The sequence below is a fragment of the Microtus pennsylvanicus genome, chromosome 7 (genome assembly GCF_037038515.1).
Source record: "Microtus pennsylvanicus isolate mMicPen1 chromosome 7, mMicPen1.hap1, whole genome shotgun sequence".
Taxonomy (NCBI): Eukaryota; Metazoa; Chordata; class Mammalia; order Rodentia; family Cricetidae; genus Microtus; species Microtus pennsylvanicus.
Genome location: NC_134585.1, coordinates 83,597,379 through 83,885,736, shown reverse-complemented (window position 1 = coordinate 83,885,736; position 288,358 = coordinate 83,597,379). Strand labels below are relative to the sequence as shown.

The following is a 288,358-nucleotide window of genomic DNA, read 5'->3' as shown; positions in this document are numbered from 1 at the left end:
TGAATGGCTTTTAGTTCAGTTCTTGATACAATCTTTATGCTCCTCAGAGGCTTCATGAACCAGGGCTCTGTTGTTACCAATTCTCACAGCCTTGTGGTCTTCCAAACTCCCACCAGAATTGCTCAGTATGGTTAGAACACAGCACTCTCAAATTTTTCTAGTCCAAAGTACAGCCTCTCCACATTCCTCCTACATCTAGCTCTAAAGGCCCAAGAACTGCGTGGTTGGCTTAATTACACCAGCAGTCCCTCTTTTCAAGGCCAGTTTCTAGATCAGGTGCTTTCCTCATTCTTTGATAAAACACCTGGCAGGAAGTCAATTGAGGTGGGAAGGGTTTATTTTCTTATAGTTGGGAGTGATACATTCCATCGTGACAGGGACAGCAGGATGACAGGGACGTAAGACAACTGACCACATTGCATCTACTGCCAGGGACCAGCAAATGAAGAAGTGAGACCAAGATATAAAAGCTCAAGGTTTTTCCCCAGTGACCCACTTCCTTCAGTAAGCCCTTCACCTCCTAAAACTGTGGAGCTCACTTCCTAATGCTGCAGACCTTTACTACAGTTCATCATGTCGTGGTGACTCCAAACCATAAAATTATTTTTGTTGCTGCTTCATAACTGTTATTTTACTATTGTTATGAGTTGTAATGTAAATATTTATATGTTCTGATGTTCTTAAGTGACCCCTGTGAAAGGGCCTTTCAACCCCCAAAGGGGTCTTGACCCAGAGGTTGAGGACTAGTTTAAGTTCCACAACCCTCCCCAAACAGCAACACCAGCTGGGTCAAGTATCCAGAAACAGACTATGGGATATACTTTACATTCAACTACAACAATTCCCTCATCAGATATATAGTAGGCACAGATTCTCTTCCATTCTGCAGGATGTCTGTTCATCTTCGAAATTGTTTTCTTTGTTGGTGTGGTAGTTTGAATGACAATGGTTTTCATAGGTTCAGATGTTTGAATGCTTGGTTCCCCAGTTGGTTGAACTTTTTGGGAAGGATTAGGGATGTGGCCTTGTTGAGAGAGGTGTGTCACTAGAGGGTGGACTTTGAAGTTTCAAAGCTCAAGTCATTCCTAGTTAGTAGCCTCCTTGCCCTCTGGCTGTTTTCTCAACCTGTGAATTCTCAGCTACTGCTCTAGAGCCGTGTCTGCTGGATTGTTGCTATGGTCCCACCATGATGATCATGGACTCAACCTTCAAAAACTGTAAGCAGTCGCTAACTAAATGTAGATTCAGAGTATCAAAACTCACATTAAAATCTTTGATCCAATGTGAATTCACTTTTTTTTTGGTATGGAGTGAAAGCAGTGGATTTATTTTCATTCTTCAGCTCCATTTGGAAATGGAATTTTCTCACTGCTTTTTGAGGCATTTGTTTTCTCTCCAAGGTGTTTTTGACACCTGTGTGAAGAATTGCACAACTTTATAACAGTGGCTGCTGGATTTATTTTTGTGTCCTTTCTTCCACTCTAGTGAAAGTCTAGTTTTCTGATTTTGGCCAATATCATGTTTTTTTTTTTAAAGACAATACTTTCATATTATAATTTGATATCAGATATCAGATATAATGCTTCCTTCAGGATTTCTCTTTCTTTTAAGATCTCTTTGGTTATTTGAAGTCTTTTGTGCTTCCATATGAAATTTACAATTGTTTTATCTAGTTATCTGAATGCCACTGGAGTTTTGATTAGATTGTCTTGAATCTCTATTTTTGATAAAACAGACATTTTCACAATATTAATTCAATTGATCCATGAGAATGGAAGGTCTTTCTTTCTTCTAGTGTCTTGTTCATTTTTTTTTTCTAGCAGTGTTTAAATATTTTCATTGTTTTGCCAGCTTAGGTTAATTTCTATGCCATTTTTTTCACTAAAACTATTGTGAAAAGAGTTGTTTCCCTGATTTCCTTCTCAATGTGTTCATCATTGTTATACAGAGAGTTTTAAAAACTGATTTTGTATCTTTCTGCATTACTGATGGAATGTATGTATTTTAAAAGTTTTCAGGTGAAGTCCTTAGTGTTCCATGCTCAGGACCTGGTCATCTTCAAATAGGGACACTTTGATTTCTTCCTTTATTACATGTATGCCGTTTCCTTTTTCTTTTATTTCTCTTGCTAAGATTTTAAGAGCGATATTGGAATAGAGAAAGTCGACACCTCTGTCTTGTTCCTGGCTGTGATTAATGCTTTGAGACTTCTCTACCTAGTAAAGTGCTACTAGCAGAGTTGTCACGTGCATCTCTCATTCTTCTGTTCCTTATTTCTTCAGGGCTCTCATCATAAAAAAGATGGTAGTCTTCTTATGTGCCTTTTCTGTGCCTATTGACAAGATCACCTGATTTCTGCATGTGTCTGTTAATGTGATATATTTATTGATTTGCATATTGACTTGCATAAGGGCTTTCCTCTTAAGAATTCGTTTCCTCTTGCTTTCCTTGCCTTATAAATTATATGATTCTGAGATCAGGGTGTTGCTCTATCCTCAAGTACCTGTCCTCATCATCTGTCCTTTTAAGAAACTTACTTGGCTATGATGAATTATCCTTTTGATGTGTAGTTTAATTCATTTTTCAGATTTTATAGAAAATTTTTATATTTATGTTTATCAGGGAGATTGGTCCATAATTTTCTTTTTTTGTAGTATCCTGATCAATTTTTGTATCAGTATAATGTTGGCTTTGTAAAGTGAATTTAGTAACAATTCTTTTTCCTTTTCTGATTTCCAGAATAGTCTGAGCAACACCATGTTAATTGTTCTTTAAAGGTCTGGCAGCGAGTCTATCCGTGCTTGAGAAAATTTTTAAGTTGGTAGGCTGTTTATTTTTGCTTCAATCTCATTGCTTGCTATGCTAGTTTTGTTATATTGCTTGCTATTTTGCTTAGTTTTGTTATATCGTGTGTGTCTAGAAACCTATGCATTGCTTTTAGATTTTTGAATCTATCAGAATGTAGGGTTAAAAGTCTGTCCTAATAATGCTCAGAATTATTTTGCTATCTACCTAAATATCACCTTTCTAATTCATTTATAATTATTGTTATTATTTATTTGAAGCTTCCTCAGTTTCTTTTAGCTAAAATAAGATTTCCGTCATGTGGAACACTGGATCAGATTGGGAGCTGTCTCCCTCTAGCTGGAGGCATTTCCCAGTCCAGTACTCAGCAAGGAAGGGCCTGGCAGTCTCCTGGATTCCCAGCATGAACCACTCAAGGGAGAAGCTTGCTCCCAGAGCAGCATAGCTCTCAACTCAGCAGGGTTCTGTTTGTAAGGTTTCTTGCTGTTAATTACAGTTGAATTATGAGAAAAGACAACTTTCTCAGCCCTGATATGATGCGATGACGTAAGATTCTGGTCTAGTTGGACAGAAGGTCTGCTTGGTGAAGTGCCCACTGTTGTTCATTGTTTCTGTTTCCCACCTCTGATCTCTTCCCCTCCATTGTCTAGAGCATGCAGATACTACAGGGCTTTCCTCTTATGAATTCATTTCCTCTTGCTTTCCTTGCCTTATAAATTATATGATTCTGAGATCAGGGTGTTGCTCTATCTTCTAGTTCCTGTTCTAACTCCATCCTCCTCCACTGGAGCTGAGCACTTAGGATGGATGCTGGACCCTCTTCTATTATACTTTGTAAAGTTATTTTTATATTTTGCTACTGTAAGTAGTGTTTTCCTCTCATTGCCTGCATCATAGGACACTTGATCTCCAGCCATCTTTGGTTTGTTCCCAAGAGTCTCTAGCAGTCAGTGTGTGGGTCTAAGAGGATTCTGTGGGTCTTTCCAAGTTTTACCATGCATATTCCCGCCAGCCTTACCATTCTTTCCAGAAGGAATGGAATCCTAGTGCTCCATAATATAATTTTCTTATAAGAAAACTTGACTTTCCCGTTCCCTCATGTTCTCATTCCCTTCTCTTACCCATTACTACTCTGCACACCCCAGTTTATCCAGGAGATCTCATCTAATTCCTCTTTCCAGAGCAATCCATGTGTCCCTCTTAAGGTCTGGGAGCTGTGAATTTTAGTTTGGTTATCCTTTGCTTTACATCTAATATCCACTTATAAGTGAGTACATACAGTGTTTGTCTTTCCAAGTCTGTGTTACCTCACCAAGGACTTATTTTTTCTAGTTCTATCTATTTGCCTGCAAATTTCATGATGTCATTGTTTTTTTTCCCACTGAGTAGTACTCCATTGTGTAAATGTACTACATTTTCTTTTTCTGTTCTTCAGTTGAGGGGCATCTAGATTGTTTCCATATTCTATTATGAATAATGCTGCTATAAACATTGTTGAGGAAAATGTCCTTGTGGTATGATTGAGTATATGCCCAAGACTGATGTGGGAGAGAAATGAAAGAGATATCTTGATAGAGAGAGGGCCACTATGGTGTTAGGTAGAAATCTGGTGCTAGGGAAATTCCCAAGAATCCACAAGGATAACTCCAGCTAAGACTCAGAGCAATAGTGGGGAGGGAGCCCAAACTGGCTTTCCCCTGTAATTAGATTGGTGAATACCCCAACTATAATCATAAAGCCTTCATCTAATAACTGATGGAACCAGATACAGAGAACCAGAACCAAGCACCAGACCAAGCTCTAGGAACCCAGTCCAAGAGAGGGAGGAGGGAATATATGAGCAAGGGAGGTCAAGATCATGATGGAGAAACCTATAGAGGCAGCTGAACCAAGCTCGTGGAAACTTGTGAACTCTAGACTGACAGCTGTGGAGCCTCCATGGGACTGAACTAGGTCCTTTGCATGTGGGAGACAGTGGTGAAACTTAGATTATCTGAGGGGTCCCTGGGAGTAGGACCAGGATCCATCCCTGGTGCATGAGCTAGCTTGTTGGAACCCATTCCCTATGGTGGGATGCCATGCTCAGACTTAATGCTGGGAGCGGGGGGCGGGGAGGAACTTGGTCCTGACCCAACTTAATGTGCCAGACTTTGTTGACTTTTCATGGGAGTGGTAGATGGGAGGTGGACTAGGGGGAGACAAGGGAGAGAGGGAAGAGGAGTGGGAGGAGGGCTAGGAGGTAGAACTGTGCTTGGGATGTAAAATGAAATTTAAAAAATAAATTAATTTAAAAAAAGATAACTTGAAAGACTTGGTCCAAATGTAAGATTAATCCAGCTTCACCTGGAATTCTTACTTACTTCAATTCTCTAGTCATGGGTAGCTCACGCCTGCCCTTCCTGTCCTCTATCAGAACTTAAGTTTATTGTTTGCTTGCCTGGCACAATCCTGACCATGTTTGAAGACGCAGTTCATGGCACTTCTTTCAGAAAGTGGTTTCTGGAGTTCCCTTCAAACCCCAGAGAAGGAAATTCTATAGTTTTTGGCTTCTAAAATCATAAAGCCTTGCATATAATTGTCGAGAACAAAAGTTGATTGCCCTTACTTGATGCTAATATACTTTTGAAATCCAAAGGCTATGTAGTATTTCACACACAGCCCCTCTTTAATAGTCTGTTACGTGGAGTTTGCATACTTAACTGTTGGGGCCTGATGACAACCTGAGTTTTTCTCTATAGATACACATGAGTCAGGCTTGTGGAGTTAACTATTGCAGGACTGTGTGCTGTAACTACTAATTGACTTGTCTTGGAAAGTATTCACCACACTGCCTCGTTCCAGGAATAGGCTCCCTCCAATCTGCCCTTCCTTGCTTTGCGCTGTGCTCTTGGCAACAATAATAGCACAGCCCTGCAGGCAGGTGTGGTTGGTAATGGATGGAATTGGATTTGGAACTTTCTCAGAGATTTACTTTGGATTCTGATGTTTCAAGCTCTTGCTTTCGGCAAGCCAATCATTTGCAAGTCGTCAAAAGGGCTGAGTCATTAGTCTGGCTTTGTCCTCTGGGAACTTCCCAATGATGGATACGGTCCTGTGCCGTTTCCCAACAGGATGATTAATGTGTCCATTCGGTACCATTACCTGGTTTTGTGAAAAGTGAAATAAACTCAATCAGTAGCACCATGCCTATATATGTGTGAAAGCAGCAAGCTGGGAATGTATTAAAACCAGATGTTTACTCTCCGGTAGTCAGGGCAAAATTTCTATTGGCAACCCCCAAAATCTCTTGTATTTGTGTGCTCTGTAAAGATTTTGCATATTTTTTCTTTGCACAGTCATCCCATGTAGCCTAAAGAATAAATATTATCTTCATTTTGCAGAACAGTATCTTTACCTTCAGACATTACTTTAATATCTTATTTCGTTTCTCTGACCTGCAATTATTCTCCCGTCAGGCCCAAATATTGGACAAAAGAATTTCTGATGATAAATGAACATTATACCCAAGTGCTCATCTCTGACATCTGCTTGGGAAGTTTATGGTTGTTTAGTCCTTTTTGCAAATATGCTTTTAATGATACAGAACACCTTCAGGTGAATTTGCAGTGAAGCAAAGTAGTAATAATGATTCATCCCACACCAAGGGAGGAAGCTGCTCTTCTCAGGTGGTCCAATCAGCAACCAACAGCTTAAATTGCAAGGTTGGGTGGAGAGGGGCCACTCAATTCCAGAACAGACTAGAAATCTGTGAGACAGGGGTGTTCTCTACTTTCCCACAAAACTGGTTCCTTCCAAAAGCAAAGTGCTTATTGTCTCTTGGCTATAATGTGGCTCTTGGATGCCCTCCCACCAGCAAAGTGGAAACTCTTATCTGGTGGTGATGTCCCGATGTGCTGAATCAATAGGAAATGGCTTTGGAAAAACACCACACCAGCAGCAGTAAATGGCTTTGAAAATTTCCAGCCAAGCATTATATGGCATGAACTGCCAAGAGTTAATCACATGCTAGCCTTTTTTCAAATGATAACACACAACTTTGAATTTTTACCCTTATAAATGGCATGGCCATCATTCTTCAGACAAAACCTTTTTTTTTGAGCTGAAATTTTTCTTCATAAAAATATTTAGTTTTCTTACTTCATATAGAAACAAGTCCTTTACCAGTATGATAATGTTGACTTCTGTCCCCACCGTCTGTCCCCACTTAAACACACTTCTGTTATTCCCCTGTCATGGATAAGAGAAAACATCTCAAAAACGAGTTGCTGTATTATTTCTCATTCATATGGGAAGTCAGGCTTTTAGCAAGGGTAGACGGGAAGGCCGAATGAGCAGAAACTAAAGCATTCAAATTTAGGGGCCATGGAGTGAAGGATAAGAATATAGTGATGAAAAGCTATGAGCCCTGGAACATTCTTCTGGGAAAGTCGATGGTAAGAGATGAAAATGGTCCCTTATCATTAATGCTGGGTTTCTTTCTGTCTGTACTGCCTCTTTAATTTTATGAGGTAGTAGTTAGCTTTTGTGACTGCCATTGGAAAAATACTTCAAATTTGAAAAATATAGAAAACTGTCCACAATGTTCAGGATTGGTTCACATATATGCAAATTGGTATGTTTATATACCAGCTTTCCTCTTGATTAATGTTGTTTGTGCACGGTTGAGGCATTCCAGAAGAGATCCTAAGACATGGGCAAACATCTGATGGATTCCATTCTGTCTCTGGATCATGCAGACTGGACTGGCAGGAAGTTCTGTGGAATAGACCAAGATGGAAATTCCTTCACACTTTCTCTTTATACACATGTTCCTCCTTCCTCTAGCTACGGGAATGTGGAAATTTTAAACTAATTTATGGCATTAAAGCATCTTGTCAACTGAGATCAACTCGTATTTCCTCATGTTGAAGATTGAAGATGGAAAATATTTATTGAGCACTTAAAATTGGTCAAGTACAAAGGTGCATCTATTGCAGACATGGATGATTAAACACATTATTTCATTTATTCCTTTTATCAAACTGGGGAATTATGATTACTCTCAAGTTAAAGATAAAACCAAAGGTTTTAAAAATATAGCTTTCCCAACTAGAAGAGCTAGGGTTTGAACTTCCTACGTCAAAGCTCCATCTTACACTTGAAATATTTTGTTGCTGACACGTTCCTTTGTTCCTGAAGATTGGGAGCTGAAAGTGTGTGAAATAAGACTCCTAGCATGGTTCAATGACCAGTTTAGGTCAGTGTCATGTGGTTTGAATGAGAATGGCCCTCATAGGCTCATATATTTGAACTCTTGGTTCCCAGTTGGTAGAACTGTTTGGAAAGGATTAAGAGGTGTAGCCTTGTTGGAAGGTAGACTTTGAGGTTTCAAAAGTTCATATCATTCCCACTTTGCTCACTCTCTCTGCACTGTGGTTGCCACCTCAACATGTAAGCTCGCACATACTGCTTTAATGCCATGGCCGCTGTCATGAGCCCAGTCATGATGGCCATGAACTTACTCTCTGAAACGGGAAGCCTAATAAATTCTGTCTTTTTAAAAGTTTCCTTGGTCATGGTGTCTTAGCACAGCCATAGTCACTAAGAAATGATGTAACTGCCACCAGAAATACAGGCTTACCTTTGTACTTTTGATTGACAGGGGTTTGGTTCATGAGGGCACTAGACTCATCAACAAATTAATACAACGATCTTGGAGTCTGAGTGAGCTATAGGAGGTGTGGCCTAGTACAGGAAGTAAGTCACCGGAGGCCATGCCTTTGAAGAATATATACCATACCAGACCCTTTCTGGCTGCTGGAAAGCACAAAGCTTCTCTCCACTACAGGTCCTGCCATGACCTTCTGCCTCAGTATAGCCCAGAAACAAGGGAACCAAGCGAAGACAGACTGAAACCATAGAAACAGTGAACTAAAATACTCTTTTTTTTTCTCCTTTTAAGTTGTTCTCTTTTTCAGAGATTTTATCATAGTGACGAAAATCTAACTAACATTTGGCCATGTGGTGCTCACAAGCCAGGGCAAAGTAAATCTCAATGTAGAATACCTATATAAAGGAGAAGGCAATCATTGTATATATTTATAGTTTCTATTCTATTCCTTGGACCAGTAGCATAGGCATCATAGTAGAAAAGGTACAAGTGTTAGGAAGGATGGTGTTTTGTTGCTGCCATTGAGCTGGCCCAGCACTGCCTATATAATTATGGAAGATAAAATTAAAGACGCGGTGCACTTGCAGGCCTCCTGATAAATATGGCTTGTTATGCATAAAGTACAGAGTGGACACTTTTTACTTATTAAAATGGAACAATAAGGAAACAAGATGCAATAGTATCTTGAAAGAAAATCCCCCAGAGTAATTTCACACTGAAAGTCCCATTACATATTTTAAACAACTAATCAGCAAGCTTATCCTTGGAAAGAATATTTCCCTTGAACATCAGCAGAGGAAGAGATTCAAAGCCAGGTGACCACAACTGCTGTGGCTTGGAGAAGAATGCCCTGAGAACTCCACGTTGGCCTCGCTTGAGGCTGTCCTGAATTGCTGCCTTTGTTCCATATTTCTGTCATTGCTAAACTCAAGCTTAAATTCTAGACTAATATTGCATGAAAAGACTTTTCCTGGTGAGATACTACACAGACACACACATGCACACTCGCACACAGGCACAACTACTCACCTCAGGGAATCCCTCAACACTGACCAAAGTCTTGATGACTCCGATGTATAACATAGTGAGCTAATGAGTTCTATTGGGAGTACTCACAGGGCTATGGGTGAGGGATTATTTATTGGAGCAGAAATGACTCAAAGACAGCTGCATTAACAAAGCCCAGTCCAGCACAGGTCATGGATGAGGGGTGGGGTGGAGAGAAGGTGGGGGGAGCAGGAGGAGGGGAAGGAGAGGAAACTGGGATTGGTATGTAAAATAAAAAGATTGTTTTAAAAAAAGGAAGGAAAAAAAGAAAAAATAGTCTCTTTAGGCTTTATAAAGCAATTTGAAGATTTCCACTACTGTGAGCAAGAATATACCAATTGAGTATCCTTAAAATGGTTTGTGTTAGTTATTATTTTGTTTCTCCCCTCAATCAAACATTTCTTTTTTCTGACCCTGCAACATTAACTATATATATATATGACATATTTTTTCTTAAAAAAGTTTAAACAAAGCCCCTTTTAGTTTGCTGTTGGTGACAGAAGCCAGAGTATCGATTTCTATGATGGAGTAACAAACCTAATAAATGACATTTAAGGGTAATTTTTAGCAGTACAACATACTTTTGATGACTCCAAAAACTTAGGATTTACATGAACATTGCTTATAATACAGATAAATATACAGAAAAAATTTTTAGCTATCTCTAACAATATTACTGTCAACACATCTATAGTATTCTATATTATGTATATGCCACCATGAGTAAGCAATGCAAATTGTATGCATGATTTCCCAATCATGCCCACCATAACTGTATCTTTATGTCATATTTTGCAAAGAAGAACAATATCTCTGTATAATTCAGTCGCAAGCTTAACAATACTGAATGCTTGGTGAACCTTGTATTTGCACAGTCAGTGAACAGTAGTTAGCTCTAGGGAACTTCCTGTGAAGGAGGTGTTGAGAATACATGAGGAAGAACAGTTTCATCTCTCAGAGTTTGCAGATCAGCTGACAGAGAGACTGTCTAAAAGGGCATGGGATGACAAGCATTCCACAGAGAGATGCTGAGCTGCACTGCAGACCTGTTAAGAGTTACGGTAAACAAGAAAATACTGCCTGGAATCTACTGTTTAAGTTGAGATAAGAGTAATGAGCAGAAAAATGGAAAGATCTGGGGGAAGGGCAATTCCAAGTAGGAATAAGAGCAAGGGCAGGGTGCAGAAACAAGAGTGGGTATCTGTGCATGGCTGGGGTCAGGGAGGACTAGAGACTGCTGTCAGGGAGGATATTCTTTGCCAGCACTGCTAAGGCTCACTTAGAAAATTGAGGGAAAGCACACCAGTTCCTAACCAGTCTTTATTTCTGCAATGTATGAACTATTGCAGCTGCCCGCCCCATGATTAGACTCTCAGTAGCCGAAGCTCTAAGTTAAAGCCTTTATTCTCCATTGCTGTCTGTACTTCTTGCTTGCTCTATTCTGTGCAAAGCATTCACTCTTCTTGGTTATAACCTTAGCACATAACCCAAATGTGACAACCAGCCCCGAGAAACCCACATGCCTAATGCTACTGTTCCCAGAATATCTGAATCAGCATCAACAGTGATGTGAGGTCTTAGCATTGCCTTCCTGCACCTTCTGAGCCCTCTGCCACCACTTTCTAATCATATATAAACCAAAGAGACCTCGAGAAGAGTGGGCCTGGGAGGAAACCACTAAAAAAGATCACACTGGATGCTGCTGCTTAATTTCCATGATGCCTGGTGGTTGTTCAAATAAACACCGCTCTTTTTTTCCAGTGTTTACTTCTCAGCAGATGGGGTTCCTTTTATTTCCATATAATTTCTAATTTTAGGGGGGCATAATTGGTTTTTCTTCAGGGAAACCTGCAAGCAGGGGAATGTTACCACTTGAAGCATTATCAGCTTGTGATGACAGCCTCCCAGTGACTCCAGGGGCAGTGGCAGAAGGAGGTGTGGGAGGGGAGGACCAGTACAGGCTTCTTCTTCCATGTGCTGATATTCGTCACAGCACAGATGATAATGGTTCAGTATGCAGTACATCTATCCTCAGGGAGCACTGGGAATTCTGCCAGATTTTTGTTCCGACCACCATTTGTCTCTGCTTTAAAATAAGCATTGATGTGGCAAACCCTTCATCCATCTCCTAAAAGGCTGTGTCAGGAAGGCAAAAGTTGTTATTCCTATTTTATGGGGAGGGAAAATTAAAGGAGGGAAATAACTTGCTGGGAATGTGTTAGCAAGTTATTATGGCTCAAGGTTTCCATGTGTTCCTAAACTTAATTTTCCTGTAGAACTGACTGGTGGTGTCTTTATGGAGAGAAAAAAAACCCCCATCAACTCTAAGAGGAGCTGTTTAACGTATGGGCTACCATATTTCTGGCATACATCATCCGAAATCAGCAAATCTGTTTGCACGTTTTATTCCTTAAGTCATTGCCTCTTTGGAGGTTATACTTTGTATGTATGTATCTCTCTATCTCTGTTTTTATGTGCATAAGAATGCAGGCACATGTGCAAGTGTGTGTGTGTATTCAGGCCAGAAGTAAATGGCAGATGTCCTCTTTAACTACTCTCCTCTTTCACTGAACATGAAACTTGCTGCTTCAGCTAAAGCAGTGGTTCTCAGCCTTCGTAATGCTGTGACCATTTAATACAGTTCCTCATGGTGTGGTGAACCCCCAACCATAAAATTATTCTCGTTACTACTTCATAACTAATTTTGCTATTGTTATGAATTGTGCTGCAAATATCTGTGTTTTTTGATGGTCTTAGGTGACCCCTATGAAAGGGTCATTCAGCCCCCACAGTACTTGTGCCTGGCATGTTGAGAACCACTGAGTCAATGAGACCCAGAGATACTCCAATCTCTATGGCTCCAGTGCTGTGATCACAGGAGGCTGTCCAGCTTTTTATGTGTGTGCTCAGAGTTTGAATTCAGATTTACATGCTTGTACAATAGTCACATAGCCCACCAAGCCTCTCCTTATCCCCCAGAGACAACTTTTTTCTTTCCCTCTTTCTTTCTTTCTTTTTAAAAAAATATTTCTTATTGTTTATTTACTTTATTTTATGTGCACTGGTGTGAAGGTATCAGATCCCCTGAAACTGGATCTTCAGACAGTTATGAGCTGCCATGTGGGTGCTGGGAACTGAACCCGGGTCCTCTGGAAGAGCAGTCAGTGCTCTTAGCCACTGAGTTATCTCTCCAGCCCCCCTTTATTTCTTTAATGTTTTTGAATTTAAAATTTTTTTGAATTGTTTGACAGTATCAGAGATTGTACTTTTTTTTTTTAGATAATCTTTTAATACCTTTTTGTAAGGTTTTTTTTTTTTAATTTTTTTATTGATAAAAGGAGGATAAAGAAAAGAAAAAAAAAACAAATTTCCACCTCCTCCCACCAGCCTCCCATTTCCCTCCCCCTCCTCCCACTCTTCTCCCCCTCCTCCCACTCTTCTCCCCCTCCTCCCACCCCTCTCCCCTTCCCCCCACTCCTCTCCCCCTCCCTTTCCAGTCCAAAGAGCTGTCAGGGTTCCCTGCCCTGTGGTACGTCCTAGGTCCTCCCCCCTCCATCCATATCTAGGAAGGTGAACATCCAGACTGGCTAGGCTCCCACCAAGCCAGCACATTGCATAGGATCAAAACCGCGTGCCATTGTCCTTGGCGTCTCATCAGCCCTCATTGTTCGCCATGTTCCGAGAGTCCAGTTTTATCCCATGCTTTTTCTGGTAACAGTCCAGCTGGCCTTGGTGAGCTCGCAGTAGATCATCTCCACTGTCTCAGTGGGTGGGTGCACTCCTCGTGGTCCCGACATCTTTGCTCATGTTCTCACTCCTTCTGCTCCTCATTGGGACCTTGGGAGCTCAGTCCAGTGCTCCAGTGTGGGTTTCTGTCTCTATCTCCATCCATCGCCAGATGCAAGTTCTAGGATGGTATGCAATATATTCGTCAGTATTGCTCTAGGGTAGGGTCATTTCAGGTTCCCTATCCTCAGCTGCCCAGGGAACTAACTGGGGACCTCAGCTTGGGCACCTGGGAGCCCCTCTAGGGTCAAGTCTCCTGCCCACCCTAAAGTGGGTCCCTTAACTAAGAATTGTGGTTCCGTGCTCCCCTATCCAACCTTCCTTTATCCCGATCCTCCTGTTTCCCCAAGTCCACCCTCCTTCCCTTCTACCTTTTCTCTCCCCATCTCCCCTAACCCCCATCCCACCCCACCCCCAAGATCCCACTTTTCCCCCCGGCAATTTTGTCTACTTCCCTTATCCAAGAGGATAACTATATGTTTTTCCTTGGGTTCACCTTCTTACTTAGCTTCTTTAGATTCGCCTATTGTAGACTCCGTGAACCCTATTTATGGCTAGAAACCAATTATGAGTGAGTACATCCCATGTTCGTCTTTTTGGGCCTGGGATACCTCACTCAGGATAGTGTTTTCTATTTCCATCCATTTGCATGCAAAATTCGAGAAGTCATTGTTTTTTACCGCAGCGTAGTACTCTAGTGTGTATATATTCCATACTTTCTTCATCCATTCTTCCATTGAAGGGCATCTAGGTTGTTTCCAGGTTCTGGCTATTACAAATAATACTGCTATGAACATAGTTGAACAAATGCTTTTGACATGTGATAGAGCATCTCTTGGGTAAATTCCCAAGAGTGGTATTGCTGGGTCCAGGGGTAGGTTGATCCCGAATTTCCTGAGAAACCGAAACACTGACTTCCACAGTGGTTGCACAAGATTGCATTCCCACCAGCAATGGATGAGGGTACCCCTTCCTCCACAGCCTCTCCAGCAAAGGCTATCCTTGGTGTTTTTGACTTTAGCCAATCTTACAGGTGTAAGATGATATCTCAAAGTTGTTTTGATTTGCATTTCCCTGATTGCTAAGGAGGTTGAGCATGACCTTAAGTGTCTTTTGGTAATTTGAACTTCTTCTGTTGAGAATTCTCTGTTCAGTTCAGCACCCCATTTTTTAATTGGGTTAATTAGCATTTTAAAGTCTAGTTTCTTGAGTTCTCTATATATTTTGGAGATCAGACCTTTGTCTGATGCGGGGTTGGTGAAGATCTTCTCCCAGTCAGTAGGTTGCCTTTGTGTCTTAGTGACAGTGTCCTTTGCTTTACAGAAGCTTCTCAGTTTTAGTAGGTCCCATTTATTCAATGTTGCCCTTAATGTCTGTGCTTCTGGGGTTATACCTAAGAAGCGATCGCCTGTGCCCATCTGTTGTAGGGTATTGCCCACTTTCTCTTCTATCAGGTTCAGTGTTTTCGTGCTGATATTGAGGTCTTTAATCCATTTGGACTTGAGTTTTGTGCACGGTGATAGATATGGGTCTATTTTCATTCTTCTACAGGTTGACATCCAGTTGTGCCAGCACCATTTGTTGAAGATGCTTTCTTTCTTCCAATGTAAACTTTTAGCTCCTTTATCGAAAATGAGGTGTTCATAGGTTTGTGGGATAAAGTCCGGGTCTTCTATACGATTCCATTGGTCGACTTCTCTGTTTTTATGCCAGTACCACCCTGTTTTCATTACTGTAGCTCTGTAATAGAGTTTGAAGTCAGGGATGGTAATGCCTCCAGAAGATCCTTTATTGTATAGGATTGTTTTGGCTATCCTGGGTTTTTTGTTTTTCCATATAAAGTTGATTATTGTCCTCTCCAGATCTGTGAAGAATTTTGATGGGATCTTGATGGGGATTGCATTGAATCTATAAATTGCCTTTGGTAGAATTGCCATTTTTACTATGTTGATCCTCCCAATCCAAGAGCAAGGGATGTCCATCCATTTTTTGGTATCCTCTTCAATTTCTTTCTTCAATGCCTTAAAGTTCTTGTCAAATAGATCTTTCACTTCCTTGGTTAGATTTACCCCAAGATATTTTATGCTGTTTGTGGCTATCGTGAATGGAGAAGCTTCTCTGATTTCCCTCTCTGCTTCCATATCCTTTGAGTATAGGAGGGCGACTGATTTTTTGGAGTTGATCTTGTATCCTGCCACATTACTAAAGCTGTTTATCAGCTGTAAAAGTTCTTTGGTGGAATTTTGGGGGTCGCTTATGTACACTATCATATCATCTGCGAATAACGAAAGTTTAACTTCTTCATTTCCAATTCGAATCCCCTTGATCCCATTATGCTGTCTTATTGCTATTGCTAGAACTTCCAGCACTATATTGAAGAGGTATGGCGAAAGTGGGCAGCCTTGTCGTGTTCCTGAGTTAAGCGGGATGGCTTTGAGTTTCTCTCCATTTAATTTGATGTTAGCTGTCGGCTTGCTGTATATAGCTTTTATTATATTTAGGTATGACCCTTGTATCCCTAATCTCTCCAAGACTTTTAACATAAATGGATGTTGAATTTTGTCAAATGCTTTTTCAGCATCTAATGAAATGATCATATGGTTTTTTTCTTTCAGTTTATTTATATGATGGATTACATTGATAGATTTTCGTATGTTGAACCAGCCCTGCATCTCAGGAATGAAGCCTACTTGATCATAATGGATAATTTTTCGGATGTGTTCTTGGATTCGGTTTGCCAGTATTTTGTTGAGGATTTTTGCGTCGATATTCATGAGTGAGATCGGCCTGTAATTCTCTTTCCTGGTTGAGTCTTTGTGTGGTTTTGGTATCAGAGTAACTGTAGCTTCATAAAAGGAATTTGGTAATGACCCTTCTGTTTCTATATTGTGGAATACATTGAGGAGTATAGGTATTAGGTCTTCTTGGAAGTTCTGGTAGAATTCCGCATTGAAACCATCTGGCCCTGGGCTTTTTTTGGTAGGGAGGTTTTTGATAACAGCTTCTAGTTCTTCGCGACTGACAGGTCTGTTTAGCTTGTTCACCTGGTCCTGATTTAATTTTGGTAAATCGTATTTATCTAAGAAAGTGTCCATTTCTTTTACATTTTCCAGTTTAGTGGCATACAAGCTTTTGTAGTAAGATCTAATGACTCTCTGAATTTCCTCTGTGTTTGTGGTTATGTCCCCCTTTTCATTTCTGATCTTATTAATTTGCAAATTTTCTCTCTGCCGTTTGATTAGTTTGGATAGGGGTTTGTCAATCTTGTTGATTTTTTCCAGGAACCAGCTTCTTGATTCATTGATTCTTTGGATTGTTTTTTGTGTTTCTATTTTGTTGATTTCAGCCCTCAGTTTGATTATTTCCAGTCTTCTACTCCTCCTAGGTGAGTCTGCTTCTTTTTTTTCTAGAGCTTTCAGGTGGGCTGTTAAGTCTCCAATATGTGCTTTCTCTGTTTTCTTTAAGTGGGCACTTAGTGCTATGAACTTTCCTCTCAGGACTGCTTTCATAGTGTCCCATAAGTTCGAGTATGTTGTTTCTTTATTTTCATTGAATTCAAGGAAGACTTTAATTTCTTTCTTTATTTCCTCCTTAATCCAGGTATGGTTCAGTAGTTGACTGTTCAGTTTCCATGAGTTTGTAGGCTTTCTGGGGGTAGCATTGTTGTTGAATTCTAACTTTAATCCATGGTGGTCTGATAAGACACAGGTGGTTAGTAATATTTTTTTGTAGCTGTGTAAGTTAGCTTTGTTACCAAGTATGTGGTCAATTTTCGAGAAGGTTCCATGAGCTGCAGAGAAAAAGGTATATTCTTTCCTATTTGGGTGGAATATTCTATAGATGTCTGTTAAGTCCATTTGCTTCATTACCTCCATTAATTCTCTAATTTCTCTGTTAGGTTTCTGTCTGATTGACCTGTCCATTGGTGAAAGAGGAGTGTTGAAGTCTCCTACTATTAGTGTGTGCGGTTTGATGGCTGCCTTGAATTTTAGCAATGTTTCTTTTACATACGTGGGTGCTTTTATATTAGGGGCATAGATATTCAGGATTGAGATTTCTTCCTGATGAATTTTTCCTGTTATGAGTATAAAATGTCCCTCTCCATCTCTTTTGATTGATTTAAGTTTGAAGTCAACTTTGTTGGAAATTAGTATGGCCACACCTGCTTGTTTCTTAGGTCCATTTGCTTGATAAGCCTTTTCCCAGCCCTTTACTCTGAGTAGGTGCCTGTCTTTGTGGTTGAGGTGTGTTTCTTGTAGACAGCAGAATGTTGGATCCTGTTTTCGTATCCAGTCTCTTAGCCTGTGCCTTTTTATAGGTGAGTTGAGTCCATTGACATTAAGTGATATTAATGACCAGTGGTTGTTAACTCCGGTCACTTTTTAAGTAGTAGGGTTTGTGTGTTTCCCTTCTTTGAGTTGCGCTGGTGAAGGGTCTCTAGATGTCTGAGTTATTGAGGTCTTTGTTGGACTCCTTGGTTAGTGATTTTCCTTCTGTTATTTTCTGTAAGGCTGGATTTGTGGCTACGTATTGCTTAAATTTGTTTTTATCCTGGAAAATTTTGTTTTCTCCATTTATGGTGAACGAAAGCTTGGCTGGATATAGTAGTCTGGGCTTGCATCCATGGTCTCTTAGTTTTTGCAGTACATCTATCCAGGACCTTCTGGCTTTCATGGTTTCCATAGAGAAGTCAGGTGTAAGTCTGATAGGTTTACCTTTATAAGTAAGTTGGCCTTTTTCCTTTGCGGCTCTTAATATTCTTTCTTTATTCTGTATATTTTGTGTTTTGATTATTATATGACGAGGGGATGTTTTTTTTTGATCCAGCCTATTTGGGGTTCTGTATGCCTCTTGAACCTTCATAGGTACATCCTTCTTCAGGTTGGGAAAGTTTTCTTCTATAATTTTGTTAAGTATATTTTCTGGACCGTTGAGCTGCACTTCTTCTCCTTCTTCTACTCCAATTATTCTTAGGTTTGGTCTTTTTATTGTGTCCCATATTTCCTGAATGTTTTGTGATGAGAGTTTGTTGGACTTGCTGTTTTCTTTGATCAGTGCGTTTATTTTCTCTATGTTATCCTCAGACTCTGAGATTCTTTCTTCTATCTCTTGTATTCTGCTGGTTATGCTTGTTTCTGTAGTCTCTATTCGTTTACCTAGATTTTCCATGTCCAGCCGGCCCTCTGTTTGTGTTTTCTTCTTTGCCTCCATTTCATTTTTCAAATCATGAACTGTTTCCATTATCTGCTTGATTGTTTTTCCTTGCTTTCCTAGGGTATCATTCACTGATTTACTCAATTCCTCGAACTTTCTGTTATACTTCTCATCCATTTCTATAAGGGCGTTTTTTATATGCTGTTTAAGGGTGTCAATCACTGTCATGATGTCAGTTTTTTCTCCTTCTTCATGATTAAGGTGTTCATGTCCTCCTGTTGTGAGGTCGCTGGCTTCTGGTGGTTTCGTGTTGTTCTTCAGATTGTTGGGTGAATTCTTGCATTGGCGTCTCCCCATCTCTTCCTTCCAATATTCTCCTATGGATCTTCTTTTACAGGATCAGGTCTTCATGCCAACTGATGTACCTTCCAAGTGATGTCACTCCCCCGTGATGTTTCTCCTGGAGTCCAGTTCCGATCTCCTTGCTGCTTGGTTAGCTTCCAAACAAAGGCCCACCCTGCTTGCTGCAGGCAGGTTATGGAGACAAAGGAGCTACCACCTTCCCCTTTGCACTCACCTTCGGGTTCAGTCCCAGCGCCCAGGCAGGCTGAACAGGGAGGCACTCTGCTCCAAGAAGGGAGGGATGGAGGGAGACAGGGGGTAGGGGGATGTGGATGTAAGCTGGATGGGATAGGAAGAGAGAGGAGGTACCGGGCAGTGTAGCCCTGTAGGTTGATCAGGAAGTGTAGGCGGGCTGTTCCCGGGTGCCGCAGCACTCACTCACCACAATGATGTCTCACTAGGTGCCCTGATCGAAACTCCGTGCTGCTTGGTTCGCTCGCAGACAAAGGGCCCACCCTGCTTGCTGCAGGCGGGCTATGGGGACAAAGAAGCCCCCGAGCTCCCCTTTACCCTGCGCTTGGGGTTAGGACCCAGCGCCCAAGCAGGCAGAGCAGGGAGGCTCTCTGCCACCAGGGAAGGGAGGGGGAAGAGAAACAGAGGGTGGGGGGATCTGGATGTAAGCTGGATGGGATAGGAAGAGAGAGGAGGTACCGGGCAGTGTAGCCCTGTAGGTTGATCAGGAAGTGTAGGCGGGCTGTTCCCGGGTGCCGCAGCACTCGCTCACCACAATGATGTCTCACTAGGTGCCCTGATGAAACTCCGTGCTGCTTGGTTCGCTCGCAGACAAAGGGCCCACCCTGCTTGCTGCAGGCGGGCTATGGGGACAAAGAAGCCCCCGAGCTCCCCTTTACCCTGCGCTTGGGGTTAGGACCCAGCGCCCAAGCAGGCAGAGCAGGGAGGCTCTCTGCCACCAGGGAAGGGAGGGGGAAGAGAAACAGAGGGTGGGGGGATCTGGATGTAAGCTGGATGGGATAGGAAGAGAGAGGAGGTACCGGGCAGTGTAGCCCTGTAGGTTGATCAGGAAGTCCAGAGATTGTACTTTTAAGAGTAGAAAGAAGCAACAGTGGGCAGAGTCCCTTATCTTTAATAAAAGGAGGAGCAAGGGTTTTGTTTCCAGCCTTCTCTTTTGTGAAGCACAAAGCAAGCAAGAGGACTTGAGCCAGATCTCCAGATCTTACAAAGCGACAGCCATATGCATCCCTTCTTTGGCCTTCCTTAAAAACAATTTTTTGAAGTTCAAAAATACTCTTATTAGATGTAAAAAAATCTCTCATGCATTGTCAAGTAAGTTCCAAATTGTTTTAGCTCACCATAGATCTATAGATCTTTATGCTTCCTATTAAATTTCAGGATTAATGTTACTATTATTCCTTACAAAACTATTGTGCTGGAATTTTGATTCCCCCTGCAATGTCTTTGAGAACAAATTTGCATCTTACACTAATATTTCACCTATATCCATTTTATTCAGATTTAAGAAATATTTTTTAAAAGTGTTTGATTTTCTTCCTAAACTATGGTTATCGTTTTCTGGCAAATCAGAAGTGTTCCATTGGAAAGGTTTTTAAGAATTCTTTTGTTGTTGTTGTTGTTATTATTGGTGGGATAAAGAAGTGTTCTTTTTTTTAAAGCTGATAATTTATCTAATTACTTTATTGACCAATTTTTACAATGTCTAGTAGTTTTCTCTTTGTTATGTATGATGGTATTTTGAGCAATGCTGGCTTGACTTCTTATCCAGGTGTGAACTGTTGCAGAAAAAAGACCATAAGTAAGCCTTGTAGCTCTATTTACTTAGGTGAAGTTTAACACAGTCAGTCACCCAGCTGGTCTCTCACTTGCTCCAAAGTAGATGCCTCTTCTCCAGACAGCCAAGACAACCTAACAGATTCAAAGTGCTATGCAGAGAGAATGCAGCTTTAGAACCGGTTCTGAAATTAACTAGCCCTTGTAGATCAGACTGGCCTCAAACTTACAGAGATCCCCCTGCCTCTGTGCCTGCAAATGTTGGGATTAAAGTCATGTGCCACCGCTACCCAGCTGAAAATGGTTTTTGTTTTTATTTATTTATTTTAAACATCCTTTGGTCTCTGCCTGAGAAGAGTAGCCTACTGCTGTCATCTCCTGTTCTCCCAAAAGACGACAGCTTCTATATTCTAATGATTGATAATTCCTGGGGAGAACTAAGAATGCACGAGTTGTGGGAGTTCCTGATCAGTAGCATTTCTTTAGATTTACGGAACTCAGATTGTCTGTTTGACCCACAGAGAATAAAAGCACACATAGCAGAAGGGCAAGCCACTCAAAATTGCCAACTGCATTAGCATTATAGCCACACTACACCCGACTCTCTGATACACCTCCCCTAGCTAGAATGTAACTTGCGGAGGCTACACCTCAGACCAACCGTCTTTGTTTAACGACAACCTCTTTATTTCTATTTTGTTAGCTTTCTAAATAGATCTTTTCCTCACTGTAGCAAGTTCACCTCGAGTCCCCAGGCTTGGGGAGCAGTGATAATCAATGAGTTTGGTTTCAAAGTTTCTCTAGGCTGAATGTTAAACAGTGAGAGCAATACTTTCACGTGATTTCTAATCGCAGTTTGTGATTTTTCTGAACAGTCCTAATCAAGCCACATTCCTTGGTCTTTCTTGTTATTATTTGCCTTGTGTTTCCCCTGGTGGGGTGTGGGATCAAAACGAGAGCCTCAGACACACCTCACAAGTTCGTTCCCAGTGCTCCACTCCCAGATCTCCCTGTTCTGCATGTCTGCTTTCTAATAACTTTCTGAACAGTTAACCTAATTATGTAATTTTTTCCCTTCTGGACACGGAATGACTGTACTGACAGCTTTAAATTACACTTCCATACAATTATTATGGAGACGGTCTAAACAAGTTAGCTAAGGACCACCCACAGTGGGCTGGGCTGGGCCCTCCTACATCAATTAACAATCAAGACAATTTCCCACAGACCAACGCAACAGGCCGATGTGATGCAGTCAGTTCCTCAGTTGTGGCAAGTTGACATTTAAAACCAGCCATTACAATCTACTCCTTGATTCCTGGGCCATGAATCCCGGCTATAGAAGAAACAGTACCATATATTAAACCCTGATTCAAAGCATATGCAGCCCCCTCCAGCTATTGTTACCCAGTTGGCACATTGGATGTGTCTTTAAAAGAATTTCTCCACTCTTCTATCAAGCCAGCTGCGTCAGGACGGTGGTAATAACAATGCATTCCATGAGTATGCTCTTCCTCAACTGCAAAGTATGTTTGCTGGTCTAAGACCATACTGTGTTGCCCATTTGATCTGGGAAATCCCTCTACTAGAGCTCCATTTTCAGATGACCCTAGGCTGTGTCAAGTTGGCAGTTAATAGCTAAGTAGAATGGATATTTACAGGGTCTGTCTAGGTGGTAGGCTGAGAGTTGAGGATGTGTTTCTCAAGAAAAGAAATAGATTTAGCTTAGGCAAGGTTGTGAAAAGGTTTAGGCTGGGTAAACACCATGACCAAGACAATTTATAGAATTGTTTCAAAGTAGAGTGGATCAGCTTTGACCAAGCTTGAGGACAATAAGTCACTGACAGCAACTGGGGACCTTGAAGTTTACGCGGACCAGTGGGGAGATAGTGATTGGAGAGGTCTCAAAAGAAATGGAAAGGAGTGGATTGAAAGCAATGGATTTTGCTGACTTTGTTGTTGAGGTGTTTTGCTGCAACTGGGAACTGAAGGAGAGGGAGCCTAAGGGGAGGAGACATAGGAAATGTCATAAGCCGATGGGAATGATTCCCCGGGAAGGAGTATATTATGCTGCCCAGAGGGACCATTGCCTGAGTGACAGCATTCTGTCTCTTCCTCTGTAATTCTGCCTGCTGTTGTATTACCTACTCTGTGCACAGCATTTACATCCTGGTAACAGAGGAACAGCCCTGTAACTTCTCCTTTGAGCTCTTGCCCTACCATTCTCCTCTTCCTCAGGTATACAGCCATCTGCCTGAGGCTACGCATGCTTCACTTGCCGTCATTGATTTTTTTTTTTTTTTGATTTTCGAGACAGGGTTTCTCCGTAGCTTTTTGGTTCCTGTCCTGGAACTAGCTCTTGTAGACCAGGCTGGCCTCGAACTCACAGAGATCCGCCTGCCTCTGCCTCCCGAGTGCTGGGATTAAAGGCGTGCGCCACCACCGCCCGGCTTGATTTTTAGTATTTGCTATCACACTTAATTCTGCTTTAATGGGAACTTGCCTAAATATATTCATCCATCTCTTACCCTATAATTCTTCTGTATCATCTTGATTTTAGGTGCATCTCTTAGAGGTAACATTGCTATTCCTTGTTTTGCTTAGTCCATTTCAAATGCCATTATTTAATTTGTGGGCCTGCTTTGTTTAAATTAAACTGATTACATTAGTTATCTTTGACATCTTTTTTGCCAGAAGTACGTTTGTCTTTCTGTTTTCTTATGCTTCATTTCTATGTTGTTTGAAAGTTGTATAGACGGCATACTTGTCTAGCAACTGTCTTTAAGGCATTAAGAACAATGAGCATGTTTACTTTTCTTTAAGGAAAGAAATGTCCCCAACATGCGCTGTCTGTTTTTATGTTTTCCCACAATCCCAGTTTTGATGTTGACATCGTCTTGGTCTTCTGTGTGGTTTTGTGGTTCCTTGGTCTTTATATTTAGTTTCCTGCCTTGTTTTGAGTAATTGCTGATGTATATCATATGAGAGAGAGAGAGAGAGAGAGAGAGAGAGAGAGAGAGAGAGAGAGAGGCTTTAGTTTGCTTTCTCACTCATACTTTATTGTGTCTTATATTTTTACCTTGCTTCTCTCATGATTTCTTTGCCCTGACCCCCCAGGAATGGCTCTTTTTTGTTTCTTCACTGTTTAAAAATTGTTTAAGAATTATACACATGCATAAATGTTTTAATCAAGTCCACCCCCCATTCCATTCACTTTGATTTCTCTTCCATCCTCCCATTTCCCCACATCTCTATTGCCTCCAAATTTCATGTGTCCCCCACAACTGAGTCCTTTCAGCGCTGCCAGTATGTGCATGGGGTCAGGGTGATCTGCGAGTTCTCCAGTTGCAATGTGGGTAAGTCTTTCAGGTTCCATATCCTAGAAAAAAACTCTCCCTCTCCCAGAAGCCATCAGCTGTTCATAGTTTCTTTACTAAGGGTAAAATTCTGTAACCCTTTCTCCTCCATGCTGAGATTCAGACTGGCTTGATCTTGTGCAGGGGTTGGCATGAAGTCACAGTCACTCTGACTTAATATGTGGCTGTCATGGGGTCATCCACTGCCTATGGCCCTTGCAGTCTTTCTGCCTCTTATCCCATGATTCCTGAGTCCCGGGAGGATGGCCACGATAGAGATATCCTGCCTAGGACTGAGCACCAGGAAGGCTTCTCTTAAAAGTGTTTTGTCAGTGAATTTTTGTATAGTAAATTTTCTGAGTTCTCCTGTGTCTGAGTGTGTCTTTACTTCAATTTTATTTCAAAGTAAACATGTTACCAAATACATCCTATACTCAGATATCCCAGTGCAAGAGGCATTACTTCACAGTATTTTTCCTCTCAGTTGAAGTGTGTGATGTCAGTTTAATTATTGTTCTTTTATAAGTTGTTTGTTCTTTCTCTCCAGTTGACAGCATATGGAATTTTTGCTTTGTTTGTGATGTTCCTGTAATTTATGATAATGTCTTTAGATGTGGATTTTTCTTATTGATTCTCTTTGGCACTCTTTGTTTCAGGAGTGGAAAAATACAAGCTGTGGTTTGACTATAGACACATAATACCAAATGCATTTACTAACTCAAGTGATTTTTTTATACCTATATATATGTGCAGGAGAATTGTTTATGCACTTAATCTACCATTTGTTGGTTCTCACTATGTTAGTCTGTGCAGTTTGATGTATATTGTTTCTTTAGCTGATGAACAGCCTCTTGAACAACACAGAATTTTTATATTTTGATGAGGTGAATATTGAACACAAAGCCTGAAACTTTTCCAAGACCACTGAACCAAGAACTAGTAGACAGAGATGCCATCTGAACACAGCTTTTTTGTCCTGAGCTTCCTCTTACATCTGTCCCAGTTAGTAAGTTCTTTGAGCATATTTTGAACTAGACTATAATAATTTGTGGTTTAGGAAGAAACTTTATTTCACGTTAAAAATCATATAATTATTTATATTGATTTAAGGGGAGAGAAAATTTCGTGTAAATTACCTTGAATATTTTAGTAATTTTCTGCAATTATAATGATAACGGTAATCTGTGTTAGAGAGAATGTCTATCAAACCAAATGCTTTAGAGACAGTATTTGCTTATTGATCTTGTCCCATACGAATTCTCAGCCCATGATTACAGTTCTAATAATTGCGTTATTAGTAACACAAATATTAGGTATGCATTTGGAAGAGGAAAGATTGCAAGCGAAGTGTGGCAGGCAGTTAATTAACTTGTGCCAAAAGCCACCAAGTACCAGCAGAGAGTGTTTTTCTCATCCATATGTCCTGTTAACTCTTTTCCGACTTTGCTTCACAATGTCTGTTTCTGTAACCAAGCTAGAAGGGTGGGCTGTAGTATCAGAATCAAATGGATAAAAGTTTCTGTTAGACATACTATGAATGATTTGTTTCTGTCTTCTTTAAGAAGGGTTACTACACAAGCCATAATGGGTAGCATACTAGGTCATGTGATGCTGACCGCTTAAATAGCTGTCAGAGAGGGATTCTGGTCATGTTTATTATTGTGTCACATAGCATAGTGATTGGCTCACAGAAACTCAGTAGCCAGTGTTTCATGAACAAGAACCAAAGAATGACGTAAATAGAGAAGAGCTCTTGGAAGTGATTGATTATAGCATCTGGGTGGCCTAATCTGGGTGGTTATTTTTTTTTAAAATATGAAACAATTGGTCAAACAGTGTTTCAATGAAGAGATGACAATCGTCCAGACTCCGAGGCCCACAGCTGTCCATCACAAGGAAAGAAAAAGAAGCCAGAGTTTAATTGTGCTGTCAAGCTCAGTTTTCCCTAATGTAGAATGGCTGATTATCATGTTCTGGGGGATGTTATGCTGTTTCTGGATGAAAGAGAATTTGACACGATTTTTTTTCAAAGCATTTAATTTTTCTTCTTGAGGCAAGTTTAGGAAAAGAATCTGAAAATGACTGAAAAAAAGTCACTTAAACAAGTTTTTATCCTTTGGATTATAAGAAAGGCAAGAGAAGGGGGCAGGTCCCAGATAGAAACAAAGCAATGCTCCAGGTTACAGAAAATCTGTGCTTATTCAGCCTTCTCACATCGCACATCTTTAGTAAGCAGGTTCTGCCGAAAAGGCGTGCTTACAGTGCTGGTGGCAATCACAGAGCAACACACTTCATTTTGGTGATGACAAAGCCTGGGGAGCAGAACCCCAAGGTTCCTTCTTTGCTTCATAGAACAGCTTGAGCTTGGAGTTTCACTACGCTGGCTTCCGGCTGTGTTTTTCCCATCTATTTGATGCATTTGATGGCAGTCACCCTTTCATGCGCTCATTTAGGATGAACCATAAAAGCCTTCTGTAATTAAGCTTGAGACGTAGGTGCTTGTTCTGTGGATACTGTCCTCATTGTCTACACACTGCATGGCTGTCACACCCAGGGCTGCATCTGCTGATCCATGTCTGCTACTGTGCCCTGTAATTGATTTTCTGTTGGACTGTGGAGGGTTTCTTTGCGCATAGTGTCTTCGTTTCTTATGGATGAATTTTATTTTATGATTAGCATAAAAGTTTATTTAACAAAAAAAAATCCCATAACATTTGTGCTAGGGATGAACTCAGGGTTTGTCCATGTTGGTTAGCATGTTATCATTGAGTTGTTTCTCTGTTGCTATGATCTATTTTTAACTGATTGATTGACAATTTTATACAGATATCTAATGTATTTTGAACAACCCTCTTCCCCATTACCTCTCTGATCTTTCTCCAACTTCTCTGTATCCTCTTTCCCAACAAGTCTCCCTTCTAGAATCATGTCTCTTAAAAAAATAATACCGGCTTTATTTAATTAGGGTCCTTGTTTAAACATGGGTGTGGGGCTCTTTAGGTACATGGGCAACATACCAGAGGCTGTGCTACTGAAGACCTTCTCTCTTTTCCCCAGCATCCATCAGATGTCACCCATAGCTCTTCCGTGATCTAATTTTTTCTTTCTTTCTTTTTTTTTTTTTTTGGATTTTCGAGACAGGGTTTCTCCGTAGCTTTTTGGTTCCTGTCCTGGAACTAGCTCTTGTAGACCAGGCTGGCCTCGAACTCACAGAAAATCGCCTGCCTCTGCCTCCCGAATGCTGGGATTAAAGGCGTGCGCCACCACCACCCAGCTCCGTGATCTAATTCTTATTGTCATAATAAAATAAGCCCTTTAGAGGTGGGGCTATTTCTCAGCTAAACAGTCATGCATAGTTGTTCCCAGGATTCTCATATGACAACTCTATGTCCTCTTCTTACAACCTCTCCAACACTGTTCTGTCGCCCACCAGTTGTCTCCACACATCCAACTATCACAAAGTTCAGAAAGGTATCAAATCCGACAGTATTGCTTAGTCAGGTCTAGCACCATTAAATTTCAATTTCAGTATCTTTTCATCATTTTCTTTCACACCCCTCCAGTTCAATGCGATTAGCTCTTCTGATGGTATAGACTTGGCAAGCTTGCAGCTGCTTTGACATAGACAAACAATTTTGATTTAGAAAGCAATAGCTATAGGGCAGAATGAGAACATCTGAGCCCAATATGAATTAGAGCTGACTTCAGTCTCTCTTCTATTAACTGAACAACTGAGATGTGAGAGGGTTAGGTAGCCAAGGCCACACCTTCAGGTTTCGATACTGTTACTTTTGCATGTATGGCTTAGGAAGCCAGCCTGAAATGAGAGCATACCTATATAGCATGGTTCCTGGTGCAGGATATAACCATCCTAAATTAGATATCAAGACTGGAAAGGTGCAGGATCCCACATTCTGTAGTCTATAGCTTCTACGTCACCCAAAACACAGGTGTTGAAAGCTTGATCCCTAGGGCAGCAGTGCTCAGAGGTGGGGCTCTTGAGAGATCATGAGGTCTCTGATTTCAAGATTTCAAGAATGGGTTGTTTCACTTCTAATCCATTGCTTATTGAGTCTCGGGGAAGGTGCTTGGTTACTGAAGTGAGATCTCTTCCACTTCCTGGCCCCCATGAGTGAGCAGTTCTGCTCTGCCATGTGGTTCCTGCCATGGTTTTCCTTCTTATGGGCATAGTCCAAGTTAGCTGTGGACTGAATTCTCTGAAACCACGAGACAAAACAAATCTTTTCTTCTTCCTAATAAATCATTTTAGGTATTTTGTCATAACAATGGAAAGTGTATTAACATCTGAATTATAGGCAGTTATCCCAAATGGCACAACAGAAGAAAATCTGGAACACTCCAAAAAAAAAAAAACCTGACCCTCCAATTGTTTTTCCAAAAGTAATTTATGATAGAAGGTGTTTTATTGCTTGAGTATATGATCTTTCCTTTTCTATAAGCTATAGTTTAAACAGTAAAAGGGGAAGTGATGTGGGCGTGTCATATATCAATCTGTTGATTTCATTGGCTAAGTAATAAACAAACTGCTTGGGCTCATAGCTTAGAACATAGGTGGGTGGAGTAAACAGAACAGAATGCTGGGAGGAAGAGGAAGTGAGCTCAGACTCGACAGCTCTGCTCTCTGGAGCAGACGCCTCAGAGAGACGCCATGCTCCCGGCTCCTGGGCAGACACGTGCGATGAAGCTCCGACCTAGGATGGACATAGGCTAGAATCTTCCCGGTAAGACCGGTGCTACAGTTTATTAGAAATGGGTTGATTGGGATATCAGAATTAGCCAGTAAGGGCTAGAACTAATGGGCCAAGCAGTGCTTAAAATAATACAGTTTCCGTGTAATTATTTCGGGTAAAGCTAGCCTTGTGGCAGCGGGGTGCTGGGGACGCAGCCCCGCCGCTCTTATTACTACAAACCTCCTTTGTAGTTTAGGCCCATCTGCCAGTAATATGTAACAAACAGAACAAAGAAATCAAGAAACAAACACCTTTAAACCAAGTTCAGATCAGTGGCAACAGGTAGATTACAGAATTGGATATGGCATGTCCTTTCCTATATGGCAGGAAATGTTCTAAGTTAGCCTTGTAGGGAACTTGAAAGCAGAAGGCATGGCCCCCCATTTTTTTAAAAAAGAAGACAGTAGTAATCTAGGATTTAGAAGGAATATATCAAGTTGCAGAGGTATAAGAAAAATGCAAAGAATAAGTCTGTGTTTTTACCCAATTTAAGAAAGCTTTTGTTGTTTGCCCAGCAAGGTGTGATAGAGATGGAGAAGAAAGAAGCTTCTTCCTGAACTGTTGGGCAGCCTACAGTCTATTGTCTTCCTACAGATCCTGCATTATCGAGAAGCCCTTGTGCATCCTGAGGGTGTTAGAGGAGACTGGTTCTGGCAGGCAGCTGCAGAAACCTTAGCTGGAAAGCTCCCATTTTAGAAGAGGTCTGAAAGCAGCTGCGACATGACTGAACTATGCTAAACTCCATTGCTGGCATGGAATTCTGGACTAGTAAAAGGACTGCATGCAGATAGGTGTCTTCCTAGACCAAGTGATTCAATTCTACAGCTATGATGACCTGGCCACCCCGAATAGCGCTGGCATCCTATATTAGATTAAAAGCTTTAGATTCACAAACTTTGAAATTCAGTTTCACCGTTATAAGACATGTAAATTTTCTGGGTGTTGGTAGAAAGAATGGTTGATCGATGCCTGAGTGTAACAAGCTCTGCAAACCTGGGATAAATCCCATTTGTTGGGGTGCATACCTTGATGTATATCAACCAATCCCATATTCTGAGGACTCAGTGTGACTGGCCATCTTGCTCTAGCTCCTGCAGCCATAGCAGGAGCTGTCCTCGCATCCCTGCCATGTGCACTGTACCTTCAAATGAACTGTAAGCCACAGTAAACCCTTCTGCTTTCAAAGTTACTTTTGCTAGGTATTTTTCCCTTAGCAAGAAGAAAATAATTAAGATATCAACTGATATTTTGCTGAAGGCCTTTTGGTCTATATATATTAGTGTGTGTTGGTGCTTCTTGTGTTGTCTTTGATGTCAGGCTTGCACTGTTTCATAGGATGAAGATGTAGTATTTTGTCTGCACCTGTCCTCTGAAAGAGATTATGAAGAATCATGATAATTTCTTCTCTAAATATTTGGTAGAATTTTCCAGCGGCCCCATCTGGCGATGCCATTTCTGCTCTGGAACATTATTAGTCATGACTCCACTCCTCTAACAGATACCAACTTATTTAAATTGGTTGATGCTGCTTGTATACGTTTTGCTAAACTATGTCTGTCAAAGAATTGGTCGTATTCTTCTAAATTATCAAATTTGTAATACTTGATTTGTCCAGCTGCCCTTTTCAAGTTCCTTGACTTCTAATCTAACTCTTGCTATTTTATTTATTATTTATTTGCTCTCCCTAATTTTTAAATGTGGAAAACTTACATCTATTATTTTACATTTTCTTGTTGACTAATATATGTATCTAGTGCTGTAAATTTCTCCTTAAACTATTTGGTTGCATGCTGCAAATTGAAGCAAACACTAAACGGAGTGTGAGACTAGAGCTCTCTAGTGATACAAGGAAGAAGATTTTGAGACCCAGGAAATAGCCAGTTCAGAGGTGCTGAGGTAGGAATATGCTTGGGGTATCTGATGAATATCATATATGCTTCTGTGAGTTAGGGGCCGGTAATAGAAATGGTGGCTGGCTGGAAAAATATTGAAAATCGCATAGGCCTCCAAATCCATGACATAAGAACAAAGATAAGAAGATTATATTATATAGAAAGAAGCAATCCAAAGTAAGGGTTCATTAAAAAGACAAGCCATTATTGTTATGGAGGTCCTTATACAAAGCTGACATTTGTCCCTTCTAAAAATGTATTTATTATTATTGAGATGGGGGGGCATGCATACTGCAGCACACATACAGAAGTCAGTGACAGATCTGTGGAGTCAGTTTTCTCCTCTCCTCTTTATATGGGTTTCAAGTACTGTATTTTCAGCATCAGTCTCCTACATGGAGTGCCGTTATCTGCTCGACTGTCTTGTGAGCCCAACATTTTGTCTTAATAACATTTTGAGGAGCTACTGTGAGAGCATAGGGGAGCAGAAGTAAAAGCCAGTAAGCAGACCAGGCTTGGGGTTAGGCTAGGGTAAGCTTTTCTTACTGTCCTGAAGGCAAGTCCTGTCCTCAGGAATGATTCTTCGCATACGACAGTTTATGCTAGACTAGATGATATAACAGAACCCAGTCTTTGTGACTGACTCTATAGGGCGTCTCAGTGATCCATTTGAACCACAGTATGGCTTTTCCTCTTCTTATATAGACCAGGCTTCTAGTTTCTGCCTTAGATTTTCTTCTCTCTATAGAACTTTGAGCGTTTCCTGAAAACGAGGCCTACCAACTCAACTTCCAATTGCCAAGAAGCATCTGTTCCTCCCCTTTATCCCTTTAATATTTGAAAGAGATAAAGTCACAGGGTACCAAATTCTTTTGAGTCTGTCCTGTGAGTGTTTTATTGTCTTCTTGTTTGAATGGTGTGCAAGGAACTGACTCTCTTCATTCTTCTGAGTAATGTGTTTCCCCTCTTGGGTTTATTTTATGATTTTCCTTGTCTGTGACTTTTTGTGGTTGGAAATGACTTATTCATAGAAGCATTTCTCCTGCTATTTCATAATAGGTCAGCACTATTTGGGCTGGAAGGATCTGTGATGGGCATCTGGCATCAACTTATAGGAATTTTTAGTCATGTTGTTTTACATATTCTCCTTCTGTTCCTTCTCCATACTCTTTATGGGCATGTTATAGCTCTCCTGGTTACCCATAGTTCTTAGCTGACCTTGCCTATGTTTGCTGTCTTTATTCTCTTTGATTTCCAGTGTTTGTGGTGTCAACTAGCATATGCTCAATTTCACTGGTTTTCCCCTGAGTGGTACTCAGCCCACTTGTTAGTCTATCACAATCATTGCCCATTTCTGTTAAAATGTACTTTATTTTAGCATCTCAGTTCTCAAACCTAGGATTCCCACGTTTTAACTGTCCAAGTCTACCCTCTACTTTATCCAATAGAATTATTAGCATAATAATCAAAGTAGCTTTACTTCGTGGCTTGATGATTAAAACATTGTTGCCATGTCTTCCCGTGATGCTTGCCATACATCTTCAAATGGTTGGTTTTGTTGTTTGCACACCTTTTCCATTTTCCTTGCTAGCTGGCTGTGATGTCCCAGGTGAATGAAATGCTTATATGTAACATTTATCAATGTGCTAGTGCGATAGAAAGGAGGAGCAGCATCCTATAATCTTATAACTTTGTCTTAGACTAGAAAGTGAACTTCACGAAGATTTAATTGTCACACGCATACTACGCACACTTTGGTAGAGCCTCATATGGGCTAGCATTCCACATTTTCTTCTCTTTCATAGAGGAGACTGACTGAGGCTGCTGGTTTCTCCTCCAGCAGGTCAGTGAGACTCTGAAAACACCCCATGTGTGGCAAACCTTTGCAGCTGCTTTTTGCAGGGAGCAGATCTTTCTGAGAAGATGGCTAGTGCACCATTTAAACAGGTTCTTTCCCCATTTCTCCTGCAGAAAACATGGGGTAGGATTGATTTTTCTCTAGCGTTTCCTATGGGAGTCACACTGAGCTCTGCAGATAAACTCATGCAAACACAGGGGCTGGCATGCCTCCAGGCTGGAGCTCCTGGAGTTTGTAGCTCTCCTTGTCCACACTGAGTCCCCAGCAATTTGTCCCTGCAGTCAGCTTTTCCCACCTGTGGCTTGCCTCTGCCCTAGGAAGTGGTGATTTTTTTTTTTTTTTGGATTTGCTTGCCTGTCTCCAGTCCTGAAGGTAAGTCGTCAGCTCTGTGTGCTCTGCCCACTCTCATGGAGACCTGAGAAAGACTATTGAGTTTTCAGATTATCTTGCTTTTTACTCGTCTAACAAAGTGGCCACTTCCAAGCTCTTTATTGTATGGTGTTAGCAACTAGAAGTCTCCTCTTAGGGCTTTTCCTTTACCGTCACTGCAGAGATGAAAACTTGACTTACATAGTGAAATCAGCAAGGAATATTGTTAGCCAAACAAAGACTGCTGTAGCTTTTTATTCCCTGGAGACATTTTATGTCAAATGTTGCCATCTTGAAAGGCAGAATAATCAAAACACAAATTACATTAATACCAGACCTATTTGCTAATGATGGACTATGTGGAAAAATTGAATTGCATGTCCACAGGATTAACTACAGAGTTCAGGGAATCTCCCAGACTGTCATTGTTGTGTTATATCTACCTCTGTCTTCTATGCTCAAGGTTCTGGATGATTCTAGATGACATATGACCAGCCCATAAAGTATCAGTTTCCCAACTGCTTGCTTTGAGTTAGGTAATAACTGAGCCTGACAAGACGTGACCAGGGACTGATCTTGTGACTGATTTACCTTCCCGTCCTTGAGAGAGGAACAACCAGAGTAGAAAGAAACGTGGCCTGAATGGACAGCTGGTGGCATGGCCTCATGATGGTGAGCAGAGCCCTCTGGGCATGACAGTGGTACTTCCTGACTTGGGTACCCACAGTAGAGCAGATGCCGCTTCCATCAGCTTTGCCGTCATTTCTGTGCTAGAGACCTAGTTCAGGCAGATTATAGACCCGAAGAGAAGCCCATTATTAAAGTGGTTAGATATTTATACTGGATAATTGGGAAACACTGTTGTTAGCAGATGAAGTTGTTTTTAAGTGATGTGTTTGCTTTCTGAATCAGATGGGCAAATTAGTGGCCTCAGGCTGATTTTTCTGTTTCAGCTTATGGAGTGTATGATGCATGGAGCAAATTTTTATTTACCCATATCTAAAGCCTGTATTTAAGTAATTTTTGCAAGTGACATTCTTCAGTCACTGCTGGTGTGTTATTATAGTTCATGTGCACTTAGTGTTGTTTCCAAATACTCCACAACAGACAACTGAGGGCAGAGGTGATGTGTTCGTGGCTCTGTGTTTAAAATCACAGCCCAACTGTACTGTACTAGTTCCATAGTTTACATAGGATTTTAAACAGTAAAAGCCAATCATTTGGGAGATGTGAAGAGTACAATATTACATCATCCAGTTGTGATAGTCTCTAAAGCCTTACCTGGTGAGAGTATGAATTCTATTACCTCAGTTTTTTAAAAAATTGGTTTTATTATATTTAATATTATAATATATTTACATAATCCTTTCAACCACAATTTTCAGTATGAATACACCAACCAGATGCCTATTTATTTATTTAGCAAGCTGTTATTTCTGAGGTTCTGCTTGTGTAAGTTGGTGTTTGATGAATGAGTTTCTGCATGCTGCTTTGATATAATTAAAAACATCCACAGTGTATTCAGGTGTGGAACAAAAGCTGGAACGGCTCCACTTGAAGCTCTGGTCAGTTAGCTCACAAGATGTTAGCTTTTGTTTGTAAACTGGTTCTTACTCTACAGAGTGGACAGTTTTCATCTCAGAGGTTATTAAAGGGCGTAGGCATAGCAATGTGTTCAAGTTGAACAATGTTAAACACTCATAGTTCTGGGTCAACACATAACTATAGTTTAGAGTTTTTGTGTCTCTTTTTTGACATGAAGTGTGCATTTTTATGAGAAAAATGTTTTGAGGCCCCTGATTTTGGTATCTTTGTTTAAATATTTTATTCTATCCCTGTCTTCTTGCTAAATGTAATTCCTTTACGCATCAACTTCCTTTCATGGTTTAGATATATGTGATTGGAGCTTTTCATTTTCTTTTCAAACTTAAGTTTCTTTATACTTTAAAGATATCGACAGAGCAGTCACATTACAGTTATATTTTTATTTTGTCTGTACTTTTATTTAAAAAAATCTGCTTTTAAGTTTTCATTTTATTACCATTACTATTTATTTTCTCATTGTTATTAGTTCTTTGGAAATCCAATTTTATTTGATCATATTCATCCACTCCCCTAACTCCATCCATATCTACTTCCTACTTCTTTTCCAACCCAGCTTTGTATCTTCTTTATTTCTTTCTAATCCCATTTCGTGCTGCCTTGCTAAGGATGCGTGGCCTTACACAGGAGTGTGGTCCATCTCCCAGGGGTCACACTCTTAAGGAAAGCTTGTTCTCCTTCTTTCAGACGTTATCAGATGTCAATAGCTCTTTAGCAGTGGAGTTCTCTCCCACCTCCCTTCTCCATGTTGGGATTTGGTCTGGCTTGATCTGGGTAGGTCTCATGGATTCTGTTCCAATCGCTGAGAATTCAGCATGTACAACTGTCTTCCTGTATCCTTAAAACTGTTTCTTTGTAGTCATCTCTGGGTCTTAGAATCTTTCTGCCCCTCTTCTGCAATGATCCTTGAATCTTGGAAGGAAGTGGTATGATATAGATGTTCTGTACGGGACCAAGCATTCCAAAGTCTCTTATGCTCTGCACCTTGACCAGCTGCGTGTCTTTATGTTAATCGCCATCTACTTAAAATAGTGGCTACTACCACAAGGGCTGATAGACGCGATAATCTATGGGTATAATGATATGACATGAAGACTCAGTTTAATATTATGTCTATTCGGCAGAATAGCAATAGTAGCTTCTCCCTGAGGGCCCATTACCTACCCAGCCACAGGTTACTGGCCTGATAATGGTGCCAGGTATGGGTTAATCTTTTGGAATTGGCCTCAGTGCCAGTCAGAATACAGTTGGTTACTCCCATGGTAGCCATGTCACTGCTGCAACGGTAAAGTGTTTGGCCAGGTCAGTTATTATTATAACCCCCAGAGTCCATAGCTGGGTAAGAGCGAGGATTAATTTTCTTTGTTGTGAGCATGGCTAACAATGCCCTGCCCTATGAAAACCAGCCAGGAGGAATGACGCTTCCAGGTGGGACCACCAGCTTGATTGCAATGGCATCAAGTCATTGGGTGCTGGTGGGGAACCAAGAACACTGGCCATAGCTTGTTTCTCTTGCATCTATTGTGATTTCATATGTGACTTCATATTTTAGTTTTTCTGAAGTTATCTTATTATTATAGGCCCAAGAGTGCTTTAGTTTTTGTTATTATTTTATACTGTCAGAAAACAAAGTTCTTTACTGACAATTCTTTTACTTTTTAAATTTTGAACACTTTGTAACTTCTAGCATTGTTTGAAGTGAGACTTTTAAAATAAGGTGTTTCTTTTGCATTGATTTTGAGATCCTTTAATTATGTGACATTAATAAAGCTATTTGACATGTCATCAACTTTCATAGCTATTCGGTTTTGCTGCTTTCATGTTGTTTTATGCTTCCTGGTTTTCTTTTATCATCTTTAATAAATAGAAATTGATACTACATCAGTATATTATATATTGATTTTATTTCTATGTATTATATCTATAGTTTTCATTACTTTTTAAGCTTTGATGACTTTTGTTTACATACTTTTAAAATTTATTCTCCTCTCATATATTACATACCAACTACAGTTTCTTTTCCCTCCTCTTCTCCTAGTCGCTCCCACTCCATTCTGCTCCCAGATCCACTCCTTCTTTGTTTCCTTCCAAAAAGAGCAGGCCTCTTGGATATAACCAAACATGGCATATCGAGTTGCAGTAAGACCAGGCACATCTCCTCATATTCAGACTAGATCAAGCAACCCTGTAGTAGAAAAAGGGCCCCAAAAGCAGAAAAAAGAGTCAGAGACAGCTCCCACTTCCACTGTTAAGCGTCCCACAAGAACACCAAGCTACGCAACTGTAACATACATGCAGAGGACCTAGGTCAGACCCATGCAGGCTCCCTGATTGTCAGTTCAGTCTCTGTGAGCCCAGTTTAGTTGATTCTGTGAGTTTTCTTGTGGTGCCCTTGACCCTACCAGCTCTCACAATCCTTTTATAATGTTTAATCCATTTTTATGTTTTTCTGTATACTTTTCTTTTGTATTTTTATTTTTGCTTTAGATTTTTCCCATTTTTTTAAAGAGAGATACTTAAAAACTGGCAATTGTCTACTCCCAGATATGGACAGGAACTTCTCAAGGGAACAAAGAGCTGTCTTGATTTTCTTTCACTGTTGGCAGAGACCTCAGCCTGCAGGTTGCATCTCGTACTCTAATGAAAATGCCTGTACTTGGTATCCTGCATGTTGAATTTCAGAAAAAATCTGAAACAGAGTTAACCTGGTAGATCTTGCATGTGAAATTGTACTTCATGGCTTCTCAAATTTTTGAAAAAATAATGGCAAAGTTATTCCTGCCCTTCACCCCCTCCCTGGAGGCCAACATTTCCTACATTGTTAGAGTTTGAGCTGATTGCTGGTATCACCCAACAACACTGTTTTTTCCCCTATCTTTCTTTCTTTTTCTTTTTTCTTTTTTAGCTTATTTTGCTCATTAAATTATTGACCTTGTCCTTGGATACATTTGCATTGCTGATGTCTGGACTAGAGGTTAATTTTAACTGCAGCTTTTATTCTTTTAATTGTCATAACCAAAAGTGAAACAATTTTCTTCTAATTTTTGGATACAAAATGTCCAACAGAAACCATTATCTTTGAAGACTGTTGAAACCAGATGCATTCATCCATAATAATTTAACAGCAGCTTCTGGAAAACATTTTGATATTCTAGTTTTCATGCTATGTGTGGAAGAATAATGCAATGTAATAAATTAATCACTTTGCATAATTTGGTGAGTATTAGTGAATGTGTACATTTACATATCTATAAGAAATAAGATACAGAACAATATTCTCATCTCTGTAAGTTCTCTTACAGCTTCTTACAGCTGGTCTCTTCCCTCTACCCTCCAGTCATGAGCCACTAACAACTGTTTCTGTTCTCTCATTTTAGCTTTTTTTCTAGAAGATTATACAAATGCACGAATGCATTTCACATCCGCTTTCACTTACTGCAGTATCTCAGGGATCCAGTTTGTCGTTACCCATATTGGTAATTCATTCCTTTTTATGGCTGAATTGTGTTCCACATCATAGGCTAGCGCTCTTGGCTTGTGTCTTTACCAGCGATAGGTAGTTAGGTGGTAGTCTAACACGTGACCTTGTACATGTCAGGCAAGCTCCGCAGCCGTGAGCCACACTCTCCAGCCTTCATCTAAGTTTCTGAAGAGTAAGAAGTAAACTGTTCTGAGCTCTCATATACTAGCATTCGTGTAGACACATGTTTTCATTTTTGTCTGGTAAACATCTAGGAGTAAACTTGTCAAGTCATTTAAAGCGTATGTTTACCTGATAAGCAAACTGGTGCACTGCTTTCTGTGAGTGGTATTCATGCTTAGCAGAAGAGGAGTTGTGGCTGCTGGGAGCATTGAACTGGTGCATGGGGACCTTTCCTTTGCACTATCCCAACCCTACCGGTAACAAGACCATCCTCTCCCATGGTTATTAACACATCACGTCTTCTTTGGTGAAGTTTGTTCAAATTTCCGGCTGCTTTTTATCATGGTTTTCCTCCTTATTGAGTTGGAAGTATTCTCTATAAACTTGAGTTATGTTTCTAATACAATATTTATTTTCTAAATATTTTACCCAGTTCAGGCTACAGCTTAGGTCTTTATTTTTTAATACTGTTTTTAAAGAGAAATTCTAGGTTTTTGGTAAAGTGCATACCATCATCCTTTTTGTTTTTTTTTATATCCTAAGAAATCTATGATTATCATCAAAAGTTTTTCTTATCTGCTTATGTAGAAATCTTGTAGTTTAATTTTCATGCTGGGTCTGTGCTGTATCCTGTGCCGATGCTTGTGTGTGGAATAAGGTAATGGGTGAACTAATATATATATATGTATGTGTGTGTGTGTGTGTGTGTGTGTGTGTGTATTTCTTGTTGCTATTCAGTTGTTCTGAGTCATCCCTAAAGAGAAATATCCCTCTTTTTCATAGCCAAATTCTCATCATTGTTGTCAAATATCCATTGACTGTGTATGTGTGAACTGATTTTTGTAAGATTTATTTTATCCTTTTAGTGCATATAGCTGTCCATCAATCAACATCGCACTGTTTTCGTAGGTGGAGCCATGTAGTAAATCTTTACATCAGGAAGCATAAGGTCTCCTCATTTGCTCTGCTTTAAAAATATTGTTTGGACTAGTTTTTATTGCTTTTAAATTCATTTCTTCATTTTCTATTTTTTAAATGTCTACAATTTCTTTGATAGTAACTGCTGTGAATCTGTGGATAAACTGGCTATGACCAGATAGATCCCCACTAATCTAGCTCACCCTTGATCTTTTAGCAGTATTTTGTAGTGTTAAGTATTCTGTTTGTAGCTTTTTCTTATTATTTTTTAATTTGCTTCTGCATGTCTGTGCATGCCCTCACTGCAGATGTGTGTGTGAAGGTCAAAGGGCAACTTGCAGGAATTGATTCTCTCTTTTCAGCGTCATGAGGGTTGCAGGAGTCAAACTTGGGTCATCAGGGTTTGGTAAGTGTCCTTACCCATTCAGAGTGTCCAGAAATTTCTCAAAAACCTTTCTTGTTTTCTTGTTCCCTGTGCACTTTTGAATACTTCTGTTGTCAGTATTTCTCAAATAATAAGCTCTTTGATTCTTTACGGTGTTGTGTTGTGGTTTTTTTTTTTTTTTTGTATCCGTGATTTGTCCTAGTCAACGTTGACTTGTCAAAGAGAGAAAGTGTGAAACAGGACATAATTTGAAAATAAACCTGCTGAACGTGGTGATGTGCAGGTCAGGGGACCCACATGTAAGCAAAGAAAAAGCTTTACCCCAAGGAACTGTACAACCCCAGATCTCACTGAAATACATCTTTTAGATAGCTGTTAGCCAGACTGTGATTGCAAAGATCACAAGTATTTAGCTCTTTTTTTCCTCCAAAGCTGATTTGAAATAAGGAAGTGGGTACTTATAGCTCTGGGCTAGTTCTGAGGATTCAGTCTTCAGAATGTTCCTTGCTTCAGGGCTTAGGATACTTTCCCTGGTTTTAGGTTCCACTAGAGCTTGATCTGAAGGTCGCAAACTCAGCTGTAACAGTGGACTCCCAGGGTTGCTGCTGGATTTGTAACCTGCTCCTGCAGGTTATTGGATTTGTAGCTTTGACTTGTGTGACCTCTGCTGCTGCCTCTGTCCTTATTTTATCTAAATTCTCTCTTCAGGATTTGTACAAGGACATCACAGGTACAAAGACTGAGCCACAAAAAGATTCCATTACAAAGCAGTCCTGGAAAGTTGATTCAAAGTTGCTGACATTCCACCATCTTCAAAGTGAGTTAGCTGCACTCTGACTGGAGAAGAGTTAGTGTATCCAACAGTTCCTAAGCCCCTTTGTGCTAACTTCTGTAGCAGCAAATTTTCTCATTGACATTTGAAGATGGAGAAATGACTTAAGGATTTATTTGCCAACACAGTGTTTGAAAATAAGAAAAAAAGTCATTCTTTGAAGTTTAATTATACTTCATACATTTACCTAGACCTTTCAGAAACTGCCTTTGGAGCAGGGGGAAGAGGTGACAGCCAGTAGTGGCTTCTTCCCTCATCTTATCCTGGTTAATATTCATGTAAGAAGCTTTTATGGTGATCCTTGCAAGTGAGGAGTTGCATTCTTCATCCACGTGTTGTTCATTGACCCAAATTTACCTGTCTAATAGATCATAAAAATTACTATTGGTCTATAATACCTATTCCTTATTTATAGTTAAAATTTGAAGAGATTACTAGCTACTTCCACTTTTTAAACTTCTTGCTCTTACAATCACATACTTTTCTGCTATTTTAATTCCGTTACAGTGTCCATTGTGTTTGTCTTTGAGGAAGGCATTTGACTCACTTTGGTCTTTGACCAATCTTATTCTTCAATGGTTTTAGTTTTCCTTAGAACCTCACACTTACGTTGTGAGTTGTAGTGTAAATAACTTGCTAAATAAGTTTTGTTTCCCATTCCTGTGCTTCATTCTTTCTCTGCCTCCCTTCCTCGCACCCTTATTTTGTTGTTGCTTTTCCTTCCTCCTGCCCCTTCACATCTACCAGAAGGCTGCTCCCTTCATCACTGATGCGCCTCCCATTTTACCTTCCAGAGGAACAGGCTTTGCCTTGCCAACTGCAAACACAGCTTTTTCTCCCTCTTTAATGGGCAGCACCCTGCTCTTTCTCTCTAAGATGCAGACTTACAAAAAAAAAAAAAACTCAAAAGAAGCAGTACATATTTTTTAACCCAGTACTTTAGAGATTGGTCACGTCTCTGGCTTTGTTGCTCTGTCAAGGGAGGCAAATATCTGAGCAGATGGGAATTAGAAATTTTAGGGCTTGAAAGAAGAAAAACTCTCATTTCAGCTCAAAAAGTTAAAAGCTGATTTTAAAACTCGAAATGAGTTTCATATCCTGGTTCCTCTGGGGCTCATACAGCATCTGATCTTTGCAGACTCCTAGCAAGTGCCACATTTCTCTCTCTTTCATGTCCCTGCTCACAGCTTCTGCGAGGCTTGGGGAACATCCCGCATGCACGCTCTCAAAGGCAGGGGGCACTCACCATGGAACAGGCATTTGCTTTTCATCTCTGCCTCCATGCTGCCCTCTAGAGAAAATGCATCCTCCATATCTGTCCAAATTGTCGCTCCATTCACTGTTCACAGAGAAAACACGTGCATGCAAGTGATGTCAGAGGACAGTTTCACACCAAGAGCGATGCAAGAAGGAAGGTAAGTGAGGCAGGAACCCTGGAGTCTGTTGATCCTGGAAAATGGCTAAAAAAGGAAGATTTGCCTCCCAAGGGCTCCAGAGTGAACGAACAATAGTGGGTGAGTCTTAATGTAGACTCAGCCAACCATTAGGATCACGTGTCTTGTGTTGGAACATCACTGCCCTCCCAAGCCAAGGCTATGTAGGTGAAATTGGCTCCAACATGTACACTTACCTTTCCTTTCAAGATTTGAAAAGCACAACATATGGCTGTTTAGAGTTAATTAAATACTTGTTCTTAGGAAATGGCTATAGCTGCTAGAAGCCTGCTCATTTCCTGCCAATGTAACTTTCATGTCAATGTCATCAGAATAATGAGACTTTGACCTGATATAAGCCAGAGTGCGGATACAGGAGAAAGGCCAAGGAAAGAGATTCTCTATTGGGCAGAGGAGCAACAGTTTGAACAGGAAATTAAAAATTAGAAAATATGTATTCTGTGGTGTAGAAGATAGAGGAGATGATTATTATTTTGCTATTCAGTCAATATTAATTTTAAAAATGTGTAGTTATTTTTTTTCTTCCAGGAAGATGAGGTAGAAGGGCCCTAGAATGTGTCAACAAGAGTTGAGGGCTTCTGGAGGTGACATAATGAGAAGCGCAGGAGACTTACTGGAAGGGACGTCTGGTGACAACAAAGGCGGCGGGGGTGGGGGTCTGGGCTGTACTGCGCACCTGGACCCTAGGGAAAAAGGAGATGGAAATATGAGGAGGTTGGGAGCAGTGAGGACGTCAGTGCTTCTCTACCCTAGAGAGCTTAACACAGCTCCGGGACTCTCAGAGCAAAGTTCACCCATAGGAAGACTTCCACACTGGGAGAGGCCCCCACTGTCTGCTTAGGTCTTGGTTGGGAGTAGTGAGCAGGCCGGGTTTCAGTGTGAGGGATTGTGTGGATTCCAAAGTTTTGATCACTTTTCCCAGAACCGGCCATCCCCACGGAAGGAGCAATCTAAACAGTTTCTCCTCATGTCTCTCTTATACGAAGATGACTGTGCTGGTTAAGACAACTATGACGCTATTCCATAATCAGAGTGGTTTATAAACAACAAAAAATTATTTCTCATGGTTTTTGATGTTAAAAAGTCCAAGATCAAGGTCGGTTCAGTGTCTAATGGGGTCCTGGTTTTCTTGCTGGGCTCTCTTGCTGTGTTATTCTTGTGATGGATAGGCAATGGGTCTGATCCCATTGATGATGGCTGTGTTCTTCTGAACAAACAATCACTCCCAGACTCCTGTGTGTTAATGCTGTTTTCTTTGGAGTGAGATTTCAACACGTGAAGTTTGGAATTGGGAGACTAAAATTCCGACTACAGTAACTATTGTTTGAATTCTGGCAACTTCATCCTTTGTCAAGCATATTAGCAGGTGTTTGCTTTTGTTTCTATATTGAAGCCTGAGGGTTTTTAGCAAATATTTCATTAAGCTTAATCTATTTATGGCTCTGTAATCAGCTTATATACCCAAATCACTTGGCTCATTTAGGTGGTCTTTTCCATATGTGATTTAAAGTCATTTGTCTGAGAATTGTGACTAGCCACTGCCCCACAGCTCAGGCTATGCAGAGAAGTATTATTTATAATTTTCCATAATATATTTCTCAAAATTTTGTCTCAGAGTATGTCATGCAAACACTGTTTGCCAAAGAGTGAATCATTTCATATCTCTATAATAAAGGTCAGTTATTAGGATGTGTAAAGCCGCCAGCCTATTGGGAAGGACCTTGGGTAGGCAAGAGAGAGTCCTGAGTAGGAAGAAGGTTGGTTGTTCTCCCAAAGTTTATGATAGAATGCACCAGCTCTAATCAGGTCCCATCTGGAGGAAGTGTCGGAAGGCTCACAGGCTCTCTTTTCCATCTGAGCACACCCTGGGCCACATGCCTGAGGGGGTTGCTCAGCCTGCAGACACCCACAGGTTTCATCTGCTGCTAAAAAATGGAAGATCAGAAAACCTGGAGAGCAAGGCTGAAATAAGTTGCCCTGAACTGACTCTTGTGCTCTGTTCCCTTCCTCCAGCTAGAGCTCATTTGGACAGAATGTTTTCACTCTGAAATTGAAAAACTATGAGGAGGCATTGGGAAGGTAGTTCAAGTATCACCATGACCTCTTTCTAGGGATTAAGAATTGTGTACTAGGAAAAGGAAGAACAAAGTTTAAAGGAAGTGACCTTGATGTAGCTGCTTCGAATGAGCTTTAACCAAGGGTTAGAACTGTGTGTCTTATGCACTTGAGACAGGTCTTCTACCCTTTATCTCAGAATCAATCTGAGGACACTTATTTTGACTGGACTCTTTTCTTTTCCTTAAAGAGTTGGCTGTTCTCATCTGGAGAGATGAGGTTGCTTCCAAAGGATAAAAATTCCTAGGTTAAGATAAATCATTGTGAACATCATAGTCATTTAAATTTCCAATTTGTATTGGAGTTGAGCGAGGTAGCACAGGCACAGAAGGCACTGGGGAGGAGGATGTCTTGACAGAGGGGATGGTGCATGTAGTGAGGGTGTAAGTAGAAAAAGAGGTTAGAGGGGTGGGAAGGTTTAAATGGGGAGAAGGTGGGGGAAAAGGGAGCTGAAGGGAATGAGGAAGGATTAACCAAAAAGAGGGGAGTATGAAAAAAAAAATACCATATAGAAACTTTTAATCTTATAACCAAAGAAAGCCAACAAACAGATTTGGAAGGAAGATATCCTTCATGGCTGGAAAATGCTTCTTGAAGCTATAGATTTTTTAACAAAAGCTCAAATGACATGTGTTGGATAAATCCTTATGGGTTTTGGTCACATGGTAAGGCCCATTACCGAAGAAACCACATATCTTGTTTGCATGATATAGAGAAATCAAGCTGAAATGAGCTAGAAGCTTTCTCCAGGCTGGGTAGCTTTCAGTAGTGCTGGATGGCTCTTTAAAGACTGGTGGGTGAGAAAAAGCACCAAGGGTCTCACTGAGTTGTCAACCCTGTAAACTACAAGACTTGCAGGCAAGATGCTTGTCCACTTATGTGATAGTGGCACTATGGTCATGGGGGTAACCAACCAATCAGAGATTGAAGCTGAGGGCCAATCCATTGGGCAGAATTCATTCTTTATATTGAAAACCCAAAGCCCGTGAGGGAACTTAAGTCTGCTGTTTAGCTAAATTTACATAGTGTTGAATTGTCTTCTAAACATATGTTTATAGCCAGACAAAAACCGTTCTCAGTCTTAATCAGAGATGCTGTGCTTTCCAGTGAACTGTGACAAATGCAGAGACTTATGGCTCTTCAGGGTGATGAGGATAAGTGGATGGTTGAGTTCCGAGCCCTAAACAATACTTTTATACCTCACCCTATGTAGCAGGGAACACTGAAGAAGAGGGGATAGAAATATTGTAAAATCTCAAAGATAGGAAGAAGGGCTGGAAAACATCATTTTTTTCATCAATACACAGTCATTGTGACCAAGAACTCTTTAACAACTGAAAATGACTGTAATGGGTTTGCCCAAGAATGGACCCATTGCCAGCTAGGCAAGGATAGAGGAAGGATTCAAGGAGTCCTATGCATCATTATTGCACTACTTATTACAGTTCCATGGAAAGGGAAACCATAGGTTTCAGTTGTGAATCCACTGGACACACAATGGATAGTCTCAATCTGATGGGCAGAGAAATGCTCCCCTTTAAACTAAATGGGTCACAAAACAACAATTATGAACCTGATAAAGGGACAGGAAGTAAGAAGGGGTACTGATTGGTGTGGAAGGGAGAAACAGAAGGCTGTGGGAGAGAGTTATCAGAATGCATTAGCTACATGAATAAAATTACCAAAAAAATAATTTAATTTTAAAAAATGGTTCAAGAAAGAACACTCTTTCTCAAAACCTGCCTTGAAACTTGGTTCCAAAGTACAGATGGTAACTCTGACTAGGGGTGCAGAATCATTTATTGAGTTGCTGTTGCTTTTTCTCCACACCTTTCTAAATCAGGCCAATACTAAATCTGCTGGCCAAGCATTTGTTCTTGTCACTACAGGAGGGAATCTCCTTCTCAGAGACTTGTATTCAGTTGCTGCTAGGGTCTGTGCTCATGCTAACAATTCTGCCAAGAACGTGTTTAGAATATGACGTCATCAGACACACACAGATGGACATCTCCTTAGTTAGTGGGCTGGGAGTATGGGACAATGTGCTAAGGTTCATCCAGATGATTGGTTATTAGGAAGAAACTGGGTTTCTTGTTAGTCCATAAAGGTGGCGCTTGCTATTTCTGTTATGGTTTTGATCTCAGGTAGCCACGCAGTCTGCTTAGTTGTCTACTGGCATTAAAACACACCATATCATATTTAACAAGCTAGATTGTACAGTGGGAAGGCTTGAGCATTTCTTGAACCTGGTAGTTTTTCTATCACAAGTAGTATATAACAGTTGTTTAGTAGAGCTATGCAAAGAGGCTGCTTATTTGAAATGGTACTCACTGATAATGGAGCTAATAAAATTATAGTACCAGTAACATCGAGCTGATTCTTGGTAACAGCCACTGTAAAAGTATGTCTTTGCTTTACATTCTTACCAAATCTCAAAATTGAGGCCATATTTTCTATGTCATCCTCCAGTCTCCTCTTGGCACTGTGGTGGAGTGGTGCATATTTAAAGACTGGGATTTTGGAACTGTGCAAACCACATAAGTGTTTTTTTTCCCCCTACAAGTTATTTCTGTTAGTTGCCTCCTTTACTTGCAAGTTAACTATAAATGTCATGAAGTTTATGTCCTATATAAATTGCTTTAATTATGTTGGGTTTATGTAACTTCCTTGTGCTTGTATGGGCTAAATGTATAAATGCGTTTCTCCTCTATCAACTCTAGAAGTTTGCTGAATGTCATAGTAAATAAATACAGCCGCATTTAAATGAAAGTGTTTATTCTCACTGGCTTAAAGTCTAAATCATGGATATCATTATCACTGCATGATGATATTGCAATTTAGTAATTAATAGATAGGGGTAAACCAGCGTTCTCATCAAAGCAATCCCAGATGGGAAGTGTTGGTCTTAGATTTCTAGTTTACCAATATAAAAATCCTTCCTTTCCTCTCCTCTGCCACAAACACATCCCAGATGCCACAATAAATATGTGGGATCAGTCCGTATTCCTGCATAAATATTTGTTATGGCCAACTCTACTATAAGAGTCAGAGATGTTTTTAGCTACTTCTACCCAGTTGCTAAGTTGAGTGGCAGTACCAGAAATAAACGTGAAAAAAATTGAAACGACCGAGGAGTTAATTTGTAATGAAAGTCCCAGTAGAAGATTAGAACACCAACAAAATACCCGCAGCACACACTTTTCCTCCAAAATATCCCACAGTCAAATCTGACTTTGCTAAATGAAATATAACAGAACCTGAAGGCAGCCTAAAAATCTAATCATTGTTCACTTTAACTACACTGATGGATGCCTGGTCAGCTAACAAGAAAACTGTGCTGTGTTACTCAGCTCTATTATAGATGTGACAGAATACCTGGGACAACAATTTAGGGCAGGAAAGATTTATTTTGCTTGAAGTTTCATAGATTTCACCATAGTCCTGGGCTCCCACGATTCCCGGCCAGTGGTGAGTCAGATCATGAAGGTTGCATTAGTATAGTGGCGGAAGTCATTAATCTCATGGCTGACAGGAGGTAGAGAAAGAGGAAGAGAACAAAGACCAGGTACATTCCTTGGGACTCCCTTCCTCCAGCTAGGCCCCATATCCCAGAGTTTTCATAATCTGCCAAGAAGCCCCACCAGCTGTAGATCAAGTATCCAGCATATGTGCCTGGAAAGGACAATGGCTGATTGAGCCATTTCATTGAGTGTTTAGTCTGAATAGTCTTCCTTTATTGAATTTTTGATTTCTCTATATGTATCCATCAAGTATGACTAGAGCTGACAAAATGCTATGAATATTCTCTTGATTTACATACTCTTCAGAGTTGTGACCTCATTATGATGAAAACGTAGATGTTCTGAAAAGTTGGTGTTGCTTTGTCATGTCTATTTCTTAGTTTGTAAATATGTAATATTCCGAAAAAGGTAAAGCCAATGGTATTAGGGCATCTTGTTGATAATTAGATATAAAGATGAATAAAAAGATGATCCTAGAACTTTAGGGCACGTAGTGGGGGACTTTCTATTCATTTGTATGCTAACAGATGCTGATTGGCCTCTCATTATCCTAAAGTCTGATGTCTAAAATCCAAGCATTGTTAGGGTCATGCTACCTCTGAACAGCCTGTAGGGGAATCCTTCCTGGATCATCCTTCCTTCTAGAAGCTTGTTATCAGTCCTTGACTTTCCCAGGCATTGAGTTCCAGCACTTCCGTGATGGGTTTGGGGTCACTTGTCTGTCTTTACATGGTGTTGAGGTGTTTGTTTGCTTCTCTCTCATCTTCCCATGAGGACAGGCAACATCCTGGATTATAGGAATGCCCTACTCCAGTATGGCCTCATTTTATCCATGCCCCCTTTAAAGCCTTTTTTCTTTTTTTCCAAAAATAACACCTTCACAAGTCCTAGAAATCAAAATTGTTGGGGCACAAACTGAAATTATCTTGACATGTCCTAAATAAGCACATAGGAAACAGGAATTTTCTGGGGACTGAATAGCCAAAATTCTTTCCCAGGTCATCCACAAAAATAGCCAGTTGGACCTGTGCTGCCCCATGGGATTCCCCTTCCCTTAAGTTTTGCTCATATGTCCCGAAGGGAGGCTCTGACTGGCTGAGCTTAGGGACCTCATTCATATCACAGTCACTTGAAGAATGACTTTTCCTTTTAATTTATGATATGGTGATGAGTTAAATTGTGTTACTTGTTTTTGGTCAAAACTATAACTCAGTGGTTTTCAACCTGTGGCTCACAACCACTTTGAGGTTGACCTATTCACAGAGGTCACATATCAGATATCCTGCATATCAGATATTTACATTATGATTCTTCACAGTAGCAAAATTACAGTTATGAAGTGGCAATGAAATGATTTTTGGTTGGAAGTCACTACTACATTAGGAAATATATTAAAAAGTCAGAATTAGGAAGGTCGAGAACCACTGTTATAGCTGGTAGAGAAATTTCTCAAAAGCAGTGATTGCAGCAACAGTAGAAAAAGAGCAAGAGAAACCTAGACAAGGCAAAATATGACCACTGACTGCTTCAATCCTGGAGGTTTGACCAGGTTGTGGTGTCATAACAGCTATGTCACCAAATGTTATAGATGTTATGGTGACATAACATGTCACCAAATGTCAATAGATAATTTCTGAGTATAAATCCCCAAATTCTTAAGCAAGTTATATTGGATTTTTCCTTCCTTACAAGTTAACTATTGACTGCTGAAAATAGAAGGAAGATAATCTACAAATGGTAACTATTAATCATTTAAAAGTTGGGTGGTCATTTCACTTCCATAGAGATTTTAATTTGCATAAGTCCTTGAAAAAATAATTGAAACTCCACAAAATGAATGGAAAAGAGAACTTGATATTAAAATACAAAACATAGGCATTATAAGATGACCTTAAACATAAATGAAAAGTATATTATAGAACTGTTTACTTTAGTAGGATTTGAGTACTTTTTTTCTGCTTAGAAATTTAGATAGTTTAGAGAAGAAAACATAGGGAAGTTGAACATTTACCCAGTGTTGTAAGAAAAGACATCCTCAGCTCAAAGTTTCAGCCTACCTGCAGAGTCTTTTATGCAACTTGGAGGCTCTGCCAGGAGACAGCATCAGCAATATGTATATCTCCAAAAAGTCTTAGTGTCTTCTGTTAAAGATTACACTTCTTTTCCATTTTGTCCATTTTTTCTAGTAGATAAATAGCCCTAGTTTTCTACCAATTTTCCAGGCTGTCATAGACTTATTAGATGTTCATACCATAATGTGTTATATCTGTTATATGTCACACATAACATATGCGTTATATGTCACACATAACAGTCTACATTTGTTGCCTAATGAGGTTAGGTTGAGTGCTACATTTTCTTGCTTTCCTATATTTTCTCGTTTTAATTTTGCTATAGTAGGTATTAGCATTTGGGACACTGGTATGCTCATTTTTTTTTAAGAGCTGTTTCTTTCACCTAAATAACAGTGAGGCACACAGAAATGTCTACCACAAAATCATCTACTGAATAAAGAGTAAATGGATTAATTAATATCTAAAACCCCTTTGTCAAATATTTACATAGAGTTACTTTTCTGTTATAGTTAATGCACTACTAAAATCATATTGCATATATTTTAATTTTAAAAATTTATGATTATAATGATAAGAATATTTTTGTTCACTGTTTTTATCAATCCATACATTTTGTTTCTTCATGCATTTACCAATTTAAGTATAGAGGCAAAAATAGCAAAAAACATGAAGCTATATTTTTGTGATGGGGACAGACAGTAAGAAATAATCAATAATAGACAGTGAGACAGTGATATATGCTAGAAGCAAAAACAGGGAGGGAAAGAACATTCGACATATACATTAGGAGAGGTCTGCCTGAGAAGATCAGGATGGTGATCACTCTTTTTGCTGTGAAAAGTATGTAAGAGAATCAAGATAAAGAAGGAAGGGGTTACTGGCTGACACGTTTAGAGGCTTCAGTACACGACCACTATTACTGTGTGTCTGGACCCATGATGAGGCAGAACATCATGACAGCAGCTGTGCTAGAAAAAAAGCAAGTTACTCGCCTCATGGTGCCTAAGAAGCAGAGGATTATATTAAATGAATGTCTTCAGCATCACACTAAAACCAGGCCCCATATCCCATAGTCTATCACTCATGTTGATAGTCTACTCAGTGGATTCAACCATAGACAAGGTCAGAGTCATCATGATCATGTTCCAGACATACCCACAGATGTATTTTTACTAATCTCCTAGGCATCTCTCCAAGCCAAACAAATTGACAAACAAAATTACATGTCACATTAACAGCTAGGCCCCAAACAAGACATTAATACCTTTCCTTCTAAGACTCAGCGAGCATCGTGGAAGAGAAGACAGAAAGAATATAAGGGTGAGATTAAGAGCAGTAAAAATGCTGTCTTCTGTGCATGACACAGCACTTGTTAAAATGGTTTCATAGCAGCTGTGGTGAGACACTTGTTTTCATAAGAGTGAGCATGGCATGAAATGGGGCAGACTCCTGGGGATGTACCTTTCTCTTCTGAGCTATTGGCCACTGCTGGATTCCTAGGAAGGAGCGTTCACAGTCTTCAATTGTGCACTTGCAAGTAGGTCCACTAGGATCTGATGGAGAGTTCTAAACCTCTGGTCACAGAGATGGCCCTTGTTAAAGCTAGTGAGTAACAAAGCAAAACAAAGCAAAATGATGTGGGTGTGAGAAAGGGCTTTATGGGAAAGAGAGAGGAGAGATGGGCGAGCGTTGAGAGTAAGTGTAAGCAGAACACATTATATATATGCATAAAGTGTTGAAGAACAGATTTAATAAAAACTAGAAGATAATTTTCAGCTTAGGTAAGGGTAACAAATGAGGGGACATGACAGAAGGTTCTGGAGCGATAGAAGTGATCTGTGTGTAGTCGCAGAGGTGACCGCACTGGTGTAATAAACATGAGCAGTTATCAGAGCACTGTACATCTTCAGTAGTACGAGCTTTATACCAACTAAAAGAAACATAGGAAAAGATTAACCATCATAATAGGCTTGGAGAAGATTCTTTTTAAAACTCAGCATATGTAAGTTGTCCAGCATCATGGGTTTCATTGTATTTGATTTATTTATTGCCTGTGTGTGGAGGTGTGTATGTGTGCAGTCAGAGGTCAATGTCAGGTGTCTTCCTCTGTAATGCTCTACCTTATTTTCTGGATCAGGGATTCTTGCTGAAGTGGGAGCTTACCAAACTGGTAAGACTAGTTGGCCAGCAGTCTTCAAGGTCCTCCTGTCCCTGCTGTACCAGTGAGCGCTACCACACCCAACTTTTCCTATGGGACCTGGAGTCAGGTCCCCATTCTTGTGCAGTGACATCACTTTGATGAACCTTCTTGCCGCTGGAAGTCTGATGGATTCACACATGCACTTTTTGATCACACCCACTTCCTCTCTCCACCTCTCTTGCACCTTCATAAGGCAACTGAAGCTATTTGGTGTGGCCACAACAGCAAGCACGGAACCCTATTGTTAGATTTTCCTATATCCTGCCACCTATATCCTAAGGAAACTGTACCCCATCCACTTTACTTGCTCTTTTAAAACATTTTTATTTGTCTTATCAAGTGTCAGTTCCATCTCAGGATAGTGGAGGGAAGTGCTGATTTCAAGAATCTATGGCTTGATTGCATTTTTTTTAAAACAAACTCTGTTCCTCCTCCACTATGTGGAAAGATTCACTGAACTTCATTTACAGCATCCAATGTACTCTTTATCCTTTCAGTCAGATCATCCCTACTTTTAAAATCAATTAATTTTCAAGCCTGATCAGTTTCTCCTCCCTTCCTTCTCTCTTCCCAGACCCTCCTTTCTCCTGAGCCCACTCCTCCTTTGTCTTCAGATAAGCGCAGGACCCCTATGTATAACAGCCAACCACGATATACTAAGTTGCAGTAAGCCTAGGCACCTCCCTTATATTAAGGCAGGATTAGGCAACCCAGAATGAGGAAAAGGGTCCGAAAAGCAGGCAAAAAGAGTCAGAGACAGCTCCTGTTCCACAAGAACATTAAGCTACCCAACTGTAACATGTGCCAAGGTCCTAGATTAGTTCCATTGAAGCCAAAATATATAAAGAACTCAAACTAAACATCAACAAACCAAATAATTGGATTAAAAATGGGGTACAGATCTAAACAGAGAACCCTCAACAGAGGGATCTCAAATGTCTGAGAAGCACTTAATGAAATGTTCAACATCCTTAGCCATCAAGGAAATGCAAATCCAAACAACTCTGAGATTCCATCTAATACCTGCCAGAATGGCTGAGATAAAAAAACAAGTGACAGCTAATGCTGGAGAGGATGTAGGGCAAGGCAAATGCTCCTTCATTGCTGGTGAGAGTACAAACTTGTACAACCAGACTTTAATATATACTTCCACCTCCTTCATCTTGTCTTAGTTTTATCTGTTATGTTCATGGAACATGTGGGAAGAAGACAATCCATCACTCCCTTCTCTCCAACCTTCTCTATCTCCATACTGGACAAACCCTGCTGGGTCAAGGACAGGAGGCATAGAAAAGGGACTTTATGGAGAAGGGCAGTTATTTCCAACTTTTCTCTGCTATGTGTCTTTGTCTTGATGAACAAGTCATGTTTCAAATGCCACAGAGCATATGAAAAGATGCCACTTTGGTTATCTTTAGTTTATGCCAGCCCAGTTTATAAGTGTAGTACTTAAGAGTGTCTAACATTAACTTTTGTCATTAATACGCAAGTAAAATCCAGGCTTTCTCTCTGGCATATAACTGAACTTCAGAGAAGTAAATTAATGTGTTATAAATATCAAAGTTGCCACTTTATACATCATTAAATTTCACATTTTAAATAAGAATAAAGCCAGTGATTTAATTGTGGGCTTTGGCCATAGATTGTTGTGGGAGATCTTGTGTAAAGATGATATAGTTGTTCAAATTTAGTGGATCTGGAAAATATATCAATATTTTCTATTGTTTTCCATAAATCTTTGGCTGAGACACCCTACAGAGACAAAGACGACCTATAGAAATGTGTGTGCAACATCTTCTGTTTCTGAATTGATTTCCTAAAATGTCATAATCAAAAGCACCTTCTATTAGTTGATTGAACTTCTATAAACTATTTGGAAATGTTTTAGATTTCACTGTTTGGAAACTAGAAAAGCAATCATTTGTATTTATTTTCTTACATCATTTCCATCTCCTGAAATCAGCTACACTTTGTTTGTTTGATAGTTAAGGTGACAGACAGGAAAATTTAGTTGTTAATCCCAATAAATTAGAGAGTCAGCAGTAGTTGTAAGCATTCAGTATGCACAGCACGAGGATCAGGGTCCGGTTAACCTGCACTACAGTCTGAGCTGATGACCACTTCTGAGGAACAGGTGGACGGTGTCTCCTGGCTCTTAATAAGAAACAACACATGCTGTAAAAATGTTTTTTTAATTTGTGAGAAGGACATTTAGTAAGGACTCAGGGACGGGGGTATGGGAAAATGTCTTTCTAGAAGAGGACAGGATCAACAACACAACCAATGTGTGATGTCTGTTCTGAAATAGCAGGCAGCACACCATTAATTGGTAACATTGATATGACTTCAGAAAACAACGTATAGGGCTGAAGAATGGCTCAGTGGCAGTGTGCCTGGTTAGCACTGAAAAAGCAAAACATCATCAACAGAAGAAAATGTAAATAAAAGTGCATTTCAAAGGCGCATGCACACTGGCACTAAATAATACAAGCTATCTGGAAATACGAGGTAACAAGAACATTATGCTCTAAATGTGAGAAAGGTGGACAGTTGACTGTCATTTAAAAGGCAAATATAAAATAAGCTAGGAAGAATAATCGATATAGTTTGGCTCCTTAATTTTGCCAGACTGCATTTAACTTTTTTGTTTTTTTTTTTTGTCTTTAGTTTTCAAGACAGAAAAACTAGGTGCTTCAGTGACAACATGAATGGATTTTCAGAACATGCTATCAGTCTCCATTAAGTCCTAATAAATTGTGATGATAACATAGTCTGGAATCCAAAGGCACATTCTGTGTTCTTCCACATGTAGATCAGTCCTAGAGATCAGGCACTCCACAGCAGCCTTGCTTCGTCCAGATATCAGAATGTTTGCCAGTTCTTGAGTTTAAAGATATTAATCTGAAAATAAGACCACATCACAGGCAATGGATTAGGGATGATGATTCACCAATGCATATTTACCTGTGAGCTGAAAATTACATCTATAAATCTGTCGAAGAAACATTTTCCTTTAGTTTGGAAAAAGAGCAAGCTTCTTTATGCTTCAAGAGAAGACAATGAAATACTTACAGATTCCTTAAATGATTGACTGAAATCTATGACATGGCCTTTTTAGGTTTCCTAAGAGACAACTACCATTTTACCTTCTTTAATGATCTTTCTTGCAGGAGAATCCAAATTCCTTTTCAACTTGGAGTCGAGCAGGAAACTAGAAATTAATAATAAAAAATGAGACAGAGCTAAGACTTTTCCATTTTAAGGTTCAAAAGGAAACATTATAAAGCATAGTTGCCTTTCATTCTGGGGAAAAAACCCAGCTCTGTAAGGTAACTTTTAGACAGTTCTCTATCTTAAAGGGAAATAGTCACAGTGAAGCTCGGCTCCACTGCAGTCTTAGGGTTTGATTTCTTCAGATGTAGGATCTCTCTGTGTCCTCTAGGCTGACCTTGGACTTGCTCCCTTCCTCCCTTGGCTTCCCTAATGCTGGGATTAGAGTCCAATACATCATACCTGGCTCAAAGTTTGCTTCAGTTTTAAGGGGAAACAGCTAAGCAATGGAAACTTACACTTATGCAAAATTTCTCAAGTCTTACAGACTTTATATTTTAAATATACTTTAAATTAAATATACTTAAAATATAAAGTATAGCCTTAAAGTGTGTGAATATATCTTATTTTCTGTCCTTCAGATATTGAATAAGGATCTTTGTTTGATACAGTTTTTTTTTGAGACAGGGTTTCTCTATGTAGCCTTGGTTATCCTGTAACTTGCTCTTTAGACGAGGTTAGCCCTGAACTCATAGAAATCCATCCCCAAATCCTGGGATTAAAGTCATGCCCCAGCACTGACTGGTGACAAAGTGTTTTTTATAACTCTTGTGCCTCAGTGTGGTCTGCAATTCTGCCCTCCAATGAGCAGAGAGCCTATAGCATACTCTACAGTGGGTCACGAAATCCAGAAATGCAAGCACTTCAAGTTATTCTTGAAGCATGAAGGACTTTTATGATAAAAATATTCCTTATCTGAAACAGGGAAACTGAAAGGGTTACTACAACTTTGGAAAATTAAAATGATTTCATTAGGAACTTGCCAATGACTTTTAATCCTTTATTTTAGCAAGAAATTAAAAAGCAACATCACTCTTGATAACAGCACACACTTTCCATGTCACATGAGCAGGAAGATGAAATAATGTGGTTTTCATAAAGTATTTGCGGTCAGGGCACTAATTATGATGTCTTGAAGTGTCTTGATTTTCAGTTAATCTCTTCTGTCTTAATGATCTTCTTATTCTCTTAGCATTTTCTTATCGCTGATGTGAAATGCTACATATTTGCACAATCAATACTTTGGGGCTATATATTTCCTATACATTGACCATAATGACTACACTTCCTGAATAAAATTCTCATTAGCTTTTTATTGTTAAAATTGATGTGCTCACAATTCCTTTAACATTTATTTTTTATGGACACATTGAATCCAGCTATACTTGGTTTTTTCCATCTAAGAGTTCCATCTTTATTTTTTCTAAATAATAAATTTCCTTAAGTTTCTACTCATGGATTTTTTTGAGACAGGTTTTCTGTGTATTCCTGGCCATCCTGGAACTAGCTCCATAGACCAGACTGGCCTCAAACTTACAGAGATCCTTGTGCCTCTGCTTCCCAGTGCTGGGATTAAAGGAGTATGGTACCACTGTCCAACACTTCTCATGGGTTTTAAATATAATGATTATCTAGTTTTTCTGATTCATATTGGCTCAAAGAATAGATAAGATGGGAAATATTTATATTCCTCAGCAGAGAAAGTCTTCCTTTGTATTAAAAAAGATTAAAATGAACAGAACTTACCTTATTGTTGAAGGGACTACTGTACAATATATCATTGTGGACAGTATTACCTATAAATATAGACTTTGATTATTTCTTCAATTAATAATAATTCATTTATGTATCATGAAAATAATATGAAACATGGAATATGAGTAAATAGAAATTAAATTGGTAACAAGGACATATTACAAGTGTATTAGATAAACTGAACATTATATTCATATAGTATATTAAGGAGTACATTGAGAAGTCAGTTCTGTTTAGACATAAAATTTCAAACCCTAGTATTAACAACCTCTATTTAATTAAAACCCTTTTATTTTTTTTCTCACCATTTGTCAGAACTAATTATTTGCAAATCACAGTATTCTAGGCTCCCCACTGGCAACTACACTGCTCCCCAAATGTTACCATGAGAGCCCCCATTTTAATTGAGCCACACACTGTACTCCTATTGCTTATCCCTCTCGCAGTTACCGGTTTCGACTGGTTGTTCAATAGGTCTCTATCTGGCTTCTAACTCTTCTTTTCCCTCCCAACATTTTTCAAATATTCCTCTTTTCATTACATTCATATGAAACACTCGGTTCGTGGAGCACAAATTTAATTTCCCCTATCAATGACTTCCATTACCAACTATCAGACTCCAGTTCCATAAGTCATTATCATTCTTTATAACGAATTCCCACGTACATTTTTCAGTTACATTTTACATATGAGAAAATAGACTGATTCGTCCATGTGAAGACAGGAAAGAGTTCATGCCATGAGAAGAATACACAAAGATGAGGTGGTAAGGGATCAATGCTGTGTAACATAGCTAACCAGCAGACCCCCAATACTAACACAATAGGAGGAAAAGCAAGACTCCAATCTAACCAAAAGAATAGCAAAGAGCAAGCCCCTCTCAACAATAAATGAAAAATGTCTCAATTTCTAACATGTCACTAGCTAACTGTTAGCATTTAAAAACAAGATTCAATCATCTGTTATCTCAAAAAAATGCACTTAGCAAACCAGCCCACAAATCACAATCCCAGAGAACCTAGACAACAATGAGGATCCTAAGAGAGACATACATAGATCTAATCCACATGGGAAATAGAAAAAGAAAAGATCTCTTGAGTAAATTGGGAGCATGGGGACCTTGGGAGAGATCTGAAGGGGAGGGGAGAGGCGGGGAGGGGAGCAGAGAAAAATGTAGAGCTCAATAAAAATTAATAAAAAAGACGCACTTAGCTAGCAAGGGCATCCAAAAACTGAGTCCAAAAGGATGAAACTCAACCTACTAATCAAACTGCCACAAGAAGCAAGGATAGCAATTATTATGCTTGCTAAAGAAGACATCCAAGCAAAACTAGTCAGGAGAGATAGAGACCTTCCATATTAACTAAGAGAACATTCACTAAGTAGACACAGTGACTGTAAATATGTGTGAACTGCATATTGGCATGTTATACAATAAACACTAAAAGACATAGAAGACCACATATGTAGCAGCACAATACTCGCGGGAGACTTCACTCTCCATTCTAATGATACAAATATGTTGACTGCATTATATGATACAAAGTAATCCTTATTAAATACAAAAAGCCCTCCTTGGGACAATTCCTTTCCTTGCATTTATCAGATCACAATGAAATAAAAATATAAACAAACAGCAAGAGAAACCTCAGAAACAACAGACATTCAGAGACTAAATAATGTAATTTGGAATGAGTAGCAGGATACTAAAACCCAGGAATAACAACAAAAACCAATAGCACACCCTACCAGATCCTCTAGATTCAGCTAAGGCAGCTCTACAGAAAAGTTTACAGCTTAAAACTGTAAGAGAAATCTCAAATAACCTAATGGTGTACCAGAAGACTCTTGAATAACAAGCTAAGCCTAAGCCCAGTAGATGACAAGAATAAAGATCAGAGTGAAAGTTAACAAAATAGACTAAATAGATATTACACAGATGTGGAAACATGAGCAAGGTTGATAAAACTAAAAATCTCCATAAAGAAAAGCCCAGGAAGAGGAGAATTTAACACTAATATGTCTCAAAATATTCCAAGAAATACAAAGGGAAGGCAACATTTCAGACTTATTCTATGAAGCCAGAATGGGACACAACATAATAAAAAGAGAACTTCAGACTAATTTCCTTGATGAATTATATATGGAAAACTCTTAACAAAATTGAAAAACATATTAACAAGATCAAACACCATGACCAAGTGAGTTACACTTTCAGTCTGGTCGTACACATGCAAATCACCAAGCATATTATATAGTCTAATTAAAATTGAGGATAGTCACATGATCGTCTCAAAAGCGGCAGAAAAGGCATTTTTACAAAGACCTGGAGAAATTAGAAATAACAATAACAACTTCAAATTAATAAAGACTATATATAAAAAAGCTATAGTCAATTTTATACTAAATATGAACAATTTGAAAAATTTTTTTTTCCTAAAATCTTGGCGATGACAAGGGTAATCAATCCACTCTCTTTCAATATAGTGTTCAAAACCAGCAAGACAAGATAAAGCTGTAAAAGAAGTTAAATTATTCCTAATCACAACATGATTCTCTAAAAAACAAACTCCAGCAGGGTCCTCTGAGATCTAATAAACACATGGCACAATGTTGCAGGGTTCAAAACCAACAAATAGAAGCCATCATTTTTCATTCACACACACACACACACACACACACACACACACACACACACACGTGTGTGTGTGTGTGTGTGTGTGTGTATTTATATATAAAATAAACTTTCCAAGAAAGGAATTTGGAGAAAACATTTAATTCACAATATCTTAAAAAACCAAAACAAGACCAAATCAAACAAACCAAATCACTGGTAGAAATAAAAAGAACTAAAGAAGTGAGGTGCTCTAGAATGAAACTCCCCACCCCCAGGAACCCAAGGGAAAACTGTGTGTGCTGTCTTTCCTATGCTGATCCTGGTTCTTAATGTTTCTGTGTGTACATACATATATAGGCTGTGCGATGAGAAAAGGAATCACGGGAGGGGGAAAGGAGGTGTTGAGAAGGGGAGAGAGAGCAATTGAACAAATGTGTTATGAAACTGGAAAGGAGGCTGCTGAGGGTGACGGTACGTAAGGGGCACAGTATGGTAGGGCTGAAGAGAGGGGAGAAAGATCAGCAAAGACAAATCATGTTTGAAAATGTTGCGATGGTATCTAACACTTTGTATGCTAAATAAAAAACCAAAAACAGATGAAGACCAAGAGCTTGAATTAGGTGCCAAAGGGCACAACAGGCCAAATCACCATGTCCCTTTCCTCTGTTATGATGGGATGCACCTTGCTGCTGTAGAGGCACCACACTTTTATATTTGATGCCAGGTGGTTCTGCACATAAACATGCAATCTCTACAAAGTATAGACCAACATAAAACTGCTGGGGTTATATCAATTATAAACATCGAATTGTACTTCATTATAGTTTAAATCCTTAATTTAATACTTAACACTTACCACTTGGATGGTGCACAATGGTGAGTTTATCTACAAGACAAAAAACAGTCTGTGAGGTTGGTTTAATATTTTATCCCAATGGACCTTTTTATTGTTCTATGACAGTTTCTGAGGGGATTGAAATTTACAACATAAAGTGAAAATACTAACCCTCTCTCTGGATAATGTGTTAACCTGAGCCTCATTACATCTGTCCTTCCTGCCTTTTCCTGGGGTGTTATGGTCTGACACTTGATTGACAGCTGCTGGAATCCTGCTTCTGTGCATTGATATCCCTTTAGTCTGAAACATTCTGTTCATTTTAGACATCTGATTTTCATTATTGCATATGATAGAGTATAAGCATTTCTATAAGCTGATGATTTATAAAAACAAACCCATTAACTGTGTGCCTACCAATCCAACAGGTTTCCTCGTCACAGAATATACACTCAGAACCCTTGTTAATCTTCATCAGAACGTTATTCCTCAGTCTTTGATGATAAGCTATACGGCTCTATAGATTAGTGTTGATTGTATTATTTTAGTCTGGAAAGCCAGCTGTGGTAGTTTAAATAAAAATGACCCCCATAGACTCATAGGGAGCAGCATTATTGGAGGTGTGGCATTGTTAGAGTAGGTGTGGCCTTGTTGGAAAAAGTGTGATAGGCTTCGAGGTCTCAGAAGCTCAGGTCAGGTCTTAGTGGCTCATTCTCTCTTTCTGCTGCCTGGAGATCCAGATATAGAACTCTCTGCTGCCTCTCCAGCACCATGTCTGCATACCACCATGCTTCCTGCCATGACAATAATGGAGTAAACCTCTGAAACTGTATGCCAGCACCAGTGAAATGCTTTCTTTTGTAAGAGTTGTTGTGGTTATGGTGTCTCATCAAAGCGATAGAAATCCTAACTAAGACACCAGCTAAATTGAATCTTAAGCATGGTTTGCTTTGTGCCTGGTACCTTTCACTCAGCGCCCTGGCTGGAATTCATTTGTATTGTGCATAGATGAATTTAGTTGTACTGCTTAGGTGGTATTACAGCATAAATACAGGCTGTTTTCATTAGGGTTTCTATTGTTGTGATGAAACACCATAGCCAAAAAGCAAGTTGGGGAGAAAAGGGTTTATTTGGCTCATACTCCCATACTGCTGGGCATCACTGAAGGATGTCAGGACAGGAAGTACTGAAACAGCAGGATTCTAGAGGCAGGAGCTGATGGAGAAGCCAAGGTGGATGCTGCTTACTGACTTGCTTCCTATAGCTTGCTCAACCTGCTTTCTTATAGAACCCAGGACCATCAATCCAGAGATGCCACCATCCACCATGGGCTTGGCTGTCCCCCATCAGTCACTATTAAGAAATTGCCTTACAGCTGAATCTTATGGAGGCCTTTTCTCAATTAAGTTTCCTTCCTTTCAGATGCTTCTAGTTTGTGTGACAAGTTGACATGAGACTAGATACCACACAGGCACAATGTAATTACACCTATTGACGTTTTGTTTCCAGCTATGATGAATCAAACTTCCATAGACTTTGTGAATAGGTATTTTGGCGGATACAAGGTTTTACTTATAACTAAAAAATCCTGGGTTGGAATCACCAGACCACAGACTAAGCATATATCCAACCTTTTCAAAGTCATTCCACACTTCAGCCTTCCATCAGCAATCATGGACATCCAGTCCCACATCCTATAGCAAGGTTGGTCCAGCAGCCTTTTAAAAGTGATGTTCATAACAGTTGTTCACTGGCATCTCATTGAGACTGACTTTGTCTTTTCCGGAATATGAATGATGTCAAGCATCTTTTATACAATCATTGGCCATTTGCTTTTGTTAATTAAGATCTGGGTGTTAGGTGTGTTTGTAAGAGCTGACCTGTCATTGTTCTTAAATCCTCTCAGCAGACAGAATTAGATGTAAATATCTGATTGTGTTTATTTCTATACTTACTCCTCTGAAATGTATATGTTAGCAGTATGGTTTGTTGTCATTTGCCTTTGAATCCAATGGTCCCTCATGAAGTTCTTTTCAGCCTTCTTTTAACTTGGCTGCTACTCTTGTCTTTGACAATAGGAACCTGCCATTGTCTGTAGTGTATGTATTTGTTAGATCAATCCTAGAATATCTGGCATTTTGAAATTGTTATACAACAGCTATGTGGAGAGATGAGCATACAAACTAGAGTAAAGCACGTTTTATCTACCATTTTTTTAAAAAAAGAAATTTCTTGACTTTATCAAAGTAACATGTTGGCAATCTTTTTACTTTGAGTAAATATGACACAGTGGGTAGCTTTAGGACAAGCAAACTCTACTGTGATCCAGGCATGTACAACTGGTGCAGTTCAGTAGTATATAAACACCCCCAACAAACACACTCAGGCCAGACACTTAAGTTAGAACATGCAGTCAATATGACAATTAGCATAAAGAGAAACCATTACTTAGATGCTCCCCCCCCAAAAGAAAACTTTATACAACTATCCAAATTATGCATTTCTGCTCAGATGTTCAGGACACATCATATACAAAGAAAATCCTACAAAGTTGTGGTCACGCTTTGGTTTTGTTCCCGAGGTATACTGTCACACAAAATGTTATGTCTGCTCCGTGATAAAAATCTGGCTGAAATGCAATAGCTGCCAGCTTAAAGACATCTCCATCAAAATGTGCAGACTGAAACAATCCTAGACATTAGGATTATAACTTGGATTATTTTAAAAGCCTTTACAAAGAGTCCTTAGGAATTTTGTAAACTAGAAGTTGGGAAAATTTGGTGGTTTTTTTTGTGTGTGTGTTTTACATGAGTAAACACTATAATTAAAGTTCAGCTTCTTTCTCCTCCCCCAAGGAGATCAGTCCTGTATTAATATTCAGATTCTCCACTGAAGGTTCAGTCAGTGACAGTCAGGCATGTTTGTTCCAAAAGTCAAGCTGGTCTTCCACAGTGGGCACAGCGTTCGTCCCCTTAGTCCGGGGCCCTTTAAATCATCACGTGTAACATAGTAGAGAACAGCTACTAGTGTGTAATATTCAGCCAGAAACTGACTTACAGTGTCTGCATCAGCTCCATTTTCTCTCAGCCAGCCAGTCCGTTCAGCATCTTCAGTGGTTGTGCCAGGACAGTTCGGATGGCGCATGGGAAATCCAGTGGTGTCTCTCCGTTAGGACTTAGTTTCAGGGGTTTAATTTCTTGGTCTTTTCCTTCAATAGTTTTGAAGGAGAGCTTGTAACTCTTTCTCTTTTTGAACTAACTCTTCAACTAATCTTAGTTTCTATTTTCATCCTTACAAACTGCACTTTCAGAGACTGAAAGAGCTCTAGGAATTGTGGGATAGAGTGGAGCTGAGCGTGTTCACCCACAACGTACCCACAGCATCCTCAATAATGGCCTAAGGTCCTCAGGTAGTTTGATTTGAAGATGAACCTTTGAGTTCATCTTTAACATCCAAGTCTTCTGGATCAGCTGTGTCACTCTCAGATAGATGCAAGGCTAATATGTGACTTCAATTGTGGAACCAGAATGGTAACAGCTCTTTACACAGCCTTTCGGATGATACTATCCAAGGCAATCATCCTGGAAGCCAAAGAGGACCACCTGCCCCTGACCAATGCTGTGGCTGTCCAAGCCCAGCTCTAGCTTCAGCTTTGATAATGTAGTAGCTGTGGATTTTTGGTCAATGACCCTCACACTGAGGCTCTCGATGAGGGTTGTAACATGTTCCCATTTTAGTTTAGGCTCTTCAGCACCTGTTTCAGAGGTTCAGTCCACTGTCATTGGAGCAGAGAGCATGGTGATGTGCAGCCTGCCATTTCTGTTTACTTCAAGCTTCAGAATGCATTGTCTTCCCTATTTATATTCTTTCCTGGTAGTCCTATGTAACCTCGTTTAGTTAAGTTAGCTCTGTTTACATTTTATCTTCTTCTAGCTCTCAATTCTTATTTACTGAATATATAAAATATTAACAATTTCTTAAAAGTCACATAGAAATAAGTATATTCTTTTTACTTCTATGACCATAAATTTCCCTCTGATTTATGTTAATTGAAATTTGTCTTATGCTACAAATTTCGTATCCTGTCTGCAATAGCTTTCTTTCATTTCAAAATAATTCGCTGTAATCCTTTTTGATTATTTTTGAAACATTGTATTGGAATGAATCTGAAACACTTAGGGGGCATTCTCTCATCTTTTTGCTCTTCTGGACCTTATTGAAGCTTTTCTGTGACTTAGCGCATGCTCCATTTTCATAGCCAGCCGAGCACGTCTTACACAAGTCGGTGAGCTCCGTGTTCTCATGCCGTAGTCAGTAAATGTTAAATTGGTTGAATTACTTGTGATTCAGGCCTCTGTATCTTTATTGATTTTTATCATACATTCAGTTAACTACTGAGAAGCATGTGAGAACATTTTTGAATACTGCCATGAAATTTTGATTCATTGGTCATGATAAAACTTATAGGTGTACGTATAACACAAAAGGCAGAAGTATCTAGGCTGTCATGTCATCCTGCTGAACTTTATTCCTATCTAGAGTTTTCTTTTATCTCCTGCCATGGGTTTTATCTTTAGATTATTTTTGTCGTGTAACTACATGGCCATTACAGCCGTCTCGTACTGTATCTTTGCATGGTGGTAGACCTTCATTTCCTAGCGATCTTTTTTTAAAAAAATATATTTTGTAGAGTGCCTAAATTTAGGTATCTTTTTTCCCAGCAAAAACATTATTTTAAAATGAACATTGAACACAATTATTGATAGTACTCAATTTTCCAACCACTGCTATTTTGTTTTCTTGCAGTTTTGCTTATCTATTTTGTGTATGTACCAGCTTTGCAATTTTTCTGATTTATTCTTTAGAATTAAATGCTTTTTAATACTGCAACAAATTTTCTCTATTGATTTCCTAGGTTTACTTTTTTGTTATTTTAAGTGTGTTTGTCTGTGTATGTAATAATGCATGCAGTTCTCAGACAGGTCAGAAGAGGGAGACAGAACCTTTAGTAGAGATTGTTGTGAGCCACCATATGGGTGCTGGGAAGCCCTGTGGGTGGCTTTCAGGTCTTCTGCAAGAGCAGCAAGCGCTCCTTGAGCCCTCTGTCTAGTCCCTTATTTTTAAATTTATATAAAATATTCAAACTTAGGTTCTCAAAGTACTTTGAGATAGTAAAGCCCTCCTCCCTGTTTTCTTCTGTATATTTCTCTTCACACTTCTTATTTTACCTCCTTCCTCTTGTGTTCTGATTGAGACTTCACATTCTCTTCTTCACGTTTCACTTTATCATGTATAAAATTTTACCCACTTCCAGTTAACTGCAGCCTCTGTTTTAGGTGGTTTGTTTAAATGTCTTTCTCCTTCGCATGTTCTAACCTGTAACGTATCTGCAGATCTTGCTGTAAATAGTTGTTATAGTTTACTATAGTTAACATAGTTTACCAAAACATAGAAAATATAACAGCCTATAGATACCTCATTTATATGATTTCACGTGTTTTTATCTCCTCAATGTGGATCTGAATTTATTTCTGTTACCATTTCTTTCTACCTATATGAAATTCTTTAATGTCTATTACCTTGCAATTTTTCTGAAATCCTTTGGTTCCATTTATGTAAAATCTTCATTATTTCAGCAAAAGTTTCAAGGCTATTTTCTTTGGATGTGTGCTTCTCCTCTAATTTCAGCTCTTTGAAGATAGTACCATATAACCTTTAACTCTGTGTGGATTCTGAAGAGATATTAGTGAATATCCTTAAGATTTTCCTCTATATGTCATTCATCTATTTTCCCTAGTATTGGATAAATCATGTTCATTCATCTTCATGCTCAGTAATATGTGATACGCCGACTTTATAATCTATAAACTATTCTTATATTTTAATGTTGGTTTCTGTTATTTCCACTTGGCTATTTCAATCAGTTTTGCATTTTCTCATGATATTTTATATTTATCCCCCTAGAGCTGTCTTTTGCATGAGTTCAGTATGCTTATAGGAGATGCCTTATGCTTATAGGAGATGCCTTAATGTTTAGTGGCCTCTTCTACAACGGTCAACAGGGACTGCTTACTTCTTACCATTGATAGCTATTTTTTCCCTTCACTAGGGATTCCTGTTGATTTTTATATAATTTTAATCACTTTTTGGCTGGAATGTTGAGCGTTACAACTCTTGTATACTGGGGGGTTCTGTGCAGGATCTTGTTTTAGTAGGCAGTTCAACTTCTGACATGAGCTTTTCTAGGTTGGATTGTTGTTTTTCAGTATTCTCCAGCTCCAAAGTGTTTCAGAAGGCCTGAGGTACAAGCTATGTTTCTCTCAGGGATTTTATAGTTTGGTTTGAGAGCTTGCCAGGTATATCATGAGTAGAGGTTACTTTGAGTTAGGGCCTTGGTACAGCAGGAATTGCAAGTTTCAAGTAGTGTTGGGATGCTTCTACTCTGGCAGGTCAGGAGCAAAGATTTTCCCCGTAGGCCTTTGCCTAGCTTACCCAACCTCTCTCTGGCCTCTGTTTTCTGCTTCCAGTACCCTTCCAGTGCTTATGCTTCTTGCACACACTCACTCAGTTCCTCTCTCAGCCACTAAGTTCTTCCTGTGTGATTCTGAGCCCACTCTCGTCCAGTTCTGAGCACACCGCAGTGGTTTCAGTTGCTTCAGCTAGGTTCTCCATGTTCTTGGTCCGGGACTGACTTGCCTCGCCCTCTCACAACCAGGAAATGCTTCTTTTGCAGACAGATGGGCAATGGTTAGATTCTCCCCGTGAGTCTGCTTACCACTGACAGTACAGTCTTTACCGGCTTACTATCCACTTGGCAAAGCACTTGCTCATCTTTGATCACTATTAGAACCTTATAATTAGAGTGCATGCCCACTACTGTTTGTTCCACTGTGACTGAAGAGATAACTGATTTGCTGTTAAAATACTGGTGCTGATTTTTGAGTTCAAACAAAGATTGTATAGTAGATTCTTATCTGTGTGTTTTTTTCCAGTTCTCAAATCTTATTTCCTTATTTATAGATTATGAATGACATCGACTATGGCCATTGTAGGAAGCATTAGTATTTAATATGTGCTCTTTAGATATGATAGATAATATTTTACATAGTATTTTTAATAAAATTATTTTTAGAATTTAATTTTATTAGTTGTTAAAATGGTATTTTTTCACATAATAATTCAAGTTTGTTGATCTCATTTATGTGTAAATCAGTCTCTTGCTCGTGGTATTAATTATGTTAAAAAGTATATTTATAGTTTAGATCACAGTTATAGGAAAGCTTAAAGAATTCTCTGTGGGAAAACAGATACCAACAAATAAAAGAAGGAGAATAAATTTCCCACAGTGAATCTCCACATGATGAACAACCTAAAGGTATGGAATATGTACTTACAGTGGGGAGAGGGGGGTTTTAAAGTGCTTGTTCTTAGTAGTTATTTTTAATTTTCTGTGCAAGAGGAGAGATTTGGAAAAAGAGAGGCCATATAGCAATAATACAATTTACTTTCAATTTTGCGATATGTCATTCATCTTTAGAGATGATCTGCCATCTTAATGGCATTGGCCTTTAACCCTAGTTATTTCCCCAGGGCAACTCCTATCAGCAAGGGAAAGCGGCACTGCCAGGAAATGTGGTTGTGAGGAAAGGTCAACCGGAGACAGAATGTAAAGCAATTCACATGTGGACAGTTGTGAGCTTTGTGAGCTTGAATGTACTGGAATGACCTACCTCTTCGGATGTATAATGGACAATGATTGTATATTGCCCACAAAATGAACAATGAAAATACACTAGAGAAAGATAATCTTATTCATAAGTTAAACAAACAGACATCAAACAGAAGTAGTTGAACATTGGTTGGTCAATATGGGTCAGTAGAGCACTCTTGGGTGGATGGCAGAGAACAAACCAGAGATACTGAGTCTCTAGCCAGAGAGTGGGAAGGAAGAAGATGTGTGGATTTGAACTGAAATCTGTCTGGATTTGCCATCTTTACATTTTCTACCCAATCACACTCTCATTTTTGAGTAGCAGGCCACTGTCACTCACCACAGGCGTTTTCATCTTCGGGCCGTTTCCCTATAATGTTGTCTCGTAGTTGGCGTAGCTTTTCCTTAATAAAAGTGCAGAACACAGATAACACAGATATTAAAGGGTCAAAATAAAAGCATTTATTACTATAACCAGTGCCCAAACCACTACTTAGTAATAAGTTGATACTTAAAAAGTCTAAAATATCTTTGGTACTTTACACATAATCTTATTCTTCGTGAAAGAGATGTAAAACGGTCATCCTGTTTCACAGAAATGGAAACTGAGGAGCGAGAGGCTCAGCAGTTCATCTAATCACAGCTATAAGTCAGGCTTGGAAGCAGCACTTAGCCTCACGCTGTGTGCCTCCATTGAGTGAAGAGTTATACCAGGATGCTGGGGCCGGATGCCTCCTGAGCCCATTTTCAGCCTCCATGTGCCGTATTCTTTCCTGGTACTCTATTTATAAAAAAAATTAAGGACCCAGGGGAAAATACTATGAAACTAGAGTCCTTTTCTCAGAATATTGTTCTTCCAAATATTCTGCAGAAAATAAAAGCACATTAGAACTTCATAAATTTCTTGAGAAGACAACCTAAGAGCGCTTCATCCCCCTTCAGGAAGGCCTCTTTCCTGGGGGTTATTTCCATGGCTTTGCAGATGTTCCCCTCTGAGTGGAGCCACGTGCCTTGGGCACGCCAAGGAGGAAGGTGAGAGGCGCAGAGCCTTTAGCTTTGGCACCGTCTCATCTTCAGGGCTGGGGAGTCTATGTGATGTGATTCTTCCCTGCTCTTCAGACTCTGGCTACATACACGAAAATGAGCCCTTTTCCTCAGAACAATCCTCCATCAGGCATATCATGTCCCAATAAGTGCTGGCAAATTCATTTCCAGGATACAAATGAATGTTTGTAGACAGGAGAGGAATATAGAAAAACATATGAAATATCAGGGAGTGGTGAACACATGTATGGATGTCTTAAATCCTTCCTCATGGATATAAATATACAAACAAAACAAGCAAAACTAAGTGTTTCCAAAAAATGGCTAGGTAAGGCATTTCTAAGAAGCTGGAGCACATCAAACTGCATCGAAATCTTTATTTTTTAAGGGATTGAGAAGGATAAAGTGTATGCAGTTCCTGGGAGCAGAATGAGTTGCATGGGCTTGAAACTGAACACATGTTGCTCCATTTTCGGACTAGAATGACCACGAAGGTGATGGCATTGGTAAGGATGGAGAAACAGCACTGTCGTTCTGCTCATGGGCAGGGCACAGGTGTGGAACTCCACCCTCCACTTCCTTTAGCATTTGTTTGGAAAAAAACAATTGCCTTTGATTAGTATTGTGAAACCTGGACCATTTCTGCCACCGACTGGCAACCGAATCTGCCCTTGTAGGTGGGTGGTTTCTGACAAGCTCTGATCTCAGACATGTTTGGAAAGTCCTCTCGCCTACGCTGCTTTGGCCAATATGCCATATTGTTTGAAACTTCATCCGAGTGACTCATTTTTCTATTGTTAAAAGCTACATTGTCTTTTAAAATAAAAAATGATCTCTTTGGTAGAGGTAGAATATTCAGCTAATATTAGCTCCCTGTGTTTTGTCCAAACTTGGCTTATTATATGTGTTTAATCAAGCAGCTACATAAAAACTGTGTTCTGAGGCAAGAAGGCTTCTTGCCGCAGAAAGGAGAGAATCCTAAAATATTTTGGGAGTGTGAACCTATGAGATAAGTAGACTATGGAGCAGATACTTTTTACTGAGTACAGTCAAGGCGGCATAGGTGACATATTTTATAAGGAAAAAGAAGCTAAAATTAATCACACTTAGGACTAAATGCTTGCTGTGTTGTCAGCTATTTCTTGTCCCGTTAAGTCTGGTCTATGCTATATGTGTTAGCATGCTGAGCAGTTGCTACTGTGAGACTGCTTCGTCTTCATTTCAGCAAGAATAGAAAACAAATGTCCTTTGCACCCAGGGCAGGGACTATAAGCAGTTTTGATGTATGGATTCCAAGACCGAGTTCACATAAATGAATTTATCTACAAGCATTTAGTTGATTGTTGCAAACATCTTTAGTGTCTAGTTAAGAACAGAAGAATGGTTGTCTATATGTCTTGTGAAGACTAAACATTTAAAGAATCTAGGGAGATCCATAGGGGAAGGAATGTTCTGGAAGATCATATTACCTGTTGCATGATTTCCAGACCACTCTTTCCCATCTGCCAACGTTTAAATTTCTCTAGAGCTTCATCTACAGACATTTTCCCATTCTTGACTTTCTCCTGCAGGAGGATGAGTTCCTCCTGCCCAAGGATCAGTTCTTCCTGCCCAGTGGTCAGATAACCCTTTGTACTGGAGAAGGTTGGACCTTCCATCCGAGCTTTGTCTACAATACAAGAAGAGAGTGTTTTAATAGGAAATTAATGTTTGAAACACTGAAACAAAGTCATTCTACAGAAGAACTCGTTGGATTTTCTTGCTCTTAGCCATATATTCAGAGTTGAAGAATGAACTAGCATAAAATTTTTGTTTCACTCTTTTTGAGAGAAGTTGTCACTTTGTAACCCAAGATGACCATATACTTGATATCCTCCTGCCTCAGCCTCCAGAGTACTGAGATCTCAGGCTTGTGGCCTGAAGATTGTGACCGCAGAAAGCGTCTTTTAATGTAATTTCCTTTTAAGGATGGTGGTCCATAGCCTCTAACTTAAAGGGAAAAAGAATCATTTTATCATGTGAAACGTTAGGGCCAAGTAAAAATGATGTACTATTTGTAGGGAGTACCACCTCCCCCATTTTTGATGAGAAGTAAAATGAGATCATGTGGATGGGGACTCGACAGCACCTAGAGGAGTGCAGGGTCTGCCTCCTCTTTCCAAAGGGAACACTCGCACTTTGAGGTAAGCGACTGTCAGAGAGCCATGAAAGTCATCCATTAAGAAGCTTTGGAAAACTAAGACAGCAAAATGGAATGAGAGCAGGAGGAGCCAGCACCTGTAACCCAGCCTGCCTAGTAGGGAAGGGAAACCCTCTTCAGAGGAAAGCAGGGGTGGAGGGGTCTCAGTAAAGCTCATCAGCACAGACACTGCCAACTCAGCTCCTGGAAAGTTTCACTATTCATCAGCACGAAGATCATTTAGTAACCTAGAGCCTGCACGGTGGTTTTTCACTGGAGGAAGAACTCCTACATCCTCACTGGTCTCCAGAGCCCACCCTTCTATGGCATGACATCATCCTGTGAAGGCAGCGATTGCCTGAATTATACTGACCTCTATATGCAAAGACCTGTGCGTATTCCAATATCTGGTACTTCACAGATACCCTACCATACTAGCAATGGGGACTGTTGCCTCATAGACCCAAGGGACCTAGTAGAACATAGGTGACTCTAGACCACAAGCTCCTGTAGTCTTTAGGAGACAAAATACATGACAATAGCTACAAGGTGTGTGGGGAGATAGGAAGGGATAAATAAAGAGCTAAAAGACCAATGCAAATGGAAATTGCGAAATGTCTAATATAAATTATAGATAAAACACTACAGCTTGGGAAGTCCAGGCTTGTCCATGCATTGGGAGAAAGATTGTTATAAAATATTCATACAAAATCTGAAAAATCTTCAGGTTCAATAGTCATCAAAATACAAGGACATCTTTCACACGTTTAGAGGAAAACTCTAAAATTAATATGAAAGCAGACCCCAAAGTACAAATGGAACTGGAGGGTATTATGTTAAATGAACTAAGACACAGCATGAAAAAGACCTGCAAGTTTCCTCCCATCTGAGACTGCTGCAAATACCAGGTGAAAGATATAATTCACAGAGCTTCCTGCTGGGAAGTAGAGGAGAGGAGGAACATGTGGAAGTTGAGGAAGGGGCACACAGCTAGAGAGAAGTAACACATCCTAGTGTTCTTCAGAACAGCGAGGGGGTGAATATAGTATACAATAACCCACTGTGCACCTTATGAGCCGCGGAAAGAGAGGAGGCCGGAGCTTCTACACACAAAGCAATACTAATGAAACAGAAACATTAGTTCCTGATTTGACAGTACACACATCGTTCCAGAATTACTCTAATTATTTTAAGTATCCATGGAGAAATAACTGCTAGCTTCCCTGCCTTGGTCATAACACACTATACATAAGTATTTCTCCGACAGTCTCCCACAAATTTCTGAAAGTAACAATACAGTCAATTATAATAAGAAGATTAGGTGGACGAATGACTTGAGGGCCTGCTGCTTATAAATGTTATTAATATTAAACACTTTTTGAGAAAATGTTTCTATCTCTAATTTTGAGAAAAGTGATCTCAGTAAAAGATGTAAATGTCATAAGAGACTTAGGGTCATTTAAAACCTTATCCCTAGAAGATGGAAGTAAACACATACTCTCCTTGTAATGAAATGCTTTCTTTTTCAAAAGAAAATCATTTTGGAAGTTGCCATGTATTCTTTGTGTAGCACAGATTAGAGGCCCCCATGTTCTGTGTGGGTGCCAATGGAACACTGGAGGCTGGCATGAGAACAGGGAGGCTGGAGTGGGGAGCCTACTGGCGGGATACAGGGAAATTCATTTACCCACTGTGGTATCCAAAGACATGAATAAACCCACACGTCTCTGGGGGAGGCTCTGGTCTTTGCAGACCATCTCAATTCCTGTTACCAAGTGGCAACATATTTGTGCCACCTGCCTGGGCTCGGGACTCATGCGAGATTGCAACTTCTCTTTTATGTACTGCCATCAAGTCCAGCATGCTCATTGCAATGTCTCAGGAGAAGCACATTCTTAACCAGCTGTCACTTCTCAATATGCCCAGGGCAGGAGGATAGAAAAACATCCTGTCCAGCTAGTGTTTGGTTACCTAGCCCTGGGGCAGGGGGCACTAATCCTTAAGAATCCTTCAAAAAAAAAAGGAAGAAACTGGATCATCAAACATAGCATCAAAGATTTGGGAGACGGGGGGAGTGGTGCTCCTGTCTAGCAGTGGGGTCAATGATGGAATTGAAAAAGATTTTTTCTTTCTGGAAGAAAGACATTTTAAGCTCTAGGCAGTGCTTTTAATTTCCTGAAGGGTGCTCAGGCCTAGACTGTGTGGACTGACCGCTAACGCCCATTTCAGACTTGGGAGAGTCTCTCCCAGCGAGTCCAGGACTAGGAACTAGGAGTCTGCTGTATGGTTTCCTTGCATCTAAATCGTCTCCATGGCCAGTCATTCTGGTTGCCTGGAGGGACTTTCTTCCCTTTTCAGAAGTTTATTGCCCCAGAACTAACAAGATGTCAACAGATTCTACACTCTAAATCCCCCTGCAGGGATGACAGAACCCAGAATCCCAGGAGAAATGGAGAGCGTCAGCCAGTCAGCAGGTTAGCTGGTTGAGCAGCAAGAAGCACAAAGAGCTGGTGAGATCTTGCTTTTCCTACCCCTCACCATGTATAGGCTTCCATACAAATTCAGCTCCTGAGATGCGGGGGCCTGTGGCATCTACGCGCCATCCTGCCAGAGCAGGAGGACAGCATCATTATTAAAAGCGATACCAATTAACCATCACCACACTTCTGCCATCCTTTTGCCCAAGCCAGAATCCATTTTTATCTCAAGAAACCCCTGCAGCTACGTTTTCCGTGTTCGCAGAAGGTATCTCCAGTAAACCATTCCTAGGAAAGTGTCAATCAATCTTGCTCCACATACCGGTTCCACTGAATTAAAATACTGCATCTGGGGGTGTTGAGATGGCTCGTTAGGTAACGGTACTTACCACCAAGTCTAGAAACACGAATCTGACCCTTGAGACCCATGTAAGGTAAAAGAACAGAAGGGACTCCAGAATATTGTTCTGTAACCACACCCATACTGTGACCCCCTCACCCCTCCACATACAATTTAATAAAGAACTGAATCCTTTTAACAATATTCGTTTCAATGGCCCCATCTCATTTCAAATTCTTATCTTTTAAATTGTAAATAAGATGACCTCAGTGCAGAAGGAAATATGTTTTGGTCCTTTGCAATCCCATAAATAAAACAAAAAAATCAAAAAAAAAGTTTCCAATTTCAAGTCCTAAAAGTGAGACAAAAAAAAAAAGCTTGTGGACAAACTAATTTTCAACAAACCTGCTTTTCCCTCTCATATGAAATATAATAAAGCACCTGGCTTGGTCAATTATTATTAAGCATGACAAGCTCCAAAGAAAAATGATCTGGAGACTTTACTACCTTCTCGTTCAAGGCAGGCTCGTTATTCTAAAAGTAGGACCCGCAAACCTTGGCAATGCTGATAGGCTCTTTTATGGCATCAAGGTTAGCATTTAATGCAGGTTGTAAGGGCAGGTGTTTCTTCCATCCAAATTTTCTGTTTCTGTTTACTTTTATAAGACTTAGTGTGATCTTTACATCACTTCCATCAAAAAGCTTTTGTCATCCTGCTAGCTGCATGTTTGAAACCATTGTTGGTCACTTACTGTAAAAGCCTCACACAGGCGAATGGTTTGGTTCCCTTTAATTTCTCTTTTTAGTATTTTTTCATTTGTCTTGAATAATGTCTACAAAAACAAGTAACCTATTATACTCAATCTTTTTGAATCTGTAGAACAGGTCAGAAAGTGTTGCACTGAATTCCTGGTAGGGAGTGACTGATTAGAATGCTTCTTACTAAAACTTGGAAAAAGAAAGGGCTTAATTAGGCCTTGCTGTTAGATAACAAGACCAATATTGAATATGAAACATATATTTGATAAATATCATGTCATTACAAAGAACATACTAAAAATGAGGACAGTCCCACGCAAGGGCTTATGCTATAGTGACAAGGACATACATGATAAAAACATACACACAGAAGAAAAGCAAGTATCACAGGAAAAATTCACACTGTTCAAAATAGACCTGGATGGAGGTGGGGGTTCCTTGGACTTCCCACAGGATAGGGAACCCTGATTGCTTTTCGGGCTGGGGGGGGACTTAATTGGGGGAGGGGGAGGGAAATGGGAGGCGGTGGCGGGGAAGAGACAGAAATCTTTAATAAATGAATAAATTTAAATAAATAAATAAATAAATAAATAAATAAACTAAAAGAAAAAAATGATTATTGGGAAGAGAGTATTTTCTTTTGATATACAGTTTTCTGTAATGATATTATATTGATTGTATAGTAAGGAAAATAGGCTTTCCCAATGGAGCACATACTATCCTGGTCCCTGAGGGGTATGCACTGCAGGTACCTCACACTGTAGAAACCATTCTGGTCCATCTTTACCTGTTCAATTTCCCCTTCCCCTTTTCCAACTGTCTTTCTCTCTTCCATTTCTCTCTCCTCCTCCCTCTTCCTTTCTTCCTTATGTATGTGCATGTGCGTGTGTACCTACACATACGCATGGAGGTCAGAGGTTAAGGTCAGATCTCTTCAATTGCTTCTCCACCTTAATTTTTGAAGCAGTGTCTCTCACTGAGTCTAATCCACAATTTTCCATTTTGGATTAGATTGCCTGGTCAGCAGGCTCCAGCAATGTGCCTGTCTCTGTGCCCCTAGCATTGCCATCGCAGATAAGCTTCTCTACCCAGCTTTTTACACGGTGCCAGGCATCCAAACGCAGGTCCATGCGTGTACCAGAAGCATGTTTCCTACTGAGTGATCTCCACAGCCCTTTCTTCTCTTCTCATGGTAAAAAGACTGAGACATGGTGCATACTACATTTTCACAGCAAATTAATTTGTAACATTGCAAAGAACCCCTTGGTAATAATGACTTAGCCAATGGCCAGATTACAGTCTGGCTGTTTCTATTAATGAGCTTGAGAACTGGTAGGCACCTAAACCAAGTTCCACAAGATAAGCTGAGAAATACTTGGACTGTAGATTTATTTATAAACTCTAAACAAAGCATTCACATCTCCTTAACTTGAGGGATGCCTATGTATTTTTTATCACTTCATTTTGTTTTTTTTTTAAGTCAAGTTTTCTCCTGTCACTTAAAGGATACCACAGTACTAAGAACAGAGATGATTATCAAACAATAGTAGACTCCTCAGCAATAGTTACTGTGCACGTCCTGGCGCTGCATTCTGGTGTGTTTTTTCTTCTTCACCACCCACAACACCTTTCCTTAAAGTTTTAGAATTACTCTCATTGTGTCTTCTCCCTAGATGTTACTAACTTATTTTGTCTTTATCTTAGTCTGATCGTAATCCCCGAATCTGTTGTTGTTGCTTTTTATTTAATTTACATACGAGTTCTTTATCTTCTGACACTCCCCGCCTTCTCTTCTTGCCTCCTCCAAGTTGTCTTCGGGTGTCTATTACTAAACAAATTGGATACTTAAGTTTTAAATTAAAATATGGGTTTTATTGAATTGAATTTCCACTTATTTAAGTTTGGGGTTCTTATCTCTCCCTCCTGATACTGTTTTGTGAGACATGGTAGCACAGGCTAGACCGTGATGATGCTGTTTGGGTTGACCTTGGCCTCCTCCACCTGCTTTGCTTATCCGTTTGCCAGGATTGCAGGTATATAAAAACCTGTCTGCCAAACTCATTGCTCACCAAGACACTTAGTGTGTTTAACTGACCTTTGGATTTGTTTCTTGTGTTCAGATCTAAGGCTGGAGAGGATTTTGATAGAGGCAACACACAAATAAGGTCCTTAGGTGCACAGCTTTTCCACATAGAAAGGGGACATGATTTACTGGGAATAAATTCCTGCCTGTGCACAAACAACCAACTCACAGATAAACCTCTTTCTCACGCCTTCTCGTTGTCTGCTGTCTACTAGAGGGTGCTTCATGCACACGCAGCCACAAAAGCTGAAGAGGAGAATAGTATTTTAACGTCAGCCCTTGAAGAGAGTGACATCTGGGTTTCAGGGTGAGGGGGGATTGAACAGCTTCCCTCCCTCTTTCATGGGAAAATGGCTGCCTTGCTTCACAGACTTCAGGGGTGTATTGTTGACACTGATTATTTTTTATCAATTATCTTCCAAAATTTGGCACTAGCCCTAGATTCTTCGGAACAATTTTTCGTTTCTGTCTTCATTATTATTAGGGATTCTGTATTTCTCAGGTTTTGCAATGCACACTGCTAGCAGAGTCCATTTTAGGCAAGAACTCAGAAACTGAACAAAAATTTTTCAGGTGTAACTATAACAATGAAAAAAATGCCCTTTTGTGAGCAATATGACAAATGAAAATATAAGTTATATTGGAAAAGGCAGCTGAAGCCATTATTCTTTTATGGAGTACAAATGACCACATGTTGACAGTTTTCCCTTTTTTCTATTTAATATATCCAGGCAAGAACAGCCTGACGGAAACACCACGGGGCTCAGCGGTCTCTTTTCCCCACATAAGAGTAATCCCTTCCATGCTTTCCCAGGTCTCCTGCTTAAAGACAATTTTATTATTTAACATTAATCAAACTGCCCAGCACTGTGCACTCTGAGAACACATAAAAATATGTGCCCTGACTGAATCTTTTCCATGGGCATTCAAACCCCACCAAAAGTCAGGCCTGCAACAATGCTGTAGTTTGGCTGAGACCGTGCCAGGAGTTCCAAAGCTATAAGCCCATAGAAGGCAAGCACAAAGTCACTAAGCAATGTCTTAGTGATTTATTATTAAATACACTGAAATAATTCTCATTATCATGAAGACTCTTTCAGATTGAATTATGACTTTAAAGAAATGTATATCAAACATAAAAAAATCTACATGGAAAGAATTACAATGTGAAAGTTGTATGTGGCAAATATATATGTAATTTTATATTTATATACTGGATATGAATAAAGTTTAGGCAATCAAAAATTGGAAGTTCTCATGCTCATCTAAATCTGTGTGTGTGTGTGTGTGGGGGGTTCTGCCCTAAACATTTGATTAGGACGGGCATACGCTTACCAACATGCCCCTGTAAATTATGGTTTATCCTGACGTACAGCACCAGGACATCCTTCATGTGGTCCAGTAATTAACTGAGAGATACACAGATTATGGGAGAGAGTCATGATCAGGGAGGCTCTTTGTTAATATTTCAGCTCATTGGTTGCTGTGTTTCTTACTTGCAGTAAAACAATAGTGGAGACAGAAAATGGAGTTCGTCTTGGCATGGAAAGAAAAGTGCAACAGAAACAAGTCTAGGAAACAGACAATCTGCGAGCTGAGAATATTATTTAATTTTGTGTCCATATCCTTGAAGTAGTTGCCTCTCGATCATAGACCATTTGCCTGATACCTACAAGCTCATTTAATAGGAATGTTTGTTGTTTGGCTTACACCCAAGGGACACAGAAATGCTAGTGAGATTCTCACAAATGAATCGGTCCTTGCTGAGTGTGGTTAGCATAACTCTGACTTCAGAACCTCTGCAGGCCCCAAGTATGCCAACAAGACCTATTCCTCTGGTTTGTAGCCACGATGAACACGCCTTTGGCTGCTCCTGGGGCTCAGGGAAGAAATGGAGTGGACCGGAAGCACTTTCTATCTGTGGCATCATTCTTTGGCATTTTTGGATTTTGAAACCAAATTGGGAAAATTGACTTTAGAACTGCTTTTTGATGAAAACTTTTACCTGTGACTTCCTAGTCCTTAGTGCTTTCCCTTCATATTTTCTCAAGATGTAAAATAGGAGTCCAGGAATTCCTTTGAGTTCCCACAGAAATGGTGCCAATTAATTCTGTTTTCTTTTTCTTTTTTTCTTTTTTCTGCTCCTCAGGAGACTTCCTGGCAACCCCTTGGCAATCTTCACCTTAGAGATTCTGGAATGCTTTTGCTTTCCGTGGGGGAAATAGTGGGCTCTTCTGTGTTCTTTTCCCTTCCAGTACACAGTAGAAGAAATACATTATTTAACCCTTTCTTAGGGAGCCTTCTGGGTCCCCTAGAAAATCTTAACTCATGAACAAATTCACAACCCTCTCTCCTTTATCCTCCACAGACATCATCATTGGAGAAGCATCTACTGTTTTTCTATGACCTGATGAGATCCCAGGACAGCTGAAGGATGCTCTGAGAACGGTAAGATGCAGTTTTTTTCCATAATGCCAAAACAGCGTCAAGAAGAATGGCTGGATGGTTTGAATGTGAAATGTTCCTCACGGGATCACACATTGCATGCTTGCTCCTCTGGTGTTGGTGCTGTTTTAGGGGTGGGATTTCAATTTTACAAAGTACAGGAAATCTGGAAGGAGCAGGGCATTCTCTATGCTTCCTGGCAGCCATGACATGAACTGCTCTGCTCTCCCAATCATTCCTATATGAAGGAGGGAGACCTCTGAAACCATGGACTGGATAAATCTGCCTCCCAGCTTGGTTGCTCAGACATTTTGTTACATTAAAGAAAATTCTTAATAATATAAATGCCTTCTAATTACCCAGGATGTTTATGATGATCCTAATTATATTTTTGATCATGCTGAAAACGGATTTTCCTGGAGGTTACAGTCATCAGATTTTGAAAAAAAAATACAAAACGAAAACTTCTTAAGATCTGATGTTCTTTTACTTTTAGAAGTAGCACAATATTTTGTTCTATTCTGGTAAATTCTTGATGTCTAAGAGTAAAGGAATATCCTACTGTGACTAATTTAAAATTCTACAAATAAGTTGGATCCAACAATCAAAACGAAAAAAAATCAAATAACATATGACTTTTTTTTTTAGTATCTGAGACTCCAGAGATGCCTTTAAAAAGTTTAATAAAAATTCACTTTTTTGAAGCAAAAGTCATATATGACCAAGTGTATAAAATAATAAACCACCGCATTATCAATAAGGTTCATTGTAAAACGTCTTTCCTTCCTCCATTCTCTCTAGCCTTTTATCCCAGCATGGAAACTGTTTCTTTGTATACAGCATGGAACATAAATCAGTCCTTCTAGGTTCAAGGGAAACCCTCAGCTCTTCTTAAACTGCCTTCTGTGGGATAGACAGATGGCCAACTGACGGACAGATAGCCAACTGCTAAGAACAGGTGCTCCCCAGGTCTCTACCATCTTTTTTCTCCTGTGAAAGGAGAATCCTGACATTTCCAGATCTCACCTCCAATGCTAACAGAACTGAATTATAACTATGATATTTGAATAATTTATAATAAGAAATACTTAGGAATTTTTTCTCCGAAAGAGCTCAAAATGCCTACCTCCCCTCTTTATTATTTATAAAACTTTGAGTTATGTGTGGGAGTCCAGATGGGAGTAATCAGTTTTGTTTAAATCTTTAAGAACTCTTGGGCTCCTAAGTGTACTAAGACCTCTCCTGGAGTTTTACATTTATTCCCTGAGAGACATAAAGGCAAGGCAAAGGGACAACAGACTTTCAAAGGTCCATGATCCATCCTTACATTAGCTACCTTTTAGTGACTGTGACAGACAGAAACAAATGGCAAGACACAAGGTTTATTTTCTGCTCGAGGTTGAGGAGGCATGGTCTATCATGGGAGGAAAGGCATGGTGGCTGAAGCATGGCTCAAGGCCATGGGGACACACGTATGTCATGATTTATTACAATAAATTCAGAAAACTGGGAAGTAGAGAAAGCTTAGCCTGGAAGTAGGGTTGTGTCCAATCATCAAAGGCTATACCAACTTCCCTACCTCCATCAGCCAGGTTTTACAAGCTTTTCAAGTTTCTACAGTTTCCTCCAACAGCACAATCAATTAGGGACATGCGGGGAAACATTCTATACTTACATGGTAACATTTGGCCCTAATTCCCCACTGGCTGGTAGCTATTGATGAACACAAATTGCAATCAATCCAACTTCAAAAGCTGCATCAGTATGGATACCGTTCACAATTACAAAGTCTCTTCTGAGACTCAAGGCAAACTCACAGATGTGAGCCTTTGTAAATGTCAAAGAGCAAGCTGGATACCTCCAACAGACAATGGCACTTGATTCCAAAAGGGAAGAGAGGGAGGGCAGTAGGGAAGTCGTGAGCAAAGCAATACTGAAACCCAGTAGGGCAAACCTCAAACCTTACAGCTTCACATGGAGCTGCTGAGAGACCCACTCCTACCGATCAGCTGCTTTCAGCACACATGGGCTCTTATGTGACCTGGGTCCTCTTAGTGGATGCAGGCTCTTTTGGAAGACATTCCACACTCCTTATTTCTCCAGCACCCTTGGGTCTGCATTCCAACTTAGATTTCACACATAGCTTTGTGTAGCTACATATAGCTTTCTTAGGGGTTCTACTATGGAGGTACTCGATCTCTGTTCCACAGTATGTGACCTCAGGGCCATTCTGGAACCTTAGCACAGACTTGTATAACTCTGACTCTTGCTTTCTACTGCCTGTCACACCATCAGCTCTAGGCAAAATTCAGCAAAAATAATGCTGAATTTTGCTGTTAGGTCAAGATGAATGCTGGCCCACTTACATCATGGCTGTGGTTGCTAAGTGCTTGTGTGACTTCATTTCCTTAGGAAGATATTTTCAAGGGAACCCATTTAAAGGTATGAGATTCTATTCAGGATCTCAACTCCCCTTTTCAGGAGCTCTCTGTTAAAATGACTGTTTCAGTCTTATACTTGGAGGCCTTTGTTGCGTAGGGTCTTGCCACCAAGGCATCACTTCTATTGTTCCAGTACAATGTGTACATCTCTCCTCTTCAACTGTGCCCGTCATTTCCCCAAGCCTTTCTGTTCTGTTACTGTAAACCCAGCTAAAGACACTGAGTAAATATGCATCAACCTACATGATGTTTGCCTCGAAATTTCCTCCACCAACCATAGTTCATTACTTTTGAATTCAGGTTCACCTACATTTTCAGGATATGGGTAGCTGCTTTGCCAGAATGCTTCATGAATCAAATATCCTCTAGTTCAATCACTTGCCTCTGCTTCAAACCTCACCAGCCTGGCCTTTTCTGTCTGTATTTCTATCAACTTTATGGTCTCTGTACTCCCACCAGGAAGTCTCATTAATCTCCCTGGATAGCACTCCAGGGCTTCTCTGGCTTGCAGCCCTAAACTCCTCCACATTTTTCCTAGTTCCAAAGGCTTATGAAGTATATGGTCAGGTTTACTAGAGGCACACGACTTTCACTACCAACTTTCCTTATTAATTATTTTTCTTGTTGAAAATGCCCAACAGAAGTAAGTGCAGGGAGAACAGGCTTATTGTTTGCTCATAGTTTCCCCATGGTGGGAAAAGCATGGATGGGTGCCGAGGCAGATGAGTTTGTGATTACAGGGCTTTGCAGTATAGTTCGCCACATCTCAGAATACCAAGAGGTATAGAGAGAGTTTGTGCCAAAGGTTGGGCTGGTTATGAACCTCAAAGCCCACCCATATGATCTCTCTTCACTAGCCACGTGTCCCACTCTCTGTTGCCTCCACATAGCAGCTGGACACAAGTGTTGAAGCCCAGGAACCTGTGCGGAACATTTTACATCTAAACCACGGCATGACTAAATTATTAAATTCATGCTTAAAAAATTGGAGAATTGCCCTTTAAAGAGTGGTATTTTGCATATAAATGTACAAGCAGTATGTCTAACTAGTTCATAGAAGAGTAGAGGTTCACCTTCCTCATGTATTCTGTTCAAGCACCATGCATCCTAATAGAACAATCTAAGTACAACTTAGCTGCCATGAGAAATGCCACTTGAAGTGATGAGCGATAGTCATTAATCTAAGAATACAGCTCTGTTATGGGACCACTCACAGCATCCTAAGAGCAGGTCCACTGAGGGTCTATGCTGAATACTGTTCAGTGAGTGTTAAAAGTTGGTACGTCCTGACTTTTGCCCCTTCAATGGCACAAAAAGAGAGGCAGCCTATGGGGGCTGCAGTGAAGCGATTTTATGGTTCTATTTCAATGTCTCTTTCTCAATAATTACCTGTTACCAGTCTCAAGGTGACATAATTTGGGACTGAAGTTATGTCAAAGGTACCACTGCATATGCGCACAGATTACCAAAGCCAGCTACCTAAGTCCGGTGTCAACTGACTTTTATGTCAGTTTTCTTTATTTGAACATTTATTCATTCTCGATTAATGAAAAATAATTGTAATCAATAGTCTGCTAGCATCTATCCTTGAGAAAGACCAATATCCCAGTGAATACTAGAAGCAAAAATGTTCCACCTGTTCAAACCATGTGTGTGACTATAGTAGTCTTTAGCTCTACTCTGCGTGATAAATTATTGTTCACAATGTGTTGAATCAAACACTCAAGACAAGACTATATTGGGGAAATGGTTTGATTTTTGCTCGACATTCATAGCCCATTGATCCAATTCTACTTGGGTAAAAATACCCAAGCTATTCTACTGGAGGCACCACTTTACATATCCGTAAAAGGAGGGGCTCTGATGCACAGTATGAAATTTGTCTTACTTCTCCTTCCTGGTGCACTGATAGCATCACCACAGGCAATACGACGAGGGATATTTTTTGCTTTTGCTAATTAAATTGATTACATTGCATTGATTTCATTATGGCAGGGCTGTCTTACAATAAGATACAAACTTCAAAGCAAAATCAATCAAACTCAGTTGTTGATATATGACTTGTGAGACTTTATGCATATTCCCAAGATGCCTTCAAATCTTATTTAGATTATTAAATAGATTGAATTTAACAACAATACCTGGCTTCTTGGGGAGACTGTAGAACTTATCATCATCAGATTGTCTTCTGGCTGCCTTTTGTTGGAACACTATAAAAATAAATACATAAAATTTATTAGACAAAGGCTTTAGGAATATGAAATACACCATGAAAGCAGAATGCAATGTATCATTTTCCTTAGTAACAATATCTGAATTTTATTCATTTCTGAGTATAAGGATTATTAAAATTGTAATCTCCTCATCTGCACAGTTAATCAGTAATTTCGGGAAGCTTTTTCTTCAGACAAAGTCCTGTGACACTGATGGAATGCTTCCCTTCACTGGTTTACTCCGGCCAAGTCCCTTTTGACATCAGGTGGAGATAAAATCTTGATTTGGTTACAAGCGATCAATGCTAAATTCACATGAAGAATCCATTTGCATAGAAACCAAACTGGCATGTGGGTGATAAGCAAGGCCAATTATTGTTTCTTCTTAAAGTGGAGCAAACCCTGTTGTGCTCCACAGATGTAATAATAAAACAGGCGCTTTACTCTTGCGCCATCCACCCGGACCTCAGACCTATTAAAGCAGCTTGTTTGAATTACTTCATTATCTGAAAAGTGCTTTGTTCTCATTTATTATTTCTCACATGAAATTCTGGGAATTAAGTGCATTACTCACCCTATTTTGCAGATGAAAGGTAAAATCAGTGTTTTATATTTATTAAGCACCCACAAAGTTCTGGGTACTTTCTGGTATTTGCTAATGAAATAGACCAGATCCTTTACTGCTCTACTTTTGGAAAATGAGCATCCGGAGTTACATTTATTTCTTTATGGGCACTCTGAATTATGGGGTTTGGGAACTCGAAGAGGCCTGGGAGATTTAGTCCAGCCTCATATGTTTATAGATGAGGAAGTAAGCAGCTTGTAAAAGGGCTAAGTGAAGTTTGAAATGATCCCCTAGTTGTTAGCTGAGAGATGATTTAGACCCTTAAGCCTTGGCCTTCAGTTTGTTGCTTCCCCCTTAAACAGTGATGCTGCGTCTCCCACTTAGTAACTGTTCCCTTTTAAAGTTAGAGAGGGAAGCTGGGAGGAGTTCCAGGAGCATGGCTGTCTTCTTGTTCTTCTTGGTATCTCAGCAGGATCTTCCTATAAAATGGAACTGAGGCACATGGGGACAAGGAGACAACTGCACAGCACTCACCCACTGTGACCTGGGAAGACACCTCAGTGATTGTCATGGAGTTCTGCCATGGCTTGTTAAAGTACTCTACCATCAAAGTCATATATGGAAATAATCAAGAACACACACACATACACACGTGAGACAGGATTTCTCTTTGTCACAACCCTACCTGGCTGTCCTGGAACTAGCTCTTGTAGACCAGGCTGGCCTCGAACTCCTAGAGATCTGCCTGCCTCTGCCTCCTCAGTGCTGGGATTAAAGGCGTGCACCACCACTGCCCAGTTTAAGAACACATATTTATAAAACAAATGTCCCAAATCAAATCAACATTTATTAATCACATATCTAGATAAAGTTAAAAGATTATTCCTCTCCGTGTCCTTTGGAGAAGAGAATATACTTTCCAATATGATGCATTTGAGAAAAATTATGCATATAAAGTAATATCTCGTGTTGAGAATCAGTTTTCTTAGTATGTTAAGGGTTTGTGGCATTTTTTCCTAAATGAAATACTCTGAGGCATATATGGCAGGTGACTACATACTTGAGGATGTTAGATTTTTTTTCCAACCCATACTTGGTGTTTTCATCAGCTAGTTCTTCAGTTTCAATTAAATACAATAATAACAGGCAGCCAATGTTTTTGCTAATACTGTTAAGATGTAGCGGAGAGTGTCTACGGCTGAAAAACGGTAGCCAGTATCATTAATATGAGAAATGACTTGAACCCAACGGCAAATGCAGCAAGAATCTTTCCAACTAAGCTGCACACTGTCTGTGAATTTCATGGATCTGACTGAGGTTTGGAGCTGCAGAGCATCTGAAAGCAGACTTCTCTTTTCAGCTTTCTTGGTATGAATTTGATCCCAGTTGCATTGACCCTGGATATGGTATGGCAGCACAGTTGGCCCATGTCACACGGAGTTAATGCTGTCCTACAGTCAATCTGCATTAGTGTGATTTCTCTAGGTTTGCATCAGGATGAGCCTGGAGCTGAGGCTAGACCACTGGGATGGGTGGTGGAGTGAGAACGTGCAGATAACAAAGCTGTAGGTGGAAGGTAGGCAGTAGGATACAGGACTAAGGTCCCCTTAATATCTCATCTGCCTTAGAGTTCCTTAGCTCACCTGCCGCTGTTCCCATGCTTCCCCCTCCCACACATCCTTATGAAATGATGCCATTACATCCTTACAAAAATCCAGACTTAGCAAAAAGTCTTCTCATTGCTTTTAAAGTTCAGAGGCATTTTTCATATACAGAATGGCCACAAGTAAAGACCTATTATTTGTGATCAGAAGGCTTAGATTAAGAGAAAAACCAGAAAGTTAAACTGTAGACCAGTAATAAAAAATATATATATTATATATATATTAATATATATTATATATAAATATATATATTATTACTGGTTATATACACACATACACACACAAATTCTGACCCTCTGTGCTTGAATTTTTGGATAACACCGTCTCAACTACATTGTACCTGGCCCATGTCCAAAGATGCTACCAATGCAATTATGACATGCCAATCTGACTAACCTTTGTACAGTGAAATCTTATTTTTCTCTTTCTACCTACAATTAGAATTTGAAAAGACAAAAGACCAATTCAGTATTTACCTTGTCATTACTTTTAAACAAAAAAGTCAATAGAGAAAAAAACAAAAACATAAACAAGTTTTTAAGGTTTAAAATTATCCTAAATAATACAAATGTCCCAAACGACACCATCATTTATTTTGAATATTGGTAAAAATGACTTCTGTAAAGGTTTCTGCAGAATATAAATGACATTGAATGGAAAGATTAGCATAGTACTAAATATTCAAAAATGTTAAAGCAGAAGTAGCAGAGGAGGGAAGGGTGAGATGGAACAAGTTCTCTTGCACAATTTCTTTCCAGGCTGTTGAGCAGGAACAGTCCTTGTGCCAGCCTCATTTAGAGTCTCCTGAGATGTAAGAACTCATCCAGAGTGCCCCTTTCTGGAAAACTGGAAGAAGTTCCCTCAGCATTATTGTCTAAGTGGCTAAGCTGATGTCATTCACGAAGAATTAAGTACAAGTCATAAATCCATGATGCTCTGTGCCCATTGCAGGTGGGGGATGGAAGCCTTACACATCTGCACTGCGTCCTGACCTTACAGGGTAGGGGATGAGCTCCGAGACAATCTGTCCTGAGATACAGCCCAGAGCTGTACAAACAAGGTCCTGGGGGTGCACAGGTATATCAGAGTTCCCAAACCTTCGTACTTTCCCCTGTGTTCATTCAGACAGAGGTCAAACATGCTGTTAGTACACGCTGATGAGAGAGGAGAGAGGCAAGCAGTCAGGAAGGCAAGGTTTCTTTTATTTATTTATTAAAGATTTCTGCCTCCTCCCTGCCACCGCCTCCCATTTCCCTCCCCCTCCCCCGATCAAGACCCCCTCCCTCATCAGCCCAAAGAGTAATCAGGGTTCCCTGACCTGTGGGAAGTCCAAGGACCACCCACCTCCATCCAGGTCTAGTAAGGTGAGCATCCAAACTGCCTAGGCTCCTACAAAGCCAGTATGTGCAGTAGGATCAAAACCCCTTTACCATTGTTCTTGAGTTCTCAGTAGTCCTCATTGTCCACTATGTTTAGCAAGTCCGGTTTTATCCCAGGCTTTTTCAGACCCAGGCCAGCTGGCCTTGGTGAGTTCCCGATAGAACATCCTCATTGCCTCAGTGTGTGGGTGCACCCCTCGCGGTCCTGAGTTCCTTGCTTGTGCTCTCTCTCCTTCTGCTCCTGTTTTGGACCTTGAGATTTCAGTCCTGTGCTCCAATGTGGGTCTCTGTCTCTTGTCTCCTTTCATTGCCTGATGAAGGTTAATAATATTCAGGAGGATGCCTATATGTTTTTCTTTGGGTTCACCTTCTTATTTAGCTTCTCTAGGATCGTGAATTATAGGCTCAATGTCCTTTATTTATGGCTAGAAACCAAATATGAGTGAGTACATCCCATGCTCCTCTTTTTGGGTCTGGCTTACCTCACTCAGGATAGTGTTTTCTATTTCCATCCATTTGTATGCAAAATCCAAGAAGTCCTTTTTTCTTTTACTGCTGAGTAGTACTCTAATATGTATACATTCCATACTTTCTTCATCCATTCTTCCATTGAAGGGCATCTAGGTTGTTTCCAGGTTCTGGCTATTACAAACAATGCTGCTATGAACATAGTTGAGCATATACTTTTGTTGTATGATAGGGCCTCTCTTGGGTATATTCCCAAGAGTGGTATTGCTGGGTCCAGGGGTAGGTTGATCCCGAATTTCCTGAGAAACCGCCACACTGCTTTCCAGAGTGGTTAGGAAGGCAAGGTTTCAAACTCAGTCCCTGCAGCCCTATTTTCCCCTTCTGTTTCCCCACTGTGTGCTATGTGAAGGCTACTCAGGAAAAGGCAAGAAGGGAAAATAAAAAAGAATCAACAGTCCACCCTTTTCCGTAGGTGTCAACTGAGGGTGAGAAAAGCTGCTCTAACACCATGGGTGGTCCAGAGGCTCATCTGGAGATTAGAAAAGAAACAGAGCCTCTACAAGAGAGTGCAAACACTCTGATAGCTCGAGCCATTTAGCCGTGCTGATGTTAGGTCCACCTCACTATCTGGGATGGTTAATCAACACAGGCCAGCCCATCAGAACGGGAACGTGACCATGGCTATTTCACCTGGCAGGAGCATGCAGATTCATGCAGATGGAAACGATGCTCGGGTGTTCAGGGAAAATGTACACATGGTCATGAATGGTGGTACATCTTCCTTTTGAGATTGGCAGAGAGAGCATAGTGGAAAGCAAGGAACGACCTGAAGGTAAATGGTGGGGAGACTGAATCACAAGGGTGGTGTTTGTAGATGCTTAGCTCCTTAAGGAAAAAAAAATCCATCCATTTTCTTTTCTGGTTGTAACAGAAATTTGAGCTTGATTGGTAGATTAGTGTGAAAATCCTCTTTCTGCACAGAAAAATGTCACAATCAAATTTTCCTCCACCTTTAAGCAACTTAATTGGGGAGGGGACAGAAAACAAACCTTCTATTTGAACATTTAGTTTATACAAACAAGAATGTTTCTACTCAAAAATGTTTCCTATATAGAAAGCTGGTAGATTTTGGAAGAAATGGGATGTTTTGTGGAACTGACAGTTTGAGGCCATGACAGTGAGTTTATTTGCTGAGGCTCCATGCATCCCTGGGTAGGCATTCCTCTTCTGGTTACCAGGGAATCAACACATATGGAACATGCTGTTGGGTAAATGACTTGTTAACTCATTTCTATGCAGTTAGAAGGTGTCATGAGTAACTATTAATTGAGTGATAATCTAATTAATTTTTCTTTCATTTCAAAGAAAAATGGCTTAGGTGGTATGGAAGCTACTGGTAGCCTTTAAAACTATTAGAAGTTTACCTATTGGTTCATCTTCTGTGATGATCCAAATGAAATTCTCCATTCTTCATCCCTCTGTGTCAGGAAATGCTTTCATGCTAGAGACCAGTGGAGTCATGGTTTTGTTTTATTGTCTTTCAAAGGTTCATAGGATCCGGCCTTCTAAAGTTTAATTTTATATTCCATTTGGCTATCCAAACTTTGAACAACCATTAGATATTAAATATGCTTATAGAACTCACCCTATGGGTATTGGAAACTTCCAAAGGCAGGGCTGTGTCCATTTGTGCTGTTTTCAACATTGGCAGCTGATGAATATCATTGGATAGCATGCAATCTAATATATACGCATATGAAACTAGGTGAGAGGAGAAGCAGACAGCAGGCACTGATAGGGAAAGAGAGGTGGCTTCGCCTTGTGTCCTTAGAATAACTTCAATTATCATCTGAACCGTTCTTTGCGTACTGCTCCGAGTCAACCACAGAGGGTGTGCAGTTTGCACTCTCGTGGAAACCCAGAAAAACAGGTCTTATGAGTAAGTTACAAAGACAAATTTCAAAAGATGATTTTGAGATTGTGCAACTTTTGCCAAGTTACCCAGCACTGCATGCATGGTGACATCGAGTTCAGTGCTGTCTCTCTTCAGGGAGGTCATGAATTACTGATAAATTTCCTTCACAGGGGATTCTTCATATGTGACAGCTCCTTAGAGTCTCTCACTCTTCTCTAATCACGTGACTCAGTTATAGTGTGCGTGTGTGTGTGTGAATGTGTGTGTGTGTGTGTGTGCGCATGTGCGTGCACATGTGTGATTGTGTGAAGAGGGGGTGTCTTTTTGGACAGCTGTTAAATGACCATTACCTAAAGCTTTCAAATGTTTCCTCTGGCTAAAAATGGCAAGCATGTGGATCTGAGTTTGCCAACCTTGGAACTATTGACATTCTATACTGCAAGGGCTTTGGACTGTAGTTGTAGAAGACTGATTATTAAATTGTGGGATGATCATCAGGTACCTCTGAGGTCTACCTCCTTGGAACATCTAGCACTATCCTACTTATGAAAATCAAAATCTCTCTAGACATTGCTAAGTTACGTCTGGGAGTCATTAAGAATTACTATCACAGGTCAATTAACCTTCTTACCACAGACACGTTCAACAGAGTTTAGCAACATCTTAAAGACAAAAACACAAAGTTGTGGAACAATGGGAAAAAACCCAATGGCTTGAGGATGCTTTCTTTCATTTTGCTCATAAATGCAAATCTGTAATGTCAGTTCACACCAATTTGATTTTAGCCCCCTTTATATGACCAGGGAATTGAACCCTTGGAAGATGAGGGCAATATGTTTTTTTTTCTTTATATCCCTATGCTAAGAGATGGCCTGGAAAGTCCTCCCTGGTTTCAGTGTCTCTGTGAACGAGCCAGGAGACTGTGGTGTTCTGCTCTCAGGACAAGGGGAGCAATTCATTACACACAGGTTACACAGCAACATTGCTTCTGTTCAATGAACAGCACATACTCAGTCATAATGACTGCTCCTTTGTAGAGCTAGACCAGCACCCTTTCAGAGAAAGAAAACAACTTCACCCGGAAAGACAAGGACCCCTAGCCTTATAAATAGAAGGATGACTATGTCACTATGTTCTGAGAGTACCTGTGACATGCATATGGTATCCTGAAACTAAATGCTTTGGATGAGGTCACCTAGGCAGAGAATGGGCTGCAAGGCTCTGGCCATAAGAGCTACTTTAACCCACTTGAATTTATTCCTTTACTAAGGAAGGCAGAAGGTCTTTTACTCTATCACATGTACAACAGCGGGTATTAATTTTCCCAAGAGTTTTCACCAAGTACTCTCCCTACCCCCAATTCATTGTATGTAATCAGTTTCAGGAACAAGCAAACTGTAAGTGGAAATTTTAGGAGAACAGCTGAGTTGTACTTGACATTTTAGGGTCTTGGTAGCTGAAACGCCCTCAAGAAGGTCGTAAATGCAATTTTGTGTCACTGCAAAATGCCAAGGATACCCCAGGAGCAATTGCAAATTGAAAGGGGAATTGTATTCTGCCCCAAATCAGCCACATGGACTTGGTCCTGTCTTTGTTCTATTAACTGTATGAGGGGAGAATGAAAAATGATTCACTGATGCTGAAACCTTTCCCTAATAGGAGTTCACATCTGTGCATGATCTAAGATGGAATTCTATTACTAGTCTGTCTATGCCGTACTGACTACCATTTTCTTTCCTTGATTTGTTTTAAAACAGAGTAAAGAATCCAAGTATCTGACAAAAAAACTAATTCTAATGCAGAGAAGGGCTCTATATATTTCTTTGGTTCTGTTATAGCCAGAAGTCAAGGAAAATAGACAAGGAAGTACAGCATCTGACACAAAGGCGAATCTGTGATCTGGTGAGGTACCTTAGCTTTGGCTGCCACCCGGGATATCAATAGGAGGGAATCCCTGTGAGCTCTTACTTGGCAGTCCTGCGAGGTTCACATTGCCAGTGTAACTTCAGATAAGGGATCTGATGCTAAGAGAGTTCCGATGCACTGTCCCAGTGATGAAGCTAGAAAGCAGGACCAGCAGCCGGTGAGGCCCCATTGTTCTGTTACCCCTCCTATCGATATCCCGGGTGGCAGCTGAAGCATTAGAATTAGTATATCAAAGTCATTCTTTGTCAGATCTTCTACAAATGTCAACACAGCGTCTTCCATCCCTCTGGTTTTTCTCTGTTTATTCTCTGAAATGATGTACTTGGATCCTTTATTCTGTTTTCTTCAGTTCTCTATCTTACAGCTTATTCTTTGGCTATATTACACTATAGGTGTGCCAACAGCCTTCTGCCACTCTGTCTAGCAGCTATCAAGAATGGTGCAAATTGATGTTCTTCTGATAAATGGATAGTGGAATGGATGACCTTCTGGAAAATGATGGACATTCCACTTAGTAGATCTGCTTGAGTGGGAGGACTAGGAACGATGTGGTAAAAACCTCCTAATCTTGGGGTTCTGGGCATGTATACCAATGCCTGATTTTTTCCTGGGGATTTGAACTCAGGCCCTTGTGCTTGCATAATAAGCTATAGCTTCAGCCACCAACTGCTCATTCTGAATAGATGACCCACATTTCCTATTCTCTTTTTCTCACTCTAATTGACTTTTGTAGAACTAGGTAAGAAGGAGGAAATGTTTACCTTGTTACTTTAAATCTGCCCAGGAACTAGGGCCTATGTGTGAACCTACTTTTATTGTTATTTTGCTAAATGGACATAATATCAAGCTGCCCTCTATGATCTCAATGAGATTATATGATCTCAATTCACAGATTAGCTCTCATTCCTAATCAGAGGCGTTTCTATGTGTAATGAATGGCATAGCTAACACAGAAACTCACAACTGGTCAACAGGCAGAGACTAGTTGACTGTGGAGTGCTCAGCCACAAAAGGGACAGGTATGTCACCTCTGTATCTCCAACGTTCAGGAGCCATTGTGGAGAAGAAAGAGAAAGATTGTAAGAGCAAGAAAACTGGGGAAAACCAGGATCTTCTGGGCAGGACAAGACTGCTGCACCCATGAGCAAGACCTGTACAACATCTCATCAGTCAAAATGCTAGCATGGAAGGAAGAAGGACTCAGAAGACCCCACACCTAAATAAGGAATCACTGGCACTCAATGGATTTTAGGAATGGAAGACTCAGTTTTCTATAAGTGTATGGCACTTGGTATCTTCCAGTTGTTGGTTCCACTCCCTTGGATATGTAGGCAGCGTAAATTGGACAACATAGATTATTATTAAGAAAAATAGTTTGAAAGTTGGGAGGAGGAAAGTGGATCTGGAAGCAGTGGGGGTAAATACAATTTTGTATACACGTATGAAATTCTTAGAATTAATTAATAAAATGCCATAATAAAAATTGGGCCAATGTAACTCATCTGTGACTTGAAAAGATGCTTACAGCCTTTAGGATTTTAAAGCACTAATTTCTCCACTTTCTACCTCATCCGTCAACCCAAATTTCTCCCATAAGCCATGGATTAGAAAACATTGAAGAAATAGAGGCTGGGAACATGGTTAAAATTACTGGTGGCTTTTTTTAAAGAACCTAGGATCAAGTACCAGCACCCACACAGTAGCTTATAATTCTCTGTAATCCTGTTTCCAGGACATCCAATGCCCTTTTCTGGCCTCTGGGTACCAGGCGTGCACACTGTACATAGATATGCATACAGGTAAAACATCCATACACACAAAATTTGAAAGTTGAAAAAAAATCTTGAGATATTGAACCATTACCTTGAGCTATGTAAGGTGTTGTTTCTTCTTTGATAGGGACGTGAGTGGGCCGCGGGGTGGGAGCAGGAGGCCTGTTTACAATGAAAGACCGGTTTCCAGTTCTTTTCTTTACACTCTTGCTGGCCAGTATTAGATCATACTCATTGTCATCGGTCTCAGCAAACGTATACGGGTTTTCCTCCTCCTCTTCGTTCTGTGCTTCATCCTCTTTCTTTTCTTCTCTGCTGGGCTCCTCTCTCGCCTCTTGTCTTGTGCTGAGGTAACACCAGTTCTGACTTCTTTCCATATGGTTTTCCACCATTTTTCCTGCTTAAAAAAACATTTAAGGGGTTGGTCTTATATTTTATGCAATAGTCTTGCTTTTTTATTTCCTGTTTCTCAAATCAATTTACTCAAATGTCATTGAAACAACATGAAAAAAGGCCTGTCTCTGGTAAAATGCCTATCATTGCTATCAAATTTGAAAGGAAAAGTCAGTCATTTGATCCCCTTACACAGCTTGGAGTCACTAGTTCTGCGAAGCAAAGACTTTAATATATGTTTTCAAAAAATATGATCTCTCAAACTTTACTTTAGGTACATATTTGATATCAAAAAATGGTATATCAGAAAATTGAAAATCTATATTTCAAGCTCCAAAAGGGGTGTTTTTAACCATGAAACTAGGACATGTTCTTCCCTAGTAAGACATCTTCCCTTTCTGTTGCTTGTACTGAATATTTCACCAAAAATTTGAGTTCTCAGAAAATAACATGAGGCACCAGTCATACATACTTCCACTTTCTGTCCTGGCAAGTGTTTCTCTGCTGTGGTATACTGACTTTTTCAAAGGCGCAAGTCGTGGTTATCCCAGGGGAATAAGAACTCACTTAAACACGACACCAAACTGGAGGCCTTGGGGTAACAGTGTGGGCAATCACTGCCTTCAGGATTAGTTGTGTGGTTAGAATTCAGTCACAGATGCAGAATCTTTTAGAGATCCATAGTCAGAAAAATATTTCCTGCTGTGTAAGAATGTGCTAAGACATCTTCATGGCAGTTGTTAAGCAGACAAGCATATGTTTTTTTAAATTTATTTATTTATTAAGGATTTCTGCCTTCTCCCCGCAACCGCCTCCCATTTCCCTCCCCCTCCCCCGATCAAGTCACCCTCCCTCAACTGCTCTAAGAGCAATCAGGGTTCCCTGACCTGTGGGAAGCCCAAGGACCGCCCACCTCTATCCAGGTCTCCTAAGGTGAGCATCCAAACTGCCTAGGCTCCCCCAAAGCCAGTACGTGCAGTAGGATCAAAAACCCACTGTGATTGTTCTTGAGTTCTCAGTATTCCTCATTGTCCTCTATGTTCAGCTAGTCCGGATTTATCCCATGCTTTTTCAGAACCAGGCCAGCTGGCCTTGTTGAGTTCCCAGTAGAACATCCCCATTGTCTCTGTGTGTGGGTGCGCCCCTCGCGGTCCTGAGTTCCTTGCTCGTGCTCCGTCTCCTTCTGCTCCTGATTTGGACCTTGAGATTTCTGTCCCGTGCTCCTCTGTCTCTGTCTCCTATCATCACCTGATGAAGGTTAATATTCATGAGGATGCCTATGTGTTTGTCTTTGGGTTCACCTTCTTATTTAGCTTCTCTAGGAACATGCATTATAAGCTCAATGTCCTTTATTTATGGCTAGAAACCAAATATGAGTGAGTACATCCCATGTTCCTCTTTTTGGGTCTGGCTTACCTCACTCAGGATAGTGTTTTCTATTTCTATCCATTTGTATGCAAAATTCAAGAAGTCCTTGTTTTTTACTGCTGAGTAGTACTCTAATATGTATACATTCCATACTTTCTTCATCCATTCTTCCGTTGAAGGGCATCTAGGTTGTTTCCAGGTTCTGGCTATTACAAACAATGCTGCCATGAACATAGTTGTGCATATACTTTTGTTGTATGATAGGGCCTCTCTTGGGTATATTCCCAAGAGTGGTATTGCTGGATCCAGGAGTAGGTTGATTCCGAATTTCCTGAGAAACCGAAACACTGCTTTCCAGAGTGGTTGCACAAGTTTGCATTCCCACCAGCAATGGGTGAGTGTACTCCTTTCTCCACAACCTCTCCAGCAAAGGCTATCATTGGTGTTTTTTATTTTAGCCATTCTGACAGGTGTAAGATGGTATCTTAAAGTTGTCTTGATTTGCATTTCCCTGATCGCTAGGGAAGTTGAGCATGACCTTAAGTGTCTTTTGGCCATTTGAAGTTCTTCTGTTGAGAATTCTCTGTTCAGCTCAGTGCCCCATTTTATAATTGGATTGATTAGCCTTTTACGGTCTAGTTTCTTGAGTTCTTTATATATTTTGGAGATCAGACCTTTGTCAGTTGCGGGGTTGGTGAAAATCTTCTCCCAGTAAGTGGGTTGCCTTTTTGTCTTAGTGACAGTGTCCTTTGCTTTACAGAAGCTTCTCAGCCTCAGGAGGTCCCATTTATTCAATGATGCCCTTAGTGTCTGTGCTGCTGGGGTTATACGTAGGAAGTGGTCTCCTGTGCCCATGTGCTGTAGAGTACTTCCCACTTCCTCTTCTATCATATTCAGTGTGTTCGGACTGATATTGAGGTCTTTAATCCATTTGGACTTGAGTTTTGTGCATGGTGATAGATATGGATCTATTTTCATTCTTTTACAGATTGACATCCAGTTTTGCCAGCACAATTTGTTGAAAATGCTGTCTTTTTTCCATTGTATACTTTTAGCTCCTTTATCGAAAATCAGGTGCTCATAGGTTTGTGGGTTAAAGTCAGGGTTTTCTATTCGATTCCATTGGTCGACTTCTCTGTTTTTATGCCAATACCAGGCTGTTTTCAAAACTGTAGCTCTATAATAGAGTTTGAAGTCAGGGATGGTAATGCCTCCAGACAATCCTTTATTGTATAAGATTGTTCTGGCTATCCTGGGTTTTTTGTTCTTCCATATAAAGTTGATTATTGTCTTCTCCAGATCTGTGAAGAATTTTGATGGGGATTGTATTGAATCTATAGATTGCTTTTGGTAGAATTGCCATTTTTACTATGTTGATCCTCCCAATCCAAGAGCAAGGGAGGTCCTTCCATTTTCTGGTGTCTTCTTCAATTTCTTTCTTCAAAGACTTATAGTTCTTGTCAAATAGGTCTTTCACTTCCTTGGTCAGGGTTACCCCAAGATATTTTATGCTATTTGTGGCTATCGTGAAAGGTGATGCTTCTCTGATTTCCCTCTCTGCTTCCTTATCCTTAGTGTAAAGGAAGGCAACTGATTTTTTGGAGTTGATCTTGTATCCTGCCACATTACTAAAGGTGTTTATCAGCTGTAGGAGTTCTTTGGTAGAATTTTTGGGGTCACTTATGTATACTATCATATCATCTGCAAATAACGAAAGCTTAACTTCTTCCTTTCCAATACAAATCCCCTTGATCTCCTTATGTTGTCTTATTGCTATTGCTAGAACTTCAAGCACTATATTGAAGAGGTATGGAGAGAGTGGACATCCTTGTCGTGTTCCTGATTTCAATGGGATGGCTATGAGTTTTTCTCCATTCAATTTAATGTTAGCTGTTGGCTTGCTGTAAATAGCTTTTATTATATTTAGGTAGGATCCTTGTATCCCTAATCTCTCCAAGACCTTTATCATAAAGGGGTGTTGAATTTTGTCGAATGCTTTTTCAGCATCTAATGAAATGATCATATGATTTTTTTCTTTCAGTTTATTTATATGGTGGATTACATTGATAGATTTTCGTATGTTGAACCAGCCCTGCATCTCTGGGATGAAGCCTACTTGATCATAATGGATAATTTTTCTAATGTGTTCTTGGATTCGGTTTGCCAGTATTTTGTTGAAGTAGACAAGCATATTAAATGCTCTGATTAATAAGTTTAAAATAACCTGTGGCTCCCGATAAGGCCGATGAGAAGGTCTTTGACTTTGGATATTACTGTTTACTCTTTCATTGTCAATTTGCTTCTGTTGGATAGTTTGCATCTGATAATAATTAATGCAGTTGGGATTTTAGTGGAGAAACTTAGACACTCAGGGGAAATACAGCTGATAGAACTACATGAAAGAGTATTTTTTATAAAAATATTCAGTAATTGCTTTTGGTAGTTCTGAGAGGGGTGACCCTGACATTCTTCCAAAGCATCTCAAACTATATTTTTCTGATTCATTTAACCCAGGAACTGTTCATTTCCTATATGTTTGGCACAGCTTTGAAATCATTGAAAATTTCCTCTTTCCGCATGAATAACATGGCTTTGAGAGTTCAACTTCATGACTTGTGTTTCCCTGACAGCCTCTGGGTGAAACCCGATTAAGTGTGTGGGAAAGACTTTCTCAGAACTTCATTTGCAGTAAAATGTGCCAACTCTCTCACTTTTGTGAACCCATTTCCTGAGCTGTTCCCCACCCACCTCTCTTTCCAACTCTCTCTAAAGTTGGGCTCACACTAGAAATTATACATTTTACTTCTTATCCTCTAAAGCATCAGACTGTGCTTGGCTTTAAGGAGTGGGGTCTGAGTTTTCTCACCCCAGCTTGTATATTTAAGAACAATTGATTCATTTAACTCCTGTGAGTGCATCACTCCAACTGGTGAAATAATGGGGCACATGTGTATAGAAAAGAGAAGAACCCTGGAAGGATGCAGCATATTCTAATTCTAGACTCTCTGCTCTTGTGTCTGAGTGGCAGAAGGGTCACAATGATAATTCAATCTTGTGACTGTTGGGGAGGTGAGAAGATGCTTCCTGGTGATGTAAATTAAGACTCTATTTAATGAATATGTCTGTAAGTCTCACTCTTCGAATTTGATGCCTATTTTCTTACAAATCGGCTCACTGGCTAAGAGTACTTGTTGCTATTGCAGAGGACCTGGATTTGAGTACCAGAACCCATATACTGGCTTACAGCCATCTTTAACACTTGTCCTATGGGTTCCAACAGGCATGCCATAGCACAAATACGTTTGTTTAGGCCAACCAAACATTCATACACATAAAGTAAAAAGTCAATAGATATAAAAAATAAAATTAAAACCTGAAAATTTATAAAAATATCTTAACAGTGCCATTTTCTTTTCTACTCACTTTTCATTGCGATGGGTGAAAAGATGAATTAAAAAATATGAAAGTAAAAGGAGATCAATTGGCAAGAGGAAGGGGACCAGTGAGGAGACAAGAATGTGTGGGGAATAAATATGATGAAAATAATTATATAATGTGTATATTATTATGAAACCCTTTACTTTGCATTGTATATATACAAAATATGAAAATATTAAAGAAAACAAATGTGTTTGTTTTTTTAAGTTAAAGCAATGCGGTTTTTTTGGAATAGGTCTTTGCCTCTTACATGTGGTACTTTTCAGGAGATATGTTAGCCAAGATTATAATTTTGGCTATAGGTATCTGGTAAACTTATGAAACAGTGGCATAGGTTTCTTAGCTAACATATTGTATATGAAGACTTACGTTATAAGATTATGATGACCCAAGATAGTATTTTCATTTTTATTATTTAAATTTTTCAAATATGAAAAATGCAGTAGAATTTTGCAGCCAGTCTACTGCTAGCCTGTTTTCTTCTGCCACAGATTTTTATGTGCTAACTCCACCCTCCCAAGGGTTCCTGAAAAGGTGAGCAAAGAATGCAGGTTGGAAAAGCCAGAGAAATATCTCCCAGGTTTGCTTTTCTAATGTAGTGTAGAACCTGAGCAGAGCTTATGCTGATAAACATGAGCCTTCCCAGAGACAGGCTCTTGGAGGGCAGTAGTGCTGAACTTTATGGTTTCAAAATTCACTTATATTTTTATTTCATGTGTATGAGTATTTGTATGTCTGCATGTGTACTAAGTGTATGTAGAGCCCAAAGAGGCCAGAAGAGGGGGACAGAACCCTTGGAATAGAGTTACAGACAGTTGTGAGTCATCCCGTAGGTTCTGGGAATTGAACCTGGGTCCTCTTCAAGGACAGCTAGTGCTCTTAAACTGCCGAACCATCACTCCACGCTTTCAAGCAGTGCTCATACATTTGATAACATATTTTAGTGCTCAGATCCTAGAAGGTTATTTATAGCATATAATAAAAACAGTGGTATTTTAGTCTTATGAAATTTTCTTTGTGAGAACAGTGTATAACTCGAGAGGTTAAGCCCGAAATTCGTGAATAAAGTGGGTGATGGTGCTGAATGACCTTGGAGCTGAGAGATTTTAGGCTATGGAGATTTCCAAGGAGAAATCCTAGGAGATCTAGCAGCCAGGAAACCCAGCCACCAGGTGAGTGAAGCGCCCATGCTCATGTCTAAAATGCCCCTAACAGCCTTCCTTCTGGCTAGAACACTGAACTCTTCCACAGAATGTACCACGTTCCTTTTACGTGCATCACGACAGCTTCTTTCCAAACTATTATGCTTATTTTAGTATCATTAGTTACCATATTTATATTCCCGAAGCGTTGCAAGGGCATTCATTTTATTTTGGGGGGGAGAAGTGATTGAGAGAAGGCGTAAGGAGATTATCTTTACTTTTCTTCCCTTAGCTTCAGCTGGATCCGAGCGTCACCCTTGGTTTTGGAATCGGATCATGTCTCCACAGAGTCCACGTTGTACCATCTGTTGGGCAGAAGCCTTGGAACAAATTGCTTCTTTGCATTGCTACCTACGAACTTACCTTGTGAGGTGAAATGAGGTCTTTCCAATTGTGAGGCAGCAGTCCCCGGTCGGGGTGGGGGCAGAGGCGGTCTGCAATATGGAACAGGCTCTTGGGAGTTGCTGTCGGAGTCAATTCCAGGGATGAACACATACAAATCATCATACTGATTCTCAGAGCTTACACCATCGACCTCTGGCAGGCTGGGTCTTGCCTTGGCGCTTGGTTCTTCCTCCTTTGTGTCCCCTGCCCTTTCAGGTTCCTCAGATCCATCCATGCTCTGTCTGTGTGTCTTGCAGAGTTCGTGATGAAATGCTGGGGACGGCGTAGCTATTTAAGATGAAGATTGAGAACCTTCACTTAGACCCAAAGTCTCACAGAAAATTGTAACACAGTTGACACACTTTTGTAACCTGCTGTATAGTAAAAAGATGCCCAGTGCATAGCTCAGCTTCACAATTCACCTCAATGCCCCAGCTCATCTTGTATCACGAACACACAACAGTCACAGAGACAGTGATCTTTAACTGTAGAGAAACTGTTGAAACGGAATTTGTGCCTCTACTTCTCATCTCCATGAAAATACACATATAACAGTAATATAATAATAAATATTATAATACTACTTAGTGCTGGTAATAGGCATTTTAAATAATTTGTATAAGTAACAACCATACATTATTATGGGTACTTCATTAATTTCTGAAATTGTTTTTTGGTGAAACGTCTTTTTATTCTGGAGAAAGCATATCTAATGATAAAGTATATTCTGTTCTGAAATTTTTGATAATGAGTCAATATCAACATAATTGAGTCAATGTCCCTCTAGTCTAAGAATAATACTCTAACAACCCAGGAATATCACCACAACATCAAGCTGCAATAACTTCACATCCATAAAACAATTTACACAATGTTTTCTTTTTAAAAGTGAAAATGAAGGACATAATCTTTCTGATCTTTCAAAGAGACGTTGGAATGTGTCTTATCATTTCCAATGAAAAAGAATTATTTTTAAATTTGGTTAAGCTAAAATATAGCTTTAAATATTCTATGAAACAGTGTGGGGGAAGAAGGCATTTGTTGTTTGTTGTTGGGAAAAATGAAGTTGCACCATAGCAAACTTCCAGCAGTGTGAGAGGAATTAGTTCTGTGGAAAAGAACGTGTACAATGGCACCCTGGACAATCTTCTTTCACACGAAGCAGCAGAAAGCTCAGTTTTTACTTCTGGAACTGAACTTAGATTCTAGAAATACTAGTCTGGGAACAGCAAGCAGACTTCTGGGATGTGTGTGTATTATGTATGTGTGGTGTTTGTGTGGAGTGTGTGTGTGTGTTGTGGGGTGTATGGGGTGTATGTGGGAGTATTATGTGTGTGCTGTGTACCTGGTGTGCGTGTGTGTGATGTATGTGTGGTATATGTGGTATTTTGTGTGTGTGTAATGTATGTGTGTATAGGTGGTGCATGTAGGTGTATGTGTGGGGGTGTATGTGCATGACGTGTGTGTGTGTGTGATAGGTGTGGTGTGTATGTTATATACTGTATGTATGTGTGGCATATGTATGTAGGGGAGTATAAGTGTGTGGTGTGTTGTGTGCATGGTGTATGTAGGTGTTTGGGGGAGTATATGTGTATACTGTGTTGTTTGTGTGTGATTTTTCTTCAGAGGTCTCATTCAGTCTTCTATTCCTAACACCTAAACACTGACCCCAAAAAGATCCCTGCAAATGCTCATGGAGTAGATGACGGAATGACTGGAAGGGAACTATTGCTCAGCCGTAAGGACCTGGAGATGCTTGACCATTTCATCCAAGAAAATCAGTCATCAGCCCAGAACTACAGCCAAGTGCAGGAAATTGCACGCCAGCACTTTAGTTCTAGAATCAGTGTTTCTTGACACCTACAAGGAACAGACATTCCAGGGCCTTGGCAGATGTAGCCAGCCCTGGCAAGTTAGGGTTAGTAGGCAGAGGGTTCAGCATGCTCCGTCATTATTGTGATGCTGACTGGGGTGCCCCAACCTCCGCCAACCCCATGAAAACTGATGGCTGAGCCCAGTCATGGTTTCATAGCTGAGAGAGTTCAGTTTCAGCTGTAGAGATGAGATTTTTCTTTACAAGAGACTGTGATAATGTTCTCTTGTTACTGGCAGTTCTTCAGAGGGTGGAATATCATGATACATGTATGGTCAGTATTAAAAATGACCTGAATCATAGCCTTTGATTATTAAGATGATAAAATATATAACCTATAGCCCTTTTAACCAACTCATTAATATGTAGTATTCATGTGTGTTTTATGATAATGTTTTAAGGATTTCATCAAAGTATACTTTGGTAAGCTTTGCATTGAATTTTGTCTAGTTTGTCCATTAGCCTGTCACTTGAAAAGCTTGTGGCCAGTCGTGTATAGCTGAGCATTGATCATGTACTGCTTCTAGGCCATATGGACGTGAACAAAACAATCCTAATCTCCCCAAACAAGTATTTTAAGTGAATGGCCATGGATGAAGAACCAGATAAATGAAATATGATGCTGAATGATACTGAGCACAGTGGAGAAAGGTACAGGCAAAGGGAAATGAAAAAATTGTTAAAACAGGGCTTATGGTGTGTGCATGAAGTAAGGGAGGGAGCGATGATAGTGAGGGGAGGAAGGGCATGTGGAGGGAGCCGAAACTGTGCAAACCCTGGGCAGAGGCATGCTCATCCTCCCTCTCTCTAGGACAAATAACACTGAGCAGTGACAGCGGGTTGAAGGATGGCAATATTTTGAAGGTGCAATCAGTAGTATTATAGTGGGGTGGCTGTATAGTGGCAGAAAAAGAACACAAGTCCAGGGTAACTTCAAGAATTTAGAACTAACTTGAAAAGGCATTTCCACTGGCTGGGGAGGAAGTCAGCAGGTGGAGACACGGAGGACAGCAGTAATCAGCGTTTTCCGGATTGAAGGGTGAGATGCCCATCATAATCACTGGTAGAGGTGGTTAAGCAAACTGCTGCATGCTAAAGAGACCTGGCCTGAACATTTATGATACTGAATTTGTCTTCAGGTGTTAGACATAGGATTATATGTGCTGTGGCATGGAGAATCTTAGAAACAGCCTTGCCTTAGCTTCCCACTTTACAGCTGAGAAACTCAGCTGCACCAAGAATGTGATTATGTCTTGAAAAACAAATTTGGGAACACAGTTTTCAAATACCCAGAAAGGAATATCAAATGGACTTACATAATTTTTAAGGGTAAGAAAACTCGTACACTCATATTTGATCATTAAATCCTGACCTTGTGAAAGGTGTTTAAATTAGCATATGTAGGTAAAACATCTTTACTATAATATTATTTAAAAATCCATTGATTGATGAAATACCTTCCCACATTTTCTGAACAGCCTTGTTTTTAGGTTTCATACACCATATTATAAAACATGTATGTATTCATGGAGTGGAGGAAAACTTACAGGGAGAATGTGTTGAAAATGAGGCAACATCCTCTTCATAGTCATTTTCTTGCTCATTATTTCTGTTAATGTTTTGGATCTGAAAGGAAAGAAGGTACTTTTTAATAATGTACATTAACCATACCTACAGGGAAAATACTTTTAAAGTTTCATTAAATACTTAATTCTTCTTTATTACCAACTTTGGTTATAACCTTCGACATGTGTTCAATGCATGGCATTCAAAACAAAAGCGAGAAAGCCATCCATCATGAATACTGAGTTGATTTTAAAAAAAGAAATATAATATTGAAAAGATTAATTATATCAGGTATATTGTAATATAATGAAAGTAATCATATTTTAAAGATGTTTATGCCATGTGTTTATAAGGAAGAAAAAAGCTCATTTATTTCTATTTATTTGTCCTTTTGAAGTTGGTTCTAGTATTTGTTTACTTATTAACTTATTAGCAATGGTGGATCTTGAACCCAGGCCTCCCACATGCTACATTAACCACTGATTTATACCCCAGGTCATACTATGTAGAAGACAGACTTACTGAGTGAGAACAAAGTATATTTATCTCTGGAAGAGCTAGTTCTGTTTAAGCTCTCTGAGTAGACAGAGCTCCTTAAAATTGTGGAACATTCTGTTCCTCTTAGAAAAAGCAAAGTGACAGAAACTGTGTTTGAAAAAACGCACAGAGAAAAGGATGCCCTGTGACTGTATTTAACAGGGACCACACGTTTTGAATGCAAGCTTCAAATGGCTTATTTAAAGATCTGCCCCTCATTTTCTGAAGGTCAAATCAAAAGAATATAAGTCAACACATCTCTACCATGTAGTGAGTACTTAATGAGTATAGTAATATGGACTTGATAGATTTTCCTCCTTATAAATAATTTTAAGAAAGCAGAGCTTTTTTTTCTAAGTCTGACTTTATCCATACATTTGTTAAACGTTTAGTCGAGTTTCTATATAGTAATATAGTGTTATTAAAAAAGAAAGTTAAAAAATAAAGTCAAAATTATTCATTGTTGCTAGAAGATAAAGGGAAACAAGAGACACTACTTTTTTATTTTAATAAATCATCACAGATAAAATAGAGAATTACAGTTGGCTCCAACACAGTGATGGTTGATTTCAATACCCCACTTCTACCAATAATGGGTCATCTAGAGACTCTCCAAACCTCCTGGAGCTACACTCTAGGTATTGTAGATGGAGGATGGAAGGGCAGGTGAAAGGAAACATCCAAATACCCAATAGGAAAATCAGAAGAGAGGGTTTCAAATGTATCACGAAGTTAAATGCTTCACAAAACTTCAAAAGAAATGCTTTGAAGCCAGTTTTTCTGACTTTCAAGGAGAGTTGTTGGTGACCCAGGTGAGGAGAAATATAATGGTTGTGTGGAATCATTAGCACAAAGCATCTTAAGAAGTTCACTGTGAGAGAGAGTGGAATGCATCATGTACAAGGCTTCTTTTCAGAAACAATGGGACAGAGAGTCAGGGGGTCACTATACTCAGAATTTGGTTTTCAAAATATAAGCTATTGACGAGAGGGGGAGGGTTATAGGCGCAAGGACTACAGAGATGGTGCAAACAGGATGTTTAAAAACTATGATGTTAAAGGCCGGAGGGAAGGAGTCAAATACGACCCTGAAAATTTCTAACCCTCAATAACTGATGGCCAGTCCTCAGGCTAAAGCCTTTTTTTAAAAATCCTTCAGAGATGTGGACACGGATTAACACCACGTTTTTCAATGCAATCTAGAACTAAGCTGGAGGTCTTAGAGAACATGCTTAGCTTAAATATCCTTTGTACTGGACGTAGGAACACTTGAAAATATATTTGGAGTGGATACATGAGCATTAAGTATAGAATCTTCCAATCTCTGAAAACAGACTAGTTTTGCAGAGGACAAATAAGCTTCTGACTTGATCAGTAAGACGTAACTGACAAATTTGCCTCACAGAACTGAACTGCAAGCACAGAGTCAAAATTGTGCTTTAAAGATTTCAGAAGAGCAGTTAGATACAGGCTACTGAACACTGATTATAAAATATACTTGTCCAACTAATGCCTCATTCCTTTCCAAAATATAAGATGATAAACTGGCCATGAAATTAAACAGATAAATTTCGTACTACAGACTTCTGAACAGTGAATAAAAACCCTGAGCTGTGTCGACATTTTTTTTGAGATGAAGCTAGATGTGTAGGAAGCAGTGGGCAGAAGGGCTTTAGTGAAAAAGTACAAGAAAGAGAAACAAGGAAAATGTAATCACACAGTCAAAAATCCAAACTAGAAAGAGAACCATTCTTTATTAAGCATTTCTGATTTCAGAATGATGCTCAGGACTGAGCTGAAACATCTTACAGAAAGAGAAGTCTCTGGCTCAGGGACTTTACCCAAACTACTCAACAGATCCAGCCAGAAGGTCCTCACACACCATCTGTGAGGGACATGTTTGAGCATGGTTGTCATCACCAGCATGGATCAATCAGGCAGTGGACATTTCTTGCGGATCTTCCCTATGTATGATGCTATAATACATGGCAAGTTTTTAAGTAGACAGGCTGAGATGACATAACATTCCCCTAAGCTGCTGAATATTTAGCTTGGGAAAAAAAATCAATGGAAAATATACCAAGAAATTATAATTTTGTATTTTGCTTAATTCAAGATTTCCATATGAAATGCCTAGTGAAATCATAGCTAGGACTGGGTTGTGAAGGATGAGAAAGGCTTGTGAGACTCATCCTGAATCTAGTGGTAGCAGTTCATGGATGTTTACTGACCTAATGGATGAAGGAACTGGTGGGAATTGGTGGAAGAATGAAGGTGGGTGTTCTAGTGAAGAAGAGCAAAAGCAAAACAGTGTGGCCCATAAGAAAATGAGGCAAAGAGAAAAGCCACAGGATCAAAACAGCAGATGATGGTTTTTTAAAAGATGTAAATTGTGATAGGACGCCCGGAGGCAGCACTTGTTTACTGAAGGTTAGCTTCAGCGTGGTGTAGGCAGGTGCTGCTCATTGCCAGAATGTCTTTTTAATCGGCACCCTTTTGACCATGCACAGATTCCATGGGCCATGAGTTCTGAGACAAGGAAAGTCATCAGATAGATGTGGATTCAGATTTTCCTCTCCATTCGTACTTGCATCAGCTCAGCTAATTCCTTTCTGGTTTGGCCTCTCTAGATACCAAGAGAGCTTCAGTGTATCTCTCCCTATAGAGTTACTGGAAAATACAGCTGACATCAAGGACTTAGAATAAAACCTGATAAACAGAAAACTCTGCAATTGCTATATATATTATTTTAGAGTGTTGTTTCACGCTAAATTAAATAGAATTAAATTTTATGTTACTATATTTTTCACATAGCTCTGTTTACATAAACATTTATATTCAGTTACAAAGTTGAACAAAGGCCAGTGGTATTCAAACTAGAGAATAAAGAAAGAATAAAGCCAAAGGGCCCCAAATTACAAAAGATTAAAAACAGACACCTTTTCCTAGCTAACAATCTTTTTAAGTTATACCCTATTTAGGTATAGGGAATCATAGCACAAATATTATCGTAGGTTCATTATTGAACCTCTTTATCCTCATAGGTATTAAGCAGGGCAAATGGCCAGGGTGTGTAGGTTATGCATTCATATCTGGTGAGATTCCATCCTGCACAGCTTCCTTTGTAAAGTTATGAAGGAGCTGGAGGCCAGGAGGGTGGAGGCTGAAGGAATCTCAAAGTATCCTATAAGGTAGTAAACAATGCTTTACATTGTTTACTACCTACAAGGTAGTAAACAATGCTTTACATTGTTTACTACCTACAAGGTAGTAAACAATGTAAAGCATCCTACAAGGTAGTAAACAATGTAAAGTATCCTACAAGGTAGTTTACAATGCTTATGTTACAGATAATTTTTAGGTTAGTTTTAAATTAACTTCTCTTCTTCCAGCACAAAATGAGGGAAGGTGCAGCCCAGGCCACCAATAAGGCATTTAATAACAGGAATGTAAAGAGAAGGGACAGATGTTGGCATAGTTGGGGCACAGAGTCTATATGAGAGCGGTGAGGAGGTTATGAAAAGACCTTGACTAAGCATGTGCATCTATAGTTGCCACACCCAGAATATAGGCTGTTCTAATATTCAAGGCAAAAACAGGAGCGTGTACCAGACAGTAGCACAAAGTTCACTACTGAGTACTCCAAAGTCTAGACATTGGTTTTAGCTTCAAATTTAATAATTTATAATAATCTAGTTAATAAAGGTCAGCAGAGGACACACAAGGCACCACCATGACAAGGGTATAAATCATCAACTCATTTTGAATACTGTAATCAAATTGAGATTAAAAATTATATAATGCAAAGGAACACCAAGTAGAAGGCAGGTTGTAGACAGACTTATATGCCTTCAAGCTGGCAGACTGAAGTTAGTGAAAGCAAAGGGCCAGGTTTATATTTGTGTTGACAATTTTCAAAAACTCATTGTCTGCTGTTTCTGAGTCTTTAATAATTTGAGTCTGGGTCAAAGAAGCAAGCGGTCAAAACAGCAGAGCAATAAAAGCTACATTGCCATCCTTACAGTGGAAGGACACTCCGTTTATCTCAAATAAGAGGTAAGAGCGGTTTCTGAATTCAAGCCAGACACAAACATAAAATGCCAGTTAGACACTTAGCAATTTCCTACAAAAATTATACTCTTCAGTTGTTAGATAATAAGTGTTATTTGATGAGTGAAACAAAGGACTGTTTAATTTTATACTATTACTATGAACAAATAAGTGTTATTTGACAAATTAGACAGAACAATCCTTAAAGCGTATGTTGCTGCGAATCTATTCTCAGTATTCATGTGCCTGAGATAATCTCAGTTTCCAAATAAGGACCGTTGGTTCCTATTGATTACAATATTTGAAAGATGGGAGACGAAGCAAGGAAAAGTAAAACATTTATTATTGAGGATGTGTTGCGAAGCTAAGAACATTCCTGGTTTCTGTGTTCACGCTATATTTGGTAGTAATGAAGTGTTTCACTAGGAAGAAAAAGAAAAAAAATTCTTTGAGAGATATCATATATATCTCTGATTAATATTTTTATTAAACTCACTGTAACCACTCCATCTCAGCTGTCAAGCTCCATTCACATCTGTTGCCCACAGGCGTTGCTATCCTATTGCATTCTAATGAGAGCACTGGCGGCATGTATGCTCAGATGAACACACTGGCGACATGTATGCTCAGATTTTCTCTTCAAGGAACATTACTTCTGCACAAGAAACATACTTGATGCACCCAAAGGAACCACAGATTGTAGCAAAATACACTGATAAGTTGATAATAGCACAAACCTCTTATACATGCATTTTCCGTAATTGAATGAATTTAAGATAATATAAAGCAGAAACCTTTCCTGGTAGAAGAAAAAGCATTGTCATTAAAGAAATTTATTTCCACAATACTTTCATATGAAATCAAATTGGAAGAGAATCGGTGAGAACAGTGAGTTCACTTTGGCAGAAAAACAGCATTTTCTTTAGTCCTGATATCTGACAGTTTTTATTTTAACTTGTAATACTGTAAAACATTTGACTTTGTGGAGTCCATTGCCAAGACACCAAGATGGTCGCTGTGTAGATTTCACAACTGTTGCACAATAAGGCCTATAGCACCTCACTCTGTCACGAAGCATTTTGCTTGTTGGGGAGAGGGGACAGCTTGACATCTTAAAGCCATGAGTGATTCACTACACAGGTTGCAGCTACTGGTGAAAGAAAAGAATTCCTAATCTTCATAGTCACAGCCTAAAGAAATTACAGCTAGTTCTAAGGGAGCCGGAACACGGCTAGCAGGCTTGTGAATCTGAAAGCAGCACTCTTCATAGTGTAGGGTAATACAGACTTAAATCAGCTTGTCTGCTGTGCCTCGCTCACCTTCAACTTCACCTCTGAGGACCTTTGGAAGGACTCTTTTAGTTTTAAATGGAGAACACCACTTACTGTCCAAAGACTGGATGAAGTATTTAATGGCTTGGGTAGGGTAGGGTAGCATAAGGTAAGGTAGGGTAAAGTCGGGCAGGGTTAAACAGTCTGTTCCATGCCAAGGACAGTTTTATAAAAATTTACAACTCACGAGAAAATTAAACTGCCTTTAAAACAAAAATGGAAACAATATCAGTCCAACATAAGCAAAGTCCAGTCAGTAAAGAAAAACAATAATGTTAAAGAAGATATTTTTTTAGTTAGCTTTATTGAAGCACTTATCCAAAATATCAGAAACTGAAAAAAGAAGAAATGGAGACAAAATAAAAATATATTAACTTATCTTAGTAAAAGCAATACTTATAGTAAATATGATAGCTGAAATAACCTAGGTGTTAATAGTTATTAACCTAAGTATTAATAGTTATTAAGAGTAACTTAAATAATATTTACTATGTACCAGAAAATGCTATAAGCTTTACAAAATTAATTTCCAATGTTAACATATTTAATTTTCAATGTACCTTTGAGTTAGTTTGCTATTATGATTCTCATTAAGTGAATGAAAAATTAAGCACAATGGGTTAACTAACTTGCCCAAGGATATACAGAGAGTATTCTTACTGGAGGTTTCAAACAGTAAGATAAGTAAGTATATACACAGGAAGTCATCTTAGTAACATGCCAAGTCATCTGATTCTATAAACCAAGCCAAAATGTTCATAGAAGGCATAACTTAGAGTTTTGCAAAAAGTAAACCTCAGGTTGGTGGCATCTAAGACTTCTAGTTATGATCATAAAACATTCAAAAGCAGAGACAGAAAGAGGACACTGTGTACAGTAAATGACATAATTAAAATAATCAAAGATCTAGCAAAAAAAACCATAGGTTCTCTTTGTGGAACAAGGGGCTGCCTGGCTTGGCCAGAGGGTCAGGAAATGGGTATCTGTGTGTGACCCTCAGGGAAATCCCATTTATGTATAGTTCTTCCTGCTTGCCAATCATATCGAAGCATTAGGGTCGGGGCTGGGAGTCAGGTTATCTATCAAATCTGCCGAGAAAGAGTACATAAGATAAATATCCTGGGTGATTGGCAGACTTCCAATGAAACAGCAGACTCATTATTGATTCATAAGGAAGATAAGGCCAAAATTGTTTAATATGATATTCTAAAGAATGTAAATAAGTATGAAAACATGAAATTAATTTAAGAAAATCTAGATCCAAAACAGTTTCTTTATTCATTTATGGTAATCACAACATACAGAGGGAAATCCCACATCACTGGGACACAGTACCCACCATGGTTTGAGTGACTCTGGTACTGTCCTCACTTCCCCTAACTCGAAACCTACTGAGGATCCTTTGCTAAATCTCGGGGGGGTGGTTGTTTGTTTGTTTGTTTTGCTTTTTTTTCCCTCATTCTATCTGGTCCAGAACAGATGTGCAAATCTTCATTTCAGGGTTGTCAAATACCCAGCATGCTCTGTGGCAGACTTCCAACATTCTTTGTCAGGGATTCTATCATGCTTTTCACCTGTATGATAACATTGTCAGACTTTAGCATTAAGATGCTACTTTCTTTTGCTTTTACTTTTAACAAGCAATGCATATCAATGAAAGAAAGATGAGCTTTCATATGACATCAAGTGAGAGATGATGCCAAGTGTGTGATGTGTTTGGGCTTCACTATACAGGGCCTGAACATTGTGCCTTGGCCTAGGTCCCACCTGAGGCTGTTAACAGATTTGTGAGAGTCAGACCCAGCCATTGACATATATTAGTGACCCTGTGGCTGATTCTACTGTTTTCAGGAAGAAGAACCACAGATTTCAAAGAGATGTCTAAATGTGGACAGGAACAAGTTATGTAAACTTAAGATTAATTTTGTGCTTTGGTGGCTTCATACACATATATACTGTCCTTCAATGGACATATACACAGTCCTCCAACCCACTGGCAATTGTATCAGTGCCCACCCATCATTATCCTGACAAGTTCCTGCCCAGGTTCATGACTTTTGGTTTTGTTATTTTTCTCAGAACTAATTTAATTTGGTAAACCAAGGACTTATGTTTTGGCTCATTTTAGAGAACAGATATATATTTATTTTTGATACATGTTGAGAATGACGACCATCGTGCAGTGAGCAGAAGGCTACTGCCATGCAGGCGAAGTAGGACAGTATGGGCTGCTCTTGGAAGCTGCGCTGCAGCTCTTAGACCTAAACGTCTGGTGACATCCCAGAGTCCATCATTGTCTACTTCCTGAGTTATAGTTTTGAATCTTTCTGTATGGAATACATGACTCTTGGTGGTCAAATTCCAGTCTCCATCTTTGTCGGCGTATTTGACTGATACACTTAAATAGACTAGCTCAAAACAACAGATATAATTTAGTAACTGAAAATGGGGAAACTCACACGACCAGGGTCCAGCAAACCAGCAAACACCGTGTGCAGAGAGGAGAGCGAGCTCACCTGGATGCCAGGTTTTCTTCCCTGGCCCCAGGCGGCCACACCCTAGCCAAAGTGATTGGCGGAGCTTCCCCCATCAAATCTTGATTACTCCCAGAACTCTGTGTCACCATCAAACATTTAACTTTTTGTTCCTTGGTTTATTTATCTTTTAAATGGAAGATTAATTGTTCCTATCTTAAAAGAATTATGTGATTCATAAATTCTTAAAGTGTAACATATGCCTAAAGAATTAAGATGCTGCCTGCAAATAACAGAGTAGTAACTGTTGTCTATCACAGTAATTATAATAACAGTGATGGCGGCACTGGACTCCTGCACGGCTGTTTAAACTGAGTGTGTCCATTTTCCGTGAGTAGAAAACTGGACACTGGATCCCCCAGTACTTCCCAGTATCCTTACCTGTTTCCACCAACCACAGTCACCACACCAAGAGCGACCAATGCAACTTTCAAACACAAGGTTCACATTTCTTCTCTATATTGGTTCACAAAATTTTTGGAATGATTCAAATGCATTAGCAACTTTTGAAAAATCGTCTGGAGGAGCCTGTCCTCGTGATGGCGAATAAGTAGAGCTTTTGTTCATGTGTTCATTTTAGGTGTATTTTAATCATGCATCACATGGCTATATGTGATCTTAGATGGATGCTTCTTTTAAAAGGAAAATTATAAATATTCATAAATTGTTGCTGTCTTGCAGGCCTCAGTAACATAACTTTCGTGTGCTTTAATAAAATTATTGTGATGCAAGCTTGACTATGGGTATGTTTGATTTCTTCCAAAGAGTGTTAACTATTATAATGCGACATTTTACATGACTTGATTTATCTGCAACCAAAATCTAAGAACTTTGCAAATGCTGTACTATAAAAACTGTGTAATTCATGAGTTTTTGAGCTGTTTCTTCCCTTTTGGAATTAAACAGTATTTCATCAGAACCTCTATGTGTACAGAGGAGCTCAGCTAGTAGTGTTCAAGGTGTGAGAGGGTATTACACCCAGCATTCACTCTAAGGTGATCACAACAAATGGTGTGCAGGACCCTGCCATAGGGATTCATTATAACATACCTCCTTATCTGAGAAAGGCATGTAATAATCTTTTATTGCTCTTAATGCTTTGAGGGTTTTAATTTTTCTAAAGGCAAGCAGGGTCTTTTCTCATCATTTCTACTTGACTCTTAATATACCAGAAGATATTTGTGAGCAGCGGCTCTCGTGCTCTCTAAAGTAAGCGCTATTATGAACTCCTGGAGAGACCTCAAGGCAAAGCAGGCAGCTTATTAACTGTGATTTTATGAGGCTCCACGAATTCCATCTTGTGGAAGGCAAAAGAAAAAGAAATCCTGACATCTGGCACAGCCTTATGCTTAATACTTCACAGCTGCCCTCTGCTTCGAGCACTGGCTGCTGAGAACTCAGAGGAAAGGTGGTTGTAGGAGTCTCGTTTCCTGTGGGACAGAAGCGCAAGCTGGAGGAGCTTGGACGACAGCCTCTACCACGTGTAGAATTTGTTAGCTGCAGAAGACAGTGCGGCGAGCCATCATTGAGCCGACGTCTCAGCATTCAGCCTGAAAGCCCTCATCTGTGCTGCTGAATTTATGGTCCTGCACATTACAGCGGGATTCATGCATGCATGCATCCATTCCATAGATAAACTGAATACACACTGTGTGTCATGAAGGGACCTAGGATAGAGCAGTAATGAAAATAGGATCTAGTTTCTGACTCTGGAGCTTCACTCTAGTGGATGGGAGACAGATAATAAAATAATAAACAGAAAATATGTCATGTAGGTAAAGTTGGTTTGGACAAAATAAAGATGAGTAGCGGCAGAGTCCAGTTCTTATTTTACATAGCTCCAATGCTTTTTATATATGTGTATATGACTGTGGAATATATGTTTGGATAAAAAATATGTGTATATTAAAAGATATATAATTTGTCAAAAATGTATAAATATTTACATATCTGTGCATGTACTTACCTTTCCATAGGTTTTCCCAGACCCTCTCTACCCCTCATAGACAGAAAGTGCTCATATCCCCTCAACTTAAAAGTCACAGAGTTTTCTACTTCATTGCCTTTGCTCAGGAATGAGCATGGGTACCTATGTGAGATTCGTAAATTTGGGTCACAGAAATAACAGATTTTCCTGTCTGTCTTTCCCACAGAATGTGCACCCTTAGACTTGAGCACAGTGAGAGGGTAGTCTGTGAAACAGGATCTTGTCCTCACGGGGAGGAGCAGAGTCCCCAGCTTAGCGTCAGCTGAGCTCAGCTCTCCAACATTCAAGTCATCTAGCTTAGACAGTATACCCTCTATCTCGCCTTAACTGAAGCCACCACAGAGAAAAGATAAGCAAGCCATGTGCAAGATTCAGACAGACTGATGAGCAAAATTAGTCACTGTCATGGTTTAACTCAGAGAGTTCTCTAACGGCTAGAAGCCAAGCAGGTAGGATGGTATATGTAGAGATACATAACTCCTTTGGTTAAGTCTCCATTTGAGTGTGAGTCTTCTAATTTACAGGATAAAATGGCAAATGAAATATCTTGAAGACAACTCAGGTATCTTGAGAATAGGATCACAAGGCCTTATTTTTAGCTTCAAAGAGTTGCGCTGTGGCTCACTTTCTTAGGACTCCACCTCTGGATGGTCTGGTAAGACTGATTTCTGAAGTCTGGTATTGCCTATGGATTTCTGCGATCAGTTTCTGGTTTTATGCAGTGAGGCACTAAGCCACAAGCCTGTCATGAAAGCTCTGCAAATTAAGGCTGTCTGACCTTGAAACAGTCACTTAGCTAAGTCTTACTGTATGTGAATGGGGTGTTATACATGTGTTTGTGTGTTTGTATATGCATGTGTGTTATACATGTGTTTGTGTGTGTGCTCGCATCGGTCTATCACATACAGTTGTGATGACAGCAAAGCTTAACAACAAAGCTTAACAACAGTTACAACACCAGCAATGATGTTAACTATTATTTGTGGCACTGAACTATCATTTTACATGTCATCACTTTCTATTCGAAAGCTACTTATTTATTTTCACAGAGGAAGAAGCACACTTACAAAGAGAATAAGTAACTTGGCCCAGATCAAGAATTATTTAATGTGAAATTCAGAAACCATGTCCTTATGCCAGTTACGTTAGGCCCCTTAACCTCTCTGCAACACGTCATATGTGGGGGATATGTAGGCCAACCATGTGGCAGGATAGTATTTTCCACACAGGAGGAGAAAAAGTTCTTACAGGAAATGAAACGTTGAGAGAATTCTTCAGTGTCTGGATGCCACTGGAACTCCCATTCCCACCCTCACCCAGCAAGAAGCAGATAAAAATGGATGTGCAGGAGACAAGCAGCTGCATGAGATTTCTTTGCGCCAGAGAGTTGCCTCTAGACAGGAAGTGGAGCCTCCCTCGTGGCCTTAGTGCTGCATGTAATTTCCCCAGGAAACACTCTCGAGTTGTAGTTTTGTTTCTAGGGTTTGGGGGCTGAACTCAGGCATGGCACAGTCTCCTACTCTTTCACGCTGCTGTTATATGTCCATTCCTGCTGAATCTCACAGGTCCTAGCCCTTGAGTCATTCTGGACTCCGTTCTTCTGCCTATTTATAATCCTTAACTCAGCATCCTCAGCATCCTCAGCATCCTCAGCACACTCCCCAGATGCTTCAAATGACTTCTGACTGAGTGCAGTTCTATCTTTTATTCTTTTCTGTTACTATGGTTTTTTGAAGCCTGTGATTTCATCTGATAACTTGATATTGTCAGTTCTTTTTTGAAAAAGGAGTGACCAAACATGATGAGAAACACACACACACACACACACACACACACACACACACACACACACACACACAATCCCAAACCAAACAAAAGCCTCATCAGACAAACAAGTCACCTATAGGGTTTTAATAAACTGTCTAAGATTTTGCTCCAATTACCGGAACTCTCCTTTATTCACACCTAGAAAAGCACAATCTATATATTTCTTTGGTCTTGCTGCACACCTTGATTTCTGAACTGTTCATAGGCTTTTCTAGACTACCCAGTGGATGTTCCTGTCTCTTGTGTTCCAGCATTGGGTACAACCATTCATGGAGGCAATCAACAGGGCTTAGTCTGACACTCAGAATGAGGCAAATGTTTCAAGCACTTGTTATGATTAATTTAAATTATCATCTTGTTGAACTAGGAAACACACATATATTATCAGCGAGCAAATGTTTACATGTATCTTTGAGGGCGTGTCTCAGAGGTTTAACTGATTAAGAAAGAGCTACCCTGAATGTTCTCAGCATCATACCATGAGCTACAGTCCTAGACTGAAGACGACGACGAAAGGGAGAAGAGTGACTAAGGAGAGCAGCATTCCCCTCTCTCCTTCCTGATCCACTCACATGGGAACAAGCAGCCACCTGCTCTTGCTGTCAAAACTAACGGCTGTTCCTACTGTTGGGCTTTCCCTGCCATGACAGACTGCCCTCAAACCAGAAGCAAAAGGAATCCTTCTTCCTGTAAGTAGCCTCATGTGATCACAGCAGTGAAAAAAATAAAACACGATTAATATACTATCTTCCTTATATATAAAAGCTACACTCCACACTGCACGTTTCCTCTAAGCAGCACCATGGGGCTGGCTGCAGGCGGCCACGGGTGCTCTGCACATTGCTCCTCACGCTTGTGGAGCTGCCCCCTTCAGCTTCTCAGCCATCTCCTTAGCTCTGTTTCCTGACTTGTACAGGCTGTGTGTGTTGATACACTCCTCTGAAAGGGATGCTTGCTCAAATTAAATCAGGTGGTCTGGCTCCTTTCAAAATCTCTAATACCATTCTACCATTGTTTTTCCATGTTGACTTTGGTAGCTTAGGAAACATCACCCTGGCAGGTTGCTGCTGGGAATATCCTAGGTAGAATATCCTATATAGAACCAGAGAATTCCAAGATTTTTTTTTGTCATGTTGTTGCTCTTTTCAGTTGGTAAATGACTGAAGATATTATTAGATGTAGTCATTTTCTAGTTGTCAACAGCAGGCACAGTGAATCTATTTTGGGTCCATTTTTAGTCAAAGAGAACATTTAGTGAATGATTCAGATAAATTCTTGGAAGATTGTGATTTGAAACAAAATTGCATGAACTTCAAAAGATACATATTTTAGTAACACACCAAGAGCCTACACATTTTGTAGAAAGAAAAATTTGCTATTATATAAATATACGTTTTCATATGTGTATATTCATTTTTGATTACAAAAATAAACTAGACAGTATTGCTCAGCAATCTAGGTATAAACGGGATTATAGATGAAAATACCCACCAAGCTTTATGGTAATACTGTACTTACTGAAACACAGCAACAGGAAATAAGGCTTCTGGCCACGGTTGGTTCTATTCTAGCTTACACTAGTGATATCAATCAATGCAATAAGGTAAGAAAAAGAAATCAATCACTAGGATTAAAAGGACATTTAGGAATAGTAGTGTATGTAAACAATGTCTTAGAATATTTTGGCAGGTCTCATAGAAACATACAGGTCCTCTTGAGAGGAAAGGACATTCAAAGACAGAAGCAGAGAGAGATTAGAAAACTCTAGGCTGTTGGCTTTGTCAAAGAATCCTACATCCACAAACATGAGATACATGCTAGAGTGGGTAAGGAACCAAATTCTCTCTTGAGCTTCCAGAAACAAAGCCAAGTGAACAGATCCCTGTTTACTGACTGCTTTTTAGTATAGCTGTGTGGAGGCATAAAAGAGATAACATTCTATACTTTTAATACACATACCTTGATGAGCTTGGGGACATTCACTTCCCTGCCAGTGTCACCATGCCAGGTCTCTAAGCATGTATGTACAGCACTCATATCTTTGTGTATGTTTGGCAAACAACAGTTAACATGGGATCTATGCTCTTTAGCTGTTATAGTACACAGCACCATATCACATTGCAAAACATATCTTTACAAACATTTCTCCAGAGAAGACCAACAAATGCTCAACAAGGATATGAAAACGGATTCACTATCTCTAATAATCAAGGAGATATAGATGAAAGACCATAGTGTATTTATCACTTCACACCTATTAATGGACATTATTTTATTAAAGATATAAGCTAGGGAGGGTGTGGAATAATTTGTCCACTATTGAGAATGTAGAGAGTGATACAACCATATTGAGAAGCAAAAAAATAAAATAAAGGTTATAGCAAAACTACAATGTGATTCAGCAGTATTACTACTGGGTATGTATACAAAAGAACTGCAATACACATTTTGAGATAGACTTGCTCCCATGTTTATTGAAGTATGCTCCATAGTAGTCAAGAATTTTCAAACAAACCAAGCATCTATCAATAGATAAAGAGTAAAGAGAATGTGGTGCAGATGCATAATGCAATATTAGCAATAAAAAAGAAGAAATTATAGTTTGTGACGATGTGGAAAAATTTCAGGGAAATTATGCAGAGTGTATCAAGTCATGAGATAAACAGTGCATTACTCTACTGACACGAGGGACCTAAATTAGTTCACTCTTATAGGCACTGGCTCGACAGTGTTTGCCTTGCTAGGTGGAAATGGGGACTTTGGCACAGAGAAATTGACTGTAGATTTCTGACCACTGAGCTACAAGTGCAAAAATGTTCACTGTTCCGTTGTCTAGCTTGTTGACATTTGTGACTGCAGAGCAAAGCGCAGAGACCTGCAATGGCTGTGCCCATTTCTACTTCTGCTGTTCCACCTCTGACATCTCTGTAAGAGAATTCTCTAGAAGAATTCCAGAAATTAATTTATCACTGTATCCAATAGCGGTGAAGGGCATGGACTTTGGCAGTGACAATGTTTCAATGGCTGGTGAGCACTGGTTGGTGATAGGTATGGGCTTTGGTAGTGAGTATGTTTCATTGACTTGAGTACTGGCAATGGGTAAAGTCAAAGTTATGAAGGAGCATGAGGAAATCAAGAGCAGTGAAGCTGTGGAGCAGGGTCTTACAATTCCTAGAAGACTGTAATTCCAAACCAGGTCTTTATAGATAGCAAGAGGGATAGAGACATTTTCTACTCCAAGGTTCTCAAAACATTTCTTGTACCATTTACCAGGTTGCTACTAAAGAATGTGTTCTTTAAATTCAGAAACACGGAAGTGGACCGGTCAGAACTAAGGAAACAGAGTTCAAATTCAAGAAAGGCAGTACATGACCGAAGAATAATGAAGTCCTTTCAAGAACAAGGAAGCTGTCAGTATATAATGGAAACGTAAAGCTCCAAGAGAAGATGAAACCAATGATTTTGACTATATTTAGTTGGCAGTTACATTTATGTCAGGAGGTTTGGATGTGAGTTACTGATTGGGTGCAAGGCAGAAAAAGGAAGCCTACAAGAGGTCATCACAATGAAGTGGGACTCAATGAGACAGGAAGTACAATGGCTCGGTATGGGTTAGTTGTGATAATAGTCATTTAATTGTAAAATATAAAAATAAGATATTAATCTCACTGAAAGGAATGCCATAATATTTGGGAAGATGGAGGATGAGGAACCAAGAGAATGACTGCTTATCTATGAAAAAAGTTAAATTTAAATTGAAATCGTCATATGATCCTGTAACACATCAGTGGCAGTGTCTGCAATGATGATCTACAATTAATGATCAGGAGCTAACAGAATCAAGTACCTGTTTGGGAATGTGCAAATGAAGATCACAAACAGACAAAGAAATGAAGACGGGCATCAGGGTTATGATCAGAAGGACAGGAGACAGCATGTTTTCTGTTGTTCCTGTTGTCACAAACCTCATTGAGGGTTTGAGTCTTAATCTTTCTCCACAGTTTACTAGGTTTAGAAAACTGATGAAAACAACAGAAATTTAAAGGCTTTGCTTCTTTTAGCTTTCTTTCATTTTGAAATCAAAGGCATTAGAAAATATTAGAGGAGATGCACTTCTGGGAACCAGAAAGAAGCAATTTTCTGGTGGTTTATGAAGACAGCAGGGATGAGGAGAAACAGGCTCTCTGCTGCACACCTTGTTAGGTCTGCAGGGGTTGGACTCAGGCATCTCAGAACCCCGTAAGTCCCAGTTGCTTGCTTCTGTTTCCCTTGTCACACACCATTCACAACCGCATCTAGCAAGCAGCCATTTGAAAAGTATAATTGACACAAAGCATTAAAAACCCCATAGATTCTATCAATTCATCAGGAAAACAAATAATTGCTAACATTAGACAGATGGTAAAATTCTTATGAAGCCAGGCAAGAAGGGAGATTGTAGTCATACCCAGAAGTAAATGCTTTCTCTCTGAGGGAAGCACACTTGTGGAAACCCTCCAGATGATCTCCATTGGAAATGGTCAACACAACAAACTACAATGAACAGGATTTTCTTTTAATCCATCAAACTAAATGCCAAATCAAAGAATGAGTCTTATGTTGGAATTTCATAGATATAGCTTTTGTTTTTGAAATATAAAAGAGTGCTTACACTCAACTTTGAATCTCAACACCAACTGTAATGTACAATGGCTAGAGGAGACATCAGTCCCATTTTTCCATCTCACAGAAGCAGGAGCCAATGTTATCAAAAGTCATGCTAAGGTTATAGGCACAGCGATTAGCAGCACTACCAGAGCACAGCCTGGGGCTCTGACCCTACAGTACTGTGTTGGGGAGGAAAAACTGTCTAATACAGTCGGTGTGAATTTGTTACTGTGGAAGTTTGGATGAAAAAGACCCATACAGGCTCATATACTTTCATGTTTAGTCCACAGTTGAACTATTTGACAAGAATTATAAGGAGTGACCTTGTTGGAGGAAATGTGTTACTAGTATGTTGCTTTGATTTTTTTAAAAGATCATGCCAAGTACCGTATTTCTCTCCAAGCCTACTGCCCAAGGACTGGGATGTAAAGCTCTTAGCTACTTTCTTCAGCACCATGTCTGCCACAATGTTGTTCCCTTACCATGATGGTAATGCACTAAGTTTCTGAAGCCATAAGGAAGCCCCTAATTAGATTCTTTCCTTTATAGGAGTTGCCTTGGCCATGGTGTCTCTTCACAGCCACAGAACAGTGACTAAGACAGTCACTAAAGTCAAAGTCAAAACAAATCCAGAGAAACTGAGCAAATGTCACCTGACAGAAAAAGCTGGAGGACAAGGTCTCCATGTTCTAGAAGAGAGAGTGTTCAGAAGGTGTTTACGAAAAGCATTGCCTCATTTAAAATGTGTGCCTCCCCCGCCATCAAATACCCTGTCGAGGATTCAGGGCTATAAGAAATTAATGAGGTGAGTTTCTCCTCTCTCTTAGATAATCACTGGCCACCATTTTCCAAGACAGAGATAATAAAATACCATGCAATAAAATGCCCCATCAGCAAATGCTTCTTTATTGCCAAGTAATTATTCATGCTGCAAAGGAAACATGCTCAGTCAGCTTTGGCACTGCATGTACAAAGCTCAGGTCCTCAACGTCTGCAAAACCCAGGATCTTCATTGACTGTCATCACTCACCTCGTCCCCCAGCCTAGCTTCTCCCTTTCTGGTGCTTTCTGTAATGAGAGTTCTAGATCAAGAAAACCCAAAGGGTTCTCAGGGAGATTTGTAGGCTAGTATCTAAGAAGAGACTATACTAAATTACCTAAAAGAAAGAACAATCGCTACTTCTGATGAAAACATAATCAATTGCCAAACACACACACACACACACACACACACACACACACACACACACACACACACACACACACATCTCTGTGCACCTTGCTGCCTTGATTTAGTTCCCTTCTCTTTCTGATTTTTTCAAAAGAAGAAGAATACTGCAGACATATATACTAAGAGCTATTTAAGACTGGGCATGTCGTTTACAAAAATCAGCTTCAAAGTAAACAGGTTTCTAAAAACCGTGATACAGAAAGAAGGAGAAAAGTCTTTAGACTGTATAAGAACAGAATATCCTAGCTGCCCAGAGGACAAATACCAGTTCTCCAGGAGGTGGGAACACATATATATCTGACACAGATGTGGGTTGATTACTCCCCGGGCTAGTGAATTTTATATATACCTTCACCTCCTTGTACACAGGAATAGTGACTTCACTGTAGCAATGGAATTTTATATATCTGTGTACTGAGGGAAATCGTAAGAGTACAATGCATATTTGAGTTGTAATCAGGAAGTTGGCATTTACTTCTGTAAAGTTTGGATGTGTGTCAGGTGATCTTCTACATGTTTTAAGGTTTAGAAAACTATACCATGGTGCTCTTTACTTATTTTCAATTTAAATATTTCAGCAGAAGCCTGGTGGGGAGGAGTGGTAGGCAGATAGTCATCCTCAAAAGAGGTTTTTGGAAAGCAAAGCAATCCTGTTTCAGAGCCTCTAGGCTCTGCCTATGCAAATCAGTTTCTAGGAGTTGTTGGGTCCTGCACACTGACCTGCTTACACACAAGCTCTATGAGACACTGATTGGATAATGGCAAAAGTGTTTTGGGTTAAAAGAATAGAACCTAGGTGATTCTTATGAGAATGAAAATAAATGCTGTGGCCACATTTTGGTTGAGAGAATTTACTAAAAAATGTGTACTTTGAAACCCCATCTTTTCAATTCTGGTCAGTTTGTTTGGAGAAAGACCTTTGCACAAGACCATCTATTCATGACTGGAAAGTATTTTCTCCTGCCATTTTCCTGCTTAAAGTCATTTGTTGTTAATCTTATTAATCAAAATAGTCATAAAATTTAGCAAGGAATGACTGACAGAAATAGAGTGAAATTCTTAGGCTGGCCACCTGCTAGTTATATTGTTTTAAAAAAGCACATACACATCTCTGAACTTAACATTTTCACCTATAAATTAAAAAGTAGGCATTCCATGTGTTGAGAACATTTTCTCTACCCTACACAACTTTGTGAGGCAGGCAACAATGATAATCTTGTCATTTGCCTTCAGGATTCTAAAAGAATTTGCAGATTCCTAGTTGGTGGGAGAATTTTGTACCATCTATTCTTCTGTTTCTTTTAAGTGAATGATCTGGCACAAAAAGAAAAATAAAAAAGAAAGAAAGGAAGAAGGAAAGAACAAAAGAAGAAAAAAAGAGAAATGACCCAACTTGATAATTTGTGTGTACACATATTCATATATGTGCACAAATATACATGCATACATACAGAGAGAAATGCACTGTCTTTGTCCTCTTCAGATATGTGCAGAACTGACTTTAATTGCCACATGAAATGTTGGGAAAGGCCCACAGGGTCTTCATAACGAGTCTAACTATGAACTTGTATGAATTAGAATTCTATGTGATCACTTGTTTATGTTCATTTTCTGAGATTTTTTTGTAAATGTCAAAATATAAAAAATAGATTATCACCTGGGTCTATACTAGAAGGCCTCTTCAGTTTCTTCGTGTTTCCTTTTTAGCCTTTGATAAATAGATTCACAGATGAACAATGTGAAAAGACAAAGCCAAAACATTTGCTCCCTCAGGTGTTACTTGAGACAACAAACATGGGCCCGCCTGCCAATAGCATGTGCCATGCAAGCAGTTCATATTTTAAGCTGTAAGTTTCAGAACTATCACAATCAATTGTGCTTAACTTTAAGAAGCCAATAAAGATGTTCTCAGCACTTCATAGACCTAAGGAAGAGTTTGGCAGAACTGTTAAAAGAGAAAGGCCTTGCCATCTAACAGGACTCTTTTCTCAGCTCCCACCTACCAGATGTGTGGGAGCACACATAAAGTGAAGCCACATTATTGTGTCTTGCTCTTGATAATGATTGCTGTACACTATATGAGAGCTCCCAGCATGGCACCCTGTGTCATATGTTTAGCATATGGAAGCTAGTAGTCGACACAGCATCTCATAGTGATCTTATTGCCTGCTTTCTGCCTGTCAACAGTATTCACAGCACTTTTGTGACTTCACACTATAAAGTCACAACAGTTCAGGTTAGATGCCATTATTATCTTGATTTCACAGATGTTAAAACAGAGGCAAAGGCACTTTAAACAAACTTGCCTGAATCTTCTGGTAGAAGGCAGCATCTCAGAACCTTATGTTTCAAAATGCATTTCATTCTGGAATCCACTATTCTGTGAAAGCGAATGGAGCTATAATAGCCATTCAAGAGGGATGCGGGCAGGCATGGACACTTGACCTTCTTTGCTTTCCTATAGGTACCCTCCTTCTAGAGTTCCATCACTGTCCAAAGCCTAAAAAGAGCTGTCTGTAAATGCTATCCATCTTCTATATGTCAAAACAATTGGACTGAAAATTCTTTCTACAGAATGTTGGCAAATGCTGATGTTTCTGTGACACATACAACAGCAGCAAGCTTCAACATAAATGTGGCAAAACATTAGGAGTGGTATCTCCGTGGTCAGTAGGCAAAAGCCCCAAATGCAAGGTGCCCTGAAGACATAGCATATTTTAAACTACCTAAGTAGCATCAAAATAGAAAGTCTCCAGTGAGAAAAAAATTATCATATAGTCATTGTCCTCATTTGATATCAAAGATGCAGAGTTCTGATACTGTTGGTTGTGTTGCTTGCTCTGTGAGGTGGATAAGCAAAAGATAGCATTTGTTTTTATAAATGCAAGCTATTCTGATATAGATCTGGAGAGATTAATTTGAATATGGCAGTGTAGAAATGGGGCCATATTGCTCAATAATGCTTGGTTAATTTTAACCTTCCTCCCATCTCTAGCTATCTTCTCTTTCCCTGACCCCCATTTTAAACTCTGAAATCCCAATTCAGAGTATATTTAGTATTCGCTTTTAACTCTTTTTCTCAAGTCTTTCCTCTGCACTCAAGCATGTAATTTATCAGTTCTTTCTCCTCCCTCATTGACCTCATGATGACTTAATTAATAACCATCAAACAATCCAGAATCCACAGCCAGCCACTTCTTGCTTTTCAAAGATGCTTAACACCACTCTCCTTGTTGTCCTTGTACTTCTTTACCCAGTTAGCAATTTCCTACAAATGTGATCACTTCCCTTTGCAGCTTTTAAGGTAAACTAGAAACAAAAGGGGTCCTTAAAATGCTATGTTGTGGGAAAGTCATCAGGCAAAGTTACCTCTGTTGAGTTTCCAAAATTAGTCAATCAACGTCAGTCTGAAATCGGGGGTCTTAATCTTTTTTCAATTCCAATGTCGATTAGATTTGCTGACTAGCTTTCTGTTACACTCAGGACCAACCAATAAAACCTACTCTTTATGCTTTTTCTTATTAGATTTTTGCCTCCTACACATGGCTCTCAGAAGCCAACCTGAGTCCACCTGTATTTTTGGCTTCTTCACTACTGTGACTCACAGTCTCAATTTGTGTTGCATCTACTAGATTAAAACCGGACAGCACTGCACAGGTTGATTGGTGCCCTGGGGATAACTGCAAGTTGATGAGAACTGATGACATAGGATTATAGCAGCCCTGGACTTCAGCTTGACCAGAGGTGTTGTGAGTAGGAGACTGACCTATGAGTCATCCAATTTCATTAGTAGAAGTTTAGAAATTTACAGGGGTTCTTTTTACTGTATTCAATGGATATACTTGAATGTCGCCAGCTTTTCATGGTAAATAGCAACGAGAAGGAAGATAGGGACTGTGAACTCTAAAATAATTAGTAACAGATGAATTTTTCTGACTGATAGATCCTTGATCTATGTTGATGCCATTGTCAATAGCTTTATGTCCTTAGAAAAATATAAAAATTTTGGGTGACATCTCATTCCGTTTTGTGTTCAAGTTTCCATATTTACTTTAATTAATGTGTATACACACACACTGTCCTAAGATCTCTTTCTACCCATCATATCACAGTTGCACATGTAACAGACCTACAGCACACTTATTTGCTTTCCAAGTTCAGAATCTCTCAGTTTAGGAACACATTGTTCTTTCATCTGTCACTCGTGGTGGCTGGAATGAGATGTCCCCCAGAGTGAGAGGCATTTTCCCACTAGGTTTCCAGTTGGTTTCCTATTTCCATTAGGTTTCCTATTTGGGATGTGTAGGAGGAGTGGCCTTGCTGGAGGAGGTGTGGCCTTGTTGGAGGAGGTGTGGCCTTGTTGGAGGAAGTATATCATTGGAGGTGGGATTTGAGGGTTTAAAGATTTATGCCATTTTGAGATTGTTCCCTCTGTTTCCTGATTGTAGTTAGAGATGTAAGTTCCCAGATTCTAGTTCTAGCTTTCATGACTCATCCCTTTTAGAACTGTCAAGCCAAATAAACAACTGCTTCTACCGTTGCCTTGCCGTGGTATTTTATTACAGAAACAGTAATAAATCGCCTGGCTTGCTCTTCCATTGCCACTACTATCATTTCCTTTAAACTCTGGATAAGTGCAAACTAAACTGCCTCCAGTGTTTTCTGGTTTGTTATATAGTCTATGCCAAGATCATCTCGATGTTGGCATGGATTTGTACAAAACCCCTCATTTTCTGAGACTCAGATTCGTTTAATTATTTATAGGAAGAAACTGAACAATCTTTGTGCTCAAATTCTGGTTGGCTTCCCCTTATTAATCAGGCAGAGGATGCTTGTGTCCCAGCCTCCCTATCTAATGCTGAAATTCAAGCCTCTGTCTCCCACTTCTTTCCTTTGACAGTGTTCAGGTCTATTTATGTCCCTGTAGGCATTCTTTTCAACCAGCTTCACAGGTACAGAGCAGACCTTTCCCTCTTGGCAGTTAGTGTTCTGGTTGCAGTTGGACTCGTAGCCAGTAATTGACCATTTGGGAGGTGTGAGATCACCACTAAGGCCTCCGGTGAACCTTGGCTCATGCTCAGCCATGCTTAAGTTATCCAAGTACCAGATATGAGTTCTTCGTTTTGTCCTGCCAAATGTATATTGAATTCTAAGTGGTTTTGCTTTCAAGGTACTTTCCTTCATTTATGCAAGACTGAAGACTGAGTTGAGAATAAGAATGGGCTGCTTGAGTAGAAAAAGAACGAAGGAGAGAGAGAGACTTAGTAAATTGGAGCTATCTGCTGTAAATTCCCATGTTGCCCAGTGTGAAATATTCTTTATTTAATTTTGTTTCATTATTGAAATAGCTAGTAGAAGGTTTAATCTGACTTTTATTCTGAAGGCTTTAGGGGCCAAAATAGGACCAGCTTCCTTATTTCACTCTACCACATGGTTTCTGTTGGAGCAAGAATATATTTTGGAGCAGAGTGTTAGGGAAGTGCTAAGTATGTCCATAGGATGAAGTTCCTATGACAACTTTAGACTGAATTTATCTAGGCATGCCCAATTTTAACATTGTGGCACAAGGCTGTCATCTTAAGGTTTCATCATAATGTAATTTTCCCCTGTCGTGGGTCCATTCCTGTTACCTACCTTCTCTTGTTCCAACGTAGACGTGTACAAATAAAAATATAAAATGGGAAGTTAGAGATTTCCACATGAGAAAGAACATTCAATGTTTGTCTTTCTGTGCCTAGGTTACATCACTTAAAAATCACGCCCTTCAGTCACCTATTTTTCTGCAAATTACATAATTCCATTTTTCTTTATTGCCTCATAAATTCCATAGTGTACATCTACCCCATTTTCATTATCTTTCCATCTACTAACAAACATCTAGGCTGATTCTATTTCCTTGCTATTGGGCAAAAAGCAACAATAAACACGGATGAGTAAATATCATTGAAGTAGGATATGGAGCCCTTTGGGTCGATGCCCAGAAGTGGGATAGCTAGGCAATATGCATTATTTTAATAACTTTTTGTAAGTTAGAAATTGTTTCAGATTGAATATTTTAGCAACAAAATATATAAACCTGGACTACAGGGAATTTGCCTAGTTTCGAATCACATAGAAGAAGTGGTACTCTACCTAAGAGTCTTTTCAGTACTTTTGTATCTAAGAATGCAAACTCACATACACTTGAATATGGGTAAAAAACTTCATAAATACTTTACTAGTAGATTCAAACACCAGGTCTATCAGTTTGCATTAGGCAGTAGGAAATGGTTCCTGACCAGTTGCAGAAAATAGCCGATTATGATGGTGTGATGATAAATTTTGGCTTGATAATAATTCTTCAAACTGACAGCATTTGGTGGAATCAGCGATTTAGAGTTTGAATTTCCATCTTTGCATAGCTGGCAATCTGCTCTCTGATGCAACAGACACTGGGAGTGACAGTGAGCCATGCTTTTGGGCAGTCTACAGCCATGTGGACAGTGAACTGCTTCCTAGGATGCTTGATTGGTTACATTTTTAAAGTGTGTTTTCACTTGCTGTATTTTTCTATTTACTATCAGTTTGTCAGGATATCACCCCATCATAAGCTGGGGGAGGGGAACTTCATTAAAGCAGATAACTCTTTTAACTAAAGCAGATAACTAATAACACCAATTAGTTTTGGTGTGAAGACATAGCCTGAGTTGACTTTCCTGTATTTAAAAAATTAATTACTTAGGAGTATACTTCTCCTCTCAACTTAATTTCTCTGCAACAGGAGGTAAATTAGGATGAATACCAATCCAAAGGAGGAGACATGGTACTGCTTAACCCTTTACTCTGCTTTATGAGACTGGTAACCATCAACTTTGAATATCCTCAGAAATGATTCCTATCAATATTCTACAGTTAGAAGTAGCAAGGTACGATTTATGTTTCTGAGCAAACAAACAGTAAAGATAGCTCTTAATACAAAAAAGATAGTAAAAAAACATATAAGATTTTATATGAGTCATGCTTTTATTTTTACCTAGAATATATCACATTTATTGTTATAGATAGATGACTATTATGCTATTGAAGGTAGGAAACTGTGTATCTTATAAGGTGAAAACAGTTTTGCTAAAAATACAATCCACATTGTGAAGGGAAGAGTTAAGCCTTTGAACTCACAAGTCCTAGAAAAGGATGACCAGGGCTAAATCAAAACCATCATGGTTATCATGAACAGCTGAAGTTATTTTTCAAATGTTTTTAACAACGGTTCACTGATGTTTCTGTCTTATGATAAAACTATAAATAGTTAACCTTCACAGATGGGCTCCTTGTTCCAAAGATAAGACTGCAGAATGTCCCCCTCTGTTCCCATGTTTGCACATTCTAAGCAGTTTCTTCCATCATGGCTCCCAAACCTCCAATGTGTCCTCTCCCCAGATTCCGTTTTGACATACCTAGCCCACAGTTATGACCGACAGTCTCCCTTACTGCCCCCAGCAATAAGCTTATGTTGACTGCCTGCAGGTGTGGGTTCTCAGGGGTTTTGGCTAACGAGCCTTGTTAGTTGTTACTTAGCTGAGCCAACTTAAACAGCAAAGGCTTGTTTTGTAATCTCAGGAGGCTGAAGCAGAACTACCCAATGCCTCTGGAAAGTCAAGTAAAAGGAAGGAGGAAAATGATCAGTCACATGACAAAAAAGAATCCTAGCCAAGTGACAGACTCCGTAAGAGTCTAAGAAACTTTCCAAGTGCAGATGAGGAGCAAGCAGTTCTGTCTCATGTGGAAGACTGCAACTCAAGAACGATAACCTTGACTACCTGTGAGAATTGCCTAACGGGTCTTTAAAACTACAGATTTCCTGCAAGCATCTTGGACAAAGTTAAGTAATCTACTGGATGTGGGATGCACGAATCCCTATCTTTAAAGTTGCTCACATGACTCAAATTTTTTAGTAGAGTCGAAAAAAAATTTCTGCATTAGGAGTGCCATATGATACTTTTCTGATATGCCTTGTGTATTTCTATTAAATGCTGACCCAGTCAACCCATCCTGCCACATAGTGTAAAAACGGTTTAAATAAAGAGAAGAGAGTTGAACATTCAAGATAAACTTGGGAAAAACATAATATTCCTGAACTGAGATCAAAGAATTCCAAATGGAAAATGGAACTGGAAAAAATGAGAATTGGGAAAACTGGTGTTTCTCAAAGATACATTTTGTACACAGGGGAGTGGAGTCAGACACCCACACGATAAACACAATAGCCCTGAGATCATCTGAGATGACGCATGCAAGAAGCAGTGGCTTCCCTTCCAGTACAGTCTGCTGTCATCTGACACACAGCCAAGGGCGTCCATCGGGGAGCTACAAAGTGGGTAGATGAATGTTCTGTCTTAGTGAAACCTTATACAAATTTGTCAGATTCAAGTATTGATTCAAGATTAGATCAGTTCTGGTTCTGAATTTATGTTTAGCAATATTTGCTGTGTTGAGTTTGAGAAATCGAAGTCCTGACCATTATAAAGATAAAATTTAAGAAGGGCTCAGACTGGAAGGCTTCGAAGAGTATTGTGATGTAGACTTTGAAAGAGTTTCCAAAGTTTTCCTCAAAATACACTGTATGAATGCACACTCATGGTCTGCCCAGTTGTGAACAGCAGAGTTGTAGCTGGAACATTTATAATGAGCTCGGCTGGCTAACAATTCTGAAGAGGCTAACTCCAGTTCAGTGCCCCTGTACCAGCAATTTACAAATCAAAGGGAAGATGGACAAAACATGGAAAGTACCTCCGAACAATAGCAAAAATAGAACAGGAGCAGTGCTACCCTAGGTGTGATTATGAGTCTTCCCTGCCATGGACCACCCTCGAAAGCGAGTGTATTCAGCAGATGAAGAGTAAAGCTAGTTTAACATCCAGGAAATGCTTGCTTTACAGCTATAGAAAATGTATATTCCAAAAATTAATAAGCAGGAAATTAGAGTCTGCCATATAATTTGCTAACTTCAATAAAATTAAATGATTATAACTAAGTAAATTGACTATATAAGGTATCTCTAACAAACAATAAACATCCAGATAAGCAAAGTTTGGGCAGAAAAGATAAATACCTAAAAGCTTAACTTGGAACAGATTCGCTGAGAGTTGCCGAGGCGGTAGCACAACAGTTATCTGAGACTTGGTGTGTATCTCCATCTACACTCCTCTAGTCACCTTGGCCTTGGAAGCTATGTGTAGACTCATGCACTGGCTCTTACTGCTCTTTTCAGAGCAACAAGAACAACTTTGTGAACTGCTGAGTCATGCTCAGCCCCACACTTATAAAGTTTTAAAGAATTCTTTAGAAGAATGGCATGGACATCTTATAATAAGAGACAGCCCCCAACGATTCTTAAGGAGATAAACTTCACTGGTGTATGCTATGTTTAGTTTTTGTGTACTTGGAATCATTGTGTAAGATAATATGAAAACAGAGGCAATATATTTAGTGATTAAACCCTTGGCATCTGGATTAAAATTTTGACTCTGTCATTTACTTACAGTATGATTATGGGCCATAATCCTCTCTATTACTCAGATTTTTCCCTTATTTGTGAACATTAAATATGACTACCCAGCCCTACCTAGGAGGCCTTAGGAAGATGAAAGGAGTGCACACACACACACAAATACATACTTAGAAAATATTAATAAATTCTGTATTTGATATAATAAACTAGATTGCTCATTCCTTTGAATGATTTCCTAAAGAAGTTGGATAATCAAGGGTGAATTTTTGCCTGAGAGGATAAATAGTCATATTTCCCAAGAGACAAAGTCATTTAGATTACGTAGCAGGAAGCTGGCTCTAGTCCCACCCTGCCTTTAACTTGTTGTGTGTCAGGTCATCTTACTGTCCCTTGCTGCTTCCTCTTCCCTCTCTAGGCTAGGTGAACTTACTCTATTTAATATACACTTACTAGGGATTCTGCAATGTATATAATTAAGACATTTACTATGTACCAGAGAAGTTATCTTGGTAGATGAATTCATGAATGAGGAAAACATTTGATATGAAATATAGCATTGCAAAGCTAGAATTTTATTAAGTTATTTTGGTGATAGATACTTAAATTCAGATAGTAAAAATGTTTTAAGCATCTTCTGTATGATCATTAACCCTTATTTCATGTTTTCATTAAACAGAACGAGAGATGCAAGTTTACCAGGCACATGTTAAAAATGTTTAGAAGTCTATAAGACAGAGTTTTGATATTTTTATAGAAGAATCACGACTTAGTCCCTTTCGTATTTCAACTCTTATCACAGTGATTGGATGTAAACAGAGACTGTACTTTCGTTTCCCAGATCCCCAGACCCGAATAATCACACTGAAGCTATGCTAATTACAACACTGTTTGGCCAATGGCTCAGGCATATTCCTAACTTGCTATTACATCTTAAATTAACCCATTTCCATTAATCTATGTATTGCCATAGGAAGGGTGTGGCTTATTGTTTATGTTCTAACATCTTTCTTGTTCGGGAGCTACATGGCATCTCTTTAACTCTGCCTACTTTCTCTCTCTCTCTGTTCAGATTTCCTGCCTGACTTTACTCAGCTAAGCCATTGGCCAATAGAGCTTTATTCATCAACCAATAAAAGCAACACATATATACAAGGACATCACACATAAATTGGTAGATTGTAATGAGCATCTTTTGATGGATAAGCAAATGTAGAAATAAGTAAATTCACATTTAGATATACTATTTTATACTAAACATTTTCTTCATGTTTAGCAATCTCTGTCAAGTCCTTTGAAATCTTAAAAGATAGAACTCGTCAACAGGTGCACAGAATATATGAAGGCCCATCTTGCTAGACACTGATGCTATAATTAGGGTCAGGACCCTGAATCTTCTAGTATATCCTGAATATGGGTGGTTATTTTAAATTATTATATTGTATTTTATTTTGAGGATGTTTTGCATCTGTAGAAGACATTGATAGAAGCTTATTTGACATTCTGATATTATTATTGTAATAACCATTGAATAATCTTTGTATACATAATTTAGTGGATCTAATCATAGAGTATGGTATAATATTGACTGTGTGCAGGGTTAGACTTGTTGCCATAGTCTTTATGAAATCAATGACTATTTCAGGCTTTAATTTTTTCCTAATACTTGCCACTTCGGGTCCTGTTCCTTAATGTATGACATCAGAATTATTAAGATACTCAAAAGGATCTACCCCTCTTTCTCTCCTTTCTTCATAGAGATACCTCAAAGAACCCCTTATAGTCATATTAATTTGTTCTCTGTCTGAATTTACAGGTTTGAGACTATAGATGCATTTCTCTCTCTACACAGCATCTCATTTTCATATTTAGAACTGGATAACCACTAAACTTGTTCTTAGATAGAATTGAAATTCTGTCTCACTTTAGTTTCAAAAGGGTTATTGCTGTTCTTTCAACTATTAGCAGAAGCAGCAACTATCCACCCAGCCCTCATATGTCAAGGGTACTCAGCACCGCACGCTATGTGAGGGGTGCACTGAGCTCTGCAGGAAACTAAATGTGCTCTTTGTTTCTGGCGGGAGAAACAAACGAAATGAGACCCTTCCTCTGGCAACCAAGTGGCTTTAAAGCTTGGGATTTGGGACCTTTCAATGTGAACAATCATTGCACATTTTTAAAATCCACTATGAATTTAGTGCAAGGATTATCCTGACCTTGGCTTTCACTTTTGAAGGCTCAGTATTATAACCTTTAATTTCTTTGTCTTCAAGCTTTCTTGGGCCCATCTGAAAATGTGACAATTTTATGTATCAAAACTATGACAAAAAATAATTTCTTATGATAACAACAAATGTCTCACTTAGGCTGTTAGTATGTTCAAAAGTAGCTATACATTCAGTTTCATTGACAAAAGGAACTGTGATTTAATACAGTGGAAAAATATGATTATAGAATTTTGTTTGTCAAGCACTTCAGGCTTTTCTATGGTCCTCTGAGAACCATTTCTCTACATTACTCCTATGCCAGGATATTACTGCCCAATATAATATTTGGATTACTTTTTGGCAATAATTTGAAATAATATTGAAAATGAGTAAGCTAATTTGGGGAGGCTGTAACACTGGTAAATCAAGTACTTTAAGCTAAGTATTTTCCTTCTGAATTAAATATTAAGAGACTTTTTCCTTCTTCCAAAAATTGCTTTGTGGTATAAAGACTTTGCTCAAGTTATTTTACTCTTGATTAATTTTTCGAGATCTGGGATGACTCTGCCACACTACAAGTAGATTATATGCTTTTGCATCAAGAGGAAACCTCTAATTTCAGAGATGAGTGTTCTGAAATTGGAATAGCTGCCACCCTGTTCCAGAAACGATCATCGGCACTTCACACATCTTAACTCCCTCTTCTTCATTTCCTTAGAGTCAATCACGGAAGGTAATATTTTATAGGAAAGGAAATTAAGGAATAGTGATTTAATTATTTTCCTAAACTTACAAGAACTGAGTATTAAAGACAAGAATAAAACCCATGAAGTCTACAGAGTTTAGATTTTGAATATTACACTAAACTGCCAATAAATTATAAAAATGTTTTTATACTTTATTTGGTTTCCATATAAGTTTTATCAAGGCTGAATGTTAATACCATATTGAAGTATAAGTGGTAAATTAGTATTTTAACTTCAAATATCGTGTTCGCCAGCACTAGGTTCCTCTCTAACCACATAATGGCTCCTCTATCAAAACATCTCTTTCCCTGGAATCCACAAGGATGAGCCCAACTAAGACTCCAGTAATAGTAGAGAGGCCTTCCCCTATAATCAGATTAGTGACTACCCCAATTATCATCATAAAACCTGCGTCCACATAGACAGCTGATCCGAGCTAGTGGGACCTCAGGGACTCTGGACTGACAGCTGGGGAACCTATATGGGACTGAACTAGACCCCCTGAATGTGGATGACAGTTATGTGACTTGGGAGGGGGACCCTTGCATGGGACCAGAACTTATCCTGGGTACATGAACTAGCTTTTTGAAACCCATTTCCTATGATGGGATACCTTGCTCAGGCTTGATATAGGAGGAGGGCCTTGATCCTGCCTCAACTTGGTGTGCCAGACTTTGACATCCCAAGGGAGAGGCCTTACCCCCTTTTAGGAGTGGGTGAGGGGGGAGGAGGTGGGTAAAGGGAGGTGGGACAAGGGGAGGGAGGGTTAACTGGGGCAGGTATGTAAAATAAAAAATGTTTTTTAAATAAAAAAATTTAAAAAATCATGTTCACCTTCAAATTTATCAATGAACTTTGAAAGAAAATAAAATAAAGGCACATTTCAGCAAAATTTATAAAAGCTGCAAATGGAAAAATTTCTGGTGCCATATAATCATTATGTGTGGAGACTTAATTTTAGGAAAAGGCTCTACATCCTGTTAGTCCTTGCTTATACATATGCATATCTGTAAAATATGATTACTAGATACATAAAGCTAGTTTAATTTGTTGCATTTGTTGAGAAATGTTTTAAATCACACTTGATTGTAGTTATTGAGTATTGTTAAATGAATGAAATATAATATTGCTGGTCCTTTTATATAGAAATAACATGTCATTAAAATAGTAATACTAATAGTAAAAATTTGCTTTGAATGTATAATAGAAACTTCATATTTTATGAATATTGCTGTTAGTACTTTTGTTAAATGGGAAAGTACTTTACAAAATTATTAATCCTTCTTAATTCATGATAAGCAGAGTACAGTATTTAAATTAATCATATTTGTTTACTGCAAAGTAAAAATATACTGATTTGGCTAAAATATTCCTTAGGAGTTATGAACAGCAGTGATTGGGAAGGCGGAGTTCCTAGTAGACGTCACAGTGGAATTCCGGAACAAACCACAGGGAGCGTTTTATTGCCACAAGAGGACTGACCATGATCAGAGCCACAGAGGAGGAAATAGATCACACATTCTATCAAAGTGCTGTCTTTAAAGAAGCCAGGTCTGTCTCACTGACAGTATGACATCATTTCCCCCCGTTTATTTTCTCTATCATCTTCAGAAACAAGAAAACAAAACAGTAAATCTTGTTAATGAAGCCAAAGAGAAAAACCCAGGAATAGAAAAGGCTGCCCAAAGACACTAGGTTATTGTCAAAGCCCCTGGGACAAAGGCTTTTTGGAGGGCCTGTAGTGAGTCCAGTACAGACAGCTGTCCCAACTTCCTCACAGTGAGATACCCATGCAGACAGCTTGGATCAGTGCTTTTCAACCTTCCTAATGTCATAGTAACTCCCAACCACAAAAATTTCAATGCTACTTCATAATTGTAATTCTGCTACTGTTATGAATCATTGTGTAAATATATGATATGCAGATGGTCTTATGTGAGACCCATGAAAAGGTTATCTGACCACCCCAAAGGGGTCATGGCCCACATGTTGAGAACCAATGCTTGGACTTGGAGGTTCAGGTTCAGTCTATTGTCAGAACGATGAGAATGCATGGGGAAACGAGACTCCTAGAGGGAAATGATTAACGACAAATCTGTTACAATCATCCAGGAAAGATAGCAAAAGCAAAAGCAATGAATAGAGCAAAGCAATGTAATAGACGATGGAGTGCTCAGAAGAAATGTTCTGCCATAGATCAGGGCAATTATTGACAGATGTCATCCCAGTATTACTAAGGTGAGTCAGAGCCTATCTCCAAATCTGTTCACATCATGGCTGGCACAACCAGCAGTGAGTTCAGAAATATGCACTGCAGACCATTTTACTCATGGATGGCAATGTTCAAATATTACAATCTATCCATCAGAATCTACTGGTACAGTCACGACCAGGGGCTATTTATTCCAAGAATATCACATTAATTCAATGTTATTAAATTTATTTTGTTATATTTATTTGTGAAAAAGAATATATATCATTGGATAATTTTCTGACTAATTTTTTTGTTTTGGGTTTTTTGAGACAGGATTTCTCTCTAGCTTTGGAGCGTCTGTCCTCAAACTCACAGAGACCCGCCTGTCTCTGCCTCCCGAGTGCTGGGATAAAAGGCATGCACCACCATTGCCCGGCTCTGACTGTAATTTTTATAGATTTGGCTTTAAAATGCTTTTATTGTTTCCAAAGCATACTGATAAATCAAAGGAAGATGTGTTTTGATATGTACTGATACCAAAACTTACGTGGCAATTTTTTTTATTTATTCTTGCTAGTGTGTTTCTAGAAGGAAGAACTGCAAATTTATGTTAGCTGATAAACACCTCTGTGAGACCCAGTGACAAACTGTGGCTCAGTGAGGACAGAGTAAAGGCATTCTCACTGGAGGGGAGAGGCAAAGGTGGACACTAGCAGCTATTATGTAACATGCGAGCTGGATAACAGTTGCAATTGGCAGAAGAAATAAGTTTGATATAATTAAATCAGCAATAGGGAGCCTAATCCCAATGCATAGCATGCTTGGCAAACTCGTGAAAATCAGGTATAGGGAGATGTGTACCTCCAGACAACATCGTAAAGGATCAGAATCAACGTACATAAATCAATAGCTGAAATTATATAATCAATGACACAAGATACAGATGAAAGCCCATATATAATAGTCACTAAAATGATGAGGGCTAAACTCAAGAATGGACAAAACAAGAAAAAATATGCAACTCACCCAAGCACATAAACAAGGTAAGGATAAATGAAGTCATGTGCTCTAGTTAAAACCACTCTCTCTAAAACATGCACTGACTCTTAAGCTAATAATGAGAGTAATCTCAATACATTTTATTTTTAGAGTTCCTGCACAATTTTTCTAAAACTTGAATATCAAAAAAGCATAAATAATGAAAAACTTGAGAAATAAGAGGACTGGAGGGTCTTATGGCTTTGAATATGAATGCGGTTTGAATATGAAGTGCATTTCCAACTCCCTGAAAAGAGGTATATATTGAAGGCCTGGTTACTAGTGCAAGCAAGCAGGGCTTTGGGAGATGTTTGAATCATGAATGCTGTCTTCAGTAGATGGAGACTTTTATAGATTCAGGGCTTAAGTGGACTTGGCAGCTGGGAGAACTGCGGCATGGGGCTGTTGTTGGAAGAAATAGGTCACAGGAGATATCATCCTTAAAAGACACCTCTTGTTTTGTTCTCATGGCCTCTCTCTGCCTTCAGGCTGACATAAGATGATCCACTTGACTCCCTAACAGTTTCTCTACTGGTGCGCACAGCTGTTGTAGAATATTACTTCAACTCTGTAAAGATGCGCAAATGTGTTGCATTTGTTTAGCTACATAAAAATGTGTTACATTTGTTTCACCTTGCCTGCCTAAGGCATCTGACTGGTCTAAGAAAAAGCTGACCAGGCAATAGCTGGGCAGTAGAGGGATAGGCGGGACTGGTAGGCAAAGAGAATAAGTAGGAGGAAGAATCTAGGCTTGAGAGAAAAGAATGCGGGAGAAAGAGAGGGAGATGACTGGGACCAGGCAGCCAGACACTGAAAAAGCAGAAAAGTTAGGACATACAGAATGAAAGAAAGGTAAAAAGCCCCAAGACAAAATGTAGATGAAGGGAAACAGGTTTAATTAAGTTATAAGAGCCAATGAGACAAGCATAAGACCAAACATTTATAATTGATAATAAGTCTCTGTGTCTTGATTTATGTGGGAATATATTTTATCAAAATGGAATGTCAAATCAGTAAAGAAAAATGAATGAGCAACTTGCAGGCTATTTAGATACCCATTTCGAGAAGGAAAGATTTAATTTGCACTCATTAAACTTGAATAAATTCTGAAAAAATAAGTGATCTAAATATTAAAATGAACATAAAAGTTATTAAACACCCATGATAAGATTCTTTGTAAAATTTTCTATACTTTTTGCAATGTTCACTCAAAAGTTTGTATTGTTAAAATAAATGGTTAGTAAATTTGGCAACACAAAATTGATGATATGCGTTACCAGGTAAAGATTATGGTAAGCAAACTCGGAAGACAAATGGGAAATTCAGGAAAAGCCTTCTATAACTCATCTGTGATTTTCGCGTAGCACTGGAGAACCAAGTGGAGAAGGAAAAGACCAAAACACCACCAGTGAAAATGAGCAGAAGATGCTGACTATTCCCAGAAAGGGCCAAATAGTTTGACAACGTATGAAAAAGATGCTTGATTTCATATTAGAACTGAGATAACATGTTCTCCTATAAAAGCGGCAGAATACTAAAGTTTGATAAACTCATAGCATAGAAATCAAGCAACAACCTTCATTAGTTTATCAGTGCATAAATTGGTTTACTATATATCAAGAGCATTTTTCAATCCTTTTAAAATCAAATACATAGATTCACATATTTATATAAGTCAATGTGTAATACATATATGCAGAAATCTACAAATTATTAATCCCTAAGAGTGGGCGAACAAAACTACATGCAGAAATATGTGTACTCTACGTATAGGTTATACAAACACACATACACACATAGGTAGAAGATGAATTTTTTTAATAACCTAGCTAAAATAAAAATTGTATATCATTTACTGAGCCTTTTATTGTCAAAGCTTATATTTCTTCTAAAATGTGTTTTAAAATCCTGAGACTGTAGGAGTGAATCACTTAATAGCATTGTGAGTCATTTGAGACCTCCCAGCAAGAATCAGGTATTTTTCCTATTCAGAACAATAACAGGTTGTTTACTGTTATTTCTCTTTCTGGATCATGTCCATAGATTTCTTGGTTTCCTTTGAAATCACTCATACAAATTAACTTTATGTAGTCAGAAGCCAATGTTATAAAATTTTAAATGCTACCAGAGATAGTCTTTTATTTTGTTGTCAAGAAAGTCTTTGCCACAGTGAAGCATAAACAATACAATCCTTCTTCTCAAAGAGTAGAATTTTACACCAACTATTGCCTTGCAAATATTCATGTCAATTCACTCTTCTTCTGTGTCAAAAGTATGTTAAATTCCTCTTGTATGAAAGTTCATGTCTAGTATATCTGTCACTACTTGTTTTGCATAGCCTCTTTTTTTAAAGATTCATAAAAACACAGTACATTACAAAAGCATGTGGTAGTCCGGATTTGATTGTCAAGACTCTGCCAAATGATGTCTACTCATTCTTCATATAAATGGAAAAACTAGGCCTTAATTTCCATAAGCTTCCATGTTGCATTTTAAAATGTTTTGTGAAGTGAGTTTAGTGCCACAATTTCTGTGCCTCAAAGGATTATATTTAATCTAAATCAATATATAAATGTTAAAGTTTTAAAGCAAAATTATGTTATCAAATGAGATTAAGCAACAATAATGTTCCTTGTGATCATGTCATTATCTTTTCTTTCCATTGCAGGGGGTGATGATTGCAAAACATTTCTAATTCTAAGTTCTCTTGGCATATTTTTAAATATTTCCAAGAGATCTTTCTAACTGCTTTAAAAAGTTCTATAGTCTACAAATATTCGAGAGCTATCTATCTATCTATCTATCTATCTATCTATCTATCTATCTATCTATCTATCTATTATCTATCTATCTATCTATCTATCTATCTATCTATCTATCTATCTATCTATCTATCTATCTAGAGACCTGTGAGTTAAGTATTGAAAGAAGACTTGGCAGAGAGGCCTCTTGTAAAGCTCAGATTGTGATGATCCCACTGCTTACTCAGTATGAGATAAGTCCCTCACACAACACATACTTTATTGCAATGAAATCAAATTTGTAGTTAGACATCTTATCCCTCCAAAATTTAATATGGAGGCAGAAATTAATTTTCCCCCTTTTAGCGCCTGGATATAGTTTCCCCATTTATGAAATGATAGTGTGGATTTGCATGGTCTTTGAAGAGTGACTTTTAAAGGCGGGGGTCATTAACAATTAGCACCATTATTTTCCAATTTGGGTTTCGAAACTGAGGAAATGGAGTCTTCGATTTTCTATGCTTTGCTTAAGATAAAAATTGCTTCCTCTTTTTATTACAACTTTCAAAAATATTTAGAAACTCTTCACAAAAACTGAACTTTACTGTATCATATTTTTATTAGGATTTTATTAAAACTCAACAAAAGAAATATTTAAGTTTTGGAAGGATATGTGCTCACTTTTGTGCCCATGAAATAGGAGAATCTATTTTTAAAATAGCGATTCTTATAATAGTTCTATTGTTTTTCTCTATGAATAATGAAGAAATAATAGAGGTGACATTTTAAAAATTTGCAAGGGTAAGATTTTGGCCGGAATGGCCATGGGTCTGACTCAGGACAATAATTCATGAGATCTTATTCATATAAGGTCAGAAAAATACATGAAAGAAAAATTAGAAGAATTTAGCTATTTCATGTGTTTGGAAATTAGGTTCTTTGGAATTTCCATTCTAGTCCTAGAGTTAATAACCAATAAGGTATGAAAATGGCCCACATAATAAACTGATGTAAGAGTAGTCACTTTGGGAACACACTGAGGAAAGAGCCACGGGGGAACTATATGCCGAGACTGATATTGTGCTGCGGCTCCCGTTTAGGTGTATCGTGAGGCAGGGTACCCTGTGTGTCTTGAGTTTGGCTTGGCCATTAGCCTGGCTTTGTCAGAAGGCTGGACAGCCAGCATATGAGTCACCAGCTTCTCCTCATCCTGCTTCAGGAAGACTGGCACTGTGAGCTGAAATGGAGTCTGCCAACCTTAGCAACTTCGATGGGCAGTGGCCAAGGTACATTTGCATTCTGGATGCAGGGAAACCATTGAGGTTTCAGCCTGCTGGAGTTTGGTGGTATTCTCACTAGTGCTAGCTGATCAGTCTTGACTGTAACCTGTATATTTTTTTTTTCTTTCCTAGGCCATACATACAAAATTCAGACATTTTTTTTATTTGAAAAAAATTGATTTTCATATTACATACCATCCCCAGTTCCCCCTCCCTCCCCACCTCCCTCCATTCCATCCCCCTAGCCGAGTAGTAAGGCCGTCTTGGGGAATCAACAAAGTCTGGCATACCAAGTTGAGGCAGGACTAAGCCCCCCCCCCCACACTTATATCAAGGCTGAGCAAGTATCCCACCATAGGGAATGTGTTCCCAAAAGCCAGTTCATGCACCCAGGATAAGTCCTGGTTCCACTGCCAACCACTCCCCCACAACAGATCAAGTCACATAACTGTCAACCATATTCAAAGGTTTAGTCCCATGTGAGTTCCCCAGTAGTCACCCCAGAGTCCCTGAGCTCCCACCAATGCAGGTCAGCTGTCTCTGGTTTTCCCAGTCATGATCTTGATCCTCCTTGTTCATATGATCCTTCCCCCGTCTCTTCAACTGCACCCCAGGAGCTCAGCCCAGTGCTTGGCTTTGGATCCCTGCATCTGCTTCCATCAGTTATTGGAGGTAGGTTCTATGATTACAATAGGAGTACTCACTAATCTGATTATAGGGAAAGCCCAGTTCAGGCCCCTTCTCCACTATTGCTAGGAGTCTTAGCTGGGGTCATCCTTGTGGATTCCTGGGAATTTCCCTAGCACCAGGTTTGTTTCTAACCCCATAATGGCTCACTCTATCAAAAATATCTTTTCCATTGCTTTCATTCTCCGTTTCCCCACAACTCGGTCATCTCAAGCACCCCTGTTCCTATCCTACATCCCCTCCCTTTTAAAACCCTCCTATTTACTCAGAAGATCCTAACTATCTCCTTTTCCTGGGGCCCTCCATGTGTGCTGCTCTTAGAGTCCTCCTTTTCACCTAGCTTCTCTGAGGTGGATTGTAGCCTGGTTAGCCTTTCCTTTACATCTAATATCCACTGGTGATTAAGTACAGACTATGTTTTTCTTTCTGGGTCTGGATTACTTCACTCAGAATGTTTTTTTCCTAGTTCCATCCATTTGCCTGCAATTTTCAACTTGTAGTACTCCATTGTGTAAATGTATCACATTTTCTTTATCCATTCTTCACTTGAGGGACATGTAGGTTGTTTCCAGGTTCTGGATATTACAAAAAATGCTTCTATGAACATAGCTAAGTAAATGTCCTTGTGGTATGATTGTAAATCCTTTTGATATATATATATGCTTAAGAGTGGTATTGAGGTAGATTGATTCCAAATTTTCTGAAAAACTAACATACTGATTTCCAAAGTGAGTGTACATGTTTGCACTCCCACCTATAATGAGGAAGAGTTTGCCTTACTCCACACCCTCTCCAGTGTAAGCTGTCATCAGTATTTTTGATCTTAGCCATTCTGAGAGGTTACAGATGGTATCTCAGAGTCATTTTGATCTACATTTCCCTGATGGTTAAGGATGTTGAACAATTCCTTAAATGTCTTTTGACCATTTTAGTTTTTTCAGTTGAAATTTCTCTGTTTAGATCTGTGCCCCAGTTTTAATTGGATTATTTGATATTTTGATGTCTAGTTTCTTAAGTACTTTATTTTTTATATTAACCCTCTGTCAGATGTGGGGTTGCTTGGTGAAGATTTTTTTCCCATTCAGTTGGCTGCTGCTTTGTCTTATTGTTTGTGCCCTTTGCCTTACAGAGCCTCTCAGTTTCAGGAGGTCTCATTTATTAATTTTTGCTCTCAGTGTCCATGCTACTGATCTTCTATTTAGGAAGTGGTCTCCTGTGCCCATGCATTGAAGGCTACTTTCCACTTTCTCAGATATCACTTTCAGTGTAACTTGATCTTGAGGTCTTTGATGCATTTGGACTTGAGTTTTGTGCATGGAGATAGATATGGATCTATTTGCATTCTTCTCCATGTCAGAATAGTTATGCCAACACCCTTTGTTGAAGATGCTTTCTTTTTTTTATTGTACAATTTTGGCTTCTTTGTCAAAAATCAGGTGTTCATAGGTGTGTGGTTTAATATCAGGGTCTTCAATTTGGTTCCATTGATCCATGTTTATATTTTTATGCCAATCCCAATTTGTTTTTATTACTATAGCTCTATAGTAGAGCTTGATGTCAGGGGTGCGATACCTCCAGAAGTTCCTTTACTGTACAGAATTGTTTTGGCTATCCTGGGTTTTTTGTTTTGCCATATGAAGTTGACTATTGTTCTTTCAATATCTGTAGAGAAATGTGTTGGGATTTTGATAGAATAACCTATATATATTATATAACCTATATATTATTATAATGCAAATAAATGGAATAACCTATATATATTCTCTTCCAAATATTTTGATATGCACTGATAAATTCACATGTAAAATCTCTGTATTATTTATCTTCTAAGATTCACACTTACAGAAAATGCATGTTCTTTTCGTTTGCAGATAATTTGATTTATTAACCCCATTACGTTGAAGAGCATGTTTTGAAGACTCTTTAGCTGTGAAGCTGCAAAATTTCATGACATAACAAATCATATATCATTCCAGTGAGAATGAAATTAACGTTATAATTGACAATGAAAATACGATCTTTATTTGGCACAGGAGGAGAGCAAACCTGGACTTTTCACTATCTAAATCTTTCATTACAGATATTATATCAATCCTAATAGCAGAAAACTGCCAAATCAATAGCTGCCAAATCTACATGTACTTACCACATTAAATATTTCATTAAATGATTAAAATTAAGTCTTTCTGCTATCTTTGGTATATTATTTTCTATATTCTCTATGAGAATTTATCCAAATCATGGTTCATGATTTTCTGAGTTCACAGGAATGCCACAGACTTAGAAGATTAGTTTAGAAAACAGAGCAACCGAACCCTTGCTCTCAACATCTTGTGTTATTACTATCGATTTTCCCTGTGGCATTGAAGTATAGATCCAGAGGACAGCCAGGGTGTATTTAGAATGCTGAAGAGAGGCAGCAACGAACTGTATCACTAATTCCACTCATGGCCATCAGAGCTCTAGATGCTTGGACAAACTGAGGACCTGGGGTGCTGCTGTAACTGCTCTCCAGTGTTCCTTATACACTGTCAGGTGCTAAAAATTAGGTATTCAATGAATTATTGTCTCTCAAGGTCACTGCCTTTTGTTTGGAAGACATATATTCTTGCAAAAACATCTTTTTGGAAAAACCTTATTGAAAGAGGACCAACTCAGACAAATATGAAATTGGCAGAAAAGATTAGAGAAGTTATCCATCACCACACACGGTTGAAATCTATTTCCAGGTCCATGCTCACAGGGAGAAACATGGTGCATTGTCTACTCGCCCATTTGCTCATATGACAGATTGCTCACTTGCCACATCCTAGGCTGATGCTCCTTGCAAGATAAAGGATAGAAACAGAAGCATGAAGTTCATAGACTTCATGGCCCATCAAGAAAGCCAGTGAAACAAAACAAATAATAATAATTTGCAGTAATAACCAGTATCGTTGCCAGAAAATAATGAAAACACTTTGAATGTGGTCAGCCATTTAGTCCTCACCATGCTCTTCTGACATGGGTCCTGTGGTTAGCATTGCCAGGATACTGAGGAGACAGACACACAGAAAACTGTGTCAGCAAATAACTAGTGAGGAGAGGCAGAGCCACGTCTGAACCAAAGAAGCCTGTGTGACTGCTCTGGACAGTATCTTCTGGAAAAGGCGAGTATATAAAATAGCATGCATTTTATGATAGTCTAGATTTTCATGGGGGAACTAACTCATCATTAATATTGGTCCTGGTAGAGTTAAATGATTTATATCTGGATAAATGAAATATTTAATTACACACATTCAAAAAATTCTAAATTTCCAAAATTACCTCTGTAACATTAGATGACCATTGCCATCATTATAAAATCAACGTTTGGACATGTCAAGGAAGCCCGTACTCACTTATGCATAGATACTTTGGAGAATTTTCCAATTGATATCTCTAAAAGTGAGGTTAGAATAAAGAAGACAACTCTCCCCAGTCATACTGTGCAGTTGTTTTATGAGAGACGATTAAAGAGACAAGTATATAGTTTAAGCCCTCTAGGTTTCTTTCTGGTGGGCACATGACAACAGAATGCGTCCATTTTCAGAAGGTTTAAAGTTGAAGCCCTCATAGTAAAAAGTCATTATGTTCAGTAATAAGGTAGGATTTCAGCAAGGTATAAACACAAAGACTGCAGTGGGGGAGATTTTAAGAATGTGTACAGATAATTTTATCTGAAATTTCTAGCAAATAAAATCTCACAGCACTTCTTTCTCCACCTCTTATAACCTTTCCAGTCATCAAGTATGTTAAGTATGTTCTCTCTCTCTCTCTCTCTCTCTCTCTCTCTCTCTCTCTCTCTCTCTCTCTCTCTCTCTCTCTCTCTCTCTCTCATGCAAAATTCCCATAGAGTTCTGTTTGTAGGTCTATATCCTGTGCACCCTATGTGTGCATCACCTGAGCAGACCAGAAGAGGGAGGCAGATCTCCAGGGACTGGAGGTACAGATGGTTGCAAGCTATCATGTGGGTGCTGGAATCAACACCATGACTTCCAGAGGACTAGTCAAGGCTCTCAAACATTGCTGTATCTCTCCGTTGTGGATCTGCTAGTCTCATTGAACAGTTGCGCTCATTCATTTTGTTGTCTCTTAGCATCTCTCACTGCTTGTGCTTTACCATATACTTGGAAAAACTAGATTTCCTTGGTATTGGCACAAACCAGAGTTATCTGGGAAGAGAGAACCTCAACTGAGGAAATGCTCCTATCAGATTGGACTAAAGGCAAGTATGTAGGGACAGTCTGCTTATTAATGGTTGATATGTGAGAACCCAGTCTATGGTGAGCAGTGCTACCCCTGGGCAGGATGTCTTGGACTTTTTGAGAAAGCAGGGTGAGTAACCCATAGGGAACAAGTCAGTAAGCAGCATTCCTCCATGGTCTCTGTTCCTGTTCTTTCTTCCAGGTCCTGCCTGGAGTTCCTGCCCTGATTTACCTTCATGATGGGCTGTGTTTTATCACAGCAATAGAAGCAAATTAAGACAAGTTTATAATGTTTTTGTTCCTCCATTTTTTCTTCTTATCCCCCAGTGCCATCACATTGCCCAAAAAGGCATCTCAACATTCCTTGGGGTCATTTATGATTAGAAGAACATCCCTGAACCTACACTTTACCCCTGAATGCTGACATGATGTAGGCAGCACTTGTTGCTAAGCTACTAAACAGGGAAATCTTACACAGTCATAGATAAATCTTAAAAGAAATTGCATCTCTACTCTTTCACTTCACGTCCAACCTAATAAAAGACAGATTCTGCTGGTTTCCTGTTGTTTGAGGAATCTGCTCAGGTAAGGAGCAATTTCTCAAGTGAGAGCCTGATGGAGATTGACCAGGAGCCATTAGTGAGCATGTTCACAGCCACCCTGGTGTTTCTCATTACAACATAATCTGCACAGGACCCTGTGGTTTTATAAAAGTGAATTCTCATCTTGAATAAGGTGACCAGTGTTGTATTAGCAGATCTGTTTGCTTGGGTGTTGCTGTTTCCCCGCCCTAAAGATAGTGCTGGTACCAACACAAGGTGCAAAACCATATGGATTGGAGATTGCTTCTTTCTTAAACTTTTCAACAGTTATCTGTCTGTCTATCTATCTTGCTTCTAAGTAAGGACACTCTTGACTATTCAAGTCATCCTTTCACTATACAATCACCTTTCTTTCATCTTCTACAGCTGGACCCATTACCCTTAAACTCTATAGCCTAGAATTCCAGTCTCAATTGCTTTTCCCGTATAATGCCCACAGGAAGCCATGGGAGATGGCTTCTGGTCAATTCATTAAAACAAAAATTAACTAAAACAATTCCTTTCCAAAATATAACTCTCCCCATGCCACCTACATTTTTGTGCTCAGTTCAAAGAATCTAGATACCAAATTCATTGAGAAAAGTCATTTCCTAATTAAATGACTTTGTCTTTAGTGGGGAGAACTTTTAAGAATTTGGAAATATTGCACAGCGTCTGTATTGGAAAGTTATATATGGTTATAAAAATTGCTAACCTTTAATAACTGGAACTTTTTAAATGTAACATTTATCAAGAGACCTTTAAGGACCCACACTATGTAAATATTTTAAACTTTACTCATATCAATATTTCTCACTGTGATAATTTTTAAATTAATTAATAATTAGTTGTCAAGGCACTTTCATTACTCAGAGTCAGAATTATCTTCCATCAAGTGATACATATCCTCTCTATTTAAAAGATAAAAGAAGTATCTGTACCTCCATTTCTGATAGATCAAATATAGGAAAGGACATGGTTCAAGACTCTGTTGTGACCTTGGCTGTCTTTCTTACCTGATGCCCTGGTTCAGAGGAGACAGACCATCTGATCTTTATAAAACGCAGCTGCGCCAAGTGCACTGCACGCCGTGGTAGAAGGGATCGCCTACTGAGTTCAGTCTTGGACTTTATCTCACATCAGCTTCCCCAGAAGCTGGGGATGGGGCCTGGCTCTCCTCTAAGCTGAATGCCCACTCGCACCTGAGGGTGTGTGCTTCTCAATAACTTTGTAACATAATTATCATTATCAATCTATGCTTTCACTATTTTGTAGCTAACCTCTCTCTTGCCTCCTCTTGAGAGAATTATCGGTTTGAATTTGCCTCCTGTGTTAGACATGGTCATATGACAATATGAAGGAAGTATTCTTACTGATTTTCGTTGTTCCCCAAAAAGTCTCTGAAATTTCTATTTTATGTCTGAATCGGTGCCACTTTTTCTTCCGCAGCTTTTGCTGGCATCTTTTACTCTCTGGAGAAGCTCCTTTCCCATCCCCCTCCAAACTTCTCCGGTCCTCTCACTGACATCAGCGAGCATCTTATCAGGCTCCATTCTAATACTACAAAACAGGACTCTGGGGACTCACAACTCATTTCTATCCACCAGGATACTCTGAAGTCTATATTTGAGACCACATTTTGCCACAGCAAGTGATTATTCTTACAATTCTATGTCACCTGGGAACTTTTACATACCATGTTTACCGCAAAGCTTGACTGGAATGTCTATGACATTTGACAGCCAATGCAGCAGACAGACTGCCATGCTCTTCACATGCAGGGCCTAAACTGAATCCTTTGTTTCCATCCTGCAGGTGTTTAACAATTTCTCTGCAAATGCCTCCCCCAAATTTTGTGGCTTTCCTGTGTCTCTATTTTATCAGCTGTCACATATTCCTTTTCCATAGGTTAAAGTCAAATTATTTCTCTATGGCAATTTGAGTCTCAGTAAATATACTTTGTCATACTAGCCAATGTATTATGGTGTCCTCTCCTCCTCAACTAGTCGCTTATGTGCGTTGCTCACTGTGCATCTCCCCCCACAGGAAATCACTGCTTTTCCTCCTTCAGAAATCCACATTTTCCCTGGCTCACTGGAGGTTTCCTTCCCTGTCAAGCCCCGCCTGTTTTCTTACACCATTTTTTGTTTTCTCTAATTCTGCTTCATGGATGTTTATGGCTTGAAAACAATCAAGTCACATGCATCCGGAATCCTTTAAAGTATTTTATTTAGTATTCACACATGTAAATAGTGTGCTTGGTTCGAACTTACCTAGACAGCATCAAATCCCCTCTCAGGGGACTCAACCTACTTTGCAGATCTGGGATCTGTGGCATTAGAGAAAGTGTGATCTGGGACTGGGGGTTATGCACTGGGACTGTGACACACCTTTACAGGATTTGGATGCCTTTGCGTAGAAAAATACAACTGTGATTTACACTATGATAATGCAATGCTTGTGGCAAAGGCCACAGGAGGCCATTCTGAATGAAGAATAGACACAAATAAAGTCAGTGTGAAATCCTCTTTGACCTAAAACAAAGCAAAACCAAACTTTTATTATGGTGGTATCGCCCTTTCATCAAGAAGACATGGGGCTCACTCAGTACCACCCAGCACACACAACCCTGCTTGCCTCATTTGAATGAATCCATAATAAAAGCTTGCTTTCTGTTTTTGAGCCAAAGTACAGATCGAAATAATATACATAAGAATATATCACTATTTTGAGTACCTATTCCTTCATTGAAATAAAATGTATTTCTTTCATTTACTTTAACACAATATCATCCCCAATGGAAAAAAATAATTTAGCTTCTCCAATATAGATAAAAAAAAATGTTTCCGTGAAGGACCAATTTAATGCAGAATCTTTGTTGAAAATTATTCTCTGTTATAGCTTTTAATATAAATAGATTTTGTAAGTTTATAATTGAACTCTAAAGTACATACTAGTTAAAATTCCCATATAAAATAACATGTACCTATAAAATACAAAATTGAATTATAAAAATAAAATTGACATTTTTTATTCCCAAAGTAGAATATTCTAACAGCTAGGAGAGAAAGTAATTAAGTTTCTCAGAATCTTATTGTTTCTACAAAACTATATGATGTAGCATTTTTAAGGTAAAGTAGAAATTCAATTCATCTAGAAAAAATGAAATAGTATTTTCCTGAGCACATATGAAGCTCACCCTCTTATTGTTCTATGGACCTCTTCATGTAGTTACTATTGGTGATAAATGGCAGCCCCAAATTTAGTTGAACTGTAATCAGTGACAAAGCAAAGTTTCCACTGACTGAGAATCTACCGATAGTTGAGATGTTCAGTTGGAGATCACACACTGATTTCTCGGAGGACATTAGCTGACAGCTTTAGGTGCCACAGAAGACAGAATAGCACCATTAGAGTCCTTGCCACAAACTCATGTGTAACCCACTCATTGATGGCACCAGTCTATACAAAAAGCACAGGCTAGGAGAGATATCAGAGCTCGAGCAGGAATATGGGAAGAAAAGTCAGCAACAATGAGTATTGGGAGAAGAGATTCTTGAAAAGAGATATACCTGAAGGGTAGGTTGCTCATGGTCCAGTGCAGGTGGAGGGACAGATTGGCTTGAGGTGACTAACCCAGCACTTCCTATGGAAACAGACCTAGGAGGAAATAGCTGGCTGAAGACAAATGGTTTGGAAGTTTCTTTGTAGATAAAGAAGGTGGCTGTTATGTTTATGGTTCTAAGCAACATTAAATCTCACATAAACAATACAGAAATACAGTAATGAAAATCACAAAAGCCCAAAAGAGTTCAAGAAATTAAATCTGTTATGAATTAATTATGGACTTGCTCTTACTATAGAAAGGTTGAGAACAGTCTGAACATACATCATTAATTTAAAAACTTACAGACTCTAGAGTAGTATATAGTCATTGAAAAGAAAACACTGACCTTGTATTCAAGTTGTAAAAGACACCTTGCACAACACTGTTTTTAATATGGGCTTAATTATCTGAATCTGGTATGCAGAAAACAAAAATAAAAGATGATTTGGGAGAGCCTACCAGATTTCAGACGGAGGGGAAAAGGTAGAACAATGGAATTGAGAAAGAAAACAAGCAAACAAGGGAGAATGGAGGAAAACATATATGAGAAAGAGAGCGAGGGAAGGAGAAAAAGGCAGCAGGTAGACAACAGACACAAGCTGATTTGCCACAGATAATGAACTAACTTTGAAAATAGAAGACTGTGGTGTGCTTGGGTGATAATTGGAAGAGGCTTTGTGGCTGGTAGAGATTCTGGGGCAGCAGAGCAGATCTTTCAACATGGAGTTGAAAGTTAGGTTCATGAAAGTTGAAAGTTGAATAGCAGGTAGGAAACTCAGAAGAGGACTATCAGTCTAAAGCAGAACATTTGAAAGGTAAGAGAGGAGAGGGAACAACAGAGTAAGAACATGACCTGGGCTGGTGAGATGGAGATGCTTGTAGGTTGATGTGCTTGTGCGTGGGCTGAGAGAACTGGCTTTAATTGCCAGATCCAGAAAGATGGTGAAGTGGTTTGAATAAAAATGGCTCCCATAAGCTCATAGGGAGTGGCACTATTAGGAGATGGGGCCTTGTTAGCAGAAGGGTGCCACTGCGGGCAGGCTTTGTGGTTTCAGATACTCCAGTCAGTTGCAGTGGCTGGCTCACTCTTCCTGCTGCTTTAGGATCTAGATGTAGAACTGGTTAACTCCCCAGCACCATGTCTGACTGCACACTGCCATGCTCCTGCATGATGACAATGGACTAAACCTTGGAACTGTAAGCCATCCCCAATTAAATGCTTTCCTTTACAAGAGTTGTGATGGCCATGGTGTTTCTTCACAGCAACAGAAACCTTAACGGAGATGGGTGGAGAGAACCAACTGCTCCCGTGAGGTGTCCTCTAGCTTCCAAATACCCTGGAGGCACATGTATTTCCACTGACACACACATACAAAAAGAGTAATACAAATAAGCAAGTACAAAAAACTTAAAAAATATTAGAGGCAGTAGAACAAAAAATAGCTCATGTGATGTCAGGGACCAAAGAGGGTGAGCCTTCTCCTGTGTCATACAAAGACTCTAGAACCTCAAGAGAAGGAAACTGAGCCACATTCTAGATACTCGAGTTACTAATAGCCTGGAGAGCACAATTGTGAGAATGTGCGAGAAGAGAAAGCACATGGCAGGAGAGTAGGTGGAAGCAATTATCCATTTGACTTATTTTTTCTCCTGCCTTGTAATCTTTCGAATTATTTCATCAGGTAGGAATCTGAAATAAACCGGAATTGAGAAAATGAGATAGCAATGACAGCAAGATGACTCCCAGTGACTGAACTTACATAATGGAGCATTGTAGGCCTACCTATAGAAGGCTCAGCCTTGTTCAGTAGACACCTAAGTATAACACTCAGGCCGAGGGAAATAATACTTCAGGCAACACTGCAGAACGTGTATTACATACCTTCTCTCTTTAGTAAAGAACATACACCATGCAAATTACATTTTCTAATATATCATTCTAATCAATCATCAGCTTCCTTCCAACATTTAAGTAAAGTGTATATTGTGGAATTATCAACATACCAAAAGCGTTCACACTGTCCTTTCAAGGGCTTTTTAGTTCTACATACTCTCAGCCATTTGAAATGTTAGTATTTCCCAAAATACCTGCACTGCCATTCAGTCTACCACCAGCGTGCTGGAGTGCAGCCATTGCTGGCAGGGGGGCAGTGCCTGCTACGTGAAGGACTCAGCAGAGCTGAGCAAGTGCACAGGACTGATGTCATTGTCCATGATCCACACTGCTGCTGGGGATCCTGCTGGCATCCTCATCCCCACCCTTCTCTCAGGAATCCTGTTTGTGACAAGCTGATTCCAGTAGTGTGACCATCGCAAGGTTGAAGACAAGAAAAGCTTTAAGGACACATGAAAGTGTATCTTTGAATAGAAAAGCAGTCCTATGATATTCTAGAAAAACAGTGCCAGATGGGCCACGTTGGCATTCAACTACCAGAAACAGCAAGAGTTATTTTAAGCAAAGGAAAAGCCAGTCGCTGGGGTTGCCCGCTGCAAAGCAATGAGAAAAGGCAGTCGCTGTTTCCTCAACATGACCTAGTGTCTCCTTCCAGTTCACACTGTTTTAGCAGAGTGCCACAGGCTGGATAATTTATAAACAATGGATGTTTAGTGGGCACAAAATGCTGGGTGCCGGGAAGTACAAGAACATGAGTAACCAGCAGCTAACCACCTCATAGAAGGGCAGCCGCAAACATACGCTACACAGAAGAAGTTGGGATTAACTCACTCCTTTTTATTAGAAACCCACCCTCAGGATGTCATTGATTTATGAGACGAGTGGAGCCGGTACAACCCAGACACCTCTTGAGGGTCCCACCTTTCAGTCCTGAAACCATGGTAACTTCAGTGTGACTTTCGAGGGGACATTCAAACCATGATACTTGGCAAACACATGCAGATTTTAATCTCATGCTTGCTTTTAAAGTCCAGCAATTTAATTAACTTGCTTACTTCAAGAAATGCCTTATCAACTTTTAGTATCAATTAAAATATAAGGTGGATTTTACTCCTAGAATTAACTTGGATTTATTACCTGCCAGATAATAAGTAAATAAATGGTCAACTAGAAACATACGCTGACAACTAACAGTAATTGTGAAGACATAGGTCATGGCTACCCACTGGAGAAAGGAGTTTTAGCTTCAAGGTTTGTTCATCAAAAGACTGAATGACTGAGAAAAATTAAAGAAACTCTTTCCATGGAAAACCCCAACTGGAAACTTTCAAAGTTTGCACAGAATCTTGAAATCCTCAGAAAGTCCCTGTAGGTTTCCTTGCCATGTCTCCACGTGGAATTCAGACAGTGTTTTCTTGGTGATGGATAAGTTGCCCTGAAGTCGGTGAGTCATAGGAGACTCCTACACCAGGACTCCATTGAGAATGGGCTAGGAATTGCAGGCAGTGGCGGCGTCCCAGAGAGGACCATGAGTAATCACAAGAGTGTGGTTTACCTTAGAGGGATAATGTCTGTCTCAAGAACTGGTTACAGGGATAGGGCTGACTTCAAATTACATTCACTGGAATTTTCTGAGATAAGACCGAGGCAGGAGAGTAAACTGGGGAGACAAGGGCATTATGATGCCCCACTTGGAAAGGCATGGCTGACACACAGTTTAGATGAGGTGATTGTGAGGAGCACATTAAGATAAAAATGCACGTCCATTTTATTACTGGTAAGTGTGCTTTCTGGTAAATTCATTTCTGATGCAATAAAGTTTATAACTGATGAGAGAATGGACTTGCTAGCCTTATTGTCCTAGAAAAGTAAAATAGACATGGGGCTTTTGGAAGGTGACAATGGACAACACTTATCTTGAGCAGTAGTGGGGTCTGGCAAAGATTAAGTCAGAGAAAAAAAATGGGTTCTCTAAAAGTCCCTATCCTTGAACTATCTAATCTTGTGTAAGAGATGATTCTCACAAGTCAATTTTCTACTTGTATTATGAGTACTCTGAGGTTTCTGCCTTCCATGTAGTTCTCTTTCCAGAAGAAAGAAAGCAAAGATGATCAGTTTCCCTGAAAAATGATTGAGAATTTTTTTCTTATTTTTTAAGAAATTTTGAAGATTTTATATGTGAGTATGAAATATTCTTACATCATCAGATACCATCCTCTCCCCCACCTCTTTTCATGTTTCTCTTGCAAATCCATGACCTTTACTTATTATTATTTAAGTTAATTTAGTTATTATTAAATATTATGGTCATACATCTCTTTCCCTCTTCTCCATCTATATATAATTTCCTGCTGAGTTCACTTAGTGTTGTTATCATCTATCTATCTATCTATCTATCTATCTATCTATCTATCTATCTATCTATCTATCTATCTATCTATCTATCTATCTATCTGTATATATATCTATATATTTCCATATGTGTATATACACATACGTATGTATGTATTTATCATCTATCTGTCATCTATCTATCTATCTATCTATCTATCTATCTATCTATCTATCTATCTATCTGTATCTGTTTAGGGATACCTAATTGAGATTGGATCACCTATCAGGGGGCGTGTCTCTGGAGAACATTGATTCTTCCTCTCTTAGCCACTATTAGTTTCTTGTAGCTCTTCATCTAGAGGTAGGGCCTTGTGAGACTTCCTCTATCAAGATTGGGGTGTCAACCTGTGTTGCAGATGTCTATATTCCATGGCCTTGCAAGAGTAGATGGAAGAGCTGGGCTGGGCTGTAGAGCAACTGATGAGTACTGATAGGGATTTAAGTCTATTTACAGAGGAGCTAGAGCTAGCCTTGGAGTTTCCTGGCTTCCCTTCCAGCTCTGCAGAGCATCTTCAAGTGCTGCATTCAAGGTCTGATAACAACTAGATGTGCTTTTAGTTTTGAGGGAATGACCAAGCTTGCCTAAAATAGAAGAACTTTAGGACTTCCGCGTAAGTAAGAATTATTTGTTCCAGCCCTGTGCTTGAGCTCTAACTGTAATTATAAAGAATAAAACAAACCAGAAAAGAATGCAGTTTTACAATTGCCTGAATAGCCGAAATGTTCTGAGGGCAGAGATGATGACCAGAATCAGCACTGCATGCCTGGTTTCCATGGAAATATAGGATAGAGCCCCAAGGAGAAGTGAAGGTCATTTATTTCCATATTCTGCCTACATGGTCCTACTGGAAAACCTTTACTTTGCTTCAGTGACAAGAAATGTATTCAAGGGACTGATATTCTTATTTTGAGAGGCAAATGATGCCCAGTTACATATATGGACACAGCATTTTAAAATATTACAAAAATGTCACATGAAAGATTATATTTTAACATATTTTATTTAAATAAATCAGTAGTGATATTAAAAAATCCCAATGGAATCTTTTTGTAAGTGCTCATGTTTGAAATGCAGATAATTTGGAAATATTTAGATAGTTATTAATCACTTAGTGTACAAACATTTTACCAATTATCTTTTAATCATCACAACAAGTATATTAAAGTGAGAATTATCTCTTAAGAAATACATATAGGTGATCAATTGAATTGGGTTTTCAACAAATACTTGAATCTTAAAGATACTAGGAAATGTTCTTTCAGTTATTTTCTTCCCAAATCATTTTAAAAGGGAGGGCTGTCGACTGTATAACTCAAAGCTGTGTCAAAAATCCACTACAACTTTGAACAAGAAACAGTGTCCAGGCAGCTTTCTCCGGAACAAGCAGCTTAGTTCAAATTCTTATTATATAACCAAGCAGAATTATTTGTCATGAATCCCATGCTTGAATCATATTAAATTAATGATATTTATCTCATTTTAAATAATGGAATGACAACTTCAGTGGCAAAAGGCATGGCATGAAGGAGAGGAAAATCTAACAGCTTTAGCTATGGGAAAGATTTGATGTGGAAACGTATATACCAGGTAAGGAAATCAAATATATATACATACATACATACATAATCTTTTCTGTTTTCTCAGAAAAGATCATGTCCCAGACATGAAAAAATATATTTTTTCATCTAAATCCAGTACAATTCTCTCGAACAATCTGCCTGAGTGTGTGGTGTACCATGGTATAAACACAATGGTTCTATCGGAGGCTAATGCCCATACTAATTATATTGTCTCTTGGTGGTGACTGCATCACTGTTTCTGCATGCTGCTTTGCTCCACTGCACTTTCAAGCTGTATCCCTGCCCGGAAGTCAAGTAACTTACCTCTCATCCTCTGATCCACAGTGCCTGTAAGAACTGCATTTCAGAATTGTAAATGAGCGCTAACAGCATATATCTAAGCAATTAAAATCTCAACATAATTACTTCACCAATAAAAAAAGACTTTCCTGCTTTTATTGATGAATTCAACTCATTATCAGTGACCTTTAAACTTCTAATGTTTGGCTGTATAAATTACTGCGGTGTTTGTGAAAAAGAAATAAAATTTTAGAAAATATCCCCTGGTATTCAAAACTCTTCATCCAGAAACCCAACAGTAGCAGAGTTCTGTCTAACAGGAAACATCCTTTCCCTTTATGATTTTAGTGTGTGTGTGTGTGTGTGTGTGTGTGTGTGTGAGGGAGAGAGGGAGAGAGAGAGAAAGAGAGAAGAAATGGCTTCTATTATATTTCAAATAATTGTATGCAGCTTTTAATCATTCTGCTCTAAAAATGGGCTGTACACATAGCAAACTGTGATGACAATTATGCTGGAAAATTCCATGGATGCCAGGGGCATTGTTTCCCTTTCTGCCACCCTGGTATTTCTTCTACCATCACACCAGTCCTCCAAGGGACTGGAGAGACCTCTTGTCACCCTCATTTTAATCTCTTCATTGCCTGGCCAGTTGACAGAAGAGTTCCTGAACAATGGGGTTCACCACTTTCTGTTATTGGAATAAAGATACTTAGACTTGGTTTGGACAGCACCTTAGTGCATGGAATTGAAAACAGAGCCCACAAATGAACACCAAATTTGCCAAAATGTAACCTTTACACCTCACCTTGGTTGTTTCTCCCAGGTGAGATTTCATGAGGAACATTTTGGAGTTGGTTCTCCTCAAAGAAATGCTGAAGTCCTAAAGCCTAGAACAAGTGCCTAGGACTCCACGTGAATGTAGGGTCAGTACAGATGTAATCAAGTAAAGAGGATGTCTACTGGATGAGAGCATAAGTTCATTGATTGCCATCCTTTTAAGAGGTACTTGTGAGGACAGAGACACAAGTGCATGCTGAGAACAATGACCATGATGACAGAGGACACTATAAGGTAAGAATTGCCAAGAATAGCTTCTAGAAACTGAAAAGGAAGCCAAGAGATCTTCCCACAAAGCCTCTGATGAAAAGAAACCCTGATGACATGTTAATATCCCAACTGACCAAGAGAATAAACCTCTGCTATCTGATGCTATCTTGCTTGTTATAGCTTGTTATGTCATAAAAGGAAAATATACAGCAAAGAAGAGGCACATGAGAGCTGGAGATAAAAGAAACAATTATTACATATAAAACAATAAAATATAATCTCATGATTTGCAGGGCTTAATTTTAAGATTTCCAGGAATACACACACACATACACTCACACACACACACACACACATACATGACAATTAACAAATTAGTATAAAACTTGAATTAGAGGAATTGCTAAATCAACAATCAGGGTGATAGTTGTAGAAGAAGCAAGGTGATCAATGACACCTTGTGTCCTTGACTTTAGAATACTTCCATTATTTTTGCTGAATTGATCCAGAAAACAGGAAATAGCACACAAGACCAAGTATGACATAAAATTTCCAAGCACTATAATAATTTTTAACATCAACCTTTTCTAATCTTTTCAAAGTATTTCCATAAAATTTTGCCATATTGTGATCTTGCTATTTACTGAGCAAGAGCAGAAATGCCTCAGCTGGGGAAAGACTGCTCTTTGTTTTCCGTTTCAAGATGAAGTGTTCTGCACAAGGCATTACCTATAAATATGACAAGAGATGGAAAAAAGACAGATGGGAACATTTCAATCTCCAGTTACTTATTATTTATGCTACCTTTGTTCTGAGATAAATAACATCCACTTTACAGATGAAAGGGCTGTTAGAATGCCTTTAGGGCTCTTGCACATAGCAAAGCTTCAGGTAATTTAACTTCGTGCTGCGCTTCATTCCAGTCACCTGAGCCTTAGTGCCCAGTATTGACCTTGACTGCCGGCCAACCTCTACATCCTGACTGCATGAGCCAGTGTTGAGTGCCCTCTGTTATGGATGTGGGCAAACACACCTTGCTTTCTTACTCTTTGCTAACATTATGTAAGGGTTTTCATTGTCTTCTATTGTTTGTTACTTTCTTTTCAAGGCAGAATAATACTGTCAAATTCTTTATTTAATTTTATGAAGAAATCTCTTAGTGTGCACACAAAGAACATTGGCTTATGAATCAAGTATTGGATTTAAAAAATCTCATTTGCTCAAATCCAGCCCCTACTCCCTCAGTCCAACTTCTCCCACATACCCCATTATTTTTACTCCCAGCACAGTTTTTTTTTAATTCACTGAGACATCTGAGTGTTGCGGTGTGCATGCGGGTACAGAGCCATGAGCTGGAGCATCCTTAAAAAAATTCCCTTCTGTAGCAGCCACCAAGACCAGTAACCCCTAAGCTACATTACTTACATGGGTAAAATTCTCAAACAATACATTTAGAAATAAACACAAATCTTCCTTTCCTCTTTTTAGCTGTAAAAAACATTTACATCTGACAAATAATTACGAGTAATGATAATGTGACAAGATCTAAAGTTAAATTTCTGTCTTCATAGAGTCAAAAAAGGGATGCTTGATCAAATCATCATTATATACTCAAGGATATCTATTCTTATTGTTCTTGATATTTTCCTTTTAACTCATATATAGAACAACCAAACATAAGTGACCTTTGGCTAAAGTCTTTTTTCTTATTTAGAAAACAGAATCAGTTGCATGTTTGATTTTTTGTCTTCAGGAAACTCACTTATAAGGAAAACATAGTTAACAGTTTTTAATATGGCTTTTAAGCATATATCGTGTGCATACTTAGATATAATGTGCTCCCAGACATTGGGACAGTGTTCTCATTTCTGTCTGAAGTGAAAGCCCGAGTATGGTGCCTAGCAACAAGACAGTTATGTAAAAGCCCCCATCAGGTAACCACTTCTCGCTACAGGAAAATCCTCTGTAACAGCAGCAGCAGCATGCAGCGTTCAATTGCCACAGCTGAGCTCCCAGAAGCAAGGACGTAGCAGCTTCACACATTCTCTACATGAGCGCTGATAAGCATGCATTCATAACTTTTGCTTCATAAATGTGAATGGGTCACATGTTTACAAAACAGAAATGGAAAGACAAAATTATTTGCATTAACAATTATGTAATGTGGCAAGATATTTGAAGGAAAATCACCCTCAACTCTCTATAAGCTTGTTTCTGTTGATTCCTATGCAATGTACTAATGATCCCGAGAAGAGAGTGACAATTATTATGTGTTCTCTGGTATCTGAGTTTTTCAAAGAAGACTAATCTTTAAAAATTCAAGACTAGGTTTTTTTCTTTGCTTGATTTCTTGCTACTGTTCACAAATGTCTGTATCATGTAGCTCTGTAAATCTAAGGATTTGTGTTCCCTTTCTAAAAGACATTTTCCTATTATGGCATTTGAATTAGAAATGATAAAAATAACCTCATTAGAGGTTTTTTTTTTCCAGAAAACCAAAGTAATTATGTTAAATTCCAGCTCAAGGTTGTAGTCAGCAAAGGAGTTGTTTGTTATCTTTAACTTTTCCTTATGAACTGGTTTCAGAAAGATGTTTATGAAAACAACTTTTAGTGAACAGAAAACTAACAAGATTGTTGAATGCAATGTTTTATGAAAATGTTTTAAAACAATAGATCCTTAATAAAATTGTAAATTGAAATAGTTTTTTTCAAAATAATATTTTAGTTTCAGAATGAGTTTACTTGTATAAATATTCTACACACCCCTGTTAACTATTACCTCCTGTTAACATGTCATTAAAGTAATGAACTCATACATCATGCTTTCCTAAGGCCTCTGTGGATGCCTCCTTTGCTTTTACCCCCTGTGCTCCTTTCTTGTATAAAATCTCTAAGCTACTACACTGCATTTATGTTATATGCCTTCTTTAGCTCCTTTCCACTGTGGGTTTTTCAACTTCCCTGGTTTTTAACAACTCTGATAGCATCAGGGATACTTGCTAATTGGACATTTTATTGACTGTTCCTCAAGAGGGAGTTATCTAATTTTTAACTCATGATAAGACTGAGTTATTTATGACGTGGACATGAAGGATATAGACCCATCCCATCCCATCCCATCCCATCCCATCCCATCCCATCCCATCCCATCCCATCCCATCCCATCCCATCCACATTCAACCTTGATGAGCCATCACAGATGATGTCATCCTTGGCTTGGCCAAGGGAGTATGTGCCAGGCTTTTGCATACTAAACAAGACCCCATCCTCACTTCTTCCCTCTACACTCTTTGACAAAAATTACCAGTATGAAGCTCTCACTAAAACTTCAGAGAGATTTAGGACTTAAAATATATTTGGGGTTAAAATGCTTTCTTCTTTAAATATGAAGTAAATTTACAAATACCTGATTGTCAAGGAAAGAACTAAGAGGTGTCTGCATAGAAAGTGTCCCCCCCACCTTTTTTAATCAAAGAAACCTGATGAGAGCAGCAGTCCAAATTGTAAAGACCATTCTATCCCTGAGAAGTCTAATAGTGCAAACCCATCCAATATGATACAAGCATCTCTCGTCTTTCATGCTTGTCTCACTGTGTTCCTCAAAGCGTGATGCCCAAGCTAGGGCAAGAATATGGTATTTTCTGTGGGTGCAAGACATACATGCACATCCCAGATTATATGGAGTGGAACTAAGGCATATTGGTCAATACTATCCTCAAATCAAAACAAATCAAAACAGTTCCAACTCCCAACTGACCACAGATATAAATCAAGCTCAAATTCATCACTAGGGCCAGGGTTAAAGTTATCATAAAAGGTATTTATGTTAGATGTAAAATTTAAGGATGTTCTAAAATATAACAAATAACAATGAATAATATTTGATGCAGTATTTAAAATGTAAATTGTCAAGTACAGCAATAATGACATTTTCCCTGTACCACATATATTAGACACAGATTAACGTTTGAAGTAAGTAGATAATCCGACAAAGGAAGGAATTATATTGCCAGAAAGAAAGAAACTGGCTGTAAATTTATCATTCAATTTAGGTAATTTCCAAAGACTTAGAGAAAAAGTAGAAATAAAGGCCTCAAAATGCTTTATATTTCATATCATTGAACTTTTTGATCCAATGAAAGAAAGTAGTGACCAAATATGGCACAACAAAACTTCTTGTCTTTCTTTAGTCTGCTATGAAAAGTGACAAGAAGCAAATACTTCCAGAGAGTAAGCTGTTATAGGTATTTGAGTGTACATTGATTTACTTTTATAATTTACCTTTTCTTGGCTCATGGTTTGAATGAAATGAATCTTTTAGGCACAATTCACAAACACTGAATTCTAAAATGGAAATGTTCTGAAAAATTATGCCACATGGAGCTTTTGCTGTTGAGGTCAGCATCTATGTTTCTCCTTGAACACATGTCTCTTAAAAGTTTAGTGCAGAGTAGTATACTTGTTAAGTTTCCATGGGTGCCTAATGCTCTCACTGGCTTCTAGGAACCTATTTCTCATACTGGATTGCCTTGCCCAGTCTTTATTTTTTTTAATTGATTTTATTGAGCTATACATTTTTCTCTGCTCCCCTCCCTTATTTTCCCCTCCCCTTCAACCCTCCCCCATGGTCCCCATGCTCCTAGTTTACACAGAAGATCTTGTCTTTTTCTACTTCCCATGCATGTATGTCCTTCGTAGGGGACTCATTGTTGTTTAGGTTCTCTGGCTCAGTTGTAATACAAGGGAAAAGATCAGTCCTATCTCAACTTGATATGCCATGCTTTGTTGACATCTACATGAGACTTGCCCCTTTATAAGCAGAAACAGAGGAGTACATTGGGGGAAAGTGTTGGGGAGAGGTGGGAGGAAGGAATGGGGGGAGATGAGGGAGGGGAACTATGGTCAGGATGTAAAATAAATAAATAAATTTAATTAATGAGAGAGAGAGTTATTACCTGTTTCTGTGAGACATGGGTCTGAAATTTTATTTGAAATTAAATTAAAATTTAATAATTTAAATAATTAAAACATTATTTGAAATTTTAGGGAAAACTGGTGAATTGAAGGATCAGATCAGTAGATATTTAATGACTTTTGCTTTTATAATTACTGAACACTTAGCTTTTTAATGCTAAGAATGGCGTGGAAATTTGATACTGAGTATTTTGCAAACTGAGATGCTTGCTTTGTATATAATGCCTGGGAAATGGTCCAGTATTTGGGGGTCAAAACTGTTGGGACTCTAGACTTTCTCCTCAGTTTGAAGTATTTCATCTCTCTGTAGTGGTTAAGAAATATGCTACTGTGTACCATGCCAAGAAAGAAAGTCTGCTCTTTGAAGGATACAGAACATCCAACATCTGAGCTGGCCTTACTCTTTTCCCATAGTCACTAAGGTTACTAGAGGATGCACAGAGGCATGGAAGGCATTTCATAACACCAGTACAGAGCTTTTTGAGATGAGCATGAACATGAAGCGCACACCACTTAGTTTGGTATTATAATTCTTTCTTCTGTTGATTTATAGGTTCTGAGTTTTTGTGGTTTACCAAATCATATTTCAACATGGAAGGAATAACCTTTCTGATGTGAATGCTGTATCATTTAAGGATCAAGTTTTATCTTTATAAAACTGAAATTACCAAATGAAAATGTTTTATTCTTTATGGACAGTTTTTAAACTCTTATATCTCGTTCATGTTTCTTACTTTCCCTCATTTAGATTTTAGTTTTTTCTTTACCATTTCTGACTTTAGATGAACACTGAAGTACGACATTACAAGCATGAAAATAATAAATTCTTCAGGACTCCTTTATTAGAGAAATAGCACCAGTTTTCTCTGTGGAGTGACTAAACTTGAAAATACACCATGATCTCAAGATTCCTTTTAGCTTGCCCACTTATTTATTTTCCATAAGGCAACAGTGCCAAACTGTGTATATGGCCCTTTCACTTATTAATATTATTTTCTAAATTCGCTCTTTCTGGTTCAGCTCTCAGCATATAACACCCTACAGAGAAATTTCAGCCTCTAGAGAGTTCTCTGAGAAAGAACAGGTTCAAGATGCCAGCCTCGGGCTCTCTACTCTCATGTGGTTTATTAGGGGTGCTTTCTACTTTGATAATCAAAAAGTCTGCCTGGTGGCCCAGAACTTTCAGCATGCATTAGAACATGCTCTGAGGCTGTGGGGTGAGAACTATTTTCACAGAATGACTTCGGAGGATGCAGCTGCAGAATCAATTAAGGTTAAATGGAGTCCCCAGTTGCCAAGTTTAGTAAGAGCAGAAAAATGAAAATGCTGAATCGGGTGGGTACCCAGATGTTTCCGCCCTGCTGATTGACACATCAGTGCTCACTCTTGCTCTCCCACCTGGTTCTTGGGCCTCCTGACCTAAATATTGCTCTTACTCTTGCCAGTGAGTTCTAATTGCTGGAGGAGCTCAAAATAGTGATGCAGAAATTGTCCAATACTACTCCATTCTAAGAACTGAGAGGCTATTACAGGTGAGTGATGATTGGAGTGAGTAAAAAAAGTCCAACAAAAATTAAGGGAAAAAACCCTCCAAATAAACCCTAGAGAAATAATAGCTTTGCTAATTTAATTGTCAAGATGATAAATGATACTTGATAAAATTCAAACCTTCCAACTTTTATCAGAAAATGTACATTTATAAAGAGTGTGGAATAGTACTCACTTGGAAGGCTGGCACAGGATTTTGAGCCTGAAGCCAGCATGGGTTATATATAGTGAGACTCTATTTCAAAGAGCACAAAAGAAAAAAGAATATGTGTTAAATGATAACCCCAAGAATCAAGGTAGGTTTCCCTTCTCAGTTAACTGCTGTGGAAAATGCCCTCAGAGATACATGTAGAGGTGGGCCTTCAACCTCAGAAAGAATTTTAATACAATCAAAGCAAAACAAATGTCACTGTCCTCCTGCATTTAACGTTTCTGCGTTGAAGTAGGGTGGGGTGAAAATAAATAATTGTGGATATTCTAGATCATGAATATTCCAAAAATATTTTGCGACGGCAGAAAGAAAAAGCTGAGAAAATTAAAGAGGAACTGGAATTCCGGGTGACATGGACTAGGGCTAGGAGACTGAATAATGGTGAAAGTAGACCATATAGAGAAGGTGGCATTTCCGTAAGGAAGTTAGCCATGGTCGAGCTATGGCAGGGGCAGCTGAGTACCACCCATGAAGTGAGTATGCTTGTAAAACTATAGTGTTGTTGAACATCCCTCAGAAGTCCGACAAGGAACATGGTTTAAAAATGACATTAGAACATCAATATAGCCAGTCACAAAAGTGTCTGTTATGGGACTGAACAGGGAATCACTGATTTGTGTATGAATTAGTCTAATGCAGTGGTTCACAACCTTCCTAATGCTGTGACCCTTTAATACAGTTCCTAATGTTGTGACCCCCCAACCATAAATTTATTTCCTTGCTGCTTCATAACTAATTTTTGCTACTGCTATGAATCATTAATGTAAATATCTGATATGCACAATATCTGATACCTGATCCAAAGCAGTTGCAACCCACAGGTTGAGAACTGCTGGTCTAACGCATATAGGTAAATTAGAGGGGTTTTAGCTTTTTTGCTATTTGTTTTTACATTATGGCCATAAGGCCACTGGCTACACCACTCCAATCAGTCTTGATCCCTCCCCACACACACCTTTGGTGCTAGAAGTTGATCCTAGGACCTTATATGTAGTAGGCAATGACTTAATCAGTTAACCACATACTAGACCTGATGGGCTTACTTTGACATAAATGATACGCACACAAAACTCTCTTCACAAACCTAAGCAATGGTTGCCTCTGACTTCTAAAACCACTTGGGATGCATGTGACAATGGGTCTTTGTCATCAGCTTTTCATTCACATCAAAGGGTTTTACGGTTGCCTTAAGTGATTACCACAGACATTTCCCTGGAGTCCTAATGCATGTCTATTCTCCATTATAGTCTCTTAGCATCTTACATGCTCAGTCAGGTACCCATTCATCTAGGACCCTTTCTGCTCAAAAGATGTTGTAAGGGCCATTTTAACCAACTATGTGGCAGGAATCACATAGTTGAGTACACTATTGAATACAAAGCTGTTTAAAGAGGTTTGGCACTCTGAGGGCCGCTAACGATCAGTCTGCAAGGTCTACCAGAGTTCTTGCTAATATACACTGTGCCTTTCACACTTGCTAGAAATAAGACTTCCTAACTCAAGTTGAGTGGGGCTCTATGTTTGCTCTGGGCATCACACACTGACGACTTTGCTGGTAGCATCTAGGCCCTCGGCACAGCTTATATAATACTATGGAGCTTCTGATGAATCGCACTTAGAGACACTGGGTTTTGATTTTTTTTTTAAAAGCAGGAAACTAAATTGGATGCAAAGAATCAAATCACCCAGAGCAAAGCAGCAGTAATTACAAGGGAACCTGGATGATCTATGTCTCAGTGCTTCAATTAATTCATCCATGGCCGTATCCCTGTCAGTGTGTTAGTTCCTCCACACTGTCATGATGTCATCTGAGTACAAATGTCTAGTGCTTGTAAACTAGATTGGGAGACAGAATTTCTAATCTTTGGATGTACATTGTTGGTCTATGTTATGATACTTCCTTAATTCTTATTTTTGTCGGTAGCTACATTTGCTGTTTGTTTCCACATTCTTTGCCATTACAATTGGCGTTAGTGTATTTTATGTAATCATTACTACGTAATCATACATATGCTAAATTGTATTTAAAATATATGATGATAAGCTTGTGAAGGGGTTGCACCATAGCATGAGGGCTGGAGTCTCAGGGAACACTCACCTTTATTAGCCTACAGAGATTAAAACATTGGGTTGAGCATAAGGTATTTGAGGACAGAGCCACATGAAACTATTTATTCCTTTAGCATACTCTCCCTACAGATTACTCTTTCTGCCAAACAACAAAAACAAAACCACCAAAATAAAAGCACCCAAACGAATTCTAAATAACTCCCAGTGCGGTACTCTGGGCTTTCCTTGGGCATTGAATATGCTATGTGTTACCACCAACAGAGCTGAAACTCTAAATGTTAGTTCCCTTAGTCTGTCCTATCCCCATGATAGACTGTTATTTTGAAGACTTTCTTAGTATCCATTTAGGCTTACTGTTTGTATTAGTTCACCTAAAACTTATACTTGTATGTGAACTGGAACAGAGATTACAGTGTAACTAAATCCGAGCATAAATGGTTGAGGCAATAACATGGTTAGTGTAAAGTTTCCATGCGGTGTCTTGCAACACAAAACTCTGACTAGATAGTGGCCTCACACAGCTGTGACAGCACATTTACCACATCCAATTTTCCCACCATATAGCCTTTGTTAGTTTTATTTTGTTTTACTCATCCACAGAAATCTACTGGTTTTAATTTTGTTCTTTATAAACTGACAGAAAGTTGAAAAGATTATCTCATGCCTGCCTCCTGTAGGACATGTTCATATTTCTCCAAAAGGATGATGCTCTTGTGCTATGATGGAGGTATGATATCCCATAAGTGAAAAAAATATTGTTTTATGACTTCAATACATTAATAGCATGTAATTTTCACCTCTAGTTTAACTGTTAGAAGGGCATCTAGTTGTGTTTTCTGGACAGGGCACTGATAGTGTGTTTTGTAAATTGTAGTCACTTATATTCTGATGCTACAAATTAGTGTGTGTGTCTGTGTTTGTGTTTGTGTGTGTGTGTAAGTGTTTAAAGAAATGGAATTACATTAGGAAATATAAAATGAAAATTTAAAAACATTTTAGAAAAATTTAGACTGTAAACTCACAGGGAAAAGCTATAAAAGTAAAAACATTCATATACACACATATAAAGGCATTAATATTTACTCTACCTGCAACTCACAAGGGTAAGGACCTTAAAGAGCACACAAAAAAAGCTGAGTTCTGGTTTGTTAGATGATGATCAGGTGAAAATGCTCTGCCCCTCTTTATTATGGTACTTTGGGTAGCCCAGTAAGCCCCGCCCCTTTGCTGCAGGTGCTGTCAACCACCAGGAAGGACTGCTTCTGTTGGCTCTGTTCCCTAAGGCCTCCTGCTCTAGGCCTCGCTACCCAATGGGACTTAGTCCATGTATTTGCAGTAGTCATTCCAATCTGACCAATATAGTGGATTTGAGAGCTGTATTTGTAAATCATGCCACAGACATTTTCCTATTGTAAATTTTACACTCTACCTGCAGCCATGAGTTCTGAATGGAGCTCCATTTCAAGATCACAGACATTAGGCAAGAAATGATATCCTTTGTAACACAAGCGTATACAAAATGTGATGGTATGTCAGAACAGAATCCTAAAAGCCATCAGGCCATGCACCTGACAGAGCTCTGCTCTCTATATTTAGGAGGAGGACAACTGTATGTGCTAGTCCATAGTAAAGATAGGGTGGCAGTGAGAACATCTGTGCCCATGCAGTGTGCTTGACAATGCTCAGTGTTCTCGTGGAAAAAGCCAACGTGCATTTAACGAAGCTCTATAATCAGGGTAGACTTGGGATTTCAAAGTCCTGAGTCTGGTCATCACGTAGAAACAAGTCTGATTTGTGCACTCTTGTGTTGCACTCAAAATAGATCATAATTTGTATCCAAGCAGTGGCATCATTTACTATAAACTGAAATACAGCATAAAACATAGGACTTGTCTGTTCTCCCATAAAACACATCCAGGTTTCTTATTTATTTGTGTGGAATACGGACTTTGGGGAAGATCACAAGCCAGACATGAAACTCTTAGCTATGTTTGCTGGTAAGTGAACAAAGCATTTTAGACCAGCAGCTACCTTTCCTGCATCAGGAGGTAGGGTGGCTTCTGAGGTCATCTTTTATTTTCAATGGTGATACTGGTGACTTCTGCATTTAGTGCATCTAGTTGCAGCTCCTTGCAAGATTCAGATAGAGTGGTCCCTCTTCCAATCTGGTTGCAGATATTATGCTGTCCCATAAGCAAGGCTGGAAGCCAGCAGTGAATCCTGCGACTATGTTGGTGAAAAGTCTAATGATTAACTCCCACAACACTCCACCTTTTGAAGTTCTAACCCTTATACTTCTGACCATTTTCTGCTCTGCTACATCTCAGTAATCACATCCAGCACACTGTGCCCTTTGAATCCTACCTACTGTCCATCATTATCCTTGATTTCTAGAGCCAGCCCTCAAGTTCTCAGTACCCCAGTACCTGAATCCACACAGCTTGTCCAGAATAATCCTCTCCGGGTTCACCCCCTACCACGACAGTTCTCATTGCCTTACACTTTCCCAAATGGAATCCAGTTTCATGATAGACTGCCTGATCTCAGACTTGCTAGGTTCAATACACTACAGTATGAACAAGCAAATGTCAGACTGGTTTCCCACAATTCATCATTTTGCTGTTCTCTCTGCCTTGAACCACTTTGTCAATAAGAGAGGTATAAGGATGATTAACTCCTTTATTGGGCTCCATTAATAGCTTACACTTAATAGATAATAAACATCAAATATAATGGTACGAGCCTTGTATTGATCAGCATGACTATCAAATAGGCGTTTTTGCTTGCTATTTAAAGATAACTACAAAATCACATGTCTGGAAACAGAAATATAATAGGGGATCTCTTAATCCCTCAACACTCTCTGCCTTTCGCAGATCCTTAGTATTAGGCTCCAGACTAGCAGTCATCCAGAGATATTAATGGAGAGCTTACATTTTGATTTTCCCATCAGATAATTAAGATTCATATGCATATGGCTGAGTTATAAGACTATCCTAATGAATACTATTCCAAGATCCTTGCAATGCCTTCCCATTTTAATACAAGTCAACTCAACCAACTTTCTCCCCGTGCATTCGATCCATACATTCTCTAGGAACTCTGCTCCCTGCACACATATGGCTCCAGGGAGCACCAAAGAAACAATAACAACTAGAACCACAGCATGGTTCCCTAAGTACCATTATGACTTTTCTTGGATTAGAGTTTTAAACGTCAAGGTTTGGAGTAGGGATTTTATTTGCTTTTGTTCAAATAATTCCTAAGTGTCAAAATCTCTAAAAGTCGTATAGGTCCAATGATGGTGTATGGCTTAGCATGTAAAAGCATTTGTTGCCATGCCTGGCAACTTGAGTTCAAGTTCTAGAAGCATTGTTACGGAAAAAGAGACATGACTCCAAGTCATCCTTTGACCTACACATGCATGTTATAGAACATGTACTATTATATGTCACAAACATTTATACACATGCATGTACACAAAAATGTAACAATTTTAAATGGTGGTAAATTATCATGAACCCTAAGATCTACATACTTTGTTTGTTTATACTAGTTATAAACAAACATTGCTCATGGTTTTGTAAGAGACACAAACCCTAAAAACCAAACACGCTTCAATGTATACACCTCAAAATTTATCAGTTTTCTCCATGAGTTTTACTTCAGATCTTTTAAAAAGATCTAGACTATGAATCCACTTTAAGATACATAACACACACACACACACACACACACACACACACACATACACACACACACAATTAGGTTGGATTGAGAAGACCCAACCTCACAGCTTTGAATCTATATATTCTAGTTATAAATAAGGATGGAAAGTATAAAATTCTTAGTCTCAGGAACTAAATCTTAAAGTTTGTCCTCAATCACTGTATCTACCTTCAAAATTATGCTCATCCCATTGAGACTAAATCTTATCTTTTTAGCCACAAGAACGGTTAGCAGTATACTTTGATTAACCCAGCATTCAGAGTAAGAAACCAATAAGGGATTTATTATGTACTTCAATTATCAATAGGTATCACTCTCATTTTATAAATATTTTATTTTACTAGCCAGTTCCCTGAAGTGCTACGGCTGACTCTACCATGCACTTCATGAAATTATCAGAGCTGGTATACCTTATACTCACAGGGCCTATTAGGTTCCCAGCATTCATGCAGGATTGTAAAGATGCCATCAAAAGAACTACACTAGATCACAAAGGAAAATGATTTGTTATTATTCAATAAACCTCTGCAAGACTTTTGGCTTCTGTTCTTCTCAGCTCTTCTCCTGAAGAATCTGTATAATGAAAGTCTACTTAGGGGACTCTTTAGTAGCCAGGTCACATGGATCTTATCAGCGCAGGAATTGTCTTCAGCCCTGTTTTTGCTACATTTACCCGAGTCTTCTTACCACCCTCCAACACAAAAACCATTCAGGTTGACAGTTCAGGTAAATAGGAGCTTCTGTTCCCTCCCTCCCTCCCTCCCTCCCTCCCTCCCTCCCTCCCTCCCTCCCTCCCTCCCTCCCTCTCTCTCTCTCTCTCTCTCTCTCTCTCTCTCTCTTTCTCCATTACTCCACTAATTGAATTCTTGGAGTTCTTCATCTAGGCATGGCCTTGTGAGATTTCCTCCATCCGTGTTAACTTGTCAACTGGTACTGTCATTGTTATAACTGCATTATTGAGATTTTATGTGTGTAACTTTTCTGTCATATATAGAAGATACTGTCTCTCAGACACCCTTGTCCTCTGGCACTTAGAATCTATCGACCCCTCTTCCAAGATGTTTTCTGAGACTTAGGTATAAGGGTTCCATTGTAGATGTATTAATTGGAGTTGGGTACCCATGGTCTGTTATTCTCTACATGTAGACTAGCTCCGGCAATTTTTCATAGCAACTTCCCCCAATGTAACCTATGTGATTATGTCAAAACTGATCCTGTTGTGATCCAAGCATCACCCAGCCTCTTTGATGCTCCTGATACCTGCCACAGTTCCAAGACAGTGGCTTGGGTGGTAGTGGTGTTTCTGGATTTTTTTTTTTCCAGTCTGTAAGTCATGTTAGTGGCTGAAAGTTTTTTTATTAGTTAGCCTGTGGCCCAACTCTCAGCTTCTCTTTTTGATCTTTCAGAGCTTTGCATATCTCTGGTTTTATGTCTACTATTCCATCCCTTTCCCCGCCAGGTGATGGGTTCATTACTTGGTTATACTTGCAACTATAAGGTGTTATGATTAATCTAGAAACTGATGTTACAATCTCTGTAGCTTTGTACCATGAAGCGATTATGATCAAAATTCACAGTAAGAAATTTAAAATCAAATTAACATATTGGTCAGAGCTAAGCAAAGAAACAGAACCCACAGGAATAATAAAGTTAATTAAGAACCGTCTTAGTTGGCAAGTAAGGGACACAAAGACCTTCAGTTTCCTCATTTGTTACGAAGATATAAGTAGAGGATTGTTACCATAAAACAGTAAAGACCCAAAATAGGATTGTGCTTTCTTTTCTGTTCCCAGGACCTGGCACCAGGAGAGCTGATGGGGTAGAGCATTTCAAGTCTGTCATGTTACTGGTACAGCAATGGCTAGTGCCTCTGTTAAAGTCTAAAGGCAGAAGTCAGTGCTTCTAATCAAAGGAAAGGCAGGCATTTTGATCTTGTCAGGTTCCTGGTTGATAGATGAGGTTCTCCTAGATCAGTCAAGGCAACCCTATGAAGGTACCTCCTATAGCAGCACCTCCAGTGAAGAGTGAGCAAGTATCTGGACACCCAGTGGTCAAGTCAGGTATGCTCAAAAAATCAGCTCTAACAGTACTTGTTTCCTGCCTCTATGCTGCTGCTACTTCTTCCTCCTTCCCCTTCCTCTTCCTTTCTTCCTTCTTTCTCCTCCTTCTTCCATTTACTTCTCTTCCTCATTCATTCCCATATCTTCTTTCTTTTCCTCCTCTTTTTTCCTTTTCCAATTCCTTCTTTCACCTCCTTCATCTTCCTTCTCTGCCTCATCCATTCTCATCCTCTTCCTCTTCCTTCAACATTTATTCTTCTCTCATATATTATATCCAAAGGCAGTTTCCCTTCCGTCCACTTTTCCCAGTCTCCCTTCCCTCTCCCATTCTCCAAGACCAACTCCTTTGGTGTGGGAAGTACTTCTGTATGTGAGTTGCTTTTATTGGTTAATGAATAAAGAATTGCTTTGAGCCTACGGCAAGGGCAGAACAGAACTAGGCAGGAAAAGCTAGGCTGTATGTTTGGAAAAAGAGGGCAGAGTCAGGAGAAGCCATGGAGCTGCTGGAGACAGATGCTGGGAACTTTACCTGGTAAGCCACAGCCACGTGGCAATACACAAGTTAATAGAAATGGGTTAAATTAATATGTAAGAGTTAGGCAATAAGAAGCTAGAGCTAATGGGCCAAGCAGTGATTTAATTAATATAGTTTTTGTTTGATTATTTCAGGTCTAAGCTAGCTGGTCAGCTGGGAACCAACAAGCGGCCTCTTTCTATACTCCTCCTCCATTTCCCTTTAAAAAATAAAGAGCAGGTCTCCCAGGGATGTCCACTGAACATGGCCTAAAAGATACAATTAAGACTAGATACAAACCCTTATATCACAGCTGGATGTGGCAACACAGTCGGAAGAAATGGGTCCCAAGCATAGGCAAAAGAGAAATACCCTCCCTTTCTCTGATATTTGGGAGTCCCACCAGAATACCAGACTATACCAGGCTATACAACCATAAGGTATATGCAGAGGACCTAGTTCAGACCCATACAGGATTCATGTTTATTCTTTCAGTTTCTTTAAGCCCCTTTGTGTCCTGCTTAGTTGATTCTTTGGCCTGTGCTCTCATGATGTCCTTGACCCCTCTTGGCTCCTTCAGTCCTTCTTTCTCTTCTTTTGTGGGGTTCTCCTGACTCTGTCTAGTGTTTGGCTCTGGGTCTTTGCATCTACCCCTGTCAATTGCGAGAAGATGCTCCTCTGATGATTAGGCTAGTCTCCAGTCTATGAGTATAGCAGAATATCATTAAGGATCATTTCATTAATCTTTTTCCAGTTGTGTTGGTTCTATGCCGGGGTCTCTGAGCATCCTGCCTCTGGTTCCTGGCCATCTAGGCAGTGTCTGATGTGCGCTCCCTCTTGTGGCTTGGCCCATACTGTGGAGCAGTCATGAGTTGTTCACTTCCACAAGTTCTGTACCATCATTGCTGCAGCACATTTTGCTGCAGGCAGGACAGACTATACGTAGGTTGACAGTTTTGTGGCTAGGTTGGTGTCCCAGTCTCACTGCTAGAAGCCTTGCCAATATACTTTTAATACTCAGTGAAACTTTAGTAATGCACCAGCCATGAATAGTGTTAAAGATGTGTGTAGAAAATTAAGCATACAAGAATCATTACTTGATTTAATTTAACCTACAAAATCTAAAATGGTGGGTATTTTTCTTCCCATAATCTAGGCAAATGTTCTTTTAATGAGTTAAATTTGCATTTAGTTTTCTGTGTTTCTCTTTATAGGGACAGGGTCTCAATATGTAGTTCAGGCTGGCCTTGCGTTCTTTTCCTCATGTATCAGCATCATGAATACTGGAATAATTGGTGTGCACACAGTCAAGGCTTCTTTTTCTATAGTCTTAGAGATATTGCATAGAATATAGGAAAACCTGAACTTAGATTGAATTCTTCAATATATTTGGCAATAATTTCACATGGAAATGTCACTTACCACATAATTAGCGGGATAGTCAATAGTGTTCTATGCCTTCCCGAACAGCATTTGAGCAGCCACAGCATTTGGCACTTTCTAAAATGCGCTTGTTTATTTTTTAGTTATTTCCCTATACCCAAGTAGCATATACGTACCAGGAAAGGCCACCAACACCAGCTAAATGTTAAATGGAATTTCAGGATACCTTGATAATGAGAACTTAAGATGATTTTTTTTAAAGTTAAAGACTTCATGCAATAAATTAAAGATAGACAAAAATAAAATATTTATCCCTGTCTGAAGGAATGTTCTAGCTTAATTTAAGAAAAAAATTGTGGTAAATTATTTTATATCTTCATTTGAGGAGGTAGATTAAATGGGAAAGGAAAAACACAATATTTACAAGTCAAATAGGTGACCTTTCAACTAGAAAAAAACCTAACTGTGAGCATAATTTACTCAGAAAGCAAATAAAATATCGAAAGTTTTTGCAAGGAAGTTGAAGATGCTAGGGCTTGATATAATCCAAAGATTCTCTTTGTGTATGATTTGACTCTTAAAGCAATCTGATACTACTTCAAGCAGATTTCATATGGAAATAAAAACACTGGGTTTTGTGTGTGTGTGTGCGTGGGTGTTTTTAATTCATCTCTCTTTACTTAATTCCTATCATATGGAATTTAGCAGAACTACTAAAGAGACATTTCAAAATGTTTGTGAGAAATATTGATGATTCTGGCATTCTCTTTAGTGGCATTCAGTAGACGTAAGTTTGGAATATGAAGGAAAGAATACACAAGAAGATTAGAGGTTCAGAATGGACATGTCCAAGGGGGTCTCATTACTATATTTGAATCATCCTGGCTCCCTTCATGCCAGGTCAAAACCCATTCTCTTTATCCTTGATGTGTTCATGGATAAGTAAGTAGGTTTTTTTTTAAATTTATTTATTTATTAAAGATTTCTGTCTCTTCCCCGCACCGCTTCCCATTTCCCTCCCCCTCCCCCAATCAAGTCCTCCTCCCTCCTCAGCCCAAAGAGCAATCAGGGTTCCCTGCCCTGTGGGAAGTCCAAGGAACCCCCACCTCCATCCAGGTCTAGTAAGTTGAGCATCCAAACTGCCTAGGCTCCCCCAAAGCCAGTACGTGCAGTGGGATCAGAAACCCATTGCCATTGTTCTTGAGTTCTCAGTAGTCCTCATTGTCCGCTATGTTCAGCAAGTCCGGTTTTATCCCAGGCTTTTTCAGACCCAGGCCAGCTGGCCTTGGTGAGTTCCCAATAGAACATCCCCATTCTCTCAGTGTGTGGGTGCACCCCTTGCGGTCCTGAGTTCCTTGCTCGTGCTCTCTCTCCTTCTGCTCCTGATTTGGACCTTGAGATTTATGTCCAGTGCTCCAATGTGGGTCTCTGTCTCTGTCTCCTTTCATCACCTGCTGAAGGTTAATATTCAGGAGGATGCCTATATGTTTTTCTTTGGGTTCTCCTTATTTAGCTTCTCTAGGATCACTAATTATAGGCTCAATGTCCTTTGTTTATGGCTAGAAACCAAATATGAGTGAGTACATCCCATGCTCCTCTTTTTGGGTCTGGCTTACCTCACTCAGGATAGTGTTTTCTATTTCCACCCATTTGCATGCAAAATTCAAGAAGTCCTTGTTTTTTACTGCTGAGTAGTACTCTAATATATATATATATATATATATATATATATATATATATATATATATATATATATATTCCATACTTTCTTCATCCATTCTACCATTGAAGGGCATCTAGGTTGTTTCCAGGTTCTGGCTATTACAAACAATGCTGCTATGAACATCGTAGAGCATATACTTTTGTTGTATGATAAGGCCTCTCTTGGGTATATTCCCAAGAGTGGTTATTGCTGGGTCCAGGGGTAGGTTGATCCCGAATTTCCTGAGAAATCGCCACACTGCTTTCCAGAGTGGTTGCACAAGTTTGCATTCCCACCAGCAAAGGCTATCATTGGTGTTTTTTATTTTAGCCATTCTGACAGTTTTAAGATGGTATCTTAAAATTGTCTTGATTTGCATTTCCCTGATCGCTAAGGAAGTTGAGCATGACCTTAAGTGTCTTGTAAGTAGGTTCTTACATTTGGGGTAGTTATCTATCTTTGGAGGCATTTGATGGCTTCTATATTCTCTCACTTGCGAAGAGCCAACATTTTCTTTGTTCCAGTGTAAACTAAGTACACATTCCTTAAATGCTAGTGAAAACATGGAAGGAGGGGGTAATGCATAAACTTCTAACCTAGCCTTGCACAGAATAGGCTTTCAAGAAATGTCACCCTCCAAGTGCTTCACTCTCCCAGAGTGACTGAATTGTGCTGCAGGCTTGTTTAGCAATGTAGCCAATATGGCAGTAATGAACCAGATTGCTTAGATAATTGGCATTCTTGCCTCCAATTGCAAGATTGATGGGTTCAATATAAGTCTATGCAGCCACCCATTCTTGTAATAGAGAGTTCTCATTAAGGAAATGGATTAATTGGCTTACTGATGTTTTACTGAGAGCCAGATTTGAATAAGTGGACTCGGCAGAACTGAGAAAAGAAAATTAAGCACTAATAATGAGAGAAATTTGCTTGTTTAGGCTGAAATCTCAGCCACAGGCTCAAGTCAAGAATATCAGTTTGCTGTTTATAAGTGGAAATAAACATTTAGGTCCAATAGATAAATCTCTCTCTTTCTTTCTCTCTTACACACAGAGATAGATAGATAGATAGATAGATAGATAGATAGATAGATAGATAGATAGATAGATAGATGGATGGATGGATGGATGGATGGATGGATGGATGGATGGATGGATGGATGGATGGATGGATGGATAGATGGATAGATAGATAGATAGATAGATAGATAGATAGATAGATAGATAGATAGATAGATAGATAGACAGACAGACAGAGGCAGACAGACACACACTGGATGCTATCATTTCTTCTACATTTTCATGGGGAATCTTAGAATTTTTAGAATTTTGTGTCTGAATAGAGCCATAGTATACATTGTTTCCACAAACTAATAATTCAAATCTGGGGAAAAGTCAGTTAGAATTAGTATTTTCTTTCTTCTCCCATTTCCCCGATATTAGTAACAATGGTTTACTTGTTGATTTTGGTCACATGCATCCCATTTTAAGATCTTGGTATTTGCTACATAATTTCCTATCTGGAAATCTTTTCCCCACATATATGCATGCATGGCTTTCTCCTTCAAAGCTTCAGGTTGTGTAAATACTGTTTCTCAAGGATTACGTCCCTCACTATCTATTTCAAAATAATACCCATGCCAATTTTTTTTACATCCTATTCCATACATGGTGGAGGTCTTTTTTCATCCTGGCCTTATATATTTGCTAGTTTTCATCAGATCTATCACATGAAATATTATTTCCCTGTTTTGGTTTTTTCAAGCTTGGTGCTGGATAGTTTTATGTCAGCTTAACACAAGCTAAGGTCATCTGAGAGGAGGGAACCTCAGTTAAGAAAATGTCTGTAGGCAGATCTGTAAGGCATTTTCTTAATGAGTTATTGATGGAAGAGGGCCCAGCCTATTGAGAGTGGTGTCACCCATGGCATGTGGTCCTGGATTCTATAAGAAAGCAGGCTGGGCAAGCCATGGAGACCAAACTAACAAGCACTTCTCTCCATGGCCTCTGCAAGAACCCCTTTGTCTCCAGGTTCCTGCCCTGAATGAGGTCTTGCTCTTACTGCCTTTGACGATAAACTGCTATATGGAACTAATATATGGAGTGAAATAAACCATTTCCTCCCAACTTGCTTTTTGGTCATGATGCTTCAGCACAGAAATGGAAAGGCTAAGCTATCCTTCCTTTAGGCTGACGTTTTGGTCTGTTTTGAATTTCAAGTGTGCTTGGGACCTAATAATTACTCAACAATGTTACTTGAATAAGTCACTAAATTGACCTTTTGATGTAAATTAGGGAGACTCTTGGTTTGGGGGCTAAAGTAAAAGCTAATTTATGTAAAAGAATCCTAAGTTTTAACCTTCATCGGAACCACCTTTTTTCCATTTATATAATAATTTATACAATATTTTTAGGGGCACAGTAAGTCAATCATAATATTTACTATCTTACATCCAAATGTACCACAAAGAAGGCATTGCTGCATAAAAAGAAGATGAGAATCATATTATACCAGCTCTGGGCTATGCTATTTTGATAGTATTTTTTTCATTTTAATATAAAAGTCTGTTTCTAATATGAAGTCAGACCTTGGAGAAATCTTTATATAAATTTAAAGTAGAAACCCTACTACAGTATTGATAGAAAAGTACATATGAAGTTTACATTAGACTATAGTAGATACATATTTCTGCCTTCTCACATCAAATATAGCCAAAATAAGCCCAATTAACTGAAAACTTTCAATAATCAAACTTTTCCAATAAAAGGTGAATACTCGGTCATTGCCTGCCTCTCTCTGAAAGGCTAAAAGCATTGTGTTTCATCATGTCAATTCTCTAACCGTCTGTTATCAATACTGACTGCTTTAATTACTCTTAGTGAATTCTTTTACATTCTGAAATTACATCTCCTTTAAATAGCACCCCCAGATCCTGTCAGTTCCACTTGAGCTAAATGATACAAAGAAGCCAGAAAAGAAAGGAGAACGGCAGATTAGTTAGTCCATTAGAAATTAGAAATCCTAGACTTAGCAAAGGGAAGAGATACATGGGGGGTTAGTGGTCATGTAGCCACCATGCGCAGGAATGGAACTCTTGGGATGATGCTGGCATCTGAAGCAACTATGTCAAAGATAAGAAAGTGCCTATGTAGAATTAGATACTGTTTCAACCTTGACAAATTATTTAACAATGTGTTAATGATCTGTACTGGATAAGAATTGGAAGAACATGGATTTGATCTCTCACTGTTACTTCCGTGAATGGTCCTGTTTCCTATGCTATTCAATTAATTTGAATATAGCAAGCATGGAAATCATTACCCACCAAGCCAATAGGTAATCAAAATCATATTGTTGCTTGTCCTCTGATCTCATGGCTGCATTCCCAGCAGCAATGGCATTTGACTCAATGAACATTAAGAGCTGAGCTATTATATCTTTTGATTTCACATTGGGCAGGGGCTGTCTGCGTCTTTCAGCTGCTCTTTACCTCCTCTGGCAGGAGTAAACGTGGGAAGTGGCTTAAACTATACACTGAGAGGATCTTCCTGGGGGGAAAATAGTTTCCAAAAGGTGAGGCAAAATAAATATTCAAATAAGTATTGTAAGCTACATCTCATTTGGTAATGGCATCAGGACCTCTTTCCCAAAGCTAAGATTTCCTTTTGCTCAGGATATGAGATGCACGGTAGCAGCAGCCAACTGTCCCATCCTCTGTACAGGTAAGAAGAGGAGAAAACATAGATACCACTAGCTTGTTCAAGAAACTCTGAGAGATGTAAATAATTTTTGTCAATAGCTACATGGAGAAACCAATGGTTATGGCATCTATGCGTGGTTCTTACTGGCAATTACAGATGGGGTTTTTGCTTGACTTTGTTAAACAATACCGACAATATTTCAGAGATTATTGTAAACTGTCTCACACACTGGGGTTAATAGGCACGAGAAATGTCTTTCCTAATGGCTTTTCTGATGATGCTCAACCCATAGACACACTTCTTAATTAGTTTCCTGCAGTTAATAAAACATTTGGGGAAATCACTATTACAGTTTCTCTGGTTTGAGTTCAACCATCTCTCATACACGTTTCATTAAGGATGTAACTTGTGGAAAAATGTGTGAAAAAATAATTATAGTATTTTTTCAAAGCTAGCCAAGTAGACAAAGTCTACAAATATCTAGATTTTTAAATATCTACTATTATGGGGTGTTTAAGGTTGTTTAGACCCCACAAACAATTCTTGATATACCATCAAAATCTTGAAGTTAAATTTAATTTTTTTTAAAAAAGGGCATAACATCTTTCTTCTATGTTTTCTGGTAGTAAAGTGAAGGCAATTGAAGAAGATGCCCAATGTCAACCTCTGGCGTGCACACGTATACATGTAACTACACACATGTCAACATGAATACACACACATGCCAGGGTTTTAAAAAATCTAGATACTATGCCCAGTTAATTTATTGAAACATGATTAAGTCTTCTAATAAGTGAGAGCAACAAGTTGTTAAATTGAACACCTCTCTTCTCAGCCACTGAGGAGTCAATATAGGCCAAGCACAGGTCAGTGAGAAGTCAGCTGTTTTCCACTGTGAGCTTCCAGATACATATGATGGAAACACACACACACACACACACAGAGAGAGAGAGAGAGAGAGAGAGAGAGAGAGAGAGAGAGAGAGAGAGAGAGAGAGAGATGAGATGAGATCAAAGGTGATGCTTTAATTTAAATGCATATAATACTGTTGCATACTAAATTAAATGGAGTCAACTATGTGAGCATTCAGTTTCAGTGCTTAGAATGACCGAATAAAGAGTCAGGAAGAGCGACTGTCACAAGCCCAAGCACAAAGGCTAGCCACTGAATAGGAAATTCTTTGCATCTGTCAGCTACTACTTTGCCCTAAGGCATCGGCCAAACACCTCCACACTTCTAGTCCAGGCATTTAGTGTGAAGACAAGATCAGAGTCTATAACAGAATCAGACACAACAGAATCTTCCTCTCTCCCTTTCAGGCCATCCCCAAACACCTACCACCTATATACCTACATGCTGTGAACCCATGGAATACAGGCCAGGACTGCTAGCTGGCAAGAAGTCACAGGAATCTCATGGCAGATGTGAGCAACGGGCTTACATTCAGAAGTCCTGTTGACAATACATGGAAATCCACTTTTCCTATTTCATAAAATTCCTTAAAGGATCCTTACAATGTAGCGCTTTTTAATATTTACACCAAACAACATGAGCAATCATCATAGTCAAAAATATTTTCTGAAAGTTATTCCTAAAATAAGTGTCTGTTGCTTTCCCAGTTATGAACTGGCCTATATTAATGTTGTGTAACAGAGCATCTATTTTCCTTGTTTATTGAGACTTTAATGCTAGCATTTTGCTAAAGGCTTTTGGCTGATGGGGATTAATGGAGGGACAAATTATTCTGAAGATGTACTATTATTATTTTGTTTTAAACACGGCAATGTTTGCTGTGTACTTCATCTTAAATCTCAAAGTTCTTTCCAATTAGAGGCCAGCTTTCAGTTTTGCTTTCAATTTCTTGGTCTTTGTTATTTTCATTGTTTTAAGTTATGTACAGTGTTGCTATTTGCTACTTCAACTCTCGAGGATTTTCTCCAGAACTCCTAAGCAATCGTGCTGCAGGTTTAATCATCAAGTCTTTCACCCTTTGTCTGACCAACTTCCAAAGAAATTCCCATTGTGAGAGTCTAAAACATGGCTTACTGTTTAAGACCATCTGTAATGTATAGACATGCATGAATTTTAATTTCTTTTCATTTTCATACATGTCTATAATGAAGTATGATCACACACTCCCCCACTTCCTTCCTCCAACTCTACCCGTATCTCCCTAGCAATTCCCACTCCTAACTTCATATTGTAATTTTTTTTTCATAGCCAGCTAATGATGATTAGTGCTGCCAAGATAGGAATGGGCATGGGAGTCCATGGGGGACTGAGAAAGTCATCTAGAAGTAGCACTAACCTGAAAGAAATACAGGTGTTAGACAGCTGTGAAGGTTCACTGTGCTTTGTGAGCGTGACTGGGTGATGAAATGTTCAGAGCACTTTGGAGCTATACTTTTACATATGGCTTAAGGGCATTTCTAGGAAGAATTATTTGAGGGGTAAATATCTATTCTGAGTGTGGAGTCACTATCTCATGAGCTGGGGTTTCAGACTGAACAAGAAAGAAGAGAGAAACGGGGTGGGGCACAGAAATTCTCCTTTTCCTCCTTCCCAGAGCACTGAGATGAGACTGAGCAATTGCTGCACACTCCTGCCACCATAGGGTCACCCACTGCCATGACCACTGCCTCAGGACAGACTGATGTCCTTAAACTGTGACACAAAATCAATGCCTCCACCTAAGATGCTTCCTGTTAGGGGTTTCATCACAGTGACAATCCGGTAACTTTATTAAAGCCCCAATGCTACTTACAATGAAAATCTGTGTCTGCAAACTAAGTACAAATGTTGAATTCTCACAGGAAAAAGTCATGAAATGGAAAACTATGATTTAAGAACGTCTCTTGCTCCTCCTTCTCTGCCTCTACATAGCTGACACCAAGATAAGGACATGTCTGCTTATATTATATATTATTCTATAATAGTAATTGGCTTCTTTTCCCCTCACTGATTATGGCCCAACAAACTTAATATAATTCCACGTAAGTCCCTAAAATCAACCATGTCTATTGATGAAAGATTATGAATAGAATAAATCAGCAAACTGGCAAAGGCCAGAATATGTTTGTAGTGAAAAGTAGGTTTCTTTTTTAAATTTTATTTTGTAAAGCAAATGCTCCATTGATGGAATGTAAGCTTCAGGCTTGAACAGTGTGCAGTTCAAAATCTTTAGGATAGTTTAAGAATGTGTGTGAATATATGTGGTAGATTAGAATTTGACTCTACACTACAGTTATATAAATATTTAAGAAGCAAAATATTTCAGTAACATACGATGCTATAAAATTTTTGCTACTTAGTTTAAACATACACTTAATGACTCCGCTAACATAACTTGGAATAGATAGTACTAATAGGGTTTATTGTGCATACATTTGCCAAGGAGCTGTGGCTCTTAGATTTGTTCACGCCAAATTGATAACTAGAGAAATAATTTATGTGACCTGTAAATCATAAGAAACACTTTCCACAAGTATCACCACATCTTGTTTATATTTCCAGTTACTTAACCACACATTTGCAAGAGGAAATTTGATTGCTTGAAAATTATAGCTTAAGTCAGCCAGTCATTAAAATGCATTTACAAGTCTGCCATCTCCAAGCACAGCTACCGCCGCATGCTCAGTCATGGGAAGATGATCAGAGATTGCTATCGGTCTAATGTAGAATGACAAAATGTTCTAGAAACACTCTGGCAAAGGGGTAGCTTGCAAATAGCATAGAAAAGTCACTTCACAATTTTCCTGCAACAGGGATTAAGCTGAACCCTACAAAGTTAGTAATAAGCTAATACCAGAGTAAACAGTCCCTTAGAGACCATGAGAGCAAACTCTTCAAGCCAGTGATACACTTACAGAAGCAGAGGCATAGATACCAAGAGCATGTAAGAAGAAAACAGCTTCCTGTATCTGGCAGTCTTTATGTTGTAGCCCTATAGAGTCTTTCATAATGACAGTCATCAGGATGTTCTACAATGCTATCGAGCAGGAACATGCAGTTCTCATGGGGAAATATCACTCTTGAAAGTTGGTGATTATCTTTGAAAGTAACTACATTTAATGACGGTTAAACTAAAGTTCACCAGAGACTGAAAATTAGAAAATAGCATTTAGAAACCTTGAGATCCAGAAAGAACCAGACGATGACATTACAGGTAATGCCAGGCTGATATGGACTTACCTGAGATGCACATCATATCCTTTGATCAAGGACCTCATATAGAAGATACAGTAAAATGAATGCACTCATCAGTACGTATGACGGTCACTACTTACAGTGCACTCAGATACAGGTGAGGCATGCTTCTGATAAAGGCGTCAGACTGAAAAGCTGTGCTTTATTAACACGCTCTGTGTTTATTTTAAACATATGAAGATACATTCTATTGACACTCCAGAGAGGGGATGGCATTCACAAGTTCCTGATAAATATTTCGACACTCCTGGTAAATGATTCATTGATTACCATCTTATTCTCTGGGAACTACAAATGGTCACTATTTCTGTAACTCTATTTGATTAATTTCTGTGATAATCAGCTGAGGGATAAAATAACCAGAATCCATTTATAGTATTGTATCTTTCCACATTAGCTGCTTATTGGCAATAGAATAATATTAGTTGTGAGAACCCAAATAAATTTGAGATATTTTCTGCCACAATCATTGTTACATTCTACTTTATCCAGTGCTTTCTCAAGAATAATTCATTTTCTGAAGCAAAATATGCACTTCTTTTGTCACAGAGCAGTGGCTCTTCTCAACTGGATTATGAGAACACAGTGTGCATACTTTGTTTACTGAGATGATATCATTCCTTTCTAAAGTCTTTCTTTTGTTGCCTTCTCATTAAACTATAATCTATCTAGAGTGTTCTGAAATTTGGGGTTTCAACAGAAACAATAAGAGACTGAGTCTCAACAGGGAGAGAAAATGAATCACTCAAGAGAAACAAGTTCAAGCAATGTAAATTAATTTGTTATTGAGCAGTCTTTCTGAATGACTGCCAAAATGTTTTCCTCTAATCCAGCGCTTACTGATCTGTTTGCTTGTACCTAATAATATCTTGCCCAGATTCTTAAGCAAAGAAATGAAGGTAAATAGTTTCGTTGCCTTTTGGCTGTCTCTTCTCCAATACTGAAAAGGTTCCTAGATGCCAGAGGGACAAATGAGTGGGGTGAGACTTCTGTAAATAATTGGAGAGGCTCAAGGACCTTATGAAATGTTCTGAAGATAGTGGACAACTTTGAAGCAACAGACGCTTTTGTCTGATACCATGTTCCTAGCTGTGGGAGGGCAAAGTTTTCAAAACAGCAATATATTCATGTTTATATTACGTGTACACATAAAGAAAAAGCTGCAGAGGGAAAGACTTACCAGAATGTCTTCCAAGATTTTCCTGAGTTCTTCATGACCATGCCTTTCAGCCAGATGCAGCATGTCTGAACCATCCATGTTCTTCAACCTGGCTGCCCAGGTTGCCCCTGAACACTGAAGCAGATGAAGAGCCAGATTCTTTAAGCCAAACTTGGCTGCACAGTGGAGAAGTGTTGGGAGCTCTCTGGCATGAGTATCTGGAGACACATGAAATAAAAGGTTGAATATATTATATTTGCACTGCCATGAAATAGCCAAATACAACCTAGTCTTGAGAATCACACCCAGAAAGCTGAGCAGAACTTCAGTAAGTGTAAGAAACTGACTGTCATTGCAATGAAGACACTCCTTCCTGTTTTCTTAAAATAAATACAAATGACTATTATCACTAGCATAATGCGCCAATCTTAATTGTGGAGCAGGTTTGAAATTACTACAAGTGTTTTACTGTTCACATTTCAAAAAATGTACTTGGCCTTTCTTGTATGATATGCAAAGTTTGCAAATATTTTAGAAGGTAAGATTTTTATTGGCAAACATTGACATGATTTAAGGTCTCTACCGACTTTCAATAAAAATAATGTATTCTCTTGAAAACACGCAATTCATAAATTTTATTTATTTGCAATGACTTTCATTATAGGCTATTTTCTACAGTGATCAAAACAGGTCAAACTTAACAATACAAATATCAATCTGGTAATTTAAATTCTCACATGCCGTGGTTACCTCATTCTTTGTCACATTAGAAAATATAATATTCAAGTGCCATCTCTTGCCAACGCATGCCCTGTCATGGTTCCTGCATCCTGTCAGTCTGGCAGGCTAAGTCCCTCGTAATTCAGTTTCAGTGTTTTATTAATTATTTACTAATTACAGGAATATATACATCCTTTAACATCAACAACTTATCTTGGTATCCTCAAGTTAGTATATTATATTAAAAACAACAAATAACTCACTTGGGAATCTATTTCTACACAGTGGAAGGAGTGGCCAGCACTGTCTAGTGGCTCCTCCCTGTATCTTGAGTGTCCAATGTCAAAGAATTCAAACTGACCAGGTGATATAACCATGACTCTACTATATTACTACTATGTGCCTTTCCTTGATCATCATTGTCCTGGTTAGCTTTATGTCAACTTGACACAAGCCAGAATCATCAGAGGAGAGGGAGCCTCAATTCAGAAAATGCTTCTATAAGATCAGTTGGTAGGCATGTCTCTGGGGGCATTTTCTCTTCTTTGTTTTCTCCTTTCTAAAAGTCAAAGCATATTTATTGAGTATCTGCTTTGTCTGGACCCATCTCCCTAGCTATATGTAGGGAATAGGAGGCATACAATAATGCTTTCTAGGAAATAGTTTACTAGGCAGTGAGCTAAGACAAAATTACCATAGAAACTCTGGAGAGGCCATAAATAACTTGCCTGTCACAGGCTATAAGAAAACAGGAATAATCCTTGTAAGTAGTTGCCAGGGTTATACTCAAAAATATTTTTTCACTGGTAGTTATCTTCAGTGGGAAGAGGCAGAATTGCAAAGTATCAGAATATAGGATGGATAAATCTAGAGCCTATATGTAATTTGAGAACTACAGTGAATGTGTATCAAGATTTTTTTCATTAGCCAGGTGGTGGTGATGTACACCTTTAATCCCAGTATTTGAGAGGGAGAGTCAAGAAGTTTAAGGCCAATCTGGTCTATGGAACAAGTGCCAGGATAGCCAAGCTACACAGAGAAGCCTTGTCTTGGGAAGAAAACAAAAAGATTTTTTGCTGATATTTTAAATGCCTCTGACATTAACAAAATGACAGCCAGGGACATTTCCTTAATTATTGATTGGTGGTGGGAGGGCCCATGACATCGTTAGTGGAGCTATTTCTGGCCAGTGGTTCTGGCTTCTATAGGACAGCAGGCTGAGCAAGCCATTCAGAGAAAGCCAGTAAGCAGCACACTTTTATGGCTTCTGCATCAGTTCTTGCCTCCAGGTTCCTGCCTTGTTTAATTTCTTGCTCTGATTTCCTTCAGATGAACAGTGATATGAAAGTGTAAGCCAAATCAACCTGTCTTCCCCAAGTTGCTTTGATCATGGTGTTTCATCATAGAAGTAGTAACCCTAACTAAGACAGTCATCTTCAGGATTTAACACTAGTTCATATGATCACTAAATATTTTTCCTTAAAGTTGTTTATATATGTATTGTCATTAAATTTTTTACAGAAGCATCATTTGTATTGGAAACTTAAATAATACAAGAGATAGAAGGCAGAATCTCAGGCATTGAAGATACAATAGAGGAAATATACTCATTAGTCAAAGAAAATGTTAAACCTAACAAAAGTTTAACACAAAATGTTCAGAAAATCTAGGACACCATGAATGGACCAAATCTAAAATAGGGATAGAAGAAGGAAAAGAAGTCCAACTCAAAGGCACAGAAAAAATACTTAACAAAATCATAGAAGAAAACTTTCCCAACCTAAAGAAGGATATGCCTATAAAAATACAAGAAGCTTACAGAATAATAATAATCTCACCACATAATAATCAAAACACTCAATATATAGAATAAAGAAAGAATATTAAGAGCTGCAAAGGAAAAATTCTGTGGGAACTTTTTAAGCCAAAAGCCTTTAAGATACTGGACCAATTTGGGCATGGCCATATGTGCTATATATACAGATATAGAAGTGGCTCCTTGGCTGCTGGATTTGGTTCCTGTTCCACCACTCATGCAGAGGACTGCTGATCTGTGAGTCCACCCCTAAACAAAGAAACCTTTTAATGTTCTCCATTATGGGATAGTGTGGGAGTATTTTATTATAATCAACAACAGAAGAAGGCCAAGTAACATATAAAAGCAGATCTATGAGAATTACACTAGACTTCTCAATGGAAACAATGAAAGCCAGAAGGTTCTGGTCAAGAATGATGCAGGCATTAAGAGACCACAAATGCCAGCCAAGACAAGAGTAAATTTCAATTCTGAACTTCTATGTCACAAATACAAGGCTACCCTCATATGTAAAAGTAACATTGCTAAAGCTTAAATCACATAGTAAGCCCCACTCACTAATAGTGGGAGACCTCAATACCCCACTGTCACTACTGGACAGGTCTACTAGAGAGAAATTTAATAGGGAAATAAGGGAACTAATAGATGCTATGACTCAAATGAACTTAACAGACATCTATAGAATATTCCATACAAGCATAAAAGAATATACCTTCTTCTCAGCACCTTATGGAACCTTCTCAAAAACTGACTATATACTCAGTAACGTAGCAACAACAACGAAACTGAGTTTTGAATTGCTTGTTCTTGTTTGGCTGTGGGCAGCATTCAGATATAAGTTATACATCCTAATCAGGGGAGGGGTTCAATTAGCCTTTGTTCTTAGTTATTTTCCTTAAACAAACAAAATTTAGTAAATGAAGAGTTTATATAATGTTTTAAAGTAAAAATAATAGATTTCTTCAAAAGACACAAAAACTTGAAGCTTGGATAAATTTTAGTACATAACTCTTCCTATTCACAGCAATTTTCATTAAATTGTTATTTAGTTTTTTTAAAAAACAGGATTTCATATAGTGCTGGAATTACACACATGTCCTGACATTCCCACCAAGCTTTCATTTAATTAATCAAGGTTTCTTGTATTAATTTTATTATCAAGGAATAAATAAACAAAGCTACAATTTACAGTAAGATATGGCAAAATTGCTGGGTCCCCCCCCCCCAGCTGAACAGTTATCATTTTTAGCTCTCTCAGCCAATGTTTGCCAAATAGAAATTTAAGACTAAGGTCCTTAAAATTCTGAGGGAATCTTTTAAAGAAACATCTGATCAGACATGTCTTTTACAAGTTCAAGAAAGCAGATGTGGTTTTGGGCAGCAAGGGAATTGAGTCACGTAGTATGCTCGTCTATGCAGGGTGCTTAAACTAAGAGAATCCTAAAAAAGGATGGCCAAGAAGTTGATTGGCAGACTCAAACCGGAGCTTTTAAGAGCTTAACCTAGGTGAGTAGAGTGACAAAATGGAGCATGTCCAGCTATAAAATGTAAGAATTAATTTAACATTTGACAGAGAGAAGGGTATGGAAGCTGACAGGGCAGGACACGTAATCTGTTTGTTCTCACAAATGACTCTCTCGGATATTAAACACTCACTCGCTCAGAGTGAGGGGCCAGGTGGCCACTTTGGGACAAACAGTGAGTCACACGAGAAAGCGATTAAAAGGCAGGTGATGCAGATTTTAATCCCAGCTCAGCCAGTAAATCTTTGGCTCTCCAAACAGTTCCTTCACCTTCCTGCTCCTCAGCTCTTTTATTTCTAAAAGTAGAAGGCTGTGGGTGAGGATTACAATAATTCTAATATTCTTCTGCTTTATGCCACAGACTCTCGGTGGCAGGGAAGTAGTTTTCCCTGTGTTTTAAATACAAAGAAATAGGGAAAGGGGCTGGGGAGATGGCTCAGTTAGTAAGGGATTTGCCACAGAGGCACGAGGACCTGAGTGTGGCTCCCTAACATCTCTGGCACATTAGAAAAGCAAAACAGCAGCAGTAGCATCAGTAGCAACAACAACCAAACACACAACTACACACACACACACACACAAAAAAAAAACCTGCTGCTGCCATCACTGCCATTAATGCTACCACCACAACAAAACAAAGTCAGATGTGTCACTGCCTGTTTCTGCAATACAATCATTGGTGACCTATAATGCAGGAGACCCTCTGGAACTTGCTGGCCAGTTTAGCCTAGCTGATGGGTAAGCTCCATCAACCATTAGATGTGCCCCCCCTCCCTCTCTCTCACACACACACACACTTTCTGTCTGTCTGTCTCAACAATAAGGTAGCCTAAATAAAACATGAACAATGACACCAGTTGATATACTGATATGTACTGGGGAAAAAAAAACCCTCACAGGTTCCCAGCCCTAAGTAAGAACTGTGGGCAACTATGACAACTGAGGAAGGGGAACAGTGAGAAGAACAGGTAGGTAAGGTCATAGAGGATTGAAAATGAACAATGTATAAAATATCATAATTAAATGCCAGTCTGTGCAATTAATAAATGATAATAAATGAAAATAAAATATTATTTATAAAATTCCAACGTGTGCCTGTGGTGTGTTTACTGCAAAGGAATAGAAAAGGAATAACCAGGAACAGCTGAAGCATGGAAGCAGACGGACCGGCTGAGATCACATGATTGGCCACTGAGGACCATGCCTTTCAGGGATATTGCTTTGCTTATTTTCCCATACATGGATCTCACAGAACTCCAAGTAACATATAGTGGAAAACAGTGAATGGATGGATGTGAAAGGCTGGAGTGCCTGAGCCCATTAGCAAGGAGGGTTCAGTATTTATTTCAGGTCTTCTGTTGTCTGGAACCTGAGATATTCTTTAAACACATTAAATGACTTATATAATAAAATAAACAAGGCCCTGATGAAAGCTAGATAGTCATTGGCTTGCTAATAGTACCAGGAGGAATTGAACAAGGCTTTAAGGAGAAGTATCAAATATAATGCCAAGATGAAATAAAAGTATAACATGAGAATTATTAGGAAACATTTAATGTTGGGTTATTCAGGAGAATTAATGATTAGAATATTTATCTTTGGCATATATGAATTTGTCTGTTGGCACCTAATAAATGTGTATGTCCTATATTTAATATAGGCTAATGGCTCAGTGGGTAAAGAACTTGAAGCTCAATTGTTTGGGCATGTGTTCAAATCTCCAGCAACACATAAGCCGGGTACAGAAAAGTGTGACTGCAGAACTAGCATTCCTGCAGTAAAGCAGAAGGCAGAGAAAAGACACCACTGGAATCTTGAGGGCTGGCTATCCTATTGGACATAGTAATGAACAGCATAGAGTCCTATATACAAGGTGGGAAATGAAAGTGATACCAAAGGATGTTCTGTGACACCTACAGAGACACCATGGAAGGTGTGGACTCTCATTTACAGGCATGCACACATACACATGTACACACACTCACCACATACAAAAACAGACTTTTACAGTACATTTCATATATTTATGTCCATTAAATATACACATAGTTCATATATATTAATGTATTTTATACATAGACCTATGTATCATCTATCTCTATGTATCTATCCACCTACCTACCTACCTATCTTTCTGTCTCTGTCACTATATCCATCTCTATCTCCTCTCTCTGCTGCTATGATCCTCAATACTCTGGAAGTACCCAACATAGTGCACATGCTCACCGGCCCTAATGTGGCTGAGGAAGCTACGTTTTCTGTAATTCACTTGACACCTGGCATCCCAACATCTCTTCTGTGATGTAGAGATTAAATAATACCACAGGAGCATTGTAGGGAATTAAATTAACTAATGTAAGGTGTTTCACCTCGTGATTGGCACAATTAAACACAAAACACAGATGCTAGCTATGGCTCGTAATAGTACATTGTTGTGGTTTTGTTTTCTTTTGCCTTAGAATTCCTTTCTCTTTCACCTGGGAGACAAAGGTGTTGCTTATTGAGTTTAGCTGAGCCAGTTCTCATTTTTGGTGGATGTATTTGTTTGGGCAAAATAATACAGTTCCTCTTTTCCTAAACTATCTCCCACTTTGACAGTGAGCTAAGTGACATTTCTTCCCACCTCTGGCAGGAAATACTCTGCATCACACAGACTTGAGAAGAGCGATGTAGAACATGTAGACATTAAGAGACTGTGGCAGTGGGCTGCTGGAAGTGGCGTGCAACTCCAGAGAGCTGAGCGCTCCAGAAGCATTGCTGCAGTTGCACTGGCTGAGTGTGCCGTCCTGGCCCCGTCTGCAGATTGTCACAGCTGTATTCAGCCTGTCTGATAAGGGACTAACCAGGTGTGCTCATGTATGAATCAGAACTAATGAAGCAGATGCCTAAAATGATCCTGACTCATTTTAGTGTTTCTCTTTGATATTCTCGGCTCTAGTATCTTGAATGCCAGTGAAAATTGCTGAAGACAACCCATTACACCAGTTTCTCAGTCCACAGTGATCCACATCCTAGAGACTCACACATAAATCCTTCCTATGATTCCCGTGTCTACAGTCTTAAAGTACAGGACTATCCCAAGTTTGTTTAAATGTTTCTTGCCATTCTACTCCGCAGGATAATATTTTCCATTTGGAAAATTCTCCATTATAAAGGTCATTTTTAAGTCAAAGGCAGATCATTACAACGTAAGAGAACACAGGAGCAGATTTTACTTCTTGTACACATCTGCCCTATCTTTACCTATCCTCTACTTTGAGTAAAGCATAAAAATAAATGTCAAATGAGGAAGTTTGTTGTCTAGACAAGGGCAAAATGACTAAGATGGGCTTAGAACAGTATTTTACTTATTTTAGAAAAGAGTCATGGAACTGAACTTAGAATTTCCTAAAATACCTTTTTAAAAGCAGACTGGGTGAGAAAGTAATAAAATAAGAATCTTCGTTAATATAGCTTTTGCTTTTAAGTAAACACAGATGTCTGTGGGTCACTGCATGACTTATAAGAATGTCAGTGTTGACCACGTTTTCAGTTCCCCATGGGTACAGTTCTCACAATATCCCAGTCTTCCCTGTATCTAAGCTAGAATATGTAGAAACAGACAATATGTTTAACAATGAAGCATTTCAGCACTGAATTATAGACCTGCTCTGGAAACACACTCAGGGTTATACCTGCTTCACTAACACTCAGATACATCTATTGTCTTACTCAAGGCCCTGTGGTTTTCCCTTTATTGTCTTAAGATGGATCTCTATATAAACAAGGGCATCCCAAACCTTATCAATTCAACATGAACATGAGACACAGATGAGGGTTCCTTAGGAGCAGGTATTTTGAAGCTGCCTCTGAAATAGAACTTTAGTGGCGAGAAGGTAAGTTATTTCTGTTGCTAACCACCATGCCCCAAAACAGTTTAGGGAGAAAGGGTTTATTTGAGCTTACAGTTTATAGTTCTCCCTCAATGGAAGCAAAGTGGGAAACTCAAGTCCGGAACTGAAGCAGAGACCACGAAGAAACACTGCTTGCCGCCTTGCTCCTCAGCTTGGCTTTTTATACAAGAAAGGAACCACCTGCCCAGGTGACACCACCCACTATGAGGCCCTCCCACATCCAACCCGAATGGAGAAAAGGCCCCACTGCCTTGCCCACAGGCTAATCTGATGGAGGTAACATTGCAGCTGAGGTTGCTTCTTCCCAGGTGACTCTAGTTCACAAACTGGACAACAGCTCAGCAGCATTTGAACGGAATCATGTTTATATCTATCTTTGTATTTTACTGTGTTTATTACATTATGTTCTTTTGTATTTCAAATGGGAATTGTTGTGTTATAGCTTTAATAGTATCTGATTTTCCAGGCAATGCTCAACAATAAAGAAGGATGAATTATGTAATCATCCGAGGTAGTGGGGGCTCACACCTTTAATCCTAGCACTTGGGAGGCAGAGGCAGATGGGTCTCTGTGAATTTGAGGATAGCCTGGTTTGCAGAGTGAATTTCAGGACACCTAAGGCTACACAAAGAAACCCTGTCTCAAACAAGCAAACAAAAGAAACCAAACAAATAAAGAATTATGTAATCATTTTTCTTCTGATTTTAGCTTTTTAGAAAAGTTACTTTATAAAAAGTTTGGTTGATTAAACAGTTTTTATCAGATTCTAATAATGGTTCACAACTTGTACTTGCCACCATTTTCCTAACTATCTTAGAGACAGACTAATATTTTTTCTTTCTCAAGATCCAGTGTGAGGATACATTATTTTACTGGTCTGTTTTGGAACAATGAGGGTCTGGTGAGCATGCCTGTCAATGGAGATCACTTGGGAACAAAACACTGATGATGCCCTGGGTCCCCACTAAAATTTGTGCTGAGCATGGCTTAGGCTGTTGTATTACAAAAGTTCTGTAGGTGGCTAAAATATTCCGTTCTTGATACTCAAGTGAGGCCTGAGGGTCATCAGCACCATCTTTACCTGTGCTTATCAGAAAGATATTTAAAACATACTTTAATCATACTGCACCAGAGCCATGCATTCAAGGATTGTGCACAAGTCAACCCAACTAAGTACTCATCATCTATGAAAATATAGGACCAATGCCATTGCATCCTTCCTCTTTAATCAAGTTTTTCCTTATTTACGAATAAAATATCCTTGATAACTCAGAAGGAAGAAAACTTTATTTTGACCATTATTTGAAAGAGAAAGGGAAGGGCTGGGACTCAACACTCTAACTGAAGCAGATGTATCACATAACCTATAATCTCCCTGTAAGCTATATCATGTGACCCAAAAACACCACAGTAAGCCTGAGCTTCAAAGATGTCTCTCAAGAAATTTGGGAACTAAGCCTTTAACCAGGGACTTTTGCAGAGCATTCCAGACCTAAACCAGATCACAAACAAACTCCCAAATTTTCATTCTTTTAGAGTTATCTAGAATTCTACCAAATGAGAGGCCTAACCCATTTCACATTCTACAACTCTATAGTTCCAATTTCATAAACCTAAACAAATATGATGCTGAAAAAGTTTATGAAGATTTCTGTCGTAGGATCTTTTTCTCTTTTATCCCAATTTCATCCTCATAGCTTTGTGTATACTTTCACTCATCTAGAGTTCTTATCTCCCTTCTCTTCCTCGCTGGGCCCCATCATTTGAGATTTAAAGTCCTACCGCTGAAGCAGACAATGCAAATTAATGTATGTTCCTCTGACAATCCCATGGGCCAAATGTGTCACATTGTTTAGATCATCAACTGCATATTTTCTTATTTCCTCAATTAAATTATAAGCATCTTGAATTTAAAAAATCATGTTATATTCCTTTTCAGCCCGAATTTGGCACCTTATTTTGTAAGTAAATAACAGAGTTAAAAATTTTGTTCACATATCTAACTCTTACTTCTTAAAAGATGGCATGTCTCTTGGCCTTCCCTCTTAATAGACCCCCATGGTTCTTCAGCTGTTTAGACATTTAGTTGCCTCACAATCAGCTGGGCTTCAGCTGATTCTTGCTGCTGCCTTAAAGCCTGACTGGCTCACAATAGATGTGCTTAACTAAAAACTAGCCCAAAAAATGCTTTAAACTTTAAGTGTTAATATGTAAATTCTAGACTTATATTTCTTTTTTTCCTTTGATATGGAAAAGACATGTTTCTTAGCCCTGTGCCTGTCTCATTCACCACAATATCTCAGTGTTTACAGATGCTGCATGCCAAGAGAACTAAACATTCTTTCAATAAACTATGCAGAAACAAAACTGTTTCTAAAATAGACCATGAGCTCACAGTAACATTTGACTATATAACTTTTGTCGGTAGCTCTTACATGTCTTATCTTGGTATATTTTATATATTTTGTACCATACAAACAATAACTTGTAATCATAGAAAATGTCCATTTGGAGGCTAGTGTGGTGGCTCAGAAAGTAATGCCTCTTGCGCATGGAGTCAAGTCTCACAATCTCAGTTTCTTCCATGAGATCAAACATGAGAAAACTGACTCCCACATGTTGTCCTCTGATCTTCAACATGAGTGTGTACCCCCCTACTCACAAATTTAGCAGATTTTTAAACAAGAAAATGTCCATTTGTTAAGATTTTTTAAAAACACAAGTACTTACATTATACAATCCCCACATAATTACTATAAACAGGTGAGGCAACCAATTTACACACTCCTATGTATGTCTACTATTCAACACTGAAATATCAAGCCAGCAAAAAAAACATGATAAAATTAATTTTGATAGTTGCATTAATATCGATGTCAAAATTTACATAACCATTGATCTTAGGAATACTGTGATTACACACAATGATGTGATAAATATTCATTACAAATATATGTATTCAAACCTATTCTTAGAATAAAACTCATGAGGTTAAGTCTACTAATTTTAGAATGGACACACAGTTTTACAGTCTGTGATTGAAAAAGTACATGGACCTATAAATGTTTGTCTTATTGGTTTTGACACAATGGATCAGTGGATAAAGTGCCTGCTGATCAAAACTTCTGATCTGAGTCCCCATGACCAATGTAAAGGTGGATGGAGAAAATTGATGGTCAAAAGTTGTCCTCTGTCTCTTGCACATGTGTCTACACACACACACCACACATGTGGCATGCAGGCACATACACACATATACATACACTAACAAAATATATTTAAATGTTTTCTCCATTATAGTATGGCCTTAAGAGATAGGAGTTATGTAAAACAATAGGCAGTTTCTTGGCAACATAAGTACTTAAAAAGTCACAGAGATTGGAATATAATAAAAAAATAATACTGTTGAAAAGTACTCACATTCTTTTGGAGGGTAAGTTTCAGTTTGGAGAGGTTTGAATTCATAGTATGGTATCTCATGCTTGAATAGAGATGCAAGCACACCATCAAGCTCCATCATGCTTTTCTGTTTTCAAAGGCAAAGGAAATGTAAAATTAGCTGATAGGATGCTCATGTTCCAGTGATTGGCCCCACATCCATGCCCACAGAGGTAGCACTAACTGAACTTAGTGTGCTACAAAATAGAAAGTTATCACATACAGAATCAGAATGGTTCTAGAACTAAGTATCTGAGGGAAAGAAATTGAAGGCACCTTCTTTGTTCCACTGTTCACAAGGAAGGAGAAGAAAGTAAACCAGGCCAGCCATTTAGAGGGATTTGATAAATAGTGGGTATCACACATTTTATAATTTCCTACTGTAGCTTATAACGAAGCAGGTGTGTACACAAGTGGAGAAAAGGCTTCAGGGCAGAAATTCCCAACCTGTGCGTCCTGAGCCTTTTAGTGATGGAGCTCCCCTTTCACAGGGCTCATCTAAGACCATTGGCATACATAGGTATTTACAATATAATTAACAGTACCAAAATCATAGTTATGAAGTAGCAACAAAACTAATTTTATGGTTGGGGGTCACCACAACATGAGAAACCGTGTTAAAGGGTCACAGCCTTGAGAAGGTTGAGAAGCACTGCTTTAGAAGGTTAGGAAAAGTTCTCTCTCTCTCTCTCTCTCTCTCTCTCTCTCTCTCTCTCTCTCTCTCTCTCTCTCTCTCTCTCTCTCTCTCTCTCTGTGTGTGTGTGTGTGTGTGTGTGTCTCCTTCCAAGAAGTTATTAAGTTAATTAAAAAGGATACGTCTTCAGTAAAAACAATATATTTTCCCTAGTCAACTTAATTTTTCTAACTTCTGAATGAGTCATTTCTTAACATTGCGACCATGAATACTGAAATAAACATTAAAACTCAAAGAAACTTGAGACTTTTAATTACTCTGTATTGCTGCTGAATAGCTATATGTGTAGTTAGAAAGTCACCTTGACTGACATGCAAATAATATGGTAGAAAAATGTTTTGACCTTCTGATCCAGGTCTCCTCTGTGAGTCTTAGTAATGCAGGACTGATAGCATCAGCAAAGGAGGAAGTGTACCGAAATGAAAGTTGTATCATAATAGAATTGATGATATTAATGAAAAAACAGACTAGAATCTAGAAATCATTTTTATCATATCAACTAAAGCATAGAGACTGACTTTCTCATCTTCATCTATTACCAATAATTTATAAGAACTAATTGCTAAGTATAGGGCAAGATTTTAATAATTTAAATAAGTATAACACGTATTCAATGAAGTGTTTTTGAAAATGGTTTATAAAATGATGACACAGTTTCTTGTTTTTTGATTTTATTAAGCTCTACATTTTTCTCTGCTCACCTCCCTGCCTCTCCCCTCCTCTTCAATCCTCTCCCAAGATCCCCATGTTCCCAATTTACTGAGAAGATCTTGTCTTTTTCTACTTCTTATGTAGATTAGATCTATGTATGTCTCTCTTAGGGTCCTCATTGTTGTCTAGGTTCTTTGGGATTGTGATTTATAGGCTGGTTTTCTTTGCTTTATGTTTAAAAACATGAGTGAGTAGATGTGATAATTGTCTTTCTGTGTCTGGGTTACCTCACTCAAAATGATGTTTTCTAGCTCCATCAATTTGCCTGCAAAATTCTAGATGTTATTTTTTTCTGCTATGACATGTTATGATAAAAATGATTTCTAGATTCTAGTCTGTTTTTTCATTAATATAATTAATTCTATTATGATACAACTCTTTGGATGACACGATTTCTTAAAGGAGTTTTGACATTATTCCTTTGGCTTGTCTGGAGAACTATTTTCCAATTGTGTAACAGCATTGGTCTTGTTAATCCTGTTCCTTCAATCATTTTCTTTGACCATTCTCTCAATTGCCTTTCACTTTCTGTTTTCATGAGAATCATTAATATTTCATGCATACTCCACTAACTTCACAAAAGTCTGTGCCTGTATGCCAGTTCTTATTGGAACTCAAGCTCTGATCATTTGAATTTGGGAGAGAATCTTTTCATTGACCTTTCATTTATCTGTGCATCATATATCAAGTAGTCACATTCTCAGTGATTTTTTTTTTACTGTTTGTTACTAAATCTGGAGCACATCAGCCTGGCGAACACTACCCTTTCCTCTGTAGATCTCGATGGGGATATAGAATAGACTGGCAGAAGCAGAAAGTGTGAGAGTGGTGGCAAGCCATAGGAGGCTGACTAGTGGGTCCACAGAAACACAGACCGGAGAGACAAGTTCTAGTATCCAGAGCACAGTGTCATGGCCACTGTATAACCATAACCTACCACATACTATGTGGAGGACATGATGGGAGGAGCCTTTGGTGCAAATGAGAAATGATAAGGAAAGAATGTGATCACCTGTATTTTATCACTTTGCGGTGGATAGATGTTAGAATATCATATTGTGAAAAGTCATTGTGTATAATTATTCCATTTTAATTTTAAAAAGAAGATATGGAGCACCTCCACATATTTAAAACTCAAACCTTTTGAAAGGAGAATTGTTATAATCTAGTAATTAACATTTCATCTCTGAACATAAACGTATGGGACATTTCAGTCTGAAGAAACCACAGAGAGCAAGAGTTGTAGGTTCTTCATTGGATACCTGAAAAAGTCATTTAACACAAAAGAAACCCATCTCCTATGAAACCAGTGGATGTCATTTTAATAAAAAATTATAACTCATACCCACGACCCATCCAAATCTCTCCTTTGCCAAGTTGCTATCATCCAGAATGGTGAGATAATATGGAGCCTTTCAGAAGAGAGCTAATATCTCAGGCATTTTTCAAAACAATATTTCCTTAATATTCATAAGAAAGATAAGACAGCTTTTGTATGGTCTCTAAGTCAATATGAAAGGGTAATAACTCAAGATCCATTATGGTAGCAAAAGAAAGACGAGTCACAGCCCAGTTCTTTGTCTGCCTGGTACAGTACACTTTGGAGAGTTCATGCAGGTTGTTTCACACACGGACCGGGGTGTATTTCCAGGGTGTGGTTTCACTTCTCTTCCTGCCTTCTTTGCATCCTTGGTCTATATTCTTTCACTACGTTATTCAAATAATATCAGGGAGGAGGGTGTCGCTTGAGGTTTCCTCATACCCAGAAGTAATAAATACTAGTTGTGCCCCATATATAAGGAAGTAACTGAGTTAAAAATGGTGGTTTTACAAAAATGAGAAACAAAGCCCATCCTGTCATCAAGTGTCTTGGGTGGCAGGAAGTGTAGTGGTTATTTGTGTGTGGGATGAATGAGAACACTCAGCAACCTGAAAGAATAGCGAGTTAAAAGATCGTACAGTGAGGAAACACAAAGGAATGCTTTGATAAGCGAGGGTTCTGGAAAGGTTTGGGAACTTGTTTCATGTGCATTGAAATGTGTTTGAGTGTCCCATTCTGTGAGACATTAGAAGTTGGCTGCAAGTCAGCACTCTGGAAAACACTGGTGCTGCTCCCTGCATTTGCACCTTGTATCAACCAAGGTTGATGAAATAGGAAGGGTTTGTTAAGACGTAATAAGAAGCCTGAGCCAATGGGCCAAGCAGTGTTGTAATTAATACAGTTTTTGCGTGATTATTTTGGGTCTGGGCGGCCGGGAAACGAGCAAGCAGCATCCGCCTACAACGGTTTGCATCAATATTTTGAGACAGACAGAGTCTAATGGAAAATTTAGAAAATTACTAGAAAGAGAAGGGGTTTCCAGTATCACTCTTAAGAGAATCTTCAAAGGAAACAGCCCCAACCACAAAATTAACTGGGTTAAGAAATTACCCTTTAAGGAAACAATTAGGATACAGAAGCACACTGAAGCAAATTCTTACAGTGGGAGTTTTTCAAGCCAGAACCTTTCCTTACTCCAACCCCACTGAATTTTATATTGTCAAGGTTTCCACCACTGAGACAAAATGCCTGAGAGAAATGACAGGGGTGAAAAGTCAATGTTGGTTCATATTTTCTGAGATTTAAGTTCAATGTCAGCTGGTTTTACCAAGGCAGAACCACAATACAAGAAATGTATGACTGAAACAAATTGCTCCCCTTGGAAGTTGGCAAGCAGGGAGAGAGAGACAAGCAGGATCTAAGGACAAGATCTGTCTATAAGAGCACAGCTCCATGACATACTCTTTCCAGCTGGCCTACACCTCCTGATGTTTCCACCGTCTTCCAGTCTTAACATCAGCTGGTGTGTGTGCCATTGGCACATGATCTGGAGAAATAATTTTTTCTTCAGTGAGATAATCTTTCCTTTGTTTTCTTTTTTAAATTGATTTTTATTGACCTCTACATTTTTCTCTGCTCCCCTCCCTGCCTCCCCCCATCCCCTTCTTCAACCCTCTTCCAAGGTTCCCATGCTCCCAATTTACTCAGGAGATATTGTCTTACTTTTTAACCAATTCATAGCAATGTCTTATTGTCTTAAGTATTTGCTAAATGGACGTAGTATATTTAAACAAACCATGAAGATATATTCCTGTCCGTAAGTCAGTGCCTCTCTCAGCCCTTGTCAAACTTCTTGAAGTAGATGACAGCTAAGACAGTGATTTCCTACTGATCAAGGTTCGTAGAATAAGAGACTGTAGAGTACTCAGCCTTAAATGGAATGTCTATATAAACCCCCTCAAGGCTCAGGGGTCTTTACAAAGGAGAGAGAAGAAAGATTGTAAGAATGAGAGGTGAAGGAAGACAGCACACAGTGTGGCAGCATATACACCAACTCAGTGATTGTAACAGCATGCACAAGACTTGTGCAAGCTCAAGCCAGAGAGAGTCCCAGTATGGGGGGTGAGGGGTGCACGTGGATACCTACCCCAGTTTTCATGCTATTGGTGTTTGATAGCTGCTGGGAGAGAGGAGGTCAGTTTTCTTTAATGATGTGATCCCTGGTAAGTAGCCGACTCTCCAGAGCAAGCCCCATACCAGTAAACTAGACAGAATTAAAAAGATTGGGAAAAATGATACAGAGTTAGGTGAGAGGAAAAGTAGGTGATTTGGGATGAGTTGGGGAGGAAAGATGAATATGATCAAAATGTATGAAATTCACAAAGAACTAATAAAAGTATTATTAAATATATATTTGTAGACAGCAAGTCACAGATTGAATAATATACACAACTTAACAAAAAAAATCAAGTATACCGAGTGAGAAAATGAAAATAATATTTATTGTGTGTAAAGTAAAATATACAGTGTGATAAAAATATGCAATGCAAAGATGCCTTTTACTGAAAAGAAGTATAGCTAAGAAGAATTATTTCTTGTGTTTCAAGAATTTTTTGAATGGGGCTAGACAGACAGCTCAACAGATAACACTTGCTGCTTTTCCAGAGCTACCAAGTTCAGTTCCTAACACCCATGTTGGGCAGCTCAAAACCACCTACAACTCCAGCTCCATGGATTCTGATGCCCTCTTCTGGTTTCTGCAGGCACCCGTGTACATATGGCAGATAGATATATATACATAAACATGAATACAATACTTTAACATTTTTAAATAACAGGATGATCATATGTTGATCAATAATTATTATATTCTTTGAGCATTTGATCTAGTTTCATTTATGAATCTTACTCAGTCATTTCTTTAAAAAGCTAACATTTTTGCTGTCCCCAAGACACCTGTGTAAATGGGAAGAAAGTCTCACAGGTTTTAATTATCTCAGTTAACGATAAATTAAAGTATTTCTATCTACAGTATTTGAATATTAATTGCCCTACCAAACTAAGTTTACAAGTTTTTCATTTGAATATCTCATGCTCCCTGTTTTAAGTGATACACTAGAAATTGAACCTTTATTGGTCTCTGTACTGGGATTTTAGGATCTATCACCCCTGAAAGAAAGAAAGATGATTGATTTAAGGAGATCATTAAGTTCATTGAGCTAAAATGTTCTAAAACCTAATGGACATCATTAAAACAAAACAAATCAGTTCTTTCATTAATTCTTTATTAAAATTCATAGAATGGCTTTATTACTTTGTGTGCAATAGCTTTTAAATGGCAAATAAAGTCTCTTATTGTGAGTTCTAGGAAAACTGAAAAATAAAACCCACCAATTTCTCATTAATTATTCTGTCCTCAAATTCACACTGGGTTTAGACTATATATACCCAATAGCACTTAAATGGCTATAGAAGGATCTTGCTAATAATTTCATGGTTACTGAAATTATATCTGCCATAAACCATGTAGGGAAGCTGACAGCAAATTTTACAGTATGCCATTTCAGGCAAGCAGGCAGGGTGAATTCACACTTGCTGGTATGTTTCCTTACAAATAAGCAACCATTATGGGGAAGATGATTACAATGTAGGTTGGCTTTTGAATAGAGGTACTCAGTGGACCGTTTGTGAAGTAGACAAATTATTAGGTTCAGTGACAGTGTCAGAAGAAAGACTAATCACTGTGGTGTTCTATATAAACTCAGAGAAGCAGTTTGTACACAACTGGCCTTTAAAAACACTAAGGAAAAGTCTCTGCAGTTCCTCCTCCATCAAATAAAGAATCTTTCTTATGGTGTGACAGTGATTTACAGGATATTTGTGCAGATTTAGAGGAACCCCAGTTCTCATGCAGCGTCTGCTTTAGGGCCATGTTCTAGAAGCTGAAGCATGGCCACTCTTTCTAGCCTCTGATGGAACACTTGGGAGGGCCTAGGGCCTAGTTTACTTGCCCAGAGCCCAGAGCACTTGCATTAATCCCCCAGTATTTCTTGGGCCCAGAGGTCACCAGCAAAATTTCCACATCTCTCCCCATCCAAGTACATTAACCCTCACTCTCATGTGTTTCTTTGCCAGCTAGAAGTCTGTCGTCCATAGGCTAGACTGCTTTTGCCTCTACAGACTTGGTGCAAGGCTAGATCTAGTCTGTCTTCCCTTTACAGGTCCCTGGATTTGGGGAAGAGGGAAAACCAAGGCATAGCAATACTGCTTTTCACTTCCCATTTCACACTCAAGGTAAAGATAAACAGTTTTTCCTAATTTCCTAAAATCTGTGCATTTACTTCACGCTACAGAGGAAATCATGACTTGTACATTATTTTATTCTGAAAAATGTATCTAGAAGTCATACATTTAATTTTTACTATATACAAACTGTCCCCTGGCATGAAACCCATGTATTCGCAGACTAATTTACTTCTATACTAGCTATAGATGGAGAATGCTGAATATCTCCTTTATTAAGTTTTAGTTATGAACAGAATTTTTAGTAAAAGACAAGGTAGACTTGTCACAAGAAAATAAAGCAATCTGTATTTCAAGCTTTTCTGTTTGCACTTGTTTTGCAATATAGACGTTTTGTCAAATGTTCTCAGACTTCCCAGGCTGACAAATGGTATTTCACTGTTTGTCCTTTTCTAAGACATTTGCTTTTCCCATTGTTCTAAAATGTGACACTCATCAAGAAGAATGCCAAAGAAGAAAGTTTCACACAAAATAAGTAAAGACTCCAGTGCCTATCACACCAGGCTCAGGGCGGCCTGTCAACATCACTGTCGTTGACCGTTTTGTTGCAGATCTCAAAGGGGAAGTCTGAAGATCACATCATCCAACTGAATCGACTCTCCCTTTCCTTGCATTCACTTCTGCCATTTTCTCCCAGGAAGACCAATTAAGTGAAGTTTAGAATTCCAATTGTAAAATAGCAAACACCATTTTGTAGTTTTCATATAATATCAAGTCTTATTATTTTTAGTTTACATTAAAATATTTATTTTATTCTGAAACTCAGTGAAATAAACATGTAAGCCATACATTTGCATATTGAGCAAGATTTCTTCCTATTAAAATAGGTCAAGCGTAAAAAAATGCAGAAACCAGACTAATGGCTTAAGCTCCCTGAAGATTCCTTAAAATTCTTCCATATGCCCAGTACTGATAGGAAAAGATTACACATATGGGCTCTTCAAGTAGGCCAGTAATACATCATGAAATCCCCATCCTGTATCTAGAACACTTAAAGAACATAGATGATTCTATCATTTTTTTACTGTCAGGTAACAGTGACAATTAAAACTAAGAATTATGTAAAAACATTCATGTGAAAGTAGATGCAAGATTCACCCCAGGTTCCCATTTAGTGGTAGCTAGGTTTGTCTGACATAGACTTACAGGTTCATGACCTGATTTTCTTTTGTTTTGTTTTGTTCACATCTAAGTAAAGAAATTCATTTCTCAAGGGGTGCTCTTTGACTCTCTCTCTCTTCTATTATCTATCTTCTCCATAACAGTTTCAATTGAGTCTGTCCTGATAGCCATGTTGTAATGGACAAGCTGTCACTGGTTGGAATTGTCTAGAAGGACTTGATTGAGGCAAAGTAATTTGTCCGTGTCTCTGGCCCTCAGAGGCTGACTTCTTCCCTTACCGTGGATCATCCATCCATTCACACTCTATCAAACCTTACACCAAGCCAAGAATCCTCCCTTTCTGCATTCGTTCTTTTGCATATACAGCGATTAGCTGGTTAGAAAGATCAACTTACCTGGCATGTACTCTTGCCGGGGTCTGACATTCTAAATGGACTTTCTGTGGCATTGGCTGCTTGGTAGTATTTAATCTCTGTTGTGGCCTTGATGATTCCATCACAGTGGATCTCGACAGTGACTGAACCAGCCGGAAAATCTTACAAAACATAAACAAGTGTTAAACTAAGCACCAAGTATAATGCGCATACTGTACCATAATGATGTAAGCTACAAAGGAAGTCTTTATGGAGTTCTAGCATTTAACTTTCAGCACTTAATTTTTTAAATTTTTTTATATATTTCATGCTTTAAAAACATAAAATGTACATATTTAGATTAAATAAACTTAAAAAACATATGCAAATTATTTCTCCCTACTGATATACTTTTTTTGTAAGGATATAAATCCTCTTTAGAGAATTCTTTAGAATTTAGCAAAAAGAATCTATTCTTTAAACTTGGGTGTTTGTTTCAATTTTATAAAGCAGAAATCCATTAATTATATGCAAGTTTCTAGAAATTTTGTGCAGAAGTAAGATTTATTGACATTAAAGAATAATTTACAATTGATTAGAATAAGAAATCCTGGGTGGTATGGGAGGTCCTTCTGTCTATGTGTCGCTTTTATTGGTTAATGAATAAAGAACTGCTTTGAGCCTATGGCAGAGAAGAACAGAACTAGGCAGAGAAAGTTAGACTGTATGCTGGGAGAAAGAAGGGTGGAGTCAGAGAGAAGCCTGACACAGACGCTGGGAACATTACCCAGTAAGCCAATGCCACGTGGCACTATATAGATTAGTAGAAATGGGTTAAATTAATGTGTAAGAGTTAGCCAATAAGAAGATAGAGCTAACAGGCCAAGCAGTGATTTAATTAATATGGTTTCTGTGCGATTATTTCAGGCTATCCAGGCAACCAAGAAACAACAAGTGGTTGGTTCTCTCCTCTAACACCTGGGGAAAGCAAGTATATCCAGAAACTTCAGGATGAGCTTTGCATACTCTATTCATCTATTCATCCACTTACCAATTGATCCATCCACCTATCCACCCACCCACCCAAAGCCTTCATGTCAACAAGTTGTTCAAAGTGACTACTAAAGCCTACCTCAAATTCTACTGTAATATACCAAAAAAGTTAAATTTTTTTATAAAAAATTGAGGACTTCCATTTAAAAAAAAAACCAGTAGTTTCAATTAAAAAGTAATGCTGTAGTGTAAAAAATATAAGCAAAATTTGTCATTGGATCTATTTGAAGAACAAATTTTAACAGCTTTTCATGCTGCCATTGAGATATTTCTCAAATTCTTCTAAAAATGTTATTTAAAAATATGAGGTTCAGAAGAAGTTTAATGAAAAGATCAACATCCTTGAACAGCTGTGAATGTTTCATTTCTTAAAGGTTAGACACTAATTTGAGTCATCTCCTGACGTTAATACACTTTTTATCATTTTTTAAGGTAAGTTCAAAGCCAAAAATAAGGTGGCGGGGTGGGGGAGATTTTAAACTGAACAAGATCATGGAGCTAAAATTTCTCTCTTCACATTCTTGACAAGATATGTAACACATTCTGTGAAATGATATGCACTGAAAAGTGTCACTGTCTTACCAAAGAGATAGACATCCAATAGAGTAAGAGAAATCAGAACAGAGTGCCAAGGCTGCAATGCACATCCCATGAGCTAACGTCGTGATTTTGTGCTGAACAGGAAGTTGGTGTTGACAGAGCCAAACAAAATTGATTTTAGTAGATTTTAAATAATTCTCATCTTAAAACATTTTGTTTTCCAGAATTATTATACCTAGAGATCATAAACTAAACAGAAATTTACCAATCAGTTGCTTCTTTCCCATGCAAGTTCAGCATAGTAAAATATGTGTCCTAAAAGACTTTTCATGTTTCGTTCATGAGACATGAAGTTATAATTTATATTATATAGAGTACAGTTTCATCATTAATAAAGTGAGTCAATATTTTTGTTCATGAATTACATATTTCTTTCAACTTTTAATTAGATTTCCCTAAGCTATTGGGTTTTTTTCTTCATGGTATTGCTGGTACCAAAGGAATACTCTGTTTCTTCTATGTAGAAATTAGTTAATATCTCTAGTTGAAAGTTTTAGCATACTTTTAAGGCTCAGCTATAAACTGGAACTATTATAATTTCAAATTGCTTGAACCATAAATGCCATTAGGAAAAATTTGTTTCCTGCGAAAATCTAGCGATTATAGAAACATAGAAACAAGAAATTATTGAGATGAAAGTTTGGGGGAGTCTCCAAACTAGATGGTATTCTCTCAGGTAAAAAATTCAGACTAGGGCTGGAGAGATAGCTCAGAGGTTAAGAGAACTGACTGCTGTTCCAGAGGTCCTGAGTTCAATTCCCAGCAACCACATGATAGCTCACACCCATCTATAATGAGATCTGGTGCCCAGAACATTATATACATAGTAACTAAATAAATAGCTATTGTAAAAAATTCAGACTCCAAGATTGAGGTGGGTCAAAGGGAAAGATATGCTACCTAGGAAAAGAATATGAGAATTTCCTTCCTCCCGAAGGTCACTAAATATGGAATTAGATTTTCTCTGCTTTGTTACCAGCTGAAAACATGCAGTACTGCTATTATCTTTCATAAAAAGTCAAAAATTTGCTTTCCCAGCTTCCCTTTAGGCTTCTAGAATAGTTCTGTTGGCTTTGAAGAAACGAGACCCTATTTATCTGTCTGGAACCTAGCCTCAGAGAAGGGGACCCAAACAAACAGCAGGAGTAGGTGAAGTGTGTACACTCAGCCTCTGAAAAATGGGAGCCAAATTGGGAAGCCACTGGAGTCAGGGTTCAGCAAGCTGTAAGACAGAACTGACTATTTTTACCTAAAACTTCTAATCTGTGTCAAAATAGCCATTGTGGAGTTTGTATTGACACTGACCTCTCAATGTTTTGACATCAGTTTTGAACTCAGCTATTGGGAGCATAAATGTGGCCTGAATAGTATAGGAAACTTTCAGAAAGTTAAGCATGAGGTGCCCTAAAAACATAGAAAACGTGGTAAAGGGTACAAAGTAAGTAGAAATATGAGGGGTTGCAGGAGGCAGTAAGTTCACGTACATTTGGTATTAATCAGGAAAATTGCATCAATCACAGTAGGGACTTCCAGTACTATTTGGCTGAATTATTAAGTGATCTAAATGTGTGGAAGATATTTGTGATTGTAATAGAAAAATGTTTATGTGTAATAAACCATCAAATATTTTTAATGTTGTCTGAGTTTAATTAGGTAGGCTCGATGTGTTTTTATTCCTAGAAATATGACACACTAGAGTTGGACATTTGTATCATCACCCTGCCCTGCCTCTTCAACTGAAGCTAAGCCATTAGTTCCAACTGTCTGTGACCATAAGCTCACATGCAGCCCTCTCAGAGTGCCCTGCTTAGAAGTCCTCTGTTGTTTAGCTCTAGGAATAACAAGACCTTCTGGCATTTCATCTTTTTGTGGTAGTGTGCTATATCCTGACTTCAAAAGAATCTTAAATCTTACAAGACATCTGTCTGATGAGACTCTCCATCGTTCTCCCAACTCTCACAAAAATATCACCTGTGTACTTAAACTAATCGTAGATATTTCCTGCTTTAATAAGAAACTCTTCACTTTAAGTTACTCACACAATACTTGTGCTCGGAGCACAGTAAACCAATAAAAAAATCATAACTTACTTTTTAAAAAAAAGTTAAAAATTAATTAAATTAAAATTTTATTAATAAATAAATTAAATTGATTCTATTTAAGATTTAGCTCAGTTCAAATTCCACAAGTGAGTGACACTTTGTGGTATAAGTCTTGCTCTAAATGGCTTGTTTCACTTAATATTTGTCATTTTTCATTCTGTTGCTGCATACACAGGATTTCATCTTTTATATGGTTGAATAATATTCATACAAATACACATATAAATTTCATGTTTTCTTTACCCATTTCTCTATTAATGAGCATGGAGGCTGATTTCACTCTTTGGCTATTATAAACCCTTCTGCAACAGATATGAGAATGCAGGTTCCTCCTTTAATAAATTATTTTTCCCACTGGGGTATGCCCTGGTCAGAATTGTGGGGTCAGATGGCAATGCTACTTTCAGTTTTCTAAGAAGGCATTCTGTCCATACGTTGTTACATTCTCACAAACAGTGTAGGAATTCTCTTCTCCATTCCTGCGTAGGATTTGCTACTCTTTGTCTTGTTGGTAGTAGCCATTCTGATGTAGAGAGATGATGAGCCGTGATGGTGTGATTGATTGTTATTACTCAATGATTAGGGATCGTGAGCATTTTGGCACTTAGTTGTTGATTATTTCTTCTTTTAAGTGTTTATTTATACGATTTCCTATTCCTTTTTAATTGAGAATTTATACAAAATATTTTACCACACTTTTCTCTTTCCCATCTCCTTACATTTCCTCTCTACCCCCACCCCAATCATCCAACTCTATTTTTCCTTTAGGAAACAAATGGGGGAAAATACAAGTATACCAAAATTAAAAAGAAAGCAGTAAAAAAGCACAAGAAATAATAGGATTTCTATGTTATTATTAAGGTTCTTATATATACTGAATATTAATCTCTTATCAAGTAGTTTATAAATAGTTTTCCCATTCTATAGCTGGCTCTGAACTCTTAATCATTTCCTTTGCTGTGTTGAAGATTTTTTTAAAATAGATTTTCATTTGTCTATTTTTGCATTTCTTGATTACACTTTGAAGTATCTTATAATAATAAAAAACCTTAGCCCATCTCAATATATTGAAATGTTTTTAAAATATATTTTTCTAATTGTTTCAGATACTTTTGTTATTTTTTCCTTTCTACTAATCTTGACATTAGGTATATGAAGCAAAAAAATACTCTTAATATGTATACTTTTATTTGGCATCTTGATCTTCTACTTGGGAAATACTATTTAAGTACTTCTTAATTTGTATTATTGATGTTTCTGTATTGACTTATTTTAACTAGATTTAGTTTGAACTCTGAAACTAATTACTTAGAAAGTGTTATTCATTACATCATTTAAGAATGTTACATAGGGTAATAGGGGCTATGAGCAAGAAGGTAAAAGAGAATGGAGGGGGTTCTTCCCTTCGCATTTCTGCATGTTTTTCCACAATAGGAAGCAGTGTCTGGATATTTGTTAAGTTATTGGAATAAAGGTTTCCCTTCTGAAAACCCAACCCCAGCGCCAGCTGAGTGAGGAGGCACGGAGGAGTCACTAACGTGAACATACAATGCTGACTTGTAAATATAAATGAACTTTATAATGGACTCACAAAGTACCTAATATACTTTGCAAGTATAAACATTTTATATTTCCATATTTATAGGATTAAATATCTTTTTGTATAAAACTATTTACAAGGTTCATAGTTTTTAAAGTTTTTGCAATAACTTTATCCTCTGATTTTTAGAAAAAAATGCCATCAAACAAAAGCAAGTAGGCTTACATTTTAAAAAATAATCATTTTCTCAAAATAATTTCACAAAATTATTTTAATTTTTTACAGTTCTTACTTAGTTTTTATTCATAATAATAAACTTGACTCTGCAATCCAGCTAGACTTGAAGGGGAATGCGGAAAATATGGAACCCAAAGAACTTCAATGAGAGCAGAGATGAAGGGTACTGCGAGCAGATGGGGCTGGGCTGCTCTCCTGAGCTACAGAAGGAATGGTCTGGTGGGTAAGAAGCCCGCAAGTCAAAAGAATTAGAGTTGTCCACAGTCGGAAATGGTGATCTTCTTGCTGGTCTTGCCATTCCTGGACCCAAAACACTCCATGGCTTCCACAATGTTCATGCCTTCTTTCACCTACCCAAAGACCACATGTTTGCCATCCAGCCACTCAGTCTTGGTGGTGCAGATAAAAAACTGGGAACCGTTTGTGTTTGGTCTAGCATTTGCCATGGACAAGATGCCAGGACCTGTATGCTTCAGGATGAAGTTCTCATCCTCAAATTTTTCTCCGTAGATGGATCTGCCGCCAGTGCCATTATGGCGTGTGAAGTCACAACCCTGGAACATGAGTCCTTGAATAATCCTGTGAAAGGAAGAACCCTTATATCCAAATCCTTTTTCTCCAGTGCTCAGAGCACGAAAGTTTTCTGCTGTCTTTGGAACTTTGTCTGCAAACAGCTCGAAGGAGACGCCACCCAAGGGCTCTCCATCGGCCGGGATGTCAAAGAACACGGTGGGGTTGACCATAGCTGCAGCAAGCGGTGAGAGGGGACAGCGGTGTCTGCAAAGCCTTATTTTGTGTGTGTGTGTGTGTGTGTGTGTGTGTGTGTGAGTATGTACATGTGAGTGCAGGTGCCTGTACATCTGTGTGTGGGTATGTCATGGAGATGCCAGAAGAGGGTCTCAGATCCCCAGGAGCTGGAAGCATAAGCCGTTATGTGCCGCTCAAACTGGGTGTTGGGAATCGAATCCAGTTTAGAAGGGAGCTAGGACATATGAGCAGTCAAATGGGTAGCTTCACAAATGAGAAAAGGAACTGATGAGAATATCTGAGAAATGGTACTAGAAAATACCAAAAAAGAATTATGCTTTATGAAACTGCCAAAACTTTCCCAAGGCTTTGAATGGAGATACAAGAAAAGAAAACATAAAGTTCTTTAATAAAAATAAAAAACCTGTGAATCCTCATGTTGCATAAAGGAAATAATTTTAATTCCATATTTAGTAGTGACTATATATCCAAGTACATTCCACTGACATATTTAATGATGTTTCATGTTACTGGCAGCCACTTCCCTAAATGGTATACAAACCAAGTTCTAAGGATTTACACAACCTTACTTTTGCAAATCAGATTAATAATAACAATGTTGAACATGTGAGAAATAACACAGGAAGCACCTGCAGAGCAAACTCAAGTTTCTGAGGGAAGTGAAACCATTTATCATAAATCACAAGAAAGGAACTCAGGGAGAGGTTTATTATTATTAAAACTCCAAATTTCTCACCTGCAGCTCTCATACACCAGACGCTCCTACTCCAGCGTGTTGGCCGTGCTCTGAGGCGCTTGCTGTTCGAAATAAATTCAACTTCCAGAATTTCACCAATTAGCTCATCTTTCAACAGGATGAATATCTCACCAGGATTCTGTTAAATAAAAAAATGCAATAGGTTAAGCTCGCCAAATAGTTTTCCTTCACCAAAGTGCCCACCACATTTATTAGTGGTCAAATCTTAGACTGTTGATAAATTTATCTTGTTTGTATTTTTAACCATATACAAACATATAAATGCATGCTCATTGAATTTTACTTTTAGTACTTTGATATCTCTCACATTCTCATCCAGCTCCAAACCATGCTTTGCAGCTGAGAAACAGTGAGAACACAGTTTCTTTATCTTTGCCCTTTCTTGCACATAGCCTCCCATCCCAGGGTATCAGAACCATTTTATAGACTAACAAATTGGCCATAAGTAAGCCAGTAAACATTTCCTTTTCCAAGTACATATCCTTGACCCTGACTCTTCTATTTCTCTCTGTGTGTAAAAACCTAGCTAATCTAACTTGAAAATCTCTTACAATTAAAATAAAATAAAAATATTAATGTTGTATAGTTCCCCAGTTTGTGTCATAGAAGTTCTCTTGGGTCTTCTTTGCTAATACAAGGGCCTGTTAAGGCTTCTGAGATGATTAAAGTTATGCAACTAAAAATTCCAATATTTAATTATATTGGAGAAGTTTGAGCTGTGAACAGAAATAAAAATATGAAGACCATATTTGGGGAACCAAATCCAGAAAAAAATGTTAATCGGGAAGAGTGCATTTAATTGGGAATTGGTAAATATTATTGGATATCAACTTTATAGAAATTATGATAAACACTGTTTATATAAGAATATTTCCTTGAACCCTAACTGAAAAAGACAGACAACACATATATATGCATGCACACACACACGCATACACACACAGACATGCACACACATCCTGCGGAACTGAAATAGAAAATTCAACTGCTGCTCGTAAGCAGCACAATTTAGGATCATATTTAGAAAATTGTTAGGAATTATCTAACTTTCAGATCCTCATTATTTCTTATATTATGCTACTTGACTCTGTGAAAAGTAAAATATTTTTTGACTGTCTCAGATATCATCTCTCAAATCTGTTGTTATAGTAAATTTTACCCTGTCAGTAAATAGGGAACTCGCTGATACACTTTCATGATATTATATTTATTAAAAAGTCATTAATTCTTTTTTCTTACTCTAGTGTTACTGTTCTAAGCATAATCACATACTATGACTTACATATTAATGCATTATACCAAGGCCTTTCTAGAAGTGGTAAAGTCAATACTGCCAATCACTTATCAGATGCTCAGGTCCACTTCAGCCATTATCCACCATAGTCACATCCCAAATACTTATTCAAGGTTGATTTAAATTTATCTTTACCAATGATACACAGAGAACAGATCCTACCTCAAAGGAATCTCTTTTCCTGGCCATGCAGCATGCACCATGTCAGCAGATAAGGGACATGATCCCATGGTCCCATCTGTTCTTCATAGCTCTAATGACCTCACATCTGTCACCTCAACCCCAATGACTTCACATTTCATTTTGGGTCTGGTCCTCAATAGCCTTTAATAGCCTTTTGATAGTTCTTTAGAGTTCTTTTCAATGCCAAAGTCACCACTTGTTTGACTCTATGGAATTGGTAAGCAAAGTGTGCTCACCCAAAATTTTATTCTCCAAGGCATCTCATTCTCATTCATGAGCAGCCCCAAATATGCTGCTTCTCATGCATCAGACTCCCTCCTTAATAGAGGGCAGAACTCCACCTTTCAACCCTTTCCAGCAAAAATTCCCAACAGAAGACACTCAATAAAGTGCCTGCATCTTCATCTGTACCCTGGGCTGGTTTCTTGGGTGAAGACCTGCACAGTCACACGGGGCTTACAAAACCCTGCCTTTGCTTTAATGTTCTGCTGCCATTGCCTTGAAATGCTAACTAATTTGAACCAAGGGGCTTTGTATTTTCATTTTGTACTGCAAGTTAAGTTGCTGGTCCTATTTAAAGGTGATTGTTGCCTTGCTGATAGACTCTTTCTTCCTCTGCTCCCTCATAGTCAAGCTTTCCTCTAACTTTAGCCTTCAAGAACTGTAGAACTTTCAAATGAGCACTTATACATTCACATCTACATCTGCATCCAGCCATGACCAAGCCAAGTGTTCCATAGTTCTCCTCATTCAAAATACTCTGGTAGCATTTAAGAATCTTTATATCATTTTCATATCTTCTGAACATTATGGACATGGCAGATTCTCTGATGTTCTAAAAATTAAAACAGAATACATCTATAAAAACGCGAGAGCATTGAATTGAGTCTGCTAGGCTGAATTCCTTACCGCCCTCTATGTGGGGCTTTACATACTCCTGCATCTTGCTGCAGTAAGCAGCCCAATCCAGGAGAGATCTGTCTTTAGTAGCATGGGTAAACTTGACTCAAAAAAAAAGCTGTAGGATATTAAAATTTTATAAATGTGTGTTTACTAGTTATGAGGCTGCCATCTTGTGTTTCATTGCTTGACCCCTTTGTTTGTGCCCCTTTACTGGGTATCTAAGAATTAATAAAGAAAATTGTTTATGATCATTACTACTTATAAACTTTAAAGGTTTCTGTACTGTTCACAAAACTTGAGATTTCAACAAAAAGAGTGCAATTTGGTCTATAATAAAAACACATATGTAGTGAGGTTTTGTTTGCATCTTTGGGCTGAGATTTAAACACAGGTAGAACAGTGAGATCCCAGTTGATCACTGATAGCTCACAAAGGCTTTTGCACAGTGAACTATGGTATTTTCACATATTCATAACTACTTTATAGATACCAATTAAAGAAAGATAGGTTCATGGGACTTGGTAAACTTGCTGCCCCAGCAACTTGCTGTGCACTTGACACTTGTTTGTCTCATAATAGCAGAGAAAGAATTGGAAAAAGGAAGGATGGTGATTAATGAAGGATCTTCCACGCAGATAAAAAAACGATGAAGAAAAGAATCTTAACCAGTCTTGAAGTGGTGATTCTGTTGAGGAAATGGAGACATCCTCACCAAATTCTTGATGGGGACTCAGAAATAGCAGGAGCAGGGAGGATTCGGAGCACAGACTGCAGTCCTGAAAGCTTTGTGTAAAATGTGTGAAAGGCGTTGGTGGACTCATGACTAAAGATCAGACACTTTTCACAGAGGGAATACAGGACAACCTTGCCAATGTCACAGAAGCCACAGAAAGGAGCTGGAGTTTTTGGTTCCACCACTAGGGAGAAGTGAAGGTGACTCATTTGTTGCAGGTGTACACTCAGAGACAGGATTTAATGTTAGCAGGATTGCTACTTTGGATGAGATAAGCTACTGTCACGAGTATGCTTTGTGCATTATGTAATGCTCGCAGCTTCCAGGTTTCTATCAACTAGATGTCAGCAGCAACTGTGATAATCAGAGATGCTTGCAGATTTGCCTACATCTCCCCACATAAAAGAAAGGCAAAGCCTTTCCCAGTGGAGAACCACTACTCCATGGGAATTTGTCAAAGACTTTTATACGGTCACATCTTTGAAGCAGTGGACAGCATACACAAGAGATGCTGGTCTAGATGTTATCATTGAGCTAATGCCTTCCAGGTGGATTTTATCAGGAAGGTAAGTAAACATTGATGCTCTATTTGAACAACAGATACCTTTGGCAGACCTAACTAACACCATATTGTTTATGATTTGTCACTCCACAATACAAAATCCAGAGTGTACAGAAAATAAAGAAGTAAAGCAGGCTTAGAATACTAAAATAGAAGAAAATATGCAATCCCACAGAAACTTAAAGAAGGGCTCTTTGATGAAACAGGTTTAAGCTAACACAGACAACACCTACATATTTTGTAGGGTTAAGCCAGCCCCTTTAGGGAACGGGTTTGCCTCGGGCGAACGCATACGAATAAATTGGGCAAGCGGAGGCCTCTGGCCTTTTTCTTTCCTACTTCCTGTGCTACGCAGGAATCTCGGTTCTGTAAGTTTATTTAAACATTAAAACTGTATATATTCTTTAATTTTTGCCTTGCATTTATTTACGCCGATACAATATTTTTTTCTCAAACAGTTAAGGAATAACCCTTATAAATAGAACAATGGGTCAATGTCAAAGAGGAAAATAATATTTTTCAACCATCTTTAAAGCAGTGTAAGATTGTCAAGGCTTAGAAAATTGATAATCTGTGGAAAGAAAGGTGCTGGGAAAGGTTACTCAGCAGAAGGATCAATGCTCCCCAGCTCATAGGATCACAGAAAGAAAACAGCTTAAAAATGCACCTCAGTTAGTGATGGATAAAAGCTGCTTCTGCAGAACAGGAGCAGACAGTGAGAGGAAGATGCAGCAATTGTACAGCAAGGAACAATGCGGGAGGGGCAAGGTAACTCGCATGATAGGGAAGGAAGACTGTGGTCCCATTGAACACATGGTCAACAGGATGGAAACAAAACTGCTACATGGGTATCAACAGTGCTAGCCGTGAATGAGGCCCACTTCCAACTGCCTAGGAACTGTCAGAGCTGGCACTGATAAGTTATGGAACTTTTAGGATTCCATAGACACCTCTTTTGCTACTTTCTTAGGAGATGGGGCATTGTTCTCTGGTCTTTGCCCACCCACTATCTAGAAGACTTCTCAGAAATATGGTGGAGTTCAAAGGTTGTCATTTCAGACAATTGGCATGTACTGAACATTCTCCAGGGAAACCAGAAATGCAGTTTTCACTTGGCTGGAACCAAATGGTCTTTTCTGCAGTGCCTGGCACCAGTATATGGATTCAGACTGTACCAAGATCTACTTACCGAGAGCCCAAGATTTGTCTGGGATAACTATTTTTGTTCCAAAGGATGAGATTATTCTGAAATATTGGAGCATAATTCTGGATTTAAGGTATTTTATATGATCTTTTGACGTCTAGTTTTTATATATATAGTAGGGTTCTGAAGATAGATTTTATATTGAAATAATTTAACTTTATAATGCTTGAAAAATTCTACCTATATCCATAAATTTTCAAAAAAAAAAGCCTATGGCTGCTCTACTGAAAGAACCCCTGCCTCGCCATCAGCATAGGGTATGTCTGCCTAAGGACAGCCAAAGCTTGCTATTGGACTTCAATTTTGTGTGTGAGTAATAAGGGGAGGGTTTTATAATACTCAAATTTTACTGTTGCAGATATTTTTAAAAGTAGCTATTTAGACTCATTGCATAACTCCCAGGGAGCTATTTTTGTTCTTCGAGTTATTTTATTTCCTACTTTGATTTCATCTCTTCGAGACTAGATCACATTGCTTTTATTACAGTTCTTTCCCATTTCTTCCATTATTTCTGACACCGTAGGAGCTGACATCTTTGGCTCTTAGCTTTTCTCTTCCCAGCTTCAGCTACCTATTCCTTTACCCATGCGGCCATTTGTCTTTGCCTGGGCATCTGTGCCTGGTATCTCAAATGCACACAGTTCACATTTCTGGCATTCCTGTGGTAGTGTCTGAGTGGTTTTCCTTCCTCTAGCACTGGCAGTGGAGTGACTTAAAGGAGTTGTTCCAACAGTCTGCAGGGTAGAAGGAAGGGATGCAAACTTGAGGAACCTTACAGAATATTTAGCTTCTCTGACCACAGGGTTGGGGACCTACCATCAGCAGACATCAGAGACCTCCTGATGTCAGGTCATGTAAATCTGCCAGCTCCTTCCAAAAGGACTTTTCATGCATCTCCCTTGGGGCTCTTTTATACTGTTGCCTTTTCACTCAAGGACACCATAGACTTTGAGGACCAGCACCAAGACTCAAACCCTTCTAGTGGTTTATTTTAAGGGATCAATCCAAGAAAGGCATAGGAGAAGAAATACAATAATGCTCCTATATTGTTACTTTCCTCAAATCCTCCTTCTAATTGTATTTCTATTCATGGGAAATTAATTCTTCCATCTTCAACGATGTCATCATTCAACAATACATTTGGTGGTGAAAAATAAGTAATTTTAAGTTCTATTCAACAGTGGGTCTCTCTTTTGGAAAATAAAATTCTTTATCTGCTTATTGTGGCAGTTATTAAAAGTAGCTTAATATATGTATTCTGTATATATCATTTTAAAATGTCAATAACATTTGATAAAATTAAGCATTTGGAGATTCTCCAATGTCCAGTTAGCCAGCAAAGATATATTAAATGCCTACTGGGTGCCTGATATTATTCTAGGTTCTGACATTGTAGTTGTGAAAAAGAATAAACCAAAATGCTAGGTTAACTGTGCAAATTACATCACAGTGATATTTAGTGTCTATTAAAACAAAAGGGAATGTAATAAAGGCTGTCATCACTGACCTCACATGGAATTTCACCAGGGAGCACTAGGGCCAGAGGCACAGACACTCTGGAAGCTTCTTGGTCTTCAGCTCCCTTCTGTCTACTTGTATCCTCAGAATATTTTGCTTTTGGGTCTGTTGGAATGCTGACCTCAAGGTAGTCTTCAGAACCTGAGGAAAATTGCAAGAATACAGATTATTTTCATTCTATCTACTATCAAAAAAAAAAACACACCATCCAATTGCTGTGGAAAAGATTTCATAAGTGTAGAAGCTGAGTCTAGGGTAGTAGAAGTAAGCATCTTATCATTTAAATAATATTTCTTGACTAAATACCATTATAGCACTTATGAATAAGCCACATCAGTTGGTTAAATGTTCACAGAAATTCCAAATATCACATTTTTATACTGTCATTAATAAACCAGTGGAATATTAAAAAATTTATTTACCTTGAAAATTATAAAGAAAAAATTCAGTTAGAAGAATCTAAGCCAGTATACTAACTTATAGATATACATTCTAATTTTAAATACTAATTATAAGCTAGGAATGGTTATTATGCCTGTAATCCCAGCATTTGCAATAAGAAGAAGGTAAGTATGGTAAAAGTTCAAGTCCAGCCTGTATTACATGAGTCCCAGAGCAGGCTGGGCTAGAATACAATTATGGAACAACTATTAAGTAAAATAACACTAGATGCTAAGTTTAATAGTGAAATACGGGGCTGACTGTGTGACTTAGCAGGTCAGAGTCCTTACTGCTCTTTCAGAGGAACCAAGTTCAGATCCAGCACCCATATCACGCAGTTCATAACTGTAGCTCAAGCTCCAGGGAATCTGACTTCTTCTGGCCTCCTTAGACACTCATACATATGTGCATATTCTTACATACATACATATATATATACATATATATATATATACATACACACATGTAAATAAAAATAAGGGTGCTAATCAAAATGTTTAAGTGTCCTATGAACATAAGTGATTCAATACAAATTATTTCTTTATGGAACTTCTAGGAACAAGGAAACATTAATACGATTTTCAGAGCATAAAGAGGGGGTGAAGTGACTGGTTTTTGTCTAGTTTAACACTTAGTAACAACATTTACTCTCAATTATTCATGTATTGTTCTCAATTGAAAGTAAAAGAATGTGGTAAATAATAACTTTAGTTTTTCAAACTACTCATTGTCTTAAAACCCAAAGTGTTTCCATCCATAGGGATGAAATTAAGATTCTCAGAATGGGTGACATCTGTAGCTTTTAGGGTCAGCTCAAAGAAAATTGCAAACAAAAAAGGAGTTGCCATCACCCTTACCTGTCAAAGACTTTCCAGTGATGTTATTTTGGAGTCCCCATGTTTCTGTAAATAGCCCCTTGCCCTATAAGCACAATAAACTCATTGACTCCAAGAAGTCAACTTTGCTGAAATCATATGTCAGTTTGTCATCATTGGGCCTTTTAAGGAGGAAGTACGTTTATGTGTTTCAGGGAAAGAATCCTCCCACCATGGAGAACAACTATCCAGCTATTTGTTACATTTCCTGGAACAAGTACTTTATAGTCCTGTCTGCTTGGCTCCCTTGCAGTTCACACGACAGTAGCCCAATTGGATGTGCTTTTCTAATGCATTTGTAGTGAGATAACTCATGGCTCTCCATGCATGCATTTTCTTCATTAAAATAAATATAACACACAAATAATCAAGGCTAGGTATGTTCCTGGTGGTCTTCTGGCTAAAGGGAATGAAGATGAAAAAGAGTCCACAATACTCAGGGCGAGACTAGAGTTAGAATTTTGACCTCATTACCTGGCAGGTGTAAAGGGCAGAAGGCAAGGCCCAGAGAGCCTTATGCAAAGCTTTACAAAGTTAGCATATAAAAAAAGTTGTCAGAAAAGATCACATGCTACTTCTCACAGGTGCGGAGGGACTCCAGAGTTTCCAAAGGCAGGCTGTGGCAATTATGAGGAACAACTGGCTGCCATTGTTCTTATTTCCTACCAAAGGTAGACACCCCAAGGTACCAAATCCTGCACCTGCCCCGTGCTGATTGCCCCAGCTCATCAGACTGTGAAGTCGAGCTACCGGAAGTGCAGTGAAACACAGCCACCACCTATGCAGGTGGGAAGAGACAAGGCCGTTTTGGTCCATTGTGCTTGCTAGTCCAGTTTGGTTTCTGATACACCCTTTTGACAGAAAAAGAAAATCTACTTTTACTTTGTTCACGTTTTCCTTTGTGCAGTACCAATCTTAAGTCTTTACCCAAAAGTTATTGTAATACTAAAACACGCAGCCTTGGTAGAAATCTATAAGAAAATAATCTCTGCTTCTACCCCAACTATGGGTCTCAAGAAGCTACGACCACCATGGAGCTTTCCATCAATCACATCCAGACAAGGAATGAGGATGAGGATTGGAAGAGCTGAGAAAGGAGGTGATGGAGCAGACTGCAGCCCCTTCTGAGAAGGAACCATTGGCTTTTTGCCTCGTCTTGCTCTGTTTTATGAAAGTTGAAGAGTTAGGGCACAAACTTCCACATTTCCAGATTCCTAAAAATTCTGGTCTTGTTTAAAACAAATAATAACGAGCCTTTACTTCTCTCACAATTTCAATCTGTTTCCTGAGTAGTCTTGTGCCTCTGCCATCTCTGTCTCTGCATTCAAATAGTTCGAAGTTGAATGAAACAATGGATTTTAATTGGTGAAAGAATCAAGAGGGTGACTTTACTTAATACACTGTAAAACAAGTCATTCTACCATACCATTATCAATGCATTGGGCTTTTGCAAAGGAATATTTTGTAATGTTGGGTTATAAAGAACTATGTATCCTAAGGAAACCATGGAGGTACAAGAAGAGATAGCTCTATGATTGTGAACAGAAAGCTAGGAGCAAGATAAGCAACAGGAAAACAAAAACAAAAGCCATGTTGTTAGACAAAAGATGTCCCTAACAAAACTCTATCAGAGAATAGTTAACATTAAGAACCATTTTTATAGTATAATTTGAAAAATACAACTTACTAAATTGTCAACTTAAAGGTTCATGCAGCAATATGTGTGTGTAAGTGTATATGTGTATGCAGAACTATGCAATGGAAACTCAAGACATTCATATTCTTGAAGGAAAGAGAATAGACTAACCATTTCTATATCAAAATCATAGGAGTGGCTATTTCTAGATTCCAGGTTTTATCATATATGTGCATATGTTGTGGCCCTCTTAATGCAGCAGGTAGAGTGTCAGTCACACACACACACACACACACACACACACACACACATATATATATATACATATATATGTGGTATTTATATATCATAAGTTATATGCAAAATTTTGATTTTTCTTCATTGAAATGTATTTTACAGAATAATCTATAGAATTGACTCTACACATTTTGTTTCAAATCAAAGAATAAATTGACTAAGACAAAAATCTATGCATCTATTGCCTTCTATAATATGTAAGCAAGATATAATAGATTAGCTAAGGAAATTAATTGCTTTGGAGCACTATATATTAACATGTTTCACTGAGTTAGAACAAACTTTAAACAGTTCTGAAAGTCTGATGTTAATCAGAAATTAGATGAACACAGATGCCCAAAAAGAGAAAATAGAGCCCAATACATAATTGTAAAGCATAATTTAAAGATTGACTTCCAAAAATAAGGAAACCCCAGACACACAGCATGGACCAGCAGGGGTTCATGAGACAAATCAAACTAGTAGAAGCCCTAGGAAGTCAAAGCTCATGGTAACAAATTGAAATCTAACTAGTAACAATTCAAAATACTGGGGCTTCCCCAGATGCAACTGCTACTGGGAAAGAAGCAATTTGCTTCATTTGAATAAAACTCTATATTTCTCCTAGACAAAACATACTAGACATAAATATTAAGTAATGCAATGTGTGGAGCCTGGTATATTTTCTAATTTCTCAAAGTTAGCAGAGACTATAAGAAGTACTGGCCAGTACTTCTCTGTGGGCTTTGGGATGTGTGAGTGCTCAAACCTGGATGCTAATAATAGGTGGAATAGCAAGTGACAATTGACAATGACTTTCAGGAAAAGTATTGTGTGTCACCAAAAATAATTACTTGCACCATTAGCAAGCTACAATGGCCTCATAATGAAGACTTCATTCTCCTAAAGAAAGAAAATTTTAAACTGGAATCTGATCTAAAATTTTATAAACATTTTTTCAGGAATATTAATAACAATGGCAGAATATTTATTGTATGCCAATATATTTTTTGATTTATTATTTATATTCTACCAACTCTACAGGGTATATAATAATGCCCTCCATGTATAGATTAAGAAATTTATTGTTTAATCAACATTTTTCAACCATCTCTGTATCATGAATTATTCTGGTTGCTAAGAATATTTCTATAAGCTTTTCTTCTTCAGGTTTGCAATCAAACACAGGGAAGAGCAAACAACATGAGTAAAGAGAGGATACAGCTTAGGCCAACTGCTGGGAGAAAAACAAAGCTAGTAACAGGTCTGACAGGGAAAACAAGGAAAGGGAGAAGCATGCCAGCTCTAAACAGAATCATAAGGTAGTCTGAGCCATTGATTCACAACCCCACGGTCACACAGCTGGTTATTTCTGGAACCAGACAGACAAGCTAGGCAATGTCTAGAGACATATGATTACAACTGTCTCCATCCCATGTTTGTAGAGTTATCACAAGGATGATCCGATAGACTCAAAGACACAACCCTTTTACAGGCGTTACAAACAACAAGTGACCTCAAACTCCAGAGGCCGTGTCTTAGGAATCAGTTACGGCCATAGCATAAGAGTCTACCCTAATTAACATTAGGCTGACATTCTAGCTAGGACCGCTGATTTATGTAGAGGTGACAGTCTGTGTGTAAGCATGCTCATTAGTCCCCATTGAACTGTTGAGCATTTGGCAAAGCATTCTAGAAGAGTGGCTGTGGTTTTCTGATTGGCTGTCACTACTTAGAACAACGATTTGTGATAAATGTGGAGTCATAACCAGTAAATGATGGCGGCCTTGCTAAAGTTCCTCTAACAGTGTTTGCTCCATAGAAATTCATCAATGACTATTAGAAAACCAAATGAAGAAATAAACTACATAAGAGATAATATGCTATGTTGTGTCTGAAGTACTGTTGTAAGAGTTGGACTCTAGAGGACTGGGGAGAAAATTCATTTGGGAGGTGCATGTCAGACCTGCATCATTTATATAGGGGGTGTGGGCATCTTCCAATTTTAATAATTCTGGGCTTCAGGAGTCAACTACCTGTACATATCAAGGATTGCCTCTTTAGAGATTCTTCACTTTGATATTTGAGCTGATATTCAGGAAAGCCTGGGGGTGATGTCTTTAATGCAGAAGTCCACTGCTTCAGTTTCAATAGATATAAGAATGACCAAGAAGAAAGAAAATAAGAAAAAGTAGACAATAAAATAAAGCAAAATAGAAATTTATTAAATGGTAAATTGATTCAAATAAAAAATCTTTAAAGAATTAGAATATGCATCAAAAACTGAGAACCCTGAAACCTGGGCCTCTATAACCTCATTAAAAAAAAGTCCAACTATTTATTCAGTTATATAAACCAGAGAAGCACTTTAGGACAAAGAAACTCCTTATGTAAAGGATCAGATACCTGAACTCACATTCATAATTCATACTTTTTGAGTAATATATATTTCAAACAATCCATCATTTTAATTGGAATTCTAAAATAATAATGAACCATTAGTTTCTTAGAGAAAGAAAAAGACAGATATCCAATCCCTAAATGTTAAAGTTGGCACATAATAATTTTTCAGAATTTGACAAATTCTAGAAAGCTAAAACAGTACTACTGGCCTTTTTCTTAAATGTACTAGGTTATCATTATACCTTTATTGTTAGAATCAACTAATTATTGTTTAAATTAATGGGGGAAAAATCAATGTAGGGTCTCTAAGTCCTATTGCTAATTAGAGACATTTCAGGTAGAATTAGATAAGGAGGCCTTCTCTTACTACTCTAAAGGACTTTAAGTGTGTTCCACAGGCGGTGAAGAATCACCTCACCTGGTGATCTTCTAAGAAACACAATGAAGAAAGACCCAGGCCACTGACTGGAAGATTTTGAGAGCAGATCCTGAAAGGACAGATGCAGGTCTCAGTCCACAGATGAGAGAATGGATATTTATAAGGCAGAGGTACAGCTGAGCTGGGAGAGAGTATAGTCCGTGTGACAGCTTGGCAATGGCACAATCTTTAAAACAGAGAGTAGGAATAGAACTAATTTCTTTTTATGAAGGCAAGGGAAGAGACAGCAATGAATTAGCAAAAATTCATTTTTTTTTGCTAATTGGAAGCAGACAATATGAATCCTGGTGGGGAAGGGTGTCCTAGAACAATGACCAAGGGCTCTTTAAAGAAAAGACAATTTTCCTAACACAGCAATCTACAAGTAAATGTACTATAGTATAAAAGCAATAGAGAGTCAAGCATCTACCATCTGCTGAATAACGGTGTTGCCCTTTTCAGCCCTTACAGTGGCTGTGTATGTAGCGTTTTTAATTTTTATTCCCCAAATGATCATAGCATTGACAACATTTTCCTTGCTTACTCATGTTCTGGAGGTTTTGTTTGGTGACACATTAATTTAAATTCCTTGCCTGATGTTTTAGTTGTATCATTTGATTTCTTACTGTATCAGCTGGATCTCTACACATGCTGGAATCTAGTCCTTTACAACAGATGCTTCTCCTGCTTATGAGGGAAAAGTTCCTTCTTTGCATGCTGGGTCATTTTTAATTTGCTGCCAGATGTGAATTCTAGGTGTTTTACTTCTATGGCTATTCTGTAGTTTTGCTTGGAGATAGTTTTATTGCATAAAAACAGGTTGTTTCTCTTTAAACTTAATATTAAATTTGTGTGGAAAAGCTAGTATAGTCTGTGATGCAGGGATAATTTTGCCTCTGGTACCCTGATACCTGATGCTTTGGTGTGAGGGGTAATGAAGTTTTTATCACTCTTGCTGGAAGGTATACAAACTATTCTCTGCCGGAGTGAACTCATGGGATCCTCAGACCCTCAGGGTACTTCATTTGTTTTGAGTAGGGGCCTCCTGCACAGCCCTCTCTATGGGCTATTTCCACTGTCTGCTTCCAAACTCCAGTTGCCTTCCCTTAGCCCTGCTGAGCCCTGCTTGCCATCTCCTAAACTCCAGAAGCCACTGGTCCAGCTGAACTCCCTCCTACTGAGGCCTGGGAAGCCTCTGTTTGCAGGAAGTAATGGTAGCAACATCAGGACCAGCCCAATCACTCCCTGCCGGTAAAGGATGATGTCCTGCGTTTGAACACTGTTGCTTCATATCGGTCAGGTTCTGCTGATCTAAGTCCTCCAGCCTGATTTTATCTGACCTGCTCACATTCTGTGTGTCAGCGTGTATACTGCCTGTATACTGATGAAGGTCAATAGCTGTCTAAGGAAGTCCACATGTAAAGTTCAGCGGGTGGTAGTAAAGAAATCACCAGACCGTTTTCAAGATGCATTCAAAAGGACCATGAGCAGACACATCTATGGTCATGAAGATGAGATCCGACAGACATTTTCTTGAGAAACCTTGGAGTGCACCTGTCATTTTAGTGAAAACTAATAATTTTCATTGTCACTGAGAAATCTTGTATTTTTATGGAAAGATAGAATTTTTAGAAGACCCACAAAGCTTCCAAAGACTTTTCTGATTGGAACAATAAGGAGATTCATTTATGTGATCTTTGGGGACTGTGATGAAGCATGCCAATATTTAGAAGATTGGTGTAACTTGTTCCAACAGTACTTTGGAAGTGGCCTGTATGATGCTATGGAGTTAAACATGGGTGCAAACATAGGAGCAGCCCAGAATAAAAGACGGTGCTCTCGTCACATTTGGAGCTTTCTCTCGTCACATTTGGAGCTTTTTGAAACAGCTGCTGTGGAGTCTGAGTGCAGCAATGAAGAGTGTTCTGTTTTACTAACTGTAAATTGGGGGTAAGATAGGATTTTTTCCATTTACATCCTATTGCTGAAGCAAATATAAGAAGCTAATTGAGTTCCTTAAAACTGAACAGTGAGCCGGGCGGTGGTGGCGCACGCCTTTAATCCCAGCACTCGGGAGGCAGAGGCAGGCGGATCTCTGTGAGTTCGAGACCAGCCTGGTCCACAAGAGCTAGTTCCAGGACAGGCTCCAAAACCACAGAGAAACCCTGCCTCGAAAAACCAAAAAAAAAAAAAAAAAAAAAAAAAAAAAAAAAAAAGCTGTTTAAAACTGAACAGTGATGATCTTTGAAAAAAATGAAAGAACATGTCACTTTTCTCATGAAGTTTTCCCTATGAAAATATGTCTTTGTAATTTCTCTTAAAATGTATTTTAAGCTTTTCTGTGAATTAATACTTTTAAAAATTAACATGTCTGGTTATTTTTCCTAAAGTGAATAATAAAAAATTTAATGTAGTTGATTTTAAAAAAGAAGTCAGTGGAGGACTAATGATGAATAAGTCTCTTTCTTTCTTTCTTTCTCTCTCTCTCTCTCTCTCTCTCTCTCTCTCTCTCTCTCTCTCTCTCTCACATACAGACACACACACATACACACACAAGCACATGAATATGTATGAGAAAAATGCTACAATAAAACCTGTCACTTTGTGACATTAAAGCTATTTTAAAGCTATTTTTAGTGTTGTAATTTATTTATTTATCTGCATGTGTGCACACCCACATTACAGTATACATGCCCATGCACAGTTGCATGGAGTCAAAGAACAGCTTGCTTGAGTGAGTTGGCTCTTTCCTTCCATCAGGTGGGTGCCAGAATAGACCTTAAGTCATCCGGTTTGGCGGTAAGTTCCTTGACCCACTGAGTCATCTCCCAGGCACCTCAAACAATATATTCATTAAATTGAGCCTTTTGAGGGTCTCAGTATCCTTCAGAAAGCCATGTTTAGAACACAGTAGAACACTAAATTGCTAGCCTGGAAGAGTTCATTTGGGATTCTTCAATATAGAGATAATGATAATTAATGATAATGTTGTACAAAACTTCAGTCTGAAGCAGGACTCTGTTTTGTCCTCCCAACAGTTTTCCAACATGCCATTCATAATCCATCTTGTTAAGTTTTTCCTTGAGGCCCTCATCATGTCTCCCATGCCATTAGAATATCTAATTCTCCTCAGGCACTGTCGTGATTATCTGTATATCACAGTGTTGGATTAATTGTTAAAAACGCCTGTCTGGTTATATTTCATCCACACTTGAAAGGACTTGAATTCAGTGACCCACAAGTAAAAGTCAAAATTCACCAAAGAAACAGAAAGTGATTCAGACTCCACCTATCTCAGACTAACCCTCTAGGAGCCTCTTTTATACAAAGATATCCACATGTAAATCTTATGCAAAACTACACACTTGAGAGGGTTGTTTCAGTTCTAACATACTCCAAAACTTAAATTATTGAAATAAATAAGGACAAATCACCCCTTCAAGGAGTGTTCCATTTATTTGTGTGTTTGTTTGGCTATTTATTTATTTATTTTGTGTGTGTGTGTGTATGTATGATGTACATGGGCACATGTATCAAGAGACACGTTTGTGGGTCAGAGGACAACTTTGTGGAGTCCGTTCTCTGGACTATGGATTGTGGAGATGAAAGTCAGGTTTCTATGATTACCTGGCAATTGTCCTTACATACTGAGCCATCTCCGTGACTCTCAGCCAATTTTTAATCACTGCATACATCCAACAAGGGGTTCACACCAAAGTATTTTATCTAAAAATTAGTTACTAAAAAGTTTCCTCCCAATCCAATAAACAAGTTTGCTTCAGCAGAACTGACCAATGATGATGTAAGCCAGGTGTCATTAATTGCTGAGAAAAAAAAAATTCTTTTTTTGCCTCTTGGATGTCTTTAAATTTGACAATTTCCGCACATCCGAGCTGCCTGGAGATTTAACATAAGTTTTATTAGAATATAATTAATGAACATTTTTGTTGTTATTGACTTTGTAAATAAGCTTTAAGCTATCTCAGATTTTTTTCCTCAATTCTTTCATTATTTACTAAGTTAGAGGAGATGATGTTAGCGAAAATGAAAGGTGGGTGTAGCCAATAGGAAACTTTTCTTGGCAAGTGAGTTCGGATGCCATGGTTTTTTCTCAAATACACCTGAGCGACAGTCAATGCACAGGTTTGGGGTGGTCAGTGGACAACCTACCCAGAGAGCTTCCTACTGGGAATACAGACTGCCACAGTAAGACACTATGGAGTCCCCCAAAGACACCCCAAAATAACAGTCTGTGGAGCAGCCATTGTGTTACTGTCACAATTTAATTAATGTGCCATACTTCGTGTTATTCTAACCTGACATTAGAGCACAAATAAATCAATAAGTGTTCTTGTACTTGAAGCTTCACTGCTAAAAAAAAAATAAATATTTTTGACCTGCTTCTGAACTCAGCTTGTTGATATGCAGCATCATGCATATCAACAAAATATGAAACTTAATTAGATCACATCTTGCCTGCAATGAAATGAGGCTACTTATTATCCTTGATAACTCATGAAGGATGAGAAGATAAAATTTTGTCTCTAAGTGTTTAAAAAGATCTTTAAAGGACCATGGATGGCTTATTCTGCAAAAGTAGCTAAATTTCAGGTTGCCATGGAATCACTTCCCCTTATCAACTTAGATAAGTTTTTCTTTCAGTGTTTTTTAAAAAAGAACTTTTATTCATAGTGCTTTAAAATATCTTTAAACTTTAAAAAGTTTTTCCCTTTTACATTAGAATGTCTATAAATTTTGTACTATCGCTCCACTAAGCCATTTGAGATGCTCTATTTCATAAATTGATTTTGACAGGGAAGAATGAATCACAGAAAGAGGAAGTAAAGAGAAAGGTGGGTTTTGTTGTGCAGCACCAAGGCTCATAAAAGCCCTGTCATGCAATGTATGTGTGGAGATGCAGATTAGCTGAAATGTTTAATTGTTCAAAGTCCGTGTCCACTCCGGACTTCAAAAGAATTATTTCTTGGCTTTATGAGGAATTCCAAACAATGAATTTATAGACATGTAACAAAGTGGAGATTTAGATTTAGGACAACCAGTTCTTCAGCATCGAACCTAAGGTTGTAATAATAACATTATTTATAACAATACTTCACACATGAATGGACTAGAAATGAAGAAAGAAAATTTCTCAGCAGCCCACATAAGAAAGAAGTCACCACAAGCTCTGCTGCCCAGTGCACACCCCATGAACGCACACTCACTCTGGCTGACCTTCCAGTGTGTAGGGCTGAAGAAGCCCCTGACCCCTTATACAGAGAGACTTGGAGCATGAGCAAAGGGGTTTTCCCATATATCAGGGACACTCAAGCTTGGAAAATATTTTCTTTTTATTTTCTCAGCCTGCCTACTGTGTCTTCAGATTCCCCAGAAATGAGCCTCAATGAGGGTTTAAGATCTGAATAGATTTTAGCTAACAAACAATCCCAAAGAACAAGCCAATAACAGAGTTTAAAGAGATCTCAGGTGTAAATTCAATTTCTTGCAAAGAAAGACCTAAATCATTTCTTTAGCAAACACATTGAAATTAGGCCTCTGGGTCTTTCTACAGATTAAGTTTCCTGTTACATTGATTATAGTGGTAAAATATTAAAACAAACAGAAACAATCCTTAGAGAGTGCTTGCAAATTAGTGCTAAGTTCATGGAGAAATTAAAAGAGAAAGCCAAGCTATAATAAAATCAAGAATGGGTTTTTATAAAATACCCAAAGGGAGCTATTAGAGATGAACAATGGGGTAGCACTTGGTAAGTGGGATTAGAAAGAGTGACTTCCGATGGCGGATGGGGAACAATGAAGTCCAAGAGGAAACTGAAGAGATGAACACAGAAGGGCAGTGTGAAAGGGTAAAAAACACAGGCGTGAGAGGAACGAGGCTGTGCAGGAGCCTGACCAAGGGATTAATCAAGGGGAGGTGTCTTAGTTAGGATTTCTAACGCTGTGATAAAACACCATGGCTAAGAGCAACTTGGGGAGGCTAGGGTTTATTTTGCTCTCACTTTAGCACCATAGTCCACTCTCAAAGCAGAAACTTGAAGAAGGAACCTGAAGGCAGGAACTAAAGCAAGGGCCACAGAGGAAAGCTACTTATTGGATTGTTTCTTGTGGCTTTCTTGGTCCATTTGCTTATACAGCCCAACAACACCTGCCCAGCAATGACACTACCTACATCAGACACTAAGAAAAAGACCCTGCAGATGAGGAACAATGAAGTCCAAGAGGAAGACTGACGAAATGAAGTAGAGTGTTTATGGAGAAGTTGTAGTATTAATGTCTGTTGTATAAAGGCAAAATAATGGGATTGCATTTCTAGGCATTAAATCGTTAAAAATTCAAGGCCTTTAGGAAGAAAGATATCAAAATATATTATATATAATATATTGAATGAACCTGACAGACATCTATAGGATGTTTTACCCAAACAGTAAAGAATTAACATTTTATTGTGTAGTTCGTGGATGTTACTCTCTAAAGTAGGGTGCACAATAGGGCACAAAACAAATCTTAACAAACTCAGAAAAATTAAATACCTCCATGCATCCTATCTGACCACAGTACAAAAATAAGCAAAACACCAACACCAAATGAATCTCTGGAAATCACACAGACTTGTAGGGATTAAACAATCATTCAGAGAATGATAAGTAAGCCAAGGAAGAAATTAATAATGAAATGTTAAAATTTCCTGGAAGTAAATAAACAATAAAACCAAACATATGGAACACATTAAAAGCAGCAGTTAGGGGGAAATTCATAATTTAAGTCCTTACATCTAAAGATCTGAAAGAGTACAAGTAAATATTTTAATGATGCATCTCAAAAGTTTGAATAAACATCTACAAACCAGAACCAAATCCAATAAATATCAAGAAATAATTAAATGCAGAGCAGAAACTAATGAAATAGAAAGAAAATAGTACAAAAGATGAATCTAAGAAGTAGTTCTTTGAGAAGATAAACATCAATTGACAAGCCCTTGGCTCAACTAACCAAAGGAAATGAAGAGACTACCCAAATGGGCCATATCAGAAATGAAGAATCATTACAATAGGTGTTAAAGAAATTCAGGATACCCTAAATAATTTTTTTTAAAATCTGTACTCCATTGAGTCAAAAAAAGTTAAAGGAAACAGGCAAATAAGTGCATTAGTGTAAACCACTAAAGTTAAACAAGAAGAGATGAACAACTCAAACAAAAAGACCCTTAACAAACAAGGAGATTGAATTAAAAACTTAACAAAAATTAGTAGTTTTTCTATATACCAACCACAAACACACAGAAAACACAGGCACACACCCATTAACGATAACTCCCAATGTCATTTGATATGTCAATGCGAATAGGGAGAATACTGCAACACCCTACCCCTAGATCAAGAATTACAATCAATGACCGCTAAGAGTAGGAACTTTGCTCTTCTCCAGGGACAAGTCCCCGTATAGGTTATCTAATCCCAAGTGGTCAGTATTAAACATATTCCATTTTAAAATACATGTGTAATATATACAAGTGTATGTATGCATGCATATGCATGTATAGTATTTTATGCTTATGATTAATACTAAGTGAACTCAGCAGGTTGTATTTATGTGTGAATATACATATATAACTGTATGAGTGAGTATGTGTGACAATAATAATTAAAGGGGAGGTCATAAATTTTAGTGTGAGTGGTAGGGGCACAGAAGGAATAGGAGAAAGGAGTGGGTTACATAGTATGTAAATATTTCATGTGAAATTCCAAAAAAAATTAAGAGATTAAATAAAAAAGGATGCTTGCTGGGTTTTTTATGTTTGAGATGTGTGTGTGTGTGTGTGTGTGTGTGTGTGTATTACTTTTACACAGTGATGCATAAAACTTAGAAATACTAAAATTTTATGTGCAGAGGCAAAAACCAAATGAAGAGATGAACAGGAACAGGGGGAGAAATGCTGTCCATGTGGCTGTAAGCAGTGAGGAGGAAGCTCACATGGATTCGTGCTAGTCTCCATTTGAGAATTAGGGAGACAGGAAATTTAGTTTTCTTAATTTCTTAAAAGGAAATAAAATACTCAGATGAAACATGAATCACTACTTAACTTTTTAAAATTATAAACTTTGCCTGAGTATTATAATTATTAAATATATTTCTCTTTCATTAAACTTTATAAAATTTCCTGTGATTTTTCTTTGTCTGTGCGAATATATTAAACATTTAATTATTTTCATGACTTCCCTGGCATTTTTATTATCCTTTTTATCACAGCATGCTTCCGAATAAAAGGTTTCTTTCTTATTCTGGTGTAATTTCTCTAGTGGGTGAAGGAAAAAGGCGAAAATGGATAATAGGAATTGAATTCCATATCTTTTGTCCTATTTTATCCATTTTCTATTGTCTTCTGTTTGGAAAATCAGGCTTTACATATTCAATATGAAGGATGGTATGAAATATAAAACACACAGTAGGCTGACCACTAAGGAAGCTTCTCAGAGCAAATGAATCATTAAACAGTTTGAAGCAATGTAAGGTGGACCACCCCGTTACATCAAAATCGTGTATGCCCCAAACTGGCCACGTTCTGGTTTCATGCCTGTATCTCTGTTATATTTCAACAGCCTTTTAAATATACATATGTAATTCATTGAGAATTTTATATGAACATACACCATATTTACTCCCTACTTCTCCCCTAATCCCTTCCAGAACCACACTAATCTTCCAGCCCATCTCAAATACTTTTCATGTCTTGCTTCTTTAACTCCTGAGTCCAATGTGTACTTCCCATATACTTAACTTTTTAAAATTATAAACTTTGCCTGAGTATTATAATTATTAAATATATTTCTCTTTCATTAAACTTTATAAAATTTCCTGTGATTTTTCTTTGTCTGTGCGAATATATTAAACATTTAATTATTTTCATGACTTCCATTTGGATTACACTCTTAAAAGTTGAGTTTTCCTCCCCCGGAAGCTATCAACCGACAATTCAACAGTCTTTTCTATTCAGAAGTTTCCTTATTTCCTACAGATTTTCTAATATTTCCATTTGGTATATTTATATTACTTTTAAAATTTTGAAGTCTAAAACTTAAATGTGGGAGAATAAGTGTTAATAGTAGCTTCAAATTTGTAGTGTGCTGTCTATAAATAGAGGATTTTACCCTATAAAATATAAAAGGTAATTTCAACTCCCAAAAGTTGTTGCGTTCTCACGTCTACATATTCAACATGGTACGCAGACACTTTTTAGATTATTGTTATGGTTTTAATTTCCAAGACAGGCAGACAAACAGACACAGACACACACAGAGGGGGCAGGGAAATGACCCAATGAGAGTTATTCAGGGAAAGTAGAAATTCTGGGTGTGAGGAATCACTTAATCCTTACTGTTCTGCCTCAGTAGAAGTAGCATGCAATACTCATAAATATGCACTTAATTTAGACTTCCTCATAACTTTCCAATTATATTTTTTACAATATTAAAAAGATTAATGTACTGGAAAAGTACTAAAAGAAAGAGACAAGAAGGGGAAGTGAACAAGGAGACCCAGTCGGATTACTGCTGTCAAAAATTGAGCATGATGTGTAATGAATAATGGTATTATTTTCAAGTTGTTTTCAAAAGAAGTACAAGGTGTCAAGGAGAGGTGACCAAGACAGGATCAAGAGAGGAATGTGCTTAAGACAAGTGAAGAGCAAAGAAAAAAATGCAATAAAAATTAAAAGGAAATTAGAAGTAAGAAAGAGTAAGGAAGATGCCTAAAAAGAAGCAGCAACTGTCAAAGAAACTAATGAAATTAATCAGATACTAAAAAGCCTGAAAGAATTAGACAGAATGGGAGGAATGCACCACAATCAAAATCAATCCCATAAATTCTTAATATGAATTCTTGGAAATTAAAACCATAACAATAATCTAAAAAATTAAATTTTTAACTCAAACTGCTTCTGGAATAAATTTGAGGAAATAGAAAAACAAAAACAAAACCAGAAAGCATGCCCTAGGGTAATGTATCTAGGACATGGAGTGGTGAAAGCCATTCTAGGGAACCACTAAGATGATGCATCAACCAAGGACTCTTTGCTCGGCAGACATTACAAATCTCAGTATTCTACAATGTTAGAATGAGGGACAACATGAGTAATACTGTCCTGAGTCAAATTGTAGTTCAAATTTAAGGCAAGAGATAAGGGATTTTGAACCTGGTCGAATTTAAAAATATTGCTTCCAAGGGAACTCCTTCATGAGTCTATTATAGGTGACTTTTAGACAACCAACAGATGATATAATAACAAAGAAATTTGTCAACAATTAAAGCTCTATTCTGAGATTCCCTATACAATCAAACACAAACATGAACAGTCACATAAACATATGCATACACACACATACATATACACACACACATATAAGCATGCACAGGTGTGCATGCAAGTACACACACACACACACACACACACACTTGAACCTTTAGAAGTTTCCAGTTTTAAACACATAGACTCATAGCATATTCTGGCCCAGAACCTCTGCTTAGCCACTCTTCACTTTCTGAACCTTACTAATTGGTGTACTATTCTCATTTATGTTTTTAAATAGCTAAGTTTTGCAGAGAGCTGCTATGGAATAACAGATAATCAGCACAATCTTTGAATTTGAGGGCTGGGGAAATGGCTTAGTTGATAATGTGCCTGACACACACACACATGAAGTTTAGATTCCAAACATCCACATAGAATTTGCACACAGCAGGATATATTTGTTATTGCAGCCTCGGTGGGTGAGGTTGGATCCAGGCAGATCCCTGGTGCTAAAAACTAACATGCCAGGTCTATGAATTTGTGGCTTAATGGGACACAATGTTTCAGAATGGAAGGTGAAGAGAGATAGAGGGAGACACTTGATGTTGATCTCCAGCCTGCACACATATGTGCACAAGACCTATGTATCCATACACAAACACGTGCTCACGTTTCGCGCGCGCACACACACACACAAATATATTGAATTTTTAAAGGTCAGAGTGCTTGAAAACCAGGGATATCTGTCTTGTCTTGCTTTGTTGAAATACTGTGGTCCTCAGGTGCATCAGTGACAGATACAACCTTGTTGTGGATAGTGGGAAGGGATGAGGTGTATTCCCTCAATTTACAGAACTGCAACACGTGCCCATCTATGTATAGAAATGGCTAAAGGTCACGGACTGTGGTTACATTGCTGCTTGGATGATGAATGTCATTAAGTGCACTAGGAAAGCCATAGTTGCTATATACAAAGATAAGTAAACTTTACAGGCAGATGTGGGTCAAGTGGGAGAGACAGCCAGTCTGACCTTCTTTGAAGAGACCTGAGAAACACTGAAGACCTAACTGTAAAAAGTAGTAACCCATCTGGGGTGGACAAATGGCCATGTGTAAAAGAAGAAATGTTTGTCCCATTAAGAGACTAAAGACAGAGTTCAAGAATGTAGGGGTAGCTAAAGGATACAGAAATATGTTCCAAGAAAAAGAATCAACCTTGACATCTAATACGGCCAGTATGAAACAACAGCTCCCCGCTTTCCCTGTAGAGGCAAAACCATAGTCACAAAGCTGGGGGTTTGAAGGACACATGCAGGTTGAGCAAACAAGGAAGCAACTGAATGTAGCACCCTCTGTGACACGGCAGAGCACCGCAGAGGGAGGTCCTTCAATGACATTAGTGCCAGAACTTAATTACACAGGAATGCAATTTAGCTGATTAATGAGAACTTCTGTTCTGTTCTTTATATTGTGGCACTAAGCTTAAAATCAAATTTGCCATTTAAAATCAATAAAAATAACAGCATTTCACCCTGTAATAATATATCACACAATTATCAGAACAGCCTAAGCTCTGCATTCTAACTTAAGTCTTCAAACTTCGAACTGTTGCTGGCTGATAACAATATTAGTGTGGATAACAGTGGTTTAGGCTTCACCAATTATGCCCGATGTTATCTTCCAGAAACTAACAGCATAGCATGTCTTGCTTGTGGTATCACAATCTTATCCAAGTTGCCCGAAGGAGTGTGTGTGTGTGTGTGTGTGTGTGTGTGTGTGTGTGTGTGTGTGTGTGTTTAGCCATTTTTTAGAACAAGTGCTAACTTTTGACTGGAATAAAGCTAAAAATAAAGAACCTTAGTGCATTTTGTGGGCCAGTCAGAACATTGTTAGGTGAACTTGGCATTTGTGTTCTAATCTTAGCCTTACATCAGATAGTCATAGACTTTAAAAAAAACTTTAAAATTTTAAATTGCAAAACTTAAGAAAAATTGTTATTTTACAATGTGTATATAGCTGTTTTGCCTGCACGTGTAACCACGTGTGTACCTGGTGCCCACTGAGACCAGCAAATGGTGTTGGCTCCCCCGAATTAGAGTTAGAGGCTAGTGAGCTGCCTTGTGGGTGCTGGGAATTGAATGTGGGTCCTTTGGAAGAGTGGGCAGCCAGTGTTCTTAATCATTGAGCTAACCTCTCCCTTTCTCCCATTGCAAAAGAAGTAAATAAACATTTAAAAACCAACAGAGAAGATGTGGCATTCCTACCTCTGTCTAAGATCTGACTGACGACAGAGATGTAGTCCTCGGGATCCTGCTCTGTTGAGATCTCCCACTTGCTTCCGGGGACACTTAATAATTGAAAGAGAGGATCCGAGCTCTCCATCCCACAAAGCAGGGTCACTACACTTGCTGGCGAGTGAAGTATCTCCTTTAGAAACTGACACTTCTTCGGCGTTAGGTCTTTAAGTAGACTATTAGATAATATCAGAAGCTTACATTTGTAAGCATTTAAGTCTAGCAAATCCAAATGTGAAGAAGAGAGATTCCACAAGGGATATACCAGGATGGCTTCTCTTTCCACAATATGTATAAATATTTCTTGCAAGTACAGAGCCCATTCCTCAGCATCTTCCTCATGTATCAGAAGGATGTCTTTTGCACTTCCTGGAAAGAGAGAAAAAAACTGTTTTATTTTTCTTATAGTCAAAAGGCTAACAGCAGGTTATATTCTCTTTTAAATGTGAAAAAAACATGCTAATTTGCTTACAGTCGATACCAGTATTGTAAAACGTTGCTATCTTTATTGTAATGATGTAGATTAAAAAATAAGATATAACACAGTTGTTGCCTTGAAAGCCTCTTCTACCCATGTCACAAATGTGACTCCCCCATAATCAACAAAACAAAGTTTATTTGCATGAAGGAACTCAACTGTGAAAAACAAAAAAGAAGTTGGGGAAATCATCTGTCAGAAAGTAACAACTTGTGGGCTGGCCCGATGGCTTACTGGGTGAAGGTGCCAGGCGCCAAAAGGAGGACTGAGCTTAATCCCTGGGCCCCAAATCATGCAAGAAGAGAACTGACTCTCATAAATTGTCCTCTGACTTCCACACATTTGCTGAGGCCTGTGAATACCCACTTGTGTACAAAAACAAAAAAATACAATTTTAAAATAATAAAATGTTGTCATTGAAATAAATAGAAGGTTCTCATAGAACAATCTAGAACTAAGATCTATCTCCCACTCAGAGTCAAGACTGTTGAGGAATCAGAATCGTCAGACTGTCAGGACCTCAGGCATCACTTTCCTATTGTTTTTCCCAACATGGGGATTCTACAAGATCCTATCCTACAAGATAGGCTCAAAGCTGAGTCTGAGAAATCAGTCAAGTCCACAGATGCAACCACTCCACAGCAGAAAAGGGGAAGATCTTGCAGAAGGCCTTACAAGGATCACGCGAGATCACAAACCACCCTTTGCTGAGCGATATTTTATCTCACTGTGAACCCTGGGTCCGTGTTAATTAAATAAAACCTCGGGTCAAGGGGCAGAATCAGCAACTAGTTGACAGGAAGTAGCTAAAGACAATTAGGGGGAGTCAGGAAATAAAATAGAGAAACGCACAGGAAGTAGTAGGGAGGGACTTTGAGCATGGCAGTCTGGTTTGGTTTGGGATTGCATTGCAGAAGAGAATACTCTCGCTTGCAGGGTCACCAGCTAAGGAGGAATGTCAGCTGGTTGCTTCTCGGCCTCTCTGAGCTAGCAGGTTTTCTCCCCAGTATCTGACTCGCAAGTCTTTATTGGTAAAATATGATAAAGATTTCATCAAAAAGTACATCTGGCTGCAGAGGCAGTGGTAGTTCTGGATCCCTGCCAAGTCTCAGCCTAAGCTGTGGGATAGCGATTACAGAACAGCAGTCAGAAGCAGAAACAGCAGTAGATTCGGGGCAGCTGCTATGCAGCAATAAAACAACCCTTGTTGTCCCACTTTCCTGCAAACCACGTGAGGCCACGAGAAGCCAGTCATTTAGAAGTACTGAGTAAGACAAGGAAGAAAATGCCAAGGGTTGTTTTCCTGCCCAAGCTAAAATATGAAGTCTAACCTCCATCTAGATAAATAGGAGCAAAATAAATATTAGCAGTGCTAATTGTTTTTTATGGGATGGGACTATGTCAAATCATAATAACAATAACAATGATCATCACAATTAAAATTTACCATACATGGACTAGTGAAAATAATAAAACGAGAAGATGACAGACTTTAGAGCATAAAAATTACTCTAGCTTGATTAAAACAAAAGTTTAAAGACAATTTAACATAATTAAAAATTTTAAAAAAGACTACATCATCCAAGCAAATTTTATAAAGCAATAACTAGATTAGAGATTGGTAACATTTTAATTTCCAGCCTGTAACAAAGCTAGATGTTGCATAGCAAATGTTAAGAAAGGATGCAATTAAAGCTATGTGGGAAAGTATGATAAAGTAGATAAAACTCGAAAAGAAAAGGATTCAATATGAGGATAATTCAAACTCCTGAAGTGGAGATGAGAAAGATTCACACTGAGTCTTTTTACAGGGGTTGCACACACATCCTTGCTGATGTAGTACCTGCTGTGCTAGCATGAGGACCTGATTTCCACAACCCACATAAAATAAAAAGCTGACGTGGCATCTGCAACCCCTGCACTGTCGAGGTGGAGGCAGGCAGATCCTTGGAATGAATGGACTAGCCAATTTTATTTTCCCTGTGAGCTTCTAATTCAGTAAAAGACACCGTAAGATGGAAAACTATTGAGAAAAACACCATACATATACCTCTGGCCTCCGCACACACATGCATATATGTATAAGCACACCTATATGCATATGTGAACAAATACTCATGAACATCTTCATACATCCCATATACCTTTGCTTACACCACACATGAATACACATACAATATTGTGACCTAGAAGTGGTCTAGCTGATAAGAGGAAAGCGGTCAATGGGGGGGGGGGGAGGAAGTTGGGAAAGGGAGGAAACGTGATCAAAATGTGGTATGTATTTTACGAAAATGTCATAATGAAACCCATTATTATGAATACTTGAGGCATGCTGACAACAGTTCTAAAGCTATTTTAAGATTAAAGACAAACGGCCCTATTTACATGTGCTTGTGTGGCATGTGTGTGAACGCAGCCTGCACACCATATGGCGATTAGAAGACAACTTGCAGCAGTCACCTCTCCCGTTCTACCACGGGGTCTGAGATTTTGGATCAAACCAGGTTGTTTGTCTTATATGGAAAAAAATTTTTACCCACCGAGCCATCTCACCAGCCCAAGATTTTTAATATTTTTTTGATAAAGTCTTGGACTAAAGAGTATAAGGTATCAGCTTTGTGAATCAGTGAGGTACAATTGGGGGGAAAATGGTTAAGGAAAGCAAGACTTGACTAAATTGACCTTAGTTTAATGGTTATTATAAAAGCACTTTCTATATGTAGAAAGATAAAGAGTGTCAGTCACAAGAGAAAGCAGAAAGTTGGTATAATTTCTTCTGAGCAATTTCAACAGATTACTGTGAATTGTAAGGTAGCTCTCCAAAGGCGAATTCTCCTTGCACACTGGTACTATAAGATACTCTTCTGTGCAACAATAAGAAGGAATGAGCCATAGATACATGAAACGTGCATAGATCTACGAACACTGCGTGCAGTAAGCAAGAGTGCACACAGCAGAGGAACATTGTTGGCAATCTAATTGGACACATTGGGCACAGATGCTAATCTACCTGGGATACATTGGGCATAGATAAGGGTATTGAGACCACGGTTAGTGGATCAGGCTGAGGAACCCTCCTGGAGCTCTGCACTTACTCTGTCTTGATCTGCATAGGGATTACATAAACATACATATGGAGAAATTAATTCATTGGTATAGCTTTGATTCCAGCTTCTTAAACTCTGGGTCACAACCCTGTGTGGGATGGTTAGCAAACAAAATGGCAAGAATTAGGTATCTGAACTGTTCTCCGGTAGCTCAGCCCAGTGCTTCGTTGTAGCTCTCTGTATCTGCTTCCATCAGTTGATGGTTGAAGTTGATGGTTCTATGACGACAAGGTAGTCATCAACCTGATTACAGGAGAAGGTCAGTATATGCATCCTGTCCACTATTGCTTAGGGTCTCAGCTGGGATCATCCTTGTGGATTCCTGGGAATTTCCCTAGTGCTATGTTTCTCGCTAGCCCTTTAATGACTCCCTCAATCAAAATAACTCTTTTCTTTTCTCCCTCACTGTCCTTCCCTCTTCTTTAGCATCCCATTCCCTCATATTCTCCTTCTCCCTCCTCTTCTCCCCTCTCTTTCCCTTCAAACCGTCCTTCCGTCCTTCTAATTATCTCAGGAGGTCTTGTCTGTTTCTTCTTCAGATCAATGTGTCTCTCTTAGGGTTCTCCTTGTTACCTAGTTTCTCTGGGATCATGGACTATAGGCTGGTTATCCTTGGTTTTATGTCTAATATCCACTTATGAGTGAGTACATATCATGTTTGTCTATCTGGGTCTGAGTTACCTCATCAGGATGCTTTTTTTTCTAGTTACATTCATTTGCATGCAAATTTAAAGAACAGTTAAAGAGAGGAAGGAGTGATAGTATGAGCGAAAGGGTCAAGTCCATGATGGTGATACCCACAGAAACAGCTGACCTGAGCTACTGAGAGCTCACTGACACTTGTGAGGCTTGGTTAGTCTGTGGGGCCATTGGCAATGGGACCAGGACTTATCCCTAGTGCTTGAACTGGCATCTAGGAACACATTCTCTTTGGAGGGATACTTGCTCAGCCTAGATATAGGGGGGAGGGCCTTGACCTTGCCTGGAAGTGAAGTATCAGACTTTGTTGACTCCCCATGGGAAGGCTTTACCCTTTCCGAGGGGTGGGTGGGGAGGGGGTGGATGAAAAGGTGGAGTGGGAGGAAGGGAGGGAGTGGGAACAGGGATAACCATGTAAAATGAGAAAAGATAATTTTAAAATGCTTAATAAAAAAAGAAGAAAGATGTGATCTAAAAACAAAACAAAAGAAGATAAAGCAAAGCAACAACAACAAAAAGAGGTTTCTGAACTCCTGGCAACTGAAATCAATTCCACATCAAATACGCACTGAAACAGAGGTGTCTCTGGCCACACGCTCCTAAGCTGCACTGTGTGATGTCACTGCAGACTTGGTTCTAAACACACAGCAGGCATATTTTTGCATTGTGCATGCTGTCGTACCATGTAAAACCAAGGCACACTATCTGAAACATTACAGCTCAGATTCCAGACTAAGGTATGGTATGAATCACAGCATTTACTGTATGTAGAAAGTTACCTGCTCCTACATAAACGTTAAAGCTTAATTGTAGGAAACAGCTCCTGTGGGATAACCCTTCTGTGAATGCTTTGTTTCCATTGGTTAATAAGAGAGCTTATTTTGGTCAGGAGCAAGGCAGGATGGAGCCAAGTAGAAAAGTCAAGCTAAAAATATAGGGGAAAAGAAGGGCAGAGTCTGGGAGATGCAAGCAAGCTGCTGGAGCAGCAAGATGTACTAGAGGATGGGTAACTCTACAAACCATGTGGCAAAATATAGATGAATAGAAATAGGTTAATTCAAGTTGTAAGAGCTGGTTAGAAATAAGCCTGATCTATAGATCAAACATTTATAATTAATACTAATCTTCTGTGATTATTTAGGGATGAGGCAGCTGGGAAACAAAAGCACTGACTCTGTCTACAAACAGCCTTTTAATATTTTATACTGCTATTTCTTATTGTGCCTATCAAATTAATATACCTTTGAATTGTACTGTGTTAGTATGATTAAATTTAAAAATTACTGTTTGAGTTGCTGACTTCAATTTCATGAAATGTCACTTGGTAAAGTTTACCTTGTCACTAGAATAAAATTTCCAATAGCTTTTGAAATTTCTCTAAACATTATTTTGCCATTTTTCCCCTGTGGCATTTTCAGGATTGGTTATTATAGAATATCAACTACAAAAAACATTAAAGATATTCTGCATCCCAAGGATCAAATATTCAGCTGAGATTAATTTTTTTATGTAAGAAACACATAGATTAACATTCAGGTTTGCTTTAATAAATAATAAAAATCATTTATACATATTTATAAAATTATTTTAAAATAAATATACTTATGATTTGTTATCAATAAATATCAAATCTGCATACTATTTTATAGACTTAAGTATTACATAGCTGGGGTAATGAAAAAAATTAACTAAAAGGTTATCACAAGCATAAAAATTTGAGATGCCCTATTTCAAAATGCACGCTTGCTAAAGTTTAACACAACATTTAAATTAAGAAAAGTAGCAAAAGGAAGTTTGGGGAGGGAACTATTCAGTAGTCCCTGAGATCGGTCAGTCTTACAGCAAGTGGGTTTCAGGAACAAGATCTCCAAAACTAAGACAATTACAGAAGTGATAATTAAAAACCTGGGAGTGAATTCTAATCACAGAAGCTTGGCACACCTCAAAGGAGGTTTTCAAACTTTAAAGGTAGATGCATTAGAAAACTTTACACATAACATAAAAACTTAAATAAAATTAATGCTAGAAAAGCAAAGTAAGACAAAGACTGTAATAGAAAGTGAAAAAATTATACATTGTTTGGGATAATGGTGTTAATGTCATAATGAAAAAATTGATTAGTCATTAATTTCAAGTTCAAATTAAACTATCCTAGGAAATAAAACAAGTCATGTGGGCTAAGTGATAACTCACACGTAGCATACCAATAGATAGATGCCAACATGTAAGAGCTAACATCGAAATGCATAAATCACAATTAACATTTATAACACAACACATATATACAACTTAATTTTTTGATTAACTGTCAAAAATACTTTAGATTAAAAAGTGATTTTAAATAAATCATATCAATCTGAAAAAAAAAACAAGAAGAAACATTGAAAGGGATTTTGATCCTTCAGTTCCAGAGGGAAGGATCTATGTTAGGGACAGAAAGGGAAGGGCACTGCTGGCAATCGGACCACACGACTTGCCAGTGCTCCACATGAAGCCTAAAGGAAGTGAAAATGAATAACAGACAAAATCCAAGTCAGCCCAGGATGCTCAAGGTCTATGTTCCGTCCAATGTGCCACAATAAATGAGCAAACAAACAAATAGTAAATAAACTGAGAAACTTTAATAAAATAAAATTAAAAATGTTAAGTGAAACCAGCATTGCTTTGTTTCTCCATTTATTATTAAAGTTAATAAGGTACTCACTAAGTTAATCTTTAATAATACAACATGCTGTCTAAATTTAGTGACTAAAATTGTATCTAAAAATTGATGAAACTTTAGTCTTTGTCAATACTCTGAACATCTTTTGTTCATGATGAGCAGGTATTTTCATTTCAGTTTGATTTGTACTTTGTCAACTACATGCTAGTTTTCTTTCTTTATGCACATTTTTAAAAGGCTGAAGATTAGCATTAAGGATCATTCCTTTCTTCCTGATAGTTGAAGTCCTGCAAGGCAGTTGGTCTTTAATTTTCTCAATTATTATTTACTGAAACTTTTTGTGTTCACCAGAGAACATGAAATATTTAACATCCATTGTCCATGGCTCCCTTGTGATATCCATGGAAAGAATTCAGACAAAGTCACCCAGAACATAGTTTATTCTAAACAACACTCTCGAGCGGTGAGAGTGGACAATAACCTTCACTATCTTTGTGCTGATCTGTCTGCACTTTAGTCAGGCTCTGTGTAAGTCTTAAAGTCTCTAAAACAAGCAGTTTTTCCCAAGGAATTTTTTCCTGTCCAGGCATTTGATAGGCCTTTTTGAAATGAGTCTTACAGGAAGGGGGCAATGATATAAAACCTTTTGGTGGACAGGAATCTTACAGGGTTCAGCACTCTTGGAACCATGTTCAGGTAATCATTTACTAATGAACTGAAGATAATTCAGGATGCCTGAATAGAGCCAGAGATGCCTCCCACCACCCATTCTTCAAACCAGTAACAACAGTCTGTAGTTCCAGTTCCTGGTTTTACAGGCTATGGAGGGAGGAGTCCAGGCCCAGTATCTTCTAACCCTGTTGAAGTTGAACTAACTTTTGAATTCATTCACTTAACCCTTACAAGGTGATGGTCTTCTTCACTCACTAGTGATCGCTCACCAAGGGGAATGTGTCACAGCCACAGAAAAAGACGATCAATCACCTTCCTGCTGCCTTTGACTTTTTTTTTTTTAACTAGGAAACTGACTTGAATCCAAAACCAAAAGTTAATAGAAGCCATATCCATATCGTGTCTCTCTTCTCCTTGACGTAGCAAAGAGAAGTATGTACTATAGAAATGTGTAGGCTGTAGATCCCAGAAGAATCATCTCTGAATTCTCAAGAGTAGTGTATATGCAATTCACTTCATTTACACACTTGAGCTCAACCAAGTTTAAATCATTACTCTCCCAATTTAAGGAGGGGCATCAATGTGAAGATCAGCCAACTTCCAGAAGTTGGGAAATTTAATAATAAATGATGAATATGTCTCATTGAAATGCAAACTTTCATTCCTAGGAATGTATAACATAATTGAATAACATTACTACTGAATATGCTATTAAAGTTCCAAAGAGGTAATCCAAAATGTAAGTCTCAAATCTACCAACATGAAAGTAATGGAAGCATTGTACAACAGTGTTGTGTGACTTCCTGGAGATTTATAAACAGATGTATACATTCATTAAAAGTAGGATGGAGATAAAAGCCCAAAATAATAATTCCATCCAAATCTAGGTGAGCAAAACACTGAGTTATGAATACAGCATGATTGAGCTGTTACTTACAGGAAAGAACCTGATTCAGGATCCCTTGCATCACCAAAAAGGCCCATGACAGTGACTCCAGAGTAACTGTGTTGTAGAGTCCTCCTTTAGACATGCTTCTACTTTTCATATATGACAGCACCGCCCAAAAGCAACTATGAACATTGGAAAGGAATAGCAGATGAACATGCTAAGACCCAACCTCTCTTTACCTACCAGGAAGTGGTACTATGCTAATTCATATCACTAGACTTAGCTATAATTGACTGTTTAGCATATTTCTTGCCATCACTAAAAGATCCAGCAATCTCACGGTTACAACCTGTACTCCAGGGCAGAGAAGCATCATGCCACCTTCATGCCTGGAGACAGTCTCTTTATCCAACAAACTGTTTTTCAAGAACAAAATAAAGACATATTAATTTTTTTATTTATAATGAAGTATTCTGCCAGATTTATAATCAATAATGTCTCATTTGTTTTATAAAGTACTATAATGAATTTTTAATCTGAAAAGAAATTTTTATCAATAATTTATAATAATAGTGTTTATACCAAAAAGATTATTTATATTATCAAAAGAATGAGGCTAAACATAAATCACAATTCTTTTCTAGAATCCAGGTCTCAAATGGACATTTTTCTTCTCTTTAAATGGGACCCAGTGTCAAACCAAGATATCATTACGCATAATGAGAAAATGTTGCAAGATTCTAATTTTTAAACTATGTTTTTTTCTCACTGGAAATAAAAAGGAAAGAAAATGGAAGGGCTAGGGCTCTGGCTTGGTGATTGAGCCCTTGCCTAGTATGAGCAAGGCTCTGTTGGATCCCTGGGGAAAGTTTGAAAATGATAAAATAAAAGTTACAGTCATGCTGCTTCATCTTGTTTTAATTGTGCACATTAATGCAAACCACAGCACTTATTTCAAAGGGGGCAAAGAGGAGTTTATTCGGAGCTAATTATGAATATCCAGGACCTGAGAACATGGATTCAGGTTGCCAGAATGGGATGTTCCAACAAAGCAGCAGTTAATTATAGAGCTTTTTATCATCACAGAAGGAAAAAAAAAGTGTAAGGCAAGCCAGTGACTAAATAAATCACTATGGGGAGCATGAGGCTTGATCACAGCAAAGAAGGAAGTTAGAAGCTTATAGGTTGTAGATATCTGATGGCTTTTAAGTTTTGGAATTGGTGAACACTAATGATGCACTAAAAATATATTCAAGATATTTTCCAGATACTCACAAGGATGTTAGCTAGATACAAAAGTGGGCTATGGGTTAGTATTTAGAGGCACTTGAGGACACTTATGATCTGAGCTCAATCTCAGGATTCTACATAGTAGAATTCTACACAGTGTCAGGGAAAACTAACTTGAGCAGTTTCCTCTGATCAGTGGACACATATGCTCATGTATGCTCACATGCACTCACAAACACTCGCACACATTTTTAAAACAGGAGTGGACTATGAGTGCTGTCAAGGAGACTAATTAATTTTGTCTCAACATTTGAAGAATTCCAGCTTTGTACAATCATGAAATTCTAAGCAATCAGCCTTTGATAACATGGGTGTGCCCACTCTAGGAAGTTCAGTACATGAGCACATACCTTTATTTCAGTCATTAAGTAAATACAGAAAAATCAGTTGTATATTTCAACTCTGCAATGGGATTTTCAGTATAACAGGAAACTAAATCCAGGATTTTCTAAAAATATTAAGATGGCAAAACACTATCCTATAATTTCCCAAGAAATGTGGTTCATTTTATTATTCATAGAGACAAAGGTGCCTCTTAGTTTTTGTACAATTTGCCCATGTTTGTACTGTCAACACTACAGATATATATCCCAAACCTCCCTGGATCACCAGCTAGAGCTGTTAATGGTCTGTTATTTAGCACATCCCTTCTCATCTCTAATTTTGCATCTCTGGGACTTTCTGATGCTGTGCACCTAATCCCTTGGCGGGGGGAGCCTATTCTACAGAAAGTACCTGATACTTAGAAATTCTTCCTGGTTCTTGACAATGTGATAGTCTGAAAAGTACGGATGGGTTTATTTTTTAAGGGTTATTAGAATGAAAAGGCAATGTATAAATCTGAATATCTGAATATATCAATAGGGTTGTACTCATACAGTATTCAAGCGTTCATGTGTTATTTCCAGTACACAGATGGCATGAGCAGCCTGTTAGCACCACTAAATCTGAAGTGACAGAAGTTTCCTGTTATGATAAGAACAGGATTCAACAGGCAGATTTCCTATAAAGATAGATGGGAAATGCTTTGGGCTTTATAGGTCATATTAGGATCTATTCTCCCTTCTCTCCTTCTTCATGCTGTACTTTCTCAGTTTAACACTTTAAAGGTGTAAAAAGAATTCTTTGCTCACATGTAAAACACAAACAGAACACTTGCTGATCATTGTCTTTGTCTATAATTAGCTACCTCCTTTGGAGACTATTCTGTTTCCTTTCATGAAAGATTAAAGTATCCATCCATGGAAGCGCTGTGCTTTTGTCTCTGAAGCACAAATACGAGGATTAGGATTAGACCCTTACATTGAACTTTTGGTGTGAGTGGGGAATGAAGAAATTTAGATCAATAGAAACCTTTTCCTAATGCCTGGAATGCAGCCCTTGCTATCCCTACCTGCCTCTTGATGTCTGAAATATCCCTTCTATTCTACAGAATGTCATTTCTATTAACTGTGTATTGTCATGAAGCTGTAGCTTAGCAGTAATGTTGTGGTGTCTTTCTTTTTTGTAACTACATGGCATCTCTGAGTCCACCTTCTTTCTTCTTCTATCTCTGCTTGGATTTTCTACCTTGCTATATTCTGCCCTGACATAGGCTAAAGCAGCTTCTTTATTAACCATTTGTAATAAAGTATATTCACAACATACAGAAGGCAATCCCACATCACCTCCCCTTTTATGTCTAAATTAAAGGACGGTTTTAACTTTGACATAGTAAAATTTCATAACAAAAGAGGTATCAAGCAAGAGTTACATTTACAATATTTCTTTGTGAGTCTAAAGTTTCATATCTATTTTATCTTTTATCATATAAGGAAAACTATAACTATCTGTCTTCAACTCCATCAAAGACCACAAATGGTTTTAAAGTTACCTAAATAAATAAGAAGTGCATTGTAATCAAACTTCCAAAACTCTTGAATTGACAGAGACATCTCACTTCCTGGACAGTCACCCAAAGTTCTTCTGTAACATCGGGGCATCCATATTTAGCCTACAGGCCCATAGTATCCTGCAGACTTTTCCATGAAGCAGGAAATTTCAAAGACAGTTTAACCTATATTGGCAGTTTGTCAGTCACTGTCTTCTGTGTCCTGCAGAATGCCTGGCAGATTCTTTCTTGAAGCGCTATCTCAACTTCTTTAGGCAAGTTCAGCAGTCCCTTTTCTGTGGGTACTGCTTGTCCAGTTTATACAGCATACCATCAAGCAATCCAGGCAAAAACAATTTCTTGCCCAAATGGCTAGCTTTGTCACACTGAACACAAATACAGCAAGTTTATTCAATGCCCATCAATCTCTCTGAAGTAACTGGTGCTGCCAGAAGCAGACATGTCTCACTTTTGTGAAAAGTCTAGTTCTTAAAACCTTTTAAATGTCATATCCTGAAGTGTTGAAGATTATTTATCTAACTGAAATGTATCTATATATCTAGAAAACCTAACTAATAAAATTAAACTTTCATTATTGTAGATGACTATTAGTCTGTATTTATTATCTATACATTATATTTTAAATGATCTGTATAAACATAATACCTTAAACAAGACTAGAAATGTATATACAATAAATTTGATCTTAAATCAAAGAAAGCACAATAATATACATAATGCAGACTGTTTATTTTCCATCATTACGTGGCTTATTATTTTTTCTATTACTTTTTAATATTTATCTTTACTCCTTTAATCTGTGACTGTCTATATTATTTTATATTACTTTCCTGTCTCTTTAAAGAATTTGTTTTATTTTTTAAAACTACTCCCTTCTATAACTGCCTATTATCAATTTTCTTTTTTTCTTAAGCCTATGTACATTTTTAAAAACACACTGCATCTCATTTAGACATCTTTTATATCTGAATCTGTCCTACTGTATATTTGAAATACTTTCATGACAAGGAGAGTTTTTGTATTAATCTGTATATTGCCACAAGGCTGTGGCTTACCAGTAAGGTTCTGTTGTCTTTCTCCTTTGGTATTTATGTGGCATCTGTGACCCTGCCTTCTTTCCTTTTCTATCTCGGCTTGGATTTTCTACCTTGCTATATTCTGTCCTGCCAGGAATATATTAAAGAGTAGTGTTGAGAGGATGCATCCCTGCAATACTCCTATGATTGTCTTAAACTGATCATTTAGTTCTGTCCAGTATAGGAACAACTGGAGAATCATAAAAAGGCTGTCCTTGTATACTTAAGCATTGCCAGAGCATAAATGATAATGATGATGATGATGATGATGATGATATCAAAAGAGAACAAATAGTACCATTAAGATTTGAAGACTATCACGGTTTCTTAGCCCCAATATTATTGTAGTAACTTGATGGTTTGTAAAGTGAAAACAGTATATAGCCTATAGAGTTTCTATTACATCTTTACAAGCAAAACAATTCTGGAGTTGAGTATAGAAAACAAAATGGCTGGAGTTATTGAATGGAATTTCAGAGACATTCCAATACTGTCTGTCATCTATGTAGATGGGGGAAAAAAAGAATACTCTCAGTAAAATTCCCATAAATATTTCCTAGTGATACTCAGTGTTTCCAGTTGACTTGTTTAAAAAGGCACAAAATATCACAGTGGTAAGAAGGAGAATGTATGGAACAATACATATATGACTTCATATAAGATGAAAATGTATAACTGGTGGAATTAAGTATACTCAAGCATAGTGATAGAGCCAGCTCCTTAGAGTCTAAGATATATGTCAACTTACGCTCCAATGGAAAAGGTAAATCACTTTGAAATGTTCAGTCCCTCTACATCAGCAAGCTTTCTAGAAGCTAAAATTTTACTCATGTATACTGGCATGCTGAAAGGCCATATGGCAGGTAGCCACAGGAAACATAACAATTGTGAATAAAATCCACAGTCACAAGGAAGGGCTCTGCAACACAGTCAGATCATATTTATAAACTACCCCATCTCGGGAGAATGTGGGATATTTTTCTTCCAATGATGCTTTATTAAATTTTTAGAACTTCTACCAGGAGTTATAAACTACAACAGTTATTCCTCAGATTCTAAAGGGACACTTGTCTTATTTTTCTGATAAACTTTTTTTTTTAAATCAATTTATGAGTTCCTATTGAGTCCTCATAGAGATTAATTTCTGCCTTCAGGATTTATGTAGTTCAGTTGATCACAAGAGAAATAAATTACTGACTTAATTGTGAATAAATATATTATATTACAAAATAGAATATAATAAAATGAGGGCAATCGTGATAGGAAAAGCTAATACCACAGATGTGTAGTTCTCATTCCCGTAGCATTAACTCTTATAGTCTCTACACCATTTCTCAATATACAATTATAACCTCACCTGGGAGGATTACCTAATCTGTAGGAAGGGAAAGAAAGGGAGGTGTTTGGCATTAGCTTCTGGAGAAAAATTAAAAAATGTGTCTCTCCAACGTTAAGTACCCATCTATGATGATGAAAGAGAATGGTGGAAAAAAGATAATTTCATTGACAGGATATTGAAAACTTTGATCTGGTCTTTTTTTTTTTTTTTTGCTTTGAAGAAAATATGGCTTTGCTTGAGCTAAGAAGCTACACGGAACAAAAAAATAAAGGGAGTGGAAAGAATATACCTATTTAATTTAAGAATGAAATACCCAAACGAAGTTACTAAACAAGAAACATACTGAGAAACAAAAGCCTTTACATTACATCCTTCCATGTAATGACTTTCTTATGTCCTTCGTTGTTTATATTGGTTTATATAAAGGAAAATTTGATGTAAACTCATGTTTCCTAGTTTCCTTTGTGAGTAACTGAACCTGCACAAGCCTGTGACCACACTGTTGATCAGCAAATGCTTACTGAAAATTTGTTAGCATCACAGTGGAGGCTGCAATAGGATCAAAGAGAAATAGGTTTTATATGATCCTAGGAAAATTAATCTCACAAATTCATTGCCCTGTGGCAAAGTCCATTCCATAAACAATACATTAAGATAAAAGCATATAATTATGCAAAATTTAGGGCTGATGTTTTGAAAATATTTAATAGAAATATTATCAATACTAAAATTTACATGGCATTTAGTTTCTAAAATATATAGATTTCTAGATCTCTGTAAGTACATAGTAGATTTATTTTTATTTGTAAAGGTTATACTTCAACAATTTTGGTTATAAAACCAAGTCTGACAAAAATTAATAGAAAATGTAAGATTTAAAAAGCATCTTTTTTAGGGTTTTATTTTTTTTTAATTTATTTATTTATTAAGGATTTCTGCCTCCTCCCCGCAACCGCCTCCCATTTCCCTCCCCCTCCCCCGATCAAGTCCCCCTCCCTCATCTGCTCGAAGAGCAATCAGGGTTCCCTGACCTGTGGGAAGCCCAAGGACCACCCACCTCTATCCAGGTCTCCTAAGGTGAGCATCCAAACTGCCTAGGCTCTTTTTTAGGGTTTTAATAGTTCTAACACAACCCATAATAGAGTAACTATAGAATATATTTAAGCTCTATCAATTCTTAAGTATCCATTTTATCCTACTATAAACCTTCATGAAGTCTGAATTTGAGTTTAGAGAACTGAATTTTCTTTAAACATTTTAGTAGTATTGACTAGTATAATTGAAAAACCAAAAGTCAGATCTTGAAGTTCCAACTGGAATGTTTGGTCAATGGTAAATTAAAGTCTAGCATCCCAGCCTCAAACATGCATGTAAAGATCCTGTACCGTGTTTATAATTTCATTGTGTAGTACAGAAATATTAGTTCAAAACTTTTTACAGTTAGTTTTATTGTGATGGTAAAGGTTATGGAGAATATACCAGGAGCTAGCTATAAAATAACCTTCTAAATAGGATCCCACTTCTTACTACAGCTGTCTTATTTTGTTTCAATAGCATGGGTGGGAATATGATCATAATAGGCATTGGTTTATGGTCCAAAGCCCCTATGCTGGACAGGTATATCTGTTTCATTATGAGGTCTCTTGTGACAGATTCCATTTTTTTGAAATAAAAATGTAAACCAATATATAGTTGGCTTTCTTTACCTCATGATTTTGCCCTTTTTCTTAGTGTTGTTGGTCAACTCAATACATGTATTGCCACATCTCCACTTAATAACCACTACAATCACCTGAGTTCACTGACTGAAAAGTGTCCTTACATTTGGTTGCAAATGAACCAAATTTCAAAATAACTACATCAAAATTCCCACTTGATGATAATAAAATACTTCTACATGAACATTGTGGTATTCTTTTAGAGTATTCATTATATTACAGTTTTCTTAAAAGTATTTTCCCTCAAACATAAAATTTTAAACTTGAAAACACATAAGTTAAAAAGCTTTATGAACCCATCCAATGCCATACCATGAACAAACTATTAATCTTACATTCTCTCGTGTCAAACAGTGGTTCAACTATCAAACCACAGTGAAGAGACATTACTATAAACTGAAAAACTCTTCAGTCCCTTTCATGGCTTCCCAGTAGACAGCAGCACAGGGCCATTTGCTGAGATTTAAAAGACGGCAAATCTGGGCGAACAACTCAACCCCATGTCTACTGTGTTATCAGTGAGCAAGAGAAAACTGTCGACAGTCTCTTGCTTCTTTGCTTTCCCTTCATTCTCAATTCATCTGATTCTCTTCAAAGCACCAGAGCACAGTATGATGAGAGTAATGAAAAATAAGAGAGAGGGAGAGAGAGAGACAAAGAGGGACCGATGGGTAATCATGAATTCAGAACAGAGGTCAAATCATTTTTCTTCCTTATTGAAATACTTCCATGAACTTGGCAGATTTAGCACACTAATGAATGTTTGTAAACAAAGCCTTTCTTTGCCAACATGTAATCCCCTTCAAGACCTGAAATTCCCAAAAGCCTGAAATTATATAAGCAAACTTTTCTACAGAGCCTCTCCTAGAACAAGCTCTTGTAGATTAGGCTGGCCTCAAACTTACAGAGATCCTCCTGCCTCTGCCTCTGCTTCCTGAGTACTGGGATTAAAGGTGTGTGCCACTACTCTGCCTGACCATATAAGCAAACTTTTGATTGTTGTTTGATGCTGAAGTCTTCCAAGAGTTTTTCTATGTGAAAATTGTCTGTATCCTATTATAAATACATTGCTGATCAAGAATAAACCTTTAGCAAACCTGCAAAAAATTAATCCCCAATTAAATAAATTGGAGATTTAAGCAGTATGGTGAAAACTGGAGAATGATTTGGAAATCTGCATACTAGAAAGCAAGTCCATATGGAAACAAAGTGTGGATGGTCATCTATTCATTTAATGCAGTTAAATGCAGCAAATGAGACTCATCTCAATGCCTGTAATCTCAGTCATTTTTTAATGTAAGAGAAGCAGCAAACCGGCAAAGTGTGTCTCCTCCCACCCACAGAATTTCCCTAAAATCCATCTGGGGCTCATGTTCAGAGTAAACAAGACTTCTGGGTAACAATTGATCTAAAGAGTAGAACACTCTACAAAATCCTTTAAGTCTGGGACGGTTGTTGACAGCAACCACTTCCAGGTCACTTAAAGTCCATTCTCTTCTAATCATATGGGAAGATCCATATAAATCCTCTAGATGTAAGGACCCACTTTTGAACACTATTCAAGAACTGAATTTTCAAGGAGCAGGGCCCAGAAAATAATGGAAGCAAGCATATGAGCAATTCTAAGTCCACTCAGGTGTAAGAATAGTTACAGATATTTTAATATAATATTTCTCAAGCTAGGCTGGGAGCCACAGTTCTTAATTTTTATATAAACTTTAAATTTTATTTATTTTATATTTTGTGTGAGTGTTCTGCATAACTATCTTCAGAGCAGAAGAGGGTACCAGATCCTATTAAAGATGGTTGTGAGCCACCATGTGGTTGCTGGGAATTGAACTCAGGACCTTTGCAAGAGCTCCCAGTGCTCTTATCCTTTGTGCCATCTCTCCAGCCCAGCTCTTGATTTCTTAAATATTGTTGACAGAAGAGAAGGAAAGAGATCTTAGTCTTTCCAACATGAAAAGGAGAAATCCAAACAGCCTTTACTATTTATTAGGAGATTCAAGGCATGTTGTTTATTTAGTTTACCAAATTAATTTCTTACTCACACTCTACCTTAATTCACTAATGGGATTTTTTCAAATGAAACCAAATCACCTATTTGCATAGGATGCCATATTTGAAACTATCCACTTAAAATTTTAGATCAGAATTCTCAAGTCAATAGTGTGTATTTATAGTGCTTATCAAAAGCTATAAAAGATAAGATAGATGGTGAATTAGGGGAAGAGATTACAGTCCATATGTAAATAAGAGAAAATAAATTTTAAATATTTTACTTTAGACTAATTTTTATGAAGATTTGTTTTTGCAACTTCAAATTCCCACACTCCGTGCATCACAGCAACAAGGTTACAAAGACAAGACCATGGTAACTAACGTGGCCACAAACTACCTATTGGCATTAGTAACTGACATGTGAGTGTTCATAATATAGTAAGATCTATGTATACTTTTAATAAGAAAGTGAACTTCTAGGCAAAGAAATATTTTAGGATAGGAAGAACCATAAATAAATATTATAAATATGCATAATTTTCTTCTCACTATTACAACATACAAGATGTTGCCCATCAAACATGGAGGCTCCCTCTCATATAAAAGACTGCGTAACACTAAGAACATACAAAAATAAATGCTTTCAAGTCACTTATTGCTTGCTACATCTTATTTTGTGAAATAAGCTCACTTTATGTAGCCTAAGATAGCAATCCTCCTGCATCCATCAATCTTTTTTTTGAATTGTCCTTTCAGTGTTTTCTGAAAAAGACATTTATTTCATCAAGAAAAATCAAAACTATAATACATAATAAAAATTTTATTTTTTTATTAAATCTAGGATTCTAAGACTGAAAAGTAACTATTTTCAACTGCATTCCTAAAATAATTTTCCCCTACTTTCGAAAATCTTGCCCCTTGGAATAAAATCAAGAATGAACTCTTTTTTCTGAGGACATTAAACAAATTCGTGCCATTTTAAGTGATATGATGAAATTTCTAGTGACAAATTTGTTTCCCCAATCAATCTTAATTGTTAGGATTACAGATGTGTGCCATCAAGCAAAGATCAAATTTATCCTGAAATAATATTAATAATGCACCTTAGTTATTAAATGTTTTCTAAATAATTATATTTCAATACAGCATAAATACTATTCAAATGTAGTATTGAGTATTTTCAGAGGTATACATTTATATTTGAGTTTATAGAAACAAGATTAAATTAGTATTTAAACTTTTACCAGCTAAATCTACATACAGTAATATAATTTACAATTATAATCAAAGTTAAAAATTATTAATAAACTAAAAGTTATAGCTCACACATGTAATTCCAGCACTCTGGAGGCTGTAAGTAAAGGGTCTCCATGAGTTTGGAGCCATCCTGAGCTTCACAGTAATTTATAGAAGACTCTATGTCAAGGGAAATGAAACAGCAAAATGCACACACCCTCCCTCTCTCTCCCTCCGTCCCTCCGTCCCTCCCCCCACACACATTCTCTCTCTCTCTCTCTCTCTCTCTCTCTCTCTCTCTCTCTCTCTCTCACACACACACACACACACACACACACACACACACACACCCAAACACACAATGTTAAGAGTCATGTATGGGTAGGTAAAGTATATGCTGCTTTTTCAGAGAATCTGTCAGGTATCAGTTCCCAGTGCCTTCATTCAGTGGCACCATCACCTATAACTCCAGCTCCAGGTCACATACACTTTTCTGGGCTCTTTGAGTACCCGTACACATTTAAGTGTAAACACACACATATATGTAAATAAAAATAAATATTTAAAAGAGTTACATATGTTCATCTGGAAATGTTATGAAACAATGCAATCCTTCAGACAGTCATATTTCAGGGTCTAATTTTCTTCCTCTCCTCCCTAGCCCTCACCAGCAAAACTGTAAGACTTCATGGCCCTGTTTTCTCATCTGGATTTTCGATCAAGTATTTGAAATACAGCAGGGTAACATAATTATAAAGGGTACTGCAATTATAAAATGTATTCATCAATTACATTTTTATTTAATATTTTAATGATCATAAGGAAAGAATTTTCAGGTTTGAGAGAGAAAAAGGATAAAAACACAATTGTTGCCTTTAAAAGGAGGTATATATTATAAAAAAAGAAATGGGTTAATATGCATTACTCTGCCACCATACTGCATTTAATACCCCATACAGACATATTACTGAGGGAAACAGGACTGGAGTCCAAAGCCTAGCATCAGCACTCCGGAGTCTGAGGCAGAGAGGGTACAAGCTTGAGGGAAACCTAGGGTACACAGTGGGAACTCATCTCAAAAATGAAAGGAAGAAAAAAATCTATGGCTGAGGAATATTCTCTACTTATTCAACCTGCTGTTAGTGTAAGGTTTCTTGAGAAAAAGTCCTCACATATAAAAAAAATGCTGAGTTGAATAATTGCCAAACCAAAAATATTTAAATTTTATAAATCCTATTTTTGGAAAATATACTTATACTTTGACATATTGACATTTAAAAATTACCCTTAAATATATCATGAATTACTATGTAAATTAAAGATTAGAAACCATAGGCATAAGAAAATATGTATTTATATATATATATATATATGCATGCATATATGTGTGCATACATACACATATAAACTCTTAAAATCCAAGGCAAGTGTTATCAATATCTATTGAGTGGATGACTGTGGTATATTGTATATTATATTAATCATTCTATCCTATACAAGTTTACTTATATAATATAACCCCCCAAATTATGCCATGTGATTTCATATATTATCAACCACCTAGACTAAAGGGTGACAGACTTTTATTTTTATCTGGGCGTTAAAATAATATTAAGTTGAGAAAGATCTTTGCTGAAATAACTCTAAGAGTGTCTTTGATCTGCTCTTGATATTTTAATCCAGGCTCATTCCTTCATGCTTTAGTTTTGTAACCAGACCGAAACACAAATGCCTGATGGTCAGGTAGTATCTGTCATTCACGCTGATGGTCAGGTAGTATCTGTCATTCATGCTGATGGTCAGGTAGTATCTGTCATTCACGCTGCCTCCGTCTTCTTTGTGGAGTCCATATCCATGGAGAGAATTTTTTTTTTGATTCCCGTTGCTGCCACACAAACTTCCAAAATGCAAGTAGTAATACAAATTTATTATCTTAACAATTATTACAATTCGTGAAAGGGTTTCCCTGGAAAAATATCGGCAGTTGGAGGGATTGAGTCCTTTCTGGAACCTTAGGAAAGAATCCACAACTACACTTTCTGCCTTCTAGAAGGCATCACAAGTCACTCCTTGAGGCCCCAGCTTCCATCTTTAAGCCAGAGACATTCGCTCAAACCCTTCCCTAGGCAGTCAGCCCTTTGCCTCTTCCTCTTCTGCTTCTGAGGACACTGTGATTACACTCAGCTGTTCTAGACAGCGCATGAGGGTTCCCTTTCTCAAAGTCATCAACTGGCAATCTTCCCTACACCTTCCAGCCTTAATCTCCCTTTCCCACATAAACATGTTCACAGGATCGGAAATTAGATTTGGGCGTTCTCTATCTAGAACACCATTAATTTGGGGGCTCTCTGTCTAGTACACCATCTGAACACTCCCTTCAGCTATAGCTCCTTTGGCCCGTGCCCTCCAGCCTTGAATAAAACAGACGCATGTGCAGCGTGCTTGCTGCTGCTCCTCAGTATTTGTAGGAAAATGCTGATTAAATAGCTTAAATGATCATTGTTTAGATTTCCCATTGAGTCAAAGCAAATGATACATTAGAAGGATTTTCTAAGAGTCAATTAGTAGGGGTTTGGAAATTCCTTTGAGGATGCCAAACATTAGGCAGATGCAAATTAGAAACAGTGGGTTTCTCAAGGACTCTTTATTGCTAACATTTTACAGCGTGTTTTAATCACATCTGTATTGCAGCTCTGATGATTTTAAATACCCCAATGGCCATCATTAAAAACATGTTTCTTTTTTCTAGCACTACACTATAGCTCCTTCTATTACCTCATTCACTTACAAGCACTTGGAGAAAACAAAACTTTTTTTTATCTTACAATAATCATTTGGAAGCTGTGTTTATTGGCTCTTGTAAAGAAGGCCCCAGTGATAGTGTTCTTTTACTTAACAATATCATCTTGTACATCAGATAGTTTCCTATTATAACAAGTACTAATTACTAGAAAAATTAAGAACTCCAGATGGGCAAAGTAACTTTCTGATATGGACATGGGTAAGTCTTTGTGTGAATGAAATAAGTTTATTTCAGAGGCAAACTGATATTCAGGTCAAGGTCTTGGATTCAGGCTGTCCTGGATTCAAAGGCCAGCTCTAAATTGATAGTATGCAATGGCATACTTCTATGACCTGAAGCAAATAATTAACCTAGCTGTACTTAGATCCACCACTACAAAATCTCATAACCATAAGAATTAGAAGAGATAAACCTCTAGAGTACTTATTCTTGTGTCTCACATGGGTAGGCACTAACCCAAGATGCATCTCAATCCCCTGGAGAAGGAAACTGGCTTTTGAAGAACATTTGGGGATGAGGTACAAACCTCCAGAGACACAGTGATAGAGACTCACAGAAGGAGAAAGTCCATCCCCTTTGAGGTTATCTCCAATCCTGATCTCTGCAGGAACCATCTCTAATCTAGAAGCTCTCCTGTGACTGCAAGAACTCCAGCGTGACTAAGGGAAAGGGAAGCTAACATGCCCAGAGCCTGTCTGCAGTCATGATGCCCAACAGCATTTGGTTTTCCGTTTGTACACCTAAATGGTCTAAGAATGGTCATAACGCTTTTGGGAAAATGAATGCAACTGGTTGCAACCATTAAGTTTAACTAGTCTCAGAAAGACAAATATCGAAAGTTTTCTTTTGTATGTGGTTCCGGATTTTAAATAGATACATAAATTCATGCATGTATATACGGTATCAAAATGGAAGTGGAACTAGGGGAAGAAAGGGAACTCAGTGAAGGGGAAGGAAAAAGACAAAGGTAAATGGGGTGATGTGGAGGAGGCAATATATACTTATATGAAAATGGTCTTATCACAGCAACACATAAAGAATATATATATATATAATGAAAAATTTAAAGTTAAGTTCTATACATATACACATACATATACACACACTTATATACATATACTTAAAACCAATTGATGGGCATCTTTTTCTAGTTTTTCCCCTTTCTTGGAGGGAAATTCACGTGTGGAAAGCCAGAGTACAACTTACAGGATTTGGTTATTTCCTTCCACCGTGTGGACTCAGGGATCAAACTCAGGTCATCGGAGGCTGAAACACCACATTTATCCTTCTCACAGGCTTTCTTCTTATCACAGAGAAAGTCTATGACTAAGAAGAAAAGGGCTGATTAATCCAGCTGGGGAAGGGGTCATGAGAACGCCGAGAGCAGTGAAGTCTGGCCCTCGGGACAGGGCTGGCAACTGCCTGTAGAAAGGAGTGGTGGCTTTCTCAGAAGAGCAGCCATGCATCAGAAGTTACGTCCGGGCTTAGGAGAAAACACTCAGCCGCTTCTTGCACCTATTAACCAGTTCTCACTACTGAGTAGCTCAGACCCCTGCTAGCAAAGGGCCTTCAAGTCACTGGAGCGATGGCGAAGATAAAATGAAACACATCTGCTCACACTGCCCCACTCCTATTTCACCTAAAAATGCTGCGTGATGGCCAGAGCCCAACAGAAAAGATGACAAATAAAAATCCTCGGGGAATTAAGCAATGCCTAAGTACTCACATGTAAGGCTAGAGTCTTTCGTCTACTTGCTCTCATCAATATCAATTCCAGAAATCTACTCAAAACCACATTTGCTTCTGTAGCATTTTTCTTTTAAGATAAAATGTGTCAATTCAATCCATAATATGAATCAAGTATCATCATGAAGAAATAACATAATCATCAGCATCTAATAACTCCTAGGAACCAGAGGTTTGATACTTGAAAGGGGTTAAGGTCAGATAGTGGCAGAGTCAGCACTTGATTAAATGACAAATGTTTTCTATGCTATTAAAAAGGATTTCCTCATCTTTACATTAATGAATCATAATTTTATATGAAGGATGATTCATTATTTTGTGGGATAAGTTGTTGTGGATTTTCTGCTTTTGGATGATATTTCACCAAACAGTCACACAACCGTAATTACGAAGTACTTAAGCAAATTATTAATCATTAATTAATTAAAATATTAATTAGATTAAAGCTACAGAGTTGAACCTACTAAGGACAGAGAGGCTGGGATTTAGCTCAATGGTATAGCATGTGCCTAGCATATATAAGGTTCTGGATTTTACCTACAAGACCAGCACAATAAATACATCATGCAATTTGAAATAAAAAATATTAAATTCAAGACCTGAACTATACAGACTATGGGTGTGTCCAAACGTATTTTGTGATTGTTTATTTTCTGTCATGCTCCTCTTTAAATACAATAGAAAAATAAAAGTAAAATGTGTAACATTCTAAATATGTACAGGATACTCAACTTCATTTGTTTTTCAACTCTACCATTTCAGTCTTTATCTGCCCTGGAATATATGGCTAATTGGCAAAAATTATGTTATATCAAATGATATACATATCTTATAAAAACAACTAAAATATTTATTATCAGATTAAGTGTTAAATCTACTACTGAGAAATGGCTTACATTATCTGGGTACTAATGGCACCATGCTTGTCTCTTGTCCTTGTTGTTTGTTTGTTTTTAGTTCTTTTCATAATCAAAGGAAGATTTCTCTATAAAGAAACGGTTTCAAAAAGATTAGACAAATGAGGAAATACAAGAATTCTAAGAATATTCAGAAATGTGGCACTCAAGTTGCCGCAAAAATAAGAGGCTCAGAAATAACTCCAACTCTATCCATTTTCATAAATGCAAATAGCTATGCTATGTCAATCAGTAGCTAACCAGCCAGCGTCTGCTAATGTGGTTATCTCTATTGTACTGATGCCAGAATCCACTGCCTCCTTTAAGGAGCATCCACTCTATTTATTTGAGATAATAAAAATTATTGTGGTATCAAGTTGCTTCTACATGGGCTGTTAAGTTAACCTACAAAACATAAAATGTACTATCTTCCTAAATTTACTGCAGTAATTAGTTGCCACTGTTTTAGGTAGGAAAAGACTACAACACTAATTGACTTGAGCAGCTCTTAATGGCCCATGTATTCTCTTCAAACACGTGGTTTATTGAAGAACATTTCTAACAAGGAAACAAGCCCTTAATCCAGGCTGTTTCAGTGAGTGAAATCTCATTTTTAAATGATGATATGCTACAGATATTACATGATTATGGACACAGTGGCAGGTTTTTGCAGTTTAGTGTGAAAATTCTTGCAAAATCATTTGATTATTGGATTTGGGTACATGCATGCTATTTAAATAGACATAAAGCAAATCAAAACCAGCCTACAATTCACAATCCCTAATCTACATGGGAAGTATAAAAAGACAAGATCCCCTGAGTAAATTGGGGGCATGGGGATCATGGGAGAGGGCAGAAGGGGAGGGAAGCCACCTAGCTACCCACCTAGTCACATTCAAATCAGTTACACAGTACCAGGGAAAGATGGTGGAGAGGAAAATAGAGAGGGAGAGATACAAAATGATCTTATCCTCGGGTTATTTAGAATCCAAGAACTACAAAAAGGCACACTCATGTCATGCACGGATTGAGAAAACGTGAAATGATGAAGCGGTACAAATAAATACATCAGGCATTTTGATGGATCTTGTGTTTTCCATGTCACAGCAGAAATGTAATGTATTCTAACTGGCTACTTCTCAACAGACTTGTTCTCAAAGATGAGGCAAAGGAGCTGGCCTTGTTTTCTTCCCATAATTATAAGTCTTCCTATTTATTTATATGTTACTCAAACAAGAAGCTTGCTTGGGGGAACCTTTTTATATCTTTTTTGGTCTTCAAAGATTTACTTTATGCTCTATAGTTTTATACCCTATATTAAATAAATTACTCCAGATATCATCTAAACAATCCTGAATCTTGCTCTAGAACTCTATCAAAATTTGCTGTTACTTGAAATGACAAATCATGAATACAATGGTTCCATGGTACTTAAAAACTGAAACAACTATTACCACCCTGTTGTCTCAATATCCAGGGCACAACAAATAATACAATATAGTCTGTTGTCTCCAAAAACGAGGAGAGAAAATTTAACTACAATCTTTTTTTAAAATTATGTTAAATATTAGTAAATTAAAACTTCACACATTCACTATTTACTTTTCTACACAATGTTTCAGTGGCAGATCATAGGTTTCATTAAGCTTAATTTTAGTGAAGAGTTGATTTATCTTTAAGAAATTATTGTGTTCAACAGGGTAATAAGAAAAATTAATCAGAAGAACATGATAAAAATTTATATGGACCTCAGTCCTCAGTTACATGTGCACATGACCCTAAGTACTGAAGATGGGCCACCTGGAGACAGTCTTTTCAATGAAACAGACTTGATCACTATCCCAGGACCAAAGAAATACTTGTTGTTTGCTAAGCATCTGCTTTGTACGCTGCAGAGAGTTTACATACATTGTTGCATTTGGTTACGATGCTCCTATAAAATATGTGGTAACCATTTCAGATATAAAAGAATCGCATTTTTAAAAAAACTGCCATGTTCAGACAAGCATGTGCAGATCCCACACTTGAATCAACATAAACACATACATACTTCACTATAATCATCCCAAACGTATGAATATAAATAGAGGACTTAATCAGCATTTAAAATGATTTAGTTTCTTTTTTAATGTAAAGCAAAACAGAAGGAGGGCAGGAGATTAATTTTATAAATTGCATGGTATGTTTATGTGAACCAATAAACTCAAAACATGATTTCAACATATAAGTGATATAAAAATTACTAGGAGACTGAACCTTTGTGTTGCCTTGACAGCTTTCACTTAATATTTATGACATATTCCAATGTAAGAAAGGCACATTTCAAGTTCTTAATGGCTATAGGTGCAGGGACTGGTGTTGAGCAACACAGCAGAGGTTTGTACCTATGGGCGGGTACAGACTGCATAAGGTTACATCATTCAGTCACAGGAGAACTGCAATATGATTCCTTTTGAGGAAATATAATTTTGTGCTGTTTTTTAATCATTTCTTATTGTAGCATGTAACAAGATTTACCTAAACATACAATCACTGACTTCACCAAAAGAGGTTTAAGGCAACATTACTTGCCTCTGGATTTAGAAACAAAAAATAAATACAGTTGGGCAGATTTATTCAGAGCTGTAGCTTCTGAACCAGTGATCATGGTGGGAAAAGATGCAGTGAGGAGCCGAAGCCTGTGAGCAGGTGAAATAGAAATGGCAGTGTGTGGATTTTAACCTGGATTTATCATAGAAAGTGCAGCTATGGAGCAGTTTAAAGAGTGTGCCCAAGTAAGGTCCATGTCACAAAAATCTCCAAAGAAAAAAGAGGTAGAAATGGAGGAAAAGGAGTTCCAGAATCATGGGAGAATATAAAAGAGATAGAAAGACAACAGTGGAACAAAAATACTTAGACATATAAAAAAAAAATCTATTCATCAGAATAGATTCTTCCTAGAATTGATGGAATTCTTTCCGAAAGTTTCCATAGGGAAGATTGTCACTGGCAGGGTCCCAGCAGTTTTGGAATACTGGAGTCACACTGATCTTAAAAATACCACTTTGCCTTAATGTTGGACCTGGATTCATTGAGCTGGATATTGGAGTGATTACCTCACTTAGCTACTGCCTGTGAGTGGATTAGTAGGAGTTGATCAAACAGTTTTCCGTTGTTGTCATATTTCAGTTCAATCAGTTAAAGTAAATAAAAATTAACTGCAGGAAACTGTTCTGGGGACTGCACGAGGCTTCCATAGGATGTTTTCCTCATGGCCATGCCTCGTACTAAAGTCATTTCCTGAGCCTCTCCATGTATTATAAAAGCAATCCCCATTAGCCACTGCCATTTTCTCATTTGTAGTTCATTCTTCAGTCCCCTCTTCCAACTGCAGGGCGACATCACTGTCGGATTGCTTGCGATGACTCGAGAGCTGTCATCTTAGACTTCTGTTTGTGTTAAGTCATATTGACACTAGTAGCTACCTCCTTTACTTTCCTTCTATTTTATCAGTGTTTAAATTTCCTGATAGATTTACTTGTAAACAGTGTACTGCTGTCACAATTCGTTCACACCCATTGTCTTCTATCCACATCCCAGTCCTTCCCACTCTTTGTCCCTTCCCAATCTTTTTCCTTTCCCAATCTTTTTCCTTTCATATCTTGTAAAGATGGTCAGAGCTGCTATGTGCTCATGATCAAGATGGCCATGTGATATCCTGATGAAACAATGGCTAGTACTTTCCCCCATCCTATAGATCTCTTTTTCCATCCCCTTCTTCTATAATACCCTCAGGTTTTGAAGTTGGTGATTCAGATATTCCATCACAAGATACATGAAGTTGATCTAAATATATATAAATGGAACCTTTAGAATTATGAGTCAAACTATATCTTTTCAATCCTTTGAAGTTTATCTCTCCTGAGTATTTATCAAGTATAAAATGTTGATATGCACAAGTATCATATTTATCTAAATTTTCTATCTTTAGCTTAAACTAGCTTTATGATATCCATGATCTTAATATGATCAGCTACTCACTATCTCAACCCAAATATTATTCAAGCTTCAACCTTGAAGTAATAGCTGCTGTCAGTCCTTCCCACTGGAGTGAGTGGCTCATGAACTTTTTGGTTTTCTATATCATGAGCCCTGTAATTTTCTTGCTATAGTTTCATTTTTGTTGCATGAACAAACTACCCTGACCAAAGTAACTTGCATATGAAGAGGCTCACTTCAGTTTTTAACCTTGGGTTAAAGTCTATCATTGTGGGGAAATCACAGTGGGAACTTCAAACAGTCACATCAAGGGCAGAGGGAAATGAGTGATCTCTTGCTGGGGCTCAGCTAAATTACTCTTATACAGTTGAGAACCTCATACCTAGGGTATGGGTTCACCCACAATAGACAAGTTTTCCAACCTCAATTCACTCACAACAGTTTCCTACAGATAGTTCCCCAGGTCAACCCAATTTACATGAGCCCTCCATGAGACTTCCTGGGTGATTCCAGGTTGTGTCTAATCAACATGGCTTACCATTACAATTATTTTATTTTTCTTTCTGTTTATTTGTGTAATTTTTGCGATTACAGTTTATTTGAAAAATTTCTCTCTTTAATTTCTCCCACTAAACCCTCCCATATACGCCTTTCTGCTCTCTTTCAAATTCATGGCCTTTTTTCACTAATTGTTATTACATGTACATATATATCTATATACATAGATTTCTAAGTATAACCTGTTATATCAGTATAATATTTCTTGTATCCATGTTTTCAGGGATGACTGTTTGGCACTAGATAATCAACAGTGCATCTACAAAACACTCTTGTGCCTAAGGACCAGGAAACATTGTAGGAGAGAGGGAAGCAATATTGTAGGCACCAGAGTGTCAGGATTTGGTGTGAGATTCTGTCCCCTAGTAATGTCAAAACATATACCATAATATCTCACCACCATCACAATTTTTTATATCTTTTTCCTCACTTTATAAAAAAACTAATTAACTCTAAAGATTTAAAGCTATGTCCATTTAAACCCAAGAAAATGTGATCAAATTTTTTTTAAAAAATGCATAAACCTTATAGAGTCTTCTGGCAAGGCAGTGACAGGAGAGTCAATGGCTGCATCCTTAGTGTCTTAGATTCACTTTCTATGCTTCTCCACTGCCCCTAGAAGCATGGCAGCTTAGGGCTTAACAGTTTCATTTTAATGGTTTAAAAGGTACAATGTAGTCTTACTAAACCATGTGAATTGTTCAAAGTAGATGCTAGTGTCCTGATACTGATCAAGGTCACATGATCTCCATGTCATGTGACTTTAAAATAGATGTTGAAAGGAGGCCAAATTTTTCAAGCTTTCTTAACACTGTTCTATTCCTCTGGAAGTTAGTTATGAACATGGGATAAAAATGAATAGAGTGACTTTGGGAAAAGAATAAAGCTTAGTCTTCAGAGTGTATGAAGAGGAAAGAAGAGAAAAAAGAGGGGATGGAAGAAAAGAATGATGAAGAGAACAATTGAAAGGAGAAGGAAAACGGGAGGGGAAGAGGAGGAAAATAGGGCAGATGGAATTCCTAGTCAGGAACAATTCTTTCTTTTATTTATTTATTTTTATTTTATGTGCATTGGCATTTTGCCCACTTGTATGTCTATGTGAGGGTATCAGATCCCCTGGTACAGGAGTTATAGGCAGTCGTGAGCTCTCATGTGAATGCAGGCATTTGAACCCAGGTCCTGTGGAAGAGCAGACAGTGCTCTTAACTACTGAGCCCTCTCTCCAGCCCCCAAGAACAGTTCTTGTACTTTTTGGCTCAGAACATGCAGAACATAAGAAAACAAGCAAGGGAACTGCTAATATGCAAACAAACATGGCAGAGGAGCTTAAGAGAAAGGAAGCTGTTATACACAGCACATAGATATAACTTGTTCTAATGCAGAAGATACACGTGAAGGTCAGGGAAGGCTAGAAGGCTGAGGGATTACTAGTCATGACTGTGGAAGGGTTTTGGTTTGGGTTTTTTTCTGTAAGATTTCCATATAGGATGTTGGAACCAGCAAAGGGGTTTCTGTAGTGTAAAAGTCTAAGGTGCTTATTGTTTTTCTCTACAGGACACAGCCAGTCCCATCCAGTATCTGATAGATTTCAGCATCTGGATCATCTGAATGTCTGCAGTAAGACACAGATGTCGTTTTACGGATCTGGAAGTTAACTACATATGATGTCAAAGGAGAGCGTGTGTTTTAACAGGGATGCCTAGAAAATATTTTCCCTCCCTATTCTTATTTCGCAGTTATTTTTAAAATCACTGTAATACTTTGTCGACCTAAAAATAATGTAATAAAATAACAAATGCAACTCAGAGACTTAGGCAACAACGAGGTAAACTATTAACACATATAACTCTTGTTTGGCCAGAATGGCACTTCTTACTTCCAGTTATCTTTTTTTTTTTTTTTTGGTTTTATACTTACACTGTCTCTGTGCATATACACTGTGTGCCTGTGCCATGGTTCATGTATATGAAGACAGAGGATAACTTGCTGGAATCTGTTCTCTCCTTCAATTCTTCCACTATGTGGGTTCTAGATAGCAAACTCAGGCCATCAGGTTTGCTGGCACGTGCCTTTACCCACCGAGCCACCCCTGCCCTCCTGACACATACGCCATGCTCCTTACTTTAGATTTGATTGTTTTTATAAATACAGGAACTCACTGTGAAGCCCTAGCATGCCCGGAACTCAATGCGTAGACTAGTCTAGCCCCGAACTCAAACCAATGTGCCCGTCTCTGTCTCCCTTGTGTTCTCGATTAAAAGGCACGTGCCACCATGCCTGGCTTAGATCAAAAACTTTTTAAAACAGCAGTAAGTATTTTGAGAAAGCAGCTTATTCCTCTTTAAATAATTCAAAATATTTGAGGAATTAAAATATTGTACAATTTTTGACACTTACTTTTACCTATATGGTGTCTTAGTACAACTGGAACTCCCTGAGACGGGAAAGGAGATTGTGCACTCACTTTGACCTATTAAATTCCTTCCATGTTTTAGTTCTGTGAAAACTGCTTCAGTTTCATACTCTCTGCATCCATGCGCCCTTGGTTTTCTCATTGTGGATTGCTCTAACCACATCATTTCCCCACAGATGTGGCAGTATCTCACACAGGAAGCCATGCCTTCTAATTTTTCCAGTTCTCAACTTGCTTAGTCATTAAGTTGGCTTCCAAACCAGACAAAAAGGCTTCCCAACATAAATTTTATCTTTTTTTTTTTTTACTTTCTCTGTTTGTGTAGCCCAGGCTGGCTTCTTACCTTGCCGACTATTAGCTGGTATTAAACAGACTGTACCATGAAAACCAGGAAGAACTTATTTTTTAAATATGTAAATGCAAGACTAAGGATTAAAATAACATCTATGGCACCCTAAAGAAGACTTCGCTTATATTCTCTCTTTTAATTCTCAAAAAAAAAAAAACCCACAATCCTTCCAAATATGTGTTACTGTTTCCCAAGATTTTTCTTTTTGATAACAACTGAAAGAGATTGCTGATGATCGCAGAAGGGAAGTGCGGAAGCTGGAACCACGCCGGAGAGAGCCTGCATCTGGAGGCCCCAGAGGTGGGCAGTGCACACTAACGTGTGTGCTGTAGAAAATTCCTTCTCCTCATCCAGTACCCCATGACACGCTGATGCTTAGCCTGACTCTCTAGTAATTACACGCTACTGAATAACTTCACGTTTAAGTAAAAACTGTCTAAAGAGGTTTCCTTCTTTATTTCTCAGCAAAAGTGACCTAATCAAAACCTGCGGATAATCTAGAGAAAGCAAGCTTTGCCAAGCACCAGAGTAGAATCAGGGGTTTGCTTAGTAGGGCAGATCGAGATCACAGTTGCAGGAAAAGCTACAAATCCTTTGGATTTAGAGGGAGAGCTGTAGGAAACCTCGCTTCATAAAAGCTGTGGCTAAGCACTGAGCACATGACAGGTGGGGAGACACATTGCTTCTAATCTTTAAGATTTTCTCTTTTCCACAACAAATAACGCCAACTAAAACTTTTTAAAGTACTGGACAAATAATTTGGACTTTAATGAATAGCTCCTAAAGAAAGTAGCAAAAAAAAAACCCTTTAAAAAGCATTAGCTTTAGAATGAAACAGAGGAAGGGTCCCCCTTCTCCCCTTCTGACACTGTTAAACAATAGCTAGTTAAACATAAATAGAAAGACACATTTTAAATCCAGTTCCCATGATTTGTACATTGTGTGTACTCTGCTGGATAATAAACCTTGCCATCTGCCACTGAAGGACTAGGTGGATACTTAATGGTGAGCAGGGCTCTGATGTCAGGATGTGGTCATCACAGGACATGTCTTCATGGGTGTCAAAACATGGTTACCACTTTATACTTATTGCTACACACTCTAGTGAGGAGACACATGGTGGCTCATGCCCTGCTGACTAGATGACTTCCTGTGTGACCATGGGATGCATCCCTCTGAAGAGCAGCTTTTCCTCAGAAAGGAAGTTGCTGAATGAATTAAGCCCCCATACCACACTAAGTTAATGTCAACTCCTTGGTATGAAAGAGCTCACCACTTAATAAACAAGATAAGAAGTAAAGGGGCCCTGTGTGACCCTCCTTCTGGGAAATGGGAAATCTCTTTCTTGAATTGAGTACCCACTAGTGACCTACCAGTCACCAAGGGTAGCTCCAAACTCATGGTTACATGGGTTAATATCCATGGGTCACAAAAATGAAAGCCATAGGCATGAATATGAAAGTGAGCTTTCCAGGGAGGAAGTGTGATGGGTGCTGGGGAGGTGGATGGCGAGACGGGTCTGTGTGCATTGTGTACACTTCCCAAACTGTATAATGACAAGCTTGTTAATAAAAAAAACTGGATTTCTTAAAAGACTACGTGCGCAATTGGAGTGGGACTGGGCTAATGTCAAAATACTGCTCCATACTGGGGAATTTTCACATCCATAAGGAAGTAAGTGAAGCAAGCGCTAAATATTGTATTGAGAAAGAGCAAAGAGACGAGGAAAATGACACGGAGGAACAAGAATGCTCCGCAGGACATGGAAGGTGCATCACATCAGCCTGTTGCTCAGAATCACCACTGTCTCCGTGAATTAAGCTGAAGAGCAGTGAAACCAAAGGCTTCCAACTCAATGGTTAAACTAAAATTACGAAAGTGGCCACTTGCTCAGGGTCCCAAAAGTGATGGTTTCTGTGTATTTCCTTGGAGAGGCTGTATTGCCACAGACCCCAAGCTATCGAGTGCTGAAGAATGTCAGTGTCTAGCACGTAAAACGACACAGTGTCCCCACACCAGTGGCTCTAACTCATCTCAGTCCATCGTCTACTATTTAAATACACTTTCCATTTTAACTGAAAATCAGCTGTTCACATTTATTAAAAGTATATTATACCCTAAAGCAACTGAAGCAAAAAAATGATACTACCTAAAAGAAATGTTACAAGTAATTTAATCCTCCTTAGTACATAAAAAGAATTTCAGGCTGTATTTTCTTGCTGCATATCTCTTCGGGAATGTTTCCTCTAAAATGGATATCCTCGTGAAATTTCTTTTCCAAAGCTAACAGTTTTTAAGGCTGATTACAGGACTCACAAATGCGTTTGAAAATAAAACCAAAAGGAACTCAAAGCAACCACCTTAACGTTCATTTGAAAGGAGAAACTCACAGACATACTCAGCCAAAGTGACCCCTTTCCCTTTTCTCAGTTAGGAGCTCATGGCTCCAGGGAGTCGCAGATTAGCATGAGGCAGGTGAAATGGCAAGGATGTAACAGACGAGGCATTTTGCTCCATTCTTATACATTTCAGATGAGACCTAGCCTCAAGGCCATGTGCAAAATGATTTTAGAAATGTCTGGACACTGCCTTGAGCACTCGGGAAAGTTCTAGCTCATCAGAAGTTGTGCAGGCAGGGGCTAAAAGCTGCTAGGATAGGAAGTACACACCCCACCCGAGGTGTTTCCCACTCCCATCCATCAAAGCAGCTGCTTGGTAGAGATGTTTTTTAGATGTGAGGGAAACCGAGACTCTGGGTTTAAAGATACCCTGGATCTTGGTGGCTCCAGGACAAACTGTACTGGAGGCCCTTAATTTTAGCAGGGCCCCAGGTTCATCTTGAACCCTCCACCCACAGCCCTGGCAAAGGCAAGACCACCCACCTGGAGGCGATGGGCCAGCAGTGAGCAGGTCCTGGCTGCTGCCCCTAGTGCCAGAAGCCAAATGAAGCATTGCTGGTGGTTGGAGCCAGAGGCCTGGGAACTGCAGCAGCAGGGTCCCTGCATGCAACTTCCCCTGCAGACCTTGAGCTCTGCTGGGTTGTGGCCCTGCAGCTTGCTTCCCACCCTGGGTACTGTGGCCCGAGGTTTCCGGAAGTGTAGCCCCGGCACAGCTTCACTGGGGGAAGTGAAACTGCTTATGGCTTGATGTTACATGGGTTTCAGAGAGTTCTCTTAAGTTCTTATCATAGACCCTCTTCCAGTCTGCCTTTAGACTCAGGTGACCTGCAGCTTGCCTTTCTTCTCCCATTCTGGCTTTCCCTGCTACATTCTGGGTTGCCCCTTCTTCGAGTAAGAAAGGGACACCGGAAGTATACCTCTAGAAAGGAAACTGCTTGACTGAAGGATAGATACAGATAGAGGAACAGAGATGTGAAGGTATGTAACTTGTAATATTTCACTTTATCCAAACCAGGCTAAGTCCACATGTTGTGGACTGATTGATTTTCATTCCCATATGAAAAATGTCTCCTACTTCTGCTCTAATTTAGAAATGGGCCAGGTCAAAAAGAAGTTACACAGCTATCTAAACAACTATGCCCTTCTCCTCAAACATGAATTGTGAATGTGTTCTTGCTTGATTTAAAGACTGAGAATTTTACCAAAAGAGTTACCCCAGACCCTAACGATGACCATTAAAACACACTAAACAAAAATGGTACCAAAGTTGGAGAAAATTTGACTGTCAGTTTGAAAGTGTGGTGGTGATACAGAGTTTCCCACGTTTCTCTTTTCCTTCTTCAGAAAGAACCAGAAAGTCCGATATAGAACCCCTCTTCAACGGTGTTTTTGCCAACACTTTATCTATTAAGTATCACAGAAAATTATTACCTTTTTGCTGCATGCTGGGTAAAACTCATTAAGAGAAATGTCAGAAAGTTCTAGAAAGCATTAGATACCTTTATCTCCTAAACAATGATTTCTTATAGCTCATAATTATAAGTTAGGTTTCCAAATTTGAAACAAGGCAAACAATTTAATCCAGTGCATGAAATAATATGTTGAGAAGTGAGTTACCATCTATGAAAGATTATTGACCCAGAAACTTCAGCAATGTTGAGTTTGAATTGAAGCGGACACAACTTTTAAAACAATATTTCAAAAATATTGTTAGAAAAATTAAGTCTCTGTAGGGAAGCAAGCAAGGGTAGGTTGTGCTAAAAGAAAGTTTAATATAGATTTTAGCAGTGGTATTGGAAGGAGGTGGGGGAAAGCAAAACACATTTGTGTGTAAGATAGTGTAGACATCTCATAAGAGAGTCACTGCAAAATCTTCCTAAACGAACTTGTTAGGAAGATCATCTTCACTGGTACACTGGCTACCAGTCTTTTCTTTCTTTCTTTCTTTCTTTCTTTCTTTCTTTCTTTCTTTCTTTCCTTTTCTGTTCTTTTGGTTTTTTGAGATAGGGTTTCTCTGTATCTTTGGAGCCTGTCCTAGAACCAGCTCTTGTAGACCAGGTTGGCCTCGAACTCAGAGATCCGCCTGCCTCTGCCTCCCAAGTGCTGGGATTAAAGGCGTGCACCACTACCACCCGGCTTCTGTGTGTATTTCTAATAGCAACTTTGACCAACTTAAAACTCTAGGTTTTTCTGCACACTAAATGTCCAGTTCTTCAAAGGTATATGTGTATGTATGTATAATGTAATGCAGAACTTACTGATTTAATCAGATAAAAATCTTTTCTCTATGGCTGGTAATGATCGCTCTGGTTTTGCTTGATGATAACATCTTGATTTAAAAATATCCCATATGCTAATTACAACGTGAAGATTTACTGATGTTAATGCCACTTGGTCTCAAAATAATGGTACTTTAACCTCATTAAACAAATAAAAAATTTAGGTTTTAAAACTTCTACAGGATGGAGTTGGAATGGAATTCAGTCCTAGAAGTAGCTCCAAAGCTTACCTTTTCTAATCCTTCATTTCTTAGATCATCATCAAAGGCCATTTCTAAAGATTGCATAGACACCATATGCAAGATTATGTATATATTAGTAGTTCCTCTTATTCATGAAAATAAATTCTAAAACTTCTGTTAGAAAACATATATCGTACAAAATCTTATATCTGCTTTTTTTTTTTAGTTCTTATACATACCTAATTGAATTGATAAATTAGGCTGGTAAATGATTAACAATGCTAACTAGTGGCACATAGGATTATGGTAATATATTATGATAAAATTTACATAATCTCTTTCTCCCCTTCTTTGGAATTTTCCTTTTGATATTTTCCATACAACATATTTTAGTGGATTATTGAGCCCAGATAGAGAAATACACTGTAGCTAGGGAGGACCAGTGTCTTGCAAACCTGCTCATGTTTTCTGGCCACCTTCCATAGCGATATGGCCCTAGAAAACTTATTTGTACTTAACAATAGCGTTAAGTACATGCACAATCCATCCTGCTTGGACACTATTTTGTTGATACTACACACAAACAACACACCTGCAGGCATGTGTGCACGTGCATGCATGTTCTAAATCTCACCTGTATTCTAACTTTGCCTACCCATTTACAAAAACATACTATAGAGTAAGAAAGCTTTCTCCCCTTCTGGTCTTATTTCTGAGTAATCAAACTTGACACCCGCCCCACCCCTACAATATTGTCTCCTTAAAAAGAGACAAGTGTCTGAAATGCTGGTTTATCACTTGGGTCACATTTATTCTCAGGGAAGAGGCACTTAGTAACTCTCACGGTGAGAGGCATTTTCAGTTAGAAGGCAACCAGCAGTGTGTAATCGCAAGTTTCTGATTTTTACCGCTGCTGCAGAATGACAAAAGTGTTAGCCACAGCCGGTTCCTTGTTTCTCAATATATCAAGCGCCTGGATCCATTGACTTCTTCCCTTGCAGCGAATTCTTTCCTCCAGCAGAAAATGAAGGCCTCGGTATCGTTGCCCCCATCTCTGGAGAGTACAAGGGCCTCACACTGACAGTGTTGCAGGGATTGGATGGCTGGAGCTATTTGCTATTGCCCTGTACCAGTTGCCATGGCTCATTCCCCGTGCCTTTACAGAATGGATGCTTTCTTTCATGCTGTTGGGTTTATTTCTACTTGTAGACTCCATGCACTTAAAACGAAACCAGTTCCTTCTTAAAGCAACAGCTTATTGTAAAAGTGAAATCAGTTACATCTTCCTGGCCACTTATTAATTGCAGAACTTTCTTCTTCCAGAATGTGCCTGGCTTTTTGAGATCTTGAATTAGATTATTCCTCATCTGGGCATTATTGTGCTTCTTATTTGCTAGGTCAAAACTGGGTTGTCAGGAAACATCGGGAAAGTGAAGGAAATTTTTCGACAATTGTACTTTTTGTCATTAGTTGGTTGCTGTTTTCCTTTCCTTAACCTTCCTCATATTTAACAATATTCTGTAATATTAATCTGTGTAATATACCCCAAAGATATCAACATACTAATTCTTGATTTTATACAGATATTGGTTCCACAGATGATAGAATCAAAATAAGCAACTTGACATAGGAATATATAAGTGGGATTCCTCTCTGTATGCTGTGAATATGTTTTACTACCATTGGTTAATAAAAGAAGCTACTTCAGCCTATAGCAGGACAGAATATAGCCAGGCTGGAAGATATATATATATATATAGAGAGAGAGAGTAGACAGAGTCAGGGGGATGACCTAAGGAAACAGATTGGAGAGAAAAGGGAGACTTGAGCTATAGAATACAGGTAGCCTGGGAAAGCTTCAAAAAAAGCAAGAAACATGGATTTTTCCCAGAACTCCCAGAAGGAAATATTTTCTCCCCATGCCACTTTGACTTTTAGCTCAATGGGACTGTTTTTCTGTTGTAATCTCCAAATATCAGATAAAATTTTAAAAAATTGTGTTACTTTTAGTCACCATATTGAGTAATCTTCACAATAGATACAGAAAACACATTAATAGTGATGAATTGTGGGTTGGGGTGATGTATTAAGAAAAATCTGCCCATATTTTTCTAAATAAGCATATGCACACACATTTGATCTCCTTTGTGATGAATTTGCTGAGACTCTATGGGGCAGCTCTGTTGATCCTATGTACTTGCACTGTTATCTGGTGCACAAAGAGAGCCAGCCTTCTTTTTTTTTTCAGTTAGTTGAGCATGGCTTGTGGAATAACCATGTTTCTGCTTTTACTGTGGTTCATATCACTAATTCTACCTGTGGCTCCACACCCCTGCCCGGACACTAAGTAAAAGTAAGGTTGATGGAAAAATACAAGATGAGCGGATCAAAGTTGTAGCAACCAACTCTATAAAATATTTGAATATCAAGAAGCCTAAAATATTCCAGTATTCCTTTAAGTTCTTTTGGTTTGATTTGTGAGCTATGGTAATTTACTTACACTTTCACCCCCAAATTATTGATTTAATTAGACTGTCTGTTCCACTTCCTCTAGTCAGCATAGAATAATGTTTTCCTTGGTATCTAAAATAACTATGAAGTGTTTTTGCAACCAATCATAATTTGGGCACCATTTATTTGATAACACAGAGAGAAAGAGACACAGTGAGAGGATGGAGAAAGAGGGGACTATAAGTCTTACATTAGTTCAGACTTTGACATGAATTCATGAAAATATACTTCAGGGAAACTTCCTTTGTGTTGTTTTCATTTCTCAGGGTCAAGCATATCTTTAATCAAAGTCACCTCCTCTGTCCCCTCTCCCTCTGAAAAGAATATTGTCTGAAATGGAAATGGAAAAGAGTTTCTTGCTATCAGAATCTATTAGCTTTGGTCCTTTATACGACTGATAATCAGAACACTATATTCATTATCCACAAATTAATTTTAAAAGAATGATTCTATATGTGAGGTATAATACTAGGCCCTGGGAATAGAGGAATGGAAAGACACAGCTTTTACTTACAAAACAGTTTCCTTCTATGCATTATGTTTTTGCAGAGAATTCTATAGAAAAAAATTATCAAATGATTATATAATGTCACCTTACATGTAATATGATTGTCAGAGGAGATTGTGTTATAAATAATCAATTTGTATTATAAACAATCAAGAGTAAACAAATTGCGAGCGTTTGAATAAAGAGAAGTGGCTGGGCAAGAGCTTCAACAGGAAGCAGAGTGAAGATAGGGTGCTTCAGGCAGTGGTGTAACCAACTATGATTATGTGGGTGTGTGGAGGGGGGACTTCCTAGAACTGTGACCCTGACCCTTGTGAACCCAGAAAAGGAAGAGAACAGCTCTCTTGAGTCTCTCCCACACAGTCTAGGTTTGGTGTACGAGTTGCTAGTCAGACCTTGTCTGGACCCCCCCCCCCCCCCGCTCCGTACTACTATTAGGCTAACCTGGCAAGATTCCTGAGGAAGTACATACAGGAGGAAATTTCTCCTTTCAGGCAGAAATTGCTTAGCTCATGTCTCACACCTTCAATACTCTTTATTCATACGAGGAAATTTTTCTTTAAAAGTTTCTCTCTAATGCTTCTGATGCTGGACAAGATTAACTACGAGAATCAGACAAACTGTTCCAAGTTAGACATTGATAAAGAGTTGAAATAGACATTATCTACATAACCCCAGGACCGTATGGTATGACCGAGGCTGACTTCATAAATAACTTAGAAACCATTGTCTGGCAAAAAAAAAAAGTGTTCCTGGAGGCTTTCCAGGCTGGTGCAGACATCTCCATGATTGTACAGTGTTTTGTTAGGTTCTATCAGCCTACCTAGAGGCAGAGAAAGCAGTAGTGATCACAAAACACAATGATGATGTGCAGTATGCTTGGGAGTCTTCTACTGGTGGACCCTTAACAGTTCATGCAGACCATGGTGAACCCATTAGCCAGAGTACCAAAGTGATCCTTCGCCTCATAGAATATCAGAAAAAATACTTGGGGGGGGGGTCAGGGAAGTGGTGAAGAAACACAGTTCATAGGCTATGGTATCATCTTCTATTTGGAGAAGGAACAAGAGACATCAGGATGATGAGGTAGACGAAGACGAAGAAAAGGTGAGAAATATGAGGAAGATAAGGATGACAAGGAGAAGCCTAAGGCTGAGGATGTAGGATCAGATAAAGAGGATGACAATGGCAATTAGGGAACAGAAAAATGAAGATTAAAGAGAAATACATTTATCAGGAAGAGTTGAATAAAAATAAGGCTATTTGTATGTAAAATTTGGATGATATCACTCAAGAAGAATATGGTGAATTCTATAAGTTCTTTCCCAATGTTTGGGAAGACTACTTGGTAATCAAACATTTTCTGTAGTAAATCAGTTGGAGTTCAGGGCATTGCTCTTCATTCCATGGTGAGCTTCCTTTGACTTTTTAAAGAACAAGAAGAACAATGTCAAGCTAGAAATCTGCCATGTGTTTACCTTGGGCAGTTGTGATGAGTTGATACCTGAAAACCTCAACATTATCCTTAGAACGGTGGACTCTGAGGATTTGCCCCTGAATATCTCCCAAGATAGGCTCCAACAGAACAAGATCCCGAAAGTCATCTGAAGAAACATTGTGAAAAAGTGCCATGAATCTTCTCTGAGCTGGCTGAATACAAAGAACTACAAGATAGTTTGTGATGTGTTGTCCAAGAATTTAAAGCTTTAAACCCATGGAGAACACTGTCAGTGCCTCTCTGAGCTTCTCCACTAGCACACCTCTCAGTCCAGAGATGAGATGACCTCCCTGTCAGAGTACGTGTCTCAAATGAAGGAGGCACGGAAATCCATCTACTGTATTACCAGGGAGAGCAAAGAACAGGTGGTATTTAAATCTGTGGGTGTCAGTAAATAGTTCTTACAAATTTTGCTACATTTACTCCTGACACATTGTGGTGAAAGATTAAAACACAATACTGATAAGCAATAGAAAAATCTCCTGAGACTGTATCAGGAAGACTGAGAGTTAAAGGTTAGCCTATCCTAAAGCTCTTAAAAAAATAGGTAAGGAGACATTCTGCAGCAGGAAACAAAATGGAAATTAAGGAGGGTGGTCTTACAGTCCAAGCATTGTAGGATTCCATTCACACAAAATGTCCTCTATGGGCAAATTTTTAAAGACAAAAGGCAGATGAGTGATTATCAAGAGTTGAAAATCAAGGATGCGTGGAGAGCAATCCATGAGTAAAGATTTCTTTGGGGAGAGGGCAATGGAAATTGCATCAAGCAGATAAAAAATGATGATTGGAGAACCCTAAGCATGTATTAATATCCATTTCAAAATGAATTTTATGATACGTAAATTATATCTTAATAAAATTCTTACAAAAACCACAACCAATCAAAATGCAGAGTTTTGGAGCTTCAGTCCCAAACAATAAATCTACAAGACGGCTCCCTCATCTAAGGTTCTGGGATCACTGTGGAAGAGGAGGTGGAAAGATTGTATGAGCCAAAGGAACAGGGACTTTGCTGTCATGTCATCTCCTAGAAATGTCAGAGCCTACACACCTGAGCTCTTGCCAACATGGTTGCCTAAACATGCGCGGAGCAAGATCAGCAGCAACAGACATGTTAATGTGAAAGGGGGGTGCTTGCAAGGCCCTAACCCTAAGGAAAGAACTACAGGAAACTAAAGAATGATGATCTTTCCCAGGGAAGAGCACCCAGTTAGTTATCCCATACAGAATGGTCAGTCTTGAAAGCATATACAAATAAGTAATGTTATACAGACTGAGAACAGCATATTAATATATTTAGAAATATCTGTCTGAAACAACAATTAATGAAAAAAGAAGCCAGATATTTGAAAGAGAACAAGGAAGGGTTGTTAGGAGGGACAAGATAAGGCAGTTAAGAGGGACAAAAATAGAAAGGAATGATGTAATTATATTATAATCTCAAATATAATTTTTAAGAAATGATACAGAAAGACATTCACTGACTGAGGCTGATTACAGAAGCAATCTTGCCAGTTGGGGAAGTGAAGTGCATAGATTTACCTTATTAGCTATTATTGGACCAAAAATCCAAAACTAAACATGGGAAGAAAATCATTTTTGAATAAAATGTGATTGTTATTCTTAGAAAAAGAGAAGAGGTACAGGTTGATTAAAAGTTGATATCAGGTGTTAGGGAGACAGCTCAGTAGCAGAGCTACTTGCCAAACAAGCATGAGGACCCAAGTCCCCAGAAGCCACATATGCTGGTTAGCCAGGCTGCTCTTCTGCAATTCCAACCTCAGAAGTAGAGACAGGATTCCCAGAGAAAGGTACCTAGTGAAATGAGACATGATGGTGAGCTCTGGGCTTGATTGACAGACTCTGCCTCAATACGTAAGGTGGATGGGAGATGGAAGATGTTTCCTACAACAACATCCTCCAGCTTTACCAAGTGAAACTCACACACACGTGTCCGCACACATAAAAAGTTTCACATGCACACAAACACACACACAAAGGAAGAAGAAAAGTAACATTAAAACAAAATTGATGTCAGGGAGTCACTGAATACTGATGCTCACTACCAAGTCTAATGACCTGAGCATCACACGATAAAAGGAAAGAACCAACCCCAACTTGTCCTCTTTGGTCCCCTTGCACTTCTACATCAGCACATGTACAGATAACATGCATACACAAAAATATCAACACAAATAATGTAATTAAAGATTAAATAATGAGATGTCAAATATAAGACATAAGCTAGAATTGTCCAGACTAGTTTCCAGAGATTGGCTTGAATAGTACAAGCTATTGGGTCACACTCAAAGTCTCCTCTTAAGCGAGGGACTCTAACTCCTAGCAAGCACAGGCACTGGTTAAAGGCAACCCCTAGACATTTCTGTCCAGGAATTGCCCTCGTCAAAAGCAGCTATATGGGAGGCACAGAGGGCCAAATGCTCACTGGTAAGCACTAAAGGAACCAGGGATGTTAAACTCACTGCGTTGACTCTTCAAAGGGAGAGGTGTATAACCTGTTTCCACATAAAGGCTGGGAACAGATGTGGTTTAAAACCTGAAGACCTTTGCACTATCTGTATGGCCAAAACAACACCAGATCCTCCCCAGATCTTTATCATGAGCTTGCTTTTCTCAATCCATAGAACCCATCTTTGTGAAAAATGTCACAAGCACTTTACAAAGGGTTTTGACATAGTTGTGCACATGGTATTGAGTTAATTATCACCATGTATTTTTTCCACCAAATTGTGTTGGTGCTTAAAGAGACTACTCAGGATCAGTCTTTATAAGTTTGGGCCCACAACAGCCATGAGTCATGCTGAACAGGACTTCCTTTTTGACTCTTTTGGATCGAAACTCTGCAGGTTATGATGGTTACAGAGACCCAGGCACAAATGCCCAATTCTTCACTCACCTTCCCTGCAAGGTGGCTCATAGTCAAAAGCTGTAAATGTCAGGTCACATGGGCTAGGTCCTTCACTATCCGACAGACATACATGCGAGAGGTCACCCAGTTCAGGACTCCTACTAAAAGGTGGCCCAAGTCCTCTGCCGTACGTTCGTCTTTGCTCGTTCACCTAATTATACTTCCCTTAACCTCACATTCATTCTCCCTGGGACTATTTCTCAACAAACCCCCTTCAAGAAATGTTCAGAAACTGTTTCACGGAGAACTTGAAGTGTTTGTTCCCAGAAGCATTCCTAGAAGGTACCCTCTTAAAATAGCAAGCTGGATGCCATTGCAGTTAGATGGTCTCAGAACATCATCCAACGTTGGTAGCTCCTGGTGGGCAGTTTCAGTTGAATGGGGTAGTTTCCTCTATCATGACCCAAAAGCATATATCAGCAGAAAGGAATAGACTGGATACACATAAGAGATCCTTGAGGAAACGGGAATGGAAGGGCTCCAGAATTAGATGGCTAAGTTGAGGGTTGTGGGTTCATTGGAGGAAGAAAATAAATTTTTAACAGTGATTAATAATCAGGATAATACCAGTATGTAAAGAAAGAGGGACTGACAGCATATAAGGAATGAACAGGTTTTAATTTCTCCTAGATAGAAATCAGAGAAGGTTAAATACAGGGGCCACACCTTGAACTTTATGATGACCAGAGCTCTATTCTCATTCCGTTTTTAACCCCACCCATTCATAAAGTAAGTTCAAGGCCCAGTTGTGAGATCTTGAAAACTAAGCTTGTATCGGAGCCCCAAACCTGAGATATAGTCTCTGCACTCTAGATGCATGCACATGAAAAATGTTTAGTCTCTAGATTCTTCCAAATCCTCTGTGCCCAAAGGTCACTTCCAATTAGATGTCAACACTTTCCTCCCCTCTTGCTTGACATCAAGGCACAGCTTCTACGTTACACAAAAGCCTGTCCCTTACTCCCTAGTATTCATCCTTTCTAGACTCCATGTGGCCAGTGAACAGGGAGTTAGATCTCCAAGTAAAGGGTTCCCTGTTAATGCTTTTTCCAGAACTTATGAGCAAATGCTGACGAGGCATTCCTGCTTCTTTAATTTACAGGCTAGGTACACAGTAGATGTCTTAGTTAGGGTTAGTATTGTTATGATGAAACACTAAGACTTAAAAGCAAGTTGGAAAGGAAAGGGTTCATTTGGCTTACAATTCCACACCATAGTTCATTACTGAATGAAGTCAGGGAAGGAAATCAAACTAGGCAGGTTCTGGAGGCAAGAACTGATACAGGGGACATGGAGGAGCACTGCTTACTGACTTTTTCAGCCTTCTCTCTCACAGAACCCATAGCCCCTGCCCAGGGATGACACTGTTGACTATAGGCTGAGCCCTTCCACAGGAAGAAGATGCTCCACAGACTTGCCTGTAGCCTCACCTTACTGAGGTATTTTCTAAGTTGAGGTTCCCCACCTCACACGGCTATAGCTTGTGTCAGGTTGATGGAAAGCTATCCACCACAGCAGGACGGCAGGTTAAGTAGTAGCCTCAAATGAACTCAAGGCATAGTATTAGCTGCAGGGAGGCCTAGCAAGTAAAATTTCTTTGAATGCAAAAGGTATTTGAAAAAACTACTTCAGGAAGCCTAGAAAATACTCTGCTTATCAGTGTGATAAAGCGTATAATAGTGAGAAGATATTCAGAATTCAGAAGCTTAGGTAATCTACAAGACAGGCCTTTTCATAACAAGGATCCAAGACAAAGAGAATGAGACCCCCAAATAATGTACCAAAAACCTAAGCCAAGAGAAACAAAATGGAGATGGTTACAATTAGCACCAACATTGGTATGATAGCAAAGAGGCATCGTGTTGAGGTAGCTATGAAGAATAGTAGATGAACACACAGTCCTTGGCACAAGTTAGACAGCTAGACAGCTAACGAAGGAACAGTTCAATCTGCATGTGCTACTGTTACACTCCATGGAAATCCTGTTGAAAGTTTAGCTATTTTCAGGCTCTGGATCCACTGAGCTCCAGAAGCTCCCTAGCAGAAAGAAGAAGCTTTATCATATCAGGTGTGCATGGCCGGAATTTCTTCAGACCTTTACCAAAATTGTCCGGTAGCCATTTACAAAGGCTTGTTTACTGAAATGCCTGGGCATTTTGTTGAGTTCCCATTAAGTATTACAGACATTCATAAGAAAATTGGAATTTCCTTGGATATTATAGTAGATTTTCTTTCACATTTAAGAAGCAGAACTCAAAATATCTGTCATGTTGAATTTCAAAACTACTATGAACATAGGATGGTGCCCCTCACAGATGTATGTAGTTAAGTGATCTGCTAATGTATATGTTGTATGTTAGCTTGTAGAAGAAGGTAGGGGACAGATGACTTTTAGACCACAGTGCTTTATACCAAGGAAAATGCATCTGTGACTGAGTTTAACCACTGAAGTACAGTGTAGCACAATGCCTGTCTATGCGCTACAGTACTGTTCATGAGTTGGGCAAGAGTCTGGTGATTGAAACACACACAGACACTCAGAGACAGGGGTAACTCCAAGAATGCCCACTTTATTACATTCCAGGGCAGCTTATATGGGGTCTCCTTGACTAAAGGCTATCTCTCAGCTGCAATCCCACCAGAAACCACTCCCCTGCCATCAGGAACTCCTGAGGGTCTCGTGCTCAGGGCAGCTGCAAATCAAGTTGTTTGCTCAGAGCAGCTGCAAGCATAGGAAAACAAATCTACTGCCTGCCCCTGGCAGGCAGGGGATCACAGGAAATTCGGGGTCTGGGGGTCCACAGTCCTTAACAGTACACAGTAGTGCCACGCAAAGCAGAGCTTTGACCAAGATTGGATATTAAGATTTCTCTTGTAAATCTTTCTTGGAACCTGAACTTGCTGTTACCCACAGAGGTACAGCCATCTGCACAGGTCATGTGACTTAAGATACTTCTTACATTCACATTTATCCACTCTATGCCAGCTAAAGAATAGGACATCCCTAAAAAGCCATTTTCAGTTCTAAAGAAATAGATACTACACAAAACAGAAGAGACACTCTTCTGGGCATAGCTTCAAAAAACCTGTCTGGGAGCTGGGGAGATGGTTCAGTTCTAAACCGCTTGCAGTGCAAGTAGGAGGACCTAAGACAACATGCCAGCACTAAAGGCAAACCTGGGCATTGTAGCACATGTTCGCAGTCCCAGGCATGGGCAGGACGGAGACTGGATCCCTGGAGCTCACGGACTAATCAGCCTGCCTGAATCAGAGCTCTACTGGCGTTTCACTTGTATTTTAATAAATAAAGCTTGTCTGGGAATCCGGAAAGTAAAACAGCCACTCTGGCCAGCCTTACAGACAAGGCAACAATGACACACAGTTTCAGTCCCAGGATCCACACTAGCGTGTCATAGAAACCAGGCAGTGGTGGTGCACACCTTTAATCCCAGAACTAGAGAGGATTATAAAACTGAAAGAGACAGCTCTCAGGCTCAATCTCATTCTGAGATTCCTGGAGGCAGGATCGCCATTTTGGACTGGGGTCAAGGTAAGTTTCAGTGGTTGGCTGTTTTGTTTTTCAGATCTTCAGGTTGAACCTCGATTTCTCTCTCTGGGTTTTTATTAACCGTGCACCAGTTTTGTTGGGATTGAACGACTGAGGACGAAGCAGGACAGAAACTTCACTTTACACAGGTCACTTCAAGTTCAATGAAAGAGACTTTATCTTCCCCAAAATAAAAATAAATAAAAATGTGGCATTGCACTGAAGAAGATACCTGGTGTCAACTTCTAGTCTCTATACATACTTATACACACACATGAATGCACGAATATACATTCCTACACACACATGCATAGTACATTCACACTGCACACACAGAGAAACAAAACATTTATCCTAGTTTGATTCCTATTGCTGTGATAAAAAAAAAACTGATCAAAACCAAGTGGGGGGAGGAAAAGAATTAATTGGCTTACACATCCACTTCACAGTCTGTCACCAAGAGAAGCTGGGCCAGGACAGGAGCTCGAGGCAGAAACCAGGAGGCAGGAACTAAAGCAGAGATCACAGGGGAGGGCTGCTCATCAGCTCATTTCCAGGCTCCTGCTACTTACCATTTTATATAGCCCAGGTCCACGTGCCTAGGCATTGCTCACGTTGCTGGGCCATTTCACATCTATTAGCAATTAAGCAAATATCCACCAGATGCACCACAGAGCCACAGAGCCAATTCCTCAACTCTTCCCTCTTCCCCAGGGCCTCTAGGCTGGTGTCAACTTCACAGTTTAAACTATGAGATATCTAAATGGAGTTTAGAGCTCCTCAGATACTGAACAGATTTGGGATAATTTCCTCTTTTTCTTCTTCTTATTCTCCTTCTCTCTCTGTGTATGAGTGTGTGTGTGTGTGTGTGTGTGTGTGTGTGTGTGTGTATGTCTGTATTTTGAGTCTCTCTGTGTATGTGTATGTGCGTGTGTCTCTCTCTCTGTGTATTTTGAGTCTCTGCGTGTGTGCATTTATGCTCATGAATGCAAAGGCTGATGTTGGGTATCTTTTCCTAGTGCTTTGCATCTTTTTTTTTTTTTTTTGATACAGGCTTTTTCACTGAGTCTGGAGCTCCCCAGTTCAAACTTCTTGTCTAGTGAAATATGAGATACAGGAATTTTTCTGTCTCTGGCTCTCCAGCGCTAGCAATTCAGGCACATACTAAAACGCCTAGGTTTCTACATAGGTGCCAGAAATTCAAACTCAGGCCCTTATCCTTGAGTGGCAAATGGTTTAAGGAAATAAGCATCTCCCAGTCTTCAGGGTCATTTTATTATGCAACAGATGTTTGACTAATCAAGATGTAATTGGTTACTGACAGAGAAGATAAGTTAGGCTGGTCTCTAATTTACAAGTCTAATTTAAAATGCAACAAAGGCCTGAAGGGCGCAGGGATAACAAATTGGAAAATTTCGTGTAGACAAGAATATTATAGACATCATTTATTAGAGTTTAAAGTAAAATGATTTTTGTGTAAATGTTCTTATTACAGGTTATATAAGAATTAAAAATTAATTAGAAAGATATTTCAGTGGCTAAAAGCAGTATGTGCTTTTTAACCACAGGACTTGGATTCAGTTCCCAAACCCACGCGGCTCAAAACCATCCATCCTTCCAGTTTCAAGGTATTCTAACCTCTCTTCTGACCTCCACAGGCACATGGCATGACATGGTATACAAACACACCTTTAGAGAAAAACCCTCATACATGTAAACAAAACGAAATAAATCTTAAAACGTCGGTAGTAAAAGCATACAATTTTCTCAGATAAAGTGGGTTAACAAAAATGCAATGTGAATCTAGTATACTAGGTAATATAGCTGTGAAAACAATAAAATCAAGTAATAAAAAGGAATCATTTTTTTTAGTCCAGTGATTTAACAACATGGGCATATATAAATGTTTTAAAAATTAAAAGCTGTAATTTCAGGTAGAGACAAAGTTTTTTAAAATGTCTTATAGGTTGTACTATCAAATAAAGGAACCCATTTTTAGGCCTTTGAGTGCAGAGAGCTTGGCTGTGATGGTTTTTGGTTTCATTTTTGTGGCCTCACATGTTAGTGTTAAATGTTCCTATTAATAACCTCAGTGTTGTTGATACTCACAGAATCCGGTAGGCTAGCTGAGACAAACTCCTCCTTGTTCAACTAGAAATTGGTCTGGATCACTCGCCAGGGTGTTTTATGAGTCTTGTTGCTGCTGGGTAGAATCAGCTACAGTATTAACCATAGTTGCTGTGGTTAGGTGTGCCGTGGACAGCAGGGCATGGATACCTATCCAGGCATGAGAATGCACCATGGAACAGATTCAGATGTCTGTTGTCTCTTGAGATGCTAGATCTTCAGGACATCCAGAATAAGCAAGGCAGGTACTAGTCAGCAAGGCTTCTGAACCCCCTAGAACTCCAAACTTCTAAACAATTACAAGCATTTTGTAATTGACATGCTCCACAAATGGACATGTAGCCAAGGGGAGTTCATGATGCCCTGATAAGAGGCTGGTAGTCAAACATTACTAGTCTTGATGGAGAGCCCTTGTTGGTATTCATACACAGATATGTATACATAGAAAGACATGCAGTGTTGGTCTTCACAAAGTCTCAGAAGGATTTAAGGTTCCCTTTGCACTGATGCTCTAGCATGGAAAGATACTGTTTTGGGGTGCAGAGCAGTTATGGTAGTTTTTCTCAACTTGACACAAACTAGAGTCACCTGGCTAGAGGACATCTCAACGGAAGAATTACTTCCATCAGACTGGCCTGTGGGTATGTCTATAGGAGCATTTTTCTTGATTTATGATTGTTATGGGAGGGTTCAACCCATTGTGGGTGGTGCCACTACAGGGCAAGGGTATAAAGATATACCTGAGTGGTATAAGAAAGAGAACTGAGCCAACCAAAGGGAACAAGCCAATAAGGAGCATTTCTTTATGTTTCTGCCTCTCTTACAGCAATTTCCCTCAGCGATGAACTCTTATCCTAAGGTGTATAATGAGCAAACGTTTTCCTCTCCCAGTCATATTTGGTCATGGTGTTTATCACGGCAACAGACCGCAAACCAGGACAGTAGTCATTGGATTTGTATTCATAAGAAGGGCATCACGGATCATGGAGGCATTGGTGACAAGGATATTCTGATAATGTTGAGTGATGGTCATACCAGCACAATTTGAATCTTGGCCCACACCATTTGTAGCTCAAGAAATAAAAGCAAAACCTCATCAGATAGCTACCCCAGGCTCTCTCCAACCCTGATGTTAATTAACTATTGCATTGTCCCATTGTATATTCTATATAGGTGCTGGAAGGAAAAGGGTATTCTCTCTCTCTCTCTCTCTCTCTCTCTCTCTCTCTCTCTCACACACACACACACACACACACATACACACACACACACACACACACTGGGTTGGGGGGGGCAATAACTTATCTACCAGAATCTCATGAATACTTGTACAGAATCTCTGTATACTTGTAGAGGTTTCCTAGATGTTCTGTACTTTCTGGCTGTTTGACTTTATGTGCAAATGATGATTTAGCGGTGTTCCCACTTACTTTGTGTGTATACCCACATATTACATCATGATTATGCAGCCCCGCTGAGTGGTTAACAAGACCAATAGCCCTGATGGGTCCTGTAATTGCTCTCACACTTTCAGTCTCTCCAGCACCTCTGGTGAAGGATGCCTTTATCCCTGTGATAGGTCTTTTCTTATGACGTGTAGACACTGTTGAGGGGGCCTTCCAAGCAGCATAAATTCTACATTAACTATACTTGGCTTTTCTGAAGAGTAGACACAAAAACTATAGATTTCCTTTTGGTTTTAG

General features: G+C 38.6%; 1 protein-coding gene and 1 pseudogene across 1 annotated transcript; one reads left to right on the top strand and one right to left on the bottom strand.

Annotated features, from left to right (window-relative positions):
* Positions 1-53,734: 53,734 nt before the first annotated feature.
* On the bottom strand, positions 53,735-271,745 carry Bank1 (B cell scaffold protein with ankyrin repeats 1). Its single transcript, XM_075981274.1, has 17 exons — positions 271,555-271,745; positions 236,842-237,240; positions 218,212-218,363; positions 211,805-211,943; positions 204,811-204,950; positions 196,248-196,353; positions 184,897-185,093; positions 103,466-103,544; positions 100,025-100,333; positions 93,352-93,657; positions 83,500-83,568; positions 70,104-70,303; positions 67,931-67,994; positions 59,901-59,930; positions 56,419-56,468; positions 54,708-54,772; positions 53,735-54,462 (listed from the first exon to the last, which is right to left on the bottom strand). The coding sequence occupies exons 1-16, from the start codon at positions 271,622-271,624 to the stop codon at positions 54,713-54,715; spliced, it is 2,370 nt and encodes a 789-aa protein (XP_075837389.1). The 5' UTR covers positions 271,625-271,745; the 3' UTR covers positions 53,735-54,462; positions 54,708-54,712.
* Positions 271,746-274,021: 2,276 nt separating this feature from the next.
* Positions 274,022-278,447, top strand: LOC142853542 (heat shock protein HSP 90-beta pseudogene; annotated as a pseudogene).
* The last annotated feature ends 9,911 nt before the right edge of the window (positions 278,448-288,358 follow it).

Bases quoted from the DNA above. Each gene is read 5' to 3' on its own strand.
- Bank1 (XM_075981274.1), bottom strand. From the start codon at position 271,624: ATGCTTCATTTGGCTTCTGGCACTAGGGGCAGCAGCCAGGACCTGCTC. The intron at 103,545-184,896 runs GTAAGTCTTTCC...CTTTCCTTTCAG, and splicing joins AAATCTTGGAAGACATTCTG to ATCCAAAACATTAACAGAAA. The intron at 93,658-100,024 runs GTAAGTTCGTAG...TTTTTTAAGCAG, and splicing joins ACCTCATTTCACCTCACAAG to GAAAAATGGTGGAAAACCAT.